Source organism: Coenobita brevimanus, chromosome 39, assembly GCF_032717465.1.
Source record: "Coenobita brevimanus isolate Jiangsu-jjx chromosome 39, ASM3271746v2, whole genome shotgun sequence".
Taxonomy (NCBI): domain Eukaryota; kingdom Metazoa; phylum Arthropoda; class Malacostraca; order Decapoda; family Coenobitidae; genus Coenobita; species Coenobita brevimanus.
The window spans coordinates 17,734,658-18,023,015 of NC_136992.1; the positions used below are offsets into that span (position 1 = coordinate 17,734,658).

General features: G+C 42.4%; 1 protein-coding gene across 2 annotated transcripts; it reads right to left on the reverse strand.

Moving 5' to 3' along the window:
• Positions 1-86,887: 86,887 nt before the first annotated feature.
• Sarm (sterile alpha and armadillo motif) lies at positions 86,888-228,849 on the reverse strand. 2 transcript variants are annotated; one of them, XM_080270155.1, is made up of 14 exons: positions 228,761-228,849; positions 154,595-154,705; positions 131,770-131,988; positions 130,379-130,711; positions 128,449-128,616; positions 103,192-103,443; positions 101,506-102,932; positions 101,134-101,216; positions 100,373-100,393; positions 98,148-98,241; positions 92,968-93,157; positions 91,924-92,045; positions 89,493-89,762; positions 86,888-88,984 (listed from the first exon to the last, which is right to left on the reverse strand). In XM_080270155.1, the coding sequence occupies exons 1-13, from the start codon at positions 228,833-228,835 to the stop codon at positions 89,525-89,527; spliced, it is 3,333 nt and encodes a 1,110-aa protein (XP_080126281.1). In that variant the 5' UTR covers positions 228,836-228,849; the 3' UTR covers positions 86,888-88,984; positions 89,493-89,524. The 2 variants fall into 2 exon arrangements, with proteins under 2 accessions (XP_080126281.1, XP_080126282.1); XM_080270156.1 differs by lacking the exon at positions 100,373-100,393.
• Between the last annotated feature and the right edge of the window lie 59,509 nt (positions 228,850-288,358).

Here is a 288,358-nt window from a genome sequence, read left to right on the forward strand (position 1 = left end):
AGCCAATGACACCTCCTCCTGCCTAGCCTTGCTTCTCGTCTGTACACCTTCTGCTTTCATGTCGAAGATTAGACTCACTTCAGCACTTTTTGTCCCAGCTCCTGACACCACTTGTTATGTTTATATCCCATACTGCCACAGGCTCCAACAGCTGTAGTTCAGTATAGAAAGGACGTCACCCAGTGAATCGTTCTTCACAGGGTCTGCCTTTCAATGTACAGTAGACAAGATCAGCTCAGGCGATGTCAACAAACACGGACTTCTCATGTTTGCTGTCTTTATTTACCAAGTAATTACAGAGTATGCTCGCCAACTACACTTCACAGATTTCAAAAGTACCAGAGCTACACTAACTTCGTAAGATCACAAGTCAAACTAAACTCAAAATCATTTATTCTCTCCTCCATCCTTATATAATCCTGCATTACACTCGAATCTTCGAGTTTATTCTAGCTATCACAGTTGCCAAATCAGAGACGTCTAAAACATGTCAGAGTTTCTTACATTACATAGCACTCTAAATTATTTAGCATACAAACTGAAATAAAATTATATAATTTAACAGACATATAAACAAAAATTTCATAGAGAAAATGAGCATAAAAATTAATGTATAACTTTACAAAATAACTCCACTCACAATAGCAGACTGACTGACGATTCTGACACATAGCAGAAACTGTGAGAACCACCAGGAACCCTCCAGTACTACCTAACTAGCAATTCCCACTTCTCAGCAGTAAAGCTTAATGAGCTCAGACTTTAATTACCTTCTAGCCTAAGTCTCCTTGGGACTCAACACACGAATCCAGAAGTCCTTCCAATGCTGCAAACATATTATAAAGTGAGTTTTTGGGATCGCCAACAAAATCTTGTACTTATTTTGTCTTACTTTCACTTGTGTCCTCAAATCTCGAACCCTTATGGACATCTTCACTTTAGGAAATAGTCAAAAGTTGCAGGGAGCTGTGTCAGGAGAGATGCGAGCCTGCTGCTGGACCTGTGTGATCCTGTGTTTGGCAAAAAAAATTCTGGATGAGATGAAAAGAATTTAGCTGGGGCACTGTCTAGGCGGAACTGCCAGTCCTCCGCTTCCCATAGCTCTCGGTTCTTGGGTAGCACTGCATTCCGCTGGCATTGAAGAGCTTGCAAGTAGTACTCTTTATTGTTGGGCCTTCTGGAGCAACCCATAATGAACAACACCCTGGTGGTCTTTAAAAAAAAAAAAAAAAAAAAATCAGCATGAGTTTCACCTTCCTCTATTTTTAAACGATTTTACTAGTCCATATCTACGTAACACCCATTGCTTCATCGTCAAAAGCCTGCTGATGGTTTCACATTGTGTTACCAAATTTTTTGACAAAATTTGATACAATAACCTTGCTTGAATTGCTCGGTCATCATGGTACAGAAAGAAAATGCGATGAGCTAAATTAACACGTCCCCAGACACACGCTGCCCGGCGGCAACCGCGCTAGGAGGCAGCGCTGAACATATTCGAGCATGTGCACTACGATTCAGTCACTCTTCACTAACTCACATCCTCTTCCTCTTATTTGTTCACGAATAAAAGGATACAGTCGGATACTTTTCAATCAGACCTTCTGTGTGTGTGTGTGTGTGTGTGTGTGTGTGTGTGTGTTCTTACCTAATTCTATCTTTACAGGAATGAGTCAAGCTCGTACTGTCCCGTGTCTTAAACCATATTTATCGTACATATCCTTAAATTTGTGAATTGTTTTGGCACACACTATTTCATTCGGTAGTGCATTCCATTGATCAATTGCTCTGTTTGGGAAACTGAATTTCCTTACGTCTTTATCACCTCTCTTCTTATGCAGTTTTTTGCAGTGTCCTCTTGCTGATGCTTCTCCATATGTTAAGTAATCATTTATGTCTCTTTTCTCCTTCCCTGACATGCACTTATATAGCATTATCATGTCACCTCTTTTCCTTCTCTCCTGTAGTGTTGGTAGATTCAGTTTATTTAGTCTTTCTTTGTAGTTTAGGTCCCTTAAGCTTGGTATCCATCTTGTAGCGGCCCTTTGAACTTTTTCAATCTTGTCTATGTGTTTTTTGAGATGAGGACTCCAGACTACTGATGCATATTCCATGGCTGGTCTATTGAATGATGTTATTATCCTTCTTAGCATGTCTTCATTTATGTATGTGAATGCTATTCTCATATTTGCAAGCAGTGTATACATGATCCGTACCTTCTCGCTGATGTGGTCAGCCGGAGATAGTCTGTTATTGATAATCACACCTAGGTCCTTCTCTCTTTCTGATGTGTATAGGGTTTTGTTTCCTAACTTATAATCCCAATCAGGTCTTTTTCCACTTTTAGCAAACTTGATTACATGACACTTGTCCACACTGAATTCCATTTACCATGTATTACTCCATTCATGAAGTTTTATTTAATTCTTCTTGTAGCTCTTTACAAGAGTCTGTGTTAGTAATTCTCCTTTGTATTTTTGCATCATCTGCAAACATATTCAGATAGCTCTCATTTCCAGTGTTACTGTTTATATCATTTATATACACTAAAAACATGATCGGTGCCAGCACTGAACCCTGTGGTACTCCACTAGTCACTTCTTTCCATGATGAGTAGTTTCCTCTTAGTACTGTTCTCATTTCTCTTTTTATAAGAAAATCTTGCATCCAACAAAACAGTTTGCCTCGAATTCCTCCTTGATGGTACAGTTTCCATAAAAGTCTTTGGTGTGGTACTGTGTCAAAAGCTTTCTTGAAATCTAAATAGATACTTTCCACCCATCCTTCTCTTTCCTGTATTGTGTTTGTTACTCTGTCATAGTAGCTCAACAGATTAGTAACACATGATTTTCCTTTTCTGAAACCAAACTGTCTTTCTGTTATCATACTGTGTTCTTCTAGATGATTTACCCAAGCTTTTCTTATAAGCTTTTCTAATACCTTGCTTACAACACTGGTCAGTGATACTGGTCGGTAGTTGAGTGGATTTTGTCTATTCCCTGTCTTGAATAAGGGGAGAATATTTGCTTTCTTCCAAATATCAGGTAGTTTACCTTGACTCAAGGATTTCTTGAAAATTAAAAATAATGGTTTACTTAACTCCTTTGCACATTCTCATACTACCCAACATGAAATTTTATCAGGACCACTTGCTTTTCCTCTGTCTAATTTACTTAACTCCTCCTGTATTTCTTTTTCTGCTATTTGTATATCTGGTAGTATGTGTGGACATGCATGTTCCACATAGTCCCTCTCAAAAAATTTTTCTTCTGTAAAAACTAATTGGAAATTCTTATTTAGTGCTTCACAAATATCTTTCTCTTGCGTATAAGTGATTCCCTCGTCCGTAATGGATTGTATTATATCTTTTACTTTGGTTTTGCTCCTGATGTAGCTGTAAAACAGCTTTTGCTTGATCACTACTTTTATTTATTATATCCTCCTCAAACTGTTTTTGGGCTTCCCTCCTTATTCTTGTATAATCGTTTCTTGCCTGTTTGTAATTATTATACGCCATTTCACTATTGTGTCTTCTGTATCTATTCCACAACAAATCTCTTCTTTCTTTTGATTTTTTACATTCTGTATTGAACCATTTCTGTATTTTCTTATCTGCTTCTTTGTGATGTGGGATGTACTTCTGGACTCCTATTTCATAAAATTCACAGAATTTTTTATATACAGCATTTAAATCTTGTCCTCTAAGCTTATTTTCCCAATCAACTTCGAAGAAATACTTCTTTAGGTCTTGATAATTTCCCTTTTTATAGTTTAGGCTCTTTTTGTAACTTTCATTGCTGTTAACTATGTCATATGCTATCCTGAAGTTGTAATTTAGTACTGCATGATCGCTTTTGCCGAGTGGAGGGTGATATATTAAACTGTCAATATCATTTTCTTGCCTGGTAAATATTAGATCTAGCACTGAAGGTACATCGAGTCCTCTTTTTCTGGTGGTTTCCCTCACATGTTGCGTTAGGAAAAACTCTTGCACGAGATCCAGGAGCTTTTGGTCCCAACAGCTTTCTTGACTAATTATATCTAGAGTATTCCAATTTATATTTGTATTAAAATCTCCAGTTAGTATAATTCTTTCCGATTTCTCTTCCATTTTATGTAGTAATGATCTTAAACTCTGAATTGTACTCTCTGCCAGGTCCTCATATTCGTCTCTTTCCCATGTGTTTGATCTGGGTGGCATGTACAAATTGGCTATAATTACTTTCCCTTCAGATGTGTTGATCTCTACTGCAATCAGTTCTACTTGTGATGGTATATCTAGTTTTATTTCATTGACTTTTAGATTTTTCTTAGTTAATATTATAATTCCTCCTCCCTTTTTTAAATTTCTGTCTCTTCTCCATATATTGTATTCCTCTAAGTTTAGTATGTCATTGGATATCCTTGGTGTTAATTTTGTTTCAGTTAGGCATATTATTGGTGGTTCATTTTCTCTGACATAATCATTCATCTCTAGTAATTTAGATACCATTCCATCCACATTTGAGTACATCAACTTTATCATCTTATTTATATACTTGTCATGACATGGTTTTACTACCTTCCTCCTTTTTATTCCATCCTGTTTGTGTACCACTTTCGTACCTGCAATCCTATTACTTTGTAAAAAAAATTTGTTCTCCTCTTCTGATCTTCCCTCATTTTTTTGTTTTTGCTTCCTCCCTCTTCTCTATCAGTAATTCCAGTTCCTCTTGTGTTAGGCATCTTTTTATCCATACATTTTTGAACTCCTCTTTTTCCATAAGATTCTTTGCATTTTTTAGTATCTCCTCCACAGTGTTTACACTCTGGAAAGTCGCCTTTAGAGGTCTTGTCTTGCTTTTCTCGTATTTCCCTAACCTTTTGTGTTCCTCTATGTCTTTACTACAGATTTCCTCTGATACTTCTTTCAGTAAGCTCATTACATTTGCCATCTCCTTTTTGTCTCTTGTGATCTTGTTTTTTACTTCTTCCTTTTCTATACCAGTGATTACTATAGATTTGTTTATATCTACTGAATCTCTGACTAACTTTGGATTGTTTTGGATTATTCTTTTCACTTCCTGTTTAATGCATTTTTCCTCCACCCTTGTTTCTAATTCTTTCTTTACTTTCACCAATTCAGCATACGTGGTTTCCACATCATTTTTGTAGCTTCGCACAGCTTCATTCACCTGTGTTTTCTTCTCTTCAATATCACTGCTTTGGTCTATCAGACTGCTTACTTGTCTAATTGTCTCTGTATCATTTTTGAACTCTTCCATAACACTCTCGTGATTGACTACTGTACTTGCCATCTCACTCATTTTCTTCCTAAGTGTACTCATTTCCACTGTTAGTTCACTGATGGTCTGTGTCTTTCTTGTTGGCCTCCCTTCCTAGTTTTTCTATTTCTTCCTTTTGCAAGTGCATCTGCTTCTTTTATTTCATCAATTTCACTTTTGAAAGCCATTTCTAGTTTGTGTACATGTTCAACCAGTCTATTGTGAGTCTCCACTTCAACCAGTTCTTGGTAGAAACCATCATTTTGCTTTCTACCTTTATCCCTTTTCTTTTCCAAATTTGCTTTACTATGTGTCCATTTCGCAATACTAAAAGCACAGTGTACTTACTGCACATTCCCTGGGGCAGTTGTAGTCTAAACAAACCTCAGCTGACTGAGCGCATTCTTTCGCCTCTTGGTTCTCTTTTCTGTTTGAACAAGTCTTGTTTAAACTTTTTTTTTTTCTTTTAATAATGAAAAATCATTTAGTCTAACCTGGTACAGAGCTTGACTCATATAAAGATACTAATTTAGGTAATGCCACTGGCCGTGCTGGTCGGTACGAAGCGCCGACGTCGCATGTCTGCTACCTCTGACTCCCACTGTCTCTATCTGTGTGTGTGTGTGTGTGTGTGTGTGTGTGTGTGTGGTGATTCACTACTCTGAAGACCCATGATAATGTCAATAGAGTCTTCAGTAATGACCAGATTTAAATGAAACTCCTTATTCACGAGTTCCAGGTTGTGTCAGTTATACGAGTATACTGCATCTGAGAAAGTCCCTAACATTTGGATAGAGACATATGGTAGAAATTAAATGATGTTCTGTCACCAGTGCAACAGTGGGTGGGCCTCATTTGGTCAGCAATACCAGTATTCATGCCGTATTTGGTAACTAACCACGTTTACATACAGTAAGTCTCCTGGTATACCTCTACGATTTTTTTTTCCTGGTTGTGGGACCATCTTAAAACAGAAGGACTTAAAAAACAAGTCACGCACACTTCATTAGCTAACAGAGAACAATACGGTGGTGAATGTAGCCATCCTACTAGATAAGTTCCACCATAGATTCTCTTAATTGGAATACTAAATTCAGTTATTTTTAAATGCTAAAGAAGACCACTTTCACACCGTGGTGTAACTGTGGATACACGGTGATGAGATAACGAAGTACTGAAAATATCTGAAGCCTCAGAGTAATGAATCACAGTGTGTGTGTGTGTGTGTGTGTGTGTGTGTGTGTGTGTGTGTGCGTGTGTGTGTGTGTGTGCTCTCTCTTTATATATATATATATATATATATATATATTATATATATTTCTATGTAAGGAACAAGGAACCAAAGGCCAGGAGCCCGCAAACTGTTCCATTTACGAAAAAACAAAAACAATACAAAAAAGAGCCAAATCCAAGATCCGTTCACTTCGAGATGCCTGGACACACTTTAGAGAGTTGGGCAGAAAAGTGACGAGAGTTTGTTGCCAGACAGGTGATACGCACCTGTCATAGAGGTGAAGGGATGTAAGAAGACAGTTCAGAGGAGACTAGACCATTGAAGCAGCTATACAAATGAGATAAAGATGCAAAAGTGCGGCGATAAGACAGAGGTTGAAGGGAGCCAGTAAGAGTAGGAGAGTTAATGAGACGAAAAGCTTTTGACTCCACCTTATTGAGAAGAGCTGTATGTGGGGAGCCTCCCCACACATGAGAGTTGTACCCTGCACAGGGGCGAATAAATCCCGTGTATAAAGTCAACAACTGTGCAGGGGTAAAGATGGTACCGTACAGAGTCTGCTTGGCACACCTAATCTCTGGGAAGCAGATTTTACAAGAGATGTAATATGACCTTTCCAAGATAAATATATATATATATATATATATATATATATATATATATATAAAATCATCATCATCATCATCAGCAGCAGCAGCCGTTTGAGTAGCCTATCCACTGCAGGACCGGCCTATCCCGACCGAAGTCGGGTCGATACAGCCAATGTATCTCTACCAAGTGGCTTAGGCTGTCTGGTAGAGACTGTATGTAGGGTGAGCGCTTGGAAGTGTAATTGTAGTGCTGGAGTGGCTTTTGATGTGTGTTTAGTCTGTGAACCAAGTGTAATCAGCCCGAGCAAGCCGACTGGGTGCAAGCATACTTTACAGTAGGTGACACTGGTTCAACCGCAGCACCCCTTGTGTCCGCCTATGCAGAACGTGGCCGGGTGAACACTCCCAAAGTTTATTACCCTAGCGGGGCGCAAACCCTGGTTCACCCGTGTACTAAAAGGGCACTCTACCACTGTACCACAGAGGCTCCATATATATATTATATATATATATATATATATATATATATATATATATATTATATATATATATATATATATATATATATATATATATATATATCACCATCCACTCGCTAGATGTAGTGCTGCTCTCGGATGTTTGCCCATTCCACTCCTCCATCCTTCTTTCCTTGCATCCTCTTCTATCTTTCTTTCCTTCATTCTTTCCTCGTCCTTCTGCCTACGGGAGACTTTACACTGCCTCTTCTGTCTTTCTTTTCTCCATTCTTTCCTCTTCCTCCTGCCTATGGGTGACTCTACACTGAGTGACAAGCCAAAATGTTTCCTGTACACCAGGAAACCACTTACTATGCTGGATGGTAACCAAATAACCAAATTTTGGCGCCTGGTGGTTTAGTGGGTAATTAAGGCATTCCAATAGGATTGAGCCAGTTAAGGTATATTCAAGGGGTGGTTGTTTTTTTTTTTGCTCACGTAATGCCACTCAGGGATGAGTGAGGCTGGTCATTCTTATCTTAAATGTCAGGACCAACTTGCCTAGCCCCGGACTTATCCGCTCCTCATGGGAAAATTTAGGATTGGATAATGAATGAATATATATATCTATATCTATATACATACATTATATATATATATATATATATATATATATATATATATATATATATATATATGATCTCATCTCATCAGCCGTTTGAGTGTCCACTGCAGGACTGGCCTATCCCTCCTGAAGTGGGGACGATACAGCCAATGTATCTCTACCAAGTGGCTTAGGCTGTCTGGTAGAGATCGTATGTAGGGTGAGAAGTGCTTGTAAGTGTAACTGTGGTGTTGTAGTGGCTTTGGATGAACCAAGTGTAATCGGCCCGTGCAAGCCGACTGGGTGCAAGTATACTTTATAGTATGCGATACTTTATAGTTTGCGACACTGGTTCAACCACAGCACCCCTGATGTCCGCCAGGCAGTAAGTGGCCAGAAGAACGCTCCCAAAGTTTATTACCCTAGCGGGGCGCGAACCCTCGTTCTTCAGTGTAGGAAAACTCACACTTTTACCACTGCACAACAGAGGCTCCATATATACAGTATATATATATATATATATATATATATATATATATATATAGAATATATATATATAGATAGATAGATAGTTAGATAGATTGATAAATAGATAGATAGATAGATGGATATCACTTTGGTCAAGAATAATGTAATTCAAACTTAATTGGAAACTAACTTAATACTGGGTGTTTCATTTAGTTCGTACAGTCTCCACATTAACTGAGCAAATAAAACGTCAATCTGCGCTACATTACTGTCGATCATCTGGCCGTGACACTTAATTGCTTTCTGCTGTAGAGGGCAGGAGAAGAGACGCGTTTGTAGAATGTTGTCACAACAGGGGGGGGGGTGCTAGAGGTTGTCGCTACTGGATAGCGGATGAGTGGGACGTCATCATTGGGGGGGGGGGAGTGACGTAGCCATGGAGATTAAATAGCTTTTTGCTATTGGAGGGGCTGAGTATGAGGCCATCCCCATCACGGTGGGAGAGGGGGAGGGATGAGGAGGAGATCATCATTATCAAAGGGGATGTGAAGCAGATATTTGCTACTGGTGAGTGAGTTGGAGGTCGTCGCTATCAGAGGTGTGAGCAGGTTGCCCCTGTTGTCAGGAAGGGTGATTGGGAGGCCGCTGCCATCACAGGGGTGAGTGAGAGGTTGCTGCTGTCTGGGGAAAAGGTGAGTGGCAGGTCGTCGCTATCATGGAGGTGTGAGTGGGAGGTCGTCATTGCCGAGGGAGGGGTTAGTGGAAGGTCGTTTCTATCACAGAGGTGTGAGTGGGAGGTCGTCGCTATCGGGGAGGTGTGAATGGCATATCGTTGCTATCAGGGAGGTGTGAGTAGTGGGTTGTCAATATTAGGAAGGGGTGAATTGTAGATCACTGCTATCAGGGAGGAGCAAATTGTAGGTCACTGCTATCAGGGAGGAGCAAATTGTAGGTCACTGCTATCAGGGAGGGGTGAGTGGAAGGTCGGTGCTATCAGGAAGGGGTGAAGGTCGTCGTTATCAGGGAGGGGGGAGTGTAAGGTTGTTGCCATCAGCGAGGGGTGGGTGGTACTTCGTCGCTATCTGAGAGGGGGAATGGGAAATTTTCACTATCAAGGGAGGTGATTCATTTACTAGTGGTGGGTCACAGCCAAGATGCAATGCGAGGAACTGGAGATACACATGGTCTATATAGAGTTTAACCCCTTGAGTCTGGTGACATAATTGGACAGATTACTCTTACGGCTTCCAGACTACTTCACTGAGGTTAGCAAAACACTTTTGTGGGGTAATGAGGCCTACAGTTGATTTCTTCATTTCGAAAGTCTCCATAAATGGAACAATGGTAAAGGAAAAAGTATGTCATCGGAGTGAAGTCTATCTATCTATCTATATACCTAGGCTGCTTCCCCCAAGGAAAGGGAGGTAGCCGAGACAGGACGACACACTCTCCATTTACTCATCCATTTAAACACATTCATTCACATCTTAGCCCCAAAGGGGAGAACGGACAGATCCTCACCGCACCACACCGCACAAGGGTCAACTGCGCAATGCAATCAGTGACATCCGCAGCAGGGCCCGACAGCAGAGCTGGTTTACCCCTGCCACATCATAACATACCCATCCCCTTACCCGCACCTGACCTGACTAGCTGATCAGACCAAATGCGAGAGAATATCCCCTCAGGGCTGCGTCATCACTTATTTATTCACAATTTCTCTCCATTTATTTCTGTCACGCACAGCCACTCTTCCTTGCTCGACAGACATCCCTCTCGCATCCAGCGCTCTCTTCCCACTATCCATCCATCCTATTCGTGGTCTTCCTCTCAGCCTTACACCTCTCACATCAGATCTAGTTATCTTTTTCACCAATCGCTCATTATCCATTCTCTCCATATGCCCAAACCATCGCAACACCCTCTGCTCAACTCTACCAGCCATCTCCTGAACAACTCCAGTTCTCCTTCGCACTTCATCATTTCGCACCCGATCCATACGCGTCACTCCACACATACTCCTCAGACACCTCATCTCCATTACATTCAAACTTTTCCTCTCTGCTACACCCATATTCCATGTTTCAGCCCCATATAATGCAGTCGGTACCACAACACCCTCATACAGTCTTCTCTTTACATCCATTCTAAGCGAACGACATTTAAACACTTTTTTCATTCCTCCCAGCACCTTTCCTACTTCATTTATTCTAAACTTCACTTCTGCATCTATTCTTCCATCCACAGCAACATGTGACCCTAGATATTTAAAACAATCTACCTCCTCAAGCAACTCACCATTCAAAACTATATTCATCCCCCTACCATCTATCAACCTCGTACACTTCATCTCTTTACTCTTATTCTCATTTACTTTCAAATTCCTCCTTTCACACACCCTTCCAAACTCCTCTACCAACTGTCTCAATCTCTCCTCTGAATCAGTCACCAGTGCAGTATCATCTGCAAACAGCAGCTGCTTCAGATTCCAATCTCCACCATCAGACCACCTAAAACTCTTGCATTCACCTCCCTTACAACACCATCCATGTAAATATTAAACAACCAAGGTGACATCACACATCCCTGTCGCAGCCCCACTCTCACGGGAAACCAATCACTCACAGCATTTCCCACTCTTACACATGCTCTACTATTTACATAAAAACTTTTCACCCCTTTTAGTAACCTACCATCAAGTGAAGTAGTTAAGTAAAAGACACCAATGAATTGACTGATACTCTTTTCATATTTATGGTATGATAAATTATATTATGCGATTCACCTTGCTGTCATCAGTTAAGCCACTTACAAGATTTATGCCTGTCACCTAGAGAATGCATCTTTCAAGCGGATAACCACAATATGTTTAAGATCTGAGGAGGCTCTGCGACCTCCACCTCGAAAGCTGTGTTTCCTTATGTTAAACATACAGCATAGGTTCTATGTACTGTACATTAGTTTTAGGGATTCCGACTTTATGAATAAAATACGAATATTTAGTTGAACCATGTGTGTAAGGTACTCACAGAAGAAATCTGTGCAGCATGTGAGGTGGTGTGTGGGGTGAAGAGAAGATGAAATGGCATGCAAGGAACAGCATGATGAAAAAAAGAAGTGAGACAAGCTGTGGCGCAAAAGAAGACAGAATATAGTGGGTGAATGAGAAGCACGAGCATGGAGGAAGTTGAGAGATGGAATAGAGAGTTATGTGTACATTAGAGAAGAGGAGAGGGGTGAAAAGATTAGTAAGAGAGTAAGACACCATAGGATGAGGAGTTTGGAAGGAATCTGAGTGTAAAGAGCAGAGACTGTCAGAAAACGTAGGAGAAGGTTAAGAGAGTAAGAGAGGGTGGTGATGATGGTAGTAGGGCACTGAGAGATAAAGATGGCAGACTGCTCATGTAGAAGGGAGAAAATGTGAACAGATGGAGAGAACACTTTAAGGAACTGTTAAACATAGAGACTGAAAGTAAAGCTAGTATAAGTGGCCCTGGAATGGGCTGGGAGAAGGAGGAGATGAGAAGAAAGGAAGACACCAGTAGGATGGAAATAGTGGAAGCAATGAAGAATGTCAAAATGGGTAAAGCCCTAGGAATTGATGAAGTGTGTGGTTATATGCTGAAGCACGGGGAAGAGATAGTGGTAGAATGGTTATGGATGATGAGCAGATTGGACCCAGGAAGAGTGTAGTCCTGGAGGATTGAAGTCAGGTATAATTAGTCTTCTGTACAAAAGAAGTGTGTGGTAATCATAGGAGGATTTGTCTTCTTAGCAGACTTAACAGGAAAAGTATATAAAAGTATATGGTAGGATAATTACAGACAGACTCATGGAAATAACATACGAATTAGTGTGAGATGAACAGAGAGGTTTCAGGAAGGGAAGAGGTTGTGTAAATTAGATATTCATCTTAAGGTCTTTAGTGGAAAAGTTTCTCGAGAAGGGAAAGAAGTTGTATGCTGCCTTCAAGGGTTTAGAGAATACATAAAACACAGTGGATAAACAAGAAATGTTAAAAATACATGGAGTATATGGGAACATGTTGAATGCCGTAAGTGTATGAATGAGGGCACTAGTGCTGCAGTGTGAGTGGATGGTGAACTGAGCAAATTTTTCTATATTCATATTGGATTGAAACTGGGATGTGTCACGTCTCTATAGTTCTTTTAATTTGTATAATGATGGAGTTATAAAAGAGATAAATGGTAGGGCAGCGGATGTTGGAGTGGCCCTAATGAGAGAGGACAGTTTTTCGAAACTTCCTGATCAATTGTTTGCATATGATACTGTACTATCAAGTGAAGATGAGGGGGAACTGCAAGGCTTGATGAATGAGTTTAGGATAATATATACCCTACGTGTCAAGTGGGGTTGGTGGAGGATTAGTGCCCCTCCCTATAAAACAATTAACTCTAAGCCCTTGGCCACCCCGTTTGGGATACATGGCGTCTGGCAATGAATGAAAAAAAAAAAGAAACGAATCTAAAGGTGGATGTAGGGAAGAGTAAGGTTGTGCTCCTCGTGAGAAATGAAGTCACTGAATGCACGCTGAGGCCGGATGGTGAGAATATTGAAAATGTGAATGCACTTAAATACCTGGGTAGTGTGATTATTAAGTAATGATGGAAGATTGGAGGATGAAACGCTTGAAGAGAAGAACAGAGGCGAAAGACTGCTTGTTCATTGAAAGCAGTGATAAGAAATAGGGAAGTGAGCATGGATCTAAAGAAAAAAAAAAAAAAAAAAAAGTCGCTGCATGACAGTATTGTGATCCCCATTCTAACGTATGGAAGAGAAGCTTAGAACTTGTTGGATGGACGCAAGTCATGAGTGACAGCAGTGGAAATGAGTAATCTGAGAAGAGCATGTGGCGTTACATGGAGAGATAGACTGACAAATGAGGAAATGAAAGTGTTGTGGTGTGGATGTCGATGCGACTGAAAGTGTTAGGAGAAATACACTGAGGTGGTTTGGCCATGTGAAGAGGATGGAGAGTGAGAGGCGAAAAAGGAGTGTATGTGAGAGAGGTTGTTGAGAAAGTATCCGACCTTAGGCTCTAAAAAAATAAATAGCTAACCTGTTGAGCTATGACACTAATCCCCCTCAAAGTGGGCCCCTTCTGACTTGACACACGTAGCCCAGCTTTCTTTTCACTGCCTGAAACATTTTTCAAAGGAGGTTTTCGGTATCTCCTGCAGGTGCTTTGTTGCATTCGTCATGGTATCTTCCTTTCATGTGAACAACAAGCATTGTGGATGAACGTTGCTCAAGACATGATGGAGTGTGCAAATCACGATCCAAACTTTCTGAAGACTGTTATCACTGGAGATGAGTCTTGGGTGTACGTGTACGACCCAGAAAACAAGGCACAGTCGTCCCAGTGGAAGCATGTAGGGTTGCCTTGGCTAGAAAAAGCACGACAGGTCTACAGCAAGCTGAAATGCATGTTGTTGTTGTTGTTTTTCGACAACCGTGGTGTTGGGCATCATGAATACGCACCAGAAGGTCAGACTGTCAACAAACATTATTACCTCGACGTTATTCGTTGTCTTCGTGATGCAGTTCGGTGGAAGAGATCTTTGGAAAACGACAAGTTGGAAGCTGCACCATGTCAACACCCCACCCCATTCTTCTCAACAGATTCAGGATTTTTTGGCCAAACACAACATCCCACAGGTCCTGCAGGCTCCTTACCCACCAGATATGTTTCCAAGCGACTTCTGGTTATTCTCCAAGTTCAAAACTCCCCTGAATGGTTCTCGATTTGAGACGAGACAAGAAATCATGACGAAGGCGGCGAAGCACCTGCAGGAGATACCAAAAACCGACTTTGAAAAATGTTTCAGGCAGTGGACGCGGGGTAACATGTGTCAAGTCAGAAGGGGCCTGCTTTTAGGATTTGCGTCCTAGCTCAACAGGTTAGATATTTATTTTTTTAAAGCCTAAGGTCAGATACGTTCTGAATAGACCTCGTACACTGTGGGGAAAGAAGCGAAATGGCAGGGGACAAGGCGACATGGTGGCGATTTGTTTGTGGCCATCTATTACAGGATTAAGGCATCTGGCTACGGATAGACAAATAGTGTCTGCATATTCCCCACATTGCGAATTTTATGTATTTATTGTATTATATATTTTTAATACAGAATGATTGGGAGGAGGGACGTGAGAAGGGAGGGTGAGACCAGTAGGATGGAAGTAGTGGAAGCAATGAAGAACATCTAAATGGGGAAAACCCCAGGAATTGATGGGGTGTGTGGTGAAACGCTGAAGCATGGGGGAGGGATAGTAGTAGAATGGATGTGGAAGATGTGCAGATTGGCCTGGGTGGAAGACAGAGTCCTGGTGTATTGAAGTCAGGTATAATTATTCTCCGGAACAAAGGGAAAGGGGAAAAAGATGTGTGTAGTAATTATAGGGGCATTTGCCTTCTTGGTGTAATAGAAAAAGTTTATTGTAGGATACTTATTGACAGAGAAATAACAGAGGAATTAGTTGGAGAGGAACACGGAGGTTTCAGGAAGGGAAGAAGTTGTGTATATTAGATATTCATAGTAAGGTGTTTAGTAGAAAAGTTTCTTGAGAAGGGAAAGAAGTTGTATGCGGCCTTCATGGATTTGCAAAAATCATATGACAGGGTGGATAGACAAGGAATGTGGGAAATAATATGAATGAATGGAGGAAATGGAAAGCTGTTGAATGCTGTGAAGATTATTTATGAGGGGACTATGGCTGCAGTGCGTGTGGATGGTGAACTGAGTGAATTTTTATTTCTGAATGTTGGACTAAAACAGGGATGTGTCGTGTCTCCATGGTTGTCCAGTTTGTATATGGATGGAGTAATAAAGGAGATACAAATAGGTCAGAGGATGTTGGAGCTACCCTAATGAGAAGGCAACGTTTGAAAACTTCCTGTTATGTTGTTTGCAGGTGCCACTGTATTGTTAAGTGAAGACGAAGGGGAACTGTAAGGCTTGGTGAGTGAGTCTGTAAGAGTTTGTAAGAAACGGAATCTAAAGGTGAATGTTGGGAAGAGTAAAGTTGTGGTCCTCGAGAGAAATGAAGTCACTGTATGCACAATGAGGCTGGATAATGAGGAGATGCAAAATGTGGGTGCATTTAAGTACCTGGGTAGTGAGATGAGTAAGGATGGAAATTTGGAGGATGAAGTGCTTGAAAGGGTACAACAGGAAAGAAAGATTCGTGGTTCATTGAAAGCAGTGATAAGAAATAGGGAAGTGAGCATGGAAGTAAAGAATATTGTGATACCAACTCTAAAGTATGGAAGAGAAGAAAGCAATGATGGGAAATTGGGAAGTGAGCATGGAAGTAAAGACGTCACTGCATGACAGTATTGTGATATACCAGTTCTAAAGTATGGAAGCGAAGCCTGGACCTCGTTGGAAGGACACAAGTCAAGACCGAGTGCAGTGGAATTTTTTTTTTTTTTTCAAGGTCATGTAGAGTTACATGGAGAGATAGATTGACGAATGAGGAACTGGAGGAGCGTTGTGGTTTGGATGTGGATGTGATAGAAAACGCTAGAAGGAATACACTGAGGTAGTCAGGTCACGTGGAGAGGATGATGAGTGAGAGACTAACGAAGAGAGCGTATGTCAGTGAAGTGAAGGGGGAGAGAGGGAGGGGGAGGCCGAGGATGAGGCGGAGGGATGGAATGGAGAGGTATATCACAGGGGAGTGTGAGTCCCGGGGAGGGTAGCGAAATGTCAGGAGACAGGGCGACACGGAGGCGATTTGTCTGTGGCCACCCTTTACGGGATTGAGGCATCTGGCTATAGATAGCAAGCTAGCTATATAGAAAGACAGATAGACAGATACAGTATACCTTCTATGAATATCAAACGCATGTAAAATTGTTCATAAAGAAAAATTTGCTCTACTTTCTGCCTCGTAACCTTGTTAATAATGTATGTTTTGTGTAGTCATACGCGGTAAACTGGCAGTTTTTCTTTTTACATACAATAATGTTAAGAAGCGAGATTTGCCAGTTAGGTAGCCAAGATCTTTCTCGACACTTCTCGTACTCTAAGTTCCGGTACGAGTGAGAGTTGCCAGTTTGCTGGCTGTTTGCGAGTGTAGTTTTTTCGTAGGTTGTACAGTAATTTTTGTGCTCTTTTTCTTTATAATGTTTATGTGATTGTTTGTTAAAATATGCAATTTAATTTAAGCCAGTATGCTAAAATAATCTACAGTGCTATGTAATGTACGAAAGCTTTGGCATGTTTTGGATGTCTCTGAATTGACAACTGTTGTTCTCGTAGAATGTAGACGTTTCTAGTATAATGCAAGCTTATATAAGAATGAGAGAGACTATTTCAAGTTTAGTCGGGTGTCAAGTCAGCCTGAGTGAAGTGCAGTCGGTGTTGGTTCAGTTTGAGTGTAGTGCAGTGTCAGTGAAGATTGTATATTTTTGGTACTTGTGAAAACAGTGGCAAAAAGTGACGGGTTACTGAAGTTTGTATATCATTAGAACTTGAGAAAACAGTGAAGTGTCAAGCATTAAGTGTAATAACTGTGAAGTGTTATTAAGCAGTAAGTGTAATGGCAGTTAGTAAAGTGTGTAAAGCTCCAGTGCTTGTGAGAACAGTGAAGTTGGAAAGCATTAAGTGGAATTATTTGGAAAATAAACACAGTGAACTCTAGGGAGCCAGTGTTTATTTTCGCCTCAGCTGATCTTGTGTACTGTACACCTAAAGGCTGACCATAGGAAGAACAACTCACTGGGCAACGTCTTTCCTGTACTGAACTACTGCTGTTGGAGCCTGTGGCAGTGTGGGGTGAGGACGTAACACTGGTGTCAGGAGTGAGGATTATTCAGGGCTGCAGTAAGTCTAACCTTCGACATGGAAGCAGATGGCGCACAGACAATCTCTCGAGCTGGCCAGCAGGAGGAAATTTCCCTGGCGACGATTGTGAAACTAATACAAGCACAAAGAGAAGAACAGGAAGAGTTCACGAATGAAATCGACAATTGCAAGCACGAAGTGTACAACTACAAGCACGAAGTGTCCAAGTGTAGGCACTGAATGAAGGACTGAAAAAGGACAGAAAAAAATCAACGAACTATTACAGGTACAAAGGGTACAACTGAAAGCAGAGAGCGAAGAACAAAAAGAACAATATGAGCAACTTCAAGAGGCATCAGAGGAGCAACAGAGGGAATTACAACCGAGGATGCAATGACAGCTGCATTCTTTCATGAGGGGAAATGAAGGAGGAGGTAGATGCCAAGCTAAAGCAGAAGGATGAGGTAAGCTATAACGTAATGAAGTTCTGACAGCATCTAGATGACCAGGTGAAGCATGTAGACAACCAGCTGAAGATTAGCGAGGGAATAGTGACGGAGTGCAAACAGCATGTGGACAACCAGCTGAAGATTAGTGAGGGAATAGTGATGGAGTGCAGACAGCATGTAGATAACCAGTTGAAGCATGTAGTCAACCATGTGGAGATGGTTTGTGAGAAAACTGGGGCTGTAGAGAGATGTTGCACTACTGAGCCTCAGGTTAGAGTACAGGGAGCATGTGAAAGGAATGGACAGTGTATGGTGAATCTTGACGGATCCCAAGCAAATAAAGGTGGCATTACAGGGCTGAATAATCAGGATGTAGGAGATTTAAGTCCTGGCCTTAATTATGATGCCCCAATTTTTAGGCCCTAAACCAATGAAGTGCATGACTATAATGGGGGTCCAATCAAAAAGAGACCTCAGGAATTTGATGGTAGAGTATCTTGAGAAGCTTACATGTGCACAGAGTTACTTGCGGACCAGAATGGTTGGGATGTAAGAAGAGGGCTGCAGAAGACCCACCACTGAAGGAATGCAGGAGAACCTCAATGAATAGTGTGCGAGAAGACAGAAGAATAGACAGCAAGAAGTGTAGTAGGAATGGGAATCATAAGAAGAAATGTTGCTGTACTGTGGTGACGGGGCCGGCGTCATATCATGATGACCTGGGAAGGTTGCAGATGGAGGATGAAGATTTACAATATAGTGCTAGAGTGGCTGCAGCAGAGTACAGTGCGACCACCTTGGGAGGAAGTTTCCAGGTTAAGCCCTGCAACTAAGAGCTACTGGAATCTGTCGGACCTTCTTCGTTTGAACAATGGGCTACAGGAGTGTCAGTGGGAGACACCCAATGGCCTCAGCAAGTATTGGCAACTGGTGGTTCCGAAGAAGATGAGGTCCAAGATCTTGGATAAGTCCAATAACCAGATCACTAATGGACACCTGAGAGTGAAGAAAACTCTAAGCCGGCTGTGACAGAGGTTCAATTGGATTTGCATGTGTCAGGATGTTAAAGAGTGGTGTCGGGCCTGTGATGTGTCCTGTGCCAAGAAGGGACCCAAGAAACGTGGTTGTGCCCCTATCCAGCTGTACCAAGTGGGTGCACCGATGGAAAGAGTCGCGGTGGACATTGCTGGGCCTTTGCCATTCACTGAGAGAGGAAACCGGTATATAAGTGTCACCATGAACTACTTCACAAAGTGGCCAGAAGCCTATGCTATCCCTGATCAAGAGGCTGTGACTTGGTCAGGTGTTGGTTGATCAGTTTTTCTGTCATTTTGGGATGCTACAAGAGCTACATTCAGACCCGGGTAGAAACTTCGAGTCTGCTGTGTTCCGTGAGAGTTGCAAGTTATTGGGGATCAAGAAGACCCCACTAAGGCCACAGTCAGATGGGATGGTGGAGAAATTCAATTGGACCCTGGGGCAAGAATTGGCCAAGTACCGCATAGATGGACAAACAGAATGGGACCAGAAATTACCTGCATTGCTGATGGCATATCGGTCTGCATCCCATGAGTCTACCGGCTACACCTCTGCAAAACTGATGTTGGGCCACACGTTACACTTACCTGTTTATTTGTTAATGGGAAGACCACCTGGTGAAGAGCTGCCGGCTATGCGAACCACCTTCAGGAAAGACTACTGAGGTAAAGACATACGAAAAAATATCGTTACCCCAGGAATGCTCGATGCTAAACAAACGTTAGCTGGGTCATGTGGGCGGGTCCTTGCTCTTCGCCCCTCCCTTATCTAGTGTTACCAAATCACAATCCCATTACAAGAGCTGGAATAATGAGCAAGAATGAGCCATATGGCGGAGAAATATACAGGACGTGTTTGCATTACCCTGAGCGCCCCGCTGGGGATTGATAATGAAACTCTGCAGGTTTATTATTTTCCTACTATTCAACACTTATTATCTATAAAATACAACAAATAAATTATTCTGGAGGGTATTAAATCTATAGGCATCGACTTTTTTTTATTATGATAGTCTAGCAGGGGTGCACGAGTTCATTTGTTTGCTTTAGATGGGTGGTTAAATGCTTCAGATGGATGCCTCAGATGTCAAGAGGCAGTTTTGGACGCAGGGGGTGGGTATACAAAATATTAAAGCAGTAAGACTGAACATGTATAATTATTTTCCATTTACTCAACATTTATTATATGTAGAAAGCAATACATATCATTATTACACTGAAATTTACTAAATTGGCTTGTATCGGCTGTAGTACTATCATACGTCCGGCATGGGTGCACATACTCATTGCCCGTCTGCATGTGTGTTGCCGATTTCAGACCATTCAGTTATATTTCTATTTAATGAATTCGGTGCCGGATAATAAAGCGTACTGTCTCTATGCACAGAGGCCAAACGATTTAATTAGTTTTTATTAACTCTAACACAAATTCTAAAATCTGTCTCACATAACCAACATTGACGGGTTTGAGGTACAAATTTTCCTGTCCTATCATTCCACAACACTTCGTCGTTGTGTCATAGTGCATAGCTCTGAAGGGTAACGATAGTTTTTCTTATGACTGTACATCATCAAGTGCGAGGAGCCCTCAAGTTTTCAGGAGAGGTGACGAAGCGCAAGTATGATACCAAGGCACGTGAGGCGAGCTTCAAGGATGGTGACCAAGTTTGGTTATATAATCCTCAAAGAAAGAAAGGAAAGTCACTGAAGCTGCAGAGCCAATGGGACCGCCTATCAGACGTAACGTATCGGATCCGTGGAGGCAGGAAGTCTCGCCCAAAGGTGGTACACGTGAATCGTTTGTGGCAGTACCATGGGCCTGGACAGTACAGCTGGGATGTCTCCGAGGAATTGTGCACACCCACAGCTAAGGATTTTGAGGAGGACAAAGGAGATGAAGTGCAAGAGCATGGTGACAGTTCCTCAAGAGAAGAAGCGAATCAAGAAGAGGACCAAGACCTTCCAGGAGGGGTGGACTGTTTGAAGGAGCAAGGACATCGTCGGAAGCAGCATAGAAGAAGACCTGATAAGTTGAAGGATTATTTTGTGTATAGTTTGATGTTCCATTAGGATTAAGGTTTATGTTTTTATAGGATATATTGTGTGGCTTTGTCAGGACGACAAAGAACTAGGGAGGGGGTAGTGTTAAGAAGCGAGATTTGCCAGTTAGGCAGCCGAGATCTTTCTCAACGTTTCTCGTACCTTAAGTTCCGGTACGAGTCAGAGTTGCCAGTTTGCCTGCTGTTTGTGAGAGTAGTTGTTTCGTAGGTTGTACAGTAATTGTTGTGCTCTTTTTCTTTATAATGTTTATGTGATTGTTTGTTAAATAATGCAATTTAAGTCAGTATGCTAAATAATTTACAGTGTTATGTAATGTACGAAAGCTTTGGCATGTATTGGTTGTCTCTGAATTGGCAACTGTTGTTCTCGTATAATGCAGATGTTTCTAGTATAATGCAAGCTTATATAAGAATTGGGTAGAGACTATTTCAAGTTTAGTGGGGTGTCAAGTCAGTTTGAGTGAAGTGCAATCGGTTTTGGTTCAGTTTGAGTGTAGTGCAGTGTCAGTGAAGATTGTATATTTTTGGTACTTGTGAAAACAGTGGCAAACAATGACAGGTACTGAAGTTTGTATATCATTGCAACTTGAGAAATCAGTGAAGTGTCAAGCATTATGTGTAATAACTGTGAAGTGTTATTAAGCATTAAGTATAATGGCAGTTAGTAAAGTGTGTATAGCTCCAGTGCTTGTGAGAACAGTGAAGTTGCAAAGCATTAAGTGGGATTATTAGGAAAATAAACACAGTGAACTTTAAGGAGCCAGTGTTCATTTTCACCTCAGCTGATCTTGTATACTGTACACCTAAAGGCCGACCATAGGAAGAACAACTCACTGGGCAACGTCCTTCTTGTACTGAACTACTGCTGTTGGTGCGTGTGGCAGTGTGGGGTGAGGATGTAACAATATATTTAAAGGTTCTATGGACAGAAAATGCTCTGTAACAGTGGACAGAGGCCCGGCAAAGCATGGACAATAATAAGACGTCAAGCCATTTCACACATAAGCAAGAATCGAAAGGATGTCATTTTCTGAGTAGATTTGGAATTTCATAATACTTATTCTTAGCAACTTCTTTAATCCGTCATGTCCCGCTGACATACATATGTGCCTGAATGTTTTGTCACTATGACTCTCGTTGACGTTTATACATATGCTGCAATTGCAAGGTCCATCATTTGCACGTTTTCCAAATTTCATGTGTGATTTTTGGTACGTATACGCGGGACACCTTCCTCTACCTGTGGCCAGGCGCTCACAATGCCTTACCCCATGTGACCTCCCCCTTCCCTCCACACGCCATTGTCTTGGCAACTCACCTGTTACCAGTGACCTGGCAGGTAAAGACATGTCGTGCCTTCAAGGTAAGAGTGATTCCCCTATCGATGACAGTGTGGAGAACAAAGTTTATGTGGCGTTAGAGGAACAAACGATGAGAAGTGATAAGCAGGTAATGTCACCAAAAAATGTGGGATGTGTTTTGAGAGTGAAACAACGCTTATATCGCTTACATTACTGTGTGAAAACCAATATTCTCCTGTATTATATATAAATTCGTACCAAATAAATATCTACCCATTCTGAGTGGTTTGGAATAGTTACCCCTCCCATAGAAAATGTTTTCTCTGGAGCCAGGCCCCACAGAACATGATGCCAGGTGAGGGTAAGTCACCTGTAGCGTCATTTTTAAGCTCAGGTGAGCAATTTCTTTATGAATATTCAATGTTTCTCAAAAAAAGTGGAGGTTTTAACCAAATAAATAAATCGAAAATCTGCCGGGATTGGGGGGCGGTCATTGGTGAAAAAGCTGCTGGGATGGGGCGGGTTAACACATTAACCCTCAAAACCCTCTTATACATGAGCACACACACTCAAACACTAATGTCGATAATAAAGTGATATAAATGACGTACACGACAATGTTATGGTACAATACGCAAAACAAACTACCTGTCACGAATCAATTCGCGACATTTCCCTTTTGTGAGAAGCCGCGAACTATTAGTGGAAAACTCACTGTGTATCGCTCAGTTAACCGTTTCTCTCTCCATTTCGGAGGATACTTTTCAAAACATTCGTCACGTTCAAGAGTGACCGATTTAATGCACGTCACTAAGTGCGCTACTGAGCGATACAATTGTTTCTTTATCGTTCGCCTCTGCTTCCCTAAACCGTTAGCCACGCCTTCTTCTGGTAGCTTGTGCGTCCTGCCTATACATTATTTGAATTCAGTCTAGTGGTGGCTTTGACGGAGAGAGCTCCTGTGCTCAGAAGTGAAGAGAGGTCAGCTAGCATCCCAAGCTCCACAGAGTATCAGTTTCTTCAAACTCCCACCTTAGTGGTGATACATAGCATTCATCGACTGGTATTTCTTTTGTGTATTTTGTAGTTTTAAGAGCTTAGTTAAGGTGTTTTTCCCTAGGCGTAAGTATTTAGCTTCTGTGTGAGTGAGCGAGTGCGTCTCATTTAATTTGATTTGAAATGTAACGTTAAATTTATTTTTTTGTAATTAATAAATTTAACAGTTCTTTTCCTTGAGCTTCATGTAAAGTAAACTCTTGTTTCATTTCTCCATAATTAAGCTTATTTTCCATATAGCTCCTAGCTGGCATAAACGTTGCTTTCATAACTGGTACTTAGACCAGTCTTGTTGTATTAACTTAAAATCCGTTGTGCCAGGAGTTAATGCATCAGCAAGAACCTGATGTTATTATTATTAGTATTAGTTATTTATTGTCAGGGGTGATGTAACTTTCTCCAGAGGCTAACAGTACAGTAATTCAGCAATTGTGAGTAATTAGTCTCTGCTGTGTACTGTTGAGAAAGTTTATAAATTCTCGTTCTTAGAGAATCGTGCTAAGCCAACGTAAAGTAATCGTTGCTTGATGTAGCAAGACAACCATTGTCTCTGCTCTTCAATATTATTGAATATATTAATATCAATTTAAATAATATTTAACCATTTATCCCAAAATTACCCTGATATTATAAAAACCCCGTGACAATTGGCGACCTCATTCCAGGATATTAACTCCTAGCTCTAAAGCTATTCACGAGATAGTGCTCACTCATTCATATTTAGGTATTTATCATTAAAGTTTATAGGCACAAGCTTACTGGTGTTTACCCTTAATTTAGCAAGTGAATTTTGCTTTATTAATCAATAGAATACTTAACTCTAGTTTATTTTTGGTAACGCCAGACGATTTTATTCGCTCCTGGGAAGTCGCCGTACCATTGTGTTTATTATTGAGTCTTCCCAGTCATTTACATTTTTTATTTATTCTTTGCCAGTTAACTGGATAAGACTGGTCACCACTAGCTTGTGTCTGTATTCTTTACTTGTGTGTATTAGTATTCGTCGCTAAGCAGTCAGTGCTCAATTTCGGGTTGCTTAATAAATTAGCGCCATGGCTACCGCTGTATCTGTACAGGAAGCCAAAGATATGGGTCTCACAGACCCAGAGAAAATACAGAGTTACGTTCTCTCACTGTTCAATTACGAGCAAGAACGTGAGAAAGATGCTCGTGAAGAGCGTAGGATTCAGCGCGAATATGAGCGAGAACAGCGTGAGGAACGTGAAAGAGAGCGTGCATATGAACAAGAGCAGCGTGAGAAACAGCGCGAACACGAGCAGAAACAACGCGAGCTCGAGTTAGAAAAAGAGCGACAACAGCGCGAACACGAGCAAAAACAGCGCGAACTCGACTTGGAACATGAGCGAGAACAGCGTGAGGAACGAGAGAGAGAACGAGAACACGAACGTGCCGAGCGAGAAGCACGCGAAAAACATGAACTTGAAGTGCTGAAGCTCCAGCGAGATTCCTTGGCTTCAGACACGTCTGGTGCAGTTGGTCCAAGCTCCACGTGCGTTCTCCCTGCACATGTCCTGGCGACCCCACGCATCAAGCTTCCTTCATACAAGGAAAGCGAGGCAGATCGAGCCGTACATAGCTCGTTTGAGGACATGGCAGACATGTATCAACTGGATGAGGCAGCTAAGCGGCTTCAGTTTCTTAGCCTATTTGAGGGCCCTGCCCTCGATATTCTCCACAGAATTCGTGGAGACAATCTCACATATGAGATGATGAAAGCTGCACTCATTAAGGCGTATGGTCTCACAGTAGACGACACCAAAGTTCAGTTCATGCGAGCTCGTCTCCAAGACAAGGAGACAGCTGTTCAGTTCCTTGATCGTCTCACAGCTTACTTAAATGAGTGGATGGAGAAAGATGAAACTCCTTCCACGCGTGAGGGGATAATTGACCTTATGCTGCGTACACAGCTAGAGGTCGTGGCCTGCTGAGCTCATAGCACAGCTTAAGATCTGCCAGGTGAAAGATGCCAGCCAAATGGCAGAAAAGGCTGACGCATTCTTTACTGCATACGGGTATCAAGCTCGTAAGCAAAACACCTGGAGCAGAAAAGATACTGCCAAGTCTGGGAAGCCGTCTCAGACTGAATCCCAGCACCAAGGCCGTTCTCAGAGTAATGGTCAAGGTCCAAGCAAACCACAGAAGGACCAGGGGCAAAACACTCAGAAATCTGAGTGGAAGCGGTACAACAAGCACCCCAACCAGCAGCAGTTTCCCAAGCATCAGCAGCAATACAAGGACAAGCCACGTAACCCTCAGTCATGTCAATTAGTGTATCGGAGGCAGGAGGCAAATGCAGCCTTCATTCCACAAGTACCCGGTGGTGCCATCTCTACCAGTACAGGTACTTCCCAACACTTTACAAGTCCCCCTCCGACCATGAACTCTCCTCAGACACCTAGTTCCCAGGGCGCCACGTTTGCTGCATCGGTTGTTCCGCAGTCTCATGAATGACTGGCTGCTACCTCCTCAGACCCTTCCACCAGCAACACTGCCTTTCTTGTTCAGCCAGGGTCTGTGGGAGGTGTTTCTGTAAATGTCCTGAGGGACAATGGTTCCTCAGGTTGCTCTGTTAAGCAGAGTTTAGTTCGGCCTGATGAGTATACAGGTCGACAGATCCAAGTTAGACTTATTGATGGATCAGTGAGATTGTTCCCTGAGGCACGTATCCAGGTGGCGTCTCCATTTTTCACTGGCTTGACAGCTGCAGTTGTCATGCCAGAACCTTTATTTGACCTCATCTTAGGCAACATACCTGGCATCAAAAATAGTTGTGCCGTAGATGTTGCTACTCAGACTTCGGCTGCTGCGATAACACGAGCCATGGCCAAGGCTCTAAATCGCGTCACTCCGTTGACCGTCGCAACGCCGCAAGATCTGATTCGTAGTCAAGATGTTGTCCAAGAGCAACAGACTGACTCGACACTTGCCTCAGTGCGCAAGAAGCTGGAGGGTAAAGTGATCAAGTATTCACGGGGAGGTCAAGCCAGGTTCCTTCGTAAGCAAGGACGGCTGTACCGTGAGTCACAGACACCCCAGGGTGAGGTTCGACTGCAGTTTGTCGTTCCTGCAAAGTATCGCCGAGCAGTGTTTGAATTAGGTCACTGTTCAGCGATGGGAGGTCACATGGGTCAAAGAAGACCTCTGACCGCATCCATGCTGACTTTGACTGGCCAGGAATGGGACGGGAAATAACGAGGCTCGTACGTTCCTGTGATGTGTGTCAGCGTACCACTGACCGGGGACGTGTCCGTCCTGCGCCATTGAAGCCAATGCCCATAATCTCTGAACCGTTCGAGAGAGTAGCAGTTGACATAGTTGGGCCAATCTCTCCTAGGGCTAGTGATGGATCAAAGTATATCCTCACTATAGTTGATTTCAGCACACGGTGGCCTGAAGCCGTGGCCCTTAAGAATATAGAGGCCGTCACTGTTGCTGAGGCATTAATTGAAGTGTTCTGTCGTGTAGGTATCCCTAAGGGAGGTCTTGAGCGACCGGGGTTCGCAGTTCACTTCGGCAATGATGAACGAAACGTTCAGGTTGCTGTCCATCCGAGGCTTACGAACTACGCCGTATCATCCCATGTGTAACGGGTTGTGTGAGAGGTTCAATGGAACTCTCAAGAAGATGTTGAGGCGCATGACCGCCGAACAGCCAAAAGAATGGCCGCGGTTCATCGCTCCTCTTCTATTTGCTTATCGAGAAGCCCCACAGCATTCATTGAAATTCTCACCCTTTGAACTGGTGTATGGGAGGTCGGTCCGGGGCCCACTTCAAGTCCTTCGTGAGTTATGGGACGATGAAGAACCCGACCCTGAAGTCAAGACCACCTACACCTACGTCCTTGATTTGGCTGACCGCCTCCAGTCGACGTGCGAGTTAGCTAAGGAAGAACTGATCAAGGCGCGTGAAGTTCAAAAGGCTTATTATGATAAGAAGGCAAAGCTTCGGAAGTTTAGTCCAGGCGATAAATGCTTGGTATTACTCCCCACTGCCCAGAACAAGTTATTGGCACAGTGGAAGGGTCCATTCGATGTAGTAGAGCGCATTTCAGACCTCAACTACATAATACAGACGGGGAATCTTCGTAAAAGGTTCCACATTAACATGTTGAAGGCTTATCATGAGTCAGACCCCGAGGAGACTGGCTTACGAGTAGCTGATGATAGTGACCAGCCACTGGAAGAAACCGGGGCAGCTGCGGTGATCCCAGCTGATGACCATGATGTGAGCCCTTAACCGCTCAGTCCCATCAGGAAGAGACTGTCGGAGATGTTTTACTTAACCCTGACTTAGCAGTAGGGGACCAGAATGCCTTATGGTCACTGCTCTGTCAGTATGCTGATGTCTTTTCAGACCAACCTAGACTTGCAAAGGTTGCGTGTCATAAAATTGAGTTGACCAGCAATGCTCCTATAAAGGTTAAGCCATATCCGATTCCCATGCGACTACAGGGGTGCAGTAGATAAGGAAATTGCTGACATGGAGACTGCAGGCATTATCGAAAAGTCCTCATCTCCTTACTGTAGTCCGATGGTAGTAGTCCATAAGAAAGATGGTGGAGTCAGGATTTGTGGCGACTATAGAAGGCTCAATGCAATCACCAAAGTGGATGCTGAGCCAATGGGTGACCATATTGCCATCTTCTCCAAGCTGGCAGGGTCACGATATTTCACGAAGCTTGACCTAGCGAAGGGATTCTTCCAGATTCCCCTTCATCCTGAGAGTCGTCAGTTCACTGCCTTTGCTACTCCTAGGGGTTGTACCAGTATAAAGTCCTCCCATTCGGACTTACCAATTCCCCCAGCAGTATTCAATCGTGCCATGAGACAAGTGCTCCATGGTATTGTAGGAGTAGAGATGTTCGTTGTGATGTCCTCGTTCATTCCGCCACATTGGAGGAGCACCTCAGACTCTTGGAAATTGTCTTCAATAGACTCCAGAGTTTCAACATGACTGTGAAGCCTAGCAAATGCAAGATTGCTCACAGTGAGGTGGAGTTCCTCGGTCATATTGTTGGCAACAACCACTGCAGGTGTCAGGGTGACAAGATCAGGAAGGTTAAAGAAGCCCCGAGACCCGTGACCAAGAAACAGGTTAGGGCATTTCTTGGCCTAGTGGGATATTATAGGAGTTTTATCCCCAACTTTGCTCTCATTGCCCAACCGTTGTACGAAGTGCTACGGAAATATGCTCCAAACACCATTGAATGGGGAGAAGCGCAAGAGAGATCTTTTGCCACCCTCAAGAATATGTTGTGCAAGGAGCCTATCTTGCAGTTGCCTGATTCCAGCAAACCTTTCATACTGCGCACTGATGCTTCACAAGATGAAGTAGGTGCCGTATTGATGCAGGAATCGGAAGGTGGAATCTTCCCAGTGGCATACCACAGCCGTAGGCTAAAACCCGCCGAGAGGAATTATAGTACTGTTGAGAAGGAACTCTTGGCTGTGGTTGATGGTGTTAAAAAATATTATTATTATTTATATGGGGCATCATTTGTTCTGGAAACTGACCATATGCCACTCACTAGTCTTAGCACGACCAAGACGGCTAATGCAAGATTGACACGCTGGACACTGTATTTACAGCAGTTTAACCTTGTTGTGAGATACATCAAGGGAAGTGATAACGTTGGTGCAGACCTGATGTCTCGCCTACTAACTGCTGACTAACATGGGCAGTTGTTGTATGCTGGGTTCCGTGATAGGCATCCTCAGAGATTTGAGTAATCCAAGGACCAGCCTGGTTCCCAGTCAAAAGTGTAGACCTGACGTCTCACTTGTTGGCCCACAGGACACAGTACGTCCAGGGCCTGTACATACACGTGTACTGTAGGTTAAGGGGGAAGAGAGAACTCCGCAGAGGTGACTTGAGGCTATGGAAGACCCAAGTTTGCACAAGGATTCTCAGCTTCCCGATACTAATATAAGTATTGTAGGTTAAGGGGGAAGTTCGAGAGAGAACTCCGCAGAGGCGACTTGAGGCTATGGAAGACCCAAGTTTGCACAAGGATTCTCAGCTTCCCGATACTAATATAAGTATTGTCGGTTAAGGGGGAAGTTCGAGAGAGAATTCCGCAGAGGCGACTTGAGGCTATGGAAGACCCAAGTTTGCACAAGGATTCTCAGCTTCCCGATACTAATATAAGTATTGTCGGTTAAGGGGGAAGTTCGAGAGAGAACTCCGCAGAGGCGACTTGAGGCTATGGAAGACCCAAGTTTGCACAAGGATTCTCAGCTTCCCGATACTAATATAAGTATTGTAGGTTAAGGGGGAAGTTCGAGAGAGAACTCCACAGAGGCGACTTGAGGCTATGGAAGACCCAAGTTTGCACAAGGATTCTCAGCTTCCCGGTACTAATATAAGTATTGTAGGTTAAGGGGGAAGTTCGAGAGAGAACTCCGCAGAGGCGACTTGAGGCTATGGAAGACCCAAGTTTGCACAAGGATTCTCAGCTTCCCGGTACTAATATAAGTATTGTATTGTAGGTTAAGGGGGAAGTTCGAGAGAGAACTCCGCAGAGGCGACTTGAGGCTATGGAAGACCCAAGTTTGCACAAGGATTCTCATCTTCCCGATATAAATATAAGTACTGTAGGTTAAGGCACAGGTTGAGGACCCGTGTGCAGTTCGAGGCTATGGAAGACCCGAGTTTGCACAGGGATTCTCAACTTGCCGACCATAATCGTGTGTTATAATTAATGGCGACCTCGAATGTATGTCGTAGCACTGACTGCTAGGCAGAGAGAGTAATTGCAACTTAATAAGAATTTTGTCTCATTGACACTTTTGATGCTCCACCTCAATTGGTTTTGCAGGTTCAGCAATGGGTGTAGCAGTTTTGCTGTGCGGGCCAGCTGATCGTCTGCCGCACGCTGCCGCCTCTTCTCCTCTGCCTTCGTCGTCGCCATATTATTATTTACTGTGTCATTTTACACGTAGGTACAGTTACACTACAACTGTCACACCTACACTGTGTATTACATACACCACGCTACACAACAATTAGTTGTCAGTGTAAATGTAGCGAATTTTCGCTCAGTTTGACCTGAGTACAGGATTTTCACCGTCGTCACGGAGTTTTTCCCTCAAGCTTGCTTCTATTAACGTAAATACGAGGTTTTTTCGCTCACTGGCGACTGCGATTTTCTCCTGTAGCAGGATAGCACACACACCACAGTGTGAATCTTGTGTGACTGAGTTAGGATTTATATGTATGTATATTGAAATCTTTCTTCTGAAGGAAGAAAGATTTAATTTTCATGGGGCGTAATGTCACGAATCAATTCGCGACATTTCCCTTTTGTGAGAAGCCGCGAACTATTAGTGGAAAACTCACTGTGTATCGCTCAGTTAACCGTTTCTCTCTCCATTTCGGAGGATACTTTTCAAAACATTCGTCACGTTCAAGAGTGACCGATTTAATGCATGTCACTAAGTGCGCTACTGAGCGATACAATTGTTTCTTTATCGTTCGCCTCTGCTTCCCTAAACCGTTAGCTACGCCTTCTTCTGGTAGCTTGTGCGTCCTGCCTATACATTATTTGAATTCAGTCTAGTGGTGGCTTTGACGGAGAGAGGTCCTGTGCTCAGAAGTGAAGAGAGGTCAGCTAGCATCCCAAGCTCCACAGAGTATCAGTTTCTTCAAACTCCCACCTTAGTGGTGATACATAGCATTCATCGACTGGTATTTCTTTTGTGTATTTTGTAGTTTTAAGAGCTTAGTTAAGGTGTTTTTCCCTAGGCGTAAGTATTTAGCTTCTGTGTGAGTGAGCGAGTGCGTCTCATTTAATTTGATTTGAAATGTAACGTTAAATTTATTTTTTTGTAATTAATAAATTTAACAGTTCTTTTCCTTGAGCTTCATGTAAAGTAAACTCTTGTTTCATTTCTCCATAATTAAGCTTATTTTCCATATAGCTCCTAGCTGGCATAAACGTTGCTTTCATAACTGGTACTTAGACCAGTCTTGTTGTATTAACTTAAAATCCGTTGTGCCAGGAGTTAATGCATCAGCAAGAACCTGATGTTATTATTATTAGTATTAGTTATTTATTGTCAGGGGTGATGTAACTTTCTCCAGAGGCTAGCAGTACAGTAATTCAGCAATTGTGAGTAATTAGTCTCTGCTGTGTACTGTTGAGAAAGTTTATAAATTCTCGTTCTTAGAGAATCGTGCTAAGCCAACGTAAAGTAATCGTTGCTTGATGTAGCAAGACAACCATTGTCTCTGCTCTTCAATATTATTGAATATATTAATATCAATTTAAATAATATTTAACCATTTATCCCAAAATTACCCTGATATTATAAAAACCCCGTGACACTACCACCTAGAATATGACCCATATTCCGACGAACATTCTATCACGTACGGTAGGTGGGAGTACAAACTGGATAATGAACGCACCACATCACCTGCAATTTCAGATTCTGACTCATATTTTTTTCCATTATCCCACTTGTGCCTGGGGCTCCTGTGTGAGGGACTGTGCAGGAAGGGTACTAAGCGTACCACCCTCCGCCTGCTGGCTCAGAGTCGCAAAGCTCATAGGTCGCTAACCATGGGTTCCCTCTTTTATTAATCTTTTAAATGCCTACTTCCATCCTATATTCAGGACGCCGGGCACAATGGGTCAAGAAAATAAAAAGTTTAGTGCATGGTTCAGTGAAAGGGGTGCTCTATCAATATTTACCCAGCCCTACATGACCGAACAATTTGCGTCATGAATAAGTCAGATTCTGACCTCGGTATAAACAAGCCCTTTCTGAATTCACATGTACAGTCAGCAACATTTGAACGTGGGACAGAATCAGTGTGTAACAGAGGTCTAACATTTAGTGCACTTGACAACCTTGACATACTCACATGTTTGATGGTGAAACTGACATAAATGAACGGAGGTGTCAAATGTTAATTGAAATGATCAAGTAACTGTGATGCATGAGTGTCTGATATTGTTGCTAGACCTTCACTTCATACAAACTGTCCCAGGTTCATGTGTGGCCAACTGTACCTTGTCAGTATTTCACACACCGGTGTGATTATCCTAATTCTGAAAAAATGTATACCGTCTTTACTAAAACAGTCTGTAAAACAAAGTATGGTCGTTCTTTTTAATTACGAGTTTTTTCAGTGTGATTACATCCTTCGTATTATTATTAATTTAAAATGAATAATTAATTACAAGTACAGCATTCACTTTACAAGTATTTTGCTGTATACTTTTGACCACCAGTGCATGCTTGGTGGTAGTACTATAGAATGTGGGTATGTGCATGCTAGCTGTCATGCCCACAGGTGGCTGTCACTGTAAACACCAAGGTCTTCTCCCCTCTGATCACATTTACAGCATGAGGGGACAGACTGGTGCCTGTGACAGTCTCTAGTTCTAGGAGAGCGACAGGGAAAAGCAGGAGCAATCCTTAACACAAGAAACGAAGATGGATGGCAGTACTCGTGGCGTGGCACAGGCAGCACTGTCACGAATGATACAGTATGTTGTGTCGGCAAACGCCACAGTACGGGGGAGGATACCAATGCACCAGCTGCTAAAAATATGATGGAATATGGTGAATTGCAGCAAAATCGTTACCTATATGCCAGAGTGAAGCTGAATTTCGCCTCAGACTGTGGGCGCTCCCTCTTATAAAAAGCTATGTGGACTATTTCTGTTGCAAAACAGTTTCTAAATTTGAGGTACTGGTATTGCTGAAGAAGGTAAGGCTCATCTGTATATGACACTAAGTAACCATGCTGTGGATTATTTAACCAACCATGTGCTGGCTATTTTTAGCGCTATGAGTCATCCCAGTGCCAGCCATCTTTCGACCTTTTTTTTGGGGGGGGGGGACTAAAATGATTGATTTTGATGTGGAAACAACGAATTTCCCCATTAAAATGCTCACCGAGGCTCGGAACTGAGTTTTTTTTTAGTCCTGCCTACTCATGTATAGGTATAGCTGCTCTCTCACGCTCACCACGTACGTGAGAGAAAGCCGTTTTCTATGTAAGGTATACTCAGGTATTTATGCTGGGAAGTTATAGCAAAGTTCAGTACACTTTTCTGATTACTTATTACTTCAGCATCTATCACAATTTGCATGTCTTTCTCACTGTGAATGCATTATCTTACACTTACTTGAAGATAGGTACAACATGACTTCATTACATACAGTCCTAGCACTTACAAGAAGATACTTACAACTTAACTTCACTATATGGTCCTTACACTTAAAAGAAAATATTTACAATTTACACTTACATGAAAATATTTACAAAATGCCTTCACTATGTACAGCACTGGGCGAGGCACACAGGCAGAGTGAGGCAGAGCGAGCTTGAGGGGGGGAGCGAGTGAGTGTATGGCCTTGACAGCCTGGGGGATGGTAGAGGAACAGTTACCTTACATGCCTGCCAATTTTTACCCGCGAATCTTAGAGAATGCGGTAACAGTTAAGTTTTTTATTTTAAACTGTTTTAAATGGCACTGGTACTGGCCACGGAATTATGTCAGACAGTTTTCAAATGGCACTGGCACGCAGCGGGTTAACTAAGGATGAATTTAATTGCATTGTTTTGGAAGCCGTTACCAACCGTCCCCAAGCCAGGATTATTATTCACAATATTCCTGTCTATTGGGCGGTGGAGGATCATGAAGGTCCAGAAAATGTCCTGTGGATGAAGAGAAGAATGGTTCAGAGATACCTGAGACCACAACTTACTGCACTGTTATCGGGGCAGATTCCAGAGACAGTATTCATCAGGACACTGGGATACAGGAGAGCTACATGCTATTTCGAAGCCTGACCTCTGCTGCCTCTGTTGCAGGTGGGGGCATCTGGCATGGAAGTGTAGTGCAGCATACAGGTGTCGTTTTTGTGCTGGGAGGCACAATGCTAGCACCTGTCTGAAAAAAAAAATTACAGAAACAAACACTTCAAACCCAAGCGCTGCAACTGTGGAGGGGAATGCAATGCCCACTCATCCTTCTGTCTCCAGAAATCCACGAACGACCCAGGCTCCACAACACACTACAGCTCCATCCCATGCAATGCAACCACCACCACCACAACCTACCAATGTTTGGGAGGTCAATTCACAGGCCTCAAATTTCCCATAGCTAGAGCCAGAAACTATTGCTGCATCCGTGCAGTCAGCACTAGTACTGTACACCCTGCTGAATCCTCGGCAAGTCAGCTTCCATATAGCGATTCCAGTCAGCACAAAACCAGTCTATGTGATGCCGTCAGGGATCTCCACTTGGCAGTGCAGGATGTATCCTGGAGACTCCATCGAGCTGAGACACGCTTGCAGCGACAGGAGGTATACTTTGCCGAGTCTGACATAGAAATAGACACTTCTGCAGCTAGGTGCGACATGTCTGAGGCTTCCATACCTCCAGGTCATGATGGCAGAAAGGACACACAACAGGGAGGGGACTCGTACAGGGGGGAAGAATAGAACTCTCTGTGCTCGGGTTGAGAAGCTTGTTCAAGGGAAATTTGATGACATGCAGCGAGAGCTGGTGGAACTTGCAACACTGGTGGGGTTATTTGGGTCAAAATTAAAGCAATTAGTGGAGAAAATGCCATCCAATGGTTAGCTCCACTTATATCGGTACCTTTCTGATCTGCAGACTAAATGTCTTATGAACTCACATTACTGACCTACATTCTTTTGTTGTAGTTCATAAACCGGACCTCGTCACCTTACAGGAGGAAGGACGTGATGTGCCCCACCTGAGAGGTTTTAGTGTATTCACACTAGATAAGAAAATTGATAGCTCAAGGGGCTTGGCCATGTACCGTATGCTGAGTCAAATCTCTCTGTTACATTCATTGAAAAAGGTGTTCATAATGGAACTGAATACAAAGTTGTGTGATTACATCTTGATAGTATACTCGTTTATATTGTGAACGTGTATGCTCGTGCTACTTGCCTTCAGACTGAATCATATCCTGTTTGTATTTTCGAAGAGAAAACCATTTTGTTTGAAGACCTTAGTACCAGGCATACAGACCTGGCCAGTGTTAAAACCTCAAATGTTAATGGTGTGTGTTGCTTTTTTTTTTTTTTTTTTTTTTTATGCTGTTGATACCGTGACACTTACAGGTGATAATGTTCCTACTCATCTTCAAGGAGGCTGGCCTGACTATGTAGTTTTTTTTTTCTTTTTTTAACTTCAAAACAAGTCCTGCTGAATCTCTTATACTCAGGTACGGTACTTATTCAGTGACCATTTCGCTCTTGGAGCTTCTCAAACAGTATGTACTAATAATTACAACCCCAGGAAAAGGTTTTTCATTCCATGTGTACAATTGCCTGAGCTATGCTGCTCTGTCCAGGACTGAAATTGTAACACACTGGGGTCAGTTTTGGATGTTAACACTGTCTATGAAGATCTTGTTGCGGTTGCTGAAAATTATGCAAAGCACTCCAGCTCATCTAGGTTACCCGAAATAGAGACCAGCAAATCTGCATATGCTACTAATCCAGCTATTCTAGGATGGCAGAAAACACTGGCTAACTTTCTGAAGCACTGCCTAAGCAATCCTAGTGACAAAGAAGTGCGTGACAGTATGGTGGCAATCGCACTGTACCTGACTGAATTACAACAGGTCAGAAAACGACAGTGGGATAATTTTCATATGTCAACTGGAAGGACCAGGTCCCTCCTGAGAGTGTGGTATCATGAAATCGGATAAGAAGCAAAAATAAGTGCGTACACTGCGTACCAAATCCTGGTGACAAAGGCCAAGCTTCGATCACCCACTGGGCCAGTGCCTCTACACAGTCAAGCCTACCTGCCTTTCAGGAATTATCTGGCTGATGTAAATACTACAGTAATGTGAGAGATGACACCTGTCTTCCTATAATACATACCGGTAATGAATTACTTTGTGATGTCAAGAAAAGAAAATCGACCATTCCAGGCCAGGATGGTATAACTTATGACATTATCAATGCTCTCCTTGCCTCTTATGACACTCCAGTTAGATATGATCAACATGTGTGCCAACAGTGAATTGCTCTGATCTTAGAAAAGTGCAGTCATAATTCCGATTCCAAAGGGCTGTGGTCAATATCACCCCATTTCATTGGTTAGTTATATCTGTAAAATGATGGAGACATAGATGGATCTAGATGGCTATTCTGGGGGGGCCAAGCAAGAAAGGGGCGCCATAGACGGCTATTCTAGGGGGAGACCAAGCAAGAAAGGGGCACCATAGACGGCTATTCTGGGGGGAGGCAAGCAAGAAAGGGGCGCCATAGACGGCTATTCTGGGGGGGGGCCAAGCAAGAAAGGGGCGCATAGACGGCTATTCCGGGGGGGGGCAAGCAAGAAAGGGGCACCATAGATGGCTGTTCTGGGGGGGGCCAAGCAAGAAAGGGGTGCCATAGACGGCTATTCTGGGGGGGAGGGCAAGCAAGAAAGAGGCACCATAGACGGCTATTCTGGGGGGAGGAAGCAAGAAAGGGGCACCCGCTAGTACCCAGCTTATTTTATATTTTCACTACTTGTTACGTATACGAGTATATTTAATTCTCATGAGTAACTTTTGGAAGGTTAGGCTAGACATAGTGAACGTTTTCCATAGGAAAACGTTTACTAACGTCCCCATTTTCACACACACACACACATATATTTAAAGATACTTTTTGTGTGCAGCATCTATATGTCTGGGTGAGGGTGAGGAACCCGACGCTTCTTCTTGCCTATGGCCCCATTAGTTGAATGGAACAAGAGGCGAAGCAAACAACTGGAAGGAATTACTGAGGAGTGCCAACATACCTGCTGGGGGGGGGGATGGCCCCAATGGCCCCCCCCTAAATCGGCCAGTGGATGGAGAGAGTCATTCTGAACAAGATGCGGTGCCAAGGCACAGCAAACTCGTCCCTGGCAGTCAGTTTAGTGCTGACGTTTACACAACAGGATATCTAGTAAAAAATGTCACATATCAAATGTGGAGCAAATCGGGTGAAAATCGATTTTATGTCCATTTGAAATTTTAGGCCCACCCACCTGACACTGACTCCCTTACCGCTAACAGGGGGGGGTGACCCCCCTGATGTAATGAAGCATGTTATAGGATGCGATTTGAAAGATGCACCTTAAGGTTTTGGTTTCATGTCGATATGACGAATTTGAAGTCATAGCGAAAAAACGATTTTTGTACTTTTTTTTTTAAACATTTTTTGGGCCTATAGCCTGGGCTTTGGTCCAGTTTGGCCCACAACTTAATCAGATGATCGGAAGGTCATAACACATCATCCCTGTAATTTGTCAAAATCGCAACAGTAGTTTTCGCATAAAGCTGTTAACAGACAGACACAAACAGACGAGTGGAAACAATGCCCGTCACCGGGCCCCTCCGGGGAGGGGACTGGTAAAACAGACAGACAAACCGACTGAAAACAATACATCCTCGAGCCCCTCCAGGTCAGGAAAGGGTAATAAAAGCAGTGAAGCTGGGGGAGAGAGAGAGAGGTCGTCTAGGTGGGTGTTTTTGCCATCATTCACCGAACCCATACGACCCAGTGATAAGGCGGTGCAATGCCACCATCCCAGGCTGTGGCAAGTGAAGCTATGTCTGTGCTTTTATACTGCACTAGTGCTACTTCTCCCTCCTGTATGTGATATATCTTATGAGTTCCTTTACATTTTATAGTATATTCTGTATCTACTAAGTGTATATTACTCCATCTGTATTTGCTGAAGAAGAGTGTAGCAGGAACCACTTATTTTTACGACATGCGCGGATTTGCAGCCAGTGACTTTATATCTAGCCTACGTGTTAGCTGAAGGTGTGTGGCAACACAAACCACCTTTTTTTGTTGTATAGGTACTCTGTATTCTTTCGACCTCCGCCTCGCACACAGATAAGTGCCCAATCCAGATTCACGTGTTCCAGTTACCAGGAACAAAAATCCCCAGGAAATCGTCATTAAGGCCTATAATTCTTGACTTCCACCTGGACTTTCCAAGAATCATCAGAGTATTGTTCGACTTCTTGTTGACTGACGTTGATACCGTAATTTATAGTCTATCGAAATAAGTGAAACTCTGGAAACTCTTCCTACATACTGCATCGTCTAACACATGCAAGACTACCAACAGGCAACGTTGCCAAACCAGGGCAGATGGACCTACAAACAGGGGTATTTACCGCAAAATTACTCCAAACATAATACCCGTTAAAAACCTGTCCCCTGTTCTTCGCACTGACCATCACAGACTCATCCCATCCCCACCATAGGCCTGTAAACCTCTAAATGCACTAGTATCATTCAAACTCCCAAGAATGAGAATGATGCTTAATTTTGAAGATGGGACGAATTTACATTATTTAAACAAATACACTACATATGATTTAACTCGTTCTTGAACCAGAGCTATAAAAATATAATTTTTATTTCGTAAAGTTCAGACGAACTGCCAGACCTTTCTATATACTGTATATACATACATATATATATATATATATATATATATATATATATATTTATATATATATATATATCTATATATATATATATATATATATATACATATATATATATTTATATATCCTATATATATATATATATATATATATATATATATGAATACTCAAAGTAACTTGTGGAAGGAACTCGTGGGGTGGCAGCAATACGATTATTAACCCGCGGCATCCCTTCGACGTGAATTAACGTCCACACGTTTTGTTACTGCCAATCCCGTTGACGTACATAAACGTGAATCAATTGCAAGGTCCCTAATTTGCACAATTTTCAATTTTCACGAGTGATTTTTGGTATGTATACACGGGACATCTTCCTCTACAAGATGCCAGGCAGGGACAATCCCTTACCCAGCATGACCTCCCCCCCCCCTGCATGCCATTGTCTCAGCAATTCACCTGTTACCGGTGACCTGGCCAGTAAAGCCATGTCATGCCACGGTACGAAATTCAGGGCCAGAGTGATTCTCCAATCGATGACAATATGGAGGACAAACTTTACATAGCATAAGAGGAAGAAACAGTCAGAAATGATGATCAGGTAATGTCGCCAAAAAAGGTCAGATATGTTGATGTGTTTCATGAGTGAAACAATGCTTATATTGCTTATATTACTGTATGAAAGCCAATATTCTCCCGTACTACATATAAATTTGTACCAAATAAATAAATAAATACCGTTTATGAGTGGTGTGGAATGGTTACACTCCCATAGAACTCGTTTTCTTTGGAGCCAGCCTGATAGAAAACACAGCAAGGTGAGGAGGTACTGCTACCTGTATCGAGTATTTTAAACCTCAGGTGAGCGATTTCTCTATGATTTTTTGATGTTTCTCACCAAAAGCGGAGGTTTGAGCCAAACAAAATTTTTTCCAAAAGTGGTCGGGATTGGGGGGAGTCAGTGGTGGAAAAGTGGTCAGGATGGGGCGGGTTAATAGTATAATTCATATTCTTTCCAGAGTACAAATAGGATACAGGTGGGAAAGATGTCTGTTTCTAAAGCAGTCAAGAGTTAATTTACTGGCGTCTCAGTCTTATGTTTCAAAAGTAGTCCCTAAAACAAGCAAGTAGTAGGACATGTTTTCAGACACAGCACCCATTTCGAAAAGCAGCTCAACAGGGAAGGAAAACTGCCTTGTTGATAACACTGCGGACAGGCAGCAACACTCTCTCTCTCTCTCTCTCTCTCTCTTTGTGAAATACCGGCTCGGCAGAGCAGGCCAGACACCACAACCCTAGGAGAAGGGTACAGGGAGGTGATCCCCACCCCACAAGGAGATGATGGAGAGGTTCTTTTCACCTGCCGATCCTTCCGGGCATAAACAGCGTATCTCCTACGTGACCCTACACCCCTCTTCCCTGCAGCCAGATCACCGGGCAGTGTAGAGTAAAAGTACACTACACTTCAGCGGAGTGAACACTCGCCAGAATCGGGGTGGGACTTGCAGTGGCAAGATCCCAGGCAAACCCTTGGACACCGAGTCCCCTGGATCAGCCTCCTTTTTTACAGAGGACTCAGGAGGAGCCTCAAGGGTTGCTATTCCCCCAAAGGAGCAGTGGCACAGTATCATCTGTCGGGTATACTGTGGAAGGACCGTCGGTTTGCCACCCTCTGCCAACCACCTTCAGGAGCCGGCATGTCGGGACGTCCACCAGACGACCCTCGCCAGCAGCCCCAAGGAGGAAGGCGGGCCCTGGGGTACTCTCTGCCAGAGGTACCACACGGGACGAAACATTGCTGTCTCCAGGACAGAAGTCCACCCTAAGGCCGGAGTGCTGCCTCCGTCGGAGCTGTGACAATAGCTGGGCATACCCATTAGGTGCCTTCTCCCCACTGCCAAGACAACGGCCAGAGTGCAGCCTCCATCAGAGCTGTGGCAATAGCCGGGCATATTCATTCGGCGCCTTCTCCCTGCTGCCTAGACTACCGCCGGAGTGCAGCCTCTGTCAGAGCTGTTGCAATAGCTGGGCATATTCATTGGGCGCTTTCTATCTGCTGCCAGAACTACAGCCAGAGTACAGCCTCCATCAGAGCTCTGGCAATAGCCGGGCATATCCATTGGGCGCTTTCTCCCCGCTGCCAGGGTCTGTAGTGCCCAGAGGAGCCTCCCCCGACTCCTCTTGCCCTCCTGTCCCCCGTGGGAGCCCAGGCAGTGCCCAACGGGGCTGCCTGATGGAGGGAAAATCCCGTGGACCTCCCCCGTCTAGCCCGGACCAGAGTTCCGGCAGGGCCTCCCCGTCCTGCCAAGTAGGAGAGTCAGCCCTCAGCCACTCTCCCTCCGCCTGTCCCCATGCTCCTGTAGAAAGTACCTCTTGCCCCATCCACCACTCTGGTGGCAGAGTAAGGTGCACCTCTCCCCACCCCTCTATACGAGAGGGCGGTTTCTGCTCCTTTCCAGGGACCCCACCAGAGACCAGAGCAGGTGTGACGTCCCCGAGGGATGGTGTCCTCTCCCAGCAGCCCCAGGTGTTGTCAGACTCCTCCAGAACAAAAGGCCGAGGTTTGCCCCTGCCGGCCTCCTCCCGATGGCGAGATAGCCCCTGGAGTCAGCAGGCCTCCTCCAATGCCTGTTGTAGCCACCAGACCTCCCCCAGCACCGGCGGCCGTAGTTCTCCGCTGACAGCCGCTCCTGCCAGACGAGACCGCTGCCCAGCCAGGGTGCTGCCCTCACTGCAGCCGACCCTCAACCCGGGCCTCCCCAGGGCCGCCCCCAGTACCTCGACGACAACTAAGGGCCAGCGCCATGTGGGGCACCTCCTGGCCTTCCTCGGCCCTAGCCCAGAGAGCCCTGCATCACACAGGACCTCTAGAGAAAGAGGGCTGCCCACCATGCCGCCCACCAACTATCATGGTGACCCCACAGGTGACCTACCCCTGGATTACACCCTGGACGGCCCACCTCAACGCCTGGCTGCCACCTGCAGTTCCCAACGCAGGGCCTTCTGCCACCCGTGACCCGAGCACTCCTCTATGCCTGTTCTGTGAGTAAAAGACTCTGAGGTTGTTTGTCCCCTAGTGTCTGGGAAGCCTCTACCAGTGGACCCGCCCTCCCCGCCCCAATGTGTCTCCCCTCCCCACTGCCAAGACAACGGCCAGAGTGCAGCCTCCATCAGAGCTGTGGCAATAGCCGGGCATATCCATTCGGTGCCATCTCCCTGCCGCCTAGACTACCGCCGGAGTGCAGCCTCTGTCAGAGCTGTTGCAATAGCCGGGCATATCCATTGGGCGCCTTCTACCCGCTGCCAGAACTACGGCCAGAGTACAGCCTCCATCGGAGCTGTGGCAATAGCCGGGCATATCCATTGGGCGCGTTCTCCCCACTGCCAGGGTCTGTAGTGCCCAGAGGAGCCTCCCCTGAGGCTTACGCGCAGAGTGCTTGGTGCTTGACCACGGACCAGTGTTATATGCGGACAGACAGCATCAGTGCTGCACCCCTTCCCCCCCCTTTTGCTTTGGCCATATGAAGTGAATAGAAAGTGATTTATGAAGTATACTCCCAACCTCCTGTCTTGTACGGAAGTCTATATCACCACTCCCCCCATCCCCTCCCTCCCCTCTGCCCCATGCGCAGATAGATCGTGAATGTTATATTCTCTCGTCCTATGTAACACACACATAGCATAAGGATAGCTAGGGTATCATCTGTGTCACGCGGATGCATGTAACTATCATAGGGAGCCGTTTATGTTACGCAAATATATGTATATATATATATATATATATATAGGCTATATATATAAGGACTTGAGTATATACTGTCATCTATATCATGCATTTGGATGTACTGAGATATACTTGACGGTCTTTGTTATATACCTGGGACCAAGCACACCTGGTGTATTGTGCAAACCATATGTATGACACTGTGGAAATTATCCTATATAAGGAAAGGTAGAACACTGTGTAAAGGTCAAACTCGCTGAACTAGGTGAAGATATTCACCCTCTCATGCACAGTCACGCGAATCGAGCTGCATGTGGTTTGGCAGAAAGAAGCAGTCACACAAATCGTGTTCCTAAGCAGAAAAAAACGCCATCAAAAGAAAAGGTTTTGGCCGATTTGCGTCAAATTTTGGTGCATTCTAGTGTGTGCATCTCTCTTCCGAGGTAAGCATTTGACAACAGTGTGACTGCTCTGATGAGACGATGCATTTCAGAAATATCTCAGTATCTCACGACCAGCCGGGAAGGAGAGTAGCGCAGCTGTCCATGTCCCTTTAAACCCGCCATTTTCCCCCTCCCACCCGAGGCAGAAGCCATTATTGAAATATTGTGATTGTACAGTGTTTTTTACTATAATATGAAGTGACTGTCTATAGAACATAGATATATTGTCTGTAAATCATTCGGGCCCGTTATCAGCCGTTAAGCCTACAGGCAGAAGTGTGGTTTGTTATAATGGGGTTTCCACTCTGCTTCACCCTGCCCGTAAATGATGTGAGTATTTTACCTTTATATAGTGAAGCCAGTACTTATATTTGTGAAACATAGTGTGCCTGGATTGGTTAAATAACTGACCTACCATAGCAGGCATTATACACGTCATAGAGATATGCAACAGTCGTTAGGGAAACAGGCGGTCATGTACACCATAGAGTCGGGAATAACAGAAGAGGTTGGGATGGAATCATGTAATAGTGTTTTATATTGCGTACGGTTTACTGTGAAATATACATATAAAATAGTGCAGCGAGTGTTCACAGAGAAATATTTCATGCACTGACTGACTTAGTGCAAGTGTCAGAGACAAGAGACAAGAAACATGCCACAGCCACATACAGTATACATATGTATGTCGTGCAGCGAATGTTCGTGGAGAAATCTACTGTGTGCATCGCATATGTTTTAGGCAAATGTATCGCAAGGAGAGAAAATACTCCACAGCCACAGACACACACACACACTCACTCCCCCCCCACACACACACTCACCCACACATGCACACACTCACACACTAAATAACTCCTCATCTTCAACCTACTGCCAGCATCTCAACACCTCTGGAGGAAGTGAGTTATCCATATTTTGTTGATTTGTATATTGACCTATTTCTATAGTTCAATATTTTTTACACAAATAAGTAATGTTTTTTACATACACACATATGAGATGGAAGAAAGTTCAGCTTCAGTATCAGTATCTAGTAAAAAGACTAGTGGCTGAGTTTCTGAGAGCACTATCAAAAACCTTATGATATACTACGTGCATATTTTGAGTAAAAGAAAGTGATAAAACGTAACGAGCGAAACTATGTAGGCGTGGGTGAGGCAGAGAAAGAATGTTTTTTATCTCGCGTGCAGGTGAGGAGAATTCTACGTTTGTTGTCCAATTACTCCAAAACTATTGGGCTTATCGATTTCCCGTAAGAACCATGATAAAGAGCAGTAAATTCTACGTATGTTCAGTATCAGAATATAAGTCTTTGTGAGCATTTTTTTGTAGGAAAAGGTGGGGGAACTGACTGTTTTTTTCCTCGCTTGAGGTAAAAGTCGAAAGCACTTGGAGCAATAATCTCACTTGGTCCGCCATTTACTTGAAAACTATTGGACGTATCGATTTCCTGTAAGAACCATGATAAAGAGCAGTGATTTCTTTGTATGTTCATCACCAGAATATAAGCCTTTGGGAGCATTTTTTTTTTTTTTTTGTAGAAAAAGGCAGGGGAACAGACTGTTTTTTTCATCCCCTGGGGAAGGGGAGATAGAATACTTCCCCTGTATTCCCTGCTTGTCGTAAGAGGCGACTAAAAGGGACAGTTTTATCTACATTCTTTTAGCTCTCTTCCTTTCCCTTGTATTTTGTCTGTCCAAACCCTCTGCATTTTGCTTTCATTTACCGTAGTTAATTTCCTCTCTCCACTGTCTGGTTCCTGCGAGTAACTGGCACTGGCTTCATGGTAAAATATTTTTCTGCCTAAGAAATCTTGATCAACTCTGGTTACGAAGCAATGGCCCTCAGTTCCGTGCAGTCCTTAAGTGGGCAGGGGGTGCTAAGAATCCCACGGTGTAGAAATAATTTTATACATCCAAAAAGAACCTTAAGAATTGGAAACTGGAATGTTTGAACACTCAATCAGGCTGGTAAAATGGAAGAACTTACTTCAGTGTTCAGGAAATACAAGATGGATATTGTGCTCTTACAGAAACGAGGTTGCTTGGAGTTGATAAAATGAATTTGGAAGATAGTATTACTATGTTGGTTTCTGGTAGGAGTGATGGGAATCATTACCAAAGAGTAGGCTTACTGCTGAGTAGAGATGCTTGTAAGGCAGTATGTGAGTTTGAACCGATTAATGAGCGCTTGCTTTATGCTCGTTTAAAATCTGACTATGGTATTATCAGTATGGTTGTAGGGTACGCTCCGACAAATGAAGCTGCTAATGAAATGAAGGATGACTTTTATGAGAAGCTGCAGGATGTAGTGAATAGAGTGGCAAGCCATGTTGTGTTAGTTTGCATTTGTGATTTTAATGCGACTGTTGGCAATAGTAGGGAGGGCTTTGAAGATTGTATGGGTAAGGAGGGTGTTGGGATAAGAAACGAAAATGGGGTGCGATTTGGAAGCTTTTGTTTGGCAAATGACCTTATAATTGGTGGAACTATCTTTGAGCATAGAAAAATACATAAGACTACCGGTACTTGGATTTCACCATGTGGTAAATATTGCAGATTGACCACATTGCAATTAGCAGAAGGCATAGGAGCTATTTGCAAGATGTTTGCGTAAGGAGGGCGGCAGATATAGGTAGTGATCATCAACTTGTTGTGTCATATATTAAAATAAATCTTAAGGGAAACGTTAATGGTAATTGTACAGGAGGTAATAATTATGATTTCGAGCTGAGAAGTGATGCGAACACGAAGGAAAAGTTTCGGTGGGAATGTAGGAACAGGTTTCTAGTCCTGCAGACTTTGATGGAATCTGAAGACAATGATATGAATCAAATGTTCTTACCTAATTGTTCTTACCTAATTGTATCTTTACAGGAATGGGTCAAGCTCGTACTGTCCCGTGTCTTAAACCATATTTATCGTACATATCCTTAAATTTGTGAATTGTTTTGGCACACACTATTTCATTCGGTAGTGCATTCCAGTGATTAATTGCTCTATTTGGGAAACTAAATTTCCTTACGTCTTTATCACCTCTCTTTTTATGCAATTTTTTGCAGTGTCCTCTTGCTGATCCTTCCCTATACGTTAAGTAATAATTTATGTGTATTTTCTCCTTCCCTGATATGCATTTATATAGCATAATCATGTCACCTCTATTCCTTCTCTCCTGTAGTGTTGGTAGATTAAGTTTATTTAGTCTTTCTTCGTAGCTTAGATCCCCTAAGCTTGGTACCCATCTTGTAGCGGCCCTTTGAACTTTTTCAATCTTGTCTATGTGTTTTTTGAGATGAGGACTCCAGACTACTGATGCATACTCCAGGGTTGGTCTGATGAATGATGTTATTATCTTTCTTAGCATGTCTTCATTTATGTATGTAAAAGCTATTCTCATATTGGCAAGCAGTGTATACATGTTCCGTACCTTCTCACTGATGTGGTCAGCCGGAGATAGTCTGTTATTGACAATCACACCCAGGTCCTTCTCTCTGATGTGTGTAGGGTTTTATTTCCTAATGTACAATCCCAATCAGGTCTTTTTCCACTTTTACCAAACTTGACTACATGACACTTGTCCACATTGAATTCCATCTGCCATGTATTACTCCATTCATGAAGTTTATTTAATTCTTCTTGTAGCTCTTCACAACGGTCTGTGTTAGTAATTCTCCTTTGTATTTTTGCATCATCTGCAAACATATTCAGATAGCTCTCATTTCCAGTGTTACTGTCTATATCATTTACATACACTAAAAACATGATTGGTGCCAGCACTGAGCCATGTGGTACTCCACTAGTCACTGCTTTCCATGATGAGTAATTTCCCCTTTGTACTGTTCTCATTTTTCTTTTCATGAGAAAATCTTGCATCCATCAATTCAGTTTGCCTCGAATTCCTCCTTGATGGTACAGTTTCCATAAAAGTCTTTGGTGTGGTACTGTGTCAAATGCTTTCTTGTAATCTAAATAGATACTGTCCACCCATCCTTCTCTTTCCTGTAATGAGTCTGTTACTCTGTCATAGTAGCTCAACAGATTAGTAACACATGATTTTCCTTTTCTGAAACCAGTCTTTCTGTTATTATACTGTGTTCTAGGTGATTTACCCAAGCTTTTCTTATAAGCTTTTCTAATACCTTACTTACAACACTGGTTAGTGATACAGGTCGGTAGTTGAGTGGATTTAGTCTATTCCCTGTCTTGAATAAGGGAACAATGTTTGCTTTCTTCCAAGTATCAGGTAGTTTACCTTGACTCAAGGATTTCTTGAAAATTAATAATAATGGTTTACTTAACTCCTTTCCACATTCACGAAGCACTCAACATGAAATTTCATCAGGACCATTTGCTTTTCCTTTGTCTAATTTACTTAGCTCCTCCTGCATTTCTTTTTCTGATGTTTGTATATCTGGTAGTATGTGTGGGCATGCATGTTCCACATAATCCCTCTCAAAAATTTTTTTCTCTGTAAAAACTTATTCGAAATTCATGTTTAGTGCTTCACAAATATCCCTCTCTTCTGTATTGGTGATTCCATCGTCCGTAATGGATTGTATTTTATCTTTTACTTTGGTTTTGCTTCTGATGTAGCTGTAAAATAGCTTAGGTTGATCACTACTTTTATTTATGATATCCTCCTCAAACTGTTTTTGGGCTTCCCTCCTTATTCTTGTATAATCGTTTCTTGCCTGTTTGTAATTATTATATGCCCTTTCACTACTGTGTCTTCTGTATCTATTCCACAACAAATCTCTTTTTTCTTTTGATTTTTTACATTCTGTATTGAACCATTTCTTTATTTTCTTTTCTGTTTCTTTGTACTATGGGATGTACTTCTGGACTCCTATTTCATAAAGTTCACAGAATTTTTCATATATAGCATTTAAATCTTGTCCTCTAAGCTCCTTTTCCCAAGCAATTTCTAAGAAGTACTTCTTTAGGTCATGATACTTTCCCTTTATGTTTAGGCTCTTTTTGTAACTTTCATTGCTGTTATCTATGTCAAATGCAATCATGAAATTGCAATTTAGTACTGCATGGTCGCTTCTGCCGAATGGAGGGTGATATATTAAATTGTCAATATCGTTTTCTTGCCTAGTAAATATGAGATCTAGCATTGAGGGCACATCGAGTCCTCTTTTTCTGGTGCTTTCCCTTACATGTTGCATTAGGAAAAACTCTTGCACAAGATCCAGGAGCTTTTGGTCCCAACAGCTTTCTTGGCTTATTATATCTAGAGTATTCCAATTTATATTTGTATTAAAATCTCCAGTTAGTATAATTCTTTTCGATTTCTCTTCCATTTTATGTAGTAATGCTCTTAAACTCTCAACTGTACTCTCCGCGCCAGGTCCTCATATTCGTCTCTTTCCCATGTGTTTGATCTGGGTGGCATGTACAAATTGGCTATAATTACACTCTCTTCAGATGTATTGATCTCTACTGCAATCAGTTCTACTTGTGAGGGTATATCTAATTCTATTTCTTTGACTTTTAGTGTTTTCTTAGTTAATATCATAATTCCTCCTTTTTTTTTTTTTTAAGTTCCTATCTCCTCTCCATATATTATATTCCTCTAAGTTTTGGATGTCATTTGATATCCTTGGTGTTAATTTTGTTTCAGTTAGGCATATTATATGTGGTTCATTTTCTCTGACATAATCATTCATCTCTAATAATTTAGATACCATTCCATCCACATTTGAGTACATCAACTTAATCATCTTGTTTATATACTTGTCACAATTTGGTTCTACTACCTTCCTCCTTTTTATTCCCTCCTGTTTATGTACCACTTTCGTACCTGCAATCCAATTACTTAGTAAAAAAAAAAAAATGTATTCTCCTCCTCTGCTCTTCCCTCATTTTTTGTGTTTGCTTCCTCCCTTTTCTCTTTCAATAATTCTAGTTCCTCTTGTGTTAGGCATCTTTTTATCCATACATTTTTCAACTCCTCTTTTTCCGTAAGATTCTTTGCATTTTTTAATATCTCCTCCACGGTGTTTACACTCTGGAAGATTACTATTAGAGGTCTTGACTTGCTTTTCTCGTATTTCCCTAACCTTTTGTGTTCCTCTATGTCTTTACTACAGATTTCCTATGATACTTCTTTCAATATGCCCATTACATTTGCCATCTCCTTTTTGTCTCTTGAGATCTTGTTTTTTACTTCTTCCTCTTCTATATCAGTGATTACTATAGATTTGTTAATATCTACTGAATCTCTGACTAACTTAAGAATTGTTTTGGATTATTCTTTTCAGTTCCTTTTTAATTTTTTTTTCTTCCACCTTTGTTTCCAAGTCTTTCTTTATTTTCACCATTTCAGCATAGTCTAAGTGGTTTCCACATCATTTTTGTAGCTTTGCACAGCTTCATTCACCTGTGTTATCTTCTCAATATCACTGCTCTGATCTATCAGACTGCTTACTTGCCTAATTGTCTCTGTATCATTTTTGAACTCTTCCATAATACTCTCGTGGCTGACTACTGTACTTGCCATTTCACTAATTTTCCTCCTAAGTGTACCCACTTCAACTGTTAGCTCATCTATGGTTGTGTCTTTCTTGTTGACTTCCTTTCCTAATTTTTCTATTTCTTCCTTTTGCAAGTGCATCTGTTTCTTAATTTCATCAATCTCATTTTGAAAAACCGTCTCTAACCTGTGTACTCATTCAACCAGTTTATTGTGAGTCTCCATTTCAACCAGTTCTTGGTAAAAATCATCATCCTGCTTTCTACCTTTATCCCTTTTCTTTTCCAAATCTGCTTTACTAAAGTATGTGGTCATTTTGCAGTACTAAAAGCGCATATAGTACATTCCCTGTGGAAGACTGTAGACTAAACAACGATCAGCTGATTGTGCGCATTCTTGCGCTGCTTGTTTACTTTTCTGTTTGACCAAGTCTTACTTAAAACTTCTTCTTTTTTATATTAGAACACCATTTAGTCTAACCTTGTACAGAGCTTGACTCATATATACTTATTTAGGTAATGCCGCTGGCCAAGTTGGCCAGGTATAGAGCGGTGTTGACGTGCGTCTGCTCTCTCTCAATGCCTCGGTGTGTGTGTGTGGAGAGAGGTAAAAGAGGTTTTGCATGAGAGTGCTAAGGTTACTAGTAAGAAAAAGGGAAAAGCGAGAAGGAAAAAGTTGATGTCTGATGAAACATGGAATGCAATTCAGAAAAGGAAAGAGGCGAAGTTAAGAAGTGAAGAACTACATGTTGATGACCAGCTAGTTGAAGTACTTCGAGCTAAGTACTGGAGTTTACATTCTGAAGTAAGAAGACTCGTTAGACGTAATAAGAGGAGGCTATATGATGAAAAGGCAACAGAGACAGAAATTAAATTAAGTAAAAATGACGGTCAGAGCAAAGAGCAGCGTATCAGGCCATAAAGGAGGTAACTGGGACTGAAAAGAGAAGGAAATACCTGTATGAGATAGAAATGGTAATTTGATAACTAAATATTTGGATATAAAAGGAAGGTGGAAAGAGCATTTTGAATCTGTTCTAAACAGACCAATCCCAGCTGAAGAGGGCATTTTGCCAGCCGAGAGATTTCCAGAAGCAGGGGATATAACCTTGGAAGAGGTAGCAAAATCTATGAAGGAGTTAAAGAATTTTAAGGCCCCAGGAGAGGATGAAATATTTCCTGAAATGCTTAAGGTGGAAAATGATGAGCTTTTGAAACTCTTTAATATAGCTTGGGATAATGCTGGAATTCCAGGAGTGGAAAAATGGAGTGATTATAAAAATACCAAAAAAGGGAGATTTAAGTATGTGTGGCAATTGGAAGGGGATAACTTTGACACCTGTAGTTGCAAAAGTCTTTTCCAAAATCTTGTTGAACAGAATAGAGCCAGTAATTGATAAAATTTTAAGAGAAGAACAAGCGGGATTTAGAAAGGGTCGAGGTTGTAATGATCAGATTTTTATTGTAAGGCATCTAATGCAACAAGCTAATGAGATGAAAATGCCACTAATTATGTGTTTTGTGGATTTTGAAAAGGCGTTTGATAGTCTTTCACGTGGAGCTGTGCTGAAAATTATGAGATTCTATGGTATACCAGAAAAGTTTGTAAATATTATTAGAAGCCGGCATGAAGGTACTTTTTGTAAGGTAATGGTGGGTGGCTCTTTGAGTGATCCATTTGAAGTTAGGTCAGGAGTGATTCAAGGAGTTCTTTCGCCATTGCTGTTTGTTTTGGTTATGGATTATGTTATGAGAAAGGTTGTAAGAAGAACAGGTGCAGGAATTAACTGGAAAGAAAACAAGAAGCTGATGGGTTTGGATAATGCTGATGATATTGTACTGATTTGCGGAAGTATTTACGAGATGCAAAGGGTACTTGATTGTCTGGTGGAGGAAGGAGAAAAAGTGGGATTCGTAATAAATTGTGGACTGAAATTATTAATATGAACGTGGAGAATCAAATCGATTGTCTATTTGGGAATAATGTGGTGAAGAATGTAAAAAACTTTAAATATCTGGGAACGATTGTATCATCTAATGGATCATTAAACAATGAAACTGAGAAGGTTAGACAGGCTTGGCGAGCTGTTGGAATGTTGAAATCTGTTTGGAATAATAATATTGTTACGTCCCAGTCCCCACACTGCCACAGGCTCCAACAGCAGTAGTACAGTACAGGAAGGACGTTGCCTAGTAAGTTGTTCTTCTTATGGTCAGCCTTTAAGTGTGCTGTACACAAGATCAGCTGAGGTGAAAATAAACACTGGCTCCTTAAAGGTCACTGTCTTTATTTTCCAAATAATTCCACTTAATTCCTTCCAACTTCACTGTTCTCACAAGCACTGGAGCTATACACACTTTACTAACTGTTATTACACTTAATGCTCAACACTTCACTGTTTTCTCAATTTCCAATGATATACAGACTTCAATAACCCGTCACTGTTTGCCACTGTTTTCACAAGTACCAGAAATATACAATCTTCACAGACAGTAATTACGCTTAATGCTTACAAAGCAACTCTCCACAAACTTCACTAACAGCACTGCACTTCACTCACACTGAACTGAAACCCGACTAAAAACTCAAAACAGTCTCTACCCCATCCTTATATAAGCTTGCATTACTCTCGAAACTTCTACTTCTCCAACATTCTAGGACATATTCTTGCATCAGCCCCTAGCAACAACAGTTACCAACTACGAGACATCAAAACATGCTAGAGTTTTCCTACATTACATAACACTCTAAATCATTTACCATACGAACTTAAACCGCATGATTTAACAAGCAATCATTTAAATAAAACATTATTGAGAAAAAGCACATTAATGCATAACTTACGAAATACGAGTAACTAAGCCCACAAACAGCAGACAAACTGGCAACTCTGCTGACTCATACCGGAACTTACGGTACCAGAAACGTCTCGAAGGTACGAGACTACCTAACTGGCAAATCTCCCTTCATAACACTACTCCCTCCCTAGTTCTTTGTCGTCCCGACAAAACTACACAGTACATACAAACACAAGCCTTAATCTTAATAAAACACCAACCATACACAACATAATCCTCCAACACATCAGGTCTTCCTCTATCCCGCTTCCGACGATGTCCTTGGTCCTCCACACAAATGTGGATGGAATGGTATCTAAATTATTAGAGATGAATGATTATGTCAGAGAAAATGAACCACATATAATATGCTTAACTGAAACAAAATTAACACCAAGGATATCGAATGACATCCTAAACTTAGAGGAATATAATATATGGAGAAGAGATAGGAACTTAAAAACAGGAGGAGGAATTATAATATTAACTAAGAAAAATCTAAAAGTTAAAGAAATAGAATTAGACATACCCTCACAAGTAGAACTGATTGCAGTAGAGATAAATACATCTGAAAGGAAAGTAATTGTAGCCAATTTGTACATGCCACCCAGATCAAACACATGGGAAAGAGACGAATATGAGGACCTGGCAGAGAGTACAATTCAGAGTTTAAGAGCCTTACTACATAACATGGAAGAGAAATCAAAAAGAATTATACTAACTGGAGATTTTAATACAAACATAAATTGGAATACTCTAGATATAATAAGCCAAGAAAGCTGTTGGGACCAAAAGCTCCTGGATCTTGTGCAAGAGTTTTTCCTAACGCAACATGTAAGGGAAAGCACCAGAAAAAGAGGACTCGATGTACCGTCAATGCTAGATCTCATATTTACTAGGCAAGAAAATGATATTGACAATTTAATATATCACCCTCCATTCGGCAAAAGCGACCATGCAGTACTAAATTGCAATTTCAGGATTGCATATGACATACATAACAGCAGCGAAAGTTACAAAAAGAGTCTAAACTACAAAAAGGGAAAGTACCATGACCTAAAGAAGTATTTCTTAGAAATAGCTTGGGAAAAGGAGCTTAGAGGACAAGATTTAAATGCTATATATGAAAAATTCTGTGAACTTTATGAAATAGGAGTCCAGAACTACATCCCACAGCACAAAGAAGCAGAAAAGAAAATAAAGAAATGGTTCAATACAGAATATAAAAAATCAAAAGAAAAAAGAGATTTGTTGTGCAATAGATACAGAAGACACAATAGTGAAAGAGCATATAATAATTACAAACAGGCAAGAAACGATTATACAAGAATAAGGAGGGAAGCCCAAAAACAGTTTGAGGAGGATATCATAACTAAAAGTAGTAATCAACCTAAGCTATTTTACAGCTACATCAGAAGCAAAACCAAAGTAAAAGATAAAATACAATCCATTACGGACGATGGAATCACCTATACACAAGAGAAGGATATTTGTGAAGCACTAAACAAGAATTTCCAATCAGTTTTTACACAGGAAAAAAATTTTTTGAGAGGGATTATGTGGAACATGCATGCCCACACATACTACCAGATATACAAACATCAGAAAAAGACATACAGGAGGAGCTAAGTAAATTAGACAAAGGAAAAGCAAATGGTCCTGATGAAATTTCATGTTTAGTGCTATGTGAATGTGCAAAGGAGTTAAGTAAACCACTATTTTTAATTTTCAAGAAATCCTTGAGTCAAGGTAAACTACCGTACCTGATATCTGGAAGAAAGTAAACACTGTTCCCTTATTCAAAAAAGGAAATAGACAAAATCCACTTAACTACAGACCAGTATCACTAACCAGTGTTGTAAGTAAGGTATTAGAAAAGTTTATAATAAAAGCTTGGGTAAATCATCTAGAACACAATATGATAACAGAAAGACAGTTTGGTTTCAGAAAAGGAAAATCATGTTACTAATCTGTTGAGCTACTATGACAGAGTAACAGACACATTACAGGAAAGAGAATGATGGGTGGACAGTATCTATTTAGATTTCAAGAAAGCTTTTGACACAGTACCACACCAAAGACTATTATGGAAACTATACCATCAAGGAGGAATTCGAGGCAAACTGTATTGTTGGATGCAAGATTTTCTCATGAAAAGGAAAATGAGAACAGTACTAAGGGGAAATTACTCATCATGGAAAGAAGTGACTAGTGGAGTACCACAGGGCTCAGTACTGGCACCAATCATGTTTTTAGTATATATAAATGATATAGACAGTAACACTGGAAATGAAACCTATCTAAATATGTTTGCAGATGATGCAAAAATACAAAGGAGAATTACTAACACAGACTCTTGTAAAGAGCTAAAAGAAGAATTAAATAAACTTCATGAATGGAGTAATACATGGCAAATGGAATTCAATGTGGACAAGTGTCATGTAATCAAGTTTGGTAAAAGTGGAAAATGACCTGATTGGGATTATATGTTAGGAAATAAAACCCTACACACATTAGAAAGAGAGGACCTAGGTGTGATTGTCAATAACAGACTATCTCCGGCTGACCACATCAGTGAGAAGGTACGGTACATGTATACACTGCTTGCCAATATAAGAATAGCGTTTACATACATAAATGAAGACATGCTAAGAAAGATAATAACATCATTCATCAGACCAACCCTGGAATATGCATCAGTAGTCTGGAGTCATCTCAAAAAACACATAGGCAAGATTGAAAAAGTTCAAAGGGCCGCTACAAGATGGGTACCAAGCTTAAGGGATCTAAGCTATGAAGAAAGACTAAACTGAATCTACCAACACTACAGGAGAGAAGGAAAAGAGGTGACATGATTATGCTATATAAATGCATATCAGGGAAGGAGAAAATAGACATAAATGATTACTTAACGTATGGGGACAGATCAGCAAGAGGACACCGCAAAAAATTGCATAAAAAGAGAGGTGATAAAGACGTAAGGAAATTTAGTTTCCGAAATAGAGCAATTGATCAGTGGAATGTACTACCGAATGAAATAGTGTGTGCCAAAACAATTCACAAATTTAAGGATATGTACGATAAATATGGTTTAAGACACGGGACAGTACGAGCTTGACTCATTCCTGTAAAGATACAATTAGGTACGAACAATTAGGTAAGAACAGTCCACTCCTCCATGACGGTCTTGGTCGTCTTTTTGACACAGCACACATCACAGGTCCGACACCACTCTTCAACATCCTGACGCATGCCAATCCAGTAGAACTTGTGTCACAGCCTGCTTAGAGTTGTCTTCACTCCCATGTGCCCACTAGTGATCTTGTTGTGGGACTCATCCAAGATATCAGACCTCATCTTCTTCAGAACCACCAGTTTTTTTTGTTTTTTTTATGCGAGGAAGAAGGAACCAAAGGCCATGAGCCCACAGTAACAGTTCCCTCCCAGAGAAAAACAAAATACAACAGAGAGCCAAATTCAAGATCCGATCATTTTGAGATGCCTGGACACACTGCGTTTGAAAGACTGGAGATCATAGGCAGCAGGAAATACAGACAGAGGAAGACAGTTCCAGAGCTGACCTGTTGCATAAATGAAAGACTGGGAGTAACGGTTAACTCTTGCATTAGAGAGTTGGACAGAAAAGGGATGAGAGTTTGCTGCCAGACGGGTGCTACACGCCCGTCGTAGAGGTGGAGGAATGCAAGCAGACAGTTCAGAGGAGCAGTGACAATTAAAGTAGCGATAGAAAAGAGATAAAGATGCAACAGTGCGGCGAAGGGACAGAGGTTGAAGGGAGTCAGTAAGAGGAGGAGAGTTAATGAGACGAAAAGCCTTTGACTCCACCCTATTGAGAAGAGCTGTATGTGGGAAGCCTCCCCACACATGAGAGCTGTACTCCACACAGGGGCGGATAAAAACCCTGTATAGAGTCAACAATTGTGCAGGGGTAAAGAAAGAGTGGAGTCGGCTTAGCACACCCAATCTCTTGGAAGCAGATTTTACAAGAGATGTAATATGATCTTTCCAAGATAAGTCCCGAGTAAATGAAACCCCAAGCATGTTCAAGGATGATGCAGGATTAAGCTGAATATTATTAAACATTAGTGGGTATACCTGTGGAAGATTTTGTCAGGTTGATAGGTGTAAGAACTGAGTCTTAGATGCATTAAAGACAACCATATTATTTTTACCCCAGTCAGAGATACGAGCCAAGTCAGACATTAGGTGTGCCATAGCCTCATCCCTTGTTTCTTGAAGTAACTGTTGAGATGGGCGTTGCGGGAACCGAATGGAAAGGTGAAGGGTGGAGTCATCAGCGTATGAGTGGATAGGGTTAGATGTACAGCTTAGATCATTGATGAATAAAAGGAAGAGAGTTGGTGATAGGACAGAGCCCTGAGGAACATCACTGTTGATAGATCTAGGAGAAGAACGATGGCCGTCTACAACAGCGGCTATAGAACGACCAGAAAGGAAGCTAGCGATGAAGGCACAGATAGAAGGATAGAAACCGTAGGAGGGCAGTTTGGAAATTAAAGATTTATGGCAGACTCGATCGAAAGCTTTTGAGATGTCAAGTGCAATGGCAAAGCTTTCGCCAAAGTCCCGAAAGGAGGATGACTAGGAGTCTGAAAGGTAGGTGAGAAGATCGCCAGTGGAGCGTCCCTGACGGAACCCATACTGACGATCGGAAAGAAGGTTGTGATAGGAAAGATGCCTTAAAATTTTTCTATTAAGAATTGACTCGAAAACTTTTGAAATACAGGACGTTAAAGCAATTGGACGATAGTTGGAGGGTTGGGAGTGGTCACCCTTCTTTGGGACTGGCTGAATGAGAGCAAACTTCCAGCAAGAAGGAAAGGTACAAGTTGACAGACAAAGGCGAAAGAGTTTGCCTAGGCAGGGTGTAAGCACAGAAGCACAGTTCTTGAGAACAACAGGAGGGACCCCATCAGGCCCATATGCCTTCTTAGTACTGAGGCCAGTGATGGCAGAAAATACATCAACTGAAGAAATTTTAATGTCAGCCATGAGGAAGTCAGAGGGGGGAAGTGATGGAGGAACAGCACCGGAATCGTCTAAGGTGGAATTGGAGGAGAAAGTCTGTGCGAAGAGATCTGCTTTATCAGTAGAAGAAATAGCTACAGAACCATCAGAATAGAAAAGAGGAGGGAAGGATGATGAGGTAAAGTTGTTAGAAAGATTTTTGGCAAGGTGCCAGAAGGAGCAGGAAGAATTCGAGTTGGAGAGTTGAGAGCATTTAGTATGGATGAAATTATTTTTAGTAGAGCGAAGAACAGACTTAGCACGATTCCAGGCAGAAACGTAAAGATGATGTGATTTAGGGGTGGGTTGGCTCCGGTACCTTTTGTAGGCCTTCTCCTTGTTGCAGACAGCATTAGAACAAGCGTGATTAAACCAAGGCTTTCTTGCGTTAGTCAAAGGATATGAGAAAGGAATGTATGCTTCCATGCCCGAGAGAATAACCTCCGTAATGCGCAAGGCACACTCAGATGGCTCACGGCCATGGAAGCAATAATCATTCCAGGGAAAATCAAAGAAGTACTGCCTGAGGGCCTCCCAGTCCGCTGCTCCAAAATGCCACAGACGACGTTTCCCTGGAGGGTCCACAGGCCGTACCAGAGTGATAGGACAGGTTAAGGTAATAAGGTTGTGATCGGAGGAGCCCAACGGAGAGAAAAGAAGGATTAGTTGTGAGGAAGAGGTCAAGTATGTTGGAGCTCTCTCCAAGGCGGTCAGGGATACGGGTAGGGTGCTGTACAAGCTGCTCTAGGTCATTAAGGATAGAAAAGATGTAGGCTTGTTCACCAGGTGGATCCGTGAAAGGAGAGGAGAGCCAAAGGTGGTGGTGAACATTGAAATCTCCTAGAATGGAGATTTCAGAGAAAGGAGAAATGGACAATGTGTTCCATCGTAGAAGTAAGATAGTCGAAGAATTTTTGATAGTAGAATTAGGGGATAAGTAAACAGCACAGATATATTTAGTCAGAGAATGACAGGAAAGCTGAAGCCAGAGTGTGGAGAATTCAGAAGAATCAAGTTCAGGAACATGAGAGCAAGATAAGTTGTTGCGTATGTATACACAACAGCCACCTTTGGCTTTGAAATGAGTATAAAGTAGGAGGATACAGAAAAGGGTTTGCTGTCAGTTGCCTCAGACAGCTGAGTCTCCGTTAGAAAAAGAAGGTGAGGTTTAGAGGAGGAGAGGTGGTGCTCAACAGAGCGAAAGTTAGAGGAAAGGCCGCGAATGTTGCAGAAATGAAGAAGAGAGTCAGACAGTGGTTCCAGGCACCAACACTAGCTGAGGCTATTGAGCTTCTTCCACTGATGCTCCAGTAGTCTATTGCAATGAAGAGGGTCCCACTGACTCCAGCAGCTCCCGGTCGCAGGGCCCAACCTGGAAACTCCTCCCCATGATGGCCGCACTGCACTCCGCTGCAGCCACTCCAGCACCGGTTGCAAATCTGCACCCTCCATCTGCATCCTCTCCAGGTCTTCTCCGTTCGACACTGGCCCCGTCACTACAGTACAGTTGCATTTCTTCCTATGATTCCCATTCCTACTACACTCCTTGTTGTCTGTTCCTCTGTCTTCTCGCACACTATTCATCAAGGTTCTCTCGCATTTCTTCAGTGGTGGGTCTTCTGCAGCCTTTTTCTTGTCATCCCAACCATTCTGATCCGCAAGTAACGCAAACTGTGCACGGTAAGCTTCCCAAGATACTCTACCATCACTTTCTTGAGGTTTCTTCTTAACTGGATCCCCATTATAGCCATGCACTGCACTGGTTTGGGGCCTAAAAACTGGGGCATCATAATTATGTCCAGGACTTGAACCTCCAACATTCTGATTATTCAACCCTGCAATGCCATTTTCACATGCCCAAGATCCGCCAAGATTCACCATACACTGTCCACTCCTTTCATATGCCCCCTGTACACTAACCTGAGGCTCAGCAGTGCAATATTTCTCTACAGCCTCAATTTTCTCACTAATTATCCGCACATGGTCAACTACATGATTCAACTGGTTATCTACATGCTGTCTGCACTCCATCACAATTCCCTCACTAATCTTCAGCTGGTTGTCCCCATGCTGTTTGCACTCCGTCACTATTTCCTCATTAATTGTCTTCAACTGGTCATCTACATGCTGTTTACACTCCATCACATTATTGCTTACCTCATACTTCTGCTGCTTTAGCTTGGCATCTACTTCCTCCTTAAGCTGTTGCTGTTCTTCCTTCATTTCCCCCATGAAAGCATCTAGCTGTCCTTGCATCCTCGGTTGTAATTCCCTCTGTTGCTCCTCTGATACCTGTCGAAGTTGCTCATATCGTTCTTTTTGTTCTTCACGTTGTGCCTCTAGTGGTTCCCTATTTACCTGAAATAGTTCTTTGATTTCATTCTTGAACTCTTTCTGTTCTTCGATTTGTGCCTGTAATAGCTCCACGATTGTCGCTAGGGAAATTTCCTCCTCCTGCCCAGCTTGAGACCTTGTTTTCACACCTTCCGCTTCCATGTCGAAGGTTAGCCTCACTGCAGCCCTGAAATAATAATCCTCACTCCTGACACCAGTGTTACGTCCCAGTCCCACACTGCCACAGGGTCCAACAGCAGTAGTACAGTACAGGAAGGAGGTTGCCCAGTGAGTTGTTCTTCTTATGGTCAGCCTTTAGGTATGGGGCAGATGCACTAACGCGTCCCCGTAAGGTCCCCGTAAGGGCGCCGCCGATACGGTCCCCGTGCGATGGTCGGTGTTTTGCTATGTACTGACATTTCTTCCACCATCGTACGGTGACCGTAAGGCTAAGGGCGGGGAAAAACTCGCAGTGTTTGGGGGAATTTTTCCCCGCTCAGCTGATGGTCGCTTTGGCCAATCACAATGCAGGATGCTTCTCTGGCTGGACGCTTCAGCCAATCATCGTGTTCGGTGACACTGACTCTCAGCTAACAAGAACTCGAAAACAAAACAGAGGACAAGCTCGAATGAAATATATGAAGTGTTTGTCAGTTTGGAAAGTGCAGTGAGCAGAAAGCATAACTCACATTATTACCAGCATACCTACTGCTGCATGTTGTGCAACAGTACCGTACATTACTAATATACAAAAATGTATAAGTATTTTACCTTCGGTATACTGTACAGACTGAATTGCTGTTATATTTAACATTTCAGCTGTACAGCACTATGACGACATTAATGTGTGTTGTGCAAAACTAAACTGACACTGCTGTACACTGTACAGTACTGTACCTGACATTTTATGTCGAACAAAGCACCCTAGAAAAAGCACCCTGGGATAAAAGCTCCAGCAAAGAAAATTATTATTTTTTTATTTTTTTATTAGCACTCACCTATCCTGACCTAACAACCTAAAGTAACCTGACCTAAGGTAACTGAACAGCCTAAGCTAAGCCAACCAGCCTAACCTAACCAAACCTTAACCAAACAACTTGACCTTACCTAACCTAACCTAACCAAACCATACCAAACCAAATAACCTAACAAAACTTAGCTGAACAAACATAAGAGCCACATAGAACAAACTAACCTAAGCCAGCAAAAAAATATATAATAATCTTAACCTGACCTAAGAAGCTAAGTTTATCTAACCTTAACCTTGGTCAGAGATTCACATATATACTGTTCTCAGTCATTCCTCACTTTTGCCAGAAAATACTGAATAATTCCTTTCTAATTCCCAAGAGGGGATTCCATCCCTCCTTGGAAGTTTTGAATAAATATATAAAGAGTTAATCTAAATTTTTATGGCACAAAATTTAGTGGTTTTAGGGAAATTTTTGGTATATTCTGGGAATATTAAGATTTAGTACCTTTATGTGGGCATAACAATTATGTGAGGATCCAAATCAAATGCCAAAAAACATCAAATCTAACCAACATATCAGGCTTTTATGACCGTTTTGGCTTCTTTTCTTTTTTTTTAATTAATTGCCCCCTTGAAATGTCACAATTCCGCTTGCCCTCTTCTCCCAACTATCATATGCTAACTCAACATAATCCTAAACTTAAATTAGCCCAGCCTAATAAATTAAGCTAATTAACCCACCCCATTCCAGTAATAAACTATCCTAACTTAAATAACCTAAATTTAAAATAATCAAGTCTAAGCTATAAGTAACCAAAGCTTAACCTAATTCTTAAACTAACCTAATCTTACCTAACACTCACCTAACCTTATATTAGCCTAACCTAAGTTTAACAAAGCTAGCCTTACCATTACTCAATCCAATAATAAACAAACCTTACCTAACAAAAATAAACCTAATCTGACCAACATTTAAACCAACCTAACCTTACCTAATTATTAAACTAACCTAACCCAGTACTAACCTAACCTTACATGAGCCCAAATTAAATTAACCTTACAATAATCCAATCCACAAATAAATAAACCTAACCTAACCAAAATTAACCTAATCACACATAACCTAACCTTGATTTTATATTAACCTAACCTATCTTGAAACTACAGTATATTAGAAAGGGGATTTTGTTCTAGGGGCTTGACCTATTAGGATATTCTCCTAGAGGATCTTGCCCTGACGGTGTACACCACTGCGCAACAGAACATTTTATACTACTCTACAGCACTACACCTTACATTATTTCACACTAACGTTGCTGTACACTACTATAGACTACATTAAAGCACACTATAATTTTCTACCAACCTAAAGCATACGTTAATACTGTAAAACACTAATAGTACTACACAACACTGATGAGCATATAATACAGTAGAACACTAATGAACACTAATACTGAAACCACTAATTTACACTAATGTACAGTTCAGCGCACTGTATATTGTTGTACAGCACCTCTATTAACTACTCAGTATAGTGAAATACTTCGTTTACACGAGAGAATGCTAAATTCAGTTTATTTTCGGGTGGCTGAAAGATACGGGAGACGTTAAGGGTGGTCGGGCCCACCCTTAGCGGCGATCGTAACTCCGGGCTCCCGTAAGGTCTCCGAGAGTACTGTTTAGTACATGCCAACATCCGACGCCGCTCCCTTTTCCCCCGCCCGTAGAGAGTTACCGGACAGTAACTGCGTTAGTGCATCCGATCAGTTGAGGCGAATATAAACACTGGCTCCTTAACCCGTCACGTCCCGAGCCTTTCCGCACCTATGACATCCCCCAGTCCCGAGCCTTTTTGGAAAAAAAATTTTTCTTATGAAACTTCCGCTTAGGTCGAGAAACTATGGAAAATCTTGAAGAAAGTTGTCTCTGCAGTCTATAAGTGGTCTATACAGGTGCGGTTTCCCCCCGCAGGTATCGTATTCTGTAATGGGCTGGATATGCGTAAACGTTTTCTATGGTAAGGAGTAATGGGACAAACAACACACAACACCTCTACATTTATTGAATTTGTACTAATAAACAATAACAGTAACAATATAATGGATTTCAGACACATATATAGGAAAAATAAGCATTGTACCATCGCGCGAGCATAGCGAGTTAGGTCCGAGTCGTAACATGCTATCTGCTAATTTTCTGTTATGAGTCTACCGATCATTTTTTCTACTTGTATACTTCTGTTTCAATAACAATTTACTAATTACAACTGTTTGTAAGTGATTTCAGATGTTTTCATTCATTTTGATGACATGCAGCATAAGTTTAGCGCACATCAGCTTAGTAAGCGCACTCGCTATGTCTCGTATTTCAACATACCAATTTGTTTTATCACTTTCTAATTATTTTCCCATTTACATAGAACCTTTCCCCCACCACTGTGAAGGTTTTCAATTATTTTCATTCATTACGAGGGCATTTAGCGATATGCTAGCGCCTATTCACGTAGCAACCACGATCTCAAACACTCGTGTTTCATCATCTACTTTATTTATTCACTCCAATTATATTTTCCCACTTACATTACACACGTTTACACCCCTCCAATGCACTGTACATACTTACTGCCATTATTTATTCAAGTGAGCGTGAGAATATCGCCTGAAAATACCCTCGCAAGGAATGTTACGTCATACATAATACTCACACACTTATATACTAATTCACGCACGCACTTATATACTAATTATTCACTTTATCACTTGCTGACTTTTATTTTGACTAATACGTGCCTTATTCATTCGAGTAGGCGTCAGGAAATCTTATCTTTATAGACACGCTATGAATATTTGACTTAGGAAATACATCATCATATACAATAATTTGAACTTATATTATACCAGTAAGAATGTCACATAATAGAAAATATATAATAAGGGGTCGTATTTATTGCACTGAGCGACAGAATATCGCATCAAACAACCCTCTCTATGTAAGTTTCAACTTAGGGCAGATTTATATACTTACACCCAATGTTTGCACTTATGTTCTACCCGTAGGCACTTTATACTAATATTTGGCGATCCACATGACTGATTTTTTCACAGAGCGTCTGTCTGTCGCATTTACATCATAATTTCTGCGTCCTTTCGCAATCACACCATGCTAAAATTGCAGCAACGTGTGGTATTCACTAAAACATGGGTGAATACACAGACCCACGTCACACTGCACGCACTCATAGCGGGTGTCCTTCCTCTGTGTCGTGAGTCGCACCTGGGAATTACTGCACACGTGACACCTGCGCTGGGGCCTAGGTCTGTTGGGCTGGGGCGGGATAGCAGTGGGGAAATGGCGGGCGGATATTCTCTGGGGAGTGTGGGTAATAGGGGCAGTGCGGGGGCGCTGTTGGGGCCTTTCAACAGCATATTTTGCAAAGATTTCTCGTGTGAGCTCCCTCACAAACCCTTCAAAGGTTTCCTGAACTCCTGTGGTCATGGCGTGAAGGTGGTGGCAATTCAGAGCAGTGATATCTAGCAAGTGAAAGAACAGTTTCTTATACCACTTCATCGTGGTCCTGGCACACTCTACCGTCGATATCATGGAGTCTGACTGGTCCACGAGGCGCATGTTTATATTATAGTCCATGACACATTCAGGTTTCCAAACACGACGCCTGCTCTCGCTATGGTAATCAATAGAATCAGTACGGTGCATCAAGGGGCGGTGAACCGTGGACAAGAGGCTTACTTCTCTGTTGTGGTTCCACATTGTTGCAAGGATGTTGTTTGCTTTGAAGAAGACAACCTCACTCCTTGCAAGTTTCCGCCCTACCTTGACCATGTGACGCCGGTTCACCTTTACGGTTCCACATACTCCCGTTTCATGTCTGTGAAGATAACGAGCGAGAAGAGGGCTAGTGTACCAGTTGTCGAGGTAGAGAACGTGACCACGATGAAGGTAGTCTTGTATCATCGTCTTTACCACTGCTCCAGAAAGTCCTATACTTCGATCTTCTATTATGTCTGTCTGTGCACCGGTGTACAAGACTATGTCTTGCACGTATCCAGTCCTACAGTCACACATAACAAAGATCTTGAACCCAAAACGGTGCCTTTTGCTGGGTATATACTGTCTGAATGAAATATTGCCTCTCCACAACACGAGACTCTCGTCTATGACGAGATCTCTATAGGGATAGAATGAGGATCGAAAGGTTTGCCTGAGGTGATCAAAGACCAGCCTAATTCGCCTCATTTTGTCCGTGTTGTTTGTATTTGCAGGGTCATTAGCATCATAAAAATGGAGGCGACTTAGAATTTGTTGAAACCGATTACGGCTCATCACTTGACCAAATATGAGGGTAAACATAACAGGGTCCGTAGTCCAGTAAGCAGGAATTCTATTTTTTCTTATTATACCCATCAAAAGGACAAGGGCAAAAAATAAGAACATTTCTGGAATGGAGACAGGGTAATCATAAATCATTGAATGCCTACTCCTTGTTCCCAATCTTTCACTTTCTAGCCGCTGGCCGCTTGCAAACAGGTTTGTTTGAAACACGATCTGATCAACGAAGGCCTCACTGAAAAAAAGGTGGAAAAAATCCAACCTGCTTGAATTGCAGTGAATACCTGGTGCAATGCAGCCAGATCGCCCATGCTCAGTGAAGGGGTGAATGAGGGGAGAAAAATCACTCCCATCCTCCCAATCCCACGACACAAATCCCTCGTCCCCATCACCGCCTTCGTCTGGGTGGGGAGGAGATCCTGGTTGGGGAGGTTGGGAAGAAGGAGTACGGAGGGCTTCCCCACTGTCACTCCTCTTCCCTCTGCCTTTACCCTTTCCCTTTCCCTTACCCTTACGGCCTTGAGGAACATTAGGGGGCTGTGGGGATGAAATAGTTTGATATTGGGGAGCAGAAGACGTGCTGGGGAGTGGTTCCTCCCCACCTTCCCCCTCCATTACCACACCACGTGCTCTCTCACGCAACCTTGCTCGACCACGTGTTAGGGGATATTGGGGAGCATAAGACGTGCTTTGGAGTGGTTCCTCCCCACCTTCCCCCTCCCTCACAACCCCACGTGATAAGGAACGCACCCGCACTGGCCCACGTGATCCACTCTGCCGCCTCACACTGCGTAGGGAGAGCAATGACTCACCCACCTCACTCTCACTTTCCCTAATCCCAGGAATGTCCATTTCACTCCCCACTCCCTCCACTTCACTTCCTACCGCCCCAAACAGAATGCTTGGCCCATACCTGCTTAGACGACGTGGTGTGCGCTCTGGGCCACGATGCGTAATCACCTCCCGCCCATACCACGTGGCAGCACGTCCCACGTCTCCGTCCTCGTCCTCGTCCTCGACCTCGACCCGGCTTCCAAGGCACGCTGGGGATAGGGATATGACATACCACGTGCCTTCTTTGCCTCCTGCCCCTCTCTAGCAGCACGGTAAGTCACGTACTGCCGTTTCCTTGGTGACGGAACTTCCTCGTCACTGCTGGTGGTTTCTTCCTTGTCTGGCTGCACATAATCTTTGTCCATCTCCTCGTCATCCAGTGGGGAATCACTGTCGCCGGTAAAGGTGTCCAGGGCGACTTGAATTTCGCTCTCTGAGAGACCTCTCTTAGCCATGTCTGAGCAGGACCGTGGCTACCAGGTGAGTGGACGAGTGGCGGGCTAGCGCGGGTCGCGCGGGGTCGCCGAGTGTCCCCGCCTGGTGGCAGGTAGGGGAAGGTCAGGCGAGGGTACGTACCGCAAATCAAGCGCGAAATTTGAAAATTGTCGAAATTATGCACATTGCAATTGCACGACGTACTGGTACGTCGCCGGGACTGGCAAATGCAAATCGTGGTGACGTACCCATACGTCGTCGGGACGGGGCGGGTTAAAGTTCACTGTCTTTATTTTTCAAATAATTCCACTTAATTCTTTCCAACTTCACTGTTCTCACAAGCACTGGAGCTATACACACTTTACTAACTGTTATTACACTTAATGCTCAACACTTCACTGTTTTCTCAACTTCTAATCATATACAAACTTCACTAACCCGTCACTATTTGCCAGTTTTCACAAGTACCAAAAATATACAATCTTCACAGACAGTAATTACACTTAATACTTGCAAACCAAACAACTCTCCACAAACTTCACTAACAGTACTGCACTTCACTCACACTGAACTGAAACCCGACTAAAAAATCAAAACAGTCTACCCCATCCTTATATAAGCTTGCATTACTCTCGAAACTTCTACTTCTCCAACATTCTAGGACATATTCTTGCATCAGCCCCTAGCAACAACAGTTACCAACTACGAGACATCAAAACATGCTAGAGTTTTCGTACATTACATAACACTAAGTCAATTACCATACGAACTTAAAATGCATGATTTTTTAACAAGCAATCATTTTAAATAAAACATTATTGAGAAAAAGCACATTAAATTAATGCATAACTTACGAAATAACTAAGCTCACAAACAGCAGACAAACTGGCAACTCTGATGACTCGTACCGGAACTTATGGTACCAGAAACGTCTTGAAGGTACGAGACTACCTAATTGGCAAATCTCCCTTCATAACAATATGCTTTCGGTACATACTAAAGTGAAAATTTACAAGTCCATGGGTAGAGCAGTTTTAATTTATGGGCATGAGTCATGGTACAGTACAATTGCAACAGATCAGAAAGTATTAGGATTTGAGAATAAAATACTGAGAAGGATTCCTGGGGTAAAGGGCAAGACAGAGTTACAAATGAAAGAGTAAGGGATATTACGAGAGTGAAACCAGTTAATGAATAAGTGAGACTGTCTCGCTGGAAGTGGCTGGGGCACATATACAGAAAAGAAGGCAGTTTAATACAGGATGTGCCAGAATGGACTGCTAGAGGAAGAAGAGGTAGAGGTAGGCTGAGGGAAACCTGGTTGAGGACAATGAAAAGAGAAGCAGGAGAGGAGTGTTGGTGGGACCTGAAGGAGAGACAAATATTGGTGGAGAGAGTTCATCAAGGCCCTATGCATCCCGTGGGGTGCCACAGGAAATGATTGATTGATTGAGGTATAAGTCTAAAGCGCTCGGAGGAATAATCTCTCTTGGTCGGCCAATTACTCGAAAACCATTGGATGTATCGATTTCCTGTAAGAACCATGATAAACAGCAGTAAATTCTACGTATGTACAAGACATAACAGTGTAATATCTATTATAAGAATTCGTTGTTACATAGGCGGGAATATATCATATGCTGTGCACGCATCACTTAAGTGATGCACGGACGTGAATTCCCAGTCGTTTTTGACGATTTACTCGAAAACTATAAGGCGTATCGAAACCAAATGTGCTCATTTGAAAGCTCGTCAAATTTTGCATAATAATATGCAATAAAAACGTAAGGAGTGCCCGAAAAGTTGGTAATAATTGCTCCATGAATTTTTTCCAAAAACGGCTTTCAGTTTTTGGCTATTTTCTCGAGAAGTATAAATCATATCACAACCGGATTTGTATTTTTAGAAAGCTGATGAAATTCTCTATCAAAACTTCTAATAACATTTTCCTGTGTGATGGAAAGCATTCAAATGGTGATGTTGGGAAGTAAAACTGATGTAGCGAAATGTTTATTCAGGGCCGCCTAATGTTGTTTTATTTGTATTTTCCTGTTTTTTTGTGGTGCTTATCAACTAGAACAAGCATCGACGAATAAGATGATATAGGTTTCATGACAGTATATTGATATTTGGGTGGCGAAAGTGAGGCAAGAATACGTGTTATTTCCCGTGAGCGGGCAGCCGGGCAGCGAAATTTTTTTTCCCGCCCAGTTCCGTCACTTTGCACATATGGCAACGTTGCCCTGTGTTTAGTTTGGCAACGCCGCGCAGCAGTGAGCCATAGGTCATATAGTTTTCGCTGCCTTAGCTTAAATAAATATAAAAAGGGGCCATACCACTGTCTTTACTTCGTCACTCGTCTGCTGAGAGAGAGAGAGAGAGAGAGAGAGAGAGAGAGAGCTTGAATCAGTATAAAATAATAACATGCAGGGTCATCAATAAAAAGTGAGTATGCAAGGAAGATACTCTCTACACTTTGCTAAAATTAGTTATATGTTGATTTAATGAAAATGCGGTACGTCTTAGGGGTGGTACATGACTGTTCGTTGAGAACACTTATCAGTAACATATGTTGTAGGCCTATACTACTTTACCTGTCATTTCTTGTCATTGCTCCCAGACGTACGATTCAATCAGCTGTGTTTACAGGAGAGAGAGAGAGAGAGAGAGAGAGAGAGAGGTTAATGACCCATAATATTTTATCACCTAAAACGCTTTTCATGATCATTCTTAAGAGTTAACCTTGGTAATTTCTGCTGCAAGCTGGGAAATATTGGTATCAATGATGCCTGAATATCAATGTTTCATTAGACATTTTCTTAGGTATATATGTCAGGTTAGATTTCAGATTATTTTCTTGTTTTTCTTAGGTATATTAGTAAAATCATTTGTCAGGTTAGATTTCAGATTATTTTCTTGTTTTTCTTAGGTATATTAGTAAGATCATATGTCAGGTTACATTTCAGATTATTTTCATTTTCTCATGTCCTTTATTTCATGTTAAGTATGCTTGAAGGGTTTTTGTATTTGATGAAATGCAAAGCTTTATTTGTTACGGTATAATCTTTATTAAATATTACACAGCACCAGGCACCATATGCTATTTCCCATGTGCTGATGACAGGCATTGGGTCAGACATGAGACATTATAGACCATTGTGTGCAAAATAAGTACATCAAGAGAAACAAGGAATTAAAAAAATAAACTCAATATATTCTATTTGGTAATAGCATTAGGCTGGGAACACATTTGCTGATCTTCAGTGAGGGACTGAATGTAAAATAATGATTGGAAAATAAGCAATTATTGTTGTCATATTAAGGGTCTACTTTGTTGTTCGTGAATAACCTCGGACAGTCTGTGCAACTGACCCAGTGATGCGCCATTGCCGATTGTAAACTCAGCTGATTGAATCGTACGTCTGGGAGCAATGACAAGAAATGATAGGGAAAGTAGTATAGGCCTACAACATATGTTACTGATAAGTGTTCTCAACGAGCAGTCATGTACCACCCCTAAGACGTACCGCATTTTCATTAAATCAACATATAACTAATTTTAGCAGTGTAGAGAGTCTCTCTCTCTCTCTCTCTCTCTCTCTCAGCAGACGAGTGACAAAGTAAAGACAGTGGTATGGCCCCTTTTTATATTTATTTAAGCTAAGGCAGCGAAAACTATATGACCTCTATGTCTCTATTATTCTTTCAATCCATGTAAAATATAGATAGTCAGGTATTATATTTATAGTCAAGCATAAAAAAAGGGAAAAATAATTATGGTGAATACTAAACCTGGCATCCGACATGGCTCACTGCTGCGCGGCGTTGCCAAACTAAACACAGGGCAACGTTGCCATATGTGCAAAGTGACGGAACTGGGCAGGAAAAAAAATTTCGCAGCCGGGCAGGTGTAGCGCTCAATCATGACTCCCTCACTAATCGTGACTCCTTGTGTTCATTGCGCATGCGCCGCCGGCTGCCAGACGTACGACTCATTCGCAGCAGAAGCCCTGCAGAGAGAACTGGCGGGATGATTGGTTATTTCGTACGTCAGTGGACTCGGAAACTTTGCCAACTAAATCCGTGCTGATTTCACAGTTCAGTCCCATAATTTTTACCACATACTCTTACTTGCCATTTATCAGGTTTCTTTCTCCTATGAACCGTGTACAATGAGCCTAATTTGGTGGGCCAAAAATAAGTTAAGGACAAATCCTCAGTAAACAAAAATAGTTGCGTGTTGAGGAAGACAGATTACTCACTGATATTTTCATTTTGATTGTAGTTATGACCCTGTTAAAGCTATTACAAGAAATTTACATGGCTTACATGTAGTTTCTTCGAAATTACGTGTGAATGTAATCAGTGGTTTCGAGATGGTTAAGCCATTCCCAACGATAACGAAGTTGCATAAGCTGTTGATCATGGTGAAGCATAGGTAGAAATGTTAATATACACGAAGTAACAGAAACAGGTTACATATAGAATATATTTAAATGGAATTCCAAGAGATTTTGTTCAGAAACCATTTGACTGTCGATTCAGTGACTATAATTGTGGGAAACGTGCAGAAACCACGAGATATTCCATTGTAAATAAAGCATAATAACCAGTGAGTTTTCTTGTCATTGGCTGCCATCCCTCCAACTCACACACCCCATTTCATATATTTCTCTCCATTTCATCCCTCCAGTTCATCATTGGTCTCCCCTCTCATACTCTCCAAGTCAGACTCCCACCTAACTTCTTACCTTAGCCAAAACATCACATTATTTGTAGTATAATTTTCATTTACATATTTTTTGTTGCAGGTAAAAATAGCAACAGTTATACATTTCGAAGGCCTCTTTCTTTAAGTTGAATTGAACAGGTAAGAACCATGCTGATTTACCAGAAGTGGGTTAGTTAAATAGATGTGGAGTTTAAGTTGAAATTCGTGGTTAAACACTAATACTAGTTATAAGTTTTTGTGATGGTTGCATTTTATAAATGAACTATAAGCCATTCTTTGTTTCCCCTAAAACAGTACTCTGCTGGTAGCACTGCCGAACTTCAACCTTTCAGCATGGACTATTCACTTCTGGCCAACCTTTTAACAAAACCAAATAAGTATTGGAGATTTGATATGGTAAGGCACACCACTGGTTACATTTAGATTAAATGAAGGTCCAAAGAGTCTAATGAGTGAAGACAGGAGCTGCAGGAGACAGGGAAGAACATACAAGAGTGAAAAAAAAAAAAATAATCAGTGCAAGAAAACAGACAAGAGTTTTGAAGTATATGGAAGTGTTGCTTGATAAATAATGTAATTACTTGCAGATGATACATTTCTTTTCTTGGCGATGGTAAACAAATAGTGCTTGGCATGAGCTTTAGGAGCTGTATCCGAGAATCAAATTTGAGAGTGTAAGAGACCATTATTAATATTTTAGAGGAATGAAATTACTGACTGTCCAGTGATTCTGATTGACCATTCAGAGGAATATATTGAGAAGGGAGAAAAAGTGAGCAGATGGAGAGAACACTTTAATGAATTGATGAACACAGAGAATGAAAGTAATGCGAGTATAAGTGGCTGGGGAATGGCTGGGAGAAGGAGGGAGGTGAGAAGACAGGAAGAAATCAGTAAGATGGAAGCTGTGGAAGCAATGAAGAAAGTCAAAATGGGGAATGCCCCAGGAATTGATGGAGTGTGTGGCGAAATGCTGAAGCATGGGGGACAGATAGTAGTAGAATGGATGTGGAAGATGTGCAGATTGCCCTGGGAGGAAGGTAGAGTCCTGGAAGATTGGAAGTCAGGTATAATTATTCCCTTGTACAGAGGGAAAGGGGAAAAAGAAGTGTGTGGTAATCATAGGGGCATTTGTCTTCTTAGTGTAATAGGAAAAGTGTATGGTAGGATACTTACTGACAGAGTTAGGGAAATAACAGAGGAATTAGTTGGAGAAGAACAGGGAGGCTTCAGGAAGGGAAGAGGTTGTGCAGATCAGATATTCATTCTTAGATCTTTTGTGGAATATTTTCTAGAGAAGGGAATGAAGTTGTATGCGGCCTTCATGGATTTGGAGAAAGCATATGACAGGGTGGATAGACATGGGTTGTGGAAAGTATTAAGAATAGCCTATATGGAGCAGATGGGAAGTTGTTGAATGCTGTGAAGAGTACGTATGAGGGTGCTAAGGCTGCAGTGTGTGTGGATAATGAACTGAGTGAGCTGTTCTATTTGAAGGTTGGGTTGAAACATGGTTGTGTCATGTCTCCATGGTTGTTCAATCTGTATATGGATGGGGTTATAAAAGAGATACATGGTAGGGCAGTGGATGTTGGAGTGCCCCTCATGAGACAGGGCAGTGTTTGGAAGCTCCCTGTACTGTTGTTTGCAGATAATATTGTGTTGTTAAGTGAAGACGAAGGGGAGCTGCAAGGCTTGGTGGATGAGTTTGGAAGAGTGTGTAAGACTCTCTCTCTCTTTCTCTCTCTCTCACTCTCTCTCATACAAGTCACACTTGAAAAAAAACGATCATCTTGAAGGAATATATACCTCAGAGATGATGACGTTTGTGGAGTTATTTGGAAAAAGAAGGGAGTTTGACAAGTGTGATGAATATGAAATTATGGAACGCACTTTGTTCTGTAAAAAAAAAAAAAAAAAAAAAAAAAAAAACGTACACTGTATTTATAATTTGTGGGTCGATGAGGTTCTACATGGTTATGATATTGTGGTGACTAATACAGTACTACAGTGCAATTCCCAAATTCAGAAATTTTCAGGATCAAGAGACTAATGGAAATTTAAAAATCTTGGAAAACTATTTCTCAATCATTACCATCACTTCTATGTATAAACATCCAACTGCTTGGCATTCCCTTCACAGATCACAGTATATATACTATACTGTACTTTATCTCACAGTCATGGTTCTGGTGCGAAAATTTATCAGTAAACAATGAAAATGTTGTCTTCCTGGGGTGAGAAAATCACACAACAAAAAATTATGAACAAAGCCACGTAATTCAGATGAGTCCAGTTTAAGCTGGCCTGGGTGTCTGCAAAGTACTAAGACTCTTTGCCAATACAGTGTTCATACTGGAAGCCAAAACAAGGAATTTTTATTATCATTATCATTGTGTCTCTGTGTGTGTGTGGGGGGGGAATACATATGATACTGTATTTTTTTTTTTATGCGAGGAAGAAGGAACCAAAGGCCATGAGCCCGCAGTAACAGTTCCCTCCCAGAGAAAAACAAAATACAAGAGAGAGCCAAATTCAAGATCCGATCATTTTGAGATGCCTGGACACACTGCGTTTGAAAGACTGGAGAACTTAGGTAGCAGCAAATACAGACAGAGGGAGACAGTTCCAGAGCTGACCTGTTGCATAAATGAAAGACTGGGAGTAACGGTTAACTCTTGCATTAGAGAGTTGGACAGAAAAGGGATGAGAGTTTGCTGCCAGACGGGTGCGACGCGCCCGTCATAGAGGTGGAGGAATGCAAGCAGTTCAGAGGAGCAGTGACCATTAAAGTAGCGACAGAAAAGAGGTAAAGATGCAACAGTGCGGCGAAGAGACAGAGGTTGAAGGGAGTCAGTAAGAGGAGGAGAGTTAATGAGACAAAAAGCCTTTGACTCCACCCTATTGAGAAGAGCTGAATGTGGGGAGCCTCCCCACACATGAGAGTTGTACTCCACACAGGGGCGGATAGAACCCATGTATAGAGTCAACAATTGTACAGGGGTAAAGAAAGAGCGGAGTCGGCTTAGCACACCCAATCTCTTGGAAGAAGATTTTACAAGAGATGTAACATGATCTTTCCAAGATAAGTCCCAAGTAAATGAAACCCCAAGCATGTTCAAGGATGATGCAGGATTATGCTGAATATTATTAAACATTAATGGGTATACCTGTGGAAGATTTTGTCGGGTTGATAGGTGTATGAACCGAGTCTTAGATGCATAAAAAACAACCATATTATTTTTACCCCAGTCAGAGATACGAGCCAAATCAGACATTAGGTGTGCCATAGCCTCATCCCTTGCTTGTTGAAGCAACTATTGAGATGGGCGTTGCGGGAACCGAATGGAAAGGTGAAGGGTGGAGTCATCAGCGTATGAGTGGATAGGGTTAGATGTACAGCTTAGATCATTGATGAATAAAAGGAAGAGAGTTGGTGATAGGACAGAGCCCTGAGGAACGCCACTGTTGATAGATCTAGGGGAAGAACGATGGCCGTCTACAACAGCGGCTATAGAACGACCAGAAAGGAAGCTAGCGATGAAGGCACAGATAGAAGGATAGAAACCGTAGGAGGGCAGTTTGGAAATTAAAGATTTATGCCAGACTCGATCGAAAGCCTTTGAGATGTCAAGTGCAATGGCAAAGCTTTCGCCAAAGTCCCGAAAGGAGGATGACCAGGAGTCTGAAAGGTAGGTGAGAAGATCGCCAGTGGAGCGTCCCTGACGGAACCCACTGATGATCGGAAAGAAGGTTGTGATAGGAAAGATGCCTTAAAATTTTTCTATTGAGAATTGACTCAAAAACTTTTGAAATACAGGACGTTAAAGCAATTGGACGATAGTTGGAGGGTTGGGAGTGGTCACCCTTCTTTGGGACTGGGTGAATGAGAGCAAACTTCCAGCAAGAAGGAAAGGTACAAGTTGACAGACAAAGGCAAAAGAGTTTGCTTAGGCAGGGTGTAAGCACAGAAGCACAGTTCTTGAGAACAACAGGAGGGACCCCATCAGGCCCATATGCCTTGTTAGTACTGAGGCCAGTGATGGCACAAAATACATCAACTGAAGACATTTTAATGTCAGCCATGAGGAAGTCTGAGGGGGGAAGTGATGTAGGAACAGCACCGGAATCGTCTAAGGTGGAATTGGAGGAGAAAGTCTGTGCGAAGAGATCTGCTTTATCAGTAGAAGAAATAGCTACAGAACCATCAGAGTAGAAAAGAGGAGGGAAGGATGATGAGGTAAAGTTGTTAGAAAGATTTTTGGCAAGGTGCCAGAAGGAGCGGGAAGAATTCGAGTTGGAGAGTTGAGAGCATTTAGTATGGATGAAATTATTTTTAGCAGAGCGAAGAACAGACTTAGCACGATTCCGGGCAGAAACGTAAAGATGATGTGATTCAGGGGTTGGTTGGCTCCGGTACCTTTTGTAGGCCCTCTCCTTGTTGCGGACAGCATTAGAACAAGCGTGATTAAACCAAGGCTTTCTTGCATTAGTCAAAGGATATGAGAAAGGAATGTATGCTTCCATACAAAACTATGTTGAGTAAACTGATTTCATCAAATTTTTTTTTTTAGGAAAACCAGCATTTCGACATTTGGGAAATTGATATTTCGGAATTTCCACAGTAAGAGGACCATTATTTTGTATGTCAGCAACCACTTGGAGGCAGCTTGGGTGCACTATCTGGTATTGTGCTTATGGGTAGTATATCAGTACCTTTGTTCATGCATCTACTCCAATAACCTTAATCCTTTTTGCTTGCTCAATTCAACCTTCGAGTAGTCACATACACTTTCTTAAGTCACAGATAAAAGTAAATATGAATATGAAGTTTGTTTTACTATCTTCTCCCTGTACTTTCCCAGTTTGGAAATTTAATGGAACTGACCCCATTTTAAGATTAGAGCAATATGGCAATTGGTTTTCCAAAGTTTCTTCCATTATTTGGGGGCAGAGTGGCTCAGTGGTAGGGCATCAGGCTCAGAACTGAGGGGGGGGGGGTCGTGAGTTGGAGCCATGCCCAGTAGCTGCCTTGCCGAGAGGGGTAGCACCCTCCTGTCACCTACCAGGGCTATATGATCTGATAGGGGCTAGCCCCGGGAAACTGTTATTCCCCTTCTTCCATTATCAGATTCAGGTTGAAAGGACTGTCTGAAGGAGTGAGTATGATGTGTTAGTTTAAAGATTTGTACCCTACTTAAGGAAAATAGAAATATGGCATGAATATGCCTTTATTTACAAGCATGAGTATTTGCAGAAATGAAAATCAATTATAGTAGGAAAGGTTTAAGAAAAATGGTAATCAGGCAGTATTTGTACCAGAAAAATACAATGAAGATGGCTGAAATTTAGATAACAGGCCTAATTAAAGAATAATACACTTACAGGCCAAATGGGATAGGCAAGAATGGAGGCACCCAGTCATAGCCTAGACACTCCAGTGTAAAGCAACCTAGCATAACAACCTAATCAAAGGTTAGGCTATATGAATTGGTCACTTTCCACAAGTGGTTACTAGGGCAATTTATATTAATATTTTTAATAAAAGCATAAAGATATGGCACTGGTACAACTTCCACTAGTGTTACAAAAGCAAAGAAATAATGTATTTCCATCCATCATCCAGTCCTATGTTGTTCCATCAGGAGAGAAGCCCAGGGTTAGGCAAGTTGGTCCTGACATTTAAGACGAGTGACCAGCCTCACTCATCCCTGTGTGGCATCACGTGAGCAGTAAACCCCAAACATCCCTTTGGATATAAACCTACACAGGCTTGATCTGACTGGAGCGCCTTAATTACCCACTAAACCATCAGGTGCCTTAATTAGGTTATATGGTTACCACCCAGCATAGTAAATGGTTTCCTGGTGTACAGGAAGCCACTTGGCTTGTCACTCAGTGTTGAGTCACCCATAGGCAGAAGGAAGGTGGAGAGACAGAAGAGGGAGTGTAATAATGTATTTAATGAAAACAGAAAGATGTAGGACTGGTACAACTTCCAACTGTGTGTATAAAATAAAAGTATTACTTCTACCTTTAAGAAGATGAACAGAGGAAGGAAAAATAAATTAATTTAAAAATAATCCATACACCAACTTACAGGTGTCCTCCATTCATAAAAATAAAAGGGGAAGGATATAGATGTGGGTTCATAACATGCATGTATTGTGGTGGAGACTGTTGGAAGCAGAGGTTTGGTTTATGAGGGTATGCTGGCCTACTCTGCGTTACTGAAAACACTGAAAAGGTTCAGCAAAGGGAGATGGTGTGGAACAGGTACTGAAGGCTGGTGAATACTGATATATATAATAAAAGTATAAAGTTATAGCTCTGGTACAACATCCACTAGTGTGTACCATGGCAAAATAAGATATAAATATATACAGTATAATGGAAGTTCGATGTAGTGCTGCCTACTTCTTCCTTGGCCTTTATCATTCTTTTTCTGTGCCTGCTCTCCTCTCTTCCTATTTCTCCCATCTTTCTTGTCACTTCTTCTTGCTTTTCCTTCCTTTACAGGTGGCTTTACATTGAGTGACAAGCCAAATGGTTTCCTGTAAGCCAAGAAACCATTTACAACGCTGGGTGGTAACCCTATGACCAAATCATACGTGCTCCCTACATGTCAACAAGTGGGTTGGTGGATGGTTAGTGCCCCTCCCCGTCAAACAAATAACTCACCCCTTACGGGATTATGGCGTCTGGCAATAGATAGATAGATAGATAATGGAAGTTTAATTATATTGCACTGAAGAAACTTCCAGTAGTGTTTACAACAGCTAAATAATATATACTGAAGGTCAACAGATATGGTACATCACTCATCCTTGTGTAGCAGGGAACCTTGCATTACCAATGGATTCTTTTAAGTGGAAATTATGTCCTGCAAATAATTTTTCTTTGGTTCATAATGAAGGCTTTACCTACAACAGTGGAATTCTCCCTCCTTATGTAGAAATTAGGTACCACTTATATTACACCCAACAAAAGAGTATCTTCATACAGTACAAGCTTTCACCAGAATAAACAGACCTCCCCTTGTAAGTTTTTATTGGTGAAATAATGGGAAACTTCACCAGCTGTATCTACAGACGGATCCCCCAATCTCTGATGAGCAGTCTCAGCTAAATTGTCTCCATGCCAACCTGTTTCCAGTCAGCGGATGCCAGATCTGGTGTCCTAGATCTCTCTCACATACCTTGCCATTCCATCCCTCCACCTCATCTTCTGTATTTCTGTTTCTCTCAATCCATCCTCTTTACTCATACAGTCTCCTAGTTTAAATCACCCTCTGTTTACTGCGTATTGCTGAACCACGTCAAAGCATCCCTTGTGGATCTTTCTGAAGCTTCCACGCCAACATAACGCTGTAAACTTCATTGGTTTGCCTATGCATATTCATGTTAAATCACAACCTAATTCATATGACTCATTACCATGGATCCCATTCGTGACTAAATAATATTCATCCTTTCCTTGTACACATAATGGAACTGTTTTACTGTACTGGCATGCACTGGCTTCTTCTTGTCCGTTCCTATTGGTCTTTCCTTACCGCTACCTAGCTAAGCCCAATTCCTTGTTGTACATCTTGAAAATAATATCTATCTCTCTATTGCCAGACGCATTAATCCCTTATACGTGGTGGCCACAAACAAATCGCCTCCACGTCACCCTGTCCCCTGCCATTTCACTGCCCTGTTCCCAATTCACACCCCTCTCTCTCATATACCTCTCCACTCCATCCCTCCATCTCATCCTTGGCCTTCCCCTCCCTCTCCCCCCCTCCACCTCACTCACATACACCATCCTCGTCAGTCTCTCACTCTCTATCCTCTCCACACGGCCAAACCACTTCAACGCGTTTCTCCTAACGCTTCCTATCACATCCACATCCACACCACAACACTCACATCCTCATTTGTCAGTCTGTCTCTCCATGTGACTCCACAGGCTCCTCTCAAATAACTCATTTCCACTGCTATCACTCTTGACTTGTGTCCCTCCAACAACGTCCACGCTTCACTTCCATACGTTAGAGTTGGTATCACAATACAGTCATGTAATAACTTTTTCATGTCCATGCTCATTTCCCTGTTTCTTATCACTGCCTCCAAGGAACCAGCAACCTTTCTTCCTTGCTGTACCCTTTCAAGCACTTCGCCCTCCAAACTTCCATCCATACTCATCACACCACCCAAGTACTTAAACGTATTCACATTTTCCATTTCCTCCTCATCCAACCTCACTGTACATTCACTGACTTCACCTCTCTCGAAGACAATAACTATACTCTTCCCTACATTCACCTCTAGATTCCGTTTCTTACCAACTCTCCCAAACTCATCCACCAAGCCTTGCAGCTCCCCTTCGTCTTCACTTAACAACACAGTATCATCTGCAAGCAACAGTATAGAGAGTTTCCAAACACTGTCCTGTCTCATGAGGGCCACTCCAACATCCACTGCCCTACCTTGAATCTCTTTTATAACCCCATCCATATACAGATTAAACAACCACGGAGACATGACATCACTGTTTCAACCCAACCTTCAAATAGAAAAAACACTCAGTTCACTATCCACACACACTGCAGCCTTAGCACCCTCATACATACTCTTCACAACATTCAACAACTTCCCATCTACTCCATATAGGCTGTTCTTAATACTTTCCACAACCCTTGTCTATCCACCCTGTCATATGCTTTCTCCAAATCCATGAAGGCCGCATACAACTTCATTCCCTTCTCTTGAAACTTTTCCACTAAAGATCTAAGAATGAATATCTGATTTACACAACCTCTTCCCTTCCTGAAGCCTCCCTGTTCTTCTCCAACTAATTCCTCTGTTATTTCCCTAACTCTGTCAGTAAGTATCCTACCATACACTTTTCCTATTACACTAAGAAGACAAATGCCCCTATGATTACCACACACTTCTTTTTCCCCTTTCCCTCTGTACAAGGGAATAATTATACCTGACTTCCAATCTTCCAGGACTCTACCTTCCTCCAAGGGCAATCTGCACATCTTCCACATCCATTCTACTACTATCTGTCCCCCATGCTTCAGCATTTCACCACACACTCCATCAATTCCTGGGGCATTCCCCATTTTGACTTTCTTCATTGCTTCCACAACTTCCATCTTACTGATTTCTTCCTGTCTTCTCACCTCCCTCCTTCTCCCAGCCATTCCCCAGCCACTTATACTCGCATTACTTTCATTCTCTGTGTTCATCAATTCATTAAAGTGTTCTCTCCATCTGCTCACTTTTTCTCCCTTCTCAATATATTCCTCTGAATGGTCAATCAGAATCACTGGACAGTTAGTAATTTCATTCCTCTAAAATAATAATAATGCTCTCTTACACTCTCAAATTTGATTCTCAGACACCGGTACAGCTCCTAAAGCTCATGCCAAGCACTATTTGCTTACCATCGCCAAGAAATGAAATGTATCATCTGCAAGTAATTACATTATTTATCAAGCAACACTTCCATTTACTTCAAAACTCTTGTCTGTTTCCTTCCACTTATTTTTTTTTTCACTCTTGTATGTTCTTCCCTGTCTCCTGCAGCTCTTGCCTTCACTCATTAGACTCTTTGGACCTTCATTTAATCTAAATGTAACCAGTGGTGTGCATTACCATATCAAATCTCCAATACTTATTTGGTTTTGTTAAAATGTTGGCCAGAAGTGAATAGTCCATGCTGAAAGGTTGAAGTTCGGCAGTGCTACCAGCAGGGTACTGTTTTAGGGGAAACAAAGAATGGCTTATAGTTCATTTATAAAATGCAACCACCACAAAAACTTATAACTAGTATTAGTGTTTAACCATGAATTTCACCTTAAACTCCATATCTATTTAACTAACCCACTTCTGGTAAATCAGCATGGTTCTTACCTGTTCAATTCAACTTAAAGAAAGAGACTTTCCAAATACATAACTGTTGCTATTTTTACCTGCAACAAAAAATATGTAAATGACATTGATAGTACAAATAATGTGATGTTTTGGCCAAGGTAAGAAGTTAGGTGAAAGTCTGACTTGGAGAGTATGAAAGGGGAGACCAATGATGAACTGGAGGGATGAAATGGAGAGAAATATATGAAATGGGGTGTGTGAGTTGGAGGGATGGCAGCCAATGACAAGAAGACTCACTGGTTATTATGCTTTATTTACAGTGCAATATCTCGTGGTTTCTGCACGTTTCCCACAATTATAGTCACTGAATCGACAGTCAAATGGTTTCTGAACAAAATCTCTTGGAATTCCATTTAAATATATACTATATGTAACCTGTCTCTGTTACTTCGTATATATTGACATTTCTACCTATGCTTCATCATGATCTTATGCAACTTCGTTATCGTTGGCAATGGTTTAACCATCTCGAAACCACTGATTACATTCACACGTAATTTCGAGGAAACTACATGTAAGCCATGGAAATCTCTTGTAATAGCTTTAACAGGGTCATAACTACAACCAAAATGAAAATATCAGTGAGTAATCTGTCTTCCTCAACACGCAACTATTTTTGTTTACTGAGGATTCGTCCTTAACTTATTTTTGGCCCACCAAATTAGGCTCATTGTACACGGTTCATAGGAGAAAGAAACCTGATAAATGGCAAGTAAGAGTATGTGGTAAAAATTATGGGACTGAACTGTGAAATCAGCACGGATTTAGTTGGCAAATTTCCCGAGTCCACTGACGTACGAAATAACCAATCATCCCGCCAGTTCTTCTCTCTGCAGGGCTTCTGCTGCGAATGAGTCGTACGTCTGGCAGCCGGCGGCGCATGCGCAATGAACGCAAGAAGCAGGGCTCTCAGTTTTAAGGAAATTTCCTTAGATTGAGAAACCTGAGGTTATATGAAGAAATTTTTAAGGATTCGGGGATTTTAAAGAAAATCTGAAGAAATTTGGTGGAATTTACTTGAAGTATCTGAGGATTTTTAACGATTTTTCGAGAAAAGCAGAGTAGGCGTTGGCTGAATCGGTAGAGAGGCGGCCTACAGTCCTGATGGACCCAGGTTCGAATCCCGGCTGGGGCAGGGAACAGTTTAAGGATTTGAATTTCATAAAAGACAGACTTTCCTGATCTACCAGAAGACCCGCCAACATGTAGTAAAAATATCCCCGCTAATACCAATACACCAGACCAGTATGAGACAGCCCTAGGATGTATTCAATATGGACAGTAGGTGTTGGCGCGGACGTGGTGACAGGAGGAGGTGTAGGAGGACTAAAGGGCCCTGGGACAGGCCACTGCCCCCGAGATATAGGCCCACAAAAAAAAAAAAAAAAAAAAAAGCTAACAATCAACTGTCAGGGGGAGGCTATATAATGTCTGGGTTTTTTTTTTGGTTATATCGCTACCACGCGTTGGCGAAAAAAAAAAAAAGATAATTCATTAAAAATTATTTACAATTAAGATTTATAAGTTTGGTTATTATGCATTTGGAATTTTTTATTTGATTGTGAGTTATGGCAGTTATCGAATCGGACGATTTGCAGTATTTTGTATAGCATGTATTAACTGCAATGCTTATGAATCTGTGGTCATTGTATCTTATTTTATGTCTGCAAGTAAAAGTGATGTTATTATGTCTGTTTAAGAGTTTTGGCCTGCTCAATAATTTTATACGTTCGATTTACTATCTGAGGAAATATGATCCAAATTTAGATAAATTTTTACAGCTTTCCAAGGAAATTCCGCGAACAAGAACTGAGAGCCCTGGCAAGGAGTCACGATTAATTAGTGAGGGAGTCAGGATTGAGCGCTACACCGGGCGGCCTCGCAGAAAAAATCGTGCGGCGGAAAACTTACCAAAACTTATCGTGCGCGAGAGGGTTCATTGTAAGGGCCTTCTAAGATTATCTGGTTATTATATGTCCCATAGTTTTGATCATGGGTGTGTATGCAGTTGCCTATTGTTAATATATAAGTGTACCTTTGACCAGCTGTTTGGACTTTCCGTCCTTGCCTGTGACTGACCCAACAAAGAACCCAAGGTCGCACTGTAGGCTACCTGAACCAGAGAAGTCGGGACTCAGAATACGCTGCATAACACTGTGTGTGTGTGTTGTATGTATATATATATATATATATATATATATATATATATATATATATATATATGTGTGTGTGTGTGTGTGTGTGTGAGAGAGAGAGAGTTCTACGTCCGCCAGACCAGTAGTTTCCGGTATGTTATGGTTTAATGTTACACCATTAATGCCTTAATTTTTACCAATGTATAGATAAACAATATGTATACACTGGAATTTGTATGTCAAAAAAAAAAAAAAAAGTATTATTTCCTATTTGTGACTAAGCGCTACAAATACCTTCACTAAAACATCTCGCAATCAGTAGACAGGCTTGAAAAACACAACTGTATCCTCGATTACTTACTGTTAGCACGAGCTTGTGCACCTTTCCCTGACAATGAACAGTGATAAATTTCCAACTGCGTCACCTGTTTTCGTACGTCTGCCCACCAAAACAAAACGAAGCACTACCACACTCCTCAAGCCTACGGGTTACTGCCACATACTGAAGGCCAAGTGCCAACGCCCAGTCTGTGTTAATATCGCAAAATTTGTTTAGCCTGACACCGTGACACGTAGTAAAGTAAGCTTTTATTGCCGTAGAAAAGCTACTTAGATAAAACATTCTAAATTAGGAAGGAGAATTCCTCACGATGCACATTAGAAAAGAAAACAGCGACGTCCCTCGTATAAGATACCACCTAGATCCTGCTGTCTCACCCGATCTGCACACGTCCGTTCAGAGTCGACGGGGCTGACGGCGCGGGATTTGAAAAGTAATTGTCATCCCTGTGCAGGATCCATTTTCGTCTCTCTCTCTCTCTCTCTCTCTCTCTCATAATAATATTTTACTAAGTATCGGCAACAAAATAAAGTACCATTATCCATATTTCTGTTGAGACTGAACTGGCGATATTTCTCCATTGTTTTTAGAGTTGCTGGTAATTTTGAATAACAGCAAATTCTGGCTGGCACGTTTTCATGCTGTTACAAGATATAGGGTTACTAACCCACTCACGGTAGAATATATTCCGATGCATTTCTCCACCCTGAATTATTCAATTGACTAGATGGCCTGCCGAAATCCACTGTCTTTCACTTCCCCCCTAGGCTGGCAATCGGTTACTCTGGCTGCCTTACAAATTCAGTTCATATCTTATTCTGGTGATTATATCCTTGACTTTTGTCTGGCCTCTTCCTCAAGATACTGTCTTTTTACCTTTGCATGTGAGCCCTAACACAATATTTTCCTTTCTTAGCAACACTATATTTACATTCCAAGGATTTTGTTACACTCCACAACAATGATTCTATGTACCGTTCCTTGACAAAAGCAATTTCCTATTCTTTTATGTTGAAAATTCTTATCAAATGCCTTTCATCCAGTACCCTTTCTTCACCTGATTTCCCTGAGCTCTTGGGAAGTCTCAGAGCAAGCATTTGGCTTGTTCCCAGAGTTACACCAAATCTTTGATTGGTTGTTAGGGTTCTTGCAATTACTAAACTTTCTTCAAGTCTGGCCTGGCCATGTTGAACTTTTAGGTATTTTATTTAGCCCATCTGTCTACTTGTTTTTTTGTTGTTGTCATGTTCCTTCTTTTCTTTTGCAGTTCTTTGTATTGTACTTTCTAAATTATTGCTATGGCTATTTGGGTGTTTTCTTCGTACTTCCAGGGATGATTTGCTCACTGTTCTTATGAAGTTTTATTTAATTTGCTCTGTTGTCATCTGTTTCCCGTAACCAGTAAAAAAAGGAAAAAAAAAAAAAACTCTTTCAGATAGTTTTTAGCTGTTCCTCTGGATCAATCAAAGGACGTGGACGAAGTACAGTAGACTTGAGAAAACTGGCCACTTCAGCAGAGCGTTCCCATATATCTTTTACTGAAGTTATATACGTGCAAGTGAGGTGCATGAGGCGATTGTGTTGTGATTTGTGGGTTGCATTACAGAGACGGCAAAGTGGATCGTTTGCAATGTGTATTTTATGTTGGTTTAGCAAGGCGCATTTGTTTCTGTGAGAAGGACAGTTTCTGAGGGGAGGAATGTCTCGTGGAGGTTCACGAAGATTGTTGTTTAGTTGGAGGTTACGCGAGGCTACGGTGGCCATGTATTTATTAGTGAGGTACTCATTTGATGAGGAGGGAGGCTGTTGCGGCCTTCTGAGTAGTGATGGGAAGCTGTTCGCCTTTTGTTTCAATCAGTGGAGGATACAATTACAGTAAATCCATCTCTCCATCCATTATCCAGTCCTGAACTGACTTGTCGGGAATATACTCAAGGTCAGTGGCTGGGCTCAGTTGAGTATTATTGATGTCGCTAACTACATATCTATCTCATCCTTTTATTGCCTCTAGAGCATAGAGATGAGGACTAAACAACTTCATCCTGACATTTTAGGCGAGAATGATTAGTCGCTATTCTCTGAGAGGTTTTATGTGAGCAATAAACCCCAACTACTCCTTGGATATATCATAATAAAAACCAAATCCGGCAGGAATACCATTAACCCACTAGAATACCAGGCGTCCACACACTAGGGCTACTGAAAATCATTCAGTTTGTAGTGTAACCTGAAGTGAAAGGATGGAAGTGAAAGAATGGCAGGTGCTCCTATCTACCATTTTGCCCCACCTAGGTTACCACTTATATGATTCAGTTTTCTTCAACATTATGGAGTGGTTAGGTACAAAGGAATATGGTAGAACAAGTAGTACATGTAATGGAAGCTATTAAGAATATCCAGTGAAACTTGCTCTCCCTCTGTTCGTTCATCATTCATTTCTTATCATGCATAAAGGCTGGAGAGCTCCAGAACATAGCTCTTTGATCCCACTGGGGATACAGAACATATGAAAAAGGAAGTTTCAGTTTCTCACCAGTGGTGCAGCAAGAATTTTTCAATTGGGGAGGAAAAGCTCACATATTGAGAGGCCCAAGGATCACTCTTCAGGGAGGTCCAGATGTATTCACCGTGAAATTTGGGGTGGCCACTGGAGTAACCACTAATTTGCATATTTCAGGCAGGTTCGAGGATGCCTGCAAGAAGAGTTTTGGAGAAGATCGATTCCCGGATATCTCCCACCCCTTAAGTCTATTTGCAGCGTACACAGGAGTGGTATTCTTTCCGTATAATCAGCACATGTATGTAACCTAAAGTCATGTGTAATAGTCATTCTCTAGATTTTTATGCTTCACCACAAAGCTCTGCCTTTCAGAAGTTTTCTCCCTCAGCATCTGTATCTAACATTCTCTTGTATCCAGTCATTTTATGAGACCATCTTACTGTTATGTCACACCTACTAATTTTAGCTTAAATTTCATATCTGTAGAGTCGAAGTTAATTATTCTGAGCGTGTATCTTAAATTACACAAACGATATTGTGCTCTACAGACGTTGAAAGTTTTATACCTTTATATATATATATATATATATATATATATATATATATACCAATATAAAGACTTACGAGCAGAATGTAAAATAATAACCATAATTACTTAAATAGTATTTATTAAAGCTCGAGGCTACTGCGTGTAAAAATAATAAATCTCAAACTTACACGTTAGTTGCCAACTTCTATTTACAAGACAAATTATCACCGGATCAGAACTGATGAGTAACAAGGTTCATTATAAACGAACTGCTTAGGATTTAAAACAAAACCTACAATTAACATCATGACTATGACATTTACAGTGGGTAAACTAAAGTTTGTTTCTGTAAATGAAGAGACTATTCTTTGGAACTCTTCAGTATGGAATAATTACCTAAAGGCAATAAGCTTATAAACAATTTCAAGAGGGGAAACAGATATGAGGCTGTGAAAAACATTCTCATACTTCAATACACTTCTATTGGAAAATAACTGCCATTATGTCATATTTAAAAGATCTTGTACAACATAACCACCCTGAACGAGCATCTGAAGGTGAGGTGTGCCTATGAATATTGTCGCTAAAGACTTTGTCACTTTCGGTTTTATAATTATGATAGAACTGTTAATTTGTAGACTTCTCTAAAACACTCTTTTGACTGAGGTTTACTGGTATATGCTGCTAACATTTATATATATATTCTGCGTCCTCATGCATCTGACCATTTTTATGCTTTACTAATAACTTAAATTTTCAATATAACAATGACTACCATGTCATTATATGCTGCACAGAGAAGAAATTTCAAAGTTAAATCAACTAAAACTATGAGACCTGTAAGTTGAGAAAGAATACTGAGAAAACAATATGTTAGTGACTGAATGCTGCTTAGTATATTATTTGGTATCAATAAACTGCTCTGCATAACTTAACAGCTGCTGATTTTATGATACTGCATTACACAGTACACTTGACTGGTTTATGTTCCGTATAAAATAAAATATATACATTACTCACTAATAAAAGGCCTTATTCACTGACACAACTTTCATCAACCATTGTTATACCAGTAAGGGCATGATGTAAATTGGACCTTGACCCCCTCACTACAATGAGAATTTTCATAAATTACTCTTGTCACTACAAGGTAATATTGCTCAGCTTAAGAGCGACCCCTCTTAGTGAAGTGGTTGTTAAATGGGAAAATATCCTCTCATCACTAACCGCGTCTCATTCCCAAAACTCAAAATGATGATTAAAATCTGCTTGAAAAATATAATACCGTGCCGTTTAGGAAGCAGCAGGAGTGACGTCTGGTGTGGTGGTATCCTGTGCAAACCAATCTCTCTACTAATGCCAGTTTCTATATACAAGAACAATAAATACGATACAGTGTATAGCTGCACAATTTAACTACAATTTCTTCCCTACATACTATTATAAAAATATATCCTGGCAGAGTGTCATGAACTAACACATGTAAACATGCAGGATCACAAACTGGCAATGTACTGACTACTGACTGTTGACAAACCTATCACGTTCTTGGACATTTAAAATAAGACTATTACTTTCTCATTTACAGGTGGACCTACAAATGCATTATTTTCACAGAACAAACATGCTGATTTATATAAAAATGTCCTGTGTACTTAATACCAATTACTTTCAGATAAATATAAGTACAATAATTTTAAGAAGAATCCTTGGGCACAATATTTCGCGCAGTTATCACTAAAGGCACCTGTATCTCCCAGCATTTGAAATTAAAGTAAAAGTAACTGGGTGTTCCCATGAAGTAAGGTAAAAGTGGAAATGAGTCAAGTGACTGAATAAATTTTATCATTAAATTCTATCACCTAACTTAGAATATTAACAATTCCCTGCACTGGTTATATTCATCACTCAGGAGGTTTGTTATCGTTTTAGTATAACCACAAGCACCATCCTGGATCTACAAACATTAAATGTTACTTCTTAATGAAGCCTCTTACACGTGTCATACACTTATCTACAAATGAGGATTTTCTACTAATATCATCTGTGGATGCTACAGATGAGCGGCGTGACATGCAGAGTGAGGAGCGTGAGGAATGATGAGGTGGACAACTCTCACTACTATTTCTGGTGTCCCCAGGTGGCAGTGACAGTCGCGCCTCATCATCAATCCCACACTCCTCCTCTGCTATTGGACTACTGTCACATGGGATGCTACTCAGTCGACGCCTTGGAGGACGAGGCTCAGTTGCACCTTGTAATGTCTGCAACGACTGACTTGGCTGTTGCAGATGCTGCTGTTGAAGGTACTGTTCACAAGAAGAAACAACATCTGTGGCAGTTTCAGGATCTGATGTAGCACAATTGCTGTTATCTAAGCCGGTGTCAAGGCTAAGAGAGCGAGAAGGAGGAAGCGTGCGGCGGTGTGGGCGTGGGAGCAGGGGAGACCCGGCACCCAGACCCCGGCCAGCTGACCCTCGCACAGGCAGTCGGGTCACGGGGCTTGACGCTCTTACTCCACGCCTCAGAGGGGAGGCAGAACGAGGGCTGCTTGTGGCTAATAATCTGCAGTGTAAAATATATATAAATAAGTTACAGTACTAATTATATAAACTTCAATACATTCTATGATATCACAAGGATATTCATACAAAATGAACAAATCTAAATCAAAATATTGCATTCGAAAGCAGGAAGGAACATTATCATGCATATCTTCTAAAATCTTGTAATGATATGCATCACAGAATGTTAAGCAGAACTGTACGGATGTTTCTTTGCAACGTAACAATTCATTCAGTGTCAATACTGTGCTACTTAAAGCTTATTTAAATACCCTGTAACAACTCTTATTTCAACAGTCCTTGGCAACAGTATAAAATTTGGTATCTATGCCGCAATCATCACTGCCACCACCATCATCATCATCAGTAGCAGCAGCAGAAGCAGCATACAATTTCCCACTAATTACTGGGGTGAATAGGATTCAGAAACAGGAAGAGGAAAAAACAAAAGCAGAACCATCAACTTCTGTTTTCATAATTTCATTACAGTGATAAAAGTAGCTACACACCTCCTATGTTTAACCAATGCAGGGTCGCCCCGTCAGTCTTTGGGATCTTTGTCAGAACACGACGAACCCTTTCCACTCTCTGTGCTGGTAGTTCGCTGGTACAGAGGGGGAGCTCGAGGCAAGGTTGAGGGGGTACCAGGGGTTGCCATGCCCCCTTCCACACTGCGGCTGACATAACGACCTAATGGCCCATCACCACGCACATTACACTCTCCACGCATAAACCGCTCCATCTTATCCACACAAGCATCTTGGTAGTCATGGATCCATCTGAAAAGATGACGTAGGTTTCAGATAATATGTTACCGGCATGTATGACAACTGGTGTACTAGGTTATAAGTGAAACCATCTATCCAACATCAAATCCATCGCTGCCCCGTCACAAGCCTGTACTAGGGACCTGGGGCTAGGCTTCTTACACAAACATTTAATCAAAGTTATCACACGCTCGCCAGAGCAGCAGCATGTGAGCAATAAACCCACTCGGATCTACAGTCGGCTGAAGTACCTTAACCCAACAAACCACCAGGCATTCAACTAGCTACATTATTGTCATTCAACGCCGTCTCTCTCTCTCTCTCTCTCTCTCTCTCTCTCTCTCTCTCTCTCTCTCTCTCTCTGTATGTATGCAAATAAATAACTTAATAATACGTAGTTCATATATATGCTGATATCCACAAGGAAAAGGAAACACGATGTATCCCGAGCGCTTTCGTGTAATCACATCTTCAGGGGACAGCAAAGTGACTCTTTTGTACACTGAAGATGTGAATACACAAACACACTCGGGATATGTCGTGTTTCTTTTTTCTAATGGATATCAGCATGCATGCATATATATATATATATATATATATATATATATATATATATATATATATATATATATATATATATATATATATATATATATATATATATATATATATATCGGTAGAGAGGTGGCTTGCAGTCCTACTGGACCCAGGTTCGATTCCCCGCTGGGACATGGAACAGTTTAAGGATTTGAATTTCACAAAAAGCAGACTTTACTGGTCTACCAGAAGACCTGCCGACATATAAAAATACCCCCGCTAATACCAATATACCAGTCCTAGCATCTATTCAGTATGGATGGTGGATGTTAGCGCCAAAGTGGTGACACGTAGAGGTGTATGGTATGTAGGAGGACTACTGGGCCATGAGAGCAGGCTGTGAAACATATATATATATATATATATATATATATATATATATGTGTGTGTGTGTGTGTGTGTGTATGTACAGTATAATCGTTATCACTTTTTTCCACTTTCCACTCCAAGGCAAGCTCCAGGAAGTGGAAAGCACAAAATTTTGCAAAATTATCAATACAGTATAATGCTTTGTGACGTAGGACATGTATGCATTTACCCAATCCCCCAAAAAGGTAAATGGAAAGCTGGCGGCAGACGCCATGAGGCACTTAGCTGCGGTGTTCATCACGCAAGCCAAGCCTTTGAGCATGTGGCGAGTTTTTCATCGAATATCCTGGGACGTAAGCCCACTGCATCATGCTGGTTGCCACACTTACCTCCCCTAGGTGTTACCCTAGGTACTCATCTTACCTACCAGCTCATGAAGAATGAATGAACACCCGAACTGAGTGACGCCAGCTGCCTGTACTAGGATTCGAACCCTGGCGCTAACGGGGTAGAAGCTTCGCTATCAACGACGCTGACCACTCAGCCACCCCAAAAACATTCAAAATAAATTGCTCTACCACACTGGCAATCAACAACGACAGAGACAACCTCTGAAGACATCCTCCGATTAAGTCACTCACGCAACAAAGCTGGGGTAATATCTCTTCATTGATTGAAGAAAAAAAAAAGTATAACCCTTGTCACTTGCATCGCCATACATACTTTGCTCATCCATTTATATTTCAATATTTGAGGAACAACTTGTGCCAAATGAAGTGTACAGGTGGTCTGTGTTATATGTCAGGGATGTGTTCCAATATATCACAGCTTTTCTCCAAACAGTTAGCGTTGTAAATTGGGGGAATTGGCAAATCAACTTTACAGGTGTCAATGAAACTTTAAGTGACAGTATTTCTGCAATTTACTAATGGGTTGGTAAAAAAAAAAAAAAAAAAAAAAAAAAAAAAAAGATATTTAACAATGAGCTGCTGTACACCAAAAGTTTGTTTAACCACTTGTACTGTAGATAAAGTTATAGGCTGAGGCTTATATTTCTAGCCAGCTTCGCAGATTTCGTAACACATCTTCCCTAGCAGTTTGTTTTGTACATCACATCTTAATAATTATTATGTATGTTACTGATGCAATACGTCGGTATGAACCATACAAACAAAATGCAACAAAAGGTGTATGCAGGAAAATAAGCTGCTAAGGAAGAGACATTATGATGTCCTCTAACCCAACGAGAAACCTGGTAAGGACTCACCTAACGCCATTGAAGTAACACACAGCCCTCATATCCTCTGGCAGTTCTTCAGGTTCAGGCCACTGGAAGTTATCGATGATTGGAATGATGTTGCAACCGGACTGCAATGCTGCCACGATTTCCTGTAGTTAGATAAATAGGTATATCATTAATGATAGCAGTCATTAGCAGTCATGTTATACAATAAATGTTTATATATGGACGTCATGTCATGACTTCTTTATATAGGACAAACAGGATACAGCATGACTCATACGTCATTCATGTAATTTAAATTTAATGAAATCTTTGTGGTAGATGGGGGGTCCACCATCCATTCACTCAATGTAGCACTGCCTTTATAAAATTCAGCCCAAGATAGGCATCTGTTCATAACATGGTTCGGAACAATTTCCAGAAGCGTCTTCTGAACCAGGCTGTCTGCTCCACTACCAACGAAGTTGGAAGGGGGTTATGAATCCACTCCTGTTTTTCTGCTTGTTTGATTGTCTACAAGATATCTCAAAAGGTTACTGACAGATTTCAATCAACTTTTGTAGACATGTGGGTCATGGGCCAAGAAGGAGTTTATTAAATTTTGGTGGTGATCTGCCTTGTCTGATATAGGCGATGGCCGAGGAAGCGCTCTGTAAATGCTGTCTAGTTTTTCTTGTTACTGCTACTTGTATTCATTTAACTTTACGATTTAGCTACTAACTGCCTAATGGGTATTTTATTTTGGCTACCTTCAGACAATGTTACTATGATCAAGAGAAATCTAGGGAGATCCATGTCAAAAACGTTCAAAATTATCATTCTGACCCTGAACAATGAACTTTGGATCTCACTCCATCCTATCATGCATGATTTCACAGAAACACATCGCAGTCAAAAACTAAAGTGAGACGTCTCGTGGCGAAGACAATAATGCCAAAAGATCTACAATCTGCCGTTATCAGTAATTTTTAAATGAATAACATGCAAGCAACGAATTATTTCCTAGTCACACACAAATACTGTATCAAATATGCACTGTGTCACAAAAAATCTTCATGTTACACTTACCCTGTGAACCCAGTCCTTGCATTCAGTATCACCAATGCATCTGTCTAGGGCATTTGGGGTTAAGACGAGAAGGAAGTTCTTCGCCTGTCGTATGGAATTTAGGAGATTATTGTCAAACTTTCCTGCTTCTAATCGTTCCACATCAATGAAGACCGAAAATTCCTTGAGCTGCATGTGGACCTTGAGTAAACTGAAAAACAGAACACGAAAGTTAGAACAATGCACAAAAGAACCTGTTACTCATAATATCACCCCTTACTTTATGTCTAGGATTTTATTACACTTTTACTTTTGTTTCATATGTGTATTTGACTTGACAACCTGTTCCCTGGGGCCCAGCTGTTCTACACACCACACACCTTCACGTGTCACTACTTCGGTAGCATTAACCACCGTCCATATTGAATATACAGTATGTTAAACCAGCTATCACACTATCTCATTTAGTAGGCTACTGATGTGATGGTATTAGCAGGGGTAATTTGTAAAAAAAAGTGGGTCTAGGTGGTAGCGACCATAATCCACTCACTAGATGTAGTCCTGCCTACTTCTTCTATCTATCTATTGCCAGACGCCTCAATCCCGTTTGGGGTGGCCAAAAGCAAATCGCCTCCACGTCGTCCTGTCCTCCGCCATTTCACTGCCCTGCTCCCAACTCACACCCCCCTCTCTCATATACCTCTCCACCCCATCCCTCCATCTCATCCTCGGCCTCCCCCTCCCTCTTCCCCCCTCCACCACACTCACATACACTCTCTTCGTCAGTCTTTCACCCTCCATCCTCTCCACATGGCCAAACCACCTCAGTGTGTTCCTCATAACGCTTCCTATCACATCCACATCCACACCACAACGCTCGTTTATATCCGCATTCGTCAGCCTGTCTCTCCATGTGACTCCGCAGGCTCCTCTTAAATAACTCATTTCCACTGCTCTCACTCTTGACTTGTGTCCTTCCAACAATGTCCAAGCTTCACTTCCATACGTTAGAGTTGGCATCATAATACTGTCATGTAGTAACTTTTTCACTTCCATGCTCACTTCCCTGTTTCTTATCACTGCTTTCAAGGAACCAGCAACCTTTCTTCCCTGCTGTACTCTTTCAAGCACTTCACCCTCCAAACATCCATCCTTACTCATCACACTACCCAAGTACTCAAACGTACTCACATTTTCCAAATAACTCATTTCCATTGCTCTCACTCTTGACTTGTGTCCTTCCAACAACGTCCAAGCTTCACTTTCATACGTTAGAGTTGGTATCACAATACTGTCATGTAGTAACTTTTTCACTTCCATGCTCACTTCCCTGTTTCTTATCACTGCTTTCAAGGAACCAGCAACCTTTCTTCCCTGCTGTACCCTTTCAAGCACTTCACCCTCCAAACATCCATCCTTACTCATCACACTACCCAAGTACTTAAACGTACTCACATTTTCCAAATAACTCATTTCCACTGCTCTCACTCTTGACTTGTGTCCTTCCAACAACGTCCAAGCTTCACTTCCATACGTTAGAGTTGGTATCACAATACAGTCATGTGGTAACTTTTTCACTTCCATGCTCACTTCCCAGTTTCTTATCACTGCTTTAAACGAACCAGCAACCTTTCTTCCCTGCTGTACCCTTTCAAGCACTTCACCCTCCAAACCTCCATCCTTACTCATCACACTACCCAAGTACTTAAACGTACTCACATTTTCCAATTCCTCACCATCCAACCTCACTGTACATTCACTGACTTCACCTCTCTCAAAGACCATCACTTTACTCTTCCCTAAATTCACCTTTAGATTCCGTTTCTTACACACACTCCCAAACTCATCCACTAAGCCTTGCAGCTCCCCTTCGTCTTCGCTCAACAACACAGTATCATCTGCAAACAACAGTACAGGGAGTTTCCAAACACTATCCTCTCTCACCAATGCCACTCCAACATCCACTACCCTACCTTGTACCTCTTTTATTACCCCATCCATGTACAGATTGAACAACTATGGAGACATGACACATCCCTGTTTCAACCCAACCTTCAAAGAGAAAAATTCACTTAGTTCACCATCCACACGCACTGCAGCCTTAGCACCATCATACATACTCTTCACAGCATTCAATAACTTCCCATCTACTTCATATGTTCTTAATACTTTCCACAATCCTTGTCTATCCACCCTGCCATATGCTGTCTCCAAATCCATGAAAGCCGCATACAACTTCTTTCCCTTCTCTAGAAACTTTTCCACTAAAGATCTAAGAATGAATATCTGATCTACACAACCTCTTCCCTTCCTAAAGCCTCCCTGTTCTTCTTCAACTAATTCCTCAGTTCTTTCTCTAACTCTGTCATTAAGTATCCTACCATACACTTTTCCTATTATACTAAGAAGACAAATGCCCCTATGATTACCACACACTTCTTTTTCCCTTTTTCCTTTGTACAAGGGAATAATTATACCTGACTTCCAATCCTCCGGGACTCTACCTTTCTCCCAGGCCAATCTGCACACCTTCCACATCCATTCTACTACTATCTCTCCCCCATGCTTCGGCATTTCACCATACACTCCATCAATTCCTGGGGCTTTCCCCAATTTAACTTTCTTCATTGCTTCCACAACTTCTATCCTACTGATTTCTTCCTGTCTTCTCACCTCCTTCCTTCTCCCAGCCATTCCCCAGCCACTTATACTCGCATTACTTCCATCCTGTATGTTCAACAAATCCTTAAAGTGTTCTCTCCATCTGTTCACTTTTTCACCCTTCTCCACTAGTAATCTACCATTTTTATCTTTCACTCCCCTGCTAACCTCACTTCCACCCTGTCTTACTCTCTTCACATCTTTCCAGAACATTTTCTTACAGTCCCTCCACTTTACACTCAAATTCCTTCCAAATTCCTCATTCACTCTCTTCTTACTCTCTCTTACTAATCTTTTCACCTCTCTCTTTCTTTCTACATATAACTCTCTCTTCCTCCTCTCAACTTCTTCCACGCCCCTATTTCTCATCCATTCATTGTATGCTTTCTTCTTTTGTGCCACAGCCTGTCTCTCCTCTTCATTTCACCACGCTGTTCCTTGTACCCCCCTCCGTCTTCTCTTCCTCCCACACACATCACATGCTGCACATATTTCTTCTGTAAATATCCTGCACACACCTTCCACGTCCCCCATCTGCTCCAATTCATATTTCCCCAATCGTTCCTCCACTTCTCTCTTATACTCTGCCTTTTTCTCATCCTCTTGTAACCTTTCCACTCTCCTTGCAACTACTCCTTCCTCTCGTCTTTCCCTTCTTCTATTTCTCCATCTTACTTGGATCCTAATTCTGGCCACCACCAAGTAGTGGTCAGAAAGTCCACTCCCTCAACCTCTATAAGCTCTTGCATCCATTACACATCTTCACATCCTTTCATCCATACACACATAATCAATCACTGCCTTCCTTTCATTCAGTTCATCACCCACCCTTCTCATCACTCGCCATGTATACCTGTGGATCATTTTATGCCTGAAGAGGGTATTGGCTATCACCAAACCCCTCCCAGCACAAATGTCCACTAACGCACTGACATTCTCATCTATCTCAGCAGGCACACCCCACTCACCAACTATTCCATCCACCTTCACATTCCCTACTTTACCATTCATATCACCGATCAAAAACACTCTCTCAATCCTTCCAAACTTTTCCATGCACACTTCCACATTTGTCCAGAACTCTTCTCTCACTCTGCAAGCACGATCTTGCATTGGCGCATACACACACACAATCGCCCACATTTGTATTCCAACTTTCAACCTTACCCACACAATCCTTGACCCAAGTGATCCATACTGTCTTATGCTCTTCTTCCATCTTTTACTCACAACTATACATACTCCTTCTTCGCCCTCTCATTCTCACCTACTCCTGCACATATACCCCATCCATACTCCCATTCTCTCACACTTTTTCCTCTCCATTTTGTTTCAGTTATTCCACATACATCCACTTTCGCACCCTCAAGCACCTGGACAATCTCTCTCTCTTTCACCTCATCATTCGCACCTCTTACATTCCATGTTCCCATTACCAAGTCCTATGTCCGGTCCTGGATCGTCATCGTTTGGTCAGTTCTTGTCCGAGGCTTCTTGTTTGTCTACTTCTTCCTTCACCTTTTTCACTTTTTTCTGTATCTGCCCTCTCTCTTCCTATTTCTCCCATCTTTCCTGTCACTTTTTATTACTCTTCTATCCTTTTCAGGTGGCTTTACATTAGCTGACATGTCAAACGGTTTCCTGTAAGCCAGGAAACCATTTACAATGCTAGATGGTAGGACCCGGGTTCAAATCCCGCTGGGAACAGTTTAAGGATCTGAATTTCATAAAATCAGACTTTACTGATCTACCAGAAGACCCGCCGACATCTCGTAAAAATATCCCCGCTAATACATATACACCAGTCCTGTATGAGACAGGCCTAGCATGTATTCAGTATGAACGATGGGTGTTAGCGCCTAAGTGGTGACATGTAGAGATGTGCGGTACGTAGGAGGGCTACTGGGCCTTGAAAGTTGGCTGTGAAGCCTATGCTCAGAGTCGGACACATTAAAAAAAAAAAAAAAAAAAAAAAACATAAAACCAACCCACACGTGTTCCTCACGCGTCAACAAATGGATTGGCGAAGGGTTATGCCCCTTCCCGTAAAACCACTAACTCAAATGGCCATCCCTCACGGGATTATGTCGTCTGGCTCTATGGAAAGATAGACAGATCGATAGACAGACAGAGAGATAGATCGCGGGTCTTGTGGAAGATTTGTAAAAATCTGTTTAACGAATTTCAAATCATCAAACTCTTATCTGCCCCTGGTTAGGATCGAACTAGCGTCCCTTCAAACAACAAACCACTTCTCCCCTTAATAAACTACTTTAAGCGAAACAGTTTTAAGGGATGCTGATAGTTGGGGCACATGGTAAAAGAGCTTTACGTACAAATATACACATTTCAACTTTACATTCATTAATGAGAAACTCTGGACCAAACCAGGTCAGTTTATCTTCAACTCAGCAAGGGTCAAGTCTCCTTAAATAAACTGGTCATCAGTTTCACCATCGCCATTCTAACCACTATATCTTTTGTGACAGCATTTCACTTTTCACAACATTATGGAATGCAGTGTATTTCTCGCAACTTACCTCGCCAACTGTGAACCGTTAGAGCGCCTGTAACTGATAAATACGTCCAAAGTCTTGTCCAGTGAACTTGCATCTTGAAGTTGGCCACTTTCATCTGGAAACAAAATCATCACTAATACTGATGCGAACTGCACTTCATGGAGTGAACACAGAATTACCAGAATAGATTATCAGATTAAGTTCTTGCAAAAGCAGATTTAGAAAAAGAAAAAAAAAAGAAAAAAAAAAAGGAAAGATATGATACATGGCTGCATAATTACTGATTAAGATGTTGAACGTGAGATATGAGAGGGAACAAGTGAACTAATTTCAATGAAAACTTTGCTGATAAATTTTTGTGTGTGTGTGTGTGTGTGTGTGTGTGTGTGTGTGTGTGTGTGTGTGTGTGTGTGTGTGTGTGTGTGTGTGTGTGTGTGTGTGTGTGTGTGTGTGTGTGTGTGTGTGTGTGTGTGTGTGTGTGTGTGTGTGTGTGTGTGTGTGTGTGTGTGTGTGTGTGTGTGTGTGTGTGTGTGTGTGTGTGTGTGTGTGTGTGTGTGTGTGTGTGTGTGTGTGTGTGTGTGTGTGTGTGTGTGTGTGTGTGTGTGTGTGTGTGTGTGTGTGTGTGTGTGTGTGTGTGTGTGTGTGTGTGTGTGTGTGTGTGTGTGTGTGTGTGTGTGTGTGTGTGTGTGTGTGTGTGTGTGTGTGTGTGTGTGTGTGTGTGTGTGTGTGTGTGTGTGTGTGTGTGTGTGTGTGTGTGTGTGTGTGTGTGTGTGTGTGTGTGTGTGTGTGTGTGTGTGTGTGTGTGTGTGTGTGTGTGTGTGTGTGTGTGCGTGTTTTTCCAAAATTAGGATCCTACCCACCACACTACAGACAGCGAGATACTGCAGTAAGATGATGCTGACGGACTGGAGAGGCAAGCATAATAATAAAAACAGTCAGCAACAAAGCACTGTTATATCTCTCATGTTTTAAATTCTGATTATAGTTTATGAGAATGTTATAAATACCTATACAATATCATGTGATACGCCCCTCATTAATGTATGAGAGTAACGCATGAGCCTAGACATTTTTGTATTCACAATTATTAGTATAATGGAACATCTACATAAACACTGCTGGGAACGAATTTCTCAAAACACATGCGGAACTATAATTACAAAGTTTGCTGGCTGTAAAAGGGAGCTGTAGAATTACTGCCAAATGACTCAGATGAATATGTATGAAGAATGAGAGGCGGTAGTTTTTACTGTTGTTAAGTACACTCCTAAACTATAAGAATGAGAAGGTCTGTGTCACGGTGATAACCGAATGACTTCAATGGAGTGGACCTTATGACTACCACTCAAGATAGCTGTGTTAATGACAGGCAATGCAACATTACGTGTTGTAAGGTACGTTATACAGCTTTACTCGGTGAAGTCTGTTGTAAAAGTTTGCCTATTATATCACTGCGTTTTCTCCACATTTATGGCATGTCGGTCAGTTTCCCTCGTGATGCAGCATATCAAAGAGAATCATGGAGGACAGAAGTACCAAGTCTCTCTCAGGTTAGGAATATTGTCCAGAAGAGGAAACTGAGAAACAGAAGTGGTGAAGCACTGTATTAGGTAAACTAGTGTGCCCAATTGTACATATGACATCCATAATGTATTTGGTCTGTGTTTTCATGACGGTAAGGGTTGTTGGTGTACACAGCATAATCTACAGTACCTACATACAGTACACCTTATCTGACATTTAAAGTCATATTTTGGAGAGTCAGCAGTTATAATGGAGACTGAATTATCAATAATCAGCCGTGCCACTGATATGGATGTACTTGGGTATTTCAATATTGCTAACAGTAATTTTTTTTAGGATAGGAACCGTCAGAATTATTTATGTCTAGCTAATATACTCCAGTTTGGTGCATATTATGAATACTAATACTTGATACATAAGAGATTTTGTACAAGATTAAATTGCCTTTGCCTTCTGTCCTTCAACTTCAAATCACGTTTCAGTACGTCCTTAAACTACTATGCCCCCTAACTGGCCTTAAATTGGCTACAATTCCAGTCTTTTCCTCCCCTCCTAATTTATTATACAACTACTAAAATATACTGAAGTCTGACTGCCTTTGGTTTGTCAAGCTGTCCAGTGATAGCTTGAAGAAAATACATAAATGTGTGCATAACACATGCAGGTTAAACCAATGTGATAGGGCATGAATCTTCTAAGAGTGTTAGTAGTGCTGTACTTACAACACTTTAAATTTTCATATCCTTGGCAGCATGAAACATAGATGATTAAATTACTTTCAGAACTGCAAAATACTCTTGCAAGACGATGGTGTATAATATAATTACATTCAGGTACTGTTCTTTAATTCCATCAAATTAAGAATATGCAGAACAATATTTGGTTGCTATCTGTTGATCCAGTAATGAAACTATGTTCATTAAGATCAATTGGAAGCCTCAGCGCTTAAACAGTAATTCCTCGTGATAAGCAATCCGTATGCAGTATAATTTCAGTATTGTTTTTATTTGTCAAATAAACCACCGAAGTTTTACTAACATTGCATTAACTTCAGAGGAAGTTGTGCGTCCATTTTATCCAATACAGTGACAATTTTTTAGATGCAGAAGAGTCTTAAGGAGTGGCCAGGTCAGTCACACCTTAAGGATTTTCACAGATAAGGTGCACGGCTAACGAAGTCCCACATGATACGTGAAAATTATTAAGACCTCATATGATCAGCATCTATCTAGAACATCTGAACATGATAATGAAGAAAGTTGTGATATCCTGTAACGCATCCTAAACTTACACCGAGGAGTTACTGTAGCTGGGCATGAGTAGGATGAAACTACTGATCCATGAATGTATAGAAACATTATCCAAAACATTTAATATGAGCCAAAATACAGTTCCATAATTTTCAGTGATAAGCATTACCAGTTCTTAAATCAATCGATATGAAACACTGAATACAAAACCGAATAATGTGCATTAAACTTACGTAGGATGGCATCCCGAATTCTTTGCCTATGGATGGAATTGTAGACTCCGCATTCCGTTATAAGCTGTTCTTCACTAAGATACCTGAAAAATAAAAATATACTGTTTTACTGACCTAGACTTAATCTTGTTAGGTATCTTTGTCTTGACAGTAGTGTTGAATCCTCTACATGAAATACATATCATCATCATTGTCCTCACCCCTACCTCCACTTAAAGGCAAGTTGAGGGAGATCCCAATGAAATACCTGGTGATAATACAGCAGTGTACATTATGCGTACCACTATGACACAAAGAGCAAGATAAAACTCTTAAACTGTTAATGACTCCTGAATCAATCTGTTTCTACAGTATACAGTAATTTCAACATACCTCAGCCACTCTCTTGTAACTCCAGCTCTTAGCATTCGGTAGGTGTATTCCGCGTATTCCTTGTCTATTTCAACCATAAACTCGTTTAATTTTGTGGAATCACATGATGAATAATCTGCTAAAAGTTTTAATTTCCTCAGCTCTCTCATAAACCTTTGTCGGAGAATACCATTCTTCATGCTGATATCCTCTCGTAGATTATCTTCCCCAAGCTGAAGGAGAAGATCACCATCCACTCTAGAGTGAACAAAGTCATCTCCAAACTGGGAAAATCCAATCTGCTTGACCCACTCTTTTACATCTTCTGGAGTCCATAGTGGCACTTGCTGACTTAATTTGTGTGGAACTTCTTCACCAATAAGACGAAGAGCTTGTACTGCATATTTACTCGCGATGGCATTTGGTGAACTAGCAACTTCTTTTAAAGGCTCGACGGCACCTATCTCTCTGAAGAGTTCAATGTTCCCCTGCCGCTTCTTGATACCTGCTTCCATACAGAAATGGAAAGCTGCCAAGTTCCGTGCCTCTTCCCTTTTACTTCTCAGAACTGGCAGCAATCGTTGCAACCAATTCTGGCTTTGCCCATGGCGGTGGGCCACAGTAGAATTCGCAAACTGATCGGGAATTTGATTCAAAACAAAAGGTTCTACAAGATTAAGAGTCCCAGACTGTAACACAGCTGCTTCAAGTTCCTTATTTGCAACAAGAGCGGCAATAGCCAAACAGGCATAATATTTTATATTGTCATCTGAATGAAATGCGAGAGGAAATAGCCACATAGGGACTTTTCGTTGTATCATTGCCTGCTGGTTATCTGAACCACCATACAGGGACAAGTTTGCCAAGGCTCCAGCACAGTGTCTTAATGTCTCAACATCAGATTTTCTGCACTCTGATAACACAGCATCCAAACCGCCCAACTGGATGATATCAGAGCATGTGCCTTCACTGTGCTTGAACAGATGCTCCAAAATGCCTGTTCCCACACGTGACTTATCAACAGAAGAACCATTTTTTGTGCAGTCACAAGCAACACTTACTACATTTTCTAAACCATTTTCAACCACATATCCACGATTTTCTGTAGTCAGACACTGTTCTAACACTTTTGCACTACTAAATTTCAACTCTGAGTCATCAGAACGACAATTGTTTAGAAGGATCTCCATGCCACCGTTATTTCTTAAAACATTACACAGTGAAAAGCCAAGCTCATGACCATAGGTAGGAACTGACCAAGCTTTCCTCATCATGCCATCTATGTTTTCCAGTAGAGATGGAGCATCATTTACTGTCAATGTTTTGAGCTGTTCAACAAAAGAGGACATAACTCCCGAGTAGCGCATGATGGCGTTTTGAATATCTGCAGGTTGTGATGAGGCATTCAGATTATCCAAGTCTTCAAAGCCAGTTATTTTTACATTGCTCTGTAAAGAAATACACTTCTATTAGTTACAGAAATTTACAAGTTCGAAGTAGGCCATACTATTGCAGTGAATGAAGAAACAGGAAAACTGAACTGTTGACCTTGGCAACTGGACTGTGTTGGTATGTGTATATGGTACATTCTGCACCAAAAAATCTACACAAGATAATCTAAAAAGACAGGTAAGTTTAACTCTGCTGTATACAAGTGAAACATTTAACATCTACAGATGAGCAGCTATGTACAAGTGATAGAGTTACCTGTGAGGCAGTCATGGAGGAAGACTGTTGAGTGCACATATTGTTTTTCATTATTGTGATTCCTGATTTTGCAGCTTTCCTGGATGACTCTTGATTGATTGTGCCAGCTGAAGTTTTGGTTTGGCGCTGCTGCTGCTCAGTGACTGCTGACCGATGGGCTGAGAACCCATCACCAGCCACCCTCATTGTTGCACCCTTCACCTGGGAGCCCTCGCGGTGCTCCACATCTCCTGCACGCAGCTGCCGTGCTTCCTGCAATTGAATACAAGGTTAGTATCATATCCAAGAATATAATAAATAATGCCTACGTACTACCATGATCGAAAGTTTGCTGATACTTCCCTGCCAGTTATGGAGACGGAAATTATTATAAGAACTTTCTTATATAACAGACAACAAAGAACTATAAGAAGCAAGGATTCTTTCCGTCGTCCAGGGAGGAAGGAAAAATATGAAAGGCAGGACACAAAGGTAACAGGGAAATGACTGCATACTTCTGATATCGTGCTGACAGTACAGACAGTAAGAATGGAGATCTGGAAATCTCCAGTTTGTTTATGTGTTAGGATGTGGCAACCCCACTACCCAGCACTTAGGTTGTAAACAACCTCAAACCTCCTGCAACTCAGAAAGGATGAACAAGCTGTACCTGGAACGTCTTTTCTCTTTTGATTCACGTCTCTAATGAGATTAAGACGCAATACTATGGACCCTTCCGGCCCATGTGAATGTTGGAAGACTGGGTTCGAATAATGAGATTGATGACATACATCAGAATTCTGCCCACAGATAAGTTCTGGAGTCCTCTGATTTACGAGTCTAGTACTGAGTATGTTGGTATAACTCAGATGTCATGACATCCCAGTAAGTTTACATTAAGCAGTATGATTCAATGCCACTATTTCCTAATATCATACATATACTATAGTGAGGTGAGAAGACACACAAAAGACAGGCGATAATACTTCTGACAACTACATCTGATTCCTTTATTTAATTTTTTTCCTGGCAACGACAAAGAAACGGGGGACCTGAGAATAATAATAACCCATTCACATCGGGGGCGGGTTTTTCGCTTTGTTCTTGTCGTTTCCTGACAATTTTTATTCTATTCAGGATAAACTTTTCAAACTGGATGGGTTACATGCGGCCTTACCAAATGCCTTCAATACAAGAAGACTTTCCACGCTTGAATAAAACTGTCCGGTGGCAACAGGAACGGAAATATACCTGAACATACCTAGCAATATAATCCCGCCTCTGGCACTGGGATCCAACTTTTAAGACTTCTGATACCCATCCACCCACCAACACTGGCAATCTACTCCCGCTAACGCCAATCGATAATATTCAGAGTAGTGAGTAAGGGAGCCCGTGTGTTAATACCTTTATGATTAACCCTGTCAAGGTGAAGGCAGCTCTACTATTTACTGCAGCTGCGACAGATGATTTTATCTACCCGACAGTGGGTCATGGGACCCTGAGTGTAAATACTGTCACCAAAAACCTTCCCATAATCAGGGCAACTCTAGTACTCTACGGCAGCTAACGGCAGACGAATATCCTGAGGTGAGTCCAAACAGCATGACAGTATTTACGACACCCAAAATAATATAAACAAGGAAGTAAAGCATCTCAATGCATACAAGGCCACTACACCCACATAGCAGTTGTAGTTACTGGAACTCCAGCTTATCTGAACTTGAACCCGGAGGACTGCAAACTGAAGCTGCCCTTCAATTACACTCTACCATCCTACTTTCAGGGGACAGCGAGGAAGCTGAGGGACATTTGTATAACCAGGCAGCGGAACCAACCAGGTATATAGGTGACACCACGTGATGGCGTCCCTTTCCAGCACCAGTGTCGAAATCCAGCTTAATACAGTGGCCATATTTATACAAGATTTTGTTAAATTTCTACAGCAAAGGAGTCTCCGTAAGTTGACTCTTCTCACAGATTTTTTTTTGTGTGTGTGTGTGTGTGTGTGTGTGTGTGTGTGTGTGTGTGTGTGTGTGTGTGTGTGTGTGTGTGTGTGTGTGTGTGTGTGTGTGTGTGTGTGTGTGTGTGTGTGTGTGTGTGTGTGTGTGTGTGTGTGTGTGTGTGTGTGTGTGTGTGTGTGTGTGTGTGTGTGTGTGTGTGTGTGTGTGTGTGTGTGTGTGTGTGTGTGTGTGTGTGTGTGTGTGTGTGTGTGTGTGTGTGTGTGTGTGTGTGTGTGTGTGTGTGTGTGTGTGTGTGTGTGTGTGTGTGTGTGTGTGTGTGTTTGTGTGTGTGTTTGTGTGTGTGTGTGTGTGTGTGTGTGTGTGTGTGTGTGTGTGTGTGTGTGTGTGTGTGTGTGTGTGTGTGTGTGTGTTTACCACTATGACTTACTGGCAAACAACCTAGTATATGAGGCTGTAAGCACGACAGAGGTGTCATCGAACTTCTCTGTCTGACAAACAAAGGTATACAGGAGACGGGAGGTACTTTCCCCTCACTGTGACTTTTCAACATGCAATATGAGGTAGTGGGTATGACAGGCCAATTCCAGCTGTCTCCCATCCGACTTATCGGCAAACAGTGGTATTTGTTTTAGGTAAGGTGAGAGGGTATGTAAGGGAGGGTGGTGGTGTGTCGTGGGAAGAAGTGTCAAGGTGAAAACGAACAGAAGTGCTTGAATGTCCTTTAAAGGCCACCCCTCACTGGATGCAGCGTCAGATGATAGACATACAGATGGACAGATAGGTATAACATGCTTCAGCATCAGACAATAGACAGAAAGCTAGATGGATAGATAAATGGGTTAAACATGTTTCAGAACCAGGCATGAAATAGATAGCTAGATGGGTAAACAAATGGGTATAACATGCTTCGGCGAAAAAACAAGATAGAAACCTTGATGGATAGATAAATGGGTTAAACATGTTTCAACGCCAGGCAATGGGGACAGATAGCTACATGGAGAGACAAAGGGGTACTATAAGCTTCGGCGTCAAGCAAGGGACAACTAGATGGAGAAACGGAAAACTAAACTATGCTTCAGCGTCAGGGAATAGATAGATCAAGTTATGGACGACGAAAGAGGTATAACATGTTTCTCTCAGCTTTCTCCCCTCCGATCAGTTTGCAAGCACTGGTGTACAGGAGGATGTAGGCGGGAGTGGTGGCAGGTCTTCTATATATATACCAGCGGCAACACGGGTGACTCTGCCAGAAAGTTGGCCACGTGCGTCACTTCTTATAAATTCTTCAAGTTGTGTCTGGCGGTTGCATCACCTCACAGACAACACCATTAAAACCTTTATAATACAGTAAAGCCGACACCAATACCTTCAAAATGCAGTACCTGCACTAATACCTTCAATATATATAGTAAAACTAACATTAATTTCTTCAAAAACCACCGTCAACAGTAACTTCAAAATGTAATACCAGTACTAATTCCTTCTCAATATAGAATCACCACCAATACCTTGAAAATATAGTACCACCACCAATATCTTGAAAATACAGAACCAACACAATAAATTCAGAACACAGGGACACCATGAATACCTTCAAAATACGGTGCCATCACCAATACCCCCTACATCATTACATTCAACCCTCTCAAGCATGGAACAACTCTATTCCAGCTGAGGCTAGACGATGTTTATTCAGCTGAGAATGAGTCATAACACCAGGGATATTAAATATTTCATAATGAATTAACAACTGCATTATCTACACACAAATCTTCAATACCACCATCTTTACTTTCAAACATGCACTGCGGTAACACACTTAAGACATTGCTCCAGAAACCTTGAATCGAAAACATTATCAAAATCTGAGAACTTATGATAGTATTCTAAGTGAAGTAGGAGGCAGTCTTTGCACCTCTTCCTTTGCGATATAATAAGTATACTATACCTTAATATTCCCTTGCAAAGTTGTTAACAGCGTTTTAATATCGACACTGTTTACAGGAATAACGAAGATGATACTGAGGTACTGTGCGGAAGAAATCGCTAAGGAAGAGGTGTTGCGAAATCTCCAGTCATTTAGAATACAACCCTTAACATCATTAGCACAATGACGTATCTTTTCTTATTTTGTTGTAGCTCACACTTGATGATTTTATTCAAAGAAGACGTCTTGTACTGGAGGCTTTGCGTAGCAGCAATAAAATCACAATCGATAATGGCAACCCTGTTTTAAATGTAAACACGTCCCTTAGCTGAAAAAAAACTTACATGTCAACTTCAGTGCAGTACCTGAGTGCGCCTACAGCATCGAGGAAAGCACACACACACACACACACACACACACACACACACACACACACACACACACACGGGAGCCTCTCAGTTAATCACTCTGCGTCACTTCAGTTGTTAAAACCTCGAAGCTAATGGCTGTTTACAGGAAGATGACGTAAAACCCAAAACCACGGCTCCAATGATGTTCTGTTTACTGGGAAATGACATAAAACCCAAATCACATTCATCGCGACTTGAACTTATAATGAAATGGCAAAACAGAAAAAACATGAAGGGTTATCAACAAAAAAATTTAAAAGCCAACACGGCACTATTTTATTTTTACAATTAAATGGCGTTAAAACCAAAACGTACTAGCAGCTTTTTTACAAAACTACGTAAATACCAAAACTGTTTACACTTGATTAGTGTATTCGACGCTCGACATAGATCTGACAGCCCCCTCTCTGAGCCCAGCAGTCCTCCTACGTGTCACACACCTTTATATATTACCAATTCGGTGGAAATATTCACCGTTCACACAATGCATGCAATGACGATCTCACTCAGGACTGGAGGGTTGTATTAGCAGGGGTGTTTTTATGACATGTTGGTGGGTTTTCTCAAATAGCAGTAAATTTTGTTTTGTACAATTTTAAGCAGCAAATTGTTCGCCGTCCTACACCACCACCACCACCACAACCATCACACCATCATTTCCTCATCATCGTCACATCATCATCTTCACCTCAGCACAATATGATTACCTCATCGTTGTCACCACCATCATAACATCATTGTCAAATCACCATAACATCGTCGCCTCACCATCATATCAACACCATCATGACCGTCATCACGATCAGCACATCATCATCATCATCATCACTACGTGACAGCATATTTTCCTGAACCATTTGTGGTCGAGGTCCAATATCCGGGTGATCTTAGTTTACTCCTGTTGCTCCCAAACACTTTTACCGAACTTTGGAAAGGTCTCTCGTACTGAAGGGGTTCATTAAGGCTAAATCTACCCCCTCCATTTCTGAAGTATCTGTCCTAAACTGAATAAAACTATCAAGAAATATCAAACATAAAATGAAAAAGATATCCCCGTGCTCACTGGGTTACCTAAGCTGAACAACACCTGGCGGCAGCTGGAAGGAAATATCAAAGGAAGAGTTCGTGTGGGTTTTGGAGATTGCCAACTCTGCCTTCATGTATGCTATGTAAAACTTCTTCATACAGATGTACTTTGTGTTGAAGCGTGAGAGAATATCAACGAGCTATATGCAAAAAATAAATATATATATTATTACGATAAGGAAGAGTTTCTGGCCAGCCTCACAAGTCCAGAAAAATAAGGCCTCTACAGTTAAATGGTCTGATTAATAGTGGAATGACGACATGCGTAATGGTATGGACGAAATGACGACACCATTCATCACACGCAATGGCTTGGATCTTCGATTCAAACCCTCTTCTTAAACACTTTACTCAGCTTTCTAGGACATTTTAACACATGAGTTCTTAATACTCTGTAATGACATATGCAAAGGGACGACCAGAGTATTTCACACATGCACTGACGTGAAATTTAGACTTACGTGCATTTTTTAACGCTGTCTTAGCTCTCAAGGGCACTTCCACACATACCTTCGTGTTATCCAGTAAAGACAACGTGAAGTGGCGACTGTATCACTTTTCACATCTAATGGCTTGCTTGTTCGATTCACGGGCAATTCTGAAACGCTTTGCTCAAAATTTCATGGGCAATTTGATACATACCTTCTTGATACTCCGCATCTGATGCATTGTAGAACAGCAGGAGCAACAGCAGGATGAGGAACAGCAGGGACGAGAGAAGGCACAGCAGGACGGATAGGCAGGGGCGGGTCGGGGCAAGCACCCTCCCTCACACCCCACACCGCCACTGCCCGAGCTGGCCTTGCTGTGCCACCCGCTCCACCCACCCACACCTTGGCTCCCGCACACACTGCCATCACTGCACCTCTCCTCACTCTTGTCCCAGCTTGAGGCGCCTGTCTCCGTTCCCGGTGGAGGTGGTGAGCTGCTAACTTTACCTTCTGAGTCAGCACAGAGCCCGTCATGGTTCTTAGTACCTCCCTCGGTTTCATCGTTTTCAGTGACGCTAAGGCTGGCGGGGTTTCTCTGACCGTTCGCACACCTGCAATGCTTTTCCTGACAGGTATGGCAAATGCGACTTCCAAACTCGTCATCCTTCCCTGTATCTTCCTGTAGCTCACTGTTTTTACAGATATTATTACAGCCGGAGGAGCTGTCACAGTGGCAGGTCTGGCTGCATTGACAAACGCGACACCCAGTCACACGCGAAGATGACAGCGATTCGGGACACCGGATTTTGCTGAGCCGATCTGCACAACGCGAATTGGGACTGAGGAGCACCCAGAAGATGTCAAAATTTATGACTGCCCAGGGTAGCGGGGAGGTGTGCGTTGAAGTGGAGAAGAGGTGACCGCCACGAGTGTTGACGCCAGAGTTCTTCCTGAGGCCCAGTGAGGGAATCACACTGTCACTCACTCGCCGCTTTTTCTGTATCACCATGTCCGTAGCTGATTTTTGTTTCCTCGCCGATATCACTACTTTCCATCCACGCTCCAAATTACGTAGGGTACTATATTTACGTCACCATTACGTCACAGTTCAGACGAGGGACATGGATGCTAGAAATATTCAAGTGACGTCTAACTTTCTCTATCATCATATTTACACTTTCGATTATCTTGGCAAGAGTCCAGTCTCCCTTACAGTTTCACTGCGATTCCTTCCTTCCATGCTCTAAATCACATTGTTTACTAAATTTTACTGGCACCGTTGCGTCATAGTTCAAGTAAACCGCGTCATCATTATTTGTACATCATCACAGTCACACCGTTGCTGAAGTGATCCGATTTGTAAAGTCCATCGAGTTCACATCCAGTTAAGTCAAGGGAAACAACAACACCACCGTAGCTGATTCTGGCACAGGTTTTGTTTCCCTTACGGTGTCACCAGGGTTCACAGTTCTAAGAGGATCGGAATGACGTACGTATGTTGCTATATCTATGGCAAGGTACATAACAGTTCAAACGAAGGACACTGTTGCTACCAACACTTACGTGACGCCACCTTCAAATGCCATGCATTTACTAAGTCTGTGTATCCTTGCCATGTTATTCCTTGATTTTGTATCAGACTGTCTTTCAGGGTAAACCTTAAATAACCTGTAATCGCAATTCAATTACAATGACATTACGTAAAAAATGCATACAACTGATTCATCATTGAGACCTTTCATATTGTTTTTTATGCTGTTTGTGCTAGACTGCCATTCACGGGAAACCTTATATAATCTTTGCTTCCATTTTTGATCCCTTCAATCCAGTGACTTGTTTTATTGACGCATTCTTGCAATTATGTTCTGCAACTGGGATTCATCTTGTACTGAGGTCAATGAAGGGTACATCTAACCGTTCCAGTTCGGAAAGCCTCTCATAGCTAGATCAAGTAGTCTGGGGGTACCAAGAATACACTGAAAAATACGTCACCGTACTGAAGGGGTTAACATGAGAGAAATAATGTAAACTAACTAAAACAATTTCAATAAACTATGCGCCGCTGACTGACATTTTTGGCGCACGATTGCATGCCAACTGGAGGCATAGCTGTGATGTTTTTGCCAAGAACTAATTTTGATATCCGAACTAAACGTGGAGAAAGTTGAGGGTACATTATGTTATCAGGCCTGAAGGGAATGAATCGTGAAAAAAATGGTAAGGTTGAGAGATAAAGGGAATGACAGGTGAAGAAACTGTAGGAAAAAATGCACGGTGTGACAACTGGAGGGATTGAAAAAAAAAAAAAACTGTATGCTACAAAAGTTGGAGGAATGACAAATGATTGGTGTTAAGGAAAGGTGAAATATTATGTATGGTAAGACAATCACTGGGAATGAAAGGTGAAAAATTTGCGAGGTATGAATTGGGGTGTTGCAAATATGGAAGGAATATTACTTTTGTTGATCAGATTCGAAGGCAGTGATTTGACCGCAGTAGCCAAAGGACGCCATTTTTGTTTTATTCATGATGGTACAACACGATTTCATTCAGTTAGGAGATCGCCAAAGCAGTAATGTTAATGAAAGCTACGTATAACTCCTACCAATCCAAGAGTCGCCCCTGAGCTGAGTGATATCATCTGGTGGTAGCAAGAATAAAGTACTAAAAGGAGTCATCGTAGTGTAAGGGATAAGGAAGTGTGTGTTTACCTGTCGGACATGATGGCAGAGTGTGTGAATGCTGTAGGAATCGTATGTTATCGGAGAAGAAGGATATGTGTCAGAGTTGAAGGTAGGGAAAGCTGAGGGAATCTTAACCCTCTCATGGGTAAGACAACTCTAATATTCTATTCCAGCAAAGGGCAGACGATTATATGCAGCTGAGAGGAAGTCACAGGAATCTGAGTGTTAGTTTATCATAGTTGAAGGCAGTGAGAGGAACTAAAATGCCTCATCCAAGTTGAAGGTGCAGTGTGTGTGTGTGTGTGTGTGTGTGTGTGTGTGTGTGTGTGTGTGTGTGTGTGTGTGTGTGTGTGTGTGTGTGTGTGTGTGTGTGTGTGTGTGTGTGTGTGTGTGTGTGTGTGTGTGTGTGTGTGTGTGTGTGTGTGTGTGTGTGTGTGTGTGTGTGTGTGTGTGTGTGTGTGTGTGTGTGTGTGTGTGTGTGTGTGTGTGTGTGTGTGTGTGTGTGTGTGTGTGTGTGTGTGTGTGTGTGTGTGTGTGTGTGTGTGTGTGTGTGTGTGTGTGTGTGTGTGTGTGTGTGTGTGTGTGTGTGTGTGTGTGTGTGTGTGTGTGTGTGTGTGTGTGTGTGTGTGTGTGTGTGTGTGTGTGTGTGTGTGTGTGTGTGTGTGTGTGTGTGTGTGTGTGTGTGTGTGTGTGTGTGTGTGTGTGTGTGTGTGTGTGTGTGTGTGTGTGTGTGTGTGTGTGTGTGTGTGTGTGTGTGTGTGTGTGTGTGTGTGTGTGTGTGTGTGTGTGTGTGTGTGTGTGTGTGTGTGTGTGTGTGTGTGTGTGTGTGTGTGTGTGTGTGTGTGTGTGTGTGTGTGTGTGTGTGTGTGTGTGTGTGTTACCAGGAATGTAAGTTAAAGAAAGTAAACATAAATGGAAAACTTGTTATCAAAGTTGAAGGAGGTGAACAGTGAAGGGAGTCGTGTGGTATGCCAGCTGAAGGCAGTGTGTGAAAGTTGAAGGAATTTGCTGTAACCAGAGAAGCCAGTGAAAGGTGAAAGTTCGGTCATCCTCACATAGGGCACGTCCTGGCTGGCTCACTCTGTCGTTTACTAGTGTATTATTAATGGTGAATATGGTCAGTATCGCAGGGAATTTTGTATGTTAGGTGCCCAAGGTGGAAAAACGTGCTAATCCTTTACCTCTATACGGGACATTCAGGCTGGCTATATCAGCTGTCAACTAACGAAGGCTGAATATGCCATGAATCGGGGGAAATTTTGCGCTGTCATTGTTAAAGGCAATGAAAAATATACACATTCTTTTCCAACCAATAAAGACTGAATATGGTGTGAGTCGAGGGAAATTTACGTTATCAGTGTTGAAGGTAATGAAAAACGTGCACATCCTCTCCTGAAACGGACAAACCCTGGATGTTTTATTCCTTTCGTTACGAGGACGTATTTTTTTCGTTTTTCTACATCCCAACACGATATAATTCAGCTCAGGGCAAAATCTGAAGCACTGCATGGGTTACGGATGGATATATCTCAGTTCTCCACTTCGAAAACTCTCCAAAATTGAACAAAATCCTCCAGTGGTAACCGCGATAGAATACAAAATACATCATCGGAGTGAAGTGCCTAAACGGGCGTCAACTTGCATATTCTGAAGACAGACGAGGGAATCGTAGGCTACTGTAAGAGCTGGTGGCAATGGATATGTGCACAGCCTCCTTCTTAATCCCTTTAACCCAACGACCTATTCTCTTACTATCATCTCCCTATCTCCAGATGACTGTATTCATCTTAGGAATTTTCTATCTAGGTGAAAGAGTTAAATAAGACTAAAGTTAACCTCTCCTGTTCGCAAGATCTTCCCTCAACTGAATAAAATCGCCTAGAGATTAGCAGGTCATCGGATGGAAGGGTTAATACGGCACATCCTGACCGGTTCAGTCTGACGTCAACTTGCGTGTAATCAAGGAGGAAAAGTAATGAAGATGGAGGAATTTTGGCGTAACCCGAGTTGAAATAAAGGTATTTTAATCCGAGCTGACGGACACGAAAGTGTGCACATCCTCTTTCCCAACACGGCACATCCTGGCTTGCCCAAACAACTGTCAATATGCGTATTCTGAAGGTGGCGACAACTGAAGGTAATTTAGGCTACGTTATGAGAGTTGAAAGAATATTGTTTTTAATCAGCGTTGAAAGCAATGAAAGTCGGTGTGCACATCTCCCCCCTCTCTCCCTGTTACAGCAAATGGTGGCTTCCTCAGTCTGCCATCAACTTATCCGAGTTGAAAAAGGTCGAAGTTGAAGGAATTTTGCGTTAACGCTGTTGAAGGGAATGAAAGTTAATGGAATTTTACCAAGGCAAGTTTTATCTCGCTCGATCTGCTGTCCATTTATGTATTTTGAAGATGGTGACAAGTCATTTTGTGAGTTAAACCGAACATGTATTAATGGTAAATGAACAGTGTTGTAACCCGAGAAGAAGGCAGCGAGAGAGCGCACACCCTCCCTTAACACGGCACATCCTGGCTGCCTCACTCTGCCGTCCACTTCCACTCTCCCTGCCCGCCCAAGTCAAGCGTCCTTCACGTCACTTCCTTGATTACTGCTGGCCACCAAGCACTTCCTCATAGGCAGGATTCACTGACAGACTTACAATATATTCCCTCTCGTAACTTGTGTGATTTGCAGGAAGTACAAGAGACAGGAATTTTGTACACCTTCTCCGTCCTTTCTTGCAACAACAACAACAACAGCAGTTCAAGGCAATTCTCCTCTCATGATAACTGAAGATTTTGTTCTGTTAATACAAAGAATAATACAAGGAAATATTCCACATCTTCCTGCAATACAAGAGGGAATCGTTCGTAAATCAGTCTAAGAATCCCTCCCACCCCTACTTTAACCCCCCCCCTTCTCTCTCTCTCTCTTTCTCTCACACACACACTTAGTTTTCGAAATGGAGGGATTACCTACTGCCTTCATTAACCCTTTCTCACCACCAGGTCTCTCCTATGCTGAGTAAAATCGCCTGGTAACAGCAAGAACAAACGACTAAAAACTGCCTCATCGTGTTGGAGTCATTAATCCCTTTACAACTTCGACTTTCTTTTTTATTTCTTTTTGACACAGACAGACGGTATTTCTTGAGATTAGTAAGGATCTCGAGTAGTGAAGGGGATACAGAAAAGAATCCCCCTAAGCTGAATAAAGTCGTCTGGTGAAATGTGTGTGTGTGTGTGTGTGTGTGTGTGTGTGTGTGTGTGTGTGTGTGTGTGTGTGTGTGTGTGTGTGTGTGTGTGTGTGTGTGTGTGTGTGTGAGAGAGAGAGAGAGAGAGAGAGAGAGAGAGGTCCTCGGGCTGAAGGAGTTAAGAGGCTCGGCTGATGTTTATTTCCACTCCTTCACTCACAATGCTCTCGTTATGAACCTTATATTCACTACTCAGGCGTTCTTGGAATGGGGGAGATCGTAGCACCTCTTTCTTAGACATTTACTTTGCATAATAAGCTCTGGTATCCTCTCCATACCTTTAATATTTGTTTAATATCCACACAGCTTGCATCACTCCCACAAAGGAAGATATCAAGGAGTAACAGGCAAAATAAACAGCTAACGACCAGGTGTTATGTCTCGTAAATCAACGAGAATACGACCCATACTTTCCCTTCTCAAGCAAAACTACAAACTTTAAACTATTCCTGTTAAAGCAGCTGAAGTTAGCGGACGTTCGCCTGCAGTCTGCTTGCAATTGTAAAGTCTTTCAGTACACTGCAAATTTTCTCCTTCCTAACTTTTATTTCGAGTCAAAATAACAATCAATTCTCTTTATGGTTGCTTCACTGTGAAAACACTCTCGGTCAGCCTTAACTGCTTCCCGATTTCTAGCAATATATCGTTCCACCATTAACGGATTCACTCGCTGGCCTCAATAGTTTTCTGTTAATACCAATATTTATCGTCAGTTTATATTCACTTCATTAAAGACTCATTCAAGCAGTAGTTTCATCATTTTCTGAGCAGTAACTTCTACGTATTTTCAATCCACTGCTCAAACTTTTATTCAACCAATAACTTTTTTTTTTATTTAATTACAGATGCACTGTTTTAACCGTTACTAGATGTAAGGCCTCAATTTCCTCATAGTTTTCAGTTTATTACACAAGCACTGTTCTATTTCCAGATTTAAAGCCATTTTTGTTCTCATTTTTCTATATCCAATACATCTGACAGTTCGGCTTGCCAAATTCGGGACACAAAATTAATTTAGTGTCAGCCCACGCTTGGTTCACTGGCAGCCAAAATGAATGGGCCATAGCACTATGAATACATTTAACACAGACACACAAACACATACTTCAACTGCTATGGCAAATCTGTTCTGTTAACGTCACTGTGATCAATATCAAATTTTTCTTGGCTCCACAACTGTCGAATCAACCAATCTTTTTAGGATCCACCGTTGAACAGGCACATATTATATACGTGTTTTCCAGTCCACAACAGTTTTCAAGGCCGATGGATGACCGTCCTGGAGCGGTGAGACGACATGGAAGAATCACCGTACTGTACTGTAATGCTGAAGTATTGCGAGTGATCCCATAGTTACGTAGCAGAAGTCTGAGTATCGTAGTGTACGTGTGGAAAAGTGGGTAATATATCAGTAGTGTGGAAAAGTGGGTAATATACGAACAGTGTGGTGAAGATGGGCAATGTACGAGTAGCGTAATAAGATGGGCAATGTACGAGTAGTGTGGTAAGTTGGGCAATGTACGAGCAGTGTGGTAAGGTGGGCAATGTACGAGTAGTGTGGTAAGTTGGGCAATGTACGAGTAGTGTGGTAAGGTGGGCAATGCACGAGTAGTGTGGTAAGTTGGGCAATGTACGAGCAGTGTGGTAAGGTGGGCAAGAACTGTTCCGAGCACCACAGTCGCCAACACACTGGCCCCGCGCGCTGCCCACTCTCCCAGTACCTGCCCGGGCTCCTGTGACCCCGCCTGGCCTGGCTCTCACCTCGCCATGGCCACATATTACACCCCTCTCCCCCTACGCACGCTGAGTCATACACAGACGCATATTTTACATCCTTTCAATCAAGGACTCTCTCTCTCTCTCTCTCTCTCTCTCTCTCTCTCTCTCTCTCTCTCTCTCAACTACCTGCCAAACCGAAACAGCGAGTAACTGGGCTACCTTGATGATGATGATGATGATGATGATGGATTATTATTATTATTATTATTATTATCATTATTATTATTATCATTACTATTATCTGTGGTAGGTGGGGACGCTCACCATCCACTCACTCGATGTAGTGCTGCTCTCGGTTGTCTGCCCATTCCTCTCCTCCATCCTTCTTTCCCTCCATCCTCTTCTGTCTTTCTTTCCTTCATTCTTTCCTCTTCCTTCTGCCTGTGGGTGACTCTACAATAAATGACAAGTCATATAGTTTCCTGTTCACCAAGAAACCATTCACTACGCTGGGTGGTAACCATATAACCAAATTTTGGCGCCTGGTTGTTTAGTGGGTAATTATGGAGCTCCAAACGGATTGAGCCGGTGAAGGTTTATATCCAAGGGGTGGTTGGGGTTTATTGCTCACGTAATGCCACTCAGCGATGAGTGAGGCTGGTCACTCTCATCTTAAATGTCAGGACCAATCTGACTAGCCCCGGGCTCCTACCCTCCTAATGGGGCAACGTAGGATTGGATGATGAATGAATGAATGAATATTATTATTATTATTGTTATTATTACCGGTATCATCATCGCCATTACTCTCGGGCACACCAGCAGGTGAGAAGTTACGCCTAACCCCCAAGAGAAAAGGGTAGATGAAGGAGGAGCGTCCCGGGCAGAGGGGAGCCTATACAAGGTCTGCAGAGAGGAAAGTTGGGTAAGGGACCTTGAACTTACCCGCGATGACTTCCTCCATCCCTCAGCGCTGACCTTACTCCTGTGTCGACACCGCTGTACAGACTCGAAAACAACTACCCCCACATATGTCTCGTAATCCTTCAATGCTACGAGGTCTCTCTCTCTCTCTCTCTCTCTCTCTCTCTCTCTCTCTCACACACGCACACACACACACACACACACACACACACACACACACACACACACACACACACAAACTTTTTGTCGTAGGAGGTGGTTGATCATTGGATATCTGGCTCTGGTCCAATGGCATGTAGGTCAAACTCGTTAACTCTTTCATTACGAGGGTGTCGCTGTTACGATTTTATTCAGCTAAAAGCGAGTCGTGGAACCAATGAGCCTGTTAATACTGGTATCCTTTGGCTCTATACTCCTATTTTATCTACTAATACATGAAAAACGGGTGTCATGCACTGCACGTTGCCTACATCAAAAAGGCAATTTTTCCAGGCCGGCTGAGATTATATAAATATATTATAGTTAATAACTTGCATCCCATGCTGTCCTTTAATCCCTGATTCTTGCTCTCTCCAGATGGTTAAGTTCAGCTGACGGGAAACTTACAGCAGTTAAAGGGTAAATGGAGGCTATATTTAACTTTCCCAGTTCGAACAATTTCTCCTAAGCTGGATGAAGAATGTCTGAAAATTATATATCTCTATCCATACCTATCTATTTCTCTCTCTCTCTCTCTCTCTCTCTCTCTCTCTCTCTCTCTCTCTCTCTCTCTCTATTTATATATATATATATATGTATGTATATACATATATCCAACTCCGATCACATACTCAATCCGTTTCCTGTGCCCCAGCAGCCATCGTGCGTGCCAGGTTACGGGAGAAAAATTGTTGCAGGTTTATATGTTTGTTCTTGCAGGAAGGACGAGAAATGAGGAGTGCAAAATTTCCCAAATCTCTAGTTCTTCCCGGAAAACCAAATGTAAGTTATGACAGGGAATAGACAGTACATACAGTATGCTCTAGAATCCCAACCCAAATTTAGATTCAACGAACGTGCGGGCAAAGCCACAGAATGAAAGGCTAACTGGGAGTTTAGTGGTAGAGGACAGACATGCAGGCTATTCGAGTGTGGCCACATTTTCCGGGTTTAAGACGTCCAACTAGATAGATAGATAGATACATAAACAGACAGACAGACAAACAAATATTTTGGTGGTATCTCCTTCAAGTGGTGTGATGGGTGCGGTGAGGTGTGAGTCACTGCCCAGGCGACCTCGCCCTGGGTCACTTCCGCACTGATCCCCTGCCCTCACATCCTTCCATCATCATCATCATCATCATCATCACTATCATCAACATCAACTAACCCCATTTTCCCTCACATAAATAAGAACGTAAGCATCCGGGGCCAGGCTACACAGTCCGTACATTTACGGCAACGGTGACCAGCCTCACAGTGCGTGGCATTACAGGAGCACCACCCCGTCAGTTCCTTCCAACATCTTCAAACTGCACTATAAATCTTACTTTTCCTTGGCCTAAAACAGTCATCTTTCCGCCATGAATGCCGAGTTGTGGATGTGGATTAACACTTGAGTATGTTGCCAAATACAAGTGCTACAGAAAGGATGTAGCGTCGTAACACATATTTTTTTTCTTTGTCAATATGCGACGTAAAACCAGATGTAAAAGGGTAAAACTTTGGCTCAAGCTGAAAAAACTATAACAACTCCACGGATCCTTAACCCGCTGAATACGAATCATGTGTCTAGTTTTTCTGTCTGTATTTTATTTTATTTTCTTTTTTCTATCAGACGATTATTTTTTTTATTTTAGGAACGGCCTCTCGTACTGGAGGGTATACTGAGGCATTATGTAATCCCCCAATTGAAACAGTTAATCCAAGTTTTTAAAATTGCCAGGAAACAGGAAGAATGACATGAGAGAGAGAGAGAGAGAGAGAGAGAGAGAGAGAGAGGGAGGCATCTACTACTACACCTCTTCCCCAGCGATTTGCTTTCCATATTACATCAGAACTTTCTCTTAGACATATCACTTCTCGACGTAGTGTGCACCAACAACATATATACAAAAATATACTGACGTATAAAGAGCATAATAAATCACTCGGGAAAAGATGTTACGAAATCTCCAAAGTTACTCGGTATTCACTACATTAACACCACCATTATTTCACAATCCATATAGCTCTCTCTCTCTCTCTCTTTCTCTCTCGCGAATCAGGCCGAACTGTATGACGAAAAACGCAACCAACATTTTTTTTTTTCTGACATTTATATACTGGTATGTAGACCTGCTTAATATAAAACTTAGTTAAGCTTTTTTGTAAATGTTTCCCCCCCAAAATCGTGGTGAACGCGGCCATAACGGAGACATTTCCCGTCCTATTACAAGCTTCGGTAACGGGGTCAGGGAGCCGAGATGAGCCGAGACGAACGGTATCACATGACGAAATAGAGAGAGAGAGAGAGAGAGAGAGGGGGGGGAGGGGGGAGTGCAGAATTAGTGGCCCGGGACGGAGAGGAAGGACAACCACCTGTGCAATACACTGTCGATTTTAACATGACCTAAAATTGCCATCTCTCCATTTTGAACACGAAATTAACGCAAGAACATGGTGCGAGTCACGAAAAAGTACTAAGGAAAGGATGTAGCCTATAGCCTAGTATTTTCTGCCACTGGCCTACGGGAAATAAGCTGCAAAACGAAGACAATTTTCGCTCCGGATAAGGTGAACGGACAGCAGCTATAAAGATGCTGATACACAGCCCTTTCAGTCCGGTGATGTATCTTCTGTTTTATTCTTACCACCTCCAGACGATTTTATTCGGCTCTGGATAAGCATCACCTTTTCGTACAGGAGGGGTTAGGTATAGACATCAATAACCCCTTCATTAATACATGTCCCTCCCAAGCTGAATAAAATCGTCTGAGGTTGCACGGAAAAAAAAAAAAAAAAAAAAAAAAAAAGTCATCGGGGCTCTCCTTAGCTGAATGAAATCGCAGACCGGCAGCATGAATAATACTGTATAATAAAGGACGTTACATTTTGCCATGCATTACGAGACTGTTATCTGTTTGCTAATTTCCCACTTTGTATTTTATTTTGGTTAGCGTCAGACGATTTCATTACGGTACAGTGATGAGAATGGTGTGTGGACTGTGTGGGTCATTACACTAGGCATGCTGCTGATGGTTCTCACACTTTATGCCTTCTCTTTCCTTGTTGGTGTAATCTACTCAGAACGTCTTCAAGTAGGAAAAAGGACAAGGACAATGTCAGATCTAGAGCACAATAAACGTCAAAAAGTATCACAATCAAAAATTATCTAAGAACAAAAAATTTCGCATTATGTTCCAGCTTAGGACAGACAGTTTTATTCAGTTCACCGACAGAGACTCAATGCAGCCTTTGAGATGATCACTACAATTCTCGGTTCTCAACTAATATCGCTTGAGAAATTACGTTCATAGCAGCTAAAGTTTTCCAGTAATCGTAAAAGTGTATTCCTGCTGCCGCAAAATGTCTCGGCTACACAAAAATACTTAGTGTTAACCGCCCGAGCGACGACAGTGATAACCTACATACATTTTCTCTCTCTCTCTCTCTCTCTCTCTCTCTCCTACTTTCAGTGCCCTCACCTCCCTCGCGCTCTCGCTTTAAATAGGACTGCTCATCTGTGCACACCTGGGCAATATCCTCGTGGCCTTAGAAGGCTCAGTGGCACATGTCTGCCTTAACTATTTACTCTGCACAACATACGTATCTGTCGTACTTTAGCCTTGCTGTATCTTTCTATCCCATCACTGCCAGTGGACAGTAATATACAGTATATTTAATAAGTTAAAGCCCTCCTTCGTGTGTGTGTGTGTGTGTGTGTGTGTGTGTGTGTGTGTGTGTGTGTGTGTGTGTGTGTGTGTGACGGGGGGAGGGGTGTTGCCTCACCTGCTGATGCCAAACTAAACAATCTTACCACATGTGCTCGTGCGTGCGTGCGTGCGTGCGAGCGTGCTTGTGTGTGTGTGTGTGTGTGTGTGTGTGTGTGTGTGTGTGTGTGTGTGTGTGTGTGTGTGTGTGTGTGTGTGTGTGTGACGGGGGGAGGGGTGTTGCCTCACCTGCTGAAACCAAAGTAAACAATCTGAGCACATGTGCTATCCCAAGTGAGCCAGTAAAAAAAAATGTATCTACTATCTCGAGATTCAATCTCTCTCTCTCTCTCTCTCTCCCTCTCTCTCTCTCTCTCTCTCTCTCTCTCTCTCTCTCTCTCTCTCTCTCTCTCTCTCTCTCTCTCTCTCTCACGCAGACACACACACACGAGGGGGATGTTTAACCGTTTCGGGTGTGTACCGGTGTGTGTGTGTGTGTGTGTGTGTGTGTTGGAGGGGGTGGGGGTCTGGCAACACACCCAAACCACCATGGGGGTGAGGGGTAGGCGAGCCCTACCCTACACCACACTTATCCCCATCACTACCACCTAAGTCTACTAATACCTCTTTGGTCCTTCGCTCTTGCTATCACCAGACGATTTTATTTAGCTTAGGTGAGATTTTTCGTACTGGAGGAATAACACAGTCTTCCTTAACGCCATCACTACTACGGTGCTCTCCTCTACACACGATTTTTTTTTTTGTTTTTTTTAAGGTTGGGAGAGAGCTTTGCATCTCGATTTTTTTTTACTTTAACTTGGCCTGAAACTGCCATTTTTCCAATCCTAAATGGCGAGTTGTATCAGTAGGTTAGAGTATGGTGCAATTCAACAAGTGCTATGGAAAGGATGAAGAGCTATAACAATGTTATTTTTTCTCCCACTGTGCTACGTTAAATTGGCTGCTAATGGTTAAAATCTGGACAAACTTAAAAGGGAAAGAGTATAGGGTGTTATCCTCTCTAAAATGTCTGGACGAAGCAAAAAGAATGTAATATAACGTCCACGGGTTGTGACGAAAGTTGGACGAGACAGGAGAGAGAAAAATTACTTCCCTCCTACTAATTCCACTTGGAAGCGGAAGAGGATGTTTCATAACCTGTTCCCCCACTCACTTATAAACAACGTCCCAGTAGGCTCCCCATCAAGGTCACAACACTCACCGCCTCCCTACTACTGCACTCAACAGTTCCTTGACAATCGCATTATCAAAACTGTATATGAGGCTGTAAACAAGGCCAGATATTTTACCAAGAATTTAGAATAACAGACACTGCCACACGAGTTCACTTCAACATTCATTTCAAAGCTCCTCGCTTCCAGGAAAGCATTTTTTTTCTTTTTGTCGTGGGTAAGTCACACCGCGAATTAAGTATCCCAACTCCTAGGTTCGAGGAAACTGGAGCAGGGCAACGATTCTCCTTAGTTGTTGGTATCAGGAAATTGTGAGTTACCGAAAATTTCAAGCTGATTCCGTTTTCTTTTCTCTACGGAACAACACGAGAGTAAATCATAATCAATGAAACTGGATAATTATATAGATGTTCATGATTCCAAAACAATTCTCTCCAGGGACTGAATGTATATGTGCAAAGCTTACTTGTCTCTTTCGCTGTCAAAGTCACATTTAGAATCCATTCAAGCTAATAAGAGACGAATGTTTTGTAAGAAATCCCTGCAATTAAAAAAAAAAAAAAAAAAAAAAGGAGGGGAAACAAATGAGAGAGAGAGAGAGAGAGAGAGAGAGAGAGAGAGAGAGAGCATTTCGTCAAAGGCAAATAAAGCTGAGGTAGTGTATTTCTGGCGTGCTGGCTGGGAGGGGTGTAGAAGGAAGAGGGGGCTGCCCAAGGTTAGGGATGTGGGTCAGACTGTGAGGGGTAGAAGGGCACCAGCGCTATACCTGCCTCTTGGGGATCTGCTCTCTCTGTCTCTCTCTCTCTCTCTCTCTCTCTCTCTCTCTCTCTCTCTCTCTCTCTCTCTCAAACACATGCTCCAGTGCAGTATTTCATTCAGGGACGTACGCCATACTGTAATTTCGAAGGCCTGAATGACTAAGCTGACAGGTGTGTGACCTGTTTTCGCTGGGAATTTGAATATCTCCTGTTTTTCTATTTTTTTTTCTCTGGAGTCTACAATCACTGTATTATTATGGCAATGTAGTTAGGATGGTGCTGATCAGTGAGAGGGGTTTCTTTTTTTTTTAATTTTTGTTTGGTGGGGTTACACTAATGATCGTTCTGCTTTTACGCCCTCCTTAGTCTTGTATCTGGATCCTGCCAACTACATTTATTATTGTGTGAATAGTTCTAGGATGATACTATAATTATACACTACTGATGCCAGAGATACACAATGTACCTACAGTACATACCACCCGACATCAACCTGTATAATCCGCTGACTTTATCTAATCCTTCCTAACATCTTACAGTTGTATTTGACTTAGGAAGGACTTCTCTCAAAGAATGTTATACATACAGGTAGCCTTTCTTGTTCAACAAGTCTGTACTGAGTTGAGTAAGTGCCTGGTAGTAGGAAGAAAACTCGGAGAAAAGGCTAAAAATCCATAATGGTAAACTTCCGCGTAACAAAGAAAGTACTCAAACATTCTCCTAGACTACGCCACGCATCCATCAATTTACAATCAAGGATCCTATTTTGCGTCCAACAATTCGAACAGACTTTGGTAAAGTAGACACTAATCAAAGGTCTTCTGGTCTGGTCACGAACGCACCTTGAATCTCTTGGCTGTGGCCCATCCAAAATACAGCTTGGCATTGTGTACGAGCTTGTGACGATTTCCCAACGCCTCACCAGCTCTGTCTACCTAAAGCTAGCAAAAACTGTCTCATTCTAGTACAAAAGGGTCTTACGTCACAGCATTGGCGCGTGCTGGCAAGGAACGGTGGCGCAAACGTGACCAGTGTAGCTACGAAGCGCCCAGCTGGACATTCCACACACGTCTCCCTGCATCATCACCTTGTTTACACGTCAATCAAGATTCACCTCACCCCACCCTACGGTCTGTGGACGTGCTCGGTACCATTACTTCCGGTGAAAAAGGAAAGCAAATCCGTGTCTGACAGAAAGTACTGGTCTCACAATGCCTTTATTTTCAGAATCTGGGCATAATTCATCGACAAACAAGCTAATATAGGCTACCCCAGCTAATTTCGCTTATGTCTTATTCAGATACATAAAGCTTAACAATAATCAAATTTTTCTATAAAGAACGAACACTTACAAGTGCCAACAATACTTCAAAGTGCTCTCTGACATGAGCCTATTGCAAAAATTTCAAGTTTAACCTCTGACATCAACGTTGGACCCACTCAGACTTAGCACTGACAGGATTGGAATACTTCAAAAGGGGCAGTTTGACAAGTAGAGATTATCGTAAAATACACAACTATCGATGATTCTTTTAGTTAGTTATGATAAACACTTCCTCTGAATTTTACACCTACCCAACACAGATAAATTGATTAATTTACTAGAGAATCAGATAACGTGAAGTTCCTCTATTCACGGCCACTGAAATCTGAAAATCATATGCTCCATTGCTAGAAACAATGTGAACGTTTTGCAATCCGCCCCCCCCAATTCTTTTTTCTTGTTTGCACAGGAGAAGAATATAAATGTCTCCCCTACAAGCATCTCGCAGCAGAGTTTAAGCAATATCGTAGAAAACTGTCTCAAGGGGGGGACTACACCACATTTATACTCGCACGAGGGAAGGTCAGGCGAGATTCTATTTTACAGGCGAATCCCATTCAGTCAGGGATGGATCCAGGGGGGGATGGGGGGATGCATCCCCCCCCACCGACCATGCATCACTGAATAAAGAGGCAATTTCAACATTGAAATATCAGTATGTCACGTCAAGTCTTTGGTTGAATCAGCGAAGCAGACCCCCCCACCGAAAATTCCTGGATCCACCCCTGCATTCAGTTAATAATTTGGGTACGAGACCTTCAACTAGGGGTATGCAATATGTGAAACATCCAATCATTCACAACCTCAGATCTCTGCTGTTATATTCTACACAGGAGCAACTGGCTAGTTAATTCCAATATTAATGCAAAATTTTTAAAGTCCCTGGAATTAGCAGTAAAACTTAGTTTCATATTTCCAGTGGAGTAGGTCAATAACAACTATGACACAGTGGAGGAAATTAAACTTCCACTAGATATTACCCACACATAAAGGTTTAATACGTTAATGGAGATGTGCAATATTTTCACTGGACACTGGTAGTTATTAATGGTAGTTGTGTGTATTTCAGTTTCTTTATGGATCCAGTTAAAAGGTTTCCTTTAAGAAGAGTGGGAAACGTAGAGTTATAATGCTGATGATGAGGAGGATAGTTTCTTCAATAAATCACTGGTTTGAGTTCCAAAGTTATTCGGCTCTCTGACTGCTACGATATCACTCGGATGAACCCAATCGTTGTGCGTTAGCCAGCATATAATCGAAATACACCATGACAAAGAATATAACCTATTCGTTTTTCAATACGTCACTGACAGCAATAATTTCCCTCAGCTTTATGAATTTTAAAAAATCAACTCAATACTTAAGCAAGAGGCTTCATTAATCACACTTAATTATGCACGGTCGTGTTAAGTGGGTGGCAACCATTAGGCCGAGGACCCAAGGCTTATAAAATACAACTTCAAACAAGTGACTTGTGATTTTCTATAAATAAAGTTACATTTCGAACAGAGTAGAAAACTGGCACCTTGAACAATCTTAGTACTGACTGATGGGTTGTGATCATTATCTGGAAACCAAAACTCTCTGGCTCACACAACACAATTCTTTCCATAGGGGCTCCACAATCCCACCCACCTCAAAGCCTGCACCGTTAGCTCCTTCAAACTCTTTTTGATGCAGAGGATTCCCCAAACTAAATAAACCTGACAAGCAATACCCAGAATAAGTTTACTAAAGTGTGACATCACTCATGAATGGGATAATACACCCTTGCTGCTGTGATTTCCATCAAATGACCAAAATTGTCTGATATCAGCAGTAAGAAAATTCATTAGAATGATAACAGTAACGAAAGCTAACATCAGAAATACAACTGAGGGTGGAATTACCATACGGCAATGTTGACGCCACACTGACACAACACAACTGCTGAGAACTGAGTAACGAAAAGAAGCCATATCAGTGGAAGCGAACAGGAGGGAGGCAAGGAGCAAGGGAGGAAACGGAGAGGACGAAGCAAGAAATAAATGAAAGGAAGGCTGGGAGGAGAGATGAAAGGGAAGAGGAAGGAAGGGAGGAAAGATGAAAGGGAAGTGGAAGGATAGAAGAAAGGAAGGGAGTGAGGGTTAGATGATGGGAGTGGACTGTGGGAGTAGTGTGAGGGACAGATGATGGAAGTGGACTGTGGTAGTGATAGAGAATTTTGTTTCCCTGTACTTAAATATGTCGCTTGACTGAATATACACACATGTGCTCCTCTATCGCTTTCTAATGATTTAATATGCATGAAAGATAACATCTCACATCAAAGCAATTATTGACAAAAACTTCTGCCGCACGTTGTGACTTACTACAAAGGCATTTCACGGATCACCAAGGATTAACATCTACTGTAGTGGAAGTGGAAAAAAAAAAAAAAACTACCCATGTACTCCCTGGAAGCAGTAAACAGCGAATAACTGGGAGGGAGGCTGCAAGCTATTCCCCTCCCAACACTGGCGCAGGGATGCGTCAACCCCGTTCTTAATACAGTACTGTACCACTTTTTTTTTTCTAACCTGGCAAAGGTACCTAACCCCTCGATAGTTAGGACGATAGCCAAGCATAATCAGCCTGGAGGGTCGATTTTACTAGAATTCCTTGGGACTCATTCCTACCTCACAGTCAAAGCACATCAAATTTCCTAAAGAACGATATAGTATTCAGGTTGTGTGTGGTCCAGTTCTGTAGGTTAGAACAAACCGACTACAGTACAGTACTGTGTTCTTAGCAAGCTTTTACCTCCCACCACATAGGATGGCTATACACTGTTTAATTAAACTCCTTTCTCCTCCGATTCCGAGTGAGGTTAAAATGATATATGCAGTAAACTTTCGCCCCATATTTACATGAAGAACAGAGGGTGCAGTGGTGAATTCACTCTGCAGTTCTTCGATGCCTACCTGACAAGCTTTGAATGTGGCGACGTGGCGTTTACTTTAAATTTCAAATTATAACTCTTACTTTATAATTATGTGACCAAGAGTCTTCTGCCTTGATATGATTTACAAAAACCAACCCCCCCAAAACTTACTAAAGTATGTAATCCAGAAGCAGAATCTAATTAGATATTCACCCAAGTTCAAATGCAGCTCGCACTATATTTATGTTAGCCCACTAATAAATAAACAGTGGTCAATATTCACATACTTCATTTGTAATATAAAAAGAACATGATTTTAGGTTATTGCTTTTTACCATTTCATGAAAAGGAAAATGTTTGCAGCCTTGCAATGTTTGGTTCCATGTTTTTGCATCACAAATCATATAAAACGATACGAGAAATAACTTTTCGATCATACAGTATTCCAAAGACCGGCAGAGTCAAAACAAAATTGTGAAAACTGGTTATTTTGAGCTGAGGAATATGTACTGCCCTTCAATTATTTCAGCAACAGTATGAGATGGCTGATCAATTGGACTGATGCATATAAACTGAGTAGCTACAGAGGTTAATACGGTTTGGTCAGCTGAATATGTGAATATAATGAAACGTGGACTGAATAATACAGTACAAACATATGAACTGAATATAATCTGTTTAGCTGAACTTGTAAATATTAAATCATGAACTCGACTGGTGACCTGACCGTCATATGCTGCAACGATGAAAATTAATATGTTAAGCTGGTCTTGTGAACACAGTCTTATTAATCCACTGCTCAAGACCTCTAGATACTTACTTGTGACATGGCAGCCGCCTTCTCTGCTGTGATGCCGTCTACCTCTAGTTTCGCTTTGGTTGCAGCCTTCTTTGATGATTCGGCATAAGACACATCACCAGCTTGCAGTTTTCTGGATTCCGAGGACTGTCCCGAAGCAGACTCGAAGCTGTTCTTATCAGTCACAACCTGAAAGCATAAATTGTGTTACAGTTAAAATACAGTATCAATACAGGAGCAAGTATACTTGTCCATCCAACCTTCAGTCATACTGTATATTCCCCCTTAAAGTGCACAACGGCTAATCAGTCTAAATATTTCTGGCAAGCGATCAATTGTTTGACTATGCGTGCTATTATGTGAGCAACAAGCCCCAACCCTTCCCTGAATTTAAACCTTTACGGAACACATCTGTTTGGAGCATCGTACCCTACTAGTCCATATAGAAACTGTGATTATATTAAGGATTCACCTAAATTTTTAGTGGTAGGTGGGGGCGCTCTCTAGATGTAGTGCTGCTCTCAAGTTCCTGTCTTTTCCTTTTCCTTCCTTCCTTCTTTCCTTCCTTTCTCTTCTGTTTTTCTTTCCTTCATTCTTTCCTCTTCCTTGTCTATGGGTGACCCTACACTGAGTGACAAGCTGAGTGGTTTCCCGTACACCAGGAAACAATTTACTACGCTGGGTGGTATCCATATAACCAAATTATGGCGCCTGGTGGTTTGGTGGGTAATTAGGGCTCTCCAATCGGACTGAGCAAGTGCAAGATTATATCCAAGACATGGTTGAGGCTTGTTGCTCGCCTAATGTCACTCCGGGATGAGTGAAGCTGGTCACTCTTCTCTTAAATGTCAGGACCAACTTGTCTAGCTCGGGCTCCTACGCTCCTCGTGAGGCAACACTGGATTAGATGGTGATGACGATACACCAGAATTTTAACCTATAAGTATAGTTCATCCACTTCGGTACTATCGGCATTGTGACACAAGACACATCAATGCTTAGCCATCCCCAAATGTAACATGCATTAGTGTGATATCGATGATATGCTGTAGATATCAGTAACAGCCCATAATATAGGAATTATGGACCACGGTGTATTATTCATTTACAAGCCTAATTTTGCTTGCATTAGGCAAGATGACTGGATAACTCCATAACAGAGTTTATAAAACTTGCAACTGCATGACTATAAAATCACCAATAGTAATGAAACCTTTCTATTCAATCACCAAAGGCCCATGAGGTGAAGGACTCAGACACATCCTATGTGCAGTCAGGATCGAAATCCTGCCAAAAATGTTTTGTCTTGTATACTTCTCATTCCTCCCTGAATCTCAGAGAATATCTTCTGTAAAGTATCTTTCCTTGTCATATTCTTTTACAGGGTGATTCATATTCCAGTCACATAAAAGTTTTTCATTCCTTCCACTGTCACAGCCACAAGGAGGTGGTGGTGAACTACCGATTGTGAGAGTATCAAACAAGTACACATAAAATTTCTAGAGATATAATGTTCTCATGCAGGGAAATGTATCTCAAGTGAACTGAAGTAATGTACTGTGAATAAGGAAAAATTCACATATGCTCATAGTATATAATGTGACCACATTGTTATGTCCAAATGATACTTTTTCCAGCCACAGCTACAGTTAGATTGAAATATTACGTTAGATATTGACGACGTATTTCATAAAAGAGCTACTGCTTCTGTGCACGCTTTAACGAAGATCAGTAAACTGGTTGATTCTCCATAAACTATGGGTATAACTGGAGTCACAGATTCCTTTACATACTGAAGTTCCAAGCAAATGAGGTAAGATTCAAACCCGAGAGACTTACTGATCAGGTTACCAAGATCTGTAGTATAAGAAACAGCTTCGACGGCGTAAAAGAACAACTGACTTGACTGTACACCATTCTGAGACCCCTGTAAAAAGCTAGTAATACTTACCTTGGTTTTAGAAGACGACGTCATTTTCTTCTGTTCGAACTTGAGCTCTTTGGGGTTGTTGCCGTTGCTTGAGTTTAGGGGTGAGGTACTGAGCTGGTCCTGCTGTCCCGTGAGGTTCTCAATATCAAAGTCGTTCTCCACATCGGGAAGGGCCAGCTGCTCGGTCGACCCCATCTGTAGGGCGTCGTTGAGGGCGTCCATCGAACCCATGAAGCCCGAGGCCTTGCGTTTGTTGAAACCTGACTGCATGCTGGAGGACGAAGCGCTCTGTTGCATGGACGATGAGTTGCTGGCCATGGACAAGGCCCGGTTGTAGTTGACGCTGTTGCTTTGCTGCAATGTGAAAAAATGGAATTAGTAAGATTAACATTATGACTGTCAGCATCATTATCAACGGCATTTTACATCACAATCTTCATCATCATTATAATAATTATCAATCTACCAACATCAACATCATTGCCATCATCATAATAGTTTTCATCATCATAATCACCATAATCGTTTCCATCCTCATTGTCATCATATTATAGCAATCTGCAAAACAAAAGCTGTTTGCAACTTTCTCCGCTGTAAGTTACTAGTACAACCCAATACTCTTCCACAACATAATGGTACTTAGATGGTGATTCTAATATCGTTCACTGCCCCACCTATCACTTATTCATTCAGTGTTAATTTACATTGGTACTTGATAAGGGATCGTAATAATGTTCTTTGCCATTTTATTCATTCATTCACTCACTCCTAACCCACCAACTACTGTGACATGCAATTGTTCTTACTGCTACAAGGCGATTTAATTTAGCTAAAGAGAGTCCCCTCGCAGTGAATGATTTAATGATGAATGAACCCTTCCAGTACAGAAAGTCGATCTTGCTCTAAATCAAATCGTCAAGAGATGTCAAGAACAATCTATTCGCCCTCCTCGTGTTGCGGATGGGTTAACTTTATCATTACAGTGATGTGTTGTTTGTCCTGTTCTTATTAACCAGATTATTATATTTAGTTTAGGAAAGGCTTCAAAAGGGATGGGAAATATGTAACTCTCATTAACCCTTTCACAGTTTGGGTGTTTGTTTACTCAATGAAATCGTCTGGTATTAGTAAATATACACGGAAAAAAGTGTCACCGGATTGAAGGGTCAAGAACTGGTAGCCTACGTTACTTTGGTCTGTTTAATCTCTTCTGACAAAGACCCTTAACCTCTTTTACCTCAGTTAATGGCCAAATGTCAGATTGGAGAATTAATCTGACTAGTAACTATGGAGACTCATTCCTATCTCATGCTGTCAACTTATCAAATTTCATACAACCATGACTCAGTACACAAGTTGGACGAGTGGTTTAGTTTCCTTGGATGAGATCAAGCCAGCTATAATGGACTTACCGACGTCATCTCGCTGATATTGGACTTGACTTCTGACATGGAAGTTTTGAGCTCGGAAAGGTTAGACTTGTTGATGCTGCTGCTGGCCGAGGCCTTGTGTTCGCTGAGGTTGCTGGAGGACTTGACTTCGCTCAGGTTGGAGGTGGAGTGGGAGTGGGACGTGTGCTGGGACCTCTTGAGCTGACTGCTGCTGCTGCTACGACTGCTGCTGCTCATATGCTGGAAAAAAGAATAAATTGTTAGTCATGGAAATAACCAATTCTAGGTTACGCTACAACTGTTAAAAACTGCAATGGTAAATAATCACTTTTCGATTATGCTGCGACTGCTAAATAGAACAAATGTTAGTCGGGGAAAGGCTCGCTTCTCTGTTACGCAACGGCTGCCTAAAAGAGCAAACGCCAGGCTAGGAAATTAACAGCCGCTTCTTAGTTACACATCATTTCGTTTGAACTCTGTTATCTACATCCTTACCCATGCTTCATAACCTAACCCAACTCAACCTAACCCAACCTTAACACACTATTCTAATCTTACCTAACATGACCCTAACAGACACTCCTAACCTAACTCAATCCAAACCTACGAGACCGTCCTCACCAAACCCATCCTGAAGTAAACAAACAATCCTAACCAATCCCTAACAAACCAGCTTAACCTAGCTTAGACCTTCCTGGAGAAAAAAAAAAACGTGCCAAAACAGCCGAGAGTTTCACATTCTGCAACCAGGATTTAACTAAGAGGAGAAGTTGAGATGACGACGGGTACGATGCCTGGGATAAATAGTTGCATATCATTTAGATGCAGGAGTATTTCTTGGAGTGGCCAGGTCAGTCAATCACTCCCTAAGGATTTTCACACGCAAGGTACTTCACTCTTGCGAGGCCTCATATGGTGCTTCACTCTTGCTGACCCATATTTGATCCCGCATCTATCAACCATTTCGGTGCTTGTTTTATTCTCTTTTAGATTAATCGCTTCTGTTCGTGTAAATATTTAAAACTGTATTCCCCCTACCACCAGTTAATTTATTCAATGTTTTCTCTTCAACTCTAGTATGGAAGGAATTCATTAAGGCCTGGTCGAAAAGTCTCTCCAAAGCTAACAAAATCGTCTCGACCTAGCAAGAAGTAGCTCTAAAAACACGTTGCCGAATTAAATGGGTTACTGGTAAATGGGTACAAAAGACTTTATACTACAATTCCTTTGCTTTAACAAGGCGAGATTTTAGTCCTTCGGCTGATTATGTACCGCAACTTAATAAACAATACTACAGCCTTGCATCCTTTCCACAGCACTATATTCTTGTATTTTTTGCCACACCTTAGCACTGAAGGTGACAAGTTTCCTCCTAGGTGAAGTGGACAAAGTCTAGCATGGAATAATATTGAAAACTGATGTGTAGCAAGCAACATCCATAGAGTTTTGACTGTTCTCAAGGCGTTCTGTGCAGGCTTAGGTGGCTCCCTAGCACCACTTCCTTAGCGATTTACTTTGCACTCCTTAGTACCTCTTCCTTAGCGATTTACTTTGCACTCCTTAGTACCTCTTCCTAAGCGATTTACTTTGCTCCTCTTAGTACCTCTTCCTTAGTGACTTACTCTGCATCCCTTAGCACCTATTCCTTGGCGATTTATTTTGAACAGAACACCTTAAATTCCTGTGTCTCACTCTCAGCTGAATATAATCGTTTGGCGTATGTTAGAATAGATTACTTAGGTTGTCTCGAGCATGGAAGGGGTAGTGATGAGAGCAGCAATATTCTAAGGCTCCTATGACTCACTCTGACCCGAATAACACCGTCTGGCGTTACAGGTAGCAATTTCTAAAGTTATCCCGATCATGAGACGGTCAACATACGGAAGGGGTTAATAATGTTCTTAGTTCTGACACAAACACACACACACACACACACACACACACACACAAATCAACCTACACACCCAAACTCACCAACACACACACACACACACACACACACACACACACACACACACACACACACACAAATCAACTTACATACCTAAACTCACCAACACACACACACACACACACACACACACACAAATTTGAACCCTCCCCCCCCACACACACATCTACATACCCAAACTCAAACCCACACACAGACACCACTTCTTCCTGGTGGTGAAGGGCGAGAGGGTGCCTGGGGGTGAGGGGGTAACTCTCTTAAACCACCCCTTCAGTCCGATGACACTTTTTTCGCTTTATTCTTGCAACCCCCTTTACTCAGGTTAGGGGAGATTTTCGAACTGGAGAGATTTGTACTACCTACCTACATACAATCAAACATATAGATAGATAGACAGACATAGACAGACAGACAGACAGAGACAGATAGATAGACAGACATAGACAGACAGACAGACAGAGACAGATAGACAGAGAGACAGATAGACAGACAAATACCTATGAAGCAAACTACATGAGGGTGTCTCGAGCTTACTCTTGTTCTTCTTGGTGTTTTTGCTTTTGTGTGTGTGGTGTATTTCTGATGGGTGTGTGAGCCTCCCCAGCACATCGTCGCTACTACAGTACATTTCCGCCAGTAACATGCAGACATTATCTTCTACCATGTATGTAAATTATGACTATATTGAAGAAAAGGAAAAGATCAAAGAAGAAAGGAAGAAAATATTATGTGCTACTCTTACTGCATCTTTGCGGCAAATAATGTCGCTTCACTTTTTAATCTAACATTATGAAACTCGCATGGTATTCTGAAAAGTCTGTTGGGCTCGGAATATATCAACACTGGGGTTCGAAAGTCACTGCTCACTGCCTCGTTATTTATCGTAATTACGTGCATCGATATTAGTGTCTGTAACTGTACAATAACAATTTCATGGGAGGAGGTGCCGGTGGGTCTCCATAGCACACGGGGATACAAGCCAGTGACGCCACGGCTGAGTTTATTCACAACTGCCACACCATCACTGCACAACCCGCCTTCCGTCCAACCATTTTTTCCCCTTTACCTATTAAACACGATTGCATGCCTGTTACCGAGGCCGACATAACCCCAGCAAACAAGTGATCATAATACACCTAAAGGCGCATCGCTTACTCGTTGAGTACACAGATACACAAGCTACTCAATACTATATCTTTCAGAAAGATATTTTTAAGCCGTGTCAGGTCGTGTGGGGATAGCAAAAATAATATAAAAAGGTATTATCGTACTAGAGGAGATATGTACAGTATAATAAATCATTTTGTACGGCAGTGGTGGCAGTAGTAAACATGACGAGAGTGGTGGCAGTTGTAAATAGCGTGATGGCAGTGGTGGCAGCCGTGACGTGAAATAACGTGGTGTTAGTGGTGGTAATCTTTAATAAACTAGTGGTATTGGTGACATTCCTGAAATGGTGTTGGTGATGATGTGGTAGTGGTGGTGGTGTTAGTCGTCGTCATATAACGAGGTGATAGTGGCAGCAATTCATTAAACATCGGGGTGGTTGTGGTGGCAGTCGTCAAACAGCGTGGTGAGAGTGATGGTATTCGTCAAACAACGTGGTGATAGTGGTGGCAGTTCGTTCAAATCTTGAAGTAGTGTTGGTGTTGGTGTGAAGCATCTATGTCACGGTGTCTGAGTGGTGGCAGCAGCGGCGCCACCAGGCCAGTGCTCACCTCACACCAGATAACACACACACGGACCCAGGTACCACATGGCCTGGCATGGCACCACCTCTAAAAATGCCACTCTTTTCGAATTCTCGTCAGGCGAAATGACTTCCTGGCACTCATGTTTACCAGTTCACATCAGCGTATGGCACATTAATATTAAGTGTGTACGTCAGGTTTCCGACGAACTAGCAGGGAACCCACACTGAAAATGATTCGCTGTAAAATGTGTGACAGTCCCTCTATGTATCACATCCTAAACGGAAGCTACTCTAAAAATGATATTCTAACACATACGGAGTCGCTCAGGAAATCATATCCCAAAGAAGAGTTAAACAATCATGACAAGCGTCACTCTACAGTTATATTCTAACATGCTCTAAAAATACTCTAAAACGTGAATCACTCCTTAAATGACATTCTAACACAGAGGGTCACTCCAAAAATAATTTTCTAACACGGCGAATCGTTCAAAACATTCAATAACATGAGGTCATCTCCGCAAATGAGCACGGAAAGCAGTCAGGAAAGTTGGCAGCAGATGGCTGAAGGAATCTGTGTACTTCTGATAGTATGGGAGCGTCTTTGCAATAAAGAACGCGAAGAAAGTGTCTGGTAGGAGAGCTGTAAATAAGTCGTGGGAAGCTGTATATGATCTAGCAATGACTGAGCATTAAGAAGGAGAGAGAGTGAGGGAGGGAGACTACCAATGGCCCTGTATGGGAGTTTCTCTAGAACTAAACAGCTCCAGGGAAACAGGGTGATAATGAGGCGGGAGGATATAGATGCCTTAACATACAAGCCTCTCGACGATTTAACCCGTTCAGCCCCATGATGTACCGTAGCCAATTTTCACTTTAATCGGGACAGACTTATCGACCTGGGCGTGTTAGATATAGCCTTCAATTATCCCTTCACTAGAAAACTTTCCTTCTAAATCAAATAAATAAACATACTTCTGCATATAGCAAGAATAAAATTAATTGGACCTTCCCTGACAGAAGTGGTGACTCGGTCCACGACCAAGCTATATAAAAAAAGATCTGAAGAAGGCAGAAATAAAATACAAATGTCGAGGGCCGGGCGCCACCACCAGGAAGTGACTCCACCAGACACCGTGAACCCCGTGTGGGCGATCAACTGTTGGGTCGGCCCATGAACTTTGACCAGATATTCATTTACAGACAACGGTCAATTCCCTGTCGTAACCAGATGACACAGATTTACAAGCACACAATTCCGCGTGCTAGCTAGCCTAAGCGACATGGATTTACAAAATCTCAATTATGTCTCCGTTCCAACTGGGCGGTGATGATTTGCAAACTTACAATAAATGTCCCGCCCTAACCAGGCGTCGTGGATTTACAAACTTATGATAAATTCCCTTTCGTACCTAGAAGACGTGAATTTACAACCTTAACAATTACTTCCCTATAGTAAGGTTTCATTTTTTGCAAGGAGAAAAACAACTTGGTAGATTCTGTTCTCTCTTTTCCTTGCCCTTCGTGCAGTGAAAAATCTTACTTACCAAGAAAAACTGATCGTACGAGTGCTTGTGAATCAACGTACAAAAACGAGGAAGGAGAGAGAGAGAGAGAGAGAGAGAGAGAGAGAGAGAGAGAGACAGACAGACAGACAGACAGCGTCAATATTTTCTTGCGTATTCTTTATATCTTCTTAATATCGATTCAGTCTGCACCATTCTCTGTTCACTTTAACTAGGCATAAACTTTGTAACTCTCCACCCTCAACACGAAGCTGTAACAACAGAACAACCCGAGAATATGATGCTATTCACGAAGAAGTGCTATGGAAAGGATGTAGAGCCCTTGTATTGTTTTACTGTCACTAAGCTACGAGCAATAAGCTACGTAAGGACGAAAATCTAAGCCAAGTTAAAATAAGTGAACCATAGTACCGCTTAAGACGACGTGTTATATGAAAAAACTAAACAAAACAAATCGCTAAGGAACAGGCGTCAGGAAATCCCCCAAGTGAGCTCAAATATAACTTTGGCGCTGTCACCCACACAACTGTTCAGAACACCGGTAATTTAGAATCTACTGACTCGCAGTTCCTCACTCCTCTGGCAACGCAGGAAGTATCATTTAAGAGAGGTCTGAATAACGCGTGAACAGAAGTGCGGCCCATTTTTGCTAGGCACTCTAATGACGTTTCTAGTTTTGTTTGTTTTCTGTAATTCTCTCACCGACCTACCGACCACAGTTATAAATGCTGGAATACGATGATGGTGAGATGGTGACAAATGTTCCAACATGCGTTCTCTACTTTTTCTGTACATTTAAGCGTCCTACCTACACCACATGTATAGTAGTGGAATGATGATGATGATGATGATGATGATGATGATGATGATGATGATGACGGCAATGTGAGCTGGATACCTACGATTATTATTGGCACTGAATAAAATAAAAAAAATCTTGACCACTCCAAGATCATTTCTACTTGGCGAAGTGCCTGAGATGTATCCCTGTGTGTGTAGTGTAGTGTAGTGTAGTGTAGTGTAGTGTAGTGTAGTGTAGTGTGGTGTGGTGTGGTGTGGTGTGGTGCAGTGTAGTGGTGTGGTGTGGTGTGGTGTGGTGTGATGTGGTGTGGTGTGGTGTGGTGTGGTGTGGTGTGGTGTGGTGTGGCGTAGTGTTGTGCAGTGTAGTGGTGTGGAGTGGAGTGGTGTGGTGTGGTGTGGTGTGGTGTGGTGTGGTGTGGTGTGGTGTGGTGTGGTGCAGTGTTGTGATGTGATGTGGTGTTGTGGTGTGGTATGGTGTGGTGTGTGTAGTGTAATGTAGTGGTGCATGGGTGGTGCGTTTAAGCGTGATGATGAAAGGCACTTGGTAGAAGTGAATGTATGAGAAGTCCTGTCGACCACATCAGAGTAATTATGGCAGATAATTAACTATATGCTGAGTCCTAGTCTTCCCCTAGAATATAACATGCAGCTGTCAATTTTACATCCACGTCCCCAATTCTTCTACTAGATGAGGAGGGTCAAGAGGGAAAAATTGAATAGCCGTATTCTACGTGGCACTGGAGGCTCCGTAGCACCTCCTCCTCAGTGATTTATTTTGCATATTACACCTAAATATTTTCTTATATGTTATTTTTGCGTTTCAGAATCAACAATATGCATCAGTGACATACAACAGATATTGAGGCGTAATAAGCAGAATAAATCGCTAAGTCAAAAGTGCTACGAAATCTTCACAGCCACTTTGTCCAACAGTCTGATCGACCCAAGAGGCAAAGTCTATGGTCTTTTCATCTACTGGCCCAAATTTTCGTCTTTTTTCAGCTTATTTCACGTACTGTACCTCAGTGTCAGAAGAAGACAGTGTTACGGCTGTACATCCTTTCCATAGCACTTCTCCGTGACTAGCACCATAATCTAGTGTTAGTCTACTGTTACAACGCAGCATTAGAGGTGGAGAAATGGCAATCTGAAGCCAAAATAGAGTAAACTGAGTCCAGAGGGTGAGTGCAAAAGCTAATGAAGTGACCATCGCCTGGGTCTGGGTAAGAGGACCCTGGTACGAACGGCCGTGACCTTGGCTACTCCTACACCTGCCTGCCATCTCACCAAATTCCTCAACAGGGCGGGTAAGGGCGGCATTCCGGGGCCACAGCTTGGGATTTTCGACGCTATTGTTACTGGTGCTATGTATAAGGATGAGCTATAACTTGGGAATGCCTGTTTATGCATTAATGATACGGCCAGGTAATTCCTTGTACACACAGGCGCACATACACAGACACACATGCCCTCTCTCTCTCTCTCTCTCCCTCCCTCTCTCTCTCTCTCTCTCTCTCTCTCTCTCTCTCTCTCTTTCTCTCTCTCAACAAATATCTAGCGAGACGCTGCGTATCAAAACCAGCTTTTAGTATGACACGCACCGCCTTCAGTGTTGCCAGAATTTCTCCTCATTCACGCCCTGTGCCTGACCCCTTCCTTCACATGACGTCTTTGTAAACTTCACTCTTGCAACAACCAGACGATTTTACTGAAATTCTTAAATACCTTTTGTACTGTATGGGTTGAGGAAAGTTGTGTCTAACCTACCCTACTCGAAACTTCTTTATTCTTAGTGCAATCGTCTGGTGACAGCGACGACAAAGCACCTCACCGTTCTGAAGTGGTTAACTTATTGGTTTCGGTGTCTTTCTGTGTGCTGAAAAAATCGTCTGTCATTAGCTTGAATAAAATATAAACTCGAAATCTTGGTCAAAATGTAACATGTCCTAATCAAACTCTGATTTCCTAGGTCTCTCCTGAGTATAGCATAAATCGTCAGAGGCTGGCCAGAATTATAATGCAAAGCAGGTAATTCGCAGGCTCTGGGTAAATGGAGAATGTTTCTAATCTACATAACAGAAGAGCTGGACGTCTGGTCACACACTGCACTACACCACAAGAGGATAACTTATGGCTGGGGCTGACAAACCCAAATCACAAATATCGCTGAAGTAGCCCTCAGATTTTCTTTAATAGTGGTTAAAAAACTAAAAATGTCTAACAGAAATGATGATGATCATTATAATAATACTGATAATAATGAGTAATAATAATGATACCGGTAATAATAATAATTACTATTATTATTATTATTATTATCATCACCATAACTATGGCTGACCTTGCAAAGACGTCAATTCTTTAAAAGAATTCACTAAAACTCTCAACCTCGAAATAGTAACAAGATTATAACTCTCTCTCTCTCTCTCTCTCTCTCTCTCTCTCTCTCTCTCGACTCCCCAGCAAATGTCACGTGTAGGTGTTTAGAATACTAATTTGCTACGGGGATGCGGGAGGGGGATGAGTAGGAAAGAAGGGGGGCGGGGACGAAAGAGGAGGCGGTACTGGAGGGACGAAAGCAGAGAGGAGGGGGAAGTGGATGAAGGGAGACAAAGGGGAAATAAACAATGGAGAAGGGGGACCAGTAGGGGAAGGGAAGGGGGAGGACAGTGGGAGGGGGCAGCCGGGGAGGGGTGGAGGAGGGCGACGTAGGTATAGTGGCGAGATGCATACTGAGTTCAGCATGTTACGTCAAGCTATAGCAGGTATGTGCACGGCGAGAATAGGTACAATCAACTCCCCGCAAATATGCCAACAAGCTGTGTGATGTGATGTGATGTGATGAGATGTGGTGTGGTATGGTGTGGTGGTTTTGTTGTATGGTGAAGTATACTGTGGCGTGATATGGTGTAGTGTGGTGTGGTAAACCTTGAGATGTGGTCTGGTATGACGTACAGTATGGCGTAGTGTGATGTGGTAAGCAGTGGTGAAGTGAGGTGTGATGTGGTCTGATATAATGTGCAGTATAAAGTGGTGTGGAGTGATGTGATATGATGTTGTGTGGTACAGTGTTAGATTAGGATGGATCAGACTGAAATATGTTGCAATATGGTACAGTAAGCTGTCACGTGGTGTGGCACTGCTTCTGTGATGAGCAGTATCCTGTAATATAGTGTAGTGTAGTGTCATGTAGTAAACTGTAGTGTAGTGTATCGGTTAAAGTGTAATGTAGTGTAACACAGTGCACTGTGATGGTGCGCTGCGGTGCAGTGCAGTGCAGTCTAGTGTAGCATAGTGGTATGCAGTGTTCAGTGATCGTATGTTGTGTAGTGTAGTGTACTGTGATTTTGTGTTGTAATGAAGAGTTCTGCACTGTGATGGTGTGGTGTAGTGTAGTGTAGTGTCGTATAGTGTATGGTGATTACGTAATGTAGTGTAGTGCAGTGCGTTGTAGAGTGGTATAATGTATGGTGATAATTAGTGTCGTGGTGTGGTGTGATGTGCCTGTGTGGAGTGGCAGGGCACAGGGCACATCACGGCTAAGTGTGGACCCCCTGGAAGGAACGCGAGGCAGCTGGCCACAAAGCAGCCAGTCATGGGAGGACCGCCAGGTGCTCTCTCTCTCTCTTACATATGCACATGCCGTCTGCTGCCTTCCCTCTCCTCTCCTCTCCTCTTCTCTCCATACAAACGTGCCATCCGTCTTCTGTCCCCCCCCCATCTCTCTCTCTCTCTCTCTCTCTCTCTCTCTCTCTCTCTCTCTCTCTCTCTCTCTCTCCATACAAACATCCCACCCGTCTATTGTCTCCCCCCTTTCTGTCTGTCTGTCTGTCTCTCTCTCTCTCTCTCTCTCTCTCTCTCTCTCTCTCTCGCCATACAAACGTGCCACCCGTCTTTTGTCCTCTCTCTCTCTCTCTCTCTCTCTCTCTCTCTCTCTCTCTCTCTCTCTCTCTCCATACAAACATGCCACCCGTCTTCTGTCTCCCCCCCTTTCTCTGTCTCTGTCTGTCTCCTCCCCCCCCCTCTCTCTCTCTCTCTCTGGCAGGAAACCAATGTGTCGAGATAAAACTGTACATGACAAAAGGCCCACAACAGCAGAGTTACGTAAGAAAGAAGTAAGAATTAAAGTTTGTGTAAGAGATGTGAGGGGAAGGGGGAAGGGGAAAAGGGAGGGGGAGAGAGAGAATAGAGGGAGCTGGAGGGAAGGAGAAGCAGTCTCTGTATAAAGGTGGGGAATATAAAGAAGTAGAAAGGCACGATTAATGTTAATTCTCTGGTGTCATTGTTTAGTGCAGCGTAGAGTGAAGAGGAATGGTGTGGTGTAGTGTGGTGTGGTGTGGTGTGGTGTGGTGTGCTATGTAATGTGATGTGGTGTGGTGTGGTGTGGTGTGGTGAGGTAAAGTGTGGCACAATGTAGTGTACTGTAGTGTGGTGTGGTGAGGTAAAGTGTGGCACAATGTAGTGTACTGTAATGTAGCGTAGTGTGGTGTGATGCAAGTATATTAAACAGTAGTGAAACCGAACACTACCTTAGTTATGAAATCAGTTCCTCTCATGCCCGGTTTAAACGATACCTCATAAAGATACCAAACACTAGCAAACAAGAACCTGCCACTATCTGTCACCCAAACACACCCGTCAAGACAAAATACACTATGAGTCGATCTGTTAATATTACCAATGCTGACGTTTTACTCTGTTTTCCATTGCTATAAATAATCCTCCTCTTCCTTCTCCTCCTCCTCCTTATCATCATCATCACCATCATCATCACTGTCGTACCCTAATGTAAGTGGGACAGGTACAATATGAAACCAAAAGAGGAAAACACATAATGTAACAAATTATTTTCGGACTACCCAGCAAAACTAGGCCTTGCTTTTGTTTACTCATTACTGAAGTTTTCGGAATACCCTTGATTTCGATATCTAATTTTTTTTACTTTAAATTTGCCACAAGATTATATTCAGTTTATGAGCAAGTATTCGAAGATAAGAGGTTAGACGTTGCCTTAAATAGCTCTGTCGTTGATAGAAAGCGTTTGTTCGTAACCTGAGCAAAAATGGACATGGACACCATCTTAGTGAAAAGGGTTCAAATGTAAGATAAAAATGTCACTCTCGAAGCCCGTACCTCGTATCCTTACGAGGCTGTTCAACACATTTATTGTTGTTATTTCAGTATACAGTTTACCTATCACAGTTACCAGTGAAATCTGAACGTAAGTTTGGATTTCTGGGAAAATATTCTGGGGACAGATTACAAACATGCTTACCATGTATTTCCTGTCATAACTTTTTTTTTTTTTTTTAACACAAAGAACTATCGACACTGAAAGATTTTTTTTATTCTTTAGTCTCATTTCCTTGTTTTACCGGCAGAAAATAGCCTTCCGTAATCTCCCTTTCGTAACAAAGATCTATTTTCGTGGGAGGAACAACAGACGAGGAAATATTTTGCAATCCCCTTTTATTATCCTCCATTGAAACACAAATCAAGAGTTACGACTGGGAGCTGACCGTAAATGTTATGTGAATCTCTCTCCAAGCTCTTCTCCCACACATATTAACTTTCGGTAATTCCCTCCCGTAACCGTTCGCTCGTGAATGTGACCCTCGGTTCCCGTACGTACACCTTTAGGCTGGCAAAGGATTGACCAGACAGCCTTGCTTGTTCCTTCCGACCCGCTGTTCAGGTGCCAAGGACACAGGTCACGGAGGGCACGACAGGGGGGGGATCACACTCATACACCACATATATCACACCCACACCCACACAAAATAAGGAAAACAAGGTATACCTTACTCTCTCTCTCTCTCTAAATATATGGACTAATTTTGGCTCCTTGTTACTTTTTTTTTTTTTTTTTTTTTGGGGGGGGAAAGGCCAACTTTGTAGGCTTCCAGCCTTTAGGTCTCTCTATCTGCATACACATAAATACATCGCTACACGGTACATAAAACCCTGACCTCGATATAGCAATTGATGTTTGTTATTACAACACAAATTCATCATTCTACCCCAACATCCCACATTGCAAGCTGGTGGTGGTTGTGGGACCCAAAGCTGGGCTCCTTTACCTCACACGGGGACATGAATCAGGAGAAAGAGCGTTTATCACCTCCTATAAAAGGGTTCACAACCAGCCGGCCATTGCCCTAACAATGACTTGAGGCCTTGGCGCGTCCCTATCAACACTCGTATCAATCTTACACTTGGGTCAGGCGGCTCTCACTGATGGAGATGTGGGTGATGGTGTACGTGTAAGTGTGGGTAGGTGGAAGTGAGTATAAGTGTAGGTATTGGTGTGGGTGCAGATGTGGATGTAAAGGTGTAATTGTGGGTGTAAGTGGGGGCCTCGTTGTTGGTATGGAAATGTGGGTGTGGGTGTGAGCGTACGTGTAGATACGGGTGTGGGCGTGATGTAATGTGCGTGTATGATTGTGGGAGTGAGGGGCATGGGTGGGGTGTTAGTGGTGGCTGCAAGGATGAGAGTCGTGAGGAGTGGGCGGGAGACATGGGCGTGAGTGTGGGCGTGATGTGGGCGTTGGGTAACACCATGCTGGCTAACAACGACATGCAGGGAGGGTGAAGGGCGGAGACACACTGGGAGCGGCCATCAAACCACACCTTTATTATAGTCCAAGAATATGGTGATGATCAGTGCACAACAGGAAAACAACTATTTTCCTGACCTGGATGTATTGAGGGAGTTTATTCTGGCTTGTGTCCGATTATTTCATTCAGATTATTCGGTACTTTCAGACAAACTCGAAAAATTTATTCAGCTTTTTCTGCTAAGATGCTCCAGTGCATATAGGAAAAATACACTCTTTTTCCTGATCTGGATGTGCAGAGTTTATTTACGCTTGTACCCGACAATTTTACTTAACATATTCAATTTTACATAACATACAATGGACGACTTACTGTCCCATCTAACTACACCTTTATTTAGTCTGACAATAAGGTTCTGATCAGTGCAAACACGGAAGACGCTTTTTTCTTTCTTTCTTTTTTTTTTTTTTTTTTTTTAATCTAAAAGCACCTAGTGAGTTTATTCAGACCTGTACCCGTATATTTTCTGCAGTTTAATCGGAACTTAAAATCCATCGCTTATATTTCATTTATTCACTTACACCCGACGACTTACATAACCTTATTCAGGCTTACACTCGACATTTTCTTCAGTATACATGTTCGTCAGCAAGGAGGATGAACATGCGCAGGAAAAACTTTACGCATGAATTCGATATATGCCAAGGAAAGAGGTTAGCTGGCTGGTGACTTACGGTGAGACTTGTTCTATCTCCCTACGTGAAAGGAGAGTGAAAACCTCAGTTAACCTCATGCGGACGATGCTACCCTTTGAAATATAATCTTGACACCCACAGACGATCTTCTCCAGCTTAGGAGATGTCTCATGTCTTGCTGCTCCTGTCACCGCACAACCCTCGCCTCTGCCACATTTACTTAACTCTCTATGACATTCACAATCCTTCACTGGTTCTTTGTACAATCGAGAACAAAAGTTCGATTAATATTTCACCTCTTCTGCCTTTCATTTTTCTCTGTTGTCTAATATTTCTAAGCTAACAGATGCTTGAAACAGATGCTATGGATGGTGTTCTTTGATATGATGCATCAGGAAGGAAAGCGGTGAACGAGCTCATGAATGATGCAGACGCAGTGGAATAATATACAAATGTTTGTCTATAAATAATAGAAGTTGAAGCAATAGCTGAGAAATTCCACCTTTCAAAATTATGTATGAAAAGACTTGTTTACAAACTTTACAGCGCTATATCACAAACCACTTACTGATTCCACATACACAACATCATGCAGATTAAGCTATGTCAGAGAAATTCCACGTCTCAATCCAAAATTATGATTTTAAAAAATCACAAATCATTTACCGTTTCCACATGCATAACACCATGCAGGTTAATGTCGGAGAAATACCAACTCTCAAATTCCAGCTCACAAAGTAGTGCCTGAGCAGCATAAGTAGAAGTAAACTCTTCGATTCATATTCTCGTCGGGTCAAGAGGCTACCTTAGCACTTCTTCCTTACCAGTATTCTTCTGCGCATGGATCTTGTATGCTATTATGTATTCTCTCCTAATATTAGAAAGACAAAATCAATATACAACAGAACAGCTAGGTGTAATACGCAAAAAATCAGGAAGGAAGAGGTGCTTGAAAGGTTCCTAAGCCAGCGAGAAATCGAAAACCAGAAGATAATGAGTAGAAGCATGGCGCGCACACCTTCCCGAAAGTCATGGTGGCTGGGGGTCACTCTCGCCTTCCTTGGTTGCTGTCAATGTTGTCTGCCACGATCTTGGACTTAGTTCCTGATTAGGCTGAGTCCTCACCATGCTACTAAACACAGTCGCACACAAACACGGCTTCACTGTAAATTAGGCTAACTATAACTTTTCTTGTGACTGGCTTAGTTCTTGGTTAGGATAAGATCTCACCGCACTATTAAAAACAGTCGCACACAAGAGTTCACTGTAAATATGGCTAACTATTATTTTTTTGTGTGACATAAGGGGTGATGCTGCACTGTTCTAATCATTCGGAACATCGTAGGCGTGGCTGTGAAAACCTGGGCCACATTCACTGCATGGAACTCACCAAGAAGCACTACGCAATACGAAGAATACGCTGCATTCTGATAGGTGGTGCCACGATTTTCACAAATGCCACGATATACGAACATCTGCTGTCAATAGTTCCTTTACACCGTCTTGAAACCACTGAAGATCCTAATACGACCTTGTTCAAGTACTCACTACTAAACAAATGACTTGCAATCACACTTCATCAATTCGGAACCCAGGATCTTGTTTAACTAATCGAACATCTTGCCATCACTTTATCAGTTGGAAGACACACCTTGATAAACTAATCAACACTAGTCGCAGGGGTTGCCATCACATTGCATCGGTTCGAAACAAGAGTTATTACCAAACAAATCAACACTAATGCAATGCCTTACGATCACGCTTCACCAGTTCGAAACCCACGGAAGTGTAAGGTGCTGAGTGTGTCTGGATACCTGATTAGGACGATGCTTGCCACAACGATCGCCAAGCAGGACACACGAGCACTGTCTGTCCCTGTCTCCCCCCAGCAGCTGACTGAGACTTCTGTACCCCCGGCGGCCAGTATATGTGTGTGAGTGTGTGTGTGTGTGTGAGAGAGAGAGGGGCGAGTAAGCAGGAGGCGGGCATGACGTGGCCAAACATCACCCCCGCGCAAGACACCTACACAGCAGCAGTGAGAACCAGCTGAGTCCACATTTAACAAGGATCTTGGGGTCGTTAGTCGAAGTGGATTGAAGATTTCAGTGACACCTCTTCCACAGTGATTTATTATGCACGTAACTCCTTATGTTCATTAAGAAACTCAGGATCACAGCCCAAATGATGAAACTTTCATAATTAGGCAACGCCTCTTCCCAAGCTATTTATTGTCCACATTGCTCAATAAACTCTTCTAATGGAAGCTACAGTATGTCGATAGTACAAGGACGTAAACATCACACAGGAGAACTTTAAGGTATAATAGACAAAATTGCTGAGGAAGAGGTGCTACGAAGCCTCCAATGCCACTCAGATTATGATCCTAAAGTAACTTACAGGAAAAGAATGTACAAAGAAGTTTATTAGTATCAAAAATAGCTGTTTTTCTTACTTTTCAAAACAATATTCACTGAAGTTTGGCTGTGCAGTGTTTGGCGAGTGCAGACATAAGTGTAGGCAATCTACTCTTCACACAACATTAGCCGTGTTACAGGTGGCATATTCGTGGCAACTCTTTCTCAGTGATTTATTCAGAACTGTACACCTCGATATCCGCGCGTTTATTACTGATTCAATCTGTCGACATCAGAGAGAGAGAGATATACAGCATGGAAGATATAACCAGCTTGGAATGGAATGCTAAGGTGTCACATGCAAAGTAAATCACTCAGAAACAGATACTACGAAGATTATTATGCCTTCATACTCAAGACACTTCGTAAATACGGGCTCGGGAACAGCGAGGAAAATGGGTCGCACAGCATGTTCCTGAGCTACTTATTCTGCATGTTACCTGTTATTACTCTCTTGTATGCAACTTCTCTCTTTAACATCGACAAAGTCTGCCTCAGCTGCATACGAGATGATATTAACCCCTCCTAATCCAATAGCATAACTGTTTATTTTTTGTTACTCTTACAATCACAAGAAGAGGCCGAAGTCCAAAAGGTAAGATAAATCACCCTAGATTCTCACTTAAAACAACGAGAATATGGACGTAAGATCAAGTGGCCTCTGGTAACTCATCCCTCCTTGGAGCTCAGCCCATTTTTTTTTTTTTCTTTTGGCCACTTACTACGATGACGTCTCCTTATTCTGGCTAACTATTGATAATTTATATTCTGGTATAGGGGACTTCTCTGAGCGAGGGGTTAAAGAAGAAACACTGGTCACCTTTACAGCTGTTTTGTTTCGAGGACTTGGCGACAGACTGGGGGTGTGGCACGTTTTCTCTGGACACTTTAATGATGGGCTCCTCCTCTATTTTTTTTTTTTTTTTTTTTTTTTTTTAATCTCTGGATCATGCCTACCCCATTTATAGTAATGAGGAGGAGAAGGAGAAGGAGGAGGAGGAAGAGGAGGAGGAGGAGGAAGAAGAAGAAGAAGAAGAAGAAGATGATGATGATGATGATGATGATGATGATGATGATGATGACGATGATGATGATGACGATGATGATGATGATACAAGTGGCACCTTTAACTACTTCAGTTCGGTGTCATTTTCTATATTTTATTTTTCCTGCTTCCAGATAATTTCTTTTAAATTTGGAATGACTCTTCCCATAAAAAGGCAAATGAGGGCTACATAAAATCCCTCCTGTCTGATAAATTTCCCTAAAGCTAAATACAATTGTCTGAAGATAGCAACAAAAAATGTCACTGGATATGTATATACAATTAAAATAAATAACAGTAAGTTCCCTCTCCATTCAACCTTTTCACACACACAAACACACACAATCATTCAGGGATAAATCCTCTGAAGCATCGGAGGCCTCCCCCATGCAGCACCCTCCAGCAGATGCAGGCAGCCGTGAAAAAGGACGGGTTCGTAAACTGTGTATTTTCTATTCATAGCGATCGGGGCTTTACTTCTTTGCCAAGTGTCGGGCTGAGGGCGTGAGTCAGGGCCACTTCTGGGTACCCTAGCACGGGGGTATGCCATAACGCCATGCCCAAGGTCCAGACTCAGGGATATAAATTATTCTCTCAAATGAAAAAAATCGTCTGGTGTTCCCCAGAATAAAAAAATAAAAAAATAAATAAGTACCATTGCGGACATTGTTGCCAGTTCACATCCGTACGATAAATAACGAGTGAGTGTGCAGTGGCTTTCGAAATCCAGTACTGCCATCAATACAATCCAACAATCTTTTCAGACTGCTGTGTAGGAGTTTCATGACTGTTCAGCCAAAAAAATGTATCAATATCATTCGTCGCGATAGTAGAGCCTTAGCAGTGAGAGGCTTCATAGTGGCTGCTTTAAATATCAAGAATTAAAAACCGTCTAAACTATGTAGCCTACGTAATGCACGAGAATAATGATAAAGGTGCATTATGCTAACTAAATCGCTAAGGAAGAGGTGCCAGGGAGCCTTCTATACCCAAAGGGACTGGGGCTTCAAAGTGTACTAAACGTTTGCGACAACACTGGCGAGTTGTCAAATAGTGACACCCCCCCCCTTCCCTCTCTCCCTCTCTCTCTCTCTCTCTCTCTCTCTCTCTCTTTGGTTGGCTTTCTCGGAACTTACCGGCTCGTGAAGGTGGAAGAGAATTATTACATCAACACTTTTTACAGCAACTACGATCACTGAGGAAGGCAGGCTAGGAAGAAGAAACTACAGTGACGTTAGCCTTAACACGAGCCGCCTAAATGCGTCCATGGCAGGGAATTAAACGCGAGAGATTTGAACCGTTCTTACTGCTAGCCTGGTATTAGCTTCCATAAAACAGCCTATCTTAGTGAATTATTCAGCTGTTAATATTAATATTTTTACCATTTGAATGCAAGGATTTCTCTTATCTAGACTACAGAGAGGTAGCCTAGTGGTAGCCTAGTGTCAATCTGCATAAAATACCTAGGTGTTTTTTTTCACTGCTATAGTTTCCATCATCTACAAAAAATCGCCCGTGTGAGCCTGCATAAAAAGGGTTAGCTAATCAAGATCGTTTTTAAACCTTTGACGGCTCTAAATAAAAGTCTACTGTAGATATAACCTTATATTGCTTGTTTTTCTGGCTGTCAAATAGGCTATAACTGCCATGCATTCAGTAACTATGGTACGGTGAGGAGTGAGTCCAAGGATGAATGGTGCTAATAACTCTCTCTTACAGTCCTACAGCTCTTTCACCTTTACTTAACCTAGACTTTCGTCCCTTTGCAGATTATTTCAAGTAGGTCTGTGATAGAAAAAAATACAATGCTATGGCTCTGCGTCCTTTCCACAGAACTTCTTTGTGACTGTCATCATAGTCTACTGTTAATCAACAGCCATAACACTGCAATCAAAATAAAGAGATGACAAATTTAGGCCAAATTTGAGTAAAAACGGTTTAGTCTGAGGATCATGCCTGTGCATCAATTATGGTAATAGGTAGGCGCCCCTGCATCCAGCCAGACAACATACATAAAAGGTGATGCACTCACTTCTTACACATCCTCATTACGTCAACAGTCACTCCTGGGACAGAGAAAATCGAAACTACGAAGGAGTAATTGTTTTCTTACGTGAAGTTAACTGCATTAAATAGGGTAATCTCTAATCTAGTTTTCCAATAATGACCCAGAGATACATTTGTCAACTTTCACTACCTTACAGCTTCGGGGTAGAGAAAATCTTTACTAGGAAAGACTGACTGTTCTATTGGGTGAATTTAGATGCAGTAAATCGAGTGTTTCTTAAATCTAGTGTTCTAGTAACGACCTGCTGATACATTACGTCAACTTTCATCCCCGTACAGCTTCTGGGATAGAGAAAATCTCAATTAGGAATGCTTGACTGTTGTTTTAGGCCAATTCCGATGCAACAGACTAATCGTGGTGTAGCACTAATTTACTATTCCTACAATGACTTTCAGATTGGTAATACGTTAAACTTCCCTCCTGTACAATTTCTGAGGCAAAGGCAATCGAAACTAAAGAACGCCTGACCGTTTTTTCAGGTGAACTCAGATGCAACATTCGTGGTGTTTCTCTAATCTAGTACTCCAGTCAGCTGGGGAATTATAACATCAATATCTACCCCCCCCCCATACAGCTTCTGGGATGTAGACAATAGGAACTCGAAAGGCAGATAAATACCTGATACAAATAAACGGACAGACGAAAACAGGCAGATACGGTATAGACAGAAAGGCAGACATATTTACATAGTCAGACAGACACACAGAGAGAGTTACTGCTAAACAAACAGAGATACTAACAGACAGTAGGACAGATACAGATACCGTGAGGCAGTGATATAAATTTTTAGAGGTATAGTGATAAACAGATACAGACTGACAGACAAAAAACAGACTTGTACAGACAGATAAAGAGACAGAGCTAAAGAGATATAAATAAACCGGCAAAGAGATGGAGATAAGGGCAATTCCGAGTCATTGATGATTACGTCAGGGTGAGTCATGAGGAATCCAGGGGCGGCTTAACGCATGCCCCGCCTTCTTCAGGTGTTGGACCCTCACCTGACTCACCAAACACACACACACACACACACACACACACACACACACACACACACACACACACACCTCTAATGACGCAACAGGTGAATGGTGAGAATGAATGGTAGGTGAGTGATGTAAGGTGAGGGATGAGTGGGGGTAGTGAGGGGTGAATAAGGGGTAAAAGGTGAAGGAGTAGAACTGCTGAGGTGTGTGTGTGTGTGTGTGTGTGTGTGTGTGTGTGTGTGTGTGTGTGTGTGTGTGTGTGTGTGTGTGTGTGTGTGTGTGTGTGTGTGTGTGTGTTTGCGAGAGTGAGAGAGTCTTGAAGGGATAATCATGGGTGAGTGTTGACAGTGGGTGTGGTGAGTGTTGCGAGGTGACTGTGATGTGTGAGTGATGAGGGGTGGGTGTGGTGAGTGTGAGTGATGAGGGGTGGGTGGGGTGAGTGTGAGTGATGAGGGGTGGGTGTGGTGAGTGTGAGTGATGAGGGGTGGGTGTGGTGAGTGTGAGTGATGAGGGGTGGGTGTGGTGAGTGTGAGTGATGAGGGGTCGATGTGGTCAGTGTGAATGACAAGGGGTGGTTGTGGAGAGTGTGAGTGATGATGGGTGGTTGTGGTGAGTGTAAGTGATGTGGGGTGGTTGTGGTGAGTGTGAGTGATGAGAGGTGGGTGTGGTAAGTGTGGGCGAATGATGAGGGATGCTTGTGGAGAATATGAGTGATGAGGGGTGGGTGTGGTGAGTGTGAATGATGAAGGGAGGGTATGGTGAGCGTGAGTGAGTATTATGGGTGGGTGTCGAGATTGTGAGTGATGAGGGGTGGGTGTGGTGAGTGTGAATGATGAAGGGTGGGTGTGGTGAGCATGAGTATTATGGGTGGGTGTCGAGAATGTGAGTGATGAGGGATGGGTGTGGTTAGAGTGGTTGAGTGTGAGGGGTGGGTGTGGTGAGTGTGAGTGATGAGGGATGGTTGTGGTGAGGGTGAGTGATGAAGGGGGATTGTGGTGGGTGTGAGTGATGAGGGGTGGGTGCGGAGAGTGTGAATGATAAGGGTTGGTTGTGCAAAGCGTGCGTGATGAGGGGTGGGTGTAGTAAGTGTGGTTGATGAGGGGTGGGTGTGGTTAGAGTGGGTGAGTGTGAGGGGTGGGTGTGGTGAGTGTAAGTGATGGGGGATGGGTGTGGTTAGAGTGGGTGAGTGTGAGGGGTAGGTGTGGTGAGTCTGAGTGATGAGGGGTGATTGTGGTGGGTGTGAGTGATGAGGGGTGGGTGTGGTTAGAGTGGGTGAGTGTGATGGGTGGGTGTGGTGAGTGAGAGTGGTGAGTGAGTGATGATGTGGCTGTGGTTCTGACACGACACACCTGCATGGCCAGTTCTAGCCACCCCTCCCCCTCACGCCACATACACTCCCACACTACACTCTATTACACCAGAGTACACCATAACACTTGATTAAACTCTACTGCACGAAACTGCACTACATTACACTACAGAATATCACACAAATATGCAACACAACAGTACATTAGACCAAACTATAGTAAATGACAATACACATTATTAACTATACTACACTGAACTACACAACATTAAATTACAGTATACGACACTATACCTAACTAGATTACACCACAATACACGCGACTACGCTACACTAACTTACATCTCATTAAGCTACGCTACATTTCACCCTACTAAATTCAACAAACCTGTTAGACTTCACTACACAAGACAGATTACAATACCGTACACTATCCAAATCTACACTACACTATCCTCTATCATAACGCTCTACAATGAAGCTGCATAACACCAACAACATTATGCAGTATAACGTTTACATCATTGTACCCTATGCTCCATCCAACTTGTGTCTCCACTCTGGACATCTTCGCCCTGTGTCAGACCCTGCCAGTGTGAGTCAACTCTATCATTATCAAGGCAGAGGGATGGTATGACAGCACATTACACGGCAACGTCATGTAATAACGACCTGCATAGTAATATCCAGCTCTACCTGACATTAATTGCTTTCAGAATGACGCCAAAACGTCAATGATTTATTTTACACAGCTGTCGCCCTGTGCTCTGTCCACCTGGTGTAAAACTGCCATCCCTCCAACGTGAATGCTGACCTGTAATGAGCTTAGACTGATAATACACTCTGTCCATTTTAACCTGCCTTAATATTAGTTTGCTACCTCTCCATCCTGAACGCTGGGCCGTAACAAGAAATGAACCCTTGTAGATGGTGCCGGTCACGAAAGTGTTATGGAAAGGATGCAGGGCCGAGTTAGTGCCATTTTCTGCCAAGTGAGTCATGTGAAATTAACTGCAAAAGGAAGAAAATCTTCCGATAGCTAAGCCTTTCACCTCGAGGACATCACTTATATTTTACTCCCACTAACACGAGACGATTTCCTTCAATTAAAGACCCCCTAGTACTGAAAGAGTATATGAAGATAATTTTAACCCCTTCCAACTCTAAAATCTCTCCTGAACTGAATCAATTATCAGGTTCAAGGAAAAATTAACTGAAAGACGTTTTCAATACTGAAGGGTAAATCAACACAACATCTAACCCCTGTAATTCTAAAACTCTCCCCTGACCTGAAAAAATCGTCTGGCAGCAGTAAGACTGAATAATTATGATGTGGACGAACTATTACCCGTATTCTTGTCGACTAAGAAGGCTCCCAAGCACCTATTTCCTATTTATTTTTTATAGTACACGTTATCGTTCTCTTGGATACTACTTAACTATATTGTTTTTACATTTTTGTCAACGCATACACAAGAAGAAGAATACATTAAAGTACCCAGACCCAGAAATAAACTGGTAAGAAGGAGGTGTTATAGTCGGCTTATTTTCATACAAGGAAACTAACCACTTCCGCATATTTAATAAGTCGTAGTTGCATAAAATTTGATTATCTCTGGTTGTGAGGTATCAATGACTCTCCTTAATTACTAGTCAAATTCAACCTGCAGTCTTATTAAACCTGGCCATCAACTATGCTGATGGGACTTAGGCATAATGCTCAGGTGAAAAAAAAAAACAACTCTTAGTCAGCTTCATAATATTAACCATACATTGCCAGGCCACATCGTCGCCACTCACCTGCTGCTGGTTGAACTGCTGGTCCTGCTGCTGGAACCTCTTGATGCGGTTCTGGAAGTCCATGACCTCCACGCCGCCCCCGGGGCCGCCCTCCCCTGACTCGCCCGACATCTGTACAGGCACCAGAGAACGAGGTCAAAATGGGCTACAGCAATGGGCCATAAGGGTGTAATGGGTGACACAAAGCAAATAATGGGTTACACATGGGTTTATATAATGCAAATTTTGATTACACAATGGGTCACATACGGGTGGTTTTGGGCTACACAATGGAATAACAGGTTACAGAAGGGTCACATAAAGCAAGTTTTAGGTTACAAGATGGGTTACATGAAGGACATAGAGTTAAGGGTTACAAATGGGTCACAAATAGTAAATAATGGTTTTCGCTATGGGCCACATGAAGCAAATAATGGGTTGCCAATGGGACACATGAATCAAACAGTACTATGGATACAAATGGGTCATATAATCATGTAATGGGCTACAAATGGGTGGCATGATTTAAATAAGTTACAAATGGGTCACATGAATCATATAATAGGCTAGAAATGGGTCACATGAATAAAATGATGAGCTACAAATGGGTCACATGAATAATGTTACAAATGGGTCACGTGAATAAAATAATGTTACAAATGGGTCACATGAATTACACAATGGGATTCACAACTGGTCAAATGAATCGAATATTGGGTTCCACAATTGGTCACAGGAGCGGGGTACACTGCGTCACGTGAGTAGCCTGGGGTACAGCAGGTCACTGGGTCAAAAAACTTCCACGGAGCACGGTACTGGTCTACACGAGTCACACAAAGAGCCATTCAGGAGGAACTGCGTCACAACATGGGTCACGAACACATACTAACGGCCATACGAAAATTAGCACTTTGGGTCGTATCACCTCTTCCTCAGCGATTTATTTAGCCCCAAACTCTCTTGTATGTCATTTATACAGTTTTGATATCGCCACAGTTTGCATGAACACAACAGAAGAAGCTACTGGGGCGTAATCTGCTAAATAAATAGCTAAGAAAGGGAGCTACGATGTCTCCTATGTAACTCAGAACACGATCATTTATGCTTAAGATGGTCCTTTTAGAAGAATTAAGATATTGGGCAGTGAGACATAGCTACTCAACCCCTTCACCTTGAGGCCGCACTTTGTACTTCATTCTCACAAACCTTTAGACGATTTTATTCAGCTGAATGAAACTCCTATATCTGAGGGGGTTAAGTGTACCTAAAAATCCAGAAAATTACATGACAAGTGTGCTGAAGGTTGATAAAATGTGCAGAAGTATGCAGTGTTCAAAAGTGTAATGAAGCGGAATAGGTGTACAGAGGTGTGATGAAAGTATGAACGGTAGAATAGGTGTGCAGAGGTGTGATGAAAGTGTGCAAAGTGGAATAGTGTCTAGAACTGTGATTCAAGTGTGCAAATGGAATAAAGTGAGCAGAACCGTGATTAAAAGGTGCAAAGTTGTGGTGTACAGAAATATGCCTGTGTACAAACATAACAAGTGTCCACCAGTGAGAAGCGAATGACGGTAGGCTCTTCAAAACTGTTCCCCCACTATACTAAGCTATGGACTGTGGCGTCAGAGGTCCACCAGGGTACACCAAAAACTGCTACAGGACTGGACATCGGAGAGTTAATGTGGAGAGGTCCCGCCCCTTGGTACTGTCGCAGTGTTATGTCCACCAAGCACGCTATCTCTCTCTCTCTCTCTCTCTCTCTCTCTCTCTCTCACACACACACACACACACACACACACACACACACACACACACACACACACACACACACACACACAACTATATTAAACCTTAGTAGCCCTTACTTCCAGCGCACTACAGCCTCATAAAGAAGCAGACAGCCATGAAACAAGCCTCACATTACTTAACAAACTCTTAACATGGGTGGAAAACTTCGGTAATATCATAGCGCCGCAGCCCTCGTGACAAGTGACACCCACACACGCCAACCCTCCATACTCATTACTCCCTTCACCGCCAGGACGTAGTTTTTTGCTTTAATTTTGCTATCACAGGCCGATTTTATTTAGCTTAGGGAGACTTTTCGAATCAGGGGGATTAGACAGACTATATCTTTCGTTTTATCCTTGGTGTCACATGATTATATTAAGCTAAGAATAGGTTTTTCGAACTTGAGGTGTTAGAACCTTCAGTAACCCCACCACCACCAATGATGCTTCATAAGTTTCAGAAAATCGTCTGAAGGTAGTATGGTATAGATGAGAGACATCCTTTGGCAGATGTGGTTATGCGGCTGCTGCACCGAAGCGGGTTCTAGGATGATCACGTAGACTGTGTGAAATGGGTTATGAACACTATTCTCGTTAGCACGCACAAGAGACATCGTATCATCTCTCTCGGCGATTTATTTTATGCCCGTTAATATCATTTTGGATGCCATTTTTATCTTTTTTTACACACAGGCTGCATATTTATAAGCAGGAAAATATTAACCTGTCGTAGCAAAATAAACTGATAGGGAATAGGTGTCACGAAGCCTCCAGCACCTGTTTGATTCCGGTACAGTTTGCTTAAATAACATTGTTGGAAAATGCTAATAAACCTTAAGCAAACTTCAACCGGTAGGGAGGTGATGCTAGAGAGCCCCATGACAACACGGTTGGAAGCCTCTCTTAGCGCCGTAGTTTCGTCTGATGCGGCTCTCTATCACCTCTTTCCCACCAGGTAAACTTTTCCTACAACACGTTTATATCCCTTTGTATTTTATTTATACAAGCTTTACCTAGTGAAACATGCAGCATGAAAATGAATGGTTTGGTGGTAATACGCAAAATATATCGCCCGGGAAGAGGTGTTATACAGTCTCCCATGCTAGAAAATACGACCCCGAGTAAGACACTGAAATATTGCCAGTCAGCAGCGAAGATGAGTAGCGATGAGGAAGAGTAGCGAGGTTGCGTGGTATGGCAGGGCGACCTTGGCAGCCCAGCACTCACCCGCATAGGCGAGAGTGGCGAGTGACGCAGTGTGGGGCGCGTCTAAACACCTGGCTCTGCTGTTATACCGGCCGCCAGGTGAACCCACATTCACACCTCACTCACCTCAACAACCTCACTCTTCCTCATCCCCCTCATAAACCAACCCCCTCGTCCCCTGCCTCGAAACCCTCCTCCCCACACGAAGCATCCATTTGCCACTAACTCCCTCAACTGGTATAATCGGGGACGTAAGTTTGCCTAGTATTTCACCACTTGTACTTACCTTACTTCTGTCTGCCGATACTGGTAAGCTGAAGGGCTTAGTATGATTTTGTCAAATTATGCTTTCTTTGATATGATAAGGTACGTCAGAAAGGAAGCTGAAGGACATGCCCTAAGTGTGAAGCAAACGATGATGAACAGCAGAACTGCTGTCCCTGATTTTACATAAGACTAAATGCTCGCATATCGGTAGTGCAATGTAAAGAAACATTAAGCGCTTTTTGCAGTTATGTCAGAGAAACATTTAGCTCCTACAACTTACAGCAGCAATGCATTTTAACAAGAGGTAGTACTATTGCTGGTGTCAAATCTGTCTTTCATATATAACGTTTCTTATGACTTTCCTTGTCCAGGAAGAAGCACCTTTTGCACGCTTTCATCTGTTTCTTTGTAAGATAAACTGTGGCGAAGAGAAACTGAGGACTCTCCTATGCTTGCAAAAATACGTTCAAAAACCCTGATTATACAAAAAAAAAAAAAAAAAAAAAAAAAAAAAAAAAACAGCCCTGTGCCAATCCCATGGCAACCCCTGCAGGTGCCACCTCCCCGTCCCACACCTGCCGGATAGACAGGGGCGCTACACTTCACTTACACTCCATCATCACCATTGTTACTACACCACTAACTCATGTTCGATCAGGCACCAGTAGTAAATATTCTCTGTTGGTATACCAGGTACCGGGACACTGTGTGTTGGCTGTGTTTATCAGCGCATGGTTGTAACTCCTCTAAACTCTTTAAGTCTGAGGATATAATCTTTATTTTATCACTGTTATCTGCAGGCGATTTTATCCAGCTTCAAAAAAAAACTTTATAAACTGGAGAGGTCATATATATACAGTATATATATATATACAGTATATATATATATATATATATATATATATATATATATATATATATATATATATATATATATATATATATATTATTCATTAATCCTTCACTACCAGGGTGCTCTCTTAAACTGTGTAAAAATTGTCTAGTAACAGCAAGATTAAAATACAAATAAGGTGCCAGTACTCAGAATCAAGAGGTTACCGTTGCGTTAAATACAAAACAATTACCATCTCAGACAAAACAGTTACTTAATACTGACTCACTTACATGCCTGGGAAACACAGTCCTATACATGCCTCAAAATTATACACACTGGACGTCACCTACCGCGCAGCTGACAGCACATTATTAAAACCACAATAATCAGGCGAGCAGATGGTAATGCCTGTGCTGTGTTGCCAGGATTCCTGGGTCTTGAATGGCGTGTGGTTGAGAGTCTGGCCCATTTCACTGGGCATTATGCTAATAGATCTTTCACGCTCGGACTTTCTTCCCTGTTCTCTGAATTTTATCTCAATCTTATTATTGGATGGAAGAAGGTCCGGATGATGACGATGAGAGCCACTATGCGCTAGTTCTCCCACTTTCTTACTTGCATCTAGACTCCCATTTCACCCCATAATTCGGCAGGAATGGTCAGGAGAATGGTGGATGGTGACAATGATTATGATGACGACAGAACAACTCTATGTACAAGTGGGAGAGTGGCCCTGTGTCTGAGTGAGGTGGCCACCGTGGACCGGCTGTGACCAGGTGAAGTAGCACACTGGAGTGCTGTCCTAACCGGGTGGAAGGCAGTGCCAGGTGGAGCCTATTGATTTACCACTGTCAGGAACAAATCGTGTGTCCACCTATTGTGTCGTCCCTTCCAACCGCACTCTGACGTGATGTGCCACCACACACCACAACACCACACACGTCAACCACACTGAGACGACAACACAACCTTCCATAATTCAGCACCACACAGGCCACTGGGCCATTTAAACACACACACACACACACACACACACACACACACACACACAGGCAGCAAGGCCCATGGACTGACCTGACATACTACCACCACAAGGAATTATGAGGGTAGTGTAAACGAATCAAGGAATATCGTAGTTTAAGGTACAGCCAGCTGTATGTTGTTGTTCTGTTGATTAACTGTCTCACGATTCTGCCTAACCCTACCCTTAGATAACAAAAACGGTCATGATGATGATAATACTGACGAATATGCCCAGTAAAATATACTACAGCAAGCAATTTAATATAATATACAGTAGTACTGTGACTAAGAGACAAAGGTAGGTGGCAGGGTTAGTTTGGTAATGGGGATATTAGGTCAAGCGAGGGTGGGTGAAGGGTGGGATATTCATGGTGTGGTCTTTTGGTAGTGTCACCACCACCACCATCGTTTCGCCACACCACAGGATCTCTAGGAGCAGTTACATAATATAACGGAAACCACATGAACTGCTCACAGTCACAAGGGAACGTTGAGAATATCCACTTGCAGGCTCACAGCAATCAAAACCAAAAATATATTGCGTGAAGTGTGTCCCCAGCAGCCAATGCTTCATTCCAGACAGATTTTATACACCTGACTGCTAGAACGTCACCCAGCTGAACTTATCCGTCCGATGCTACTAATACATGAGTATATATATATATATATATATATATATATATATATATATATATATATATATATATATATATATATATATAGACCACTATAACGGACTAATTGGGGCCCAGGCCATTCCGAAAAAAGGAGAAATTCCGATAAAACCGACATCTGGATTTCTCCCTGCTAACCCAGACTTTTTCTGATATATAAGACATTAATCATGATCACACCAACGGTTATTAAGCTATATTCACTACCATTGCAGTACTGTACTGTATTATATTCACTACAACATTAAAATGGTACAATATATGTATAATAATACAGTACTGTACACTGATAAACATGTCTTTAATTTACCTTATTGTGGTAAACACAGCTGAAATGGTCAAGCAGTCCAGACTGCTTCTGGCTTTATCAGACTTTTTCAGATATATAAAAATTTAGTTTGGTAGCTCCTCGATTCCAAGACAAGCGAATTCCGGTCTACTGGAGTCCGTTATACTGAGGTTTTACTTATATATAATTTAATGGCAAGGGTGCACAGACAGTAGGTACTGAACACTATGAAAGCCAGGCTTTCACTCATCGAAACATAAACTGATAGTAGCCTACCCTGTGACAGTTAGAACCCCTCTCACTCAAACGAGAGTCATCTATTAACCTAAAGAAAATACCTACATGCGTCTATAGCATGGAGGGAGTCAAAAGGTACTGGTGAATAAGTCAAATCAGATCCTGCACAAGAGTACCAGTTGTTGTATTGATCTCACCAGCAGCGGGGCCTACGTCAGATGCTGGGCTAGTCTGGCACTCTTCCCTTCTCATGGTGATGTAACTTCCATAACTACTACGTCTTCCTCACTCTCGCCACTTCCCTCCCCGCGGTTTCCTCTTTTCTTCTCTTTCTCTCTCTCTTCACATAGTCCTCCTTCCCTCATTTTTGTCCTCCCCTCATTTTCCCCATAACCTCAGTCTGCTCCTTCCTTTCCTCACAACATACTTCATTTTCTCACGTCCCGTGAAGCCGGAGGGGATTATGCTTGACAGAAATCCAAGCAGTCAGAGATTTAATAAGCAAAAACTATTTCGAAAACAAAATAACAGCTACATTAAGATCAACCTCGAATAAAAAATCCCCCATTACGTTCGGCCCATAACCTAACTTCCCTCTTGGCAGCTGACTCTTCGTGACCACCTACCATTCCATCAGGACTCCAGCCAAGTCAGGTTATTGATCTGACGGATATGGGACTGACCTGGACTCCATAAACCAGGTCATTGGTGGAAGTAGTGGGACACCCGGTAGCTACATACAGAGTGTCCAGGGAAAGCTGCGTTTATTCGCGCGATAATTTCGGATAATAAACACAACATCAACATGGGCCTAATTACCAACCGTTACAGACCTATAATTACTGATGACCTTATAGGAGAAAACAGTTGTCCTCGTAAATCAGCCATGATGTCTTCTGTATTGTTGTGATAGCTTCATTACTTTCCCACTGCCTATCACTTTCCCACTGCCTATCACTTTCCCACTGCCTATCACTTTCCCACTGTCTATCACTTTCCCTCGTTCCCTTATCACTCACCCTCCTTAATATCATCCCTCCTTCAACCGCCACCCTATAAATAGCTCTCCCTATCTCCTACGTAATTCAGACTATAACTCCCCCATAATTTTTTTCCAACACTTTCCCTATCTGTCACTTCCCCTCTGCTACAGTACTTCCTCCTTTTATCATTTTCATCTCCCTCATCACTTTCCCTCCCCTCCCCATCACTTCCCCTCCCAATCACCCAGCCACTCCCCGCCACTTTGTATCCTGTAATCAAGTCTCGGTTCCCCTGACGTACGTCCCCGCACCCTCTCCATTACACCTCTTAATCGCAGCTAAATCTGTGCTGTGTGTGGCCTGCTGTGAGGGAGGGGTGGGTGAGCATTACTGTTAAGTTACTACTGCAACTGTTATTACCACACAGTATTACTTATTAACATTAAGTTTAACGCACGCACGCACGCACCTGGGCATCTTTCGGGTGCTGAGAGTGGATAGAGTTACCAGCACAATGAGAGAGTAAAACGGTTGGAAGGGCGTGAAGGAAGTTAAAACTACAGTCAGTCTTTTGTCCCTGACAGAGATTTGTGTTCCCTCTTAGTCAATTACCTGCTATTTAACGGCACAATAAAATAATACTACATCCATACATCATTTCCTTTTACATTTCTTATTAGCCTGCAACATATTCGTATTTCACTACCTACTGTATGTCGTATGGCAGCAGTGCATTCGATACAGAGAGGTAGCAGTATTACGTCAGGTGAGAGTACACAGGCTTAGAAGGGAAGGCAGTACCGCATATGAAGAGTAGACTGTGATAACCTCCCGTCCTCCCACTGCCCCCCCCCAACACACACACACACACACACACACACACACATCTCGCCACTTGACCAAGCCAGGCTGCCCTTTTAACTACTAACCAATTTCCGGAGTGGCGTCAAGTTGACCCTCAGACACCCACACCCCATCACACCATCACTCTCCCTCGATCCTACTGCCATATATATTACCTTGTCAGATTTAGGTTTCATCTATAATTTCAGTAATTAACCCCTTGATTCCTGTGACGTAATTTTTAGCTAATTTAGCCATTTTCATTGAGCTTAGGAAAGGCCACCCGTACTGATGGGGTTGGTAATGGCAACATAATATTCCCTCACTTAAAAAAGTCTCCCCTAAGCTGAATACAAGCGTTGGAAGGCAGCACTGTAACAAGAATAACAAATAATCCGACTGAGGGGATTATTCGATGGTTGATACAATATGCATTTACAGAATTAATCTATGGCAAGGTGATCGCTGGAAACATAAGGCAGAGTGGGAAGAACACCAGCCCACAAGAAACTGATTTAGTCTTACTACAATAGACAGATCACACCAAAGTCCACAGTGGGGCTCACATACTTGACCCCTGTGCGGCCACAAACAGGCACCCGCTAAAAATACCTTACCGCCCCCACCCCAACCCCCTGCCCCTCAAGCCCTTGAACTGAGTGCCACCTCCATCATGGACAAGTACCTGCACTCTCCCTCACCACAGCCACCCTCCCCCCTTACCACTGCCATCCTCCCTCACCCACCACTACCTCGCCATTGTCTCCCTCCCTTACTAGTCTCACCACCACCTTCACACACTAACCTGCCTCTTTCCCTCCCTCCCACACCACCATGACTCCCATCTGCCCTTACCATTCTCCCACACTCCCTCCCTCTCCACTCCCCCCTCCCCCACTACCCACCAACACTGTGCTCAACACTTCCTGGTTCTTAGCCATCAACACTGCACATATCCCTCGAAACCTAGCAACTTACGGTATTTTAATTGTTTATTATTTTTATTTCCAGACAGTTTTCCCTTAACTTCGAAGAGGTTATCTCGTACTGAAGGTGTTAATGAAGGCTACCTTTAATCCCTTGAATATGGAAAGCTTCTCACATGGTGCGTTGAATAAAACCCCTGGTGTCTGGAAAAATTAATCATTATAATACACTACCTGACGCAAAAAGTTAAATGATCACACTTAGGGCTTACATACCGACAGAGCCAGTAAGTGTTCCGTAAGTAAGGGTCTTAATGCAAGGCTATAAAAGTCCAAAACATTATGTTCCTGGCCTATGCCTATCATGATATTACATGACTGAATAATCTCATGTCACTCCTTGAGGACTGGGACCCGAGAGCAGCATATTATATCCTTCACTCCGATGAACAAAATTATTTACCTTTTCCTGGGACAGGAATGCTGTCCGGGTCCAAGGCATATACGTAGAAGACATCATGAAGTCTCTTTAATCCAAGTGGAGCAATGTATTGTACTGTGTGTAAGTCAAGTGGACGCGACACTTTATCAGGCAGCTACATGTATGACACAGCCCTAACATAGGTTATGACTGGTCCGTCCCTTGACTGGCACCCGCTGTCACACTCACACCTACCCTACCCCCCATTCCTCCCCTGGCCGACCCGATAAGCGGTAAACAATATCGATCAGAGCTGATAAGACATTCAAACACACATGTGCGCCGCCACACCCTCACGTGCCTCTACATAAACTTCAATGAGTCAAACATATACGGTAACTACGGTACCGGTAGTCACTTTTTCTGTTTTTTTCCTTATCGACTTTGGTTCGAGGTACTTGCGAGGCTTTACATTTTTTTTTTTTTTACTTTATATATTTCCCTATTACGTACGTTTGTTCAGATACACACATGAGCAGCACTGTATGAAAAAACTAGGTCATCTGAAGTTCTCCTCATTTCTTACGTTCTTACCGGATTAAATAATAATAATAAGAGATCAACGGCTTGAATAAAGAGTGAGTGGAGTTGTGGTCTAGCTTCTCTGGGTACAGTGATGATAGTTTTCCTACTTCTGCTTCTTCCTTTTTCTTGTTTCTGGCTCCTACCTTCGCCATTTACAGTAACTGGAACGGGGTTAGCATGAAGAAATCCTCTGGTGTTAGAATGAATGAAATACCTAAGCACTGTGGGTCTACAACAGCTACTGAGAGTGAAGGGCTTGATTTACCTCCAAAATGCACCGTCATGTTGGTGATTCAGGTCATGTTGGTGGTTCAGTCATCATTCATCCATATCATTCTAACAAAAATGCCGATGTGATAGTTCCCGATATCGTGCTGAGATATTTATGATGGAAATAAACATGAATGCTGGTGACTCAAGACAGGGTGAATGTAGTATATGACGTGCGAAAATATACTGTGAAGACAACCAAAACAATGGGAGGTGGAGGGGACAGAACCTTCTTTCTTCAAATCTCAAACCCATAATAGTTCTCTGCCTTAGTAACCCTTGTGCAATCGACAGGCAACAATATAAATAATAACAAGCATAAGAGCACTATGCAGATACAGGAGCCTCCGGGCATTAATACTGGGTTTTGCTTGAATCGCTGTGCGTGAACCGGGTACTCAGTGTGAAGTACAGTCGGCATCAAAAGTCCTGTCACCTCCCCTACCTCCCTCTCCATGGACTTTGAAAATCACAGTGGTGAATCCGCAGCAACTGACACTGATGGACTGATTTAGCCACAGATCAGTTTCATAAATGTCGGTTGCTGGGAATTCACCAAGGTCATGGAAAGAAAACCAGGAGAAGTGACAGGACTCTTGATATCAACTGTACCTCGTATCCAAAACACATTAATGAGTGACACAAGGCGCTACAAGAGAGGTTTTCTCATCTAAAAACATCACGGTCACCTCACGCAGCTACATTTCACACTACCACAAACGACAATAGACACCACACACTGCCACATCTCACAGTAGCTTTCCACACACTACACACTGCCACACCTCCAAGTATTCTGTTGCACAGATACTTTTCCGTCATCCTATTTAATGTTCACTGTTTCGGTGCGTGGATATAAAATTAACTAGGAAGAAAGACGAGCAAAAAAATATTAACTATTATTATTACACAGAAAGAAAAAGAATGTAATGTTACCTTCTTCATCAGCCTCTGAACGCCTTCCTTCAAGTACTGTAGCATTGATTCACTTTTTTCAAGTATATTAAAAATGTACACAGGTTCACTGTCTAGATATGCCCACACTTATCAACCGTTTTTCTTTGCCTTATCTGTTTCTAAAACCACACACACACACACACACAAACATTAAAAAAAAAAATGACTGTATATATAGGGTTTCTCAGTGATAAACAAAACTGTCTGGCATTAACATCAATAACAAGTCACAACATCCAGAGCAATGACAGGCTCCGCATGGTAGTTCTTGACATCCTATCTGCTGATGATTTGGGAGAACTAAACAAAACCGTCAGATAACAGCAGGACAAAAACACCTAAGATCACCCACAACTATGAGAAGATAAACTGATAAACGCTGTAACAATTCTAAACCCTATGAATGCTGACGATTTTCCAGATCTAAATAAAACTGTCTCATATTATCGAACGAAATTATCAAACTACCATCCACAGCAACGAAAAGGTCACTAATTCCAGCAAGCAACAAAACGGGAGAGGCGAGCTGTCGAGATCACCCACGAACCAACACTGAGGCGTGAGACAACATTCCCTGGAGAACATGAACTCACGGCACTTTGTCTGCCATTATGGGTGTTTGTACTTATCCTCGTAGTGCAGTCATAACCTTAGGCGCGCAGTACATTTCAACATCATCAAATTCATTATTTAAAACATACAAGAAAGAGTGAGGTAGGATCAAGAAACGATGGAAAAGAAAGCAAAGGGAGGTAGGAAAACTATCAAACAGGATTCAAGCCTCGCAAGTCCTGGCTTTTAACGCAGATAAAGGACTGAACCAAAGTCAAATGAAAGTCTGTAAAAGCTGTTCGTTTCACATCACTTTCAACGCAGATTCGCCACTTTGGTAGATAATTTCGGAAATGACCACTTGCAGGTATGTAATCAGTAACCTATTCTAGCATGTAACTTGAAAAAATGAGAGAGAAAGCGAGAAAGACAACGAAAGCGGAAGAAAAACACGAAGAAATAATGGAAGAAAGAAGAAATGAATGGAACAAGTCATCACCTTGGGCTCCCCAGGTAAAGTACAATATTCAAGCCGAAAATTCAAACTTGCAAAAGGGATAATAAAAATAGCCAGATGAATGGGGCAACAGGGTACAGAGTATTTAAAAACCATTCAAACCCAGAGGAAAACACGACAACAGCCTGGCTCCCAAGGACAAAGATGGTGGATGATAGTAATTACTGGGGATGGAGGAACAAGTGACCCGTTACGTGCACAGGGGTCACGGCAGCGATGATGTGGCAACTACACACACACACACACACACACACACACACACACACACACACACACACACACACACACACACACACACACACACACACACACACACACGAGTTCATACTAATCTGCGCACTGCCACACCACCTGACGCAACTCACAAATACCCTCCGTGCTACATATTCTCTATCTTGACAGAAATAAGAAAATCCTTTCACAATTTACGCTGAAAACACACCAATTACAAAATAATTTAATTTCGAGAATCCAAGTAAGCTACACTGCAACTGAAAAACTGAAGTTCGTTGGCAGAGGAAAGAGTGTGAGGCAGAGTAATCAACAGCTTTGCAGTTGATGACAAAAAGTTTTGGTAAAACGTCAACTGTTGCCTTAACCTGTGTCCCACACGGCCCAATTATCCACAATCTCACCCACCAGCACCATTTTACACCCCTTCACTGCGATGGACATTTCTTTTTTCATTTTACGCTGGACACCACCATGAGACTCTACTTATATCCAATTCAAAAAGTCTCTACTAAGCTGAACAAAGTTGTCTAGAGACAGCAAAAACGAAGAAACACGTCATCGTAGTGAAGCAGTTAATGCGTCAGATTATAAGCAACACAATAGTTAGGAAGCTCTTTCACGAGGTCCAGTTGCCTAGTCCATTCCCACTACACACAACAAAAGGCTGGTTCCCCAAAGTCCTTACACGTCACCGCGTATTTCCTTCCTGACGCAACAGTCGCCACTCAGCGTTACTTCAAAACGGCAGGCACCCTCAACCATGCCTACCTCACCATACATCATCACCATCACCATCACCACCACCATCATTACCATCATCACTTTCAATGTCATCTTTATCAGTACGTATCACCATCACCACCACCTCCACCACCATCATCATCATCATCATCACAACTCATTCCCAGCAGTGAATGGCGTGGGCAGCATCCAGTGACATTCAAAGAAACACAAAAGAAAGAAAACTCTCACCACTATCAAGTAAACTGCCATATCTCTCCATCTACTGCCAGACGACTAATCCTAGAGGTCATCTTGTGGCCGTAAAAAATAATAAATAAAAATAAATAGATATATAAATAAAATAAACTCTTCTAACAGCACTCAGCGCCACTCCAGCCCACTCAGTCTAAGCAGCCTACCCTATGTTAAGTTTAAGTAAGAATGAATCAAAAGTTGGAAGTCAGCAAAGGTCGTGTCTTCCAAGGATAGTCAAACAAATGAGAGCAACAGTCAAGGTCGTATTATTTTAAGGTGCCAGGACACACTGCATTGGAAAAGACAGGAAGTTGTAGGGACGGGGGGAGACAGACTGAGACAGGCTGTTCCAGAATAGACCAGTTTAGTTTCTGAGGCAGTATGCGAGACTTGGCAACTTTTCCTAAGAGATTTATTTCGTTATGTTACGTCTTTTTATAATCTTGCTTGTTACTGAGGCTGATTATGTCGGTGTGCTACTTAAATGATATAACATGAAAGAAACTAAAGAACTGTAATAGGAACAATAAATCGTTCAGAACGTGGTAACTCGCCATCAATGCCACTAACATCACAGCCCAAAAGACTGAGAATACCGCCCAGCTTTTCACCGATTTTCAGAGGGGCGGTTGTCATCTATTGTGAAACGTGAAGGGCCACTGGTTTCGTCGTGGGCTTAGGAGGCTCTGTAATACCTTTTTCTTACCAATTTCTCTTACATATGACGCCTTAATACTCATTTTCATGCTACTCACCCATTTTCGGTATGATAAGCTTACGCAAACACCGATGCACAATATTAGTATGTTACGTGCAGAAAAACACCACGATATGCAAAAGAATATTAATATGTTATATGTGGAAATAAAATGTCAAGAAATCGAAGGGAAGACGTGTAACGGAGCCTCCAAAGTCCCCCACGAAAATCTTGGTTTAGCGGCCGTATTCGGTAAACAGCTGAGCCAGCTTCTACGATACACGAGTCTCAGTTGTAATTTAATATCATAACAGGTTGCATTTTTGCCACATTATTTCAAACTAATATTCACTCTGGTTGGTTGACAAGTATTCGGAAGTTCAGTGAGTGAAGAAAAATTAAAAAAACAGTTTTATATACAAGTTGAGCTTAGGAGAGTTCGTAGGGGTCCAAGCCAAAGCAGGAAGAGCGATGGAGGGTTGAGGTGCGGGCAGGGAACGGTGTAGCCATGTTTTTGTGCCTGATGACAAGGACGGCCATAACCCCGCCAGACACCGCCCCGTCTCTCTACACATTTTCCTTTTTTTTTTTTTTTTTGTTACCTCCAGACAATTTTACTCAGCTTGGGAAAGGCCTAACGTGCTGAGGGGGTTAACGAAGGCCACATCTAACCCTTTCAGTTCGAAAAGTTTATCCCAACAAAAATTAAATATCAAAAGACGTCCTCGGGTTTACGGGTTTACACTCTTTGGCTACCGTACCTCTAACAGCGAGGGTAAACTTTGGATTAGGCAAGTTGACAGACAGACAAACAGACAGGCAGACAGGCAAAAGGGTGGATGGGTGGATGATGGATGCATTAATTAGTCAACCAATCAATCAAGCAAGCAGGCAAGGAATTCATGGACGAATGAATGGATGAATTATTTAATTACTTCATACCGTAGAGAAATGAATGAATAAATGAGTGACGGAATGAATGGGTAGGTGACCGAGTGGGTGGGTTGATGGATGGATGGGTAGGTGGGTGGATAGATGGAGGGATGGAAGGACGGATAAACAAGAGACATTGATAAACAGACACATGATAGGCAAGCGATACTGGTAGATGGGCCACTCGGTAGATAAGTGGATGGTCTTGGGCCCCAGACACACGGATAGATAAACAGACATCTATGCCGTACAGTATATGAATAAATAAGGAATGATACGTAGATAACAAGATAATAAATACAGATAAACAAAGAGATATGTAGATAGACAAGTATACAGTACAGGCAGACGGATATAAAAGACAGAGCGGCAGACAGACCTCCGGCAGACACTCCAGCAACAAAATACGGAATCCAGTCATGCAAAGACCTCATCCTGAACTCCAGTACCTACGACCACAACAACCACTATCACGTTGGCTACTCTATATACAACACTACAGGGTCGACTGAGTCACGGTATCTCCCAGGGACCGGATTCACAAACAACTTTACGATTAATTCTCTCTTGTAACGCTGGTCTCTTTTTTTATGAAGACAAAGAAGCATAGGAGGATTATGTATTCTTATTTACCTTGTCCTTCTTGTAAAACTAAATGACGTAAGCTTCTCTTTTTTTTTTTTTTTTTACAAGAAGGGGACTGGGAATAGCATGCACTCTCCCTTCTTTCCTGCAGAAACCAATCACAGTTACGACAGAAAATTTATCGTGTGTGTGTGTGTGTGTGTGTGTGTGTGTGTGTGTGTGTGTGTGTGTGTGTGTGTGTGTGTGTGTGTGTGTGTGTGTGTGTGTGTGTGTGTGTGTGTGTGTGTGTGTGTGTGTGTGTGTGTGTGTGTGTGTGTGTGTGTGTGTGTGTGTGTGTGTGTGTGTGTGTGTGTGTGAATCTTTTAAGTCTACTAGGGAAGCGACATGCACAACCCCTCACCACACACTACCTAACATCTATAAGCACTACAACACGCACTAGCCCAACCATTCGTTTACCCAGTCTACACAGTTGGGTCATAACACATTCCTAACTACCACTGTACTAAGCTAACTAAGCTATACATTACCCTCCATTATCTATTTTCACAGGTACTATGGCAAGGAATAATTATCCACTTCTACAGTATATAATTACACAGCCGACTCAATCATGCAGACTACACATCTGCGACAGTGTAATGCGCTGTCTTGTAAACTCTTCATCAGGCTCTATGTACACAGTTTACATAGAACGGTACGTCTCTGTTACATAACCAACTGCAGGATGACAAATACCAAACACTGCAGCACTATTACAAACCACCGTCATGCAAGTTTCCCTCCCTCTCTCTCTCTCTCTCTCTCTCTCTCTCTCTCTCTCTCTCTCACACACACACACACACACACACACACACACACACACACACACACACTGCCATAAACAACCATAAGCGTAACTGAGCATAAATTATCAACCCTGCGCACATTATAAAGCCAGCTGAGTTACGCCAACTTCAAGCTACAGCATAAGAGGTTCAGTACGGTAATCAGTCACGCATCCCTTACCATGCACTCTATAATATTACGTACTCAGTTTCCCGGTCTATCTCTGTTACATAATTGACTGACGCACGACACCCAACACTGCAGCAGTATGGTAACAATCTTATGTCATGCAAGTCCACCACCATCCTTCCTCCACCAATACAATAGAGACCACATAAGAGACCACATCCTAATAATTTAGTACAAGCTACATAGCCAACTGTGTTATGTCGCCTCCCCGAAATTAGAAGTCAAGAGTAACCAGTCATGACAGCTACCATGCACCCCAAAGTATCTGGATGTACTTGATTAATACAGCACATCTCCATTACACGGCCCACTGAAGCCTGACACCTCCCCAACACTGCAGCACTACGGTAATTAGCTAGCAACATGCAAGTCCCAAAGCCACCTTGGACATGCACCCTCTCTAATATCTACGACTACCACCAGCTCTCTACTCTTAAACACTTCTCACCAAAATTAACAGGAAGCTTCATACTGTTCATTTGATGCATTCTCTTACTGCGAGCTTCTTGAACTGAAAATCATTACTTACTTTCCTAACACTTAATCAACAAGAATTCACATTTCATAAATTTCTAAAACATGTAATTCACATGCTAAATAAGACCAAAGGTGTCTTTTATGGCAACAAATCCACTGTTATCACTTAAATAAACTGCTATTTTGGGCTTAGCACACAGGGGCATAACTTGAGCGTTATATGACCACTAGCTCTGCCGTTTTTCCCATGTATTCTGTTTACCACAAATTCTGTGATTCACTCTCAAAAAAAAAAAAAAGAAAAAAAAAGTGAATTCCATGACCTTGAAGCCGCTGCCATTATTTTTCAAATTACTGTTATTTGTAGCTTAGTGTACAACGACCATGAACTGACGCAGTCCTTTACCACGAAGTCTTTTTATCTTCTTTTTATTTTTTTGTGTCAGTTTTACATCCCTCAATCATTCCCTCAATGTTTTCTCTCCCGTCATTATTTCTTCAATCCATGTGAAGTGCAGCAGTTCACGTATCGCGATATGGTTAAGAACGCTTTTCCGTCCATTAATTCCATGGCAGCTTTTGTGTAAATTCTTGCTACCGTCAAGAGATTACCGGTACACTCCCCAGGTGACAACACTGAGGAATCTTAGACAGTCTGTCTTTCAGACAAACAAACTACGTAGCTAAATACCAAAACACCTTTCAAGGACAAGCCTTTACCGAGACACATTTCGCACTTAAGGGCATTTTCAAGTAAAATTCTTGTTGTAGCAAACCATTGTACCTTAAATTCTTGTCCCCACAACTTGTTCGGCATTCTTTGCCCACTCAAAACACCACCACGACAATGCTTCCCCATCAGCGAAAGAGTGAATGGTGTGTGGCTGACTGCAAGACACAAGGTCACCGCTGGCAGGAAACTGTTAGGCAGACTGGCCCGGCACGCCCCCTGTATACACAATGATCGCGGGGAGGTTGCCAGCTGTCCACTCCACCTGAATGGCGGTGTGGACAGTTCCCGGCGGTACCTCCACCCTCACTCCACTACTGCAGGAAACAGACTGGAGGCCTCACCCCAGCCCCGCCACTGAGCATGCTCCTCCCTCCCCTTTCACACCGATCCATACTTTTTCCAGTAGGACTACCCTCTGGTATGGCTCGCCTGGTTCTGCCGGGCGTGGCTCATTCTGGGTAATAATTAGAACTGCCCCAGGCTGCGTGGGTAACGATGTGGGACTCACCTTTCCCAGACGGTTAGAGTGAGACCAGAGTACTTTAACCCTCTTAAGGACCAGCCAACTCTAGTATTCTAATCCAGTTAACGCTAGATTATTTTAATCAGCTGACAGCGGGTAAAGGAGCGCAAGGATGTTAATATTGTTATCATTAACCCTCTCATGGTTAGAAAAACTACAGCATTCTATTCCAGCTGACGCCAGAAAATATTCAACCGAGTGCCACAAAGAAGCCTCAATGTTAAACTGGTAGCAGGGTACAACACAGAATTGAAACGAAACACAACAATAAGAGGCTCACGGTGATAGTGTTGCCGATAGCCGAAACCCACAACACTTCAATGACTTATGATTTTACTCAGATGGACGAAACAATCTTCCGTTAATTTTAATAATACCGTATACCCTTATGTGCCCTTTGGATTTGCTAGTGTTGACTCTCAGTAATATAGTCCTATTTCCTTGTTTTTCATCGCAAACGACAGATTATGTGACACTGAAAAACACTTCCCACTGTACTCGAAAGGTTACCGATACACAGTACTAAAAATGATAACAATGACAACAACAACAACAACAATAGTAACTCTGTCTCCAAATAACCTGCCTTGCTTTTTATTTCGACCACAGACAGACAATTTGCCAGCGCTCAAGCAAATATTGGACAACAAAAATGTTTAAAAAGTATCATAATAACGAGAGACGATTTTACTCAGGTCACAGGAACTCACTCAGTCAAAAATATAAATCATTGGCTCCTACGATTATTCTCAGATGAAGAAGACTGTAGTGTTCGTCTAAACAAAATACCAAAGTGTGTGGAAGACAGTGAAAAGCTCAGAATTATGGTCAGCAGGCAGCGGCGTCATGGATGGTGGAAGATCGTGTGTGTGTGTGTGTGTGTGTGTGTGTGTGTGTGTGTGTGTGTGTGTGTGTGTGTGTGTGTGTGTGTGTGTGTGTGTGTGTGTGTGTGAGAGAGAGAGAGAGAGAGAGAGAGAGAGAGAGAGAGAGAGAGAGAGAGAGAGAGACCTTGCCAGTGTTCAGGGTCACTACTAAGCCTACAACACTCACCCCAGGGTTATAATGAATTCTGTTATAACCAACATGCCACACCACACCACACAAAACACACACACACACACACAATGCGTATAAATCTATACACCGTATATATAGACAGATAGATAGATAGATATATAGATATATTAACAATTATATGTACACTCAAAAACCCATACATATAGTCATACATTCAAGTACCATACAAACACATACCGTGCACCCATACATACATACAGATACATTCACACATACATATACACACGCACATCCACAAATGCTACACACGTCAAATCTATACGTTGTGAATGCTGACAGTGGGAGCTACAGAGCCTACAGCACATGACCGGCCTGAGTGGTTTAGAAAGATGGCAGGCTAGCAGAATACTGTAGGACTGAATGATGACTGGCGACATGTATGGGTCACTGCATGCAATTTTTTTTTTTTTTTTTTTATGTGACCGACTCTGGGCATAGGCTTCACAGCCTGCTTTCAAGGCCCAGTAGTCCTCTTACGTACCGCACACCTCTACATGTCACCACTTCGGCGCTAACACCCACCGTCCATACTGAATACATGCTAGGGCTGTCTCATACAGGACTGGTGTAGTGGTATTAGCGGGGGTATTTTTACGACATGTCGGCGGGCCTTCTGGTAGATTAGTAAAGTCTGATTTTATGAAATTCAAATCCTTAAACTGTTCCCTGCCTCAGCGGGATTTGAACCCGGGTCCGTCAGGACTGCAGGCCAACTCTCTACCGATTGAGCCACCGCCTCCCCTATGCTGAAGGCTTATAATTTTTAATTTTCATTCTGTGTGTGTGTGTGTGTGTGTGTGTGTGTGTGTGTGTGTGTGTGTGTGTGTGTGTGTGTGTGTGTGTGTGTGTGTTGGGGGGGGGGACCTGTTGCCGCTGCTGCCGGTCATGCCAGTGTAGCGGGTAACCTGACGCCCCCTCACCCTCACTTCACTCACCCCTTCATGGCTCTCACACCCCCGCTTCACCTCACCTCCACACCTTCACCTCACTTTACTTCACCTCCACTCCCCACCCTATCTCACCTCACTTCCACATCCTCACCTCTACTCCACACCCCCACGTCACCTCATGTCACTTCTAACTTCTCTCGTTATCTCCATCATTCATCGTCTTTCATTGTCATCTTCATTTTCACGGTCTCACCACCACATCCTCTGCCGCCTCTCATTAACTCTTTCATTACGGTGACTTTCTTCTTCTGTCATGACTATCCCATGCAATTTTAGGAACGGCGTCTTAAACAGAAGTTACTGTCTCAATTAACGAATTCAGTCCCAAGACTTATAGTACTGTAATCACTGGACGATTTTAATATAGTTCGGAAGGACTCCTTATACAGGTGGGGTTAATGAAGGCTACATCTAAGCCCCCCCCCTTTCGAAAAAAAAGCTGCTGCTAACTTAAATATAATCGTCTTACGGTAGCAAGGATAAAAGAGCAAGGCGTCACCGTAGTGAAGAAGTTACACATTCACTCGAAGCAGCCATCATAAAAATGAAGATTGAAATCGGCTGCTAGTAACAGACAGTGACAACCAATCCCATTTAGGCCTTCTGGGTCGTAGGTGAGCCCTAACTGGAACAGTGGATAGCATGATCATACTAAAAAGATGTCGTCGTACTGACAAGGTAAGATCACTTTAATCACTTCATCTCTATCATGATTTTTATTAGGGGGGGGGGAGTGCTAGTAAGTGATTTTATTCAGTATATAAGTGGGGTTTTGATAATATATATCTCTCTCTCTGTAAGTGCATGCTCGTCAACTTTAGTGTTAAAAGAGCATCCTTCCCCCCCCCCCACATACAACACGTACGCACGCATGCACCCACGCACCGACACACGCACTCACACACACACACACACACACACACACACACACAGCAGGCAGGTACGGTATCGATCAGTGTATGCATTAAGTCACGCCCCCTCCCTACGGTACCACAGCCATCACACATACTCCAGTGCACCTCTGTTTGATAACACTCCTCCACAACCACTCCAATTCAGCACGATTCCCTTCCAATACCTGACTCCACCACCTCACGACTCCCCTCCAACTCGCATCCCTCCACTCGATAACGACCGTACATCTCTTCTCCCCATTCATCTCTATCTGACCCCATCCTTCCATCCGATTTCCTAGAACACCTGTCGCTCCCACCACTGACGAACCCAATCGATACATGTTTTCTATATTGCATGGTGATCCTTCTTACTTTTTCCCTGCCAGATTCGTTTGGAAGGTCTGGCGGGCGAGGGGACCGTTTACTTTAATGTCTGCTTCCAGCTTTTGCGGTACACAAGATTTTGTCATAATCTATCCTGTACTACCGGTAAACAGTTTCGCACTAGATGGTGGGATGATTAAGTCAGGCGTTATTTCCTTTCGTTCGTACTCTCATTTACAACAGCTGGAAGAGTGTTATATTGATGATGATGATGATTACTATGATGGTGATGATTATGAGGATGATGATGTCGATGATTAGTTGGATGACGATGATGATGATGATGATGATGAAGACTATGATGATTTCGTCTCTGACACCGTCGCAAAGGGTAAGGCGTCAAGCTTCTCGTACATGAAGACATTATATTATTGTTCCAACATGGAATACCCAAGTGATTCCGGAAGTTCTGAGCAAGCCTAATGTGGCAGATAAACGCGCAGGTAAAGATGTCACTTCTTACCTAAGTAAAATATCAGTCGTTGTATTAAAGTTATCGTGGTTAGTTTACTATGTATTATTATATGAAGCGAAAGAGTCGAGAATTTCCGAGGCTTGAATGACGAGTCAACGAAGGGTGACAGATTTTTGTTGAGTGATTCTGATGATAGTTTTATTGAGGAGTTTCCTTTTTTCCTGTTTCAAGATTATACTCATTCCACGCATATAACAGTGGGAACCAGGTTTGTAATTATAATAATTTGTGAATATATAGTTAGGGGACATTTATCGCACCAGAAGTTTTTGAAAAAGTCATGCACGAAGTACTCGTATGTAAACTATATATATATAACTACATTATAACGTTGTGGTGTGGATGTGGATGTGATAGGAAGCGTTGTGAGGAACACACTGAGGTGGTTTGGCCATGTGGAGAGGATGGAGGGTGAAAGACTGACAAAGAGAGTGTATATGAGTAAGGTGGAGGGTGGAAGAGGGAGGGGGAGACCGAGGATGAGATGGAGGGATGGGGTGGAGAGGTATATGAGAGAGGGGGGTGTGAGTTGGGAGCAGGGCAGTGAAATGGCGGGGGACAGGGCGACTTGGAGGCGATTTGTTTGTGGCCACCCCAAACGGGATTGAGGCGTCTGGCAATAGATAGATAGATAGATAGATAACTGAGCACAAGACCAAAGCCACAAGGCATACCACCTTAACACAAATTTCCCCTTAAAAGTTGAGAACATAGAGCTACTATTACTATCATCCTTCCCCTCTCCTTGAAAAAAACAAAAAAGAGGAGAGGGGGGGGAAGGGGAATGAAGAAAAACAGCTACTCTTTCCTTCATCTTCGCAATGAGCATGGAGAAGAATCACTACCCTTTCCATCACCCAAACACCAAGAACAGACAGGAATAAACAGCTATTCTTTCCTTCAGATCAGGGGTGCGAATTACCTTAACCCTGTCGATGGGTGAACGACGCTTGTATTGGTACTTGTTCCACCAGCTCATGTCTGTGGGGTACGGCGTGAGAGGAGCGGCCAAGGAGACCTCAGAGAGCCCTCCCACCACCACCTGCCGCCTCTCCAGCACCACCACCAGGCGCTCCTTACGGTCAACACAGTACTGGATCCCTGTTAGTCGATACACCGCCGCACCAGTCACCAGGCACGCGGGTAGACGAGCGGGCAGAAACGTTGCCAAGTTAGTACAGTGATAAGACGCAGCACGACGCTCACCGTATCCAATATGCACGGTAAATGTCACAGGGGATGCACTCACTCAGGTCTCTCTGGATTACCGTTATTTAATTTTGCTTGGACTTTGGTATATTACAGCACAGGGAAAAAAAATAATCTATAGAATACTGTGCAGAATACGGCTCTAGTAAAACAATGCACTGGGAGAAGAACTACAGATTGTATGGGGGCCTGAGTCGAAATAAATTGAAACTGAGAGTGTATTGAAGGTGATCACCAAGAAGGCTGGGTAGCCTATCCTAGTCATGGGAATCAATCGGTGTTGTTGTGTTATTTTTGCTTAGATTCTGGTAAAACGTTGTACTGGGGATTAAAGTTATAGACTGGGAAACTGAGTTGGATTAAATATCATATTACAAACCGAGATTGCTGTTAGGGGCTGGGCAATGTGCGCAAGGGAAGAGGTCTGGGATGCAGTGAATATTGCAGTTTAACCTTCAGTCTAACTCTGAACTTGGTAAACGTCGTACAAGGACAGAAAACGATGCACTGGGAGGCTGAGTTGATGACTTAAGAACTGTCAGTCAAAACTGCACTGATATGGTTCACTATTTTGAGCACTTTGATGTGCAAGGGAGAACAGCTGTACTGCGTTGATGTCCTGCAAGGCTTCTGTTCCAACACTAACTCTCTCGCTCCGTTGCCAAGCAAAACTGATCAATATCCCCCGTGACATTTACCCAACCAAACTGAAATGCCGCGTAGAAACCTACTCATAGCGTTCGTTGGCTGCTATCAACAAGGAGACGTGGAAGTAACTGATCCCCTCTCCCGCCCGCCCGTAATAATATACCCTGCAGTGCCCACGCCTGATAGCTGGGGCAAGTTCCGGCTGTTACTCATGGCTGTGGTAGCGTAGCAGAGCTGGGCATACCGCGACCTCTACGGCTGATAACGCCTCCCGCCCACAATGATGTACAGGTATCGGCATGATACTGACTCATCTCCTGCATGGATTAATAACTCCATGGTCTTGCAGTAAGGCACGGTTTTGGCTAATTATTCATATCATGCACGGATTAGCACCTGGACGGTACTACAGTAAACAAAAATTGGACAATTTCCACCACTGTTCTTGTGAGGATTTCAATAATGACGCCATCCAGTCATTCTCTTGAATGTTCATTCATTGTATTTTTGACCATAAATAGCAACAATCACCACTCAAGAGATTCATGTCTTACACACACATTATATATATATATATATATATATATATATATATATATATATATATATATATATATATATATATATATATATATATATATATATATATCCAAGAGGTGGTTGGGGTTTATTGCTCACGTAATGCCACTCGGGGATGAGTAAGGCTGGTCACTCTCATCTTAAATGTCAGGACCAACTTGCCTAGCCCCGAGCTCTTACGCTCCTCTTGGGGCAACACAGGAATAGATGATGATGATAAATGTGTGTGTGTGTGTGTGTGTGTGTGTGTGTGTGTGTGTGTGTGTGTGTGTGTGTGTGTGTGTGTGTGTGTGTGTGTGTGTGTGTGTGTGTGATATATACTGCATAATCCGCCATCTTGTCCTTCCACTTGTTTGACTCTCGGCGTGGCTAACTCCTCTCACAGCCATCCTAGCCACATAAAGCCTACTAATCAATCTCTCACACTCAAAGTACCGGTACCAGTAATCCACTATCTTGTCCTTCTTCATACATAATTCTCGGTCTCTTCTTCCTCTCCCAGCTACTCCACCCTCATGAATTTTTCGAAGCTAATCCGTCTCTCATTTAAAGGCAAGAAAGTGACAGCAAAATACGAGTACGGTATTATTAGGCTACCTGCTCGACTCCCATGCAGCCAAAAAGTGATAAACCTAATTCTCCTTCGTCTCCCGCTCGCTGTCTCCATAGGCTATACGGTATTTCACTACTCAGTCCTTCCTTATGACTCTTGAATTATTGCTACTTCTGCCAGCCACTCCAGTCTCATAAACTTCCCAGGGAGATATAATATAGCCTGAAAAAACTAAAAACAAAAAACATAAGTCGCTCCTTTGACAGTATGATGCTCACCTCTGAATTTCGTTCTGACTACCGCCTAACGATTTTATTTTGCCTGCATGCGACTCATCATAATACTGGGGTTAAGGGAGACAGTTTTTAATCCGTACATACGATGAGCTTCCCCCAACTTAATAAATCATCTGACTATAACTTAAATGATGATCATCATCTTCTCTTTTTCCCACCAGATGATGGAGTGAGGTGGGGGTCGGTGCATGGGAAGAGAGACAAAAAATGAAAGAGGGAGAACTAATCAGCAATATGCCTGAATCTCTCTCTCCCTCTCTACACACACACACACACACACACACACACACACACACACACACACACACACACACACACACTGAAGGGATGAGCGGAAATCAGGTGAGGACGTGCAAGCCACAAGAGTTACACAGAACAGTTAGGGGGTGGGTTGAGTTAGGGGGGTTCGCGGACTTTGGAGAATCCCTGTAACTCTTCCTCATCATTACATTCACTATTACTGGCAGCATGTTAACCCCTTATTATTTTTGTATCATATTCAAGCTAACACCAGGGGATTTTGCTGAATTACATAGAGACCCTTCGTGGTGGGAGTATTACTGTACCATTCTTTTGAGTTAGTTATGCAAACAGTCTCTTTATTACCAAGATGCAAAATAACATATAAAAGAATTAAAGTTGGACACGAAAAAAAGACATTCAGTGTTTGCTAAGTCCCAATCTTCCCCCATAATACATTCAGTTTTCGTTTTCCCAATCATTCCCCAGACCGCAACCATCGAATTTACAGGCCACATCCCTGTTTCATTTCAAGTTACGAACGGATTGGGTTAAAGAAGACCCCTAAGCCCATTACCACATGACTCAAGGTAATCAGCCACCCAAACGTTTGTGGCTCCGGACGAGGTAATCAGAAGGTCTGTACGTTTCTGACCCCGAACAAGAACACGCAGCGTCAACCTCGCCTCGTCGTACACATGACGCGGGCAGAGAGGGTTGCGGCACAGTGATGTAATGTCAAATTTTCGAATAGCTATGCAACAGGAAGTCTTTGAGCTGTACCTTCCTGGGCTTAGATTATGCCTTGGTCGCTCTTCCTGGCGAAGATTTTATATAGTCTATTACATGCTGATGATGATGATAATGATGATGATAGTGGTGGGGTGGAAATAATGATGATAATAAACAACATACAACAGCTTTATGCACGCACACAAGTACTGGCCTACAAATCCAACTTGGACAAAACACACACACACACACACACACACACACACACACACACACACACACACACACACACACACACCATCGTATTGAGGGGATGAGCGAAAATCAGGTAAGGACGTGCAAGCCACCAGAACTACACAGAATACCTTACACTATTAAACTGGATTACTTTATTCATTAGCCACTTCGCTCCAACGACGTATATGTTACTCTCGCCACCAACAGACGCTTTTATTCTGTTTGTGGGAGGTTGATGGTGGTGAATGGGATCAATGAGGACTAGATCTATAAGCCCTTCTGAAAGCCTTCCCTCCTCCAACATAATGCAATAATTTCGAGACATCAAGTGCAGACACAAGACGTCATCGTACTGAAGGGGTTAATGACGAAGGCTACGGTATATCTCTCCTCCAACTGAAGAGTCCCCCTTCCCTCCAAACTGAACCAGGAGTGAAGATGGCGAGAGGAAAATGCAAGAGACAAAACAGAATTGAGAGGGTTAATGAAAGCTACATCTAACTTCTCTAGTTCGCAAGGCTCCCCCCAAGTTGAATAAAATCGCTTGGAGACAGCAGGCACAAAATACAACTGACGACATTGGACTGAGGGAGGTAAAGCATTCCGATTCTAGTGACGGATGTGACGTCAATCACATAGTTCTCTTCCTCTGATTAGACTGCTTTACAGGATATGTACTTCTTTTTTTAACTTTATTATTTGCCGCCAACAAAGGAAGAGTTATCCTTTCTTGTTACTGTTTCTGGTGGCTGCTCATCTCGTTTTATTAGCAAATACCATTACCAGTTATTACGATAATGATGATGATAATGATGATGATGGAGTACCGTAATCTTGACTGGTAAGTTGGTACTTAATTGTAGTTTTACTAATTTATACGTAGATGAATGTTGCTACTGGTACCTTAAGTGAACTCTTACAAATATAGGAAAGCTAAATGGATTTTTTGCTGACATTATACTTCAGTCTCTTTGCACGTATACCAGATGACTTTCGTACTTACTGTACATTCCGTTAGCTTCTTTTAATTACTTTGTTTGTATAGGTAGTTTTTTCTGCTGGTACGTGCTGGGGCTCAGGTCAATGGCTGGCAGTTTTAAAACACGGAAACATGAATACAACTGAAACATTTCCTCATTCTGGCACTTACATCACGCTCGCGCCTAATGTACAAGAGCAAATTATAATTTTAGTTTTTAGTGCAGTGATATGATATTCTGCACAGTTATTGTATTCATCACTAATCACTTCAATAATTAGTCACTGTAACTGAGAATATACCATGCGACCGTGAAGGAAGGAGCTACAGTGGTGGGTACCAAAGTTGTTGCCTCATGCCTGTGGTGAAGGTCCAAGGAGATGGGGTTGAGGCAGGACGGAAGCTGTAGTAGCCGTGTGGGATGATAAGGGGTGGGGGGACCAAGGAGGCTGAGGAGGGGGGACCAAAGGGGATGAGGAGGGGGGACCAAAGGGGATGAGGAGGGGGGACTAAGGGGGCTTGAGAGGGGGTGCATTATCTCACACAGTCTAACAGGAACTTGGGGATTGTCCGAGGCGATGACGTGTGCGAACAGTGAATGAAAGTACTGTTACCCTCGCCGTGCTTTATGCCGAACCAGACGTTAAGGAATTTTTGAGACGTGCAGACAACAACAACACTATTGTTACTCTCCTTGTGTTGTACATCATCTTACTCCTTTTATTTGAGTACGTGTTTCTTAATTTTATTTCCGCTATCTCCAGACGGCTTTATTTAACTTTGGAGAACAGGCTAGTGGTGAAGGGGATAAATAAGTTTACCGGTATTTCAACCCCTTCAGAGAGAGAAAAAAAAAATAATCTAAGCTCAAGAAATGTCTACAGATGGGACGAACAAAATAGCAGTGTATGGCAGTTACGTCATCGCAGTGCAGGGGATGTTCGAAAATGGAAGAGGAACTCTGAAAAGTCGCCATAACCAACACTACATCCTTAACCACCAATGAGGATAGGAACATAAACAGAAAAAAAAAAAATCACCATCATCCTGTATTTGCAATTACAATAAATAGGCGATCAGGACAGCAAGCAAAAATGCAAAAGTAGAACTAGCGTATTTTTAGAAAGGGTACTAATCATCATCATCATCATTATCATCATCATCATCATCATCATCATCATCATCATAACCCTGTTCCCAATGTTATAATGGGGTGGGTAGCATCCAAAACAGGACTACTATCCCACAATGCAGGAGAACTATCACCAGAGTACTTGGCGAAAAACAGGCCACATCTTCCTTCACTTCAGGCCTTGACACTCAAAGACGTAGCTACACACAAAAAAGGCATAGTCTCTCTCTCTCTCTCTCTCTCCTTTTATCCCCTATTGGCTTAAATGTTCTGAACTACGGTAGTCTAACCTCGGAAATACCTGGGCCACCAAAGGAGTACCGTAATAAAAGATGAGTTGTTATTGGTATGGCTTCTTGTGTACCACTTTTCTGTTTACTCTCTCATCTTTTGGAGCCTACCCACCTTTTATTTTCACTGGGCATAGGACTTACAGCCACACGATGATGATGACGATGATGATAATGATGATGATGATGATGATGATGAAGAAGAAGAAGAAGAAGATGAAGATGAAGAAGAAGAAGAAGAAGAAGAAGAAGAAAAAGAAGAAGAAGATGATGATGATGATGATGTCCATTTCCTCCTTCTCTCTCTTTCCCGCCTGGACTCACCTGCCTTTCTCTTGCGTGGAGGTAACACCTGCCTCTCCTCACGTCCCTAATACGCCCACACCTCCGGCCTCGCGAACGTAATCACTACCGGTACGTCCTATTATATTTCATACTGAACTTCCGCTCTTCCCGACATTCTCTCTCAGCCCCTTCAGCCCAAAAACGTCCTTTGTAGTTTTTTCTTCCTGTCTTCAGATGATCTTATTTAACTTAGGAATGATCCCTTTTGCTGACCTGACTAGTGAAGGTTATATTTAATCTAATCCCTCCTTAGGTAAACAAAACAGTCTGAAGATATCAAGTGTAATATTAATAACCCACCATTGAACTGAAGGGGTTAATAAAGCACAAGCACAAGGTAAGTTGGCTGACACAGTTTTTAGTCTTTTCATGTTTAATATAATTGTAGTTTCTGTTTCACCTAATAATAGACAATTCTTTTCAGCTGAGTCAGTCACAGGAGCCGGAGTGGTAACCCTTTGACTTCTTGGACTTCCCTCAGGTGAACAAAAATGTGTGGTGTTCGCCTGAATCAAACATGCAGGTGCTGATGGCTGCAGCAAGGTTTACCCAAATACCGGTGCTCTTAGGCCCTTACTTTTCCACAAACAAAACCGTCTGGTATTGGAACAAAATGGCCTACTCAGACCTCAGGGTCCACGGCAAAGTCAAGGTTAATTTACAGCTTTTAACCCGCTGACTCTGTGTGTGTGTGTGTGTGTGTGTGTGTGTGTGTGTGTGTGTGTGTGTGTGTGTGTGTGTGTGTGTGTGTGTGTGTGTGTGTGTGTGTGTGTGTGTGTGTGTGTGTGTGTGTGTGTGTGTGTGTGTGTGTGTGTGTGTGTGTGTGTGTGTGTGTGTGTGTGTGTGTGTGTGTGTGTGTGTGTGTGTGTGTGTGTGTGTGTGTGTGTGTGTGTGTGTGTGTGTGTGTGTGTGTGTGTGTGTGTGTGTGTGTGTGTGTGTGTGTGTGTGTGTGTGTGTGTGTGTGTGTGTGTGTGTGTGTGTGTGTGTGTGTGTGTGTGTGTGTGTGTGTGTGTGTGTGTGTGTGTGTGTGTGTGTGTGTGTGTGTGTGTGTGTGTGTGTGTGTGTGTGTGTGTGTGTGTGTGTGTGTGTGTGTGTGTGTGTGTGTGTGTGTGTGTGTGTGTGTGTGTGTGTGTGTGTGTGTGTGTGTGTGTGTGTGTGTGTGTGTGTGTGTGTGTGTGTGTGTGTGTGTGTGTGTGTGTGTGTGTGTGTGTGTGTGTGTGTGTGTGTGTGTGTGTGTGTGTGTGTGTGTGCGCGCGCCTGAAAAGAAAACCAACGAGTATGAGAGTTCGCAACAAACACTGGGGTTACTAAGGAAGGATACGTAAACATCTACCAAAGAAAAACTGTTACTGCGTTCTGACTACACCCACCATCAGGCCCCTGGTGGGTCACTGCAAGACTAGGGCTTGTATTCTCGACGGTTAAAGAAGCTCCCTAACACCTCTTCCTTACCGATTTAATTTTGGAGACGACTAGCTAATATAGTTTTCTACGTTAATTATGAAGACCATGGTGATATTTGAACGATTTAAGTAACACAGAAGAGGACGGCAAGGTGTAATAAGCAAAATAAATCCCTTAGGAAGGTGTTAGGCAGCTTCCTTAGCCGATGAGAATACAGGCCCAGAACATCGCCCAGCTCCCTCCACTCTGGCCTCCCACTTGTTGCCCTGTTCCATTCAAGACAAGCAAATTCCTAGGAACAGTTTATTCATCTTAACTTGGCGAAGATCTTCCTCCGTCTGCAGCTTGTTTCACGTAGCTTAACCTAAGAATACGACAATACTACAACTCTGCATCCTTCTCAGATTACTTCTTCATGACTAGTATCATTCTGGTGCTACGGAAATATTTTGCTTCAACTTAAATTTCTAGATGGAAAGAATGCAAGTTTAGGATATGGTAAGTGGAAAGTTTTTATTTCTCTACTAAACTCTTCCCAGAAAAGCCTGTATAGAAAATAAAATAAAAGTACCGTAAAAAGGATTCTTGTCGTGGCGCGGAGGATAATGAAGATTAGGTCTGGTCTACGCCATTACGTCACATTACATTAGGAGGCATTCACACGTGCTGGAACAAGTGCTGACAACATGTAAACAACACAGTAACGAGCAGGCTGCAAACATGTTCAGAACAGCAGCGCCCAGACCTGCTGGCATTATCATGATGGAGTTACAGCTGCCTCGCATGCACAAACTTGTATCACATCACCTCTGCTGCCAGTAACCTTGAAGCTGCACTGAAGCATATTTGCATACATCTGTTCAAATGCTACTGCATACATACAGTACATCCAAACATGCTGCCAGCTGTGCTGTCACACGTGTGAACGCGCCCTTACACACACACACACACACACACACACACACACACACACACACACACACACACACACACAAAGTAACATCGGGACCCATACTGCCAGGCGTAATTACCCGACGCTTGGCTACCATGGGCATAATTATGAGCAGGTAAATGGTCTACGTTCCGGATAGCCCATGCTCAAAGTATGTGACCGACAAGATGAAGCAATGCACAGGGTAGGTAAGTACTGTCACTCTTACACTGTCTGTGCCTAGTTTACTCATGTCCATCACATGTTTCGGACAAGGGTGTCCGCACCTAAAAATATTCAGTCTTTTCGCTGAAATCTGGTACTGTATTCACAAAGTTTCGCGGGCGAAAGGTTTGTGTGAAAGTGTTTTTTATCTTGTCTTTATTCAAACGGCTACCATACACTAACTAAACCTGAGTGAACAATAAAAGGAAATATCCGACCAAACAAAGTTATTTATGATAAATCAATGACTGGTGCTTCAGACCCAACAAACCACCAGGCGTTTTGTGGCCCAGGATGTGATGCTGGAGGCCGTAGCAGTTCTTCCATGACTGTTTATTTTGCATCTGACACCTTATTATACTCTTACGGAGCTATTTAGGCACAATTTACTGACAATGGATATTGCATGAAAGAGAATATCAATGTGTCATATCCATAAAACTAAATCCCTAAGAAAAAAGTGCTAAGAAATCTCCAAGGCTATGCCACTCTGAATAAGGCTAAAAGAATCGCGAAGGTGCAGGGTGAATCAACGTTCGTTTGTATATACTAATTTGGTGTGGACGTGTTTCATGACGTCAATACATCAGCTGACGAGCCAGAGATCTGTGACGTCAAGTTCACTGTCCCCAGCATGTTTCCGCCAAGACAACACCAAGATCGATAAGCAATGAGACACTGACCATGTGAGATAAAATACGAATGATAAACAAGTGATAACCTCCATCTTACCCTACCCTACTCTACCCTCCCTCCCTCCACACCGCCACTTGCACTTTCAGCTCCGCAAGGCACAGGAGCTTCTTTTTTTTTTTTTTTTTTTTTTTTTTTTTAACTCGGGTTATTATGACTCAGTTAACTGAATAAAATCGTCTGGTGTTAGCTGTAAATAATATACCGCTACTAGAATTGCCCAGACTGAGTATTATATTGTACTTTGTTATCCAGGAGAGCGCAAAAGGTTGAAAGCACACAAAGCTATCCCTTTCGAAAACGGTCATACAAGCATTTTAACAATCGTATAATTTCTTCAACACCTCAAGAACACCTCAAGAAACTATTCTGCTGTAGCTAACGTGACAATTTTATTCAGCTGAGTGAGTTGCAGAACCATGAGGATTAACAATTTCTTGTGGTCGGTACAACTAAACTATTGTATTCCAGCTGATGCCATGCGATTTGATTCAGAAAGTGTGTCATAGAAGCCTGAGAAAATATAAGACTGATGACTTGTCACAGAGTGACATTTCTGATGCAACACTTCAAGATAATATTCTGACGAGTATGATAAGAAGCTTCAGTGAACTAAACTCTCTTCCAGTTACTGTATTCATAAGGTCATCGAACCACAAATAATAATAATAACAACAATAATATAAAAACAATAATAATGAAAATATTTTAACAATGGTTTTGTCGTCTCGAAATACCTATCTATCTATCTATCTATCTATTGCCAGACGCCTCAATCCCGTTTGGGGTGGCCACAAACAAATCGCCTCCAAGTCGCCCTGTCCCCCGACATTTCACTCCCCTGCTCCCAGCTCACACCCCCTTCTCTCATATACCTCTCCTCCCCATCCCTTCATCTCATCCTCGGCCTCCCCCTCCCTCTTTCCCCCTCCACCTCACTCACATACACTCTCTTCGTCAGTCTTTCACCCTCCATCCTCTCCACATGGTCAAACCACCTATAACTGATTATTACGAGTATATTAACTAAGGAGTGCCCTCTCATCAAGCTGAACAAGATTAATAAAGAAATATTGTGACTTCCGACATACCAAGTAGTTCTGATTGCCTCTTAGGGACAAAAATTTTGCGTAAGAAATTCGCAAGCTTCATAGTCCAGTAGTTTCGACTCCTGGAGCGTGAAGGCCACCAGCGGTGAAGGTCCAAGTTCTGTCCATGGGGGAATTCCTCGCCAACTTCCCTGTTTGCCATTCCAAGACCTTGCCTCCCGCACTCTGATGGCGCAGGTTCGATTTATTCTCGCTACCTCCTGACTGAAGCAAGGGAAGGATGATGCATACACGTACGGTACAGAGGACGTTATTGTACTGCCCAAGTTCTCTTGACCTTGGTACTGCCCCTCATCACCACCAACCTCCAAAGTGCGAGAGGAATACTATGATAAGAGGTGACACGCGGTCATGGTGGGTAATATTTCATCTCTCTCTCTCTCTCTCTCTCTCTCTCTCTCTCTCTCTCTCTCTCTCATATTATCTTTGGTGGAACAATCAAGACAGGAAGACTGCAGGCTGGGGTTTCCTGTGGGTGTGTTAAAAATGAGGCAACACTTTCCGCTCCACACCCAAACCCACACTTACATCCACACCCACACCCACACCTGCACTCCCACCCATTCATATCACACCCACAACACACTCACAGCTGGCTACCCTCACACAGATACCTACATCCAGACATGTACAACGATATCCACACTCGCGTCCACACCCATTCCCTCCCACACGACAACGTCCATACCCATTCTCTCTCTCTCTCTCTCTCTCTCTCTCTCTCTCTCTCTCTCTCTCTCTCTCTCACACACACACACACACACACACACACACACACACACACACACTTATCGTTCACGCCTATACCCACACCTACACCCAACTCCACACACACCCACATCCACACTCACTTTTATACCCACACCCACACCTACACAACTTTTACCCCCTCTCTCATCCATGTAATAAAAGCTTGTGTTCATCATCCATCGCCCATCATCTTAACCAGTATCATCATCAATGTCATCATCACAACTATCACCACCTTCATCACCATCATCAACAACAATCACTGGCCCCATAATCGTCTATCACTCATCTCTGGATTGCCACACATCGGTCAATAACTTTCATATCATCTATAATTTCACGTCAGTTTAGCAATTCAGATTATTTAGAGCCACAAGCATCAAGTATACAATCTCCATCCCTTCAAAAATACCGAATTTCTAATATAAACCGACTGATAATGTGCGTTTTCTTTATCTGATACATCCTTTTTCTCTGACACCGTCCAGGGTAAACTAGGCCTTCTTTTCTCCACAATCTGTAAGTATACCGTATTGGTGACGGAAATCCAAAGAAGGCTTAGCTTAATGCCTATCGAAAACAAGAGGCTCATTAATGCTGACAAACTTTTAGCTAAACTCCACTCTCCCCCCCTCCCCCGACTACGACAAGCAACCGCGAAATTTACGAGCCAAGGGTGAGATTCTTGAGCAAATTTAAGATCGATTTTTTGTCGTAAGTTTGATTTGGTTTTGCAGCGAAACCAGGAAAACATATTGTAGTTTTCACATGTCTCTTGTTCGTACTACGAAAATCATATTTTACTCACGAGAGGACAAGACTAGTATCGCAGGTCATATTTACTTATTATTATCGCCTACCTTAGCAAGGCCTTTATTCGGCGCGCTCGTGTGTGTGTGTGTGTGTGTGTGTGTGTGTGTGTGTGTGTGTGTGTGTGTGTGTGTGTGTGTGTGTGTGTGTGTGTGTGTGTGTGCGCGCGCGCGCGTGCGTGCGTGCGTGTGTTCCCAAAGTACCTCGAAAAATTGTGGAAATTTTTTCACCAAGCCTTCATGATATAGCATGTACAGTACGTGGATAAGGAGGAGTGATTAACTTTGATGAGGATTCGATCATAGGCGACCGAATGCCAGACGCCATAAGCCGATATCAAATTGCAATTTGGCCAATATCTCAGCAACGGATAGGGATATTTTCTCCAAATTTCGCTTGTAGGTAGCTTGTACCCTGACCAACAACATACTTTGGCGGGCGATCAGCATTCGGCCACCGAATGCTTTTGTTTTTCATGTATATATTTATTTTAGAGACGAATAAGTGTAGAAGCTCTTGTCTTTCTAGTTTTTCCTGCAAAAAGAAATCTGAGTTAGAACACGGAGTTGTTCATTCCTTACTTTTTGAAAATATCACCCTAGGTCACTATTTCGCTTAAAAGGAGGCGGCTGAGATTACAATAATTTAATCTTCCTGTGTCATCTTTTATAATGATTCTTGCTTTTTCATAGCCAGCTCTAGGTCAGCTTTCATAGAGCTATTTAAATCCTTAGGTGATCCTCTTATAATGTGGTTCTTGTATATAATATGGCCACCTCCAGGTCAGCTGTCTTAAAATCATTTCTAATTTCAAACCCATTCTGGATAGGTCCTCACCGCAGAAGACTTAATGGCAAACATGAAGGATTACATATTAAACCTAAACTTGAGGGCGATTTTCATTCTTTTGTATTTCACGCAGCTCAATGGCAGAATAAGGCAACACTGGGGCTCTGTAAGACAATGCTACGGCTCTATATTCTTTGCATATCACATCTTCAAGACCAGCATCATAATCTAGTGCTTCTGGAAATCTCTTGTTACAGCACAACACAGAAGATGGAGGTGACAACTATAGGCCAATATAAATGTTCCCATATTCAGCAACTGCATTCACCATTAACCAGTCTTTCGCTTCTTGGTTAGACTACAATCTCAAAGTTAAGGCTATTGTATCGTCCGTAACAATAGTCCCTTCTCTTTAGGCCATTGCCGTTTTGTTTATGTCATTCTTGCTACCGTCAGACAATTATATTATGCTTAAGGGAGCTCCGTACTGATGAAGGACTTACTGCAAGCTCTATTTAACCCTCTCACTTCTAAAAGTCGGTCCTGTTCTGAATATCATCGCCTGGAGACAACGACGATAAAATCTGACGTCCCCGCGGCAAAACTTGTGGCAGTACATTTCCAGTACATTCATTTTAACGAGAATATTTTTAGGATGCAAGTATTTTTACGTCTGTCTTTGAACGGATGCATTATGATAAAAGAACACGGCCCATATCCTTTATTGATAGCTACTCTAATTTCGTCATAACTGGGGAATTTTCTACGTGTTTACAGCGGAAATTATACAACACAAAGGCACACAGCGATTTCAAGGAAGGCATATACTGAAGGCTAGGTAGGAAAGCTTGGCAGTGAGCAAGAAAATCCACTGTCGTAATTTCTCTAAACATTGTGTAGACACGAGCTGATGTTGTCTACGGAGAAAACGCATGAATGGGGAGTGAATGGAGGTGTGGCCCATATTCGTGGGACACATTAATGGTGTGTGTGTGTGTGTGTGTGTGTGTGTGTGTGTGTGTGTGTGTGTGTGTGTGTGTGTGTGTGTGTGTGTGTGTGTGTGTGTGTGTGTGTGTGTGTGTGTGTGTGTGTGTGTGTGTGTGTGTGTGTGTGTGTGTGTGTGTGTGTGTGTGTGTGTGTGTGTGTGTGTGTGTGTGTGCGCGCGCGCGCATGCGTGCGTGTGTTTAGTTCCTGGAACCTCCCTACATCCTTAATAAGAGTAGAAATAGCTTTAGCATATGACGACGACAACGACGACGATGATGATGACGACAGTATACTAATAATAATGCTGACAACTCTGATACAGTGTGACTCATCAACAAGTAATTTCTTGACGTCACAACTGATAACATATCGTTCCACGCTGCTTCACCACCGATTAATACGAACGGTAACATTTTAAGCCCTGACTACACCATCTTAGGAGTACCAGGTATTACTCGATTAGCACACAGACCACAGGGGTGACAAGAACGAATGAAAAAAATAAATAACACTGGCTTTTGGGTTTCATATTAATCAATCCAGTGACGATTTTTCCCCCTGTTTCCTCTAGACGATTTTAGTCAACAGCTGTATCTTACCTGTCTAGTTCAAAATATATTTCCAAAACTGGATACAATCATTTGGGGAGAGCATGGACAAAAAATGACATCGGAAAGATGAGTTTCAACAGCACTAGGTCTGGTAGTCAGGGATGGTCAACTCTGCTCCACTTGCCCCCAAAGACCTACATTACCCGATTCACGTCACCCTGAATCTCATTATAGTTCAAGCAGGGTAGGTAAGGATCGTCACTTCAGCTGCGTTAGTCTCCCTGTAATCATCCGCTTCAATATGTGCCAGATTAGTAGTCCTTCACCTTAGTTACGTTTGTTATCTTACACAACCCATATTTTGTCATCCATTGCTTGATCATGGGCTGAGTAGTTAGGAACCCTTACCTCAGTTACATCTGCTTTCTTACCTAACTCGAAACCAGTTACCCTCCGTCGGAACATTAATCAAGCCTGTCATGTATGAATCACCACCTCTGCTACAGCTGCTTCCACGCATAACTCGCATCCCGTCACCCTTCACTGGAACATAAACAATACTGGTAGGGTTTTGAAAATCGCCAATGTTTCCCTTCTCACTTCCTCAAACCTTAGACTTGGACATACCTTACACATAATCTGTACTCTATTACCCTTCACCTCAACATAATCATCAGGTACCGGTAACTCGCCTTATAGGTAAGAATCACTACCTGGGCTTTACATTTACACAAGTACGTGTGTCTTGGCTGATGCTGTCTTTGTTTACTACATGTGGCCTTCACTTCCCGCTCCCACAAAAGCGTGAAATCGTCCTGGGAGGTGACAGTCGGTGCATGTTCCACCCGAGCACCACGCACGCCACACACGATAAATCTCCACCCACCCCCCACCTCCCACTAAGCCACTCCCCCCCCATCCATCCAGCCACCACTCACCCACCTCTCTACTCAGTCACCTGTGCCCCCCCACCTTCCCAACCAAGCATCTATCCCCCCTACCCAGCCACCTTTCCCCCAACCTACCCACCCAATCACATCTACCCCAACCCCGACCCAACCACCTTCCCTCCCCTTAGCGCCTACATACCTCTCCCCCAACCGCCACCCAGTCACCCTTCCCCCCCTCTCCCCACCTACCCAGCCACCTCATACCACCTCCATCATGACGTCAGCACCGTGAGATTCCCGCAGTTTGGCTCTGATAACATGACACGCATACCAGTGTGATGTGTAGTTGATTTATCTTCAGCTCTATATCTATCTGTGTGCAGTCAGGGGAAAATATTCATCAAAAAATCAACCTCTCCTCCGTCTTGCTTTTCCCAACTAACTAATATTTAACCTATCCTCAGTTTTGCTTTTCTCTACTAACTAAAATTCCCAAGCTGAGAGAGGCTTGGTATGTTTCCCTTTCCATAGGTAGCTAATGCGCTTTGATGTGTTATGGAGGAAAGTGACGGATAGGCCCCAACCTATGCGTGAATTAGAAGCCGAGGAATACTGTAGTAGGCATAATGCTGTCATGTACGCGCTCTTAGATTTGAAACGACACGTGTAACGCTTGACCTTCACCCCGCCAGGTATGTTATTGCACTAGACCACCCGGCGCCTTGCTCTATTTATAACCACTGCCCCACTGTCTACAAGCAGCACGGGAATACCCCCTTCAACACCAGGATGTCATTTGTATTTTACCTATGTTGCCTCTTGACGAAGTTTAGAAGACACTATTCCACCTCAAGGGGTTAAACACAGCCTTCATTTTTTTTTTTTAGATGCTATGAAGATGAACAAAATACTCTGATGTTAAGAAAAAAATTAATAACGATGTTCGCGTGGTGACAGTGATACAGAGGGTTGAGTCACCCGGGCTGATGACGTTGTGTGACTCAATGCAGGTTCGGGGAGGGTAACACACTTGGGGTGGCATGCCTGGGGCCAAGACGACTCGCTGACATTTCATTGGGGTAGGGGGATTATTTTGCATACCACGGCCTTAAAATTCTCTTGCATTCCGGGGGGTTAAAGACGCCTTGGCACACCTTCTCCGGGAATTTATTTTACATACTACTTTCCCAATACCATATTCTCCTTTAAATAATTTTTTAATAACCTGGAGATCCAGTGGTTAGAATGCCCCAATCGGAGTGACGGCCTACGTAAGTTCGATCCTCCAGAGGAAACGAGGATTTTCTATCACGTAATGCCACCTACGGAAGTGGGCATGATATCGACTTTTAGATGTACTGCACTACTACGACAGCCTTGCCTCGGCCCTTATACATGGAAATGGAATAGGCTGTGCCTGACTTTTACCGGTGTATGTTATTTCATGAGACTTAGCTACGGTACGTAATGTCCTACAAACTCCCCCCCCCCACCCATCCCTACACACTTCACATTAAGCCAACTAGGCTACATGACAGATGGCAACTATGGCAACTGCAGGTATAAATAAAAAACACCTGTCTCAACTCTTCCAGCACACTGTCAACCGAAGGGATGGGAGTTCGATCCCTCTCAAGGGCAACTGGTTGACACCAGGAAAGGCATCCGGTTACAAAGTGCTGCACGCTTCAACAAAGGACTGTATTTTAGATGGCATAAGAGGTTTTTTCCCACCTTAATACTGGCGATATATTTTGCATATCATACTTCAATATTATATTTTATGACATTAAATTGTTTTTATATCGTTATACTATACATTAACAACATACAAGAGGATGTTAAGATGTAGTATACAGTACGTAATAAACGATGAGGATGATTTGCCGCCAAGACTCCCACACCACTCAAAATACGGCACACAGTCCTAAGTTTTACATGTATCGTGTTAGTCACACCTACAGTACATGACACTAGGCATTTTATTCCTTTCTATTCAAGCTAATGCCAGGCGATTGCATTCACGTACTATCATCCCTAGACAATAAAGTGTTACGGAATAAGAGTCGCGCCGCACCACCTGATACAAGGCACCAAGACGCCAAAACACACCTGGTCACGTCCCTTCTTATCTTACCTTATCACCCGGTCCTCTCACCTGTCCCAAACAATGCGCGATGAGGGAAGAGGGGGGAGGGGTGTGGGGCGGGAGATTTCTAGAAGATTGAGAAGGCTCTCTGGCAACCCTTCCTTATCAGTTTGTTTATGAAGAGGGCAACTTATTCCCTTCAAATACGATGTTTTTTTTTTCTTATTCTTCTACATAATACAATCAAAACTCAGGAAAACTTCTCATTGATGAAGGAGTCAATGAAGACTACATCAAACTTATTCAATTCAAAAAGTTTATCCTGAGCTAAACAGACCGTATGGAGACTGCTGAAATAAAACAAGAGGAGGTTATTGTATTTAAGGGTTCGGTGTTCTCTTCACCATTACTAGAGCAACACCAGGCTACGTCTAAATTATACTGACAAGCCTAGATACTGGGCTTTGTACCACCTCTTCTCTGACAGTTTATTTCTCCATATGGCAAGTTTATTCTTTTCTACGTTAATTATGAAATACGATTGCTGCGTATTAAAACTATGAAATACCAAGGTTGATCAACAGGAAAATCGCGACGCAAGATGTGCCAGGGACCTCCTAAACCCCGAGAACACGGACAAATGTCTGGCATGACCAAGGGCAGATAACGCCGCTGATATGCATGACTCAGTACTCACATATTCCTTGTTAAACCCCATCTTCGGCCAGATATCCTCGACGTGTTGAAGTAGCATCACGTGGTGGTGGTGGTAGGCATGTGCATAGACAGTTTCACTGTTCTACACGTGCATGGACACAACCACAGTCTTACACGTGCATGGGTAAAAATCAATCTTATACGTGAATGGACATATATACAGTCTTATAGATCGGAGATAGACACGGGCACGGATATCACAGTCTTACAGGACACGTGCACGGACACTAACTGCACACGCGCACCACAGTACGTGCTATACCCCAAGTTAAGCTAAACTGAGCAGGGCCGCCTCAGGAAGCTTCATATATGGGAGCGGTGGGGTGAATCATAAGTCACACTGATGGTGCCAGTTAGCAGGGATAAAACAGTGATGGCTACAAAACGGTTCAACTCTCAGAGAACAGCAAGTCATTCTAGAGCCGAATAACTACGTCTGGCGGCAGTAGAACTATAAACGAGTTGTTAGAAGTCTTGAATTGGTTACTGTTGACTGCTTTGAACCCTTATGATAAAAACGATAGCTACCAAACGACAGGAGTAAACTGTAACCCCACCAGTACGCTGGCACCTTTTATTTTAGGAGTACTGCAAACAACGGACAATTATATTCAAATTAAGGAAGACCACTCGTAGTTAAGGGGAAAAAATAATCCCCTGTCACCTCTTGACGACAATGTTGATTTTCTTTCGTTTTATTCTCGCCGGGCTTCCACAACACGATTTCTCTCAGCCATCTCGGACTGAAAGGGGTAATCTAGGGTGAAAAGTGGACACAGTCGTCCCTGACCAAACTGGGTCCTTCAATAATGCTCTCCGAATTTCACAAGAGTCTTTCCGGCCGAATCATGTAAGCCGTCGTAACTTTCTTTTTATTGCAATCCCAAGTGTTCAGTAAAGGTAAGTATCGTTATTGCCATTCCTTTCAAATTCCAAGTGTCCAGTAAAAACCCTCAAGACTATTACAGTTCTCTCTCTCTCTCTCTCTCTCTCTCTCTCTCTCTCTCTCTCTCAGCAGCCACGGATGCATTTAAGAATATTGGAACTTCTCTTGTGTACCCCATGTGTTCAGAAGATCTGTATTAAATTCCTTATATTCGAGTCATAAGTAATGAACAGAACACTACATTATAATTTTCTTCCCTTCTGAATACCAAGTAGTCATTGGATCGATCATAATATTCTTGCCATCCGAATCTAAACGGTTCAGTAAAGCATTTCAGATTAGTCACAAATTTCTCCCCAATATAACTCCTTAACTTCTGAGAGAATACGTGATTTCCACTTAATTCTTGCTCTCCCTATACTTTGTGTGTGTGTGTGTGTGTGTGTGTGTGTGTGTGTGTGTGTGTGTGTGTGTGTGTGTGTGTGTGTGTGTGTGTGTGTGTGTGTGTGTGTGTGTGTGTGTGTGTGTGTGTGTGTGTGTGTGTGTGTGTGTGTGTGTGTGTGTGTGAGAGAGAGAGAGAGAGAGAGAGAATTTTCGGAGTGGTAGTGTTTGATACAGCTTTCACTGACACCTTCACTAAAGTAGGTATCCCCTAAATCCAAACACAAGGTAGTAACAAGAACAAAGTATACACAGCAGCGGATGAAAGATGTTTATGTTTTCCGGAATATCACAGGTTTATACAGAGAAGTAATAATTTACACTGAATTAACCTCTTCAGTGCATGGACGTTTGTTTGACGCTTGCTACTAACACACTTAAGAAGAGCCTGTAGCAGTGAGGGAGTTAATTAAAGTTGTCTCTAACCTCAGCTTCAGAGTCTTTCGTAGTGCAGGGATTAGAAATACTCTGAAGGGCGCCATCAGGTCAGTACGAAGGCACATATATTGCAGTATATTATATCCTATCGCAGACGGTACCGATACCAGAACGTTCTCTCTCTCTCTCTCTCTCTCTCTCTCTCTCTCAATACAAACACAACCAACCACACGTGACTCGTACGTATCCAAACACGTTCAGACATACATACATACATACATATAAACATACATCGACATTTCCCCCTCTCTCTCTAAGCTTTGTTATGACGGCTCTAATAGTACAGTCAACTAGCCAGTGCTGAGCCCAACCCACGTCACAGCTGAGCGGATGTCCTGTCAGCGTCACTATATTTTCATCCTTTCCCTGAACCCTCAACCACCACCTTTCCTCCCTCTTAATAAGGAAGTCCCGGCCTCTTAATCATCAGCAGTATTTGGTAATTATGAATCTAATTATCTGTGACTCAGCACCTGAAACGGAATGCCCATCTTTAGTTTGGTAGTCAGCTAAAACATACTGGCATTTCTGTCCATCGTCTGCACAAATCATTATGGCAGATAACTGCTCAGCATTAGGTTTAAGGAGTGAAGAAGAGAGTTTCTGCAGCGTCCATCTCCTTCCCTCAAAAAAGCTCTTATGGCGGTATGTCAAACGGTGGGGGAATATTTGGTAGATGGGTGTTTCTGGCCATATATATAAAACAGATCGAATCTGACCCACGTAACCAATGCAACGTTTCACACAGTTACTCAATAAACACCTATGCTTTACTTGCTTACTGATTTTATTTTCTAAAGATAATGTACGATAATCTTTTAAAATTCTCCTCTAAATCAACTTCCCTCCAGAATATCTATTGTGAAGCAGAATTATACACAATAACACGAAATTTTAATAAGTTCCAACCAAAAACATATTCCATCATTCCTCAGAAAATGAATGAATTATACAAACAGAAAACTTTTCAAACTATTAAAGAAAATGTGTTTATATTAAATAACCAAAATTAATTGTATGTTACATTGTACTTAGGGTTTTTCATTATGATAAAAATTAAAGAATATCAGTATAAACCTATGCACATTACACTGTGTAGTACTTAACACGTGAAAAATAAGTTAACATACAGTATTACTGCGTGTGTAAATTACATTTAGCTATTGGTTATGTTCAGGTTAGATCTGCTCTGTAATATTTTCTTATTCCACCCATGCTACAACACATTCAGCGTTACATGATAAGCTTCCAGCAGATTGTCTCGTGAGCTTAAAAAAAAAAAATGCTCCTTAAATCTGAGCTCATGACCATGTGAAACACACCTTTATAAAGTTACAAAGTAGCTATAAAAAACAGTTCAAACCCAGGCACAATGGATATTCCAAAACTTCAGTAGAATTAGACAGGCAGCTAAACATTTCAACCAACAAGGCAAAACAGCAGCTAAACAGCAAAATTTAATTCCTATGCTTCAGTGGACATAAGCCACACCTACAAAAAAGATTAAATGAAAATATCCGCCATAAAAACCTTGAAGAGGAACTTTAAATGAGATTTTTTCAATACTGATGTATCAAGGGACACTTAAAAAGACTTTTATTTTATTTTTATAAGGCTAGAGGTTGCTAGCATCGTCAAGGAACAACAATGAAATTTTTGCTTAGCAGATAAACACAAAAACTTTGACTTATGTGAAAAAAAAAAGGAAAATTTAGCAGTTGGTGTAACACATAAGCTTTTTAGCTTTCCACGTGGCCTACGTATATTATGACACGGTTTATAAATTCTAAACGTGTGCAATCAACAGTTGTATGGTACGAGATATTTCCCAGTATTTCCCACCTTCTGACGGCGACCATCTGGGGTAGCAAGAATTCAAATGAAAAGCTTCAACCACCACTAGGGCTGCCATAATTCTCTCCGACAAGGAGAGTATGTTTTCATCCCTGTTTGTTTGTTTGTTTGTCTGTTAGCACGATTACTCAAAAACTAAGATTGAGATTTGAACCAAATTTGGTGGGCAGAGAGCCCATGTCCCAGGAAACAATCAGTAAAAATTTTGGGACTGATCCGGATCGTATTACAGATTCCGGATCCGGAAAACACTTTTTGGGAAATCCTAATCAGTGATGAGAAAACCTAACCCGTTATAATGAGTGGTTTGGAAATTATATTGCCCTTGTCGGAGGTATGCGCTCCACTGCGTGCCCCTATTCTTATAGTGTGGTAATGATGCACCTAATTAAGGTACTAATGACTCACGGGGTCGTATTTTCATGGACTTAGGAGGGGTTTCACACACACACACACACACACACACACACACACACACACACACACACACACACACGAATGCGAAACCGCAAACACATTCTCTCTCTCTCTCTCTCTCTCAGTCGACCCAGCAGACTTCCCGACGCCACTTAAGGAAACACTGAACTAGGTCTGACTCATCATGTACTCTAAGTGCACTAAAGAAGCCGAGTAAGTGAGGGAGTGAGTGAGTAAGGAGGACGTGAGTGATGGTGCTGGCGTAACCTGGTGGGTCATAACTCACCAGACTCATCCCTAACACCTCTTGGCTTCGGAAGTTCTGAGGCATAAAAAATAAATGCCTAGCTACGAGAAAGTTGGTACACTGGGCATTCGTCACACCTTTGCGCAATTCGTTTATCCTATTTACTGACTAGTGGATGAGTGTTTTGTGTTGCCCAGTGATGTAGTTGGTGCTCCTTCACTAACAATTTCAAGGACATGCAAGACAGGAATAGGCCAGGCTACGACTGGAAACGGTCTGGTATAAAACTCGTCCAGTCACAAATTTACTTAAAGAAATGTATGTATGTATTTCACAAATTTACTTAAAGAAATGTATGTATATATTATTACTATTTTCTTCTTCCAGATTACACTATCACAGTATATGTTTTCCATTCGCCCTTTTCTATAAAATCTCCATATCAGTTTGTCTATACTCCATGTTGTTCCTTCTCATTAATTGTTGTCAGTTGTGGCTGGAGGGTTTGGTGGGGGTGATGATCCTCCTCCTTTGCCTTCCTTATCTTGTTCTCGTAATCTTGTCCCATTCGTACAGGAGCTGCGTGCGCTAGGCCTACCGGCTAACATCAGTTTCCATCTTTTCTAATGTTCATTTTTAATTATGAGGCCCACATACGGGCGAATCAACCAGCCGCTAGTTTAGGGGGTGTTTATGATGCAATAAGACGACGACGACGACGATGACGATGATGATAATGATAACGATGAAAACATATCTGCTCTAAATATGAGACCCTTGGTAAGAAAATGGTGAACCAAAATCAGCAGTTTTGGGGGTGACACAGACCGACAAGTGGTACTCTGGTGATTTTGAAGAATGAATTTCATATCTGTATGGCCAAGTAAATATCAAATATGGTATGGTTTGTTAAAGGGAGCAAAATTTATCCTCAGTTATTCAAAACTCGTGTGTGTGTGTGTGTGTGTGTGTGTGTGTGTGTGTGTGTGTGTGTGTGTGTGTGTGTGTGTGTGTGTGTGTGTGTGTGTGTGTGTGTGTGTGTGTGTGTGTGTGTGTGCGCGCGTGCGTGCGCGCGCGCGCTCCTAAACTTAGAATCGTCAGGGAGATTCAAGAATAAAATACAACTGACATCCATGCATCTGGGAGGGTAATGAACACTGCTTCTTATCCATTCATTGCGAGAGTTTCCCAAGCTTAGTCTCCTCACTATACGGACGACTTTCTCTATCTTATACTTGCTACCGAATCCCCAAATGATTATATTCAGCTCAAAATATTTTTGTAAGGCAAAGGTTAGATGTAGGTGACCTGAGATGAATAAAACTGTACGGAGGTAGAAGAAATAACTACAAAAAAGAGGAGGGGGAGTTACCGTACTGAAAGCATTAATGTTATCCTCAGGGGGAAAGAATAATGAAATAAACACAGGCATGACCGTACTGAACGTGTGACTGATAAGCCAACTGTCCTTATCTGTGGGCTACATCCGCTCCCTCTTTGGTGTTGGCCTGTCTCGCGTGGCATTACCCTTTTTCACAACGTTAGACTGGAACAAGGAGAGCATGATACCCTATATGAGAGAGGGTGGTGTGTGTGACAAATGGAAGGGTTGTTACCGCGCCCAGTACGGACTGACGTGGCTGGAGATCCTTTTGTAAGGGCCTCGGACGTTAGTTAACACGGTAGACAGACACCAGAAGATTAATATCTAATGGCTGCCCTGACATCCCCGAATACAGACAGCTAGTCTGCATAAATTTTACAGGTTCTAGATTGACCTGAAAATATTCAATGCCTACCTGCAGTGATAAGTACCCCAACGTATTACATGAAAACGATAAAATTAAACTAAATCCCATATTACGGTACCTCTTGTGGGAGTAGTGGCCCAAGGATAGGCTACCGTGGGCCTAAACATTCAAGGGCAGGTGAGAAGCCTTTGTCTTGGTGCCATTATATAAATGACTTAAAATGAGGTCCATGAGGAGCTGAGAAGGTATACCTTCTAGAAAAAGTTATTTACTTTTTCTTCATTATTTCAATCCCAGTCTGTTTACACCTAGGCTACAACAGAAACTGGGACCTACATTTGTAACTAAATCAATTTTTGCACTCTAAACTTTGAGGAATTTTTTTAGGTGCTTTCCTTGGTGATTATGCGGTTTCCATGAAGGCTCCACAGGGGGTTCACTGGCTGTCCGTAAACAAAAAGCGAGCATGGTAAGTTAAACTTTTACTTAGTGTTCTGATAGTACACTGGCGTATATATGTAAAGGATGGTCCATAAACAGCACTACACTAGAAACTCACCAGGTGGTATCTTATGTGTTGCAAGGACAGCTCACTCTGGCAGTGTGGGATTTGCTGAGGCAGTGGGAGCAGGAAATGAATAAATGATGCAAAGTAGTCAATGATAACGCTGAATACACCCTTTCGCAACACACAAGAAAATTAATGTCCCGTGGAATGAAGAAGTGGAGTATATGTAACAGCATACAGTATATATAAAATGCAATAGCAAGTTATTCAGAAAAGTTTGTGCTCTAATTCTTAGGCTATGTGACTCAGTCTTAAGCTGAATACAATCGTGCGTTACCTGGAATATACTACAGTAATTCCCATAATGAGAGGGTTAGATGTAAGAATACACAGTATATTAGCAGTAGCAAGTTCTCATTCTCATTCTCTGCTGAATAAAAGGCTGGCGTTAGCTGGAATAAAATACCGTACTCGAGTTGTTCCGCCCATGAGAAGGTTAACATTTTTTAGTAGATTTCTGGATCTTGTGAAGTTGGACTACAAGATTCTCACAGTACAGTAGGCCTAACCTGGCTACTGTACATCCTTTAGCTATCAGGTACAAATCAAGCTACGGTTGTATAGAATGAGGTTTTAGACAACGGTGCTTGGCAATAATAGAATCAGCACTGTGAGGCAGATCCCGGATTCCAGGATTCTGGAGGTTTGAATGGCGAGTAAATGAATGTCTGGCCCATTTCACTGAGCCACTTAATTCGTTCTCTACCGTTCGTCCTCTTTCCTTGCATTCTGGCTTCTACGCCTCCACATACTCTGGTGGGAAAAAACGAGTCAGGATGAAAATGACATGTGTGTTCCATATATTCTTGGCAGGGACGGACTTGTAACTTCATTTACCGATGATGTTATTCTTATTTCACATCATTCTTGCTGTCTTCACACAATATCATTTGGTTGAGAAGGAACTTTTGCGAGCTGGATGGGTTAGATAACTGCAGCCTTCATTCACCCCTAAAGTAAAAGAAATATTTCCGAATATGAATAAAATCGTCTAAGGAAGCATGAATAAGATTATATATGACATCCTCGCGCTGAAGGGATGAACGTTTTGGCCAAGGAAAAAGAAATTCGCATTTTATAGCACGTTACGCCGGACGATTTTATTCCCACACATACTCACAACAGCCAGAGTTAACTTTAAAAATATAATAAGCCTTGATTCCTTCAGTCCAGTGACTTATTATATTGGAAAATTCTTGCTGCTTCCAAACGATTTCATTCAGCTTTCGAAAGACTTACACCGGACTGGTTAATGAAGGCTATATCTAACCCCTCCAGTGCAAAGTCAAGCTCCACACCTGAATATAATCGGCAGGTACCAGCAAGAACACACTGTACAGACAGTCAAAGAAGCATCGCTCCCCTGACTTTCTGTGGCTGTGAAAATGGGCGAGTTCTGCAAACACACATGAATTCTCAACACGCTGTCTAAAGAAATATAGCACCCAATATCAGATGTCTTATGCGATTTCGAGTCATAATAATCACCAAGGACAATACCTGCACTTACAGTCACAAGCTGCCCTATATATCACAATGCTTCGTCCAAATTTCAGAGTGACGCGTGCGGTAAGGGGGCCTATACTTTGGGGGATGCCATCGGAGTGAAGGGACTGATTCGTTTCGCCAGTGGACGTCCATTCTGCTATGTTTGTACTTTTTCAGGCCATTTCACTCAACTCAGGTGATTTTATTTCTCGGAATGGATGGTTCGGATCCTGCGTTCGCTGACCCCTCCATTTCGAGGTTCCACCTAAGCTGAATAAAATTGTCTGGGTACTGCAGGAATAAAATACAGAAATACATCCTGTTAGAAAAGTTGTTAATATTACGGTATATTCTGAATTATTTACTTAGTCTATAGTTTGTATTTTTTTTTTTTTTTTTTTTTTATGTGTCCGACTCTGGGCAAAGGCTTCAGGGCCTATATCTTGGGGGCAGTAGCCTATCCCAAGGCCCAGTAGTCCTCCTACACCTCCACATGTCACCACTTCGGCGCTAACACCCACCGTCCATATTGAATACATGCTAGGGCTGTCTCATACAGGACTGGTGTATTGGTATTAGCGGGGGTATTTTTACAACATGTCGGTCAATCTAGTTTGTATAAATAGGTTCTCTCTCTCTCTCTCTCTCTCTCTCTCTCTCTCTCTCTCTCTCTCTCTCATTATCCGAGAAGGCCTGGAGTCAAAATTTGTTTTCCATCTAAAGATTATCGCAGAATAAACATGAGCTAGAGCTAGTGTTGTAATGATTCTCTCTCCCTCTCACTCTCTGTCTGTGTGTGTGTGTGTGTGTGTGTGTGTGTGTGTGTGTGTGTGTGTGTGTGTGTGTGTGTGTGTGTGTGTGTGTGTGTGTGTGTGGCGCCAGTTTATCGTACAGTAGTCTGTGGTCTGCCGCCTCTAAGAAGTGTGTGTGTGTGTGTGTGTGTGTGTGTGTGTGTGTGTGTGTGTGTGTGTGTGTGTGTGTGTGTGTGTGTGTGTGTGTGTGTGTGTGTGTGTGTGTGGGGCGCCAGTGTATCGCACAGCAGTCTGTGGTTTGCCGCCTCTAAGAAGTGTGTGTGTGTGTGTGTGTGTGTGTGTGTGTGTGTGTGTGTGTGTGTGTGTGTGTGTGTGTGTGTGTGTGTGTGTGTGTGTGTGGCGCCAGTGTATCGCACAGCAGTCTGTGGTTTGCTGCCTCTAAGAAGATGGGTCGCCACTGCTCTTTATCTCTCACCGCCACCGCCACCACAGCCGCCCACACCACAACCGCCAGCACTACCACACCCGCCATCACTACCACAACCATCATCACTACCACAACCACCATCACTACCACAGTCTCTACTGCAACCGTATGTCCATTACTACCACCAGTATCTCACATGTCACCAACACTACCATAACCATTACCTCGAACGTTTGTCCATGACTAGGCTACTACCACAACCCTCGCCAGTATTACCACATCCACCACAAAGATCGCCACTACCACCACCACCACTAGCACGAGCACTATTACCACCACCGCCGCCACTTCTACCTACCACACATGACAACATTCGCATCCTTGTTCGTCATCATCATCATCATCATCATCACCTTAGCTTTACTTCCCACTGACGTAAATGGGATGGAAAGGATCTTGAAACCAGAAGACTCAGATCCAGCAGAAGTACAATCTGAGCAGCCTAACCACCATCGACATTCTTACGTTTATTTCAGCTACCGTAGATAGCCTAATCAAGCGTTCTACGGGACAAATAGAGGTGAAAGTTACGTGCACAGCAGTAGTCCCATCCTCCAGAAAGTGGCCGGAAATTTTTGTCCCATGTTGAACATACCGCCAACCAGACGTACTCCTGTCATCTACCCATATGGGCAATATTCGGGGATGCGACAATCTAGCCTCTGACCCGTACACGGTGCACTGGGTTGCCTAAGAGATTATGGAACTGGATGTTACGGTACCAGTTTCACGTGCCCACGATAATGATAGTCCAGGTATAAAAGGTTCTTGTGCGCCCCTAGCTTATCACCCCCCCCCACACACACACAACTATTATCACTACAATTATACAGCAGAAACGGAGACAACTGTGGTAGGCTAGATAACGTCTTTCGTACAGCGGTAGATAGTACACAGCTTGGGTTCGGACAACTAGGCCTAATATAATACACCGTCGATCCAAAAGAAAAATATGATGGAAGGGAGAATATCATTAATCCTCTCTACTGCACCGTGCGAAGATAAACCAACAGGCCAGAGTGCAGAAGGCAGGGACAAGTATGTGTCTTCACGCTGTCTGAAAGGCCTATACTATCGGCGCAACAGAATGACAGTCACTCATTCTTTTCAGCTTCTCAATACATCATCAGTGCACACGCTCTCTCTCTGTCTCTCTCTCTCTCTCTCTCTCTCTCTCTCTTACACACACACACACACACACACACACACACACACACACACACACACACAACTTTGCATAACGAGAGAAAACACCTGCCGAGCCCACGTGTCAGTAGAGTGGCGGGGATCCTCACCCCCTTCCTTTCCCCCCCCTTTTCTCCCCTCACTCCTCTTCTCCCTCTTCTCTCCTCACTCCTTTCCCTCCCCTCCTCCCCTCATTCCCTCCCTTCCCCCCTTCTCCCCCTCCCTACTTCCTCATTTACCCTCTCCCCCTCCCCCCACTCTCTCTCTCTCTCTCTCTCAACCGCACAAGCTTTCCCCATCGCTTCTCAAGTCCCTCCCCTCCTCCTCACCCCCATCCTCCCTCCTCACGGACAACACTTCCACCTTACTGCCCATACGAATCAAAGACAGTTTATCTTGCTGTTTATACGGTTATGCGCAATCTTGATATACCGAGGCCTGTACCGGTTGCAGTGCACATACTCTAGGTCTACAGATGATGTTTAAATCTTATACCACAAAAAGGGAAAGTCCCTGATTTCTGACGGGAATATATGGAACGTCTAGGCTGTTAATTAACTTAAATCAGTCTGCATCCCACTTCAGAGCGCTGTACTTCGATGTACTGTAAAGGTGCCAGACAAGTTCATTTTTGTCATGTGCTTCTGATATTAGTGTCATGATTTGTGGTCTTGCCGTCCCCTTCGCGATTCAAGTCTTAACCATACGGCCGATATAGCTTACCCAGCAGCATCGCTATGGAGCCAAAGCATAATTACCACAGCAAAACCAATGCCAACACTATCACTACTACTACCTCACCATCACAACCATAACATTATCTGACCAACACCACAATTCTAATAGCACTACCACAACAATATTATACTCCTTTTTACTCTAACTTGGCCTAAATTTGTCACCTCTCCATCTTGAAAGAAGACTTGTATAAACACTAGAATATGATGCAAGTCACGACTGTGTGCTATGGAAAAGATGTAAAACCACAGCATCGTCTTTTTCTGCCAACTGAGCTATGTGAAATAACCTCATTAAGGATGAAAATCTGAGCCAAGTTATGGTGAGAGAAGTATACCACATCATCGCTACCACAACACTACCAAACCACTGTCACAATACCAGAGGCATCATCAACACTGTCACTAATGCCCGCACAACTCTGTAATCACTACCAAACCACTACCGGGTACCACCAAAGGAAATTCTGTACCACTACCACAACAATACTACCACATAACTAGCTTAACAAAACACTACCTCCACAGCAAGAACACCACCAATACCACCACTACCGGGACAGTGTAAACTTACCACACGATCACCACCATTACCACACTATAACACTGCCACAATAATATCGCCACCAAAGCACCACCACCATGACATGAACACCACCTACACCTCCCAATGCTGGTTTGGCATCAATTTATCGTCAAAAGTACACTGGCGCAATTTACTAAAGGTTCTGCCTCTTCAACGGACTCTTCTATGCTGAGTTTGTGTAACGTAACGTACGTGTACTTATTTAAGCTAAGCCTTCTTGTCAAATAACAGGAACTGCCAATCTCATACACCCTTCGAGGGTATAAGGTTGAGGAGACTTTTCGAACTGGAGAGGTTAGATATACGGTAAACTTCATTTAGCACTTACCTACGAGAGGTCCTCCCGAAGCTGAAAATAATCACCTGTTGGATGCAAGAATAAACTGTGAAAATAGGTCACCTTAATGAAGGGGTAAAATGACCGTGCAACCGACACCCTTGGCAGCACTATGGCTGGTAGCAGAAGCCCCAGTCACCTCCTGGATTAAAATCGTTGCACGTAAGACAAAGTCTATCCGACAAAGTTCTCTATCCTACCACTAGGTCCTACATCAGCAAGAAGCGTAGTTTAGATCTGCTTAAAAAATATCAGATTCATTCTGCAATTAACTAAATTATATACCAACAATACAAATTTTTCGTACATTAAAAAAAAAAAAAAAAAAAAACTAAGCTAAACTACTCAATGTTTAACCTCTCCACTGCAAAGAGTTTCTCTCAAACTAAATATAGGTCTGACACGACCGAAATAACAGTCATCGTCGTGAAGGAGCTGTGGGATAAAGAAACATCATGTGGCAGTTGGTTTCCTGTGCGTGATGTGCGACGCGGCCAACAGGTGCAGTGCTCTTGTGGTGGCAGGATCCTGGAGGGTGTGAGGATCCTGCAGTGAAACAACTAAGACGTCGTTGTTGTTGTTGTTGTTGTTGTTGTTGTTGTTGTTGTTGTTGTTGTTGTTGCTGCTGCTGCTGATGATGATGATGATGATGATGATGATGATGCGTGTGCCTTCCGCTAGTGTTTCCGGGCAATATTCTCGTCGGCTTGGGAGGCTCAATGGCACTTCTTCCTTCAAAACACGTGCTTGTTTCACCACACAGTAAGTTTCTGTGGTTGTATATTATTTTATGCGATCTGCAGTGATATTAGGAAGATATGAACGAATTACAAGGGAAAGATAAAACGTAACTGCTTAGAAAGAGGTGCTACAAAGCGTCCTTCGCCCGCACGCGTAGGAGCATTACTGTGGTGGGTGAGGCATCCACTACTCAGAGTATAGTTAACAAATGTGGGATAACTGCCTCTGTGCTCTTTTTCTTACCTGCCAAGCCAATGTAGTTATTGTCTCTTTTTATGGCCAGTTTGATGCACAAGTCAACTGTTAATGCGATAACTTTTTTTTTTTAAATCTGCTTTGGTACCTTTAGGCGATATTATTTACTTCAAGTGAGTGCGCCTGAAGTAAAAGATTCAGCCTAATTGAGGGCATAGCTTCCTAATTCCTTCATTTCGTAAATTATTTCCTATGAGGACTAAAATGATCTGTAGGTACCCTAAATATAGTGGAAAAATACATCACCGGATTGAAGGGGTGAATATTGTTTACAATGGGATGGAACGCACCACAATGGTGGAAGTTAACCCAGCTTAGTGCATCCTGGAAGCCGCGAAACTCACTCAGCCCCAGGATATCCTACAGAGAAACCAAACAAACCACCACCACCACCACTACCTCCACTTCCACAACCCCAGCCTGTATTCTTTTCGGTTACAGGAGGTCCCCTATCACTTCTTCCTTATCGGTATATTTCTGCATGTAGCTTGTTAATATTCTTTTGTATACTGGCTACTTACTGATCAAAGTCGATGTAATGATGATCTACTGTATATGCAATGGAATACAACTGCCTGGTCTCAAGCCCAAACACCTAGAAAGCAGTAAAGCGGAACTTGCTGTTACCGGGTATTTAACCGCATGTCGTTCATTCCTTCAGCCCAAGGACGTAATCTGTATTATATTCCCACTATCTCATGACGATTTTATTCAGCTTAGGCTAGGAGAGACTTCGAAATGAAGGGAATGGATACCTTTCAGTAACCCATTCTCCACCACGGCATTCCGATCAGCTGTGAAAAATCGTCTGCTGGCTGCAAGAAAATCTACAAAATGACGCCGTTGTACTGAAGGGATTAAAATTCTCTTCCATATAATTCATGTAAAAATATATCCACATTCAGAACATAAACTATAACCAAGAGGCCTAGAAGAAAATACTAAGATGTATTAGCTATATACCTTATGTAATATTTATCACCAAAAGAAAATCCTACACACAACAGGCCTAGTTATACGAATGCGCTGGTGTACTACGTAAATATGTACCTTTAACTACGAAAGGAGATCCAAGAAACACCAGACCTGTTAGAAAATACAGTATTAAAGGACAACAGACTTTGCTTCCTACAGTATGTAAATGCTATCACTAAAAAAACATAGTAATAGACACAACAGGCTTATGCGGAAATAGTAATGTGCAATATGTAAAAATTACTACGAAGAAAAGGCACCGTTAGAACAAACAGGCCTTGGCTAGAAGAAAATACTAAAATGTCACATGTAACGTCTATCACCACGAAAAGATATCACAGAAGTCCTCCCGTACTCCACGAGGATATGACCGTGCAGCTCCCGGCCAGAAGGATGTGAATTCTTGAAAAATAAATCCCACGGGTATATGTAATGAATGATGTCAAGCGTTGCTACGGAATTTACGCTTAAACTCAGGGTATAGTACAGTGACAATTCTGTGGGGGGTTTCCCACCGAGATCTAACTGGCCCACTGCTTTCGCTGATACTGCCACACACATGTAGTTACCGGTACTCTGGTAAATGGCATGTGACTGTAAAGAAACCAGACCTATATTTCAAACCAATCTTTGTAAGTATTGGATGTACTGTGAGCAACATTGGATCAATATCAGGTAATTATCCTAATGGTCGGCGGGGGCGCCCATCATCCATTCACTCAGTATAGTGGTTCTCACTTTAGGTAACTCTACACTGAGTGACAAGCCAAATGATTTCCTGTAAACCAGGAAAGTCATTTAATAAGCTGGGTGGTAACCTTACAACCAACCAACACGTGTTCCTTACGAGTCAACAAGTGGGTTGGCTCAGGGTTAGTGCCCCTCCCCATAAAACAACTAATAAACTACAAACAAGAAGCCTCGGATTAGGATTGACCAATAGGTGATGACCAAGGACAGGATAAAGGTCATGATACGGATTGCAACATGGAATGTACGGGGTGCGAATGATGAGGTGAAAGAGAGAGAGATTGTCCAGATGCCTGAGGGTGCAAAAGTGCACAAGTGTGGTTTAACTGAGTTTAAATGGTGAGGTGAGACTGTGAGAGAATGGGAGTATAGATGGGGTATATACAAAGCAGTAGGCAAGAAAGAGAGGGCAAAAGAGGGTGTGTGTACTGTTGTGTGCAAGAGACGAAAGGAGAATATAAGAGAGTATGGATCAGTTGGGTCAAAGATTGTGTGGGTAAGATCGAAAGTGGGAATACAAACGTCGGCAATTGTGTATGTGTAGGCGTTAACGCAAGGGTATGCATGCAGAGTGAAAGATGTCTGGGCAAATGTGGAAGCGTGCAAGGAAATTTTTGAGAGGAATGAGTGAGTGTTTTTTATTTGAAGATATGAATGGAAAAACAAGGAATGTGAAGGTCGATGGAGTTGCTGGTGAGTGGGATGTGCTTGCAGAAGTGCTCTAGTGGACATTAGTGCAGGGAGAGGGTTGGTGATGGCCAATACCCTCTTTAGGCAAAAGACGATCCACAGGCGTGAGCGGCGAGTCATGAGAAGGGTGGGTAGTGAACTGAATGAACGGAAGGAAATGACTGCTTTTGTGTGTGTGGATGACAGAATGAGAAGATACTGTATGTATTAGATGCAAGAACATACAGAGGTTGGGGGAGTGGACTTTCTGACCACCACTTGGCGGTGGTGAAAGTCAAGGTTCAAGTGCAATGGAGAAATAAAAGGACCGCAGGACAGAAGGAAGTAGTCCATACGGGGGGGGGGGGTAGAGAGACTGCAAGAGAATGGAAAAAAGGCAGAATATAAGAAAGAAGTGCAGGTGCGATGGGGTAAATATATGCAGCAAATTCGAGAGGTGGTCGGTGTAGCTATGCATGATTTTCACAGGAGGAATCTGTGCAGCATGTGAGGTGGTGTGTGGGGTGAGAAAACGAAAGGGGGTGCATGGAACAGCAAGGTGGAATGAAGACGTGAGACAAGCTGTGGCGCAAAAGGAGAAAACATTTAGTGAGGGGATTGGAAGCAGAGGCATGGAGGAAGTTGAGAGACGGAAGAGAGAGCTTTATGAAGAAAGGAAGAGAGAGATGAATAGATTAGTATGAGAAAGTATGGAGAGAGTAGATGAGGAATTTGGAAGGAATTTGAGTGTAAAGCAGAGGGAATGTACAAAATGTTGTAGGAGGTAAAGGGAGTCAGACAGGATGATAAAGAAGTTAGCAGGGGAGTGAATTATAAAAATGGTAGACTGACTGTGGAGAAGGGAGAAAAAGTGAGCAGATGGAAAGGACACTAGCTATATGGAACTGGTATACATAAAGAATGAAAGTAATGCGAGTATAAGTGGCTAGGGAATGGCTGGGAGAAGGAGGATAGCGAGACGGGAGGAAGAGATCAGTAAGATAGAAATGGTGGAAGCAATGAAGAAAGTCAAAATAAGGAATGCTTCACGAACTGACGGAGTGTGTGGTGAAGTGCTGAAGCATGAGGGAGAGATAGTATTAGAATGGATACGGAAGATGTGCAGATTGGCCTGGGAGGAAGGTAGAGTCCTGGAGGATTGGAAGTCAGGTATAATTCTTCCCTTGTACAAAGGAAAGGGGGAAAAGGAAGTAAATGGTAATCATACGGGCATTTGTCTTCTTAGTGTAACACGAAAAGTATACGGTAGGATATTTATTGACAGAGTACCGGTAAAGGAAATAACAAAGGAATTAGTAGGAGAAGAACGGGGAGGTTTTAGAAAGGGAAGAGGTTGTGTTGATCAGATATGAATCCATAGGTCTTTAGTGGAAAGTTTCTAGAGAAGGGAAAGAAGTTGTATGCTGTCTTCATAGAAATGGAGAAAGAATACAACAGAGTGGATAGACAAGGAATGTGGAGAATATTAACAATATAATTATGGAGTAAATGGAAGTTGTTGAATGCTGTGGAGAGTATGTATGAGGATGGTAAGGCTGCAGTGCGTGTGGATATAGTAAACTGAGTGCATTTTTCTATCTGACAGTTCGACTGAATAAGGGATGTGCCATGCCTCCATGGTTGTTCAAATTGTGTATGAATGGGGTTATAAAGGAGATACAAGGTAGAGCAGTGGATGTTGGAGTGGGCCTAATGAGAGGGGGCAGCATTTGGAAATTAGTTAACTGTATTGTGGTTTTCAGATGATACTGTATTTTTAAGTGAAGATGAAAGGGAAATGAAAGGCTTTGTGACTGTGTTTGGGAAAGTGTGTAAGAAACGGAATCTAAAGGTGAATGTAGAGAAGAGTCATGTTATGGTCTTCGTGAGGAATGAAGCCACTTAGTGTATAGTGAGGTTGGATGACGAGGAAATGGAAAATGTCAGTGCATTTAAGTACTTGGGTAATGTGATGAGTAAGCATGGAAGTACAGTATGGAAGAAGAGGTGCTTGAAAGGGTACAACAAAGAAGAAAGGTTGCTCGTTCTTTGACAGCAGTGATAATAAACAGGGAAGTGTGCATGGAAGTAAAAATGTCGCCGCATGTATTGTGATACCAACTCTAACGTATGGAAATGAAGCTTGGACCTTGTTGGAAGGACACAAGTCAAGAATGAGGGCAACGGAAATGAGTTATTTGACAGAAGCACGTGGAGTTACATGGAGAGACAGACTGACAAATGATGAAGTGAGGGAACGTTGTGGTGTGTGTGTGGATATGACAGAAAGGTGGTTTGGCCCTGTGGAGAGGATGAGAAGCAAGAGACTAACAAGGAGAGTGTATGTGAGTGAGGTGGAGGGGGGGAGAGGGAGGAGAAGGCCGAAGAGGAGATGGAGGGATGGAGGGGAGAGGTATATGAGAGAGGGGGGGTGTGAGCTAAGGGGAAGTTAGTTAAATGGCGGGGGACAAGGCGACATGGAGGCGATCTGTTTGTGGCTACCCCTTACGGGATTGAGGCGTCTGGCAATAGATAGATAGATAGATAGATAGTACCCACTGCTACTGAGACTGCGATTTAAAATTTTGTCAGCCTAGGTTAATCCTCTCACAGTTAATGACGCAGTGAGGCCTAAATACAGTGAATTATTGTGGACAGCAACAGATAATTATCAAATGGTTAACTCGATCTGGTTACCCTTTCGCTGGTGCACATCCATTTGCGTTTCATTCAGGTTTGCACCATGTGATTCTTAGCTATTTGATGCCAGAAATCGTTAACGTTAAAGGAAAGTCCTAAGGACCACAGTCCAGCTTATGAGCACTGACATGAGTCGTTTACAGCTTACGAATACATTCTGAAGAATCCTCGTTAGAGAGATGGTGGATATAAGTGATCAAGTTCTACAGTGAGTGACATGTGTTACAGGTTTTCTGCCCTTTGTTGATGTGTCTCGGGTGAGTTAATGGATCTCGGGAATGAGCTTCCTACCCGACGCCAAAATAAAAACGTTATAGCTTATCCTTTATCATTCCCTTCCAGGTGTAGGGGCCAGCGTCTAGGACACCTTGGTTTAATACAATTAAGGTAGATGACCAGTCTACAGAATTTCCCTTGCTGGCGTTCCATAATAAAAGGAACTTAGAGTCATCTCTTGCGGATCAAACCAATGCAAGGCTGAAACTAGGACTGGGGAATTTTAACCGTGAGACAACCAAACTCAGATTTTAAAAAAAAAAAAAAAAAAAAAAAAAAAAAAAAAAAATCGCCTCTGCACTGCATCGCCGGTGGATCATATTTCACTGTATAAGAACACCTCACAAGTACCGCGAGAAAAGGAAATGATGCTGAAGGGAATATTAACGCCAACACTACAATACGAGTAAATCTGTCTTTAGCTGAATAAAATCGTCAGGCGGCAGCCACAACAAAATACAAAAGTCATCCAAATGGAAAAGTTAAGGACGATTGTCTCCAATCCCTCCAAAACAAAAGGCTTTACTGTGCTAAACAAAATCGTCAGACAATACCAAAATGAAATAATAAAGAAAACTCGTAATATGGAAAAGATTAACAGCCAATCCCAGAGGCCTAACCTATTTCGGAGAACAGGGTCCTGAGGACAGGCTTCACATTTGTGGCTCGGAGACCAACCTACGTCTCTGGCAGCATTTTATACCTCTACATAATATAAAATAAAATAAAGTAAATATAACCTTGTGCCACCAGCCACCTCTAGGAGCCTTGAACCGCTGTACGTATGACAGACTCAAGTACCCTACCACACACCGCCAGGCGTGCCGTGTGCAAATACCGCAATCTTCTGGAACAATGAAGTGGCAGGGAACAAAGCATACGGTGCCAGGTACGATATTATCAGGTGAACCTTTAGTAATCTTATCATGCTAGTTATGTGCTGTGTTGTGGACGGGAACTCCTTGGCCCCACCTCTCTCACACCTACGCACACGGACACTAGATAACACCGGTATGTATGTTGTGAGACTATACCACCCAATACTGCAAGTGAGATTATTATTACCATTATTATTAGCTAGTTGTACTGCTACTATTACTACTACCGGCTACTACTATTACTACCACTAAACTACTAACACCAACACCACCACCACCACCACCATCACTACTACCTCTAGCTACTGCTACTATTAATACTACTACTGCTGCTGCTACAACCCAATACTGTACTGCCACTACGAATAGTAACACTACTAGGAGTACGGTACAACTTTTATTACCGGGCTCTACTGCTACAACTGCAATTACTACTACCGGATACTACTACTACTACTACTACTACTACTACTATAACCAAAAAAGTATAATAACGACAACGACAACAACAACAACAACAACAATAATAATAATAATAATAATAATAATAATAATACCGGTAGCAATAATAATCATCATCATCATCATCATCATCATCATCATCATCATAATACCGTTAACAGTAATGTTTCTTTCTTAACATCACCACCACCATCATCAGCATCATCATCTTCTGTTCCACTATCAGGCTACTTATACGAACCAAAACAGACAGGCTGCTACAACAGACTGGTACCAGTATGGTTACTGTATCTAATTCCAGACACCCAATCCCAGAGTTCACCTAGAGAAGCCACGACAAAAATCAACGGCAGGGTACCGGTACTCCATTATCACTACTCCTTGCCTCCAGTCCATGCCGCCCTCCCACACATACGCACCCAGGCCACTCATTCAAGTTCTTCTTTCGCTTTATATTAGTTTTCCTCATCACTTTTATCTTTCTACGTCATTTCTTGGTGTCCTCTTCTTATTTCCCCTCCAACCCTCTGATTGCAAAGGTCGAGCCTGGACACCAAATTCCATTCAGGGTAAATGATATTTTCGTTCAACTTAGGGTATATAATTTTAGCAGAACAGGGTTAAAAATAAGCCTCTCTTGATTAGCTTCGGCCGATCCCTTTCATTCTGGTACCATACTATGAATTCGTAAAGGTATTTCATTCGGTCTAACGAGACGATTGTACCTATTACAGTGAAGGGAGTGTCGCTGTCAAAGGGCTAACTTCCCTTCAGTACACTCATTGCCAACCTGTCACTCTCCTTTCCATTCCTTGTGGTTCAGAAAGTCTGAATGCGTGGCCGAATACCCCAGAACAGACCTAAGCCATCCTGCATGACCAAACAGCAGCAAGCTATGAACTACACAAGCTCTTTCGTAAATACCATCCAATACAACCAAACATTTTTCTCTTACATCACACAACATTACCATATATTTTCTCGTATAGCTTGTCACACTGCACAGCCTAACAAAATATCAGTAATATTTTCTCTCATCGGCTATAACCTATTTACCTTAACCTGGCCCAGAGTTTCGTCCTTTTGCAGCTTATTTCATGTACGTACCTGAATGACATGCAAACACAATGCAATGGCTCTACAACCTTTTCATAGCACTTCTGCGTGACTAACATCGTCCTCTAGCGTTAATTTTTTGTTGGAATTCGGTATTCTATGTGGAGAGATGGCAATTTTAGGCCAAGCTGGAGTAAAAGCGAATAGTATACTCGTACACCAATTCTGCATGACCAAAACATCCTTATACATCACTCTGCATTACTAACTAACTTAACATTAAGATTTATCCTGCATAAGTAAGGAAATAAATCTCATGACCATGGATCCCTCAAGGGCTTAAGCATGTGGTACTGCATGACCAAGTATTCTTATCCACCAACCAACATATTAAAATATTCGCTCATGCATAATCCAACTTGACGAAATATATTTCCATTATCCATCATGACCAATTAATTTTTCATACACCATCTTCCATGACCAAATACTCCTCTGTATCTATAAACTCGCCTGCACCATACTCATGATTAAATACTGTCTGCATGGTTTTTCCTTGTACTGCATGACCAAATAATCCACTATACATCAGTCACCTGGGAACGCACGGCAGAAAAACTCGTCTGCATGACAAGTTGTCAGCACAGTAGAGGCCACCAGTGCGCTGACTCTGACCCACCAATATAACGCACAAGGAATATACGGCACTGGAAAAGTTCACTGACACTATCTTGGCGATGTTCGTTTTTTTGCAGTTTATTTCACGAAGCCAAGGTCAATGGCAGAATAAGTCAGTACGGTACAAATACTCCGCAACCGGTACGTCTTTCCATCATTTCCATACCCCTTTTCCATGACTAGCATTATATTCTAGTGTACAACTCTTGTTTTATTTCACAATGCAAGGTGGCGATATGTCAGTTTCAGGTCTTGTTAAAGTGTAGCCCAACGAGTAGCTACGGCTACGGTATCAAGCTCGTGAATCGAGGCCGTGTTCTTGTGGATAGGCTAAACTGCGGCGTCACATAAGCGGTTCTCCTGGCAATATTTACTAGGCAATTCGACCATGGCGGTGACTTCTTCGGGGTAGCTGGCAACAACTCCTGACGATTTTGACCGAAAAGGTCCATGTGATACTGTTTCTTCAAAACTTATGAAAAGAATATCACCGGGACAGAGTTGCTAGGGAAAAGCTGCCAGAAAAAAAGCTCACTGGAAATCACCTTAAAGTCGGAGTCTCTACCGTACTTGTTTACTAGTTAATTTAACAGAAACCATAATAAACTGCGTACCGCATTCGCACAGTACATAGAATGTTACCGTAACACTCTCAACTTCTCAAGATCCTATGATTCACATTCACCTGAACAAAATCGTTTAGCGTTAGCTGGAACAGAATACCCGAGCTGTCCCGCCCATGGGTGTTGATGGTGACAGCAATAACAATTTCAGGCTCTCACACTCACTCTCGGCTGAGTACATACCATCAGGGCTATATCTCGTTGGCTGCATAAACACTCATCCATCGTCACTCAATGGCTTTTTGTCCCATCAGGAACGTAGGAGTCCTGGGCTAGGCTCCCAGTCCCGACACTGAAGGCGCGGGTGACTAGCCTTACTCGGCCACGAATGGCATTATGGGGGCAATAATCCCCATAACCCCTCAGGAGGAAACCCCTAAAGGATTCATCCGCCAGTTGGATCGCCGCAACCGACTAGACCACCGGGCGTCATTAGGTCATATGGTACCACCCAGCGCAATGAATGGCTTCCTGGGTTACAGGATTCCATTTGGCTTGTCACTCAGTGTAGTCACCTGAAAGCGGCACTACATCGAGTGAGTGGATGATTGGGACTCTCACCCACCTACGGTACCTATACTCACCTGGCTACATAAATCTTAAGTTAGTAGCCTATACGGTATAGCTTAGACGGAATATTATAAAGCCTATGTCCCGTCCATGAGAAGGATAATAGGCTAATGTTTCTCTAGTACTGTGTCGGATACTGCCCTGTACCAATTTAAGTTGCACTACGCTGGTCTATAATTGCTATTAAAAAAATAGTCTACATCTATGAAATTATCCAGCATCTCTTCCTTACAATACGGTATGGCACCAGTACCAGTTATTCTGCAGTCTAGCCTATGACACACTAAAATACTTGTGTAGGCCTAAGTTGTTTATGCAAACTGCCACTCTAAAAAAGATACGGGCTACCTGACTCCTCTTCCTATAAAAATATAAATAAAATAATTTGGTTTTACGCCAGGTATCCCCGACCAAAAATAAGATGTTTTTGCATATGGCATATAAACATTTCCTAACACCCTGTGCGGATTATACAAACAATATTCTGTTACACAGAAACAAACAACAGGTCCACAAAAGAACTCAATGTGTAACAAAATAAATCGCTGAGGAAGACATGTTTAGGTCTAGCTCACAATACTAATTCTAAGACTGGCAGTTCAGGCGATATAACCCACCAACACCTAGGCCTAACCTCCCGTACTTTACACCACGGATGCCTTTTAAGTCAGCTTCAGGTAGCTATGTACAGCTTGGTCCTGCATAAAGGAAAGACGAAGTTAAATGGCCAACGAGTTTTTAATCCTGTTTCTTTAGTGGCACCTGCTGACAAGAACAAATAAGTAAATAAATAAATAAACAGTTAAATAAAACACTGATCTTCACTCCGCCCATACCCCTTTACCCTCGGGCCCCTTCCACCCGTGGCCTTCACTCCAGAACCCTGTGCTGATGTGCTCTGGTGCTGCGTTGGTCTCTTCCTTCATTCGTGTAGCCTGGCTTATACTGTTTTTACTCGAATCTGGCATAAAACTGACTTCTCCATCTTGAATGTTGAGTTTTAACAACAGATTAAAGCTAGAATATGCTACTAGTCTCGAAGTAGTACTATGGAAAGGATGTAGAGCGATAGCACTGTCTTTTTCTGTCACTGGCCTGTGAAATAAGCTGCAAAAGGACAAAAACCTAGGCCAACGTAAGATGAAAAGAGTATAGCATTGTACAGCTCGTGACTCCTATACGTTCATCTAACGATAAATGTACAAAACTGTTATTGCCTTTGTTTTCCTCTAAACTCCCAACTCCGAACCTCCTACTTTTAACTACAGCTGTGGGTTACAGGTGTCATGGGTCCGTATTCATGGACTTACCACCTTTTTTTAATTACTTTGCATATTACGCCACCTTTATGTTACATTATAACTAAATATGTAACACACACACACACACACACAAGAATATATATATATATATATATATATATATATATATATATATATATATATATATATATATATATATATATATAAACACTAACACAACATCACTATACCGTAATACAAGAAGCAGCCCACTGAACGTACAATATATGTATAGGTTCGTTTACACAAGCAGACTATGACTCAGTCAGTTAAACATTATCATGCGTTAGCTGGAAAAGAATGCGTTAACACTGAGGTCGCATGGCGTTAACTTGGAGAATATACTACTGTTGTCCCGAGCACACAAAATAGTGGTACCAATATTAACACTCAGGTACCTAAGCTAACTCACAGCTGAATATACCCTGCCTATCGCTGCCCGGAACATAATATATACTAGAGTTTGTCCTGATACTGTGCGAGGTAATAATACGGGAACAGCATTAACATTCTCTACCTCCTAGTGTATACCGTACTTAATCAGCTGAGTAAAATCGTCTGGAGATAGCAAACAACAGGCCTATACTACAAAAACGCTATTAGGCCCTGTACTTATCAACTCTCCCAAGACTGCGTTGTATATAATATTGTTTGTTTATGTGTCTATCTTCACGCATGTTGCCTATATAGCCTACACACTTGACACTTCACAACCAAATTAGGTTGAATATAAAATGAACAAATATGAAAAACAAACCATCTGTTTATAATAACTGTCAACTGTTAAGGAGACTTGTTTGTCCTTTAGACTGGTTAGTACACTTCATTAATACTTGTACTACCCCTGTCTGAATGGGTTAAATGATACGTAAACTGAAGTGCTTTAAGCTACATGCGAATGACATCCTGTGGGACGGCCTGAAGATTTCGAGGAAACTGAATGAGTGAATGGATATGCTACTATCACTAAGCACTCTGTTGATACAGTACCAGTAACTAGTTTCTGGTTCTGGTTTTCCTTGTTTCTAGATCTTAACCATTCAAGTACAACAGAAACAGGGTGAAATGAAGACGAAGACGACGATGATGGTGATGATGATGACTATTTTACCTGCTTAAGTCAGAAGTGCACCACTGTTATGAACCTCACCAAGTAACACCGACATTTCTTTTCCCCACATTTCAAAGCGCGTCTCTACTGCTTTTGTTATGAAGCAGCTGCCCGGCCCAATCTAATACACTATAGCACTAGCCGTGTGTGTGTGTGTGTGTGTGTGTGTGTGTGTGTGTGTGTGTGTGTGTGTGTGTGTGTGTGTGTGTGTGTGTGTTTTGGGCAGCGGAAACTACACATTCAAATCGCACCAAAATTGGCACAAAAATAGCAAAAAATTCGCTGATGTGAAAAAACTTGGTCCCATCACGATTGAAAAACTTTTACCGGTACTGTATTTAATGAGCGATCACATTCTGACCAAAAAAACGCCGCTCCAGGTGCCCGGCATAAGATCTCCATAGAATTTTTTGCCCATAGGTATAACCAAAATGAACTACCGGTACAGCAGCTCGAGAGCCCTCCGCAGCAGCAAGTGCGAGGGGCCCGATGGGCCACGAGCACTTGTATAATACTAAGAGATACTCGAACAATTCCAATTTGCAATGTTTGGCCCCCTCAGTGCTATATTGCTAGGCTACATCTTTCTAAACTACCAGTATCACTGCTAACGCCAGACAATTCAGCCCCTTCAAGTGAGCGAATTATTTTATTGGTAATTTCTAGCTGACAAGACAGGTTTACTCAGCTTTTGAGAGACCTCCTGAAATGAAGAGGTAAATGAAGGATGTATCTATGCTCTTCAGGTCGAAGACCCTTAAGCAGAACAAAATCATCCCGAGGCAGAAATAATTATAATCGTAAAATGTCATCCGAATGAAATGATTATTAAACCTGGCAAAGCAAGTCGATACAGGCTAAGTTACCCGGTACTTTAAGTTAGAGGTAATGTTCATTAAAACCTTCCGTACGCTGACGTGCTGCATTACTGTATAGCCTATTCTCGATACCGCCTTCTCTCGTCGCAGTATCACATCACAGTACTGGTCAATTTACACATGCACCTTTCACCCTAACTCCAAAAGTCTTCCACACCTGGGCGGAAGCACTGGGTGGGGGTGCGTGATTTCTCCAGTGACTGAGAGAGGTGTCCCTTGACATTACGGACCAGCTGTCTTTACGGTACCCTACAACTCGGCCTGAACGTCTACAGGGAGACCTGCTCGCAATGACAGGATTGTGCTGGACGGCCATACAATACAAGCAGTAATATATATACATAAAGGTGTCACTTTTTTCCATATTTATAAAGCGTTTCTGTTAGCTGACGTTATTGGTTTTCTATGTAATCTAACCAACTCTGGACGGACTGATGGGTTACAATTTTCATGGCACGCTCTCCTTGACAACAGGCTGGGTATTGCAAACCCATACAGTATGGTACGGTACGGCGTACTGGAAAATACAAGAGTGTTTTTATGGCATGTCCGTGAAGTACCGGTACCGTATGAAACTGTACCGGTTAGAATATCGAAACATATACCGGTAATAAACTGCATCCCAATAATAACTTCCACGTTGCGCCAATATTATGACTTGTGTTATCAGCATTATTATTTTAGTGGTATGCTCATCATGGACAGGCGCGCGATAGACGAACCACAAGGAGACATGTTGTCCAATCTGTATTTACTAAACGTCTAGAACTGCAATACCGGGCATCTTCGCTCCTCACCCAGGTCCACTAACCTCACGGATGCAAGGTATCTGTTACCGGTTGCTACGGAATTATTACGGTATGCAGTAGCGTGTGATGAGAAGAACGTTTACAGCTTATCATGTGAAACAGGCAACAGGCGATATTTCACAAAGATACATACGGTAGGCCATATACAGTACTTTTCATTATTATATTGGGACTTTCCATGGTACCTAGACTCCATTTCACCAAGTCTGGCACCATCAGTGATGTCCTCAACGCCTGTAGTGCTGATGTCAATCCTCTGCACTAGGTGAACCTCTATTTAATACCTTGAGAACCAATATAAAAGAAATACAAAAAGGTATATCCAGTACTGAGGGAGTTGAGGACATCACTGATGGTGCCAGACTCGGTGAAATGGAGTACCGGTATAGCTATATAGCTGATCTTCATGTAGCTAAGACACATAAGGTATCATATAATTAAAACCCCGTATCAGGCGTTAGCAAATCAACATCTACAATTCATTCATAACCTAATCTGGACCCGCCTGTCCGCTTAGACAGTTTCCTTTATTCTGGCTAGTCAAATACGATTTTATTCTTCTAACAGCTGACAGCAAAGAATTTATCAAAGAGGTATTGTACGGGACATCCACAAAAAATTTCGTTTTCACGCTGGTCTGTCTTATCATTAAAGAGTTACGGTACTTTTCATGTCACCATGGACCGTCATTTGGTTGGAAGGAAACCGCTGCAGGCTATCCACAAAACTGACACCAATTATTTTATTTTACTCTAGCTTATCTATGTATGTTAGACTGTCTAAAACTTAGGTACAAAAATGGGATCATAAGAGACTCCGCCTCTTAACACATTAACTCCTTCAACCCAGTCGATTTTGTTTAGTTTAGAGCAAAATCTTTTGTAGTCAGGTGGTTAATGAAGGCTACACGGTACGGTAGCCTACCTGATCTCTCCTGTTAGGCGTGTCTCTCCTACGCTAAATAAAATCGTCTAAGGACACTGGACCGAGAATAAAATAATCAAGATGTCATCGGACTGAAGAGGTAACAACTGCTGTCGTCATCAATGTTCTACGCCGTATCCAGTGAGGATGATAATATATAAAGACCTCTAGACATTTCTCACACTCTATAACGATCTCCTTCTCACACGACATACAAACATCCCTTATACCCTCACTTCAAAGGTAAAACCATAAAAAATGAGTATGGTAAATAAACAAAGGAGACATGAAAGAAAACGGTGGTTGGTGTGTGCAGTCGCGTCCTCAAGCCCTCGACAGTGAAACATGAGCGCTCCATTATATTTTCTTATTGGTAATACTTGATCTTAGTGCGGTGGGTTGTATTACTTCAGTTTTTATTATTAAGTTACTGAATCCGGTGACATCTGAAGTTTTTTCTTGCTACATTAAATGAAATAAAAATGTCATCGGAGTTAACTCAGTGTGGTAAATGCTACTAGCTATCTGATCTTTTATGTAGTTTTATGTTGCTTCAACGATGAGTGGATGAATGTGTGGTCCATTTCACCAGGTAGAGTAGCTACTTCGAAAATGTTTCTCCTACTGCAACGTGCTTGACGTTTGTGTTACCATGTTCTTATTGTACGTTGTCGATTATAGTAAAGAATACGGTATGGACGGCCCTTTAAACCTCTTCCCCCTCAGGACGTCACTTATTTTAATCCTGCTGCTACCTGACGATTTACCGGGACAATGCACCGTACTAGTAAAGATATTAATATATGCCACAGGCTACAATTAAACCTCCAGTTCGAAAAGTCTCTCCAGCTATGAATAAAATCGTTGGAGACAGGAAGAAAAAAAAGGGGTCACCGTATCGAAGAAATTAACGTCGTATGGTTTTGCTGCAAGACGCCTCCAGTAGACAATACCAACCTCTTCACCCTGATAACGTGTTTTTCTTCTTGCAAACATCAGACGAATATATTCACCTCGGGGACTTGTCAAACTGGAGGGGATTAGCTAAAGCATCCGTTAACTTCCTGTCCCATAGGAGGATCTCCTATACATAATACTGTATAATCGTCTGGAAATCGCAAGAAAATAAATGTCGTCGGATTCAAGGGGTCATATAACGTAAAATAAGGTTGTGATGTCATTTTCGTCGATATTTTTTCATCGTTCACCCAAACTACTTGAGGCTCCTTGCAAATGAAAACAAGTTTTGGCACAAGCTATTTGACACACTCCTTCACTCCAAGACCAATTCTTCCTTCCAGCTACGGTAATCTGTTATTATTTTCAAAACTTGCAACATTTCGAAGTGGAGCGGCTATAGACTGATAGATAGATAAATAAATGGACAGATAAAAATAGTGATACCCTCCATTAACTCCCTCAGTACGGTGTCTCCAATGCTGAATAAAATAATCTGGAGATAGCTTGGCTTGAATGAAATAAAAACTGTCCTCGGGCTGATTCTGTTCTGTGTAGGCATGGATGGGAAAAAAAAAAAATAGGGTCTCTGTACCTATTTTTCGATGATACCCTCCACAAGTCATACCGCTATACCCGGTACTGATATTTAGGCTACTGGAGTTCTGACGGGTATGGATGGTAGAAAAAAAAAAAAAAAAAATCGGCCATTCATGCCACTCAGTAAAGTTATCTTACCGGTTCTAGCTACTGTTGATTATGGTGAACTACCGTACCCGGTACATTATAATAACAATAATAATAAAATATAAAAATAATAAATATAATTTATTACTATTATTATTATTATTATTATTATTACCACTTGTTGTTGTTATTATTATTATTATTATTATTATTATTATTATTATTACCATCATCACCACTGTCGTTGTTGTTATTATTATTATTATTATTATTATTATCATTAATACTACCGTATGGTTTACTAGGCAAAGTTTGTGCAGTCAACAGCCTATATATATATATATATATATATATATATATATATATATGCAAAGATTTTCGTTATTTTGCAGCTTATTTCTAATTCATCACTGGCAGAATATTACAATACAACGGCTCTACATTCTTTCCATAGCACTCCTTCGTGACTAGCATCATATTCCAGGATTAAACACATATTAGCTAGAGCTCAGTGTTCAAGATGGAACAAAAGGCATTTGTATGGCTATACAAAGATGAACAGTTTACAGTGAAGGAACGTCCAACTGTTATTGCTGTCTACTGGGACTTTCCATAACTGTGAAAAGCTTTGGAGAACAAGCTAAACTTCTTGGACCTCTCATCACTGGAGACAACTGTTTATTCCTGTCATCAAACTACGCCCCTCACTGCTATACACAGGAAATAAAGGTGAAATTTACCCCAACACTCCTCCAGCCCATATTCTCGTAAACTTAGTATGCTTTCTGGCATCTTTTCCTATGCAATGTAGTTTTTGCATGGGGCAAACAGATACTCAAATATTCACTTATGCGTTACTTACATATGTTTTCTAAGGAGATTCCATATTATGCATATACTGTAACATATACAGGTGAACTGCAGAAATATGCGTTATAATATACGGTGTACGGTACTTTTTGAACTAAAAAAAAAAAAAAAAAAAAAAAATCATTCTCGTGGAATTATACGTCGACGAGCTAAAAAAAAAAATAAAAATGCAAAATCCACCAACGCTCTTCCGCTAATAGGCATGAACTATATTTATTTCAGGTACCTCTAGACGCTTCTGTTCTGGTTAGGAGTAGCCTCTCTATGTATCACTGCAGAAACAGTTCGTCCACCTCAACTTGCAAGAAAAAGCTTTGTCTTTTTGTGGCAAATTTCCCGCAGCTCTGTGGAGGAGTATGACTACTATGGCAGCACATCCCTATCCATGGTATTTCTTTGTGGCTTGCACCACAGGCTAATCTACCGTTAATCTCGTGTGCAGACTGAGGGATGTAAGTATTAGGCCAAGTAGGCTGAACTGGTCTAGAAATATCAGTAAATTCTTCTTGTAAAACTATCCGTAGGAAAAATATTATTGCTATCACTGCCACATTACCATCAGTCAGACCACCAATAACACTGCTAAAACATCTTAATTCACTATACGATAACACCTCTGCCACTATTACACCACCACAACCACTACCAGACCATCATATACACCATCACAATTGCGCCACCATTACGGTACCTGTCACACTACAACCACCACATGAACTCCTCTTCCACCAATACAATACTTTTATTATATAATTAAACGACTACTATACCACATGTGATTATAACACCACTGCCGCATCACCAATACTCAACTACCACAAAATAAAACAGTAACACCACCTCACACCACCACCACCACTACCACATCATCATACCACCACACAATATCCCTCCACTACTACAAACACACCCATAACCTTTACCACTGTCATAATACAAGCATCAATTCCTTAATACGAACACGACAACCACCAGGCCTATCACATCGCGTACCACTGTCACACCACAGCTAATCCTCGACACCACCACTACCACCACACAAACAATAGCTACTTCATCGCTGCTGGCCTACCACGACTACACCACCATATAATCATATAGCCTAGCATTTCTAGGCTACCTCTACATCACCACTTTTCAACCAACACCAATATCACACAACCACTATCCAGCACCAATACCACATCACCACTAGCCTTCCACTGTCACAACAACACTGCCACACCGCCACAACTAACGCCACAACTATCAAGACATCAGCACCACACTACCATTTGCCACGCCAGCTATCTACATCGCGACGACCACCACCACAACTACCAAAACATCAATACTACACCACCACCGACCTACCACTATCACACCACAACCACCACTACATAACCATGACTACCACACCACCATAACAAATATCAAACCACAATCACCACCAGTATCGCACCATAACTACCATACCACCCACCGTAAGTGCCACCATCAGTACAACACTCCAACTACCACACTACCATCATCACTCACACCACAATCACCACAGTACTTCAACACTGTCATTACCATCAGTAACATGCCACCACATCTACTGCACCAAACCACTACAATCAATCCCACATCATTACCACCACCATTATTACACGACAACTACCACACTACCACTATCGCTGCCACACCACTACAGTCACAACCACACCACCATCACCACCACCACCATAAGCACCACACCACAACTCCCAAACCACCACATATTATGGCAACACCACCACCACTGCAAACCACTACAGTATCTCACCTTTAACGCCACCACCACATCAACACCACAACTACCAATAAAAGTCTGATCACCACCACCAGCACCAAACTACAACACTATCGGAGTATTATATCACCAACACCACTATCACACCAACCACCACCACCATCAATGCCACAGCACCACAACTACCACATCACCACTGCCTCCCATTCATGACATTCTTCAGGTCGGGGTCGCCGTTCGCTCTCACGGAACTCAACATTTTTTTGTGTTATGAACAAGTTTTTCTGTGTTTACCGCCAGAAGGGACGGGATTTCACGACTTTCTCGCCTCAAACAGGTGTTTAAGTCGTACCCAGTGATATATTTTTCCACTAAGGATGAGTTTATATCTCTTGGAATCATTGTACATTTCACGTGATAGCCTACTGGAGTTGACAGTTTGGAAAGAGTCACAGGAACCTTTGGAGTGGTTTAGAACTTTTGTAATTTTGCACACAGGGAAACTATCAAATATACTACACGTTCTTGATAAATACGCTTAATAATGAAGCTGAAGTTAAGGCACACTCACCTTCCCGACCATAACTCCTCCGAATTGTGATAACCCCTGCGACGGCATCACCAGCACGGCCCTCTGGCGCACCATGCGAGAACTACCGCCCTTCCTTGTCCCACTACCATATATTTACTACTATTTTTTTGTGCATTAACACTGGTTCTTCATGTGTGACAGTCAGTTACAAGATAGCACCGCGTTTTCACATGTTAATATAACTAGTTTCAAGGAACATAACTCGTCTCGGCAAAAAGTAATACGAGATCTAATAATCTTTTCATTTACTCTCATTCACTCAAGACCAAACATCAGCACAGCACTTTCAATGATCTTCCTCGGTCGCGAACACCACCAGACTGCACTCACTGTGTCCGGTCTTCCTCACGGTCTGCGGTACACCACATGGGCTTCGGTTGGATGCCTGCAGGTTAAGCATGACACACCCGGAAGAATGATTCACTATAACCTTCCCAGAACACTGCCGCCAGCGCACTGAACGACATGATCCCGTCCCGCGGTGGGTATTGGGTACTCACAGTCGTCCCAACCCTCGTACAGGTTGCCAAGGTAGGCATTAATCTTATCAGCGTCCTTATCTCAGTTTCTTTATGCTTTCTATTATTTGGGGGGAAAAAATAAACCAATTTTTAAAAAACTGTGTTTGTTTCAGCCAAGTCCGGATGAACTAATGTAAGTGGGAAACTCGACCATGCAATGTGAACGTTACGAATGCTATGACTCAGCCTTTTCATGCCTCAGCCTTCAAACATTTTCATAACAGCAAAAGCACAATGACAGCTATAGACAACGGATAAGCATAACACAAATTGCGTAACTTTATGGTAAAACCGTATGCAAATTACCTGAAATCTCAATGACAATATAAACTAATCTTTAAAAATGTGGAATATAAAGACACCTGGCATCATGTGCTATCTTATGAACTCCACCCCTTCCGTGACGTCGCGAAGGGGGAGGGGTCTGAGCGATGACATCATAGTTCCGTCTGCTGAAGCCAACCACTGGCAAGCGCTAGTCTAAAGTATATTACGTCATATTGTGAATGTTCATTGACAGTCGGCTGGCGTTCATTGATACTAGTGATGTTAAACAATAGGAATATATGTAATGTAATCCATGTGATTAATATTTTCTTGCTTATCGTTACTGTAAGATGTTAGGCTGAGTATGTTACACACACACACACACACACACACACACACACACAAAACCACTGCTCGCAGGGTGTCAATAAGGCCAATCATGTGAGCGGGCCCACATCTCGCGTCAACATGCCTCACTCTGCACCATCCCAGCCTACTCATAGTTCAAGGCCTAAAATTAGGTGTGATGACAGTAAATGTAAGTGAATATCAACAACAGTGAGTCAGGTGATACCAGTTATATCATGGTGCGCAATGATTTGTACTTTTACGCTTACGTAGCAGCCTTCGCTAGTAAGATATCATGGCGCCAATTCTCATCAAAACACATAAACTATTAACCAGTCCATGCACGAGGAACTTTGTATTTTCTGCATATCACACCTTTACAATTTCGCGTGTGTTATTTGCATATCGTACCCAATTTGCAATGATATAATATACAAGACCATTATCATGCCTTATGCAAAAGGAAATCAGTAAAGAAGAGGTGCTGGGGAGTCTCCTGTATATTTAAGAGGTATGGCTCCTACGCTCCTCATGGGGCAACATAGAATTGGATGATAGATAGAGAGATAGGATAATGATGATGATGATGCAGGAGATTCAGCATGCAATATGCGTATATACAGTAAACTGGCAAGGACGATGTGCTAAGGAGCCTCCTGTATCAGTAATATTGACATGGTTTACACATATGCAGAGAATATCAATGAACTCGATCCAAAATAAACTGAGAAGGAGGAGGTGTTAGAGAGGCTCCTTTATTATTAACTCTCTCACTGTTGTGTCATTCTTGTTTATCCTTGATTCTCCCAGACGATTTCCTTCTGCTTGAGAAAGACACCCTCATAATGAAGGTTTGGAAACAGTCCCATTAACCCTTCACCACGGGAATCTCCTCTATGCTGAATAAAATCGTCTGAAAACCAAAGAAAAAATACAATAAAATAAAGGACGGTTGAGATGGAGTTAATAAAAAGAGAATAAACGTGTCATCCCCCCCCCAAAAAAAAAAAAAATAGAGGTAGATGTGCCAGTAGCTCTCCTATTAATACCACTAACCTCTTCAAACCGATGGCGCATTGTTCATCACGTTTTTACTGCCTCCGGACGATTTGGTTTGGGACAGACTTTTCGGAACTAGGGGGACTAGATATACATCTCCCGTACACAAGGGCTCCCCAGAGATGAATAAAATCGTCTGGATGTAGCAAGAACAAGAATACAGCAGTCAGAGAGTGCATACCTCCGCCAACGGATATACCAGACAACTCAGATGGCCACTAAAATTCAATCACCTCTTCCTGTGCCCTAGATCCACATATCCACAAAAATTAACAGAAATCCATCGATAACTTTGTGAGATATTTTGTGGCAAATAGACACAAGCAAAAATGGGTACATAAATAACGTCAACTAGCAAGAAAAAATCAGTGATCCTCCCATGCCCACGAGGAATAGGTGGTTTCTTATATACAAGCTTTCCTGAGCTCAATCACTTCCCCTCAGACTATTGTATTCAGTTTAAGAGACACTCTTCCAATTGAAAAGGTTAGACGCAGCCTTCATTACCTTATTCAGTACCAGAAGCTAGTCAGTAGGTGAATAAAACCGTCTGGTGGCCGCAAGAACAAACGAATAAAATTACGTCAGGGACTGAAAAGGTTAAGCTGTGTATACGATTTCTTGCTTATACAGTCGTCTTCACTCACACAAATGGTAATGTAGATGGACGCCTTCACGTGGTGGCACCGCTATAACTGTGCGGCTCTACTGCCCAGTTGAACAAACATCCCTCAATTCCCTATTTATCCCCCAGTGAAGACAGTAGACTGCAGGAGGAGGGGAACTTCAGTCTGCAGTCCAATGGGTTCACATTTCAAATGAATGTGAGGGTACAACAACAACAACAACTACTACTACTACTGCTACCACCACCACCATGGACTTCATAATCAAACTTTAATGAAATTTAGTGCTAAAAAAAAACTACAAAATATAAAATTATTTCTGATACGATACAAAACTGTTCTGCAGAAATTATCGTGGTACGTAATTAACCCCGTACTCAGATAACATAGTCTATATTTCCTTCCTGCTATCTCCAGACGACCTTTCCAACATGACGGGTTATACTGTACAAGCGAGCCTGTAAATAACACTCCATTAAAAACTCACCTGGCAATATCTAATGTGTTGCGAGGATGGCAGAGTCTGCTGCTTTGGGCGTGAGTGTGGGAGTGAGAGTGGGAAATGATTAAAATGATGCAGGACAGAGGTTGATATCGCTGCCTGGGCCGTCCTCGCAACACACAAAAAATCACCTGGTGAAGTGGAAGCCGAGAGTTATGTTGTGGATTTCATGAACCCTCCAAAGGTGAGGACATCTTTAATATTCTGTTCAGTTCTCGTCAAGCAGTTGTAGCCAGCTGGGAGTGAGTAATGAAGCCTTCAGCCTTCCTAAGCCGAAGAAAATCGTCTGAATATAGCGAGAATAAAATATAAAAAATACGTCATCACATTCAAGGGTCTTAAGGTCGTAATCTAAATTGTCTTGGAGATTTCGTAACATATCCTCCTGAGCAGCTTATTCTGTACGTTACACCTCAGTATCATCGTTTAATGCTCTTCAAGGAAACTATCTCAGTATCTAGACGACTTAAATACTGTAGCATAGAGAGTAAGTTAGACGTAAAATGCAAAATAAATCGCAATGGAATTGGTGCTACGAAGCCTCCAATGCCACCCACAAGACGGGCTTAGGATTCTTGGTAAACACTTAGCCCCCCTCCCTCTCTCCTTCCCAGCTGCTGCTACGATCGTCAGCTGTTTGATTGCTGACGTAAGACAATTACTGATCAGCACTGCTCTCTCTGTCTCTGTCTCTCTCTCTCTCTCTCTCTCTCTCTCTCTCTCTCTCTCTCTCTCACACACACACACACACACACACACACACACACACACACACACACACACACACACACACACACACACACACACACACACACACACACACACACACACACACGAGACACTCTACCCTCAACACTTCATTATTAATACAAACATTATATGTTGACTTAATCATCACCACCAACATCATCATTACTGTCATCAACGTCACCAACATCATAGAAAAACACTCACTCCACCGCAACGCTAACACCCACACCACGTACCCTACACACACCTGTATACTCCATGACTGTTTTCTGTTTTATTTCCTGTTGCGTCTTGACCAAATCTATTAGCATTAACCACCCTATAAAAAAAAAAAGGCAGTATACGAAAATTTGTCCTTGACGGTACAACCCACTTCCTCCTGTGCAGTCAGAGGTACGAGCCTGCTTGTAATTATATATATATTAAAAAATACTGAGCAGTAGAATGGCCATGAACCTAAGTGATAGAAAATACGGAAAACTTACCCATCATCGTCTTCTGAACCGCAATTCTAATTCGGTTACGGGCAATCGATGTTATTTGAGATTCTTCGTAGTGAAAGGATTACAAACACTATACATTACACGAAGACACGAATAAGTGGAAAATTTCAGAAAGAAAGATGTGTGTGTGTGTGTGTGTGTGTGTGTGTGTGTGTGTGTGTGTGTGTGTGTGTGTGTGTGTGTGTGTGTGTGTGTGTGTGTGTGACCATCGGAAGGAAAAGGAAACGAAAGAAAAATTCAAAAGGAAGGAAGCTGACAACGGGTACATGGAAAAATATTTATTTATTTATTTGCTTCTTAACTTGTATATTATTACTTACCCACCCATCCTTCCGCTCCTGATGAAGCAAAACAGGATCAGATTCCCTCCCCCCACTCTCTCTCTCTCTCTCTCTCTCTCTCTCTCTCTCTCTCTCTCTCTCTCTCTCTCTCTCAGTAATTCGACGAAGGGCAGCTGCAGGTCTAATGGTAAGAACGCCCTAAACTAAGTGACGGTCTCTCGTAAATGCAGTGCCACCAGGGGAAGCAGGATAGTCGTCTACCCTTAAAGGCACTGGACTGCGGAAGCCTAGCCACGGGACTCTTGATAATGTGTGTGTGTGTGTGTGTGTGTGTGTGTGTGTGTGTGTGTGTGTGTGTGTGTGTGTGTGTGTGTGTGTGTGTGTTTTAGGGAGGAAATCATGTGTATGTGTGTGGAAGGGAAGAAGTACAATCAGCCCTTTCTCTGATATGAACACCCGTGGTCAAGCAGTTCAGCTTACACGATTCGATTTTGTTTAGGCAGAGAATACCAACGCAGTCACTGGGTTAGCCCCTTGAATCAAACGACACCTTTCTTCAGGTGAGTATTCATTTGCTGCGTATCCGGGTATCGTATTATCGTTGCGTATCACCTAATGATACGATACGGTGCAACAGTGTCCTAATCACTCCCCCGTATCATCACTGCATATCCGTATCACGCTGACTGAGTGCCGTATCATCCCTTTGATGTCAGGCGAAAAACCGACAAAAGGCTGATCAAGCCCGCTGCATGTCTTTGTATCACATTTTGACATGCAGCGGTGCAACGTTTGCCCATCCACACTGATACGCAGCCATGATAAGATAGGCGGATACGCAACAAGTGGATACCCACCATTAGGCATATTCGTATTCTTGACACCCCGCTAGAATTTTATTCAGCTTAGGAAAGAACCTTCGAGCTAAGGGAAATAAACATATCCTTCATTAGCCCTTTCACTACGTGAATTTTGCCCGAAAGCGCGCGCGCGCGCACGCACGCACGCACGCACACACACACACACACACACACACACACACACACACACACACACACACGCACACACACACACACACACACACACACACACACACACACACACACACACACACACACACACACACACACACACACACACACACACACACACACACACACACACACACACACACACACACACACAGGGAGGGAGGACTACAATAGACAGGCAACATTTGCTAGGAAATACATTGTGACAGTTCCCGAAGTCTGTCTGATGCTTGAGTCAGTGTATTTGCTTCTTCTGACTCACATGATATTCTAACAGAACTCACCCCGTACTGTATAACATCCTACACACAGCCACTGCAGAGGTGGTTGTTTGGGTGTCTGGTGGTTCCGCGCCCGTGTTTTTACACTTTTTGGGCTACGAACTCATTGTAATACCTTAAATGAATAATTTGTAAAAGGTTTCCTGAGAAAATAGGCTCAAGTAGCCAACTGTACATACATTGTAATATCCAGGACAGTTGGAGGAGAAACAGTGTGTTCAGGACGTGGAAACAAGGGCTGGTAAAAAAGAGAATAATAAATCCAAGAAGATCCAGAGGAAAAGCTTGAAAGGCAACATATGTGACTAAATGCGTGACTTTTCCTGAAATCTGTATATCGTCACGTACCTCGTTAAGAAACTGCCTGAGTCATTTTTTCTACTTTTCGGGAAATCGAGAAAAACCTGTCATTTTCTCAACTCTTATATGACTTAGGCAGAAACTTCAGGCGCATTTTAGACCACTCACACCCTAGACCTGGCAAAGGCAGCTGTACCAACAGGTGCGCCACGTGATGAAGAAATGATTTAGGCAAAAATCCAGAAATCGCCGAAAAATGACCGGCAATTTCTTTACGAGGGTGACGATATGTAAAAACACATCTTAGCTTGTTATTCATATGAAGCAAATGAATCACAGGAAATACCAGGCTAGAGGGCCCATTCAAAGTCAACTTGCTCCGTACTGTTACCACATTCGAATTAGAGCAGGCCACGTGCCTGTACTGGAAAGGTTGTTTTGGTATCTGGTGTTATGCACCCGTAATTTATTTGCCCGTCTTTTTACACTCATAGGGTTATCAACTAATTTTAAAGGCCATACCGAAAATCTGAGATATGTGTGTCAAGATACAAGATCCAAGTAAAAGTACTGATATTTTCAGACCAATCAGTCCAGACATATATGCGTGAGGCCGTGGCAGTGAGCGTTGGTCAGAACGACAGCACCACCAACACGTCAAGAACAAAGAAAAAACAAAACATTTTCTCTTTTGGAATTTTCCCTTTGAGAAATATAAATACGTCATCAGAGTGCAACATGGTTAAAAGATTTCCCTAGATTTTCCAGCCGTGGACGCATTATAGAGCAATTAATTCAGACTCCAGTGAGACAAATCCTAGCATTGTTATGAGAGATTATGTTGTGGAGAGTGGTGTGTGGTGGCATGAAGGGTAGGTACAGTACAGTGGACATCACAAGTCCTGTCGCCATTCCTTTTTTCTTTCCATGGAATTTGAACATCAGTGTGGTATGTTCGCAGCAACTGACAATGATGACTACTGATCACTGTTGCTGAGGATTTACCACACTGATTTTCAAAGTCCAGAGAGAGAGAGAGAAGGGGGGGAGATCGGAAGCAGTACTTCTGATGCCGTCTGGATGAGTAGGAACAAAAATGCCAGGAAGCCCTGTTATGGAGGCTGCCCCTCACAGGATGCAGCGTCTGTCAATAAAAACAGACAGGTCATGAGAAAAGGACACTATGGTGAAAAATGATAAAAGACTGACTGGAGATGAGGGAAAATTTACCATGATATGAACAAGTACTATATTCTGTTCACTTTAACTTGGCTTAATACTGCCATCTCTTTATCTTGACTGCTGAGCTGTCACAAGAGATTAATACGAAAACGTGATGCTAGTCACGAAGACGTGCTATGGGAAGGATACAGAACCGCTGTCATGTCATATACTGCCACTGAGCCACGGTATACAGCACCATTCAGAATGACGGTCACGAAGTGTGCACAGCGATTCGAATCTGCAAAAGGCGAGAGGAGGTTTTTCGATCCTATCATGCCACATGGGGTGATTGCCTAATACTCGCTGGGAAGGATGGGTAGGGGGATTGGGATTCTGGGCCAGGTGGATACGCCCTGAGGCTGATGTTATCCTGTGGTGTGTCGGAGATCGAACCACATCATTAAGTGCTGGCTATTGTGGTCATATTTCTCCAAGCCATTCTTACACCACAGTGAATGTTTCCTGTACAGTACAAACATGCCAGTGCCATTACCTCATCTTGTCACACTGCTTTTGTTCACATTTACACTTTGCACTGTACACTACATATCAAATTTTATAATGTAACCAGTAAACTGATGCCTGGTGCTATAGCAAGTTAAGTCGCACAACCGGATATGGTCTATACGGGTTAGAAATCAACGGTATGTCTGGGATGTATTGCTCGCATTAATGCCACACATCGATAAGTGATTGGTCACTCTTGTCTTGAATAGCTTAGCCTCGAGCCCTTACGCTCTTTATTTCAGGGACAGTATAGGACTGGTTGATGAATGGACTGACGCATGGACAGATAACTCAGCATGTGGTAAAATCCCCCTCCCCCCCTCCTGAACGATTCACGACACTGACCCAAGGGCGGTATTCTCGTAATATTAGGAAACCTACTCACCTCTTACTTGACAGTTCAATTCCGTTTTTGGCATGCTAATATTCTCTTTTGTGAACTTTATGCCTGTTTTGATATTGGAAAAATTCAAATAACATACAACAGAATAGCAAATACTTGCTTCAAAAATCAAGATATAAGCAACAAGTGCATGCAAAAAGTACATGAAAGCCTTTCAAGGTGACGAGAAAGCATGCAGGTGTAGCATAACAGCAATGATCCACTGGGCCGGAAAAGACTGGGGAAAGCCTAAGGTCAGAGACAAAAAGGCGACAAGGAGGTCTGACACTTACCACGAATGAGAAAGTAGGTAAATGTTTCAAATGTCACAGGAAGGAAAGTAAGCTATCTGACACTGCACTCCACATACCAAACCTTCTGGTTGTTGAGACTCTCAGCTGAACAAAATCGCAGGAAACGAAGCATTAGAGCCTATAAACCACGACAAACCCTTTAGTTTGTCTTTCGTTCAGCTGAGCAAAATTGCCTACCAGAAGCAAGAATATAACATCTCTATAAAATTCCGTGATACAAAATGTGTAAGTAGGTCAGTGTTTCACAGTGCCTCAGAGAGGAAAGTATCAACCCCCCCCCCTCTCCACAATGAAACCTCTTGACTGGTATGGTATTCTCTGTGCTGAACAGAATGATAGTTGCTGGGCCTTACAGATTCATGAGGAGTAATTTAACAAATTTCAGTTTTCAAACTATTCCCTGTCTTCGTCAGGATCGATTTTGTACTCCCAAGACTAACAGTTAACTCCTCTACCACTTGACTGCTACTTACTCCCAAACCCTCCCCCACACCTGTCTTCACCTTTACCTGCACACCTGTCCTCACTTTTTCCCCACACCTGTCCTCACTTTTTCCCCACACCTGTTCCCACATCTGTCTCCATACCTGTTTCCACATCCGTCCCACACACCTGTCTAGCTGTTCCTCATCCTTACCTACGCAACTCTCCACACCTGTATCCACAGCTGCCCCCACACTTGTCCCCCATACGTGTCCCCCAGCAACTGCTCTCACATCTGTCCCTCATACCTGCCCTCAGACCTACCTTCACACCTGCCCCTCAACCTGCCCCTAAACCTGTCCCCCACACCTGCCCCTCACATCTACCACTACACCTGTCCCCCATACCTGCCCCTCACACCTTCCCCACACCTGTCCCCCATATTTGTCCCACATCTGTCCCCCACATCTGTCCCACACGTCACCCACCCCTTTCTCCACACCAGTCCCTTCCACCTACCTCCATACCCTTCCCCCACACCGTATCCCACACCTGTCCCCCACACATGCCATTGCCACCACATTTGCAGGGCAGTACTCCCGAGGTGGATGGAAAGCTGATGACAGGGAGAGCTGGAGCTCCCGTTTCATCAGCCCTCAGGACTAGTTCCTGACCATCCCCCTTTGCTGAACTTTTTCAGTGTCTCAGTTACACAGAGAGTAGGCCAGCATGCTCTCCAGTACAAATTTCTCTAACTATCTTCAACAAACTACATGCACAGTACACACTACACTTCCTATTCAAAAATCAACAAAAATGGCGTCTACTAATCAAGCCTCGGAGTCCCCAGGGGGGGGGACCATAAATGCCCCCGCCATCTGCCCCTCTCCCGGTGACGACTCGAGGTGCCTGGAACCACTGTCTGACTCTCTTCTTCTTCATTTCTGCAACATTCGCGGCCTTTCATCTAACTTTCGCTCTGTTGAGCACCACCTCTCCTCCTCTAAACCTCACCTTTTTCTGACGGAGACTCAGCTGTCTGAGGCAACCGACAGCAAACCCTTTTCTGTATCCTCCTACTTTCTCTATACTCATTTCAAAGCCAAAGGTGGCTGTTGTGTATACATACGCAACGACTTATCTTGCTCTCGTGTTCCTGAACTTGATTCTTCTGAATTCTCCTCACTCTGGCTTCGGCTTTCCTGTCATTCTCTGACTAAATATATCTGTGCTGTTTACTTATCCCCTAATTCTACTGACTATCAAAAATTCTTCGACTATCTTACTTCTACGATGGAACACATTCTGTCCATTTCTCCTTTCTCTGAAATCTCCATTCTTGGAGATTTCAATGTTCACCACCACCTTTGGCTCTCCTCTCCTTTCACGGATCCACCTGGTGAACAAGCCTACATCTTTTCTATCCTTAATGACCTAGAGCAGCTTGTACAGCACCCTACCCGTATCCCTGACCGCCTTGGAGAGAGCTCCAACATACTTGACCTCTTCCTCACAACTAATCCTTCTGCTTACTCTGTTAATCTTTTCTCTCCGTTGGGCTCCTCCGATCACAACCTTATTACCTTAACCTGTCCTATCACTCCGGTACGGCCTGTGGACCCTCCAGGGAAACGTCGTCTGTGGCATTTTGGAGCCGCGAACTGGGAGGCCCTCAGGCAGTACTTCTTTGATTTTCCCTGGAATGATTATTGCTTCCATGGCCGTGAGCCATCTCAGTGTGCCTTGCGCATTACGGAGGTTATTCTCTCGGGCATGGAAGCATACATTCCTTTCTCATATCCTTTGACTAACGCAAGAAAGCCTTGGTTTAATCACGCTTGTTCTAATGTTGTCCGCAACAAGGAGAAGGCCTACAAAAGGTACCGGAGCCAACCCACCCCTGAATCACATCATCTTTACGTTTCTGCCCGGAATCGTGCTAAGTCTGTTCTTCTCTCTACTAAAAATAATTTCATCCATACTAAATGCTCTCAACTCTCCAACTCGAATTCTTCCCGCTCCTTCTGGCACCTTGCCAAAAATCTTTCTAACAACTTTACCTCATCATCCTTCCCTCCTCTTTTCTACTCTGATGGTTCTGTAGCTATTTCTTCTACTGATAAAGCAGATCTCTTTGCACAGACTTTCTCCTCCAATTCCACCTTGGACGATTCCGGTGCTGTTCCTCCATCACTTCTCCCCTCTGACTTCCTCATGGCTGACATTAAAATTTCTTCAGTTGATGTATTTTCTGCCATCACTGGCCTCAGCACTAACAAGGCATATGGGCCTGATGGGGTCCCTCCTGTTGTTCTCAAAAACTGTGCTTCTGTGCTTACACCCTGCCTAGGCAAACTCTTTCGCCTTTGTCTGTCAACTTGTACCTTTCCTTCTTGCTGGAAGTTTGCTCTCATTCAGCCAGTCCCAAAGAAGGGTGACCACTCCCAACCCTCCAACTATCGTCCAATTGCTTTAACGTCCTGTATTTCAAAAGTTTTCGAGTCAATTCTTAATAGAAAAATTTTAAGGCATCTTTCCTATCACAACCTTCTTTCCGATCGTCAGTATGGGTTCCGTCAGGGACGCTCCACTGGCGATCTTCTCACCTACCTTTCAGACTCCTGGTCATCCTCCTTTCGGGACTTTGGCGAAAGCTTTGCCATTGCACTTGACATCTCAAAGGCTTTCGATCGAGTCTGGCATAAATCTTTAATTTCCAAACTGCCCTCCTACGGTTTCTATCCTTCTATCTGTGCCTTCATCGCTAGCTTCCTTTCTGGTCGTTCTATAGCCGCTGTTGTAGACGGCCATCGTTCTTCTCCTAGATCTATCAACAGTGGTGTTCCTCAGGGCTCTGTCCTATCACCAACTCTCTTCCTTTTATTCATCAATGATCTTCTAAGCTGTACATCTAACCCTATCCACTCATACGCTGATGACTCCACCCTTCACCTTTCCATTCGGTTCCCGCAACGCCCATCTCAACAGTTACTTCAACAAACAAGGGATGAGGCTATGGCACACCTAATGTCTGACTTGGCTCGTATCACTGACTGGGGTAAAAATAATATGGTTGTCTTTAATGCATCTAAGACTCGGTTCTTACACCTATCAACCCGACAAAATCTTCCACAGGTATACCCATTAATGTTTAATAATATTCAGCTTAATCCTGCATCATCCTTGAACATGCTTGGGGTTTCATTTACTCGGGACTTATCTTGGAAAGACCATATTACATCTCTTGTAAAATCTGCTTCCAAGAGATTGGGTGTGCTAAGCCGACTCCGCTCTTTCTTTACCCCTGCACAATTGTTGACTCTATACAGAGGTTTTATCCGCCCCTGTGTGGAGTACAACTCTCATGTGTGGGGAGGCTCCCCACATGCAGCTCTTCTCAATAGGGTGGAGTCAAAGGCTTTTCGTCTCATTAACTCTCCTCCTCTTACTGACTCCCTTCAACCTCTGTCTCTTCGCCGCACTGTTGCATCTTTATCTCTTTTCTATCGCTACTTTAATGGTCACTGCTCCGCTGAACTGTCTGCTTGCATTCCTCCACCTCTACCACGGGCGCGTAGCACCCGTCTGGCAGCAAACTCTCATCCCTTTTCTGTCCAACTCTCTAATGCAAGAGTTAACCGTTACTCCCAGTCTTTCATTTATGCAACAGGTCAGCTCTGGAACTGTCTCCCTCTGTCTGTATTTCCTGCTGCCTATGATCTCCAGTCTTTCAAACGCAGTGTGTCCAGGCATCTCAAAATGATCGGATCTTGAATTTGGCTCTCTCTTGTATTTTGTTTTTCTCTTGGAGGGAACTGTTACTGCGGGCCATGGCCTTTGGTTCCTTCTTCCTCGCATTAAAAAAAAAAAAAAAAAAAAAAAAAAAACGCCTGACACAAGCAACGACTGTCTTCATACCTGAGACTGTTTTCTGGTTGGCTTGGGAGATTTCCCAAGATCTCTTCCTCAACAATTTATTCCCGGCTGCTTCAGTTAAATATCCTGTGCTATGTTGACAATATAGTTTCGTTCTTTAAAAATATATAGAGGAAATCATACAAGAGAATATCCAGGAGCAATATTCAGGACAATCGCTAAGGAAGAGGCTACAAGGTCTCCCATACCAACGAGAATAAGAACTGCAATCTACGGTGACCAATATAGTTCGGCTAAAATGTTCCTTTGCAATGGTTCGCAGTCGCATCAAAACTTTTCGAGAGCTCGCTTAACTGATGAGTAAAATTCAGTAGGACAATTATTTTCCTTCACTGTTTTATGGAGTACGAGTGAATTATGTCTGGAGGTTAATAATAATGGTTCCAACTGGGGGGACTTACATGAGAGGATCGAAGTCTAAAAGCCGTTCGTTTCCAACTGTTTAAAGCGTTGCGGTTTGAAGGCTGATGGTAGCAGACAGGGTAAAGACAAATTGAGAAAGACTGTCCCCAAACTAACCAGTCGTGCACATGAAAGGCTGCGAATGCCATTTAACTCTTGCTTTGGAGACTTGGACGGCAAGATGTGAATGTGTAGGTAGCGGGTACTGTGTGTTCGCATTTATGGAAAATGAGTATACGGAACGAGATTGGAAGAAACGTTTCCATTCTAAAAGCGATAGCCACAAAAAGAAGTGACTGATGAAAGCTAGCTTAAAAGAGTACTACGTTATGTAGTAAACACCAAACTTGTCAAAGGCACTTTTAACGTGACAGTACAAAACAACATCATTACGAAGTGTGTCGGGTGAAAACACAAGGTATCATCAGCAACGAAAGTGTTATCGCCTTTCCTTCTTCTCTCCACGATATAAAAAAAAATAAATAAATAAAATAAAAATAATAATTTCCGTGAATCAGCAGGAAGTGACGCTGATGACTGTATGTGGCCACAGATCAAAGTGTCAGCAGTGTCAGTTGCTACAGATTCACCAAAATGATTATATTAAAGCTCATGGGAGAAAGAGATACTGCAGAGGTAACAAGTTTTTTGTTGCCGATACCCTAGTGCAATTAAGATCAGCTCACTTCTTTATACAGTCAATATACCTTGCCACAACCTATGATACTGCAATAATTGTATGTGCTACTAAACGTAGCAAAAAGGCCGAATGTGTAAAGGAAAATTAATGTGTACAGGAAAATTACTAACAGCACACACACACACACTATATACAAAATATTTTCCCAAGGAAGAGGCATTACAGAGGATAACAGACGTCAAGTTTAGATCAGTCTATCATTTGCAGACACACTTTTGTTCCCGTCATTCTGAGTTATTCGTTGGTGTTGTGCTGCGGATTACAACAGTGAAAATACTGCAGGGGAGAGAGAGAGAGAGAGAGAGAGAGAGAGAGAGAGAGAGAGAGAGAGAGAGAGAGAGAGAGAGAGCAGATAAGGAAACGGAGAAAGTGAGTTAGAGAGGGAGAGAAAAAAAAAGGTAGACGGTACCTGGGTGAGTGTCGGGGAGGTGGGGGGCAGGGGGCTGTGTGTGGGTCCGCCTCCTGCTCTGTCCTCTGGGGGAGCCTCCTCGCTGCTACGTACCTGTAGGCAGAAAAGATACAGTCAGTAAGAGGTACAGTCACGGATACAGCCACAATGCATAATCAGAAGTCATAATCAGAAAAGGGACAATTAAAAAAGCACAGTCTGAATCACAATCAAAAGTTTCAGTTATAATCAGAAACTGCACGGTCCTTCAGTCGAAAGAAGCACAGTTAGAAATGACAAAATTGCAATCAGCACTGAAAGGCACTGTGAGAAGATGGGCAGTCAGTTTTAAAGGAACAGTTATTATCAGAATCACAATCAGAAACCACAATGCAGTGAAATTCTAATCACAAGTGGCAGGTAAGAAACAGACGTAATTTTGATTTTGTATGCTGGGTTTACAGACACTGGAGAAGCACAAGTATAGATTAATTTGTACAAATGTATCGTGTTTACAAGGATATGAGGCACTACATTAAAAATACTCAGAGAGAAATCAGGAGGTTACTAGTGTCATTATTATTATATATATATATATATATATATATATATATATATATATATATATATATATATATATATATATATATATAGATAGATAGATAGATAGATAGATAGATAAATAGATAGATATGGTGCCTCTGTTCTACAGTGGTAGAGTGTGCGTTTCGTACACGGATGAGCCAGGGTTCGCGCCCCGCCAGGATAATAAACTTTGAGAGTGTTCACCCAGCCACGTACTACTTTGGCGGACACAAGGGGTGCTGTGGTTGAATCAGTGTCGCTTACTATGAAGTATGCTCGCACCCAGTCGGCTTGCGAGGGCCGACTACACTTGGTTCACAGACTACACACAAATCCAAAGCCACTACTAGTACACTTACAAGCACTACTCACCCTACATACAATCTCTACCAGACAGCCTAAGCCACTTGGTAGAGATACACTGGCTGTATCGTCCCGACTTCGGTCGGGATAGGCCGGTCTTGCAGTGGATACTCAAACGGCTGATGATGATGATGATATATATATATATATATATATATATATATATATATATATATATATATATATATATATATATATATATATATATATATATATATATATATATATATATATATATATATGTGTGTGTGTGTGTGTGTGTGTGTGTGTGTATGTGTGTGTCTTAGTGGTGAATGTGTGTGTGTGTGTTTAGTTAGCTATGGTGTATGGCCCTGGGGAAGCCGGAGAGTATGGACGTATACCCAGCAGTGTGGCGGGCCATGGGGAAATGGGAGAGGAGTTGTTTAGTTGGTGACAATGAAAGCGTCGCATGATCGAGTCATTTTCAATATGTAAATCTAAATACAGTACGCAGGAATGTATTAAGTATTTTACACTAAAAAATATCTCTTTAATGCCGGGTCAAATTTTTATCAAAATTTACACATACATTGTGTATTAGTCTAGGAAGAGGTGGTTTGATTTTGGCGTATATCGATCAAATGTGAAAGGATATTAGTTGAGGTTCATGATCATGCAAAGGTTAACTTCAAACGTCATGAAGTGGCGTTCCTTTGTTCTTTGAGCATCCTCCACAGATGCAGTGTGTCCGACGGGGTAGTCTATTAGGGTGTCAGGATGCTTCACGCAGGGATCTTCAGCTGCATACCCCGGTGGCAAAGGAGGGAGCTGGAGGCAGCGGCAACGACTAAATCCTGGTGCCGGGATACTGCAGAAGGAGTATATGGATCGAGTCGCCCTTGGTCCCGAAGTGTCAGATGGACGACCTGTTGGCGATCGTTAGACATTTTCGCTCGTCTTAGGAGAGATCCGTCATTGTGCAAGGGTTAAAAAACGATCTCTGAACACCATCAGTTCGGTTTTTATATTTCGTTTTCCCATAACATACAGTATTATTCAGCTTAGGAAAGGCTCCTCCTAGTCAAGGGGGTACAGACTATCTCCTTCCACATTCAGTACGATGACTATCATATTTTTGCAGCCATCAATCGATTATATCTACAGTTGCAGAGACCCCTCGTGGTGAAAAGATTAAGTACAGCCAAGTACTTGTAAAATTTAGCAACGGAATGAAAAACCAACTTAATTCCAAACATATGTAGGCACAGCGTATTGACTGAGCCGGATTGTAACAGGCACAGGAGACTTATTCACTTGTTTGTTACTGAAGCAGACTAGGTCTGTATGTGTAATATACAACAGAACATCAAGTGTAATATACAGTGTAAAGTGTTAAGAAGAGGTGATATGAAATCTCCTGGAGCAACGAGAATTCAGGCCGTTATCGAACGGCACCGAATTAATTCTGGAACATACACGACAATGTTCAAGTCTAGATAATGTAACTGATGAATTTGTGCTGTTTTCTTAACACTGAGATTAGAATAATCCTGATTTTGTCTGCAGTTTGCGAGGATATTGTATGTTCAGCCACATTATACAATGCATCTCTTCAGTATCATAACTACGTACTGTACAGTATTCAGCAACTGAGAGTTTCCTATTTCGATTCCTAAGCCGACCACGGAGCTTTTGGATAATGTCATCCTTATCCAAATAAGCTCGTAGTCCGATTAAAACAGGTACCGTGATTATGAAGCAATGGTTGTGTGTTTTAGTTTGGTGAATGTTCACCAGTGACGCTTCTATGCGTCTGTGATCGTCCTATACTCACATATGTGCACGTTGGGTAAAGCTCCAACACTTGTTCCTCTTCCTGAAATTCATTTCCTTACCAACTAATTTTTCCTCTGTTCTACTCCTTCCCTTCGCCGTGGAGACAAGCCATACTGTATTTTTTTTTTATTCTTTCCTCGTCAATGACACAAAAACTTCTACCTATTGTGGTAGTGGCGGTGAAGTGGTAGCACGCTCAGCTCGAAATGACAAAATCAGGATATGATTCCACCCCCCATTAGAGACCTTTGGACAAATCTCTTCCTGTAGTTCTTGTGCACATGACAGTAAGTAGGTACACCTACGGTTTCTGCTCATTCTTTAAACCTAGTCCTCACTAAAGAGAAGTCGTATACAGAGTTTCACACCAAAAGTTACGGTTGTATTTCGCGATGACACTATTATTCCAGCATTCTAGAGAAGTTTAAAAAAACACCAGCAATATGCCTTCGTTTGTGTGAAGCACTGGTGATAACTTCCTTTCAGCCAGGCAGGAATAGAGAGTGAGCAGAAACAATGAAGATCGAGTGGCCAGGGTGGGAAAAGTCTGGGTGCATATCTAGTCAATCGCAAATAGTGCTGTTCAAGCTATATCCCATTTTGTCAAATTGCAGAGGCCATTTGCCCGAATTTGTACTCACTCCCTCTTCGTTCAGTACGCCCATGGGTACAGCTAATTCATTTTGTAGAACAGAGAGAGAGTGAGAGGGTCGGGAGTGCGTGGGAGTCCAACACTCGGCCAAATCCATTAAGGCGGGGTGGCTACACAGGTAAAGGTCAGGCCGTGTCAGGTGGTCGGCCAGGAGAAGGCCAAAAAAGGTTGAGAAACGTGAGTAAGATCCATCAGCGTGACAAGCACCAATGTTCGCCTCTGCCACACACTAGCAAATCGCAGGGGGGCCGCGCTGCTGACAACATGAGGCAGCAGCACTCTCCGTTACTGTCATCTTCACCTACAGACAGGCGCACCAAGGCACCATCACCAGGAGCTCTAGTAATGGTAAAGACCTCCCAGAGTCCAGTCGTAACCAAACCACACAACAAGTGAGACGCAGGTTTTTACGCTATGCACTTCCCTCTTGGTGAGGAGCTGAGGTACCACCATTATTTAGAAGAATATTGCTGATACGTGTAACACTTTGCGGCCCAGTGCCCTTCCTGAAATCAGCCAGTGACCCATACATCGAACCAAACTCTCGACCTTCCGATGACCCTTCATATGCTAAGGGTGTTACATTCAAAGCTGGTGTGTTGCTATTAAAGGAGTTTAGTGACGTGTGGGTGGTTCTTTACCGAGGTGCAGTGTTACTCGTTAGGTCATCATACATTTTCATGACAACACTATCGTGACTGTCATAAATGGGGTGGGTATGATAAACAAAATTGGAAGATCACAACATTAAGAGAATAATGAAGGTAATGACCAAAGAAAATATGTAAAAGCCTCTTTTTACGTGCCTGTCAAGATTTTGAAAATCCCGGCTCAACTTTAAGACTGAAAAGAGTGTCAGCGACAGTAAAATTCTCAAACTGTTTCGTGCAAGAGAGAAGACTCCACGACCCCCCATTTCCCAGCCCACTGCTCCTCAGTCACTACCTGCCTTGTTGTTGCATAACCTGGCAGCTTCATACCGTGCCCCTGCCAGACCACCATTAGCTGACGACAAGGAATGCCGTCCCTAATGACCACAAATGACTATAGCTCAAGGGAACTCACATACCCTTCCGTCGTGCAGACCCGCAATCCACTGGTGCAATGGTAATGAGTGATCGTCAGACTGATCTTAAAGATAATTTGCGTTAATCAGTTACGAAGTACAGTTTAATCATTCTGACAGAGCAGTCGCTGGTTTACTCACATTTTCTGTACATGTCAGAATGAAGCAGACTGGAGAGGCCTTTGTACTGCACTGTTCTAACAAGGGTAAAAAGAGTTGTTGTCCTTGTTGTTGTTATTGATGCTGATGTTGTTGGTACTGATGCTGTCGTTGTTGTTGTTGTTGTTGTAGATGATGATGATGATGATGATGATGATGATGACGATGATGATGACAGTTTAGTATTTACATACACTTGGCTGTCGCGCTGAAAGCTGCTCATGACCCGGCCCACGCAAGACAGGTTAAGTCCAGTCATCCACTTTCTCTTCTCCAAATGAAATCTTCCTGTCACTCGTTGTTTTCCCTCTCTTCCAAAGCGTAATTTTTCTTAACCCCTTTCGCTGCTTTTGGCGAGCAGGTTTTAACATTTCAAATAATATTTTTCTCGACTGAGCGAAATTTTCTGGTGTTTTCCTAAATGAAATTCCTAGGAGTACAAAGAGCAGAGAGAAGGTTACTAGAGATATCTTGTAAGCATCTGAAAGGTAGAATTTCTCTCAACTGAACTAAATCGCCTGGTGTTAGCCTGAATAAAACACACAAGTGCACCAACCGCAGCTAAAAGGTTAACAGCAAGATTTGTTTTCTTCTATGTAGAGATGGTTCACACCTCCCAGTGAGTATTTCACTGCTTTATGTACGATATCTTACTCAGACGGTTTTCTTCAGCTAAAGGAAATCACAGCAGTAATTAGCTAGATATACCTAGGTAACCCCATTCACTGTGATGGACGCACCCAAGGCATTTGTTCGAACTTGATGAAGATCCCTAACCTTTTCCAGCTCGATTGATCAAACGTTTGGTCAGACTGGAGGGGCGATTTTAAACTAAGGTTCACCGAATTTCACACACTGGGGTCAGCGGGTCGTCTAATATTATACTGCTTTTTTCTATTCCCACTTTCCTCTGCTGTCTAATCACTTTAAGCTGATAGAGGCTTGATATGTATCTCTATTCATAAATGTCTGTAAGGCGTCAGGTATGTCCTAGATGTGAAGTAAACTCAGTAAATTAGTTTGAGAACTTTTGCCCCCGAGAGCAGCACGATTCGTCTCTCTCCCAAATTTCCTTCCCAGTCATCTCGAGTATTTCTTACCCTGTTCAGTCCGGTGATGTAATTCTTATTATTTCCTGACGATTTTATTTAGCTTAGGGTGATACCTATTTTAGCGAAGAGGTCAATGAAGGCTCTATTTGCCCTCTCCAGTTCCAAATGTCTCTCTAAGGTTGAGCTAAAATGCCTGATCGTAGTAAGAACAAAGTGTATAGCATTCGTTCATTCTTTCATTTGATCATCCATGTATTCATTCATACGTCCATTCATTCGTACACTGGATCATTCATTCGTTCCTCCATTCATTCTTACTTTCTATCATTCATTTACTTATTTGTTCATTAATTCTTTCATTCGGTCATTCATTCATTAATTCATTCTTACATTCGATCATTCATTCATTCATTTATTCTTTCATTCAATAATTCATTCATTCATTTTTCCATTCACTCAATCAATCAATCAATCATTCATTCATTTATTTATTTGTCCATTCGTTCTTACAGTCGATCATTCATTCATTCATTTGTTCTTTCCATATTCATCCATCCGCTCACAGATACGAGTACATCCATTCACTCTTCACTCATTCATCCATTCACCCATTCCTCATTCATCCCAGGGTGAGAGGACACGTGGGCCAGGTATCATCGTCCCTGTACAGTGTGGCTTCATGATAAAGCGTCCAATTAATCTCCATGAAACAGCTCATTTGTGGCTGTCAATAAGATACGGGCGAATGTCAGGGGTCACTCCTAAGGTATCAAGGTCTTCCGCTGTGCCAACCCACCTTCGCTGTGTGTTTGCCTTTATTATTATTATTATTATTATTATTACTATTGTTGCTGTTGTTGTTGTTCTTATCATCATCATCAATCATCAGTCATCATCATCAATCATCAGTCATCATCATCAGTCATCAGATATCATCATCAGTTACCAGACATCACCATCATCATCATCATCATCATCATCATCATCACTCTCATCATTCACCATCATCATCATTCATCATTCATTATCATCATCCATCAGTATCATCACCCATCATCATCAATCATCAATCAGCAGCAGCAGCAGTAGCGTCGCTATTTTCTCTTCCATCATTGTTGTCAGAATTATTGAAGTTGGTAACACTGTCAACATCTTCACAATTATTATCGTGGTCACCATCGTCAGTAACATCATCGTCATCATTACTACGCTCGAAATGGAGGAGACGAAAGAAGAGAGGTGGAGGAAGGATGAGATGAGAGAGGAGAGGGAGAGGTGAGGATAGGGGAAGAGAGAGGGAGGGATGAGGTTAGGGGAAGAGAGAGGGAGGGATGAGGTTAGGGGAAGAGAGAGGGAGGGATGAGGTTAGGGGAAGAGAGAGGGAGGGATGAGGTTAGGGGAAGAGAGAGGGAGGGATGAGGTTAGGGGAAGAGAGAGGGAGGGATGAGGTTAGGGGAAGAGAGAGGGAGGGATGAGGTTAGGGGAAGAGAAAGGGAGAGGGAGAGGGAAAGGGAGAGGGAGAGGGAGAGGTAGAGGGAAAGGAGATGAAGAAAATAGTGGCAGACAAGATACTGGAAGGACAGGAAGGGATAAAAAGGGAGAAGGAGGGAGAGAAGAGCAGAAAGAAAGGAGTAATGGGGAGTGGGGAGACGGGAGAGATGATCACTGGACCGTCACAACCACAGATAGACTAATGAGACGATCGAAGTGTGTGCTGGGGGGAGGGGAGATAATGAGGGGAGGGGTGTAGAGTGGAGGGAGGATTGTGGAAGGTGCTACAAACCAACCCAAGACCCTACGCGTATTATAAAAATTGAGAGTGCAAAGGTATGGACAGGCCCTCAGTTTTTTTACGATGATTTCTGAAACATGTGATGATAACAGAACCTGTCTTACCTTTCTGTATCGTTGGTGACTACACACTGTATTGTGGGATACAGGCTGATACACACCTGGCAATTACAGTAGATGCATAAATGAACGTAAAAAATCTGGGGTTGGTGCACATCGTCAGGCTCTCAATTTGAATAATAGAGGCTACACTTATACTCAAACTTTATCCTACTTTTTCACCTCCATTGCCTTTCTTCCTTAACCTTTTCGAAATCAAGCTTCAAAAAGTGTTGACAAATGTGCATTCAAAGACGTCGAGAGAAGAGAAAAGAAATGAGTAATATTCTACAAATATTTAACTTCCTTTAGGAAATAAGGGTTTTTAAAAAGCATTCTTCTTTTTGCTACTTCGCTACACATGAAGCATACAATGACTGGCCGTCATTAAGGACACCTCTCACCAATAGCCAACTGTGTTTGTTTGTACACACTCTGGGCACTGTGTTGCTCTTTCAAGTGGAGGCATGTTATAAGATATGGCCTATGTAGTCTCCAGCACTAATGTTCAGCAAGAAGATTATGAGGATGAACACCTACTGAGGCTACCGATAATATTACCAAAGGCCTCTCTCTCTCTCTCTCTCTCACACACACACACACACACACACACACACACACACACACACACACACACACACACACACACACACACACACACACACACACACACACACACACACACACACACACACACACAAACTCAGCAACGACACATACACACACATTATATGTATACGATAAAGATATATAATTAACTCTCTCTCCCTCCCTCTCTCTCTTTCTCTCTATCTCTATTGCCAGACGCCTTAATCCCGTAAGGGATGGCCACAAACAAATCGCTTCCATGTCGCTCTGTCCCCCGCCATTTCACTGCCCTGCTCCCAGCTCACACCGCTCTCTCATATACCTCACCACTCCATCCCTCCATCTCATCCTTGGCCTCCCCCTCATATACAGTGTGATAAGACGAGATGGTATGATGACATCCCTGGCAGTGGTTACGTAGAGTGGGAAATTGGAGAAAATACATGATTACTGAACTGCTGGAGATTATCGCTGGCTGGAAGAGTTTATGCCATGTAGCTTATGACGCTGTAGTTCAGTTCATGATGTAACAAAACGCAACAGATCAAAGATAAGAAGCACACATCCGTAGCGTAGCTTTTGGTGTGAGGCGGCATATACTGGCAGAAGAGTGGACGTGACAGAATGAGTGGGAGTGACAGGTGGGTGAGTGGGCATGATAGTGTGGGTGAGTGTGCGTGAAAGGGTGGGTGACTGAACGTGAAAAGTGCGTGAGCGGGCGTGACTGAATAGGTGACTGGGTGTGACAGGTGTGTGAGTGGACATGACAGGGTGGGAGAGTGAGCATGACAAATGGGTGAATGTGCGTGACAGGGTGGGTGAGTGGGCATGACTTGCTGGGTAGGTGGGCGTGACAGGGTGGGTAAGTGGACGTGACAGGGCAGGTAAGTGGGCGTGACAGGTGTGTGAGTGGGCGTGACAGGTGTGTGAGTGGGTGTGACAGGGTAGGTAAGTGGGAGTGACAGGGTGGGTAAGTTGGCGTGACAGGTGTGTGAGTGGGCGTGCTGGAGATGAGTGGGTCGCGTCACATCCCCAGGTCTGGTATTGTGTGGTCCTGAGTCACCTGCCCTGCGGTCACCTCTAATCCCTTCGTCCGCCACAGCTCGCGTCACCCCACTCCCACTCCTTCCCTGCCGCCTCTCACACCCACAATTACGCCTCTGTACACTCATGGCACGGGAGGCTTCGTAACATCTCTTCCAAGGTGATTCATTTTTCACATCGCACCTTAACATCCTCTTGTATGGAATTTATATAGTTTACATTTTCGATATACCTAGCGTCAATAACTTACAGGACTTTCAATCGTATTCAAGGTAGCATTGGAAGCTTCATGACATCTCTTCCTTAGCTACTTATTTTGCTTATAGCACCTTACAATCCTTTGCATGTTATTAAAATCATTTTAATACCGACACATTTTACACCAATAACATGCATGCGGACACTGGAGAGTAATGTGCAAAGTAAATTGCTTAAGAAGGGGCGCTACGTAATCTCTACCCCCATCCCCGGCTGAACAGTTTCTCTGCTATTTGAAGTTCAAAGCTTGTCTGAAATGCACAAGTCATCGTACAGCTTAACAAAGCTTGGAATGACCATCTCAGTCCTAGGGTGGAATTATCAAGCATACGAGTATTTACGATCGAATCTCTCACGTAACTGATTTACTTGTGCAGGAGTACAGCAGGTAAAGACACTGAAACATTCTACACTCTGCTGTCCTTGATCCTCCTGCAGAAAACAGTTATACCTAAGATAATTTTCCTCTCATAACTAAGGCTTGTTTTTTATAGGAGGAACAGGAGACATGGGAAGACAGACCACTCACCTTTCCTTGTCCCTTACAAATCATGGCCACGACTGGGAATCGATCGTAAATATGTTCAAGAATACCACACTTGGACATGCCTTCGTTCATTGCCATACATATTAGGGTGATTCTCGAAGATATATACAATCGGTTTCCTGTCGTAGTTATGATTTCTTTACCAAAAAGGACGGGACAAGCAGAGAATAAAGTCGATCCTTGTTACTTGTCCCCCACAAAACCAAAGGGTTATGAGAGGAAAATAAACACGAAAATATATTTGCTTTACCAGAAAGGACAGGGAAAGGAGAGTAGAGATTTTTCCGTGTCGCTAGTTCTTCTTGGAAAAACAAATCAAGGTAGGATTAGCAAGTAAGCAGAAACTATAGTCCAAGATTGTATGTGTCGGTCAGACTCTTGAATAAAGTTTATTTCCCCTTTGTCTCTATTCACCAAGCATGTAAGAGCGATTACTACGGGACGAATTCTACAAGGGCACAGAGCCTTAACAAAAACTGATTGTCTACCTTAATGAACTCCGCGCTGTCGACAAGTCTTAATCATTTTTCTTTTTCGCTCTGCGCAGATCCTCAATTCATGACCGGTTTTCCTCTGTCTCTTTCCACTTGCCTCCTGACCTCAGGTCTTTCAAATGCAGTGTGTCCAGGCATTTCGAAATGAATGGATGCTGATTGGGTTTTCCTTGTTTGACGCTTTAATGGAAGAGGCAACTTTTACGGGTTCTTATAATCTGGCTATTTATTCCTGCATCAAGGATGAAGCGTATATGTAGATAGAGAGGACGAGACACTATAGTTCGTCCTCCTTAACCGGGCAGAGATTTTCGTCCTATTGCAGCTTACTTCCCTTGGGTTAACAGAAGGCGATATTACAGCTGTACATCCTTTCTATAGTAGTTTAATCTAACTACTGTACAGCGCATCTAATCCTTTTCAGGCCAGTTTGTGCCCAAGCGTAGCCAGAATTGCAGGGCGATTTGATTAGTAACCAAGGATACTCATTCTTTCCTCAGGACTAAAGCTCCTTGAAATCCATGCAAATGTTGGTATACAGGTTGTAGGAGCAGCCCATTCTCTCAGGTAATTAAATCCACTGTATCCTCATATTCTAGTATTTTCCTCTTGTTACAGCTTAGTATTCAAGGCCAGCCTATGGAAAGTAAACAAAGTATAAGATTTCCAACACTGTGAATCATAAGAATCAGGTATTCACAATGACTTAAAGGATAACAAACGCATCCATAATGGCGTAGGTTGTCCCATATGTTTTTAATGGACTATTTAACGCCGAATTCAAGGTGATGTACCAGGCTTCGTAGCCCCTCTTCCATGGCGATTTATTTTGCATTTTACATGTTAACATCCTTGTTTTATTTATGTCTTTTTAACATAAACAGAGGATGAATCAATAATATAAGCAGGATACTGAGGTGAAATGTGCAAAATAAGTCGCGAAGGAGAAAGGGTCACGAAACTTTCAGAGTCACTAAGAATAACACCTACGTCAGTAATTCGTTTAAAAATTTGACTTCCGAACCAATGAAAGGAAAATTCAGTCAACCTATTCAAGTATTTCGGGTTAGTTTAGTTATACCTTCTTAACCCCTTGTGTCCAATGGCGTATTTGTTATGCTGCTCTTGTTTCTTATATCTATCTATCTATCCATCTATCTATAGCCAGACGCTTTAATCCCGTGAGAGGTGCCCCCAGCCAAATCGCCTCCATGTCACTCTGTCCCCTCCATTTCGCTGCCTTCCCCCCAACTTACACCCCCTCTCACATACAGGATACCTCTCTATTCCATCCCTCCATCTCATCCTCGGTCTTCTCTTCCCTCTCTTTGTTTTGTTTCTTACAGACAATTAGATTACACTTCAGACAAGACCCTTGTATAGAATGGATTAATGAAGTTTTATCTACCACTCCAACTCGAAAATATTTACCTTAAGTTTAATAAAATAGCAAGGGGAGAGCAAGACTGAAATAAATATGAAGATTCCGGGCTGAAGGATTTAAGTCCAAACGAAAGGTGCAAAGTATCGAATGAAGCCAGATTCCAGCTCATCTGAATAGTTATTTTATACAATACCCTTTTAACACTAACTTCTTACGCTAACTTGCCCTAAAATTATCATCTCTCCATCTTGAAGTCTATATGGTAGCAAGCTATTGAAACCAGAATATGATGCTGGACAAGAAGTGCTGTGGAAGGCATGGGGAGTTGTAGTTATGACTTATTTTTTCGCTTTGCTACGTGAAATATGCTCCAACAAAACAAAAATCTGTGCCAAGTTAAGGTAAAAGGACAATAGTAATTTAACATAACGTTCTGACATGGTTTGGAGACTGTGTAAAGAAACTATTGACCACAACACTACATTTGGAGGTTGGGGGCAGCCAGCCGGAAAGATGTAATGTGTGAAGGATGACATAGCAGCTTTGATATCTTACCGTGATGTGTGTGTGTGTGTGTGTGTGTGTGTGTGTGTGTGTGTGTGTGTGTGTGTGTGTGTGTGTGTGTGTGTGTGTGTGTGTGTGTGCGCGCGCTCGCGCATGTGTGTTTATATGAATGTTATGATAAGACAGGAGCGACACATCCTACCCTGTCTCTGCCCACACATTCGGTAAATAAACAACTCTCGGAATCGGTGAAAGTATAATAGTTCATCTCATCACTCATCCTGCATAAAAAACTTGCCTCTGGCGTCACAGTGACGTACAAACGTGTCACATCCTTGAAAACCACTACAAAAAAACGGGAGCCTGCCGAGAAAATGTTAATTAATTCTGGCTTGACCTCCGCTGCGCCCGACGTGTGGGTACACTGACTACCGCTCCTTTGACGCCACCCAACCTGCTGCAACCTAACGTGATATAATAAAATTTGGTTTACCCCAGTGCAGCCTAACCCAACGACTGAGTGAAATGCCCATATGTTACCTGGGCTCTTATGCCACCTCACCTAGCCTCACCTAATCCAGCCTAATCTGACATAGTCTAATCTAACCATGCCTACCCTAATCTAAGTCGATTTAGTCTACTCTAATCTTATTTAACGTAATCTAGCCTTAAGTACCGTAACGTACCTTGACGTAACATACCTTAACAAACCGTACCATTGCATACCCTAACGTAATCTAATCTAACCTACTCTAACTTTTCCTATGACGTATTTTCTCATCCTATTCTTGCTGTCATCAGGCTATTTTATTTAACATAAGAAAGGTCTGTGGTACTGAGGGGGTTAATAGACGCTATATATAACTTCTACAGTTCGAAAGGCCTCTCTTTAAGCTAGATTAAATCGTCTAGAGGTAGCAGGAATAAACTGAAGAATGAGTCACCCGATTTTAAGGAATACAACGAATTCAAGACAGCGACAGCACAAAGGTCACAAAGGCAAATAACCACTATAGGCTTTAAATCTGAGGAGGGGAAATTCTGTGATCTCTCCTTCGACATAAAACGCATTTGGCCATTTATATCGCTGCTGACTGCACTCCGACACGAGGGAGGAAGAGTGATCTGATCTAATAACCACCGGAGCTTTATAAATGTCTTCAGATATTAAGGGCTTGTTTTGCCTTTCCCAGCGTTAGTTTGAAGCACAACACCTATAGAGACAAAAGGGGAAAAGCCTTGTCGTGAATCTGTGAAGAATGGGTAGTGGGACTGACTTCCATTAATCACCATTAGGATGTCATTAGCTGCACGTTAATGAAGGGGACGTGCTGTGTGTGTGTGTGTGTGTGTGTGTGTAAAAGGAGAACTAATTTAAAGATAGTGATAAGCGCGTGTGTACCAGAAAAATTTCCCTTCCTGTGTGTGTGTGTGTGTGTGTGTGTGTGTGTGTGTGTGTGTGTGTGTGTGTGTGTGTGTGTGTGTGTGTGTGTGTGTGTGTGTGTGTGTAAAAGGAAACCTAATCTAAAAACAGTGATAAGCGCGTGTGTGCCAGAAAAATCTCTCTCTCTCTCTCTCTCTCTCTCTCTCTAAACCTGTCCCTCACCTCTCCCTCCCGCTCCCCCTCCCTTCTCTCTCTCTCTCTCTCTCTCTCTCTCTCTCTCTCTCTCTCTCTTAACTTGTCCCTCTCCTCTCCCTCCCCCGCCCTCTCCCTTCTCTCTCTCTCTCTCTCTCTCTCTCTCTCTCTCTCTCTCTCTCTCTCTCTCTGTGATAGAAAGATCAAGAGAGACTTATCTATATATGTTAACCAGTTCAGTACAATGTCTTAATTATTCTCTTTTTGCTGTCCCCATATGACGTTTTTCAGCTCTGAGAAGACTCCTGCCAGGGAAGGGTTACATACATTCTCCATTACCTCGCTGAGTGCGTTGATAGTGCCCTTTCATTACTTTCGCTGCTGACAGACAACTTTTTAAATTATTTACAGACCTCTCGTTAAGGAAGGATTTAGAACCATTTGCCATCCGAGCTTCAGTATTTAGATTTATTGTATACTGATGTTTTCTGTTGCCTGTGTGTGTGTGTGTGTGTGTGTGTGTGTGTGTGTGTGTGTGTGTGTGTGTGTGTGTGTGTGTGTGTGTGTGTGTGTGTGTGTGTGTGTGTGTGTGTGTGTGTGTGTGTGTGTGTCCCTTAATGACCCGGGGCTTCGGCCCCAATGGTCGATAGGCAGGGAAAAAAAAAAAAAAAACAGCCTGACGCTTTAACTCTTTCGATCCAGTGGTCTGTTTTGGTTACAGACGAATCTAGTTTGCTGCAGAGATATTAATTGAATCATAGATGTTAGATAATTGCTTTAAGTCCCTTATAACTACAGATCCTTCCCAGGCTGTTTGAAAATATATGGAAATACAATAAAATGGTCAGGAGTTTGTTTGATTAAGATGAGAGTTACGTTACTATACTGAAGAGGTCAGCACTAGGACAGTGTTCCACGTGGAGGGCTTAGAAAAAACTGATGAGCCCCGGGACTTTTTTTTTTTTTTCTTATATTTTGTATTTTTATAACAAGACAATTTTATTCACCTCAAAGAGCACTTCTGCCAATGAATAAATTAAAATATATATACCGGTATGTCTGATTATTCATTCACTAATTTTTTATTTATATATTTATTTTCATAACAGTTTCTGTGAGTCACTATCACACGAGATAATTTAATTTAATGGATTATTCAGTTTAACAGAGACCTCTCATGGGGAAAGCGTTTCATTGTGTCAATTCTTGTAACGCTAAGCTTTCTCCGTAACAGAAAAATATTGAGGGAATACAGTACATGGAATCTGCTTTATTAACAAGGCGTACAGTACACAGTGCAGTGCGTGAGTCAGTGTTTCCGCTCTTATACTCAACACAGGAAACCAGACTTGCCTAGAATGCACCTTGAGTTGCCACGAGATGTTGCCTGCCATCCCTTACTACCGACTGGTTGATGTAAATGCAAAAGAATTAATGACTCCGCTCCTCCCTCTTTTCATTATATTTAATTATACTTAGCTTTCTGAGGCACTAAATCACCTCACAGCACCACTCACAATCAATATAATGTCTCATGGTACTAGAAATAAAAGTTGCAATGACAATGGTAAAAACATCATTGGAAAACTAAAAGTAATTAATTTAGGCCACTTAAACTTACTCAGCTAAATGCAAGCCTCTGGTGTTAGCTGCAATAAAATGCGAGAATCGTCCTGACCATGATCATTAAAAGTTTTAATATTAACACACTCAGGTTCCTACACACACTTTTAATTTAATAAACTTATATACCCTCACATGAGAGAGAAAAAATACATTACTCGGATATGAGTGTGCTTTTTTTTTTTTTTTTCCCAAACAGGTCTTTGAGGTTCACCCAGCTCAGCATATAAGATGTGGGCGTGGTTCAGTTCCGCAAAGTTAAATATGTGCTGACTATAGATTTAGGCAAGTGTTAGGAGGAGGAGGAGGAGGAGGAGGAGGAGGAGGAGGACGAGGAGGAGGAGGAGGAGAAGGAGGAGGAGGAGGGGATGATGATGATAATGATGATGATGATGATGAGGAGGAGGAGGAGGAGGAGGAAGTTTGATAATAATTGATGATTGATAATGATGATGATGATGATGATGATGATGATGATGACAATGATAATGATGATTCTGGAGGCAGGTGATTTTTGAGTTTCCAAATCCGTAACCTTGCTAACTGAAGGCAAACAATTCTTGGCTAAATACACATTGTTTCTCTTTTTTTCAGCACCTGGATTTAACCTCTTCAATTCGGGCATGTGTCGTTCCTTAAATTCTGAAGCTATACGACTTTTATTTCTAGGGTAGGCAGGATGTGCGCAATGTTGTAAGGGCTAAAGACTTCAATCTGATGAAGCATATATGTTCTTGCTACTACGAAAATACTTTACTCAGCTTAGAACGAGCCTCTAGTAAGGAATAGGTCAACGCACGACTATATAATCCCCTCCCCAGTTCGAAGTCTCTCCTGACGTGAATAAGGTCGTCAGGAATGTGCAAGAGTAAATAATAGGTCACACCACTCAGTAGACTCCCTAGCATCTATTCTCGTGGATTTAGGAGACTCCCTAGCATTTATTCCCGTGAATTTATGAGACTGACTCCCTAGCACATATTACGAGACTCCCTAGCACATATTACGAGACTCCCCAGCACATATTACGAGACTTCCTAGCACATATTACGAGACTTCCTAGCACATATTACGAGACTTCCTAGCACATATTACGAGACTCCCCAGCACATATTACGAGATTTCCTAGCACATTTTACGAAACTCCCTGGCACACATTACTAGATTCTTTGGTACATATTACGAGATCCTAGCATATGATTTATTAAGAAACTCCCTAGCGCATATTGCAAGACTTCCTAGCACATATTACTCGACTTCCTAAGACGTATTACGAGACTCCCTAGCACATATTACGAAAAATTCCCACGCACCTATTCTCGTGGACTTAGGAGACTGCCAACCACCCATTTCTCAGCCTTAAATCTTCACTACAATGGCGCCTTTTCACTCAATTCTGCTCTTCCCTGACTTTTTTTTTTCTTTTTCTTCAGCTCAGGAGAGACTTTCGAACTGAAGGTGTTAGGTACTCTTTTTTCATTATCTCATCCACTCTCCTAACTTGAAAAAAAAAAAATCGTCTAACAACAGGAAGAATGAGATAAAAATAACGTCCATCTACACGTTATTTTCCTATCCAAATCCAACACAGCTTCCACAGAGAGCACAGGAGAATAACTGACTCCTAGATCCCTGTGACGTCTGTTGTTTTACTCTTTTCACTTTAACTTGGCCTAAAACTGTCATTTCTCCGTCTTGCATACTGAGCTGTGACAATAGATAACACCAAAATATGATGTTAGTCACGAAAAAAACAAAAAAAATGCGTGGGGAAGGATGTAGAGGAGTCGCACTGTCTTTCTGCCAAAAGTTTCGGTAAATAGCTGCAAAAGGACGAAAATCTGGGCCAAGTTAAGGTGAAAACTGTATATTTATTCTTGCTACTTTCCAACCGATTTTACTCATGTTAGGAATGGCTAGTTTTATTGAAAAGTCACTGAAAGGTATATGTAACTCGTCAAGTTCGAAAAGTCTGTCCAGAGTTGAAAAAAAATCATCTGGTGGCAGCAATAACAAGATATAAAATACGCCATCGGCGTGAAGTGGTTCAGCTGCCACGTGGTCAAATAAACAAAGGAAGAAGTACAGGGCAGTCTCCTAAGGTCATTCTATGGTCGCGTCCACATCAAATGCTTGCTGGTGCGGGCAGGAGTGTTGTATTACTTAACAGAAGCGACCCCATAGGACGCGGGCGGGTGCGGGCGAGAACTCTTCCCCATGCCAGCAAGCATTTGCTGAGGACGGGACCTATTACAGTTTCACTTTGGTAGTGACAGCGTTACTTGAAGGGCCGGAGTTCCATTGTCTTTGTGAAAAAGACTGAGGAATATCCCTCCCTACTCGCTATTAACTTCTTCAATAAACGATTTATTTAAAATGAATTTCGGCTGTCCCAAGAAGATCTTTTTTTTTTTTTTTTTTTTTTTTAATAGCTTGGGGTAGGCTCTTCAAACTCGAGAACACAGATATTTCCTGCATGACCTCTTCTCTTTAAAGCGGCGCTCCTAAGTGAATATACTCGTATGGTGACATCAAGAATGAACTACAAACACGTAATCGCCAGGAAGAGGCTAACTGCTTCATCCCTTCATCTCAAGGACGTACCTGCTATCTCGATTCTGTCTTTGTTCCTGTGAGACAATTTTCTTCAGTTCAGATGAGTCCCTAAGTAGTGAAAGGGATGACGAAGGCTGTAGTCAACACCACTTGTTGGAAAAGTCTACCTAGAGTCGAATAAAATCGTCTTGGAAGATTGTAGAAGTTGGGTGGGCGTAGTGTGGAGGGTTTGCAGAGGCTGAGAGCAGTATGTGGGCTGTCTGTCACTCCATCCACCCTACCAATGGTCGTGTTGACGCACCGACTCTCTTGTTGCGCCTTACCTTCTTTATACCTTTTTGCTACCTTTCACTGATTTGGTTATCTTACTGTTACCATTCATTACCTTTTACTGATTATTGCGCTTTACGCTTTTGTTACCTTTTTTGCTGCCGTTCACTAATTTGATTACTTCATGGGTACCCCTCTGTTAATATTGCACGCTACCCTTCACTGATAATTTCGCTACTTATTGTTACCTTTCTGTTACATCTCACTAATTTGGTTTCCTTACTGTTACCTGTCACTAATAATTTCGCAACCTTTATGGTTGCATTCCTGTTAATTTTGGTTAATTTGGTTTCGTCACAGTTACCTTTCACTACGGTAATTACTATGCGTCCTCTCTGTTACTTTTCACTATAGCTTATTCTGTCTGATCTGACAAGAGACGGGCCTTAAGCTTTTGCATGCTGGCAGCTGATTGGTTGTACGAGTGCATTCATAATTAACGATGCATTTTGAATTATTTTTATTACAAGGGTTACAACAACGGTTTGACGATAAGATTGCTCAAAGAAAATATTATATATAGTTATTTGCATTGATTAATATAAAAAACGAGGAATTGCAAAGTTTATCAGATGGTCTAGATATGTGTGAAATTTTGAATTCTCGGTACAAATCAAAACACGCCCAGGTAAAACTTTACGAGTACATTGATTTTTTCCCCTCATGTTCAGACATATTAAGGTAAATTATGTCATTATTGCGATAGTTTGTAAACTCTAACCTGGTAAAACATTGGAATTCCAACGAAATATGATATACTCCCTAAATTTTGATTAATGGTAGAAGGAGGAGGGAGGCCGCTAGTAGGATGTCCCACTTGACCAAGCAGGCGAATATTTGAATTTACTGGAGAGCGGTTTGCTGTAGCATCAGTTTGCATTATGCTTCAACTTTCGCATCATTACACTGAGGTCAAGCTAGAGTAAAAAAAGTAAAGAGTGAAAACTTAATGAATACCCAATGACACAAGCCAACTGGTGGCGTAAGACCTGACCTGCCAAATGAGGAAGGATGCTGGGGATGCCATTATATACGTCACACTGCCTCACTCCACCCTTATGCCCCACTCTATTACTCAGCCTCACACCCACACACTTATTATTCATTTTTTTCACCAAACACTCAGAATATTACTCATCTTCACCCCCACATCTCACACTTATTTACTCATATCACTTCTCATCTACCTAATTATTCATTTTCTTCCCACACCCTCGCAGTATTGCTCATCTTCACCCTCATATCTCACACTTACTCATATCACTTCTCATCCTCTTAATTATTCATTTTCGCCCCACATCCTCACACTATTGCTCATCTTCACCTCCACACCTCACACTTACTCATATTCTGGCACATCCTCACACCACACATACTAATTTAATTTTACCCACATCTCACACCTCACTCCAAACTCCAGTGTTGTTGTTATTCATCCACATTCCTTCTCACATTTATATACTTTCATCCCTACATCATATTCATTTCATCCTCACACATTATACAATCGTTCACTTTCACCTACACACTTCACACTATTTCGTATTCGCTCACATTACACCTTACAAACTGATTCATCTTCACACCGTCAGCTCACACTCACCTCACCCTCATGTTTCGCTTGATTACTTATCGTTTTACCTACACCTCACACCTGTTCAGTTTCATCTCAACACCTTACACATTATCTCATCCTCATATCCTATACTAACATTCATTGTAACTTCACACCTTTTGTTCAATGTCATATCACACCTAACACACTTATCCATTTCCACCTACAGCCTAACATCTCACACACTCACCTCTCGTTTTCACCAACATCCTACCACCTTACAATATCATTCATCTCCACCCTCACTCACACACAGAAAATACATCCAGTTTCACTCACACTATTACAACTCACCCAGTTATTCATTATCACTCACAACCTTACTCCTCACACACTTACCCAGATCTACTTACACCATCACAACCCAAACACTTTATCACCTTCATTCACACCTCATACACATGCTTGTCTCATTCGAACTCTCACACCATTACTCATGTTCACCCTCGTCTTCACGTCACTCCATCCTTACAACTCATACTACTGTATTACTCATTTCCACATCCAAACTTATTCATATTCGCTCCACGTTTATGCCTGACACTCTTATTCATCTTCTTCGTCACGCTTCACACACTCATTATTATTCACATTTTTACTCATCATTACCTCCACACACACACACACACACACACACACACACACACACACACACACACACACACACACACACACACACACACACACACACACACTGATAAATAACTCATTCCATCAAGAGCCTCACGCATAAATTCATACCCTCGCTCATTCACATTCACACTCTCACATTTCACATCCTTTCTCACCTTACACACATCTTACTCCATGACACCCTCACACACGTATCTGCAACCTGAAAACTTATACCTGACACCTCAACCCTCACATCTTGCCTCACATACATCACTTTGCACACACAGCTCACACCCTCATATTCTTATTCGACACACCCTTACATGTCATTCCTTAATAAACATCTCACTGACACATCTTACATACTCACTGGGACATCTTACATACTTACTTTACACATATCCGCATCCACAGACCTATCACCTCCCCCACACCCACAGCCACACCCACGCCTACAATCCACACCCCACACCTCACCCACCTCACTCTTCTTTCCCCCCTACTGACTCACAGCACCACCACCCTCAAAAAACTCACTGATTATTACACCAAGGCCACCCACTACACAATATACTGATATGAATATTAAATTGCTTGTTCATCGGAACAGAACCACTAAAAAAAAAAAAAAAAGCCGTCTGTCTGTCTGTCTGTCTGTCTCTCTCTCTCAGTCATTCAGTCACTCACACACACACACACACACACACACACACACACACACACACACACACACACACACACACACACACACACACACACACACACACACACACACCTGCAACCACTGAGCCTGAACATCTCACTAACTAGACCATGCAGGAACTTCACTTTGCTTAGTGGACGGGAAGCCACCTTTAAGCTGAATAAAACTGTCTGCCATTACTTACGCTAAGACAATATACACATATCCTGAGAGGGTTTACTGAGCCTGCACACCATTATTTCTCACCCCAGCACCCACACCCACATCCAGATTCATACCCACACCCACTGTCTCCTAGGTACTGACACCCACGCCATACTTCCATGATCATTCACACCCACATACACAACGATACTCACATCTGCATGACCATTCCGACTCATACCCGACACAGTACACCCACACCCATCTATATATTAACACCCATATTGACACTCATGACCACTGCTCCCCCCCCCACACACACGTGACCACTGCCACCCACACTCGCACCCACACCCACACCCACACCCACCTCCAGGAAGTGACTCACTCCATAACTGGTTGATTGTTAGAGCAGTGGAGGTACCAGGCCGCCTGGGGTGTATATGTGTGTGTCGGGGCAGGGGTGGGGGTGGGGTGGAGAAGGGATAGGCTTGTGGATGAATGTGGTGGGTGTGAGGGTGTGAGAGTTATGGGTGAGGGATAAGGAAAGGAAAAATAAACATGATGATAATATTAACTTGTATCACAATGTGATTTTATATATATATATATACAGAACATGAAGCAGCAACTCCATAATATAATTACTTCCGAAAAACTCTCCGTTTTGTTTTCAGTGTCTAAATGCTGCATCTTCACGTGTGTGTGTGTGTGTGTGTGTGTGTGTGTGTGTGTGTGTGTGTGTGTGTGTGTGTAATCCGTGGTCCATCTAAACTTTCACATATCACTCCACGTGCGTAGACTCCATTCTCACTTTGTGGGCTGGGCTTCGGTCATTCTTTTCTGTTTGTTCTCGTGCTCATCCGTATTGTTCTACGTCCTCTTTTACCTTCTTCTGCCTTTGTTATTCCCTCCCCTCTCTCTGTCTCTGTATATATATATATATATATATATATATATATATATATATATATATATATATGTGTGTGTGTGTGTGTGAGTGAGAGTGTGTACTGTATATGGAAGTCCTTGATTATTAATTAGATCATCCCCCTGTTACTAACGGTCTCCCCGCTTACTAGAACTCTCCCCATTTATTAGCACGCTCACTCCTTACTAGCACTCCCCCTTCCTAGCACCCCCCTTAGTAGCACTCTCCCCCCTTACTAGCACTCTTCCCCCTTACTAGCACACTCCCCCCTTGCTAGCACACTCCCCCCTTACTAGCACTCTCCCCCCCCACTTCATTACGGGCAGTATATGTAAAGTGGACGGGGTAGGATGATACGGAGAGCATCCGCTGAACACAAATTACAGGTCAGGCCAGATAATGGAAAGCCCCACATATGAAAAAAGGTACACCACGATGCTAGTAACCCTACAGTGAAATTCATTGGTATATCAGGATGGGAGTACTACGATATAAATATCTGGTGTACTATAATGTTATTGATACTACAACAAATAACTGCAGTTACATCATGACCAACTCTATTACTCATGTACCACACAGTCTGACCAAACTTAGGCTGGACGGAGACAGAACGAACCATCCGGCTTCCTTTCTTTCCTCTTTCCCATCATAGGAAAAACACCCACGGCCTGCAACCAGACACTGAGCCGGATGCATTATTTTTGTAATTATTTATTAATGTTCTGTGTACGTAGAGTATAATCATTCAGTATTTAGTGTGTTCATATATCTATGTATTACATGTTTGCAAATCACTCTTCCTTCTTTGCAAGAGACAAAACATACATACATACATACTTACATACGTACATACAAGTACACTACATACATGCACTGATTGACCGGACAGCACGAATGTTCACAAAAATGTTTAGCGGGTCAGTGGACTCCCCTACAACATTTTGTACCCATCCCCCACCACTGCAGGACGTGAGGGGTTGTCAGGCTGGGTCCTTCATCCCCTCCCCCCTCCCCCACCTTCCTGACGGTGGTATACACCCGCTGGCCAGAAGGAAGCGCAACCATCTACCTCCTGCTGATCTACAACTCCATTCAGCTCAGTTGATGGCCAGTGTAGTTCACTCCTACCTCAAAGCTAGGTTCAACGAGTGTCTTGCAACAAGGATTCAGTATGAAAGCTGTGAGTGGCCCAGTTAGGTCAGGTGAAAACAAACCGACAACTGCGCCTTTCCCTACGAGAGAAGCATTTTCAAAACTAGAAAGCTCCCAGAGAGCAAGTACCTCCGCCAATGCCATTGCCATTAAATAAGGATCTGGATCCGGATCCGTAGAGATATTGTGTGAAATACATAGGATCCACATTCGCACCCAAATTTAATATATTGTTCCTTGACCCATGGCCCACCCTTCCACAAAGTTTCATTGAAATTCACTGAGTACTTTTGGAGACATTGTGCGGTAGGATCCGGATCCGGATCCGGATCCACCCCAAAATTAAATCAATTCTTCCTTAGCCCATGGCCCCCCTTTCCACAAAATTTCATTGCAAATCACTGAGAACTTTTGGAGATACTGTGTGGAGAGACAAACAGAAAAGCAGATAAATACATAAACTCTTCCAACCTATTGGAGGAAGTAACAAGACGATTATGTTCAGGCCAAGGTAAATCAGTCAACCAGTGACCTGAGAGCATGCACCACTCTCATATACCTGACATAACGCGACGCAGGCAAAGAACACTCGTATCAATTACCCGAGTTCAACCCTAAACGGTCGCCAGAAAACAGTAAAAATGACGCCTTGGTACTGAAGAGATGCAATATTTCATTCAGACATTGGTTGCCAACACTGCCTGAAAGGAGGAGGAGGAAAAGGAGAAGACAAAGAAGATCATCGCGGCTTAGTTTCATGCCTGTTGGCTGCAATTAACCTTCGTAGCCATGGACATCTGTTCTTTATTTTTGTGATCTCTAGAAAATGTTTTCTAGCTTAAGATAGATTGTTCGAGCTGGAGGGTTAAGTAGCCTTTGTTAACATTTCCTATACAAGACGTCTTCCCTGAGCTACATGAAAACGTCTGGAGGTAGTAATGTGAAGTTAAAAAAAGGCACGTAATTAAAAGGGCTAGTAGTAGTAGCAGTAGTAGCAGTAGTAGTAGTAGTAGTAGTAGTAGTAGTTGTTGTTGTTGTTGTTGTTTTTGTAGTACTTATAAGCCGAAGCTCATCCGAACGTGAACACAGTGGATTGCAGGCTGAAGTTACCCTTCTCCTTCGGTCCAGCATCCACCCGTTTGGGACAGGTAGGGAACCGAGGGACGTTTGTACTATCACGCATGGGAGTCACCCAGTCATGTCAGTGCCACCACGTGAAGGCGTCCCTCTCCAGCACCATTAAAAGGGTTAAGGTAGACAATCTAGTTCTGCTAAGTCCAAGGTTTCCCCATGAACACGATTCATAATAACCTAAATTATATCCAGATCTTCCACAGTATTCCCGGGAAAACAAGGACAACAGGGAAATACTGTAGACTGAACCTAAAAGTTCGACAGGCGAGAGAATCCGGGCAGTGACAAAGTGATGGTGGTGAGGGGGGGGGGTTGGGTAGGGAAGGGAGGAGGGGTAGGGGTAGGGGTAAGGGAGGAACGGGAGGGAGGAGGGGGAGTGGGTAGGAAATTGGTTAGGGGTAGGGTAGGGGATGGCGACAAGTGAGGGGGTAATGGGTAGGGGAGGGTGTGGGGCGTTGAGAAGTTGTGGGGCGTTGAGAAGTTGTGGGGCTGGAGGGCGGAGGATGGTGGGGATGGGTGAGGGGAAGAGGAGGAGGGATGTGGAAGTGTTAGGAAGGATGAGGGGCGATGGGTGGGGAGTTGGGGAGCGGTGTGGGTGGAGGGGAGAAGGGTGATGGGGATGAGTGTGGGGACGAGGAGGAGGGATGCTGAGATAGGCAGGGAGAGGGTAGGTCTGAATGGGTGAGCGAGGGTGTGGGAATGGAGGAGGGTGAGGGGAGGACAACACGGGAGGGGGAGGGTAGGACAACTGGGAGGGAGGGAGAATGGTGGGGAAAGGGGGAAAGGGGAAGAGATTCAGGGCTAGAGGGGGAGGGGTGTGGGTAGGGTGTTCTAGGAAGGGTAGGTATGGGTCGGAATGAATGAAAATGGTGGGAAGGATACCTATTAAGCACAGAAGCAATGCGGAAACAACTACCTTTTCCATGACACTGTCAGTCAGTCAGTTAATCAGTCAGTCGCTCCCTCTCCCCCCCCCTCTCTCTCTCATGTTTAGAATTTGGGTTCATCGATTACTTTCTCTCTCTCTCGCTAGGTGGCGCTGATAAAGATAGGCGATGGATCGTCCCTGTTATACAGACGTCCCTCACTTCCTTCCCTATCCCCTGCAAAGAGGATGGTGGACAGCAGGAGAGGGGCAACTTCAGACTGCAGTCCACTGGGTTCACATTTAGATGAACCTCCTCCTCCTCCTACTTCTTCTCCTCCATCTACTACTACTTCTAACTACTGCTACTATTACTAACTACTTTTTTTTACTACTACTACTACTTCTGAAGACCTGAAGGTAAATTCGACGGTTGTAGGCCGTGTTGTGGGGAAAGTTTGTGGCTAAGAAAATAATGATTGTTTTAATTCTCCAGTTCGAGGACGTATTTTTTTATGTACTTCTTTTTTAACAAACGATTTTATTAAACCAAGAAGAACGTCCTCGTGGGGATGGGGTTAATAAAGGCTATTATGTAACCTCTCTACTTCGAGAAGTCTCTCCTAAACTGATAATTAAAGTCATCGGGAGGCGTCAGAAAGTCGATCTTAAGCTGAAGAAAATCATCAGAAGGTAGGAAAAAAAAATATGTCACAGGACTGAAGTGGTAGCTGAAAAAATACTGCCTGGAGGAAAAAATAGCAGTGGTAAAAATGTCATCGTTCTGAAGAGACTAACCAAACTGAAAGGTAAGAACACACCTCTTCCTCTTCGTTGCAGTGTTACTATCGTTATTTCAGTGATCGCTGCTCCTCTGAACTGCCTGCTTGCATCCCTCCACCATAACAACACCCATTTAGCAAAGCAGTCTCACCCCTTTTCTCTCCTACTCTCAAATACAGGAAGTAACCGATACTCGCAGTCCTTCACAGCCTATAAGCAAATGGTCAACTGTCTTCCTCAGTTTTTATTTTCCTCTGCTTATGACCTCCAGTCTTTTAAATGCAATGTGCCCAGATATATCGGTAAGGACGGATCTTGAATGTTGCTTCCTATTGTTCAGCTTTCCCTGGACAGGACAACTTTTGCAGTCACTCAGCTTAAGTTTTTTTCTTTCTTTTCTGCATAAAAGAACTCCAAGGTAATAAAGCTTAAGGAGTGAATAAAGAAAAATGTGGATTCTCCTTCGTCATCCTCTACAAACGCCAAGGAGGAAAAATTAGCTTGTGCACGTCACGATCCCTACACACCCAGGGTTGAGAAACAGGAAAATGTGTTGGTCTTAAAGTAATGCCAACAGTGCTTACAAAATAAACATATCGTTGCCAACACATAAACACTTGTGGCAGGATGACGTGGAGTCTTCCTGTTAGCGCTCCGTCTCCATGAGGCCGCGTTAGTTTAGGTCATTCTTACCGCCACCAGACGATTTTATTCAGCCTTGGAAGGATTTCTCGTTTTGAAGGGGTTAACAAAGGATACATCTAATCCTTCCAGTTCGATAATGTTCTCCTAGACAGTATAATCGAAAATGTTCTTCTGGACAGTAAAATTATTTGGAGAGAGAAAGAACAACGTGGAAAGGCACTCCAGGGCTAAACAGGCTAACTCCATCCATCGAATGACGTATATTTTATGTCTTATTACTGATATACGAGTATCTAGACATATTATACACATTTTATGATAAACTGTTTCAACCTTCAATAACCCCCTCCAATGTGAGAGGTCTTTCTTAGGATGAGTGAAATCGTCTGAAGTAGCAAAAAAAAAAAAAAGTCACTGGACTGTAGTGGTTAAGAGCAGAGGTCAAGGTGGTTCAGTGGTTTCGTGCTTGACTCTGTGTGCACCGTTGTTTGGGTTCTATCACGGCAGACATTAAACCCCTTCTGTACGGTGACTTTTTTTTTATCCTTGCTACGACCCAGCAGTATTATCCAGCTTAGGGGAGATGTCTGGCCTGAAAAGGATATAGAGAAGCGTCATTAGTCCCTTCACCCCGATATCGTAGTTTGTATTTCATTTCTGCCACCCTTCAGGCGATTACATTTGGCTTATCAGAGAATTTTCAAACTAAATGGTTCAGATATAACCCCAGTTTACCCCTGTAATACAAGGAATCTTCATCAAGCAAAAAAAAGAAAAAAAGTCTGAAGGTAGAAAAATAAAATATAAAATATCATGAGAGCGATTAACTTCTTTCACTACACGAGGTCGATCTTCAGCTGAATTAATCCGTCTGGTGGGAGCAGGGGTACAAGTATAATGGAGACTGGCCATAGCAGTGAAGGAATTAAGTGGGTGTTGGCTTTATATCCTTTTTCATTGTATACTCTATTCACTGTAACTTGGCCGAGAACTGCCATCTCTTCATCTTGAAAGTTGAGCCGTAACGAGAGACTAGAATATGGTGCTAGTCACGAAAAAAATGCTATGGAAAGATTTAAAACCGTAGTATTGTCTTCTTCTGCCACTGAGCTACGGGAAATAGCTGCTATAAAGACGAAAATCCCAGCCAAGTTAGCCCGCTCAGACGTTTTTATGCAGCTGCGAGTCATTCGTAGGAGCCTGAGTGTTAATACCATCACCAGTAACTCCCTCATCGTGGGGACAACTGTAGTATTCGATTCCAAGTAACGTCAGGCGACTTTATTCAACTGAGAGTGAGTACTAGGAAACTATGAGGGTTAAGGTGGAGTCACTGGGCTATTTGCTGACACCCTGTTGACTTCTGCCGATGGTCTATACAAGCTGACACACAAATACTTCCTTCTTCAAACGCCTCCGCTAATATCATCACACCAGACACAGCCCTAGTATGTATTCCGTACAGACTGGGTTTTCATGCCGAAGTGGTGACATGTAAAGGTGTTGGACACGTAGGGAACGGGCCATCAAGTATGTGCCCTGAGTTGGAAAAAAGAAAACATGCATTACTCTCTATTATAGACACGCCTAACAGATTTGTACTTTGCCAGCTTGAGGATCAGTTAATTACAGCCATCTGCCTGCTTCAGCGGGGAGGTCCGGTTCAGCGTCTTTCCGTATTGTAGTCGAAATGGATTTTTTTTTTCTCTTTTTCAAAAGGGTCGGGGTTAGGTTAGGCCAGTCTGTTAGAGCTGGGATGGATTAGGTAAGACAAGATTCGGTTGGGTCAGATAAGTTTAAAACAGTCTGTTAGGATTATGTTATGTTATATTGGTAGATTAGGTAGGTTCAGCTTTCAATAATTAAAGTGATCATTTAGGAAGAGAAAATTTTGCCCGTGGTTCTGAAATGGCTCACGGTAGGGAAGCAGGCAATCTGGCGATAGATTTCATGCACACCAATTAAAACTGCTGAAACGGCGGCTGCAGACTGTCCACAGCCACATATCCCTCCACATCTAACCTGAGTAAAATGGTCGACATTAGACAGAACTAAATCCAGGAGTTTGTTCCAACCATGAGAGGGTTAATAGCGACGGTATTAAATTTTAAGGTTCTAATGATTCGTATTAAGCTGAACAAAGACGTCTGGCGTTTGCTGGAATAGAATATTCGAGGTGTTTCAACCATGAGAAGGTTAGTGATGACTAATAACAGTCAGGCTTCTATACCCATTCTCGGAATACAAAAGTCCAGCGTTAACTGCAGCAAAACAATAAAATTGTTCCGAACGTCAGAGGAAAAAAAAAAAAGTACAACCTTGGTGATTATGGATTTAAAATTTAATCTCTTGATTCATGCCTCGCAATGTCTTATATGGTCTGTCCTTAGGACTTCACCCCGAGATCACAACACCTCGCACCCATGCATTTTTTTTTTTTTTTTTTTTTTTTAAGGAAAATGGTTTGTATTCTCACTGACATTGAAGGATTCGTAACGCATTTATTATGGCGATTTATTACTCACCTTACAACATGATATTCTAAATTATATAGTACAGGTGGAGCGACATGGTTTGAAAGGGTGAGAAATGCGCACCTTGTACAAGCAGACGTGATGTAATGACAATGGCAAACTTCTGTGAGTTAGAGTGGTATGGCAGAAAAGAGGTGATGACAGTATATAAATCAGATATAGGAATGTGAGAGGAAGGAAGAGGTCAAGAATAAGCTGGAAGAAACTACGAAAAAAAAAAATGGAGGGTGAAAAGTGTATACGTAATACAACAAACTGGAACATGTAAGAACAGAAGCGACTGGGGTAAACCGTATACATCAGCGGGCCTGGTTGTGGATGATTTAACTTTTTCATGCCGTTGACGTTATGTTTCAATTCATTTTCCTGTCTCCACACGATTTCACTCAACTTACAAAAAATCAGACACTGTGAATCAGTTTACTTAGGTTATATTGAACTTCTCCATTTCCAAGTCTCCCGTTAATTAGATGAAGTCGTACGAAGACAGTATCAAAATGTGTCACCAGACAGAAAGGGTTCAAACTGATTCGTGTACACCATTACAGACAACAACTGAGAGACTGAATGTGAGTGAATGAAACTGCTTTCCCCAGTCTGCCACCGCTACTCCACTGGAGTGCATAATTATGATTACAGTATATCTATATCTATCTATCAGTGTATATAAATATATATATATATATATATATATATATATATATATATATATATATATATATACTGTATATATACTGTATATATATATATATATATATATATATATATATATATATATATATATATATATACTGTATATATACTGTATATATATATATATATATATATATATATATATATATATATATATATATATATATATAATGTATCCTATGTATTTACTTAAATTTTAGTACAGACATAGTTCGTCTCGGTAACAAAGAAGAGTATAAAGAGGATCAATATACAAAATAAATCGCCGAGGAAGAGAAACAACGAGGCTTTCTACAATACATCTTAGTGCCTACACCTCTCCGTTATCACCAACGCTGCATGGGTACAGAGGCTTACGCACACGCAGATCAAGAGGTTCCCACAAGAGTGCTGCTGAAGGATCAACAAATCCAGCCAGATATTAAGACTGACATCTCTCCTTCAGCCTGAGGCTGTGATTTCTAGCTTATTCCTACTTTATCGATGATTATATTCAGGTTAGAAGTTAACTATAACTTGCACTAACTCTTTCACTACAAGAGCTGCATAAAGTTAACTGGAGACGACAGGAACAACAACAACAACAACAACAATAATAATAATAATAATAATAATAATAATAATAATAATAATAATAACAACAACAAAACGGAAATTAACGTTAGTAATTTCAATAACTTACCACATGACAAGGTCATCCATCTTGTGCATGTGACCTCAGTACAAAAAAAATAAGCAAAATTTGAACTCTGACCTTGGCTGTGACCTTCAGTTTTGGGTCAAGGTCATTCATAGTTGGTGGCCATGCATAGCATATCAAGTTCTATAAATGTGTCAAGTTTGGTCACAGTAGCTCAAATCTGTCTTGGTTTTTAAAACTGGGCTGTCAGTGACACCAAACTACTTGCCACTGACCTCTGGGCGATCTCAGAATCTACTGGCCCAAATGAACCCATAGTCATTCCAAACCTGCCGTCCGGCCTTAGTTACGTCCCACAAAAATGTCAAGTCTGTACCTTTAACGGTTTCTGAGAACCCGCGAATACACTATTGTTATAGGTTTTGGGATGTCATTGGAAAACCAGTACTGGAAACTGGATGTTCCTGGGTTATTTGAAGCCACCAGCTGTGAGGGGGGGGCTTAAATGGCCAAATATGATGGCCGTAGCCTTGAAATTGAGCGAATACGAGCAATTTACGTCTTCCTAATAATAATAATAATAATAATAATAATGATGATAAGAACAGTATAACTCATCACTGGTGTGGTGACACAATAATTATAATAATAATAATAATAATAATAATAATAATAATAATAATAATAATATTATTATTATTATTATTATTATTATTATTTATTATTATTATTATTATTATTATTATTAATGATAATAATCCATTCATCCATCATCCAATCCTACGTTGCCCCATGAGAAGCGTAGGAGCCTGGGGCTAGGCAAGGTGGTCCTGACATGTAAGATGAGAGTGACCAGCCTCACTCATCCCTGAGTGTCATTAAGTTAGCAATAAACCCCAACCATCTCTTGGATATAAACCTTCACCGGCTCAATCCGATTGGAGAGCCATAATTACCCACTAAACCATCAGGCGCCATAATTTGGTTATATGGTTACCACCTAGCGTAGCAAATGGTTTCCTGGTGTACAGAAAACCATTTGGCTTGTCACTCAGTGTAGAGTCACCCACAGGCAGAAGGAAGAGGAAAGGATGAAGGAAAGAAAGACAGAAGAGGAAGTGTAAAGTCATCCATAGAAAAAAGGATGGGGAAAGAGTGAAAGAAAGAAAGACAGAAGAGGATGGAAGGAAAGAAGGATGTAGGAAAGGAAAGTGCAGACACCCGAGAGCAGCACTACGTCAAGTGAATGGATGGTGAGTACCCCCACAATAAAAATAATATAACTTACCAGTAGTGTGGTGACTACTGCTGCTACTTCTGCTACTAATGCTGACAAGAATATTATAACTCCCCCCTGGTGTGTTGAGTCTTAATAATGATATTATAACTCACCACTGGTTTCGTGAGTTATAATAATAATAATAATAATAATAGGAAGAATATTATTGACAAGAACAATGTAACTCACCACTGGTATGGTGAGTTATAATAAAGTCATCTCAAACACGAATTAATGACAACAGTATTATCATTCTCAGGTTCCCGTGACTTGCTCCTGGGTGTACAAATCGTCTGGCGCCACCTGCAACAGAACACTAGAGGACTCTGAGTATGGTGGGTAGGATGCAGAAACAGGAAAAACAAAAGAAACTTAACATCAGACTACCTAATACTGAATCTATCACATTCCATTCAGTTCATCGACACCACATCCCAAGGGCGAAGGTATCTACACTGACTATGGACTCTTTACGTGAACCCACTCGTGGATGGGACAACTCGAATACTTTATTTCAACCATCGACAGGCGATTTCTTTCAGTTGAGAGTGAGTATAAGGGCCAGAGAGTGTTAATAATTTCACAGTTAACCTTCTCATGGTTGGGATAACTCTAGTATACTATTCCAGCTAATACGGGACGATTATTATTCTGCTAACAGTGGATCACAGGAACCTGCAAGCAAACTAGACTGAGGTTTTCGCTCTTTTGCTTGTTACTTCCCGTAGCTCAGTGGCAGAATATGACAATACTACGCTTCTACATCCTATCCATAGCACTTCTCCATGACTTGCACCGTATTCTAGGCTAATACCAAGCTCCAGCGAGCAGAGTACGACCGACGATGTAATTACATCTGTATGTGTTGAACAACGTGGTGGATGTAATGCTTTGCCCGGTGTGTGTGTGTGTGTGTGTGTGTGTGTGTGTGTGTGTGTGTGTGTGTGTGTGTGTGTGTGTGTGTGTGTGTGTGTGTGTGTGTGTGTGTGTGTGTGTGTGTGTGTGTGTGTGTGTGTGTGTGTGTGTTTTAACGCCAAAACTTAAGCAGCTCTGATACGACTGTAACCAAACTTGGTCGAAAGTTGAGGGTCAGTGAAGAGATTATCGATTTAGATAACACAGCGTGGTGAACTTAAAACAATTTAGGCACACCTAAGACGTCAACTGGAGTAACACTTGACGGTAGGACAAGAACGAAAGGAGTCGGTTTTTAGAACAATTTGCACAGGGCAAGATCACGTCCTACCCACGTGTGTCTGTGGAAACAATAAAACTAAAACAGCTTTTGAACCAAACGTTGTGGAAATATTGAGAGTCAGAGGTGATGTGTACCTACAGGTATTGTTTTTCAGACCAACAGGTCAAAGGTCAAGGTGAGATGGCTAGGTTAACCTAAAAGTTCTGATCTTTGATCCTATATTCAGTATCTCAGATGTGGCGGAACAGTCGAGGGTGAGACAAGGATGAAGCGATTCGATTTTGAGAGTACCCAGTCAAAAGTGAAGGTCGGAAGTCAAGGTCAAATACTCAAGCTTATCGCTAAAACAATTCTGAATTGATTTAGAGCAAACTTTGTGGAAAAGCTGAAGGTAGAACCCCCCCCCAAAAAAAAAAAAAAAAAAAGGGATTCGATTTTGTTACTCAAAGGTCAAGGCCACAAAGTAAGATCAAAGTTCGACATTTGTTTGTCTGTGTGGAAACAAAAACAGCTTTAATTTGATTTGGTCCACATTTGATGGAACAGTTGAAGGTCAGCCAAGGATTAACCTATTGCTTATGTGAAAACATGTCAAAGGTCAAGGTAACATGGTAAGGTTATCTTAAATGGTTCTGATCCAATTTAGACCAAACTAAGTAGAACGGTTCAGGGTAATATAAGGACGAAAATGTTCTATTTTGAGAACAATCAGTCAAAGGTCAAAATCACAGGTCAAGGTCAAATGTTCGATTTTATAGATGAAAGTTTTTATTCGATTTGGAGCAAATCTGGTGAAAGGGAAGGGGGTCAGTAGAGGATGAAAAAATTCGATTTTGAGATCAAAAGATCACAAGGCAAGGTCACCTCAAACAGTTTTATTCCGATCTGGATCAAACTTGAAACTTTTCAGAATCAGCAAAGGATGCAATAATCTGATCTGGAGAACAGTCGGTGGTAGGTCAAGGTCACAGGGCAAAGGAAGAAGGGTATTAGTCCTTCTGCCCATGTGTAGGCTGCTGGTGTTATACGCTAGGAACGTTCCTTCGTGTATTCAATTTATAATAGACTTTTTGTATCTGAGGGGTCAGATACAGTCTTCATAAAATTATTCACTGTTAGAGATCCGTCAGTTGACTAAAATCATCTGTCGGTAGCGGGGTATAGCGAAAAAAAAAAAAAAACATAATCGTAGTGAAATGGTTAAAGTGAGCACAGAATAACCATACTGAATGTTTGCTGTATGCTTAACTCCCTCATTACTATACTGGCTGGTATTTCAGTCTAGCTAACGCCAGACGATCTTCAACTTGAAGAGAGATCTTTTGTAGTGAACGGTATTGTGAATGTTATATCTAACCTCCCCAGTTCAAAATGTCTCTCTCAAAAGTAGATAAAACTGTGTAGTAGTAATAGAAATAATCGTCCGGTAGTAGCAAGTAGAAAGGGATGCTGAAGAGGGACTCCTTCATGTGGTGGCGCCAATACAAACAGGTGGCTCCTTCGCCTGGTTACACAAACGTCTCTCATAATGAACCGGAAAATGGTAACTTTATCCTGCAGTACACTGGGTTCGCGTTTCAAAAGGATAGAACAACACCAACAACAAATAGGAGTTAACACGTTCACTATGATGATTGCATATCATTTACTTTGGAAGAGCTTCTGTAAGCGAGTGGGTTAATGTTGGTCCTATCATTTCCCTGCCGTTCGATGTCTCTCCAGTATAAAGACTCTCCCTCTAGCTGGGTCATCAACGCACACGGGTAGTCTACTCTTCAGCTAAGCGAACAGGCGAGTCACGTCTGGTAGTAGAAAAAATTATATGAAAATCATGTACCTGGGCTGAAGTGGTTAATTTATGCAGTATGGAAATGCGTGAGAGGGAGAGCTTAAAATATCCTTTCCGAAAAGTGAGTTCCCCTCCCCCCCAAAAAGAAAAGAAATGAAGAAAAAAAAATAAAAGCGAAGGCTATAGGATCAAGGGGCAAATACGTGAGCTTAAATGAGCATAGCATAACCTCACGTGATAAGTGTCGGCTGTGTACTTAATCTATGTGACAATATAAGCGATATGAAAAGTTAATGTTAATCCCTCCAAGATAGCAACAATCGATTCAGGCTACAGCAACACAGAGAAACTACTGTGAACTTAAAATGTGCAAAAGAAATAGCTTCAATGAACGCCACTAGTATCCCTAATATATATATATCCTAATATTAAAGCTGGAAGAGGTGGAGAAGTAACTGAGAAGAAATGCAGGCTACAAGATCACAGGATCAGCATGTGAAAATGAAAGCTATATGATTACACGGCGAATAAGTGAGCTTAGGAAAGGAGAAAATAAGCCTGAAAAAAGTTGGTTATAGCATAAAAATTCATGAAGTACAGAGCATACGATATTGAGTCCAAAACACCACCACCAAAAAAAAACACAAAAACAAATGAATGAATGAATGAAGGTACGGATCACAGGGCAAAGACGTGATTTTAGGAAAAGAAAGAAAATCCTGTTTCCTCGCTGCATATATCCTCCATCTATGATATACCCGAAACTGCAGGAGGGAACGAGTTAATGATATAGACATAAAACGTGACAAAGAAAAAAAAAAGGGGGCGGGAGGGGGTTAACGATCACGAGACAAATGCGTGAGCTTAGAATCAGCCAATAATAACCTCGATGTAAACCCTTCAGGCTCTGGAGAGGGACGTCTCTCCGTGATGGCATCGATGCAGCCGGACGGATCCACTGCCTGCTATACAAACGTTCCACAAGTAGTTCCCTAACCCCTGAAAGGAGAAAGGTGGACTGTAGAAGGAAGGCTACGTAATCTTTTAGTTCACTGAATTTACTTTTCATAAGACATCATCGTCATCGTCATATTCATCATCATCATCATCAGCAACAACAACAACAACAACAACAACAATTGCAACTCACTGAATCAGAGAATATTCTTTTCATTTTATTTCTGCTGCCACTAGACGATTTTTACAGCTAAGGATGGCACTCTAGTAGTTAGGGGACTAATGAAGGCTATATTAACCCCCCCTCCAGTCCGAAAAATCCCTCCTGGCCGAAGAAGGCTAGAATAAAGTGAAAGGACGTTCTCACACCGAAGGGGTTAAGGTTAAGGCCACGTCCTCGGCGTGCGTAAGAAGAAAATATGAAGGAATATCATTTAACCCTTTCTTGTCCATAACACATTTCACTGACTCATTTTCCCTACTTACAAACGATTTTATTCACTGTAGGGAGGGTTTTTCGAATTGGAGGGTTTAGCTTTGACTTCATAAACCCCTTCATAACTAAGGCGCTTCCAAAGTTAGAACAAAATTATCGTCTGAAGATAGAACTGATAAAAGAACGTCATCGGAGTGAAGATGCTCACCCTTTTAGTAAGTAGGTCATCCCAAAACTGATCCCCCCCTTCTCTCTCTCTCTCTCTCTCCATTAAATACAGAATGATGCTGCAGGAATATACGTGTGTGCAGCTCTTCCTTTCATTCATTTTGCTACACTGTTAATTCCTTGAGTCCAGGTGATGTCCCTGTCAGCATATCCATCCTGCTACCAGACGATTTAATTCAGATTTAAGAATAGCCTCGCACCGAAGGGGTTAATTAAGCAAATATCTATCCTATGCTAGTTAGAGCTGTCAGGAAATAGCAAGAAAAACTCTAAAAAGACATCTCCTCAGTGGTACATCAAAACACAGAAGCAAGAATATATTACCACTGCCACCACCACTACTACTGCTACTACTACCACTATTATGATGATACTACTACTGCTACTACCACTATTACTACTATTACTAGCACAACTACTACTACTACTATTGCTACAATTACAGCTACTACTACAACTACTACCACTATGGTGACAGTACTACTACAACTACTACGACGACTACTACTACTATTGCTACCACTACTACAACATCAACAACAACAACTACTACTACTACTACTACTGCTACTACCATACTACTATGATAATCATGATACTACTACTACTACTACTACTACTGCCACTATGCTACTATGATGATGATGATACTACTACTACTACCATACTACTAGGATGACGATGATGCAACTACTACTACTACTACTGCTACTACTACAACTATTACTACTACTACTACTACTAACAGTAGTAGTAATGACATCATCGTACTTAACTCTCTCATGGTCGGGTCTTTTCCATGTTATTTTCCAGTTAACATCAGACGAATTTTATTCAGCAGAGGGCGAGATACGGGAGCCTGAGAGTGTTAATAATGTCACCTTTAACCTCTCATGACCTGGATAATTTTAGTCTTTTATTCCAGCCAACGGTACGCGATTATATTCAGCTACATGAGTCAAACGAGCTTGGATGACAAAAAGGTGTTGACACCACGAGGTGTCTCACGAGCTTAATAAAATCTCCTGATATAAGCAAGAATAATAAAAAAAATAAAAAAAAGCATCATGGTGAAGAGGCTAAATCATCCACACACTGGAAGCACCTGGACGGACACAGTAACACCACAGAACTCCTTATTTGTGTTATTTAATTTAACTGTTTTGGAATCATACCCACGCCATTCATAACAACAAAAAAAAAAAGGGGTGCTGACGAGGATGATGATGATGATGATAAGGAGGCATATAACAAAAATAACAACAGCAACAGAAACAACACAAGAGTAATCCGGGATTGCAAACCTCCGCCAAGACGGACTGGGGGAGTGTGTGGTAGATCTTATGGAAATGTCTGGAAATTTTTGTGCAAGCATTGTATCGAGTTAGAAGCCAAAATGTTGAAAATCCCACTATCCCGCAATGGTAGAGAATCCTTTAAAACATTCCTGGATCCGGATGATGATCCGGATCACCACCAAAATCTAATGGATTGTTCCTTGAGCCATGCCCTACCCCTCCAAAAAATTTCAGCAAAAGGCGTTCATAACTTTTTTTAAATCCTGCTAACAAACAGACAAACAAACCAATGCAGGCAAAAACATAACCTCCTTGGCGGAGGTAATAATAATAATAATAATAATAATAAAAATAATAATAATAATAACAATACAACTACCGCTACTACTAATAATAATAATAATAACATGAAACTCGGCAATAGCTATATAAAAAGCTGCTTGAATTACTTGACTCCTCCCCCTATCCCCCCCTCCCCTCATGCCTTCGAGTACAGTGTGGAACCTTCTCGACTCACCCACCCTCGGCATACACTCTGAGAAGTGGGAGGAGGACGGGATAGGGGAAGGGGAGGCTGGGAGAAGGTGAGGTTGGGGGAAGGGGAGGCTGGGGGAAGGGGAGGGGGAAGGGGAGGCTGGGGGAAGGGGAGGGGGAAGGGGAGGCTGAGGGAATGGAAGGGGGAAGGGGAGGCTGTAGGAATAGGAGGGGGAAGGGGGAGGGGGAGAAGAGGAGGGGGAGGCTGGGGGAAGGAAAGAAAGAAGGGTAGGCTGCAAGAGGGGGCGAAGGGGAAAGGGAAGATTTTGGAGATCAAGGAGATGAAGAAGGGTGCCAAGGATTAGGAAGAAGAGAAGAAGAGAGAATAGAGGAGACAGTGAAGAGGATGGGAGAAAGGGGTAAGAGGGATGAAGAGACGGGAAAGGTAAGGGGAGGAGGGGCACGAGAAGGGGGCGGGGGAAGGGAGGGAAAAGAGAGGAAATGGAAGGCGGAAAGAGAGGGCCAAGAGAAGGGGAGAAGAGATGGCAAGTGAAGGGGGAGAGACAGGGGTAACAAGAAAGGTATACGAAGAAAAAGAATGTAAAGAGAAGAGGTATAAGGGGAGAAAGGGAAGGGGGAAAGAAAAGGATAAAAGGATGAGAGGATAGGAGGAAGAGAGTTAAAACGGAATCGGAAGAGAGGGGAAGAAAGGACAAGAGAAGAGAAAGGAAGAAAAGAGAAATGGAGGCAGAGAGAGAAGAAGATGAGAAAGGAGAGAGAGAGAGAGAGAGAGAGAGAGAGAGAGAGAGAGAGAGAGAGAGAGAGAGAATGGAGGGGGGAAGAGAGGAAAGGGATAAAGAGGAGGGCGGGAGGAGAACCAAGTGTGTAAGGGCTGGATGAAGGGAGTAGGGTTGGGCTGGATGAAGAAGGAATATATAAGGGGGATAGGGAGGGTGGACATACAGGTAGGGGGTTATGAAAAGAGGGGCCTGGTTGATGGGGGATGTAAGGGTGGGTATAGGGGGGTGCAGTGACGGGGATGGAGGTTATGAAGAGAGGATGCTGGTTGAGAGAGTAATACGTAGGGGGGTAGTGAGAGGGTGGAGGCTGTGAAGTGGTGGGGGTATGTAAGGGGGCAAGGAGGGTGGAGTGACACGTATGGGGTTATAGAAGGTTGTGGTTGAGGGGGAAGGTAAGAGTGGGTGTGAGGGAGGGTGGAGTGATAAGCATGGGTTATGAAGAGAGAAGGCTGAATGAAGAGGGTATGTAAGGGTGGGTATGGGGGTTATGACGAGAGGGGGCTGGGTGAGGGAGTATGTAAGGCCGGTGAAAGAGTTGTGCAAAGAAAGGGAGGAGCGAAAGGGGGATGAGGGGTGGGTAAGGGGAGTAACGGGATGGACTGACAGGTAGTGGGTTAAGAAGAGAGGAGGCTGGTTGAGGGGGGGGGCCTGGGTAGGGGGGTTGTGTGAGGTTGGAGGCTATGCAGTGAGGAGGCTGGTTGTGGGAGGTATGTAAAAGAGTGGCTGGGAGGGGTAGAGAGTTAGGAAGAAGGGGGGGTCATGTATGGGTTAGGGGTAAGGGGTTAAGAAGATGAGGCTGGCTGAAAGGGGCATGTAAGGGAAGGAGTATGGGAGTGGAGTGACAGGTAGGAGGTATTAACAGGGGGTAGGGGGCTATGATGGGGAGTATGTGGGAGGTAGGAAGAGGGGGTTGTGAAGAAGAGGGTGATTGAATGGGGATATGCATGGAGAGGGATTTGGGGTTATGAATGGAGGGGGGGTATGTAAAGGGGCGGTGGAGTGACAGGTTCCGGGTGGTGCTGGGTGAGTCACGAGGGATCCAGGAGAAAGTGGCGGTGGACGTGGGAGGGTCGTGATGAGGAACTGGCCTAGCATTACTACAGTCATCATAGTCCTGCGTCACCCCTACCGCTGTTGATGTTGTTCCTTTCTTTGTTACTTACACAATCATCATCGTTATCTACGTCCTGTTATTGTTGCCATTATCGACATCGCCAGGACCTTCTTCGCCATCAAAATACTCATAGATATCGTTATCATCATCGTCATCTTTATTATTACCGTTATCGTCACTGTCATCATCATAATCATTGTCGTCATAATCTTCATAATCCTCGCCATTAATATAATGACAAGTATCATCATCATCATCATTACAAGTATCGTCATCATCACCTCCGCCATCCATGTCATCGTCACCAATATCGCTACCACCATCCTAAATGTCATCTCTGTTTTAACATTACCATCGTACTCAATATCATCGTTATCTTATCATCATCATCATCATCATCATCATCATCATCATCCAAACCTACTCCCGATCTCATGAATGGAAAGAGTAGAGTCAAGAGACACTAATAAGGAAAACACAGAAGTGGGAAACCTGTCACCATAGTGCCTAGTGAAGCTGAACCACACCACACATCTCTGAAGCCTTATAATAGTGATTCATATAATATACAGATAATAAGACATCATTGCACTGAACGGCTCAGATCTTGCAAAACGATGTCGGCTGATCTAGTTTATTCCTGCTACCTCGAGACGATTATAGTCAGCTTGGAAGACACTTTTCGAAATGAAGAAGTTAGATATATCTTTTATTAACCTCCTTCATTTCAAGTGATCCCCCCGAAAATACATAAAACTTGTCTGGTCTATCCACCAACAACCAATAAATCACGTGCCAGGGCTGAATGGCTTTGAGACGACCCTCGTAACCAGACATACCACGCATTCCGAGATGACAGAGACAATGGCGCTCATCCTGAGTCTTGTTATTATTATTATTATTATTATTATTATTATTATTATTACTATTATTATTATTGTTGTTGTTGTTGTTATTATTATTACTTGTATTACTTCACTTTCAGGTTGGAATATGGGCGAAGAAGAAAAAGATGATGATGATGATGATGATAATGAATATTATTAGCCATTACTATTAGCATTATCAATGTTATCATTATCATTATCAGTATTATCGATGTTGTATTTATCATTATCTGTGTGTATGTATACTTGTGTGTTATGTTGGGTCACACCTCCCTCTCTGCCCAACCAGTCTCTTTATCAAATACCTCTTATCTGACTCACTGCACAGGTGTCACACGGATAACTAATAACATACCTGGCATTACAGTCATCAACAGGTTAGGGTATGGTGGCATGAGTCAGGGTCGAAGAGGGAGGGAGGGAGGAAGAGTGAGTGGGTGAGTGAGTGAGTGAGTGAGTGAGAAAGTGAGTGAGTAAGGGAGGGAAGGAGGGAAGGGGCGAAGAAGGTAGGAGGGTGAGTGAGTGATTAAGCGAGCGAATGAGTGTGAGTGAACGAATGAGAGTGAGTGAATGAATGAGTGTAAGCGAGTGAGTGAGTGGCTGAGAATGGGTGGGTGAGAAGGTAACTGAAATAGTTAATGAATAAGTGATGAGTGAGTATGTGAAAAGTGCACGACTAAGCAGATGGATAGGAAGGAAGGCAGGTAGGAAGGTAGGAAGGAAAGTCAGTAAGTACGAAAGTGGGTAGCCTGGTGGGTGGATGGATATATATGTATATATGTATGTATGTATGTATCCACGTATGCACGAACTGTATGCACGTATGTATGGAAGAGGGGAGGAAGCTAACTAGACTCGTGTTTAAAAGGAATGTGTTTGCGTGATTAAGAATATTGAGTGAACGAAGGGATAGTTCATTGTCTTTCAACATTTTTATTATATACTTTTTTCCTGGGACTTATTCACCGTATCTGTAATAATGGGAATATGCTGTGTTGATGATGACAACGAAGATGGTACGTGTGAATAATAATGAATAACCTTGTTGTGAGTGGGAGGGAAAGAGTGAGTAAATGAGAAGGTCAAGCTGTGAGAGGCAGGAAACTCGATGAATAACAGGAAGACGATGAATGAGTGGGGGAACACGAGTGCGTATGAGTGACAACATGAGAGTGGGTAAGTGTGATACTATGTCCTGGTAAATGCCAACACTCACGCCCTTCTCTATCCCCTTCCCCTCCCCTCCCCACCGCCTCCTCTCTCTCTCTCTCTCTCTCTCTCCTCCTGCCCTTCCCCCTCCTGGTCACCTTGCTATACATCCAAGCGTAAGTTTCACCTCCATTCATATCTAAAGTTGGGCCAAAGCTATTCTGTCTTCCCAATAAACAGAGTGCTAGAGAGGGATACCTTCACTTGGTGGCATTGATATGACCGGGTGATGGAGCTGCTTGGTTATACAGATGTCCCTCAGTCCTCTCCCCATCCCCGGAAAGGAGGATGGTGGACTATAGAAGAGGGATAACTTTGGCCTGAAGTCCACTGGGTTCAGGTTCAGATAAGCCTTTGGATACAACCGATTGACTGACTAATAAACACTTCTTTATATGGCCACAGTTCATCCATCTGAAAACCCCACGGCACTGATATCAACACACAGCGAGTTAGAGGTAAAGCGTCCTCCCAAGTGGCTGCACACTCACCCATCTCCACTCGGCTGCGGCTACCACCATCAGCCACTCGTGACGACACACCAGCATGACCATCCTCTTGTACGTTTGGGGTGATTTGTTTGTTCTGTTTGCTTATTCTCTTACTCTGGAAACTGTGTTAAAGCTTAAGGATCTCTTGCCTAACCTAAGAGTAATGATTAAATGGGTTGGAATCTTGCTTTATTAGTTTCTTTACGCTGTCTCTAAATCTTGCGAGATGGTAAAAAATTGATCACTAAAATCAAGCGGAGTGGAAAAAAAAAAAAAAGATCACTAGAATCAAGCGGGGTGGAATTTCGCTTTAATGGTTTCCTCTAGTGTCTCGAAACTCTTTTCATTTAAAGCAATCTTCTTGAATGACAGTAATCAATAACAACTGAGAGGACTGAGATCTTTTCATTAGCTCCTTTACACTGTCTCCAATCTGTCAGACTTAGAGTTCTTGCTAATCTGACCAACAACAATGAAGCACGTCGTAATCTCTCTTCATTAATTACCGTACACTGTCTTGATGATGTGTTATGACTTAAAACAAATCTTGCTAATCTAATCAGCAATTATCAAGCAGACTGGACTTTCACTGATCGCGACTGTACATTCCCAACACTACAGGTATGGGCGCAGAAATATGCGTAAACAACAACACAGATGATGAGACTGACTTGCAGCGTCCCTGACCAACGTACGTATGAATGCAACAGCCTGATCATACGACCTGGGAGGAACGTTTGCCGGGGATACGAACCACTGCTTGCAACGTGGCGTGTGCAAGAGACGAGCATTCTATTTTTCCATATTATTTACCACAATATTAAGTATAGAATGTTTTAAATATGATCACGTAATGCGACTCTCTTCAGATATAAAATTTTTCCTTGTTATAACGCACAATGAGAAAGGAGGGAGTTAGGGAGGGTGAAAGACTAGGGGAAAGAGAGAGGAGAGGAGAGGTGGAACTGTATACCATAAACAGATTGATTAACACATGCTATCCTCCCTCCCTTGGCTGCTTTCCTGTTTTCTTGCTTCTTCCGACTGAGAGAGAGAGAGAGAGAGAGAGAGAGAGAGAGAGTTTGTTTTATCTGTTCGTATCATAATGGAGTCGATACTACAACCATAATCCTATTCACAACTGAGTACGGATCAATGGGAATACTCCTTGTTTTTTTTTTTCGATTTGCACATTACTGATCGTGTTGAACCCTTTGTCTAATGGAATGTCTTTCAGCTGAACAAACCTGCTTGACGTTGGCCTGAAGAAAAGTCAAAGTGTATCTATAGCAACGGAGAGGTTAATCGATGCAATGTTTAACCATTTGATTGAGGGTTTAATCGACATCATTTTTAATCCTCCAGCCAGAGGTCGTCGTCTTCATGTTGTTCTACCAAACTTCAGACATTTTTACTTAGTCAAGGAAAGCTCGATCGTAGTTCATGAAAGCTATACGAAAAATCTCTAGTTCGAAAAGTCTCTCCAGTACCGTATTTCTTCATCATATCATCATCATCATCATCATCATCATCATGTACAAGTATAAGACGTCATCGTTGTGAAGTAGTTAACTAAGTGAATATTAGGATGTCTGGATGTCTCTCAACTGGGCAAAATCGTCTTGACCTTTGCCTAAATAAGATAAGAGTCGCGTAGGGCAGTGAATGAACTAATACGTCTGGAAATGAAGGGGACGTGACGCGAGGAGGGTAGTGGTGGAACCCATTGCTCACTTTCATTGCTACA

Excerpts from the sequence above, each read along its gene's own strand:
- Sarm (XM_080270155.1), bottom strand. The coding sequence starts at position 228,835 with ATGGTGCGCCAGAGGGCCGTGCTGGTGATGCCGTCGCAGGGGTTATCA. Across the intron at positions 102,933-103,191 it reads CCTCCATGACTGCCTCACAG|AGCAATGTAAAAATAACTGG; the intron begins GTAACTCTATCA and ends ATTTCTTTACAG. Across the intron at positions 93,158-98,147 it reads AACGGTTCACAGTTGGCGAG|TTTACTCAAGGTCCACATGC; the intron begins GTAAGTTGCGAG and ends TCTGTTTTTCAG.